At 39.8% G+C, this 274,741-nt stretch overlaps 16 protein-coding genes and 100 non-coding genes across 131 annotated transcripts in view; 6 read left to right on the forward strand and 110 right to left on the reverse strand.

Moving 5' to 3' along the window:
- Positions 1–15,108: 15,108 nt before the first annotated feature.
- On the reverse strand, positions 15,109–43,254 carry ncf4 (neutrophil cytosolic factor 4). 4 transcript variants are annotated; one of them, XM_086081869.1, is made up of 12 exons: positions 42,720–43,254; positions 41,005–41,072; positions 37,984–40,492; positions 37,023–37,107; positions 36,780–36,939; positions 33,688–33,758; positions 33,122–33,249; positions 30,946–30,994; positions 23,558–23,656; positions 21,939–22,090; positions 21,222–21,287; positions 15,109–19,434 (listed from the first exon to the last, which is right to left on the reverse strand). In XM_086081869.1, the coding sequence occupies exons 3-12, from the start codon at positions 38,013–38,015 to the stop codon at positions 19,224–19,226; spliced, it is 1,053 nt and encodes a 350-aa protein (XP_085937995.1). In that variant the 5' UTR covers positions 38,016–40,492; positions 41,005–41,072; positions 42,720–43,254; the 3' UTR covers positions 15,109–19,223. The 4 variants fall into 4 exon arrangements, with proteins under 4 accessions (XP_085937995.1, XP_085937997.1, XP_085937996.1 ...); XM_086081871.1 differs by lacking the exon at positions 42,720–43,254 and adding an exon at positions 41,136–41,152 and having other exon boundaries at positions 40,351–40,492; XM_086081870.1 differs by lacking the exon at positions 42,720–43,254 and having other exon boundaries at positions 40,351–40,492; positions 41,005–42,483.
- pvalb7 (parvalbumin 7) lies at positions 25,600–43,221 on the forward strand. Its single transcript, XM_086081875.1, has 5 exons — positions 25,600–25,768; positions 40,380–40,448; positions 41,648–41,777; positions 41,856–41,965; positions 42,749–43,221. The coding sequence occupies exons 1-5, from the start codon at positions 25,762–25,764 to the stop codon at positions 42,772–42,774; spliced, it is 342 nt and encodes a 113-aa protein (XP_085938001.1). The 5' UTR covers positions 25,600–25,761; the 3' UTR covers positions 42,775–43,221.
- Positions 43,255–43,446: 192 nt separating the features above from the next.
- On the reverse strand, positions 43,447–51,729 carry baiap2l2b (BAR/IMD domain containing adaptor protein 2 like 2b). Its single transcript, XM_086081866.1, has 14 exons — positions 51,460–51,729; positions 51,287–51,362; positions 50,968–51,054; positions 49,611–49,672; positions 48,502–48,573; positions 48,342–48,431; positions 48,103–48,234; positions 47,810–47,914; positions 47,605–47,707; positions 46,090–46,297; positions 45,358–45,408; positions 44,958–45,285; positions 44,839–44,882; positions 43,447–43,864 (listed from the first exon to the last, which is right to left on the reverse strand). Exons 1-14 carry the CDS (start codon positions 51,511–51,513, stop codon positions 43,789–43,791), a joined length of 1,488 nt encoding a protein of 495 aa, XP_085937992.1. The 5' UTR covers positions 51,514–51,729; the 3' UTR covers positions 43,447–43,788.
- Positions 51,730–52,896: 1,167 nt separating this feature from the next.
- On the reverse strand, positions 52,897–89,342 carry fam20cl (family with sequence similarity 20 member C, like). 2 transcript variants are annotated; one of them, XM_086081864.1, is made up of 11 exons: positions 89,311–89,342; positions 88,739–89,200; positions 86,849–87,024; positions 86,090–86,168; positions 85,691–85,783; positions 85,161–85,276; positions 84,852–85,032; positions 84,663–84,772; positions 54,799–54,880; positions 54,664–54,723; positions 52,897–53,448 (listed from the first exon to the last, which is right to left on the reverse strand). In XM_086081864.1, the coding sequence occupies exons 2-11, from the start codon at positions 89,194–89,196 to the stop codon at positions 53,175–53,177; spliced, it is 1,629 nt and encodes a 542-aa protein (XP_085937990.1). In that variant the 5' UTR covers positions 89,197–89,200; positions 89,311–89,342; the 3' UTR covers positions 52,897–53,174. The 2 variants fall into 2 exon arrangements, with proteins under 2 accessions (XP_085937990.1, XP_085937989.1); XM_086081863.1 differs by having other exon boundaries at positions 88,739–89,335.
- Positions 55,777–84,140, reverse strand: dnhd1 (dynein heavy chain domain 1). Its single transcript, XM_086081876.1, has 45 exons — positions 83,621–84,140; positions 82,604–83,009; positions 82,345–82,548; positions 81,829–82,038; positions 81,412–81,534; positions 81,126–81,329; positions 80,086–80,196; positions 79,439–79,595; positions 79,067–79,321; positions 78,490–78,630; positions 78,302–78,410; positions 76,720–77,268; positions 76,320–76,477; positions 76,016–76,141; positions 75,622–75,898; positions 75,391–75,515; positions 75,097–75,295; positions 74,915–75,006; positions 74,664–74,847; positions 74,437–74,562; positions 73,644–73,741; positions 70,543–73,561; positions 70,376–70,466; positions 70,097–70,256; positions 69,717–69,999; positions 68,210–69,626; positions 67,996–68,083; positions 67,141–67,252; positions 66,872–67,058; positions 66,601–66,703; positions 66,356–66,484; positions 66,084–66,275; positions 65,194–65,613; positions 64,434–64,857; positions 64,190–64,297; positions 62,889–63,065; positions 62,612–62,790; positions 60,913–61,899; positions 60,673–60,838; positions 59,746–59,826; positions 59,211–59,430; positions 59,022–59,113; positions 58,013–58,159; positions 57,127–57,743; positions 55,777–56,217 (listed from the first exon to the last, which is right to left on the reverse strand). Exons 2-45 carry the CDS (start codon positions 82,918–82,920, stop codon positions 55,849–55,851), a joined length of 13,533 nt encoding a protein of 4,510 aa, XP_085938002.1. The 5' UTR covers positions 82,921–83,009; positions 83,621–84,140; the 3' UTR covers positions 55,777–55,848.
- Positions 83,814–138,537, forward strand: pla2g6 (phospholipase A2, group VI (cytosolic, calcium-independent)). 5 transcript variants are annotated; one of them, XM_086081860.1, is made up of 21 exons: positions 83,814–83,952; positions 90,410–90,478; positions 90,564–90,665; positions 110,647–111,613; positions 128,409–128,629; positions 128,829–129,041; positions 129,853–130,033; positions 130,440–130,627; positions 131,611–131,707; positions 131,919–132,101; positions 132,173–132,281; positions 132,546–132,662; positions 133,969–134,059; positions 134,132–134,295; positions 134,371–134,521; positions 135,375–135,511; positions 135,775–135,929; positions 136,008–136,059; positions 137,297–137,412; positions 137,492–137,565; positions 137,662–138,537. In XM_086081860.1, the coding sequence occupies exons 5-21, from the start codon at positions 128,415–128,417 to the stop codon at positions 137,804–137,806; spliced, it is 2,388 nt and encodes a 795-aa protein (XP_085937986.1). In that variant the 5' UTR covers positions 83,814–83,952; positions 90,410–90,478; positions 90,564–90,665; positions 110,647–111,613; positions 128,409–128,414; the 3' UTR covers positions 137,807–138,537. The 5 variants fall into 5 exon arrangements, with proteins under 5 accessions (XP_085937986.1, XP_085937984.1, XP_085937985.1 ...); XM_086081861.1 differs by lacking the exons at positions 83,814–83,952; positions 90,410–90,478; positions 90,564–90,665; positions 110,647–111,613 and adding exons at positions 125,236–125,324; positions 135,579–135,656; XM_086081858.1 differs by lacking the exons at positions 83,814–83,952; positions 90,410–90,478; positions 90,564–90,665; positions 110,647–111,613 and adding an exon at positions 125,188–125,266.
- On the reverse strand, positions 93,493–96,958 carry LOC147169437 (dynein axonemal light chain 4). Of its 2 annotated transcripts, none has more exons than XM_086081873.1 (4): positions 96,855–96,958; positions 96,380–96,459; positions 95,415–95,498; positions 93,493–94,778 (listed from the first exon to the last, which is right to left on the reverse strand). In XM_086081873.1, exons 2-4 carry the CDS (start codon positions 96,449–96,451, stop codon positions 94,614–94,616), a joined length of 321 nt encoding a protein of 106 aa, XP_085937999.1. In that variant the 5' UTR covers positions 96,452–96,459; positions 96,855–96,958; the 3' UTR covers positions 93,493–94,613. The 2 variants fall into 2 exon arrangements, with proteins under 2 accessions (XP_085937999.1, XP_085937998.1); XM_086081872.1 differs by having other exon boundaries at positions 95,415–95,531.
- nptxrb (neuronal pentraxin receptor b) lies at positions 101,591–111,500 on the reverse strand. Its single transcript, XM_086081862.1, has 5 exons — positions 110,620–111,500; positions 107,876–108,248; positions 105,771–106,012; positions 104,549–104,728; positions 101,591–103,682 (listed from the first exon to the last, which is right to left on the reverse strand). The coding sequence occupies exons 1-5, from the start codon at positions 111,334–111,336 to the stop codon at positions 103,437–103,439; spliced, it is 1,758 nt and encodes a 585-aa protein (XP_085937988.1). The 5' UTR covers positions 111,337–111,500; the 3' UTR covers positions 101,591–103,436.
- cbx6a (chromobox homolog 6a) lies at positions 115,666–124,460 on the reverse strand. Its single transcript, XM_086081867.1, has 5 exons — positions 124,270–124,460; positions 122,919–122,962; positions 122,726–122,791; positions 122,340–122,406; positions 115,666–120,870 (listed from the first exon to the last, which is right to left on the reverse strand). The coding sequence occupies exons 1-5, from the start codon at positions 124,336–124,338 to the stop codon at positions 119,824–119,826; spliced, it is 1,293 nt and encodes a 430-aa protein (XP_085937993.1). The 5' UTR covers positions 124,339–124,460; the 3' UTR covers positions 115,666–119,823.
- A 631-nt stretch (positions 138,538–139,168) lies between the features above and the next one.
- Positions 139,169–139,240, reverse strand: trnac-gca (transfer RNA cysteine (anticodon GCA)). The gene has a single exon. It is a non-coding gene; the product is annotated as a tRNA-Cys (tRNA).
- A 100-nt stretch (positions 139,241–139,340) lies between these two features.
- Positions 139,341–139,412, reverse strand: trnac-gca (transfer RNA cysteine (anticodon GCA)). The gene has a single exon. It is a non-coding gene; the product is annotated as a tRNA-Cys (tRNA).
- Positions 139,413–139,512: 100 nt separating this feature from the next.
- On the reverse strand, positions 139,513–139,584 carry trnac-gca (transfer RNA cysteine (anticodon GCA)). The gene has a single exon. It is a non-coding gene; the product is annotated as a tRNA-Cys (tRNA).
- Positions 139,585–139,763: 179 nt separating this feature from the next.
- Positions 139,764–139,835, reverse strand: trnac-gca (transfer RNA cysteine (anticodon GCA)). The gene has a single exon. It is a non-coding gene; the product is annotated as a tRNA-Cys (tRNA).
- A 95-nt stretch (positions 139,836–139,930) lies between these two features.
- trnac-gca (transfer RNA cysteine (anticodon GCA)) lies at positions 139,931–140,002 on the reverse strand. The gene has a single exon. It is a non-coding gene; the product is annotated as a tRNA-Cys (tRNA).
- A 100-nt stretch (positions 140,003–140,102) lies between these two features.
- trnac-gca (transfer RNA cysteine (anticodon GCA)) lies at positions 140,103–140,174 on the reverse strand. Its single transcript has one exon. It is a non-coding gene; the product is annotated as a tRNA-Cys (tRNA).
- Positions 140,175–140,271: 97 nt separating this feature from the next.
- trnac-gca (transfer RNA cysteine (anticodon GCA)) lies at positions 140,272–140,343 on the reverse strand. Its single transcript has one exon. It is a non-coding gene; the product is annotated as a tRNA-Cys (tRNA).
- Positions 140,344–140,446: 103 nt separating this feature from the next.
- On the reverse strand, positions 140,447–140,518 carry trnac-gca (transfer RNA cysteine (anticodon GCA)). The gene has a single exon. It is a non-coding gene; the product is annotated as a tRNA-Cys (tRNA).
- Positions 140,519–140,620: 102 nt separating this feature from the next.
- trnac-gca (transfer RNA cysteine (anticodon GCA)) lies at positions 140,621–140,692 on the reverse strand. The gene has a single exon. It is a non-coding gene; the product is annotated as a tRNA-Cys (tRNA).
- A 442-nt stretch (positions 140,693–141,134) lies between these two features.
- trnac-gca (transfer RNA cysteine (anticodon GCA)) lies at positions 141,135–141,206 on the reverse strand. Its single transcript has one exon. It is a non-coding gene; the product is annotated as a tRNA-Cys (tRNA).
- Positions 141,207–141,475: 269 nt separating this feature from the next.
- trnac-gca (transfer RNA cysteine (anticodon GCA)) lies at positions 141,476–141,547 on the reverse strand. The gene has a single exon. It is a non-coding gene; the product is annotated as a tRNA-Cys (tRNA).
- A 97-nt stretch (positions 141,548–141,644) lies between these two features.
- Positions 141,645–141,716, reverse strand: trnac-gca (transfer RNA cysteine (anticodon GCA)). Its single transcript has one exon. It is a non-coding gene; the product is annotated as a tRNA-Cys (tRNA).
- Positions 141,717–141,816: 100 nt separating this feature from the next.
- Positions 141,817–141,888, reverse strand: trnac-gca (transfer RNA cysteine (anticodon GCA)). The gene has a single exon. It is a non-coding gene; the product is annotated as a tRNA-Cys (tRNA).
- Positions 141,889–141,987: 99 nt separating this feature from the next.
- trnac-gca (transfer RNA cysteine (anticodon GCA)) lies at positions 141,988–142,059 on the reverse strand. Its single transcript has one exon. It is a non-coding gene; the product is annotated as a tRNA-Cys (tRNA).
- Positions 142,060–142,329: 270 nt separating this feature from the next.
- Positions 142,330–142,401, reverse strand: trnac-gca (transfer RNA cysteine (anticodon GCA)). Its single transcript has one exon. It is a non-coding gene; the product is annotated as a tRNA-Cys (tRNA).
- Positions 142,402–142,498: 97 nt separating this feature from the next.
- Positions 142,499–142,570, reverse strand: trnac-gca (transfer RNA cysteine (anticodon GCA)). Its single transcript has one exon. It is a non-coding gene; the product is annotated as a tRNA-Cys (tRNA).
- A 100-nt stretch (positions 142,571–142,670) lies between these two features.
- Positions 142,671–142,742, reverse strand: trnac-gca (transfer RNA cysteine (anticodon GCA)). Its single transcript has one exon. It is a non-coding gene; the product is annotated as a tRNA-Cys (tRNA).
- Positions 142,743–142,841: 99 nt separating this feature from the next.
- On the reverse strand, positions 142,842–142,913 carry trnac-gca (transfer RNA cysteine (anticodon GCA)). The gene has a single exon. It is a non-coding gene; the product is annotated as a tRNA-Cys (tRNA).
- Positions 142,914–143,012: 99 nt separating this feature from the next.
- Positions 143,013–143,084, reverse strand: trnac-gca (transfer RNA cysteine (anticodon GCA)). Its single transcript has one exon. It is a non-coding gene; the product is annotated as a tRNA-Cys (tRNA).
- Positions 143,085–143,181: 97 nt separating this feature from the next.
- trnac-gca (transfer RNA cysteine (anticodon GCA)) lies at positions 143,182–143,253 on the reverse strand. The gene has a single exon. It is a non-coding gene; the product is annotated as a tRNA-Cys (tRNA).
- A 102-nt stretch (positions 143,254–143,355) lies between these two features.
- Positions 143,356–143,427, reverse strand: trnac-gca (transfer RNA cysteine (anticodon GCA)). Its single transcript has one exon. It is a non-coding gene; the product is annotated as a tRNA-Cys (tRNA).
- A 99-nt stretch (positions 143,428–143,526) lies between these two features.
- On the reverse strand, positions 143,527–143,598 carry trnac-gca (transfer RNA cysteine (anticodon GCA)). The gene has a single exon. It is a non-coding gene; the product is annotated as a tRNA-Cys (tRNA).
- Positions 143,599–143,697: 99 nt separating this feature from the next.
- On the reverse strand, positions 143,698–143,769 carry trnac-gca (transfer RNA cysteine (anticodon GCA)). The gene has a single exon. It is a non-coding gene; the product is annotated as a tRNA-Cys (tRNA).
- Positions 143,770–143,870: 101 nt separating this feature from the next.
- trnaw-cca (transfer RNA tryptophan (anticodon CCA)) lies at positions 143,871–143,942 on the reverse strand. The gene has a single exon. It is a non-coding gene; the product is annotated as a tRNA-Trp (tRNA).
- Positions 143,943–144,041: 99 nt separating this feature from the next.
- On the reverse strand, positions 144,042–144,113 carry trnac-gca (transfer RNA cysteine (anticodon GCA)). Its single transcript has one exon. It is a non-coding gene; the product is annotated as a tRNA-Cys (tRNA).
- A 99-nt stretch (positions 144,114–144,212) lies between these two features.
- trnac-gca (transfer RNA cysteine (anticodon GCA)) lies at positions 144,213–144,284 on the reverse strand. Its single transcript has one exon. It is a non-coding gene; the product is annotated as a tRNA-Cys (tRNA).
- A 97-nt stretch (positions 144,285–144,381) lies between these two features.
- Positions 144,382–144,453, reverse strand: trnac-gca (transfer RNA cysteine (anticodon GCA)). Its single transcript has one exon. It is a non-coding gene; the product is annotated as a tRNA-Cys (tRNA).
- A 103-nt stretch (positions 144,454–144,556) lies between these two features.
- Positions 144,557–144,628, reverse strand: trnac-gca (transfer RNA cysteine (anticodon GCA)). Its single transcript has one exon. It is a non-coding gene; the product is annotated as a tRNA-Cys (tRNA).
- A 99-nt stretch (positions 144,629–144,727) lies between these two features.
- Positions 144,728–144,799, reverse strand: trnac-gca (transfer RNA cysteine (anticodon GCA)). The gene has a single exon. It is a non-coding gene; the product is annotated as a tRNA-Cys (tRNA).
- A 99-nt stretch (positions 144,800–144,898) lies between these two features.
- Positions 144,899–144,970, reverse strand: trnac-gca (transfer RNA cysteine (anticodon GCA)). The gene has a single exon. It is a non-coding gene; the product is annotated as a tRNA-Cys (tRNA).
- Positions 144,971–145,069: 99 nt separating this feature from the next.
- On the reverse strand, positions 145,070–145,141 carry trnac-gca (transfer RNA cysteine (anticodon GCA)). The gene has a single exon. It is a non-coding gene; the product is annotated as a tRNA-Cys (tRNA).
- A 99-nt stretch (positions 145,142–145,240) lies between these two features.
- trnac-gca (transfer RNA cysteine (anticodon GCA)) lies at positions 145,241–145,312 on the reverse strand. Its single transcript has one exon. It is a non-coding gene; the product is annotated as a tRNA-Cys (tRNA).
- A 103-nt stretch (positions 145,313–145,415) lies between these two features.
- On the reverse strand, positions 145,416–145,487 carry trnac-gca (transfer RNA cysteine (anticodon GCA)). Its single transcript has one exon. It is a non-coding gene; the product is annotated as a tRNA-Cys (tRNA).
- Positions 145,488–145,587: 100 nt separating this feature from the next.
- Positions 145,588–145,659, reverse strand: trnac-gca (transfer RNA cysteine (anticodon GCA)). Its single transcript has one exon. It is a non-coding gene; the product is annotated as a tRNA-Cys (tRNA).
- A 99-nt stretch (positions 145,660–145,758) lies between these two features.
- trnac-gca (transfer RNA cysteine (anticodon GCA)) lies at positions 145,759–145,830 on the reverse strand. Its single transcript has one exon. It is a non-coding gene; the product is annotated as a tRNA-Cys (tRNA).
- A 99-nt stretch (positions 145,831–145,929) lies between these two features.
- Positions 145,930–146,002, reverse strand: trnac-gca (transfer RNA cysteine (anticodon GCA)). The gene has a single exon. It is a non-coding gene; the product is annotated as a tRNA-Cys (tRNA).
- A 98-nt stretch (positions 146,003–146,100) lies between these two features.
- On the reverse strand, positions 146,101–146,172 carry trnac-gca (transfer RNA cysteine (anticodon GCA)). Its single transcript has one exon. It is a non-coding gene; the product is annotated as a tRNA-Cys (tRNA).
- Positions 146,173–146,271: 99 nt separating this feature from the next.
- trnac-gca (transfer RNA cysteine (anticodon GCA)) lies at positions 146,272–146,343 on the reverse strand. The gene has a single exon. It is a non-coding gene; the product is annotated as a tRNA-Cys (tRNA).
- A 270-nt stretch (positions 146,344–146,613) lies between these two features.
- Positions 146,614–146,685, reverse strand: trnac-gca (transfer RNA cysteine (anticodon GCA)). The gene has a single exon. It is a non-coding gene; the product is annotated as a tRNA-Cys (tRNA).
- Positions 146,686–146,782: 97 nt separating this feature from the next.
- On the reverse strand, positions 146,783–146,854 carry trnac-gca (transfer RNA cysteine (anticodon GCA)). Its single transcript has one exon. It is a non-coding gene; the product is annotated as a tRNA-Cys (tRNA).
- Positions 146,855–146,957: 103 nt separating this feature from the next.
- On the reverse strand, positions 146,958–147,029 carry trnac-gca (transfer RNA cysteine (anticodon GCA)). The gene has a single exon. It is a non-coding gene; the product is annotated as a tRNA-Cys (tRNA).
- A 99-nt stretch (positions 147,030–147,128) lies between these two features.
- Positions 147,129–147,200, reverse strand: trnac-gca (transfer RNA cysteine (anticodon GCA)). Its single transcript has one exon. It is a non-coding gene; the product is annotated as a tRNA-Cys (tRNA).
- Positions 147,201–147,300: 100 nt separating this feature from the next.
- trnac-gca (transfer RNA cysteine (anticodon GCA)) lies at positions 147,301–147,372 on the reverse strand. Its single transcript has one exon. It is a non-coding gene; the product is annotated as a tRNA-Cys (tRNA).
- A 99-nt stretch (positions 147,373–147,471) lies between these two features.
- trnac-gca (transfer RNA cysteine (anticodon GCA)) lies at positions 147,472–147,543 on the reverse strand. The gene has a single exon. It is a non-coding gene; the product is annotated as a tRNA-Cys (tRNA).
- Positions 147,544–147,646: 103 nt separating this feature from the next.
- trnac-gca (transfer RNA cysteine (anticodon GCA)) lies at positions 147,647–147,718 on the reverse strand. Its single transcript has one exon. It is a non-coding gene; the product is annotated as a tRNA-Cys (tRNA).
- A 100-nt stretch (positions 147,719–147,818) lies between these two features.
- trnac-gca (transfer RNA cysteine (anticodon GCA)) lies at positions 147,819–147,890 on the reverse strand. Its single transcript has one exon. It is a non-coding gene; the product is annotated as a tRNA-Cys (tRNA).
- Positions 147,891–147,987: 97 nt separating this feature from the next.
- On the reverse strand, positions 147,988–148,059 carry trnac-gca (transfer RNA cysteine (anticodon GCA)). The gene has a single exon. It is a non-coding gene; the product is annotated as a tRNA-Cys (tRNA).
- A 100-nt stretch (positions 148,060–148,159) lies between these two features.
- On the reverse strand, positions 148,160–148,231 carry trnac-gca (transfer RNA cysteine (anticodon GCA)). Its single transcript has one exon. It is a non-coding gene; the product is annotated as a tRNA-Cys (tRNA).
- A 97-nt stretch (positions 148,232–148,328) lies between these two features.
- trnac-gca (transfer RNA cysteine (anticodon GCA)) lies at positions 148,329–148,400 on the reverse strand. Its single transcript has one exon. It is a non-coding gene; the product is annotated as a tRNA-Cys (tRNA).
- Positions 148,401–148,503: 103 nt separating this feature from the next.
- trnac-gca (transfer RNA cysteine (anticodon GCA)) lies at positions 148,504–148,575 on the reverse strand. Its single transcript has one exon. It is a non-coding gene; the product is annotated as a tRNA-Cys (tRNA).
- Positions 148,576–148,674: 99 nt separating this feature from the next.
- trnac-gca (transfer RNA cysteine (anticodon GCA)) lies at positions 148,675–148,746 on the reverse strand. The gene has a single exon. It is a non-coding gene; the product is annotated as a tRNA-Cys (tRNA).
- A 98-nt stretch (positions 148,747–148,844) lies between these two features.
- trnac-gca (transfer RNA cysteine (anticodon GCA)) lies at positions 148,845–148,916 on the reverse strand. The gene has a single exon. It is a non-coding gene; the product is annotated as a tRNA-Cys (tRNA).
- A 97-nt stretch (positions 148,917–149,013) lies between these two features.
- On the reverse strand, positions 149,014–149,086 carry trnac-gca (transfer RNA cysteine (anticodon GCA)). The gene has a single exon. It is a non-coding gene; the product is annotated as a tRNA-Cys (tRNA).
- Positions 149,087–149,188: 102 nt separating this feature from the next.
- trnac-gca (transfer RNA cysteine (anticodon GCA)) lies at positions 149,189–149,260 on the reverse strand. Its single transcript has one exon. It is a non-coding gene; the product is annotated as a tRNA-Cys (tRNA).
- A 99-nt stretch (positions 149,261–149,359) lies between these two features.
- On the reverse strand, positions 149,360–149,431 carry trnac-gca (transfer RNA cysteine (anticodon GCA)). The gene has a single exon. It is a non-coding gene; the product is annotated as a tRNA-Cys (tRNA).
- A 99-nt stretch (positions 149,432–149,530) lies between these two features.
- Positions 149,531–149,602, reverse strand: trnac-gca (transfer RNA cysteine (anticodon GCA)). Its single transcript has one exon. It is a non-coding gene; the product is annotated as a tRNA-Cys (tRNA).
- Positions 149,603–149,699: 97 nt separating this feature from the next.
- Positions 149,700–149,771, reverse strand: trnac-gca (transfer RNA cysteine (anticodon GCA)). Its single transcript has one exon. It is a non-coding gene; the product is annotated as a tRNA-Cys (tRNA).
- A 103-nt stretch (positions 149,772–149,874) lies between these two features.
- On the reverse strand, positions 149,875–149,946 carry trnac-gca (transfer RNA cysteine (anticodon GCA)). Its single transcript has one exon. It is a non-coding gene; the product is annotated as a tRNA-Cys (tRNA).
- A 99-nt stretch (positions 149,947–150,045) lies between these two features.
- trnac-gca (transfer RNA cysteine (anticodon GCA)) lies at positions 150,046–150,117 on the reverse strand. The gene has a single exon. It is a non-coding gene; the product is annotated as a tRNA-Cys (tRNA).
- A 100-nt stretch (positions 150,118–150,217) lies between these two features.
- On the reverse strand, positions 150,218–150,289 carry trnac-gca (transfer RNA cysteine (anticodon GCA)). The gene has a single exon. It is a non-coding gene; the product is annotated as a tRNA-Cys (tRNA).
- A 99-nt stretch (positions 150,290–150,388) lies between these two features.
- On the reverse strand, positions 150,389–150,460 carry trnac-gca (transfer RNA cysteine (anticodon GCA)). Its single transcript has one exon. It is a non-coding gene; the product is annotated as a tRNA-Cys (tRNA).
- Positions 150,461–150,563: 103 nt separating this feature from the next.
- Positions 150,564–150,635, reverse strand: trnac-gca (transfer RNA cysteine (anticodon GCA)). Its single transcript has one exon. It is a non-coding gene; the product is annotated as a tRNA-Cys (tRNA).
- Positions 150,636–150,735: 100 nt separating this feature from the next.
- trnac-gca (transfer RNA cysteine (anticodon GCA)) lies at positions 150,736–150,807 on the reverse strand. Its single transcript has one exon. It is a non-coding gene; the product is annotated as a tRNA-Cys (tRNA).
- Positions 150,808–150,904: 97 nt separating this feature from the next.
- Positions 150,905–150,976, reverse strand: trnac-gca (transfer RNA cysteine (anticodon GCA)). Its single transcript has one exon. It is a non-coding gene; the product is annotated as a tRNA-Cys (tRNA).
- A 100-nt stretch (positions 150,977–151,076) lies between these two features.
- Positions 151,077–151,148, reverse strand: trnac-gca (transfer RNA cysteine (anticodon GCA)). The gene has a single exon. It is a non-coding gene; the product is annotated as a tRNA-Cys (tRNA).
- A 103-nt stretch (positions 151,149–151,251) lies between these two features.
- Positions 151,252–151,323, reverse strand: trnac-gca (transfer RNA cysteine (anticodon GCA)). The gene has a single exon. It is a non-coding gene; the product is annotated as a tRNA-Cys (tRNA).
- A 99-nt stretch (positions 151,324–151,422) lies between these two features.
- Positions 151,423–151,494, reverse strand: trnac-gca (transfer RNA cysteine (anticodon GCA)). The gene has a single exon. It is a non-coding gene; the product is annotated as a tRNA-Cys (tRNA).
- A 99-nt stretch (positions 151,495–151,593) lies between these two features.
- Positions 151,594–151,665, reverse strand: trnac-gca (transfer RNA cysteine (anticodon GCA)). Its single transcript has one exon. It is a non-coding gene; the product is annotated as a tRNA-Cys (tRNA).
- Positions 151,666–151,764: 99 nt separating this feature from the next.
- Positions 151,765–151,836, reverse strand: trnac-gca (transfer RNA cysteine (anticodon GCA)). Its single transcript has one exon. It is a non-coding gene; the product is annotated as a tRNA-Cys (tRNA).
- Positions 151,837–151,934: 98 nt separating this feature from the next.
- trnac-gca (transfer RNA cysteine (anticodon GCA)) lies at positions 151,935–152,006 on the reverse strand. The gene has a single exon. It is a non-coding gene; the product is annotated as a tRNA-Cys (tRNA).
- Positions 152,007–152,105: 99 nt separating this feature from the next.
- On the reverse strand, positions 152,106–152,177 carry trnac-gca (transfer RNA cysteine (anticodon GCA)). The gene has a single exon. It is a non-coding gene; the product is annotated as a tRNA-Cys (tRNA).
- Positions 152,178–152,276: 99 nt separating this feature from the next.
- trnac-gca (transfer RNA cysteine (anticodon GCA)) lies at positions 152,277–152,352 on the reverse strand. The gene has a single exon. It is a non-coding gene; the product is annotated as a tRNA-Cys (tRNA).
- Positions 152,353–152,452: 100 nt separating this feature from the next.
- trnac-gca (transfer RNA cysteine (anticodon GCA)) lies at positions 152,453–152,524 on the reverse strand. Its single transcript has one exon. It is a non-coding gene; the product is annotated as a tRNA-Cys (tRNA).
- A 100-nt stretch (positions 152,525–152,624) lies between these two features.
- On the reverse strand, positions 152,625–152,696 carry trnac-gca (transfer RNA cysteine (anticodon GCA)). Its single transcript has one exon. It is a non-coding gene; the product is annotated as a tRNA-Cys (tRNA).
- Positions 152,697–152,793: 97 nt separating this feature from the next.
- trnac-gca (transfer RNA cysteine (anticodon GCA)) lies at positions 152,794–152,865 on the reverse strand. The gene has a single exon. It is a non-coding gene; the product is annotated as a tRNA-Cys (tRNA).
- A 103-nt stretch (positions 152,866–152,968) lies between these two features.
- On the reverse strand, positions 152,969–153,040 carry trnac-gca (transfer RNA cysteine (anticodon GCA)). The gene has a single exon. It is a non-coding gene; the product is annotated as a tRNA-Cys (tRNA).
- Positions 153,041–153,139: 99 nt separating this feature from the next.
- trnac-gca (transfer RNA cysteine (anticodon GCA)) lies at positions 153,140–153,211 on the reverse strand. Its single transcript has one exon. It is a non-coding gene; the product is annotated as a tRNA-Cys (tRNA).
- Positions 153,212–153,311: 100 nt separating this feature from the next.
- trnac-gca (transfer RNA cysteine (anticodon GCA)) lies at positions 153,312–153,383 on the reverse strand. Its single transcript has one exon. It is a non-coding gene; the product is annotated as a tRNA-Cys (tRNA).
- A 99-nt stretch (positions 153,384–153,482) lies between these two features.
- On the reverse strand, positions 153,483–153,554 carry trnac-gca (transfer RNA cysteine (anticodon GCA)). The gene has a single exon. It is a non-coding gene; the product is annotated as a tRNA-Cys (tRNA).
- Positions 153,555–153,653: 99 nt separating this feature from the next.
- Positions 153,654–153,725, reverse strand: trnac-gca (transfer RNA cysteine (anticodon GCA)). Its single transcript has one exon. It is a non-coding gene; the product is annotated as a tRNA-Cys (tRNA).
- A 99-nt stretch (positions 153,726–153,824) lies between these two features.
- trnac-gca (transfer RNA cysteine (anticodon GCA)) lies at positions 153,825–153,896 on the reverse strand. The gene has a single exon. It is a non-coding gene; the product is annotated as a tRNA-Cys (tRNA).
- A 101-nt stretch (positions 153,897–153,997) lies between these two features.
- Positions 153,998–154,069, reverse strand: trnac-gca (transfer RNA cysteine (anticodon GCA)). The gene has a single exon. It is a non-coding gene; the product is annotated as a tRNA-Cys (tRNA).
- Positions 154,070–154,168: 99 nt separating this feature from the next.
- Positions 154,169–154,240, reverse strand: trnac-gca (transfer RNA cysteine (anticodon GCA)). Its single transcript has one exon. It is a non-coding gene; the product is annotated as a tRNA-Cys (tRNA).
- A 103-nt stretch (positions 154,241–154,343) lies between these two features.
- trnac-gca (transfer RNA cysteine (anticodon GCA)) lies at positions 154,344–154,415 on the reverse strand. The gene has a single exon. It is a non-coding gene; the product is annotated as a tRNA-Cys (tRNA).
- Positions 154,416–154,515: 100 nt separating this feature from the next.
- Positions 154,516–154,587, reverse strand: trnac-gca (transfer RNA cysteine (anticodon GCA)). The gene has a single exon. It is a non-coding gene; the product is annotated as a tRNA-Cys (tRNA).
- Positions 154,588–154,684: 97 nt separating this feature from the next.
- On the reverse strand, positions 154,685–154,756 carry trnac-gca (transfer RNA cysteine (anticodon GCA)). The gene has a single exon. It is a non-coding gene; the product is annotated as a tRNA-Cys (tRNA).
- Positions 154,757–154,859: 103 nt separating this feature from the next.
- trnac-gca (transfer RNA cysteine (anticodon GCA)) lies at positions 154,860–154,931 on the reverse strand. Its single transcript has one exon. It is a non-coding gene; the product is annotated as a tRNA-Cys (tRNA).
- Positions 154,932–155,031: 100 nt separating this feature from the next.
- On the reverse strand, positions 155,032–155,103 carry trnac-gca (transfer RNA cysteine (anticodon GCA)). The gene has a single exon. It is a non-coding gene; the product is annotated as a tRNA-Cys (tRNA).
- A 99-nt stretch (positions 155,104–155,202) lies between these two features.
- On the reverse strand, positions 155,203–155,274 carry trnac-gca (transfer RNA cysteine (anticodon GCA)). The gene has a single exon. It is a non-coding gene; the product is annotated as a tRNA-Cys (tRNA).
- Positions 155,275–155,374: 100 nt separating this feature from the next.
- Positions 155,375–155,446, reverse strand: trnac-gca (transfer RNA cysteine (anticodon GCA)). Its single transcript has one exon. It is a non-coding gene; the product is annotated as a tRNA-Cys (tRNA).
- Positions 155,447–155,543: 97 nt separating this feature from the next.
- trnac-gca (transfer RNA cysteine (anticodon GCA)) lies at positions 155,544–155,615 on the reverse strand. Its single transcript has one exon. It is a non-coding gene; the product is annotated as a tRNA-Cys (tRNA).
- Positions 155,616–155,714: 99 nt separating this feature from the next.
- Positions 155,715–155,786, reverse strand: trnac-gca (transfer RNA cysteine (anticodon GCA)). Its single transcript has one exon. It is a non-coding gene; the product is annotated as a tRNA-Cys (tRNA).
- Positions 155,787–155,880: 94 nt separating this feature from the next.
- trnac-gca (transfer RNA cysteine (anticodon GCA)) lies at positions 155,881–155,952 on the reverse strand. Its single transcript has one exon. It is a non-coding gene; the product is annotated as a tRNA-Cys (tRNA).
- Positions 155,953–156,051: 99 nt separating this feature from the next.
- Positions 156,052–156,123, reverse strand: trnac-gca (transfer RNA cysteine (anticodon GCA)). The gene has a single exon. It is a non-coding gene; the product is annotated as a tRNA-Cys (tRNA).
- A 100-nt stretch (positions 156,124–156,223) lies between these two features.
- trnac-gca (transfer RNA cysteine (anticodon GCA)) lies at positions 156,224–156,295 on the reverse strand. The gene has a single exon. It is a non-coding gene; the product is annotated as a tRNA-Cys (tRNA).
- A 99-nt stretch (positions 156,296–156,394) lies between these two features.
- trnac-gca (transfer RNA cysteine (anticodon GCA)) lies at positions 156,395–156,466 on the reverse strand. Its single transcript has one exon. It is a non-coding gene; the product is annotated as a tRNA-Cys (tRNA).
- Positions 156,467–156,569: 103 nt separating this feature from the next.
- Positions 156,570–156,641, reverse strand: trnac-gca (transfer RNA cysteine (anticodon GCA)). The gene has a single exon. It is a non-coding gene; the product is annotated as a tRNA-Cys (tRNA).
- Positions 156,642–156,910: 269 nt separating this feature from the next.
- Positions 156,911–156,982, reverse strand: trnac-gca (transfer RNA cysteine (anticodon GCA)). Its single transcript has one exon. It is a non-coding gene; the product is annotated as a tRNA-Cys (tRNA).
- Positions 156,983–157,085: 103 nt separating this feature from the next.
- On the reverse strand, positions 157,086–157,157 carry trnac-gca (transfer RNA cysteine (anticodon GCA)). The gene has a single exon. It is a non-coding gene; the product is annotated as a tRNA-Cys (tRNA).
- Positions 157,158–157,252: 95 nt separating this feature from the next.
- On the reverse strand, positions 157,253–157,324 carry trnac-gca (transfer RNA cysteine (anticodon GCA)). The gene has a single exon. It is a non-coding gene; the product is annotated as a tRNA-Cys (tRNA).
- Positions 157,325–157,620: 296 nt separating this feature from the next.
- Positions 157,621–169,014, forward strand: LOC147169540 (platelet-derived growth factor subunit A-like). Of its 6 annotated transcripts, none has more exons than XM_086083907.1 (8): positions 157,621–158,644; positions 159,661–159,809; positions 161,217–161,687; positions 161,907–162,003; positions 166,361–166,465; positions 166,549–166,742; positions 167,976–168,102; positions 168,561–169,014. In XM_086083907.1, exons 3-8 carry the CDS (start codon positions 161,625–161,627, stop codon positions 168,569–168,571), a joined length of 597 nt encoding a protein of 198 aa, XP_085940033.1. In that variant the 5' UTR covers positions 157,621–158,644; positions 159,661–159,809; positions 161,217–161,624; the 3' UTR covers positions 168,572–169,014. The 6 variants fall into 6 exon arrangements, with proteins under 6 accessions (XP_085940033.1, XP_085940034.1, XP_085940035.1 ...); XM_086083908.1 differs by having other exon boundaries at positions 159,721–159,809; XM_086083909.1 differs by having other exon boundaries at positions 159,724–159,809.
- A 7,655-nt stretch (positions 169,015–176,669) lies between these two features.
- Positions 176,670–181,157, forward strand: LOC147169541 (dnaJ homolog subfamily A member 3, mitochondrial-like). The gene is made up of 11 exons (XM_086082947.1): positions 176,670–176,878; positions 177,383–177,519; positions 177,615–177,698; positions 177,832–178,029; positions 178,168–178,320; positions 178,388–178,535; positions 179,811–179,875; positions 179,956–180,084; positions 180,187–180,302; positions 180,467–180,561; positions 181,015–181,157. Exons 1-11 carry the CDS (start codon positions 176,677–176,679, stop codon positions 181,140–181,142), a joined length of 1,455 nt encoding a protein of 484 aa, XP_085939073.1. The 5' UTR covers positions 176,670–176,676; the 3' UTR covers positions 181,143–181,157.
- An 11,245-nt stretch (positions 181,158–192,402) lies between these two features.
- On the forward strand, positions 192,403–262,441 carry LOC147169542 (uncharacterized). The gene is made up of 6 exons (XM_086082041.1): positions 192,403–192,495; positions 194,093–194,193; positions 196,803–196,941; positions 259,817–259,868; positions 259,963–260,276; positions 262,340–262,441. Exons 2-6 carry the CDS (start codon positions 194,186–194,188, stop codon positions 262,439–262,441), a joined length of 615 nt encoding a protein of 204 aa, XP_085938167.1. The 5' UTR covers positions 192,403–192,495; positions 194,093–194,185.
- On the reverse strand, positions 207,453–230,114 carry LOC147169543 (vasorin-like). The gene is made up of 2 exons (XM_086083998.1): positions 229,931–230,114; positions 207,453–211,392 (listed from the first exon to the last, which is right to left on the reverse strand). Exon 2 carries the CDS (start codon positions 211,369–211,371, stop codon positions 209,239–209,241), a length of 2,133 nt encoding a protein of 710 aa, XP_085940124.1. The 5' UTR covers positions 211,372–211,392; positions 229,931–230,114; the 3' UTR covers positions 207,453–209,238.
- Positions 233,728–236,156, reverse strand: LOC147169544 (beta-1,3-galactosyltransferase 2-like). Its single transcript, XM_086082949.1, has 2 exons — positions 236,053–236,156; positions 233,728–234,796 (listed from the first exon to the last, which is right to left on the reverse strand). The coding sequence occupies exons 1-2, from the start codon at positions 236,094–236,096 to the stop codon at positions 233,728–233,730; spliced, it is 1,113 nt and encodes a 370-aa protein (XP_085939075.1). The 5' UTR covers positions 236,097–236,156.
- Positions 238,543–264,396, reverse strand: LOC147169545 (zinc finger protein GLIS2-like). Its single transcript, XM_086082948.1, has 7 exons — positions 264,010–264,396; positions 248,421–248,609; positions 245,290–245,498; positions 244,961–245,146; positions 244,031–244,164; positions 242,812–242,930; positions 238,543–241,551 (listed from the first exon to the last, which is right to left on the reverse strand). Exons 2-7 carry the CDS (start codon positions 248,596–248,598, stop codon positions 240,926–240,928), a joined length of 1,452 nt encoding a protein of 483 aa, XP_085939074.1. The 5' UTR covers positions 248,599–248,609; positions 264,010–264,396; the 3' UTR covers positions 238,543–240,925.
- Positions 264,397–266,916: 2,520 nt separating this feature from the next.
- The window catches only part of akap8l (A kinase (PRKA) anchor protein 8-like), a 9,210-nt gene continuing 1,385 nt past the window's right edge, over positions 266,917–274,741 (forward strand). The window contains exons 1-12 of one of the 2 annotated variants that reach the window (XM_086083338.1): positions 266,917–267,070; positions 267,723–267,761; positions 268,185–268,395; positions 269,682–270,240; positions 271,614–271,728; positions 271,825–271,889; positions 272,024–272,045; positions 272,697–272,823; positions 272,906–273,047; positions 273,200–273,305; positions 273,504–273,634; positions 274,255–274,350. In XM_086083338.1, coding sequence (XP_085939464.1) covers positions 267,046–267,070; positions 267,723–267,761; positions 268,185–268,395; positions 269,682–270,240; positions 271,614–271,728; positions 271,825–271,889; positions 272,024–272,045; positions 272,697–272,823; positions 272,906–273,047; positions 273,200–273,305; positions 273,504–273,634; positions 274,255–274,350 — 1,638 coding nt within the window. In that variant the 5' untranslated portion in view covers positions 266,917–267,045. The remainder of the gene's footprint in view (positions 267,071–267,722; positions 267,762–268,184; positions 268,396–269,681; positions 270,241–271,613; positions 271,729–271,824; positions 271,890–272,023; positions 272,046–272,696; positions 272,824–272,905; positions 273,048–273,199; positions 273,306–273,503; positions 273,635–274,254; positions 274,351–274,741) is intronic. The other variant, XM_086083339.1, reaches the window with a different exon arrangement.

Here is a 274,741-nt window from a genome sequence, read left to right on the forward strand (position 1 = left end):
CATCTATCCATCTATCTTTCTATCTATCTATTTCTTTCTATCTATCTATTTAGTTAGTTAGCCATCTGCTCCATCCATCCATCCATCCATCCAGTTAGTTAGTTAGATATCCATCCATCCAGTTATCCATCTATCTTTCTAGTTAGTTAGCCATCTATCCAGTTAGTTAGTTAGTTATCCATCCAGTTATCCATCCAGTTAGTTATCTATCTATCTATCTATCTATCTATCTATCTATCTATCTATCTATCTATCTATCTATCTATCTATCTATCTATCTATCTATCTATCTATCTATCTACCTAGTTAGTTAGCCATCCATCTAGTTAGTTAGTTAGTTAGTTATCCATCCATCCAGTTATCCATCTATCCAGGTATCTATCCATCCAGTTAGTTAGTTAATTAGTTATCTATCTATAATATTATATTATTATTATTGTTGAATTTACAGGAAAACTTCAGTTTTTTCTGGGTTTTAGAGGCATGTTTTCCCGTGCGCAAATCAGTTGTGACAAACGGGGTTGGGGCTGATGTTGGGTCACATAAAATCAACCACGGCTCATTTTCTTTAAAAGGCGGACAAACCAGCGTCCGGCTTCGGGTTGCGCAGGACACGCCACTGGAAAGTAGGACTGTCCGGCCTAAATCCGGACGTGTGGCCACCCTATGTCCACCAGTCAGTCGGTCGGTCGCTTGGTTTATCTGTTTATCTAACTAGCTACGGTCTGAGAATAGCAGAGGTCGACTGTATGTCGTATACATCGATAGCAGGTAGCAAAGATGATGTATACATAGAAATTGGGGAGGTAGCATATAGTAATGTAGTACAGGTTGGCCTACTTTCTAATATAGTATTTTTATTTGTTTACCTACTTCTTATGTTATTAATATATTATTAATTTGATTTACTTATTTACTTACCTGTAATAATATTTATTCATTTATTTTGTGTTATTTTTGTTTTACCTGTCTTTGCTGCATGACTGATTTTTATTCCATGTAAAACTATTTTTTTTATGCAACGATGGTTGCTTTAAAGTGTTTTATAAATAAAGTTAAGTTGAATTTAAAGGCTTATCTACAACCATGAGCATTTTTTCATTTACTATACATCTATATTGTCACCTATGTGTACTGTATCTCCATCTATGAGTATTATATACTGTAATATTAACTCCTATTTATGTGCACTACAAATATACTACGATCTTGTGTGTGAGTATTTTCCAGCCTCTCAGACAGGAAGTGCTACCTTAGCAATGTGACCAAAACACAGGAAGTGCCTCAAATTCCAACTTTTACACCAGTGACGGAGGGAGAGCCCCAGAGTGGGAACAATGGGGGCACGCACTCACACAAACACACACACAAGCTAACAGAAAAACAGTTCGCATGGGTTGGGAGCGTGAGAATATATTCAGTTTGGCTGTTTGTCAAATTAAATTCAACTATTCAGCAGTCAGTTCAATAAAGCCCAGCTAAGCAGCATGTCAACATTTGCTGGTGGCCTCTCATGTTGTCGCAGCAAGGGAGACTAATTACGGAAATACTCAGGTTAGCTTAGTGCTATCTAGCAGCTAGCACTAAGCTAGTATGACTCTCTCTCTCTCTCTCTCTCTCAACATTCAGGCTAGCTTAGTGCTAGCTGCTAGATAGCACTAAGTTAACCTGAGTATTTCCGTAATTAGTCTCTCTCTCTCTCTCTCTCTCTCTCTCTCTCTCTCTCTCTCTCTCTCTCAATACTCAGGCTAGCTTGGTGCTATCTAGCAGCTAGCACTAAGCTAGTATGACTTTCTCTCCCTCTCTCTCTCTCCCTCGTCTATAACTATATTCTTTTTCCTGAATCTAACCCCTTTTCCACCATCCATTAGGCCTAACGTCTCCTCCGGCTGCCAACCCCTTCAATCTATCTTCCATTCCCTCGTTCTGCCATCTTCCTCCATCTTGTATCTCCCTCGTCTTATCATTATCCCTCTCTGAGCATCCTTCTCATCCTTCCCCTTTCATCCTCCACCTTCCACAATCTTTCACCAGTCTCACCCTCGCAACCTGCCAATGTGTTGGTTTAGGGATGAGGTCATCCCACTAAAGCTGGATTTACCTTTTCCACTTGTTAACTTCTCAATCCTGTCTTTACAACTTCCCCATCCTCACAGCTAAATCAATTATCATAGCACTTATGAGCATGTTAAAGTGTCCCCTGTGTCAAAAGAACATTATTAATGTGAAGTTAATGCCACAGTCCATTAAAAAGTGTCTCCTTGGGGGCCCTCCCTCGCACCTGCGTCACTCCCTCACCCTCAACCTCTCCTTCCTTTCTACGGCTTTGCTCTGTTCTTTTTCTGACAGCGTGATCCATGCGGGCATTATCTTCCCATTATCTGTCCATCCCATAATCTTTTTCCCTCACCTCACCCCACCGCGCGTCTCTGGAGAATATTAATCAGCTAGCAGACAGGTCTAATCACCGCTGGCCTGCTGGATGCAGACACTGTAGTCCATTAGGCAGACTTTTGCACCAAGGAATGACAAGTGAATAGTTATTACATTTAATTGTGGATAAAACACGTGATATTGTGGGTAAAAATTTAGAAGTTATGTTATGCCAAACACTTCACTGTAAGGTCAATTCACCCCAACACACACAGCAGATATGGTATCTTTAATGCTGTCAATAGCAGAGTTTATTGTGTGTGAATTTAGAAAAAAAAAATCTGACTGTTATACTTGCTCTAAAAACATAATAAAATAATTAATTTATGTCAATTGTTTTGGTTGGTTGACTATTTTGATACAAATAAAATTATGTTTAAATTTTTGTTTGTTTGTTATATAACTGATGAATATAGTAACCACCCATACATTGAGTTTCCCCGCCCATGACATGAGCAACTAGGCTGGGTGAAGACCCAATGCCACTTTCAAGCAATGGTCTGAAACACAATCATGCAGACACACAAAAACCACCATTCCTTACAGGTCATGTCAAATCCAACAGGTAAGCAGAGCTGCATTTGGTTTTGGCGGCTGCACGGATTAGCATTAGCTAGCATAATTAGCTTCTGATAATGACATTTGCATAATTTGTCTCCATTAAAGATCAATTATTTATGCAATTCGTGGAACAGAAAAAAAAATCCCCAAATTGTTCCTAAAATTGACAAAAACGATTACGTATTTCTGACTGTATTTATTATTTACGTTTGTGGATTTATGCCTTGCTTTTTTGCTCAAATTCCAAGAACAAATCAAACTTATTTTTGGTCTGTTTTGCTCATTATGATTTCATTTCCACCTTTTCTCATCAGCCCTGCTCCTTGTGTCATTCAATCAGCTCCCTCCACCGACTTGTGTCTTGTCCCAGTGTGCCTCGTTGTCTCGTCACTTTGCTTATTTTTCCTACCCTGCTTTCTATCAGCCTGTGACAGTTCATTACTGTTGCTGCCACCAACTCCACAAAGGGAAACCGGTTCGTGTAAGAATGTCACCTTGTGCAGTGCTGCGAGCTACGTCAACGTCAGCGCTGACATTGAAAAGTCTTGTGATTTAAGGATCCCGGGAATCCTTTAAGAAGATTTCTGCGCAAGTTTCCAGAGGAGGGGTTACGCAGGTGGCCGTCGCATTGCATCACCCCGCAATGCAGCTGTAAGGAAGAAGGACACCAAGATGAAAGAATATGAGGCTTTTTCTCCCCTCGAACCCACCCCACCCTCCCCACCCCGTCCCCGAACAGACCTCTTTTCTTCCGAAAATGATCTTGATTATGAATGGTTGCCCTGAAGAAGATGGCGGGAGGAGGAGGAGAGAGGAAGATCACAGCCCGAGGAATGTTCCAACCTCACATACTGTTACTGTGAGTGCACGGAAATGCATTTCACATTTCTTTCCGAAGCGTTAGTGTGTGTGTGTGTGTGTGTGTGTGTGTGTGGGGGGGGCACATAGGACCTCGCAAGTCAGATGCCAATAATGCCTATTTAAATGAGGAGAAAATATGTGCATCTGTATGGCAGACAGGCACAGAACAATATGTTAATATATATAATATGAATAAATCCACTCTTTAACAAAAAAGGGTTTGAAGCAAACAAAATAAATGATTTTCTCATTCAAGTATAGCGGACAACAGCCGAACAGAAAATCACCATTAAGTGCAAGAACGTATTTTGTGCACATTTTTACACAAATCAACTCACTAGTAGTATTAGGTCTATCTAGCAGCAAGTCATTCAAAGTACTAAAGAGGAGTAAAGTTTATCCACAATGCGTACTCTCATGCACTTCAAACGAACTGTCAACGGTTCTTGTTTGTGTACTTTTGAGATTGGTGTCACGGTGGCGATGTTGGTTGAAATCTTTCATGGCTGACAGCATCTCTCATTGAACTAGGTGGTTTGCGATTAAATTCGATGAACACATCATCTGCCTTCTTGTGATGTCATTTTCTTGACTTACACTCTAAAGAGAGCATTGTTGAACCAATTTAAGATTACAAATTGAATTGCTGAGCAACTTTTAAAAAAATCGCTTCAATTGGTAACACACGATTGAATTAAGGTAGTTTTTGGGAGTGAGGGACAAAGTATTAAAAAAAATAAAAAACCTGTTTACACGTTTTTTTAGGTTTGAATGAGTTAACTCATAAATAAATGTAAATTCACTTTGGACTAACTTAATTAAATCGTGTGTTGACAATTGAAGCGATTTTTTTAAAAAGTTGGTTCAACAATTCTCTTTTTAGAGTGTAATGTGGGTCCTGGCGAGGAGCCAGAATTTGCTCACTCTTCTTTGATACCAGTTACAGTTTTGGGGTTGGAGACGCTGTCTGCCATCTAGTGGTGAAAACTGTTATTACAACTTAAGACTGCTCAGCTACAGTAAACGTTCTTATTTTCACCAGTCGCCCATGGTTGATATACAGCATAGAACATGCCAAAGTCTGCAATACAGCATCATTCCCTTCTCTTGGAACAAGCTGCAAGGTGTGTGGGAATGATGTAGCAAATCAAGGATGAGGGGTTAGCTGAGGAAGTGTGTGTGTGTGGGGGGGGGGGGTGTGTGTGTGTGTGTCCACGTGTGTGTAAATTCCGAGGGGCACTGCAGCACGCGCAGCTGTTTCGCACCCGTCCAGATGTCAGAAGTGAAGGAGAAACAGGGCGCATCAGAGAGCGGGAAAGAAACATGCATGGGCCTATGCTGGGCGGCATCAAAGACAACACACACACACACACCCACACACACACAACCCCCCCCCCCCCCACACACACACACACACACTTTGCAGATGGACGGTATTCGGAAAAAGCTTTCAACTCTGCGTGCAAGATCGTCATCAACACGGGGGCTGCAGTGATGGTGGACAATTGAATGATTTGCGAAGGTCAGTTGCGATACAGAACAGCTAAAGTCGAACGTCCTTGAAGTGATGCAATTTGGAGTGAAAATACATCCATACAAAAATATATACACATACCGTATGTATGCAGCACATTTAAAGATGGAAAGATGTCAGATTGTTTTTTTAAGACAATTGGGAGCTGTTTTAAACCACGACAAAAAAATGCATAGTATATAAAAAGTCTACACACCCCTGTTGAAATGCCAGGTTTGTTTGCTACATCATTTCCTTCCTACCCCGTCAGTAAGATAAAGTAAGATGAACAACGCAACTGGGAAAAAAAGAGGAGAGGGGCACCCTCTGATAACTTGGGCGAGGCTTTGTTCACAATTAACTCATTTACTCCCAGCCATTTTCAATGAAGCAACCCCCTTCGCTCCGGCTGTTTACCTGGATTTTGACTGATTTTGCAAGGCCCACAGAATATTGCGTTCTATTGCTATAAAACATGGAAACCTACCAAAAGAAAGATTAGAGTCTCTTCTTTCATCAGGAAAAAAAAAGTATGTTTGTATCTTTTTCCGTTTTGCAGCAATTAGCATTAGAATATAGCTAAATTTCATCAATATTCACAAACCAGTTGAAAACACTGGGAAAAATAGCTCGTTGCAACATGGCCCTCTCATGCTCTGCTGCCACCTTCTGGCCATTTTTTGTAATACTTTAAGCCCCCTTTTCAGGTCAGAGGCTGCATCAAAGCCTTCTGTGCGCTCTAGCATAAAATAAATAAATAAAACGTATAAATATGTTTTTGGGACCATGGCGATAGTTAATATAGAACGTGTTTGCACGTTTTTGGGAGCAAATGAGTTCATTCACTCCTGTTAAGTGGGAGTCAGGACGCACCTGTTTAATTTGACTTGATTACGGGTCACAATAATGGTAACAAAAAGCTTTGAAATTATTTATCCCCAGGGGTGTGTAGACTTTTTATATCCACCGTATGTCCCCTTGAACCTTGTCGTGGAGCTACCTTAGTTACAGTATCCCATGCCAGGTGGAATTCCAACTGAATGGGATTCTTGCTTTATCTTTCAATCGCTCACAGTCATCAGTCATCTTTGTGTCAACGTGCTGATGGGGGAACCGTGAACTTTCCTTATGACGGTTACACACGAGGGTGAGGGCGCGACTACAGACAAGAATTGTATCTATTTCCCTCCTCAGGATGTTTTGAAAGTGAAAGCCTTTTAACATGGCCGCCAGCATCTCAACGTGCGCTTGTCGCCTCGTTAAAGAGGAAGATGTGGAAGCAGGCACAGCTGCGCTGAAGGATGTAGGTCAGGAAACAAACCAAAAACTCTCACGTCTCCCTCTTTATAGCCAACAACCAATTACATTCGAGCTCACGTTAAGCCTACTAGAACATCTGAACTTTATTTATCTGAGGCACTATAAATGGCGGCAGGTGTGTGCTGACTTCCATTTCACACGCATTTAAATTAATTCTGAATACAACATCCGTATCCCAAATGACAAGAGGGTGTGCAGACTTGTGCAATGACATGATCTCAGTTGTTTATTTTGACCATGGATATGCACATTTCCTCAAATAGACGCCACGGAGCAATTCATCTAACCTCAAATAACATCTGGCATCTGTAAAGGTGTTGCTAGTAGTGTTTAACGTTAATTAAGCAATTTAGATTGATATAGATTTATTTTTATTGAAATATAGCCATGTACAGTATCTACATTGTGCAGCATTTGTAATTTATTTTTACATACAAAACCAATAAGAAATTTTACTGTTTGATGTTATTTCAGATTTTTTTTAAACTTTTTTTTTAACTATGTGTCATTAATTATTTGTGGAAAATAAATGGCTATTTGACATTATAGCATTTGTCCAAATAAAGATCTCCACCCTAAATAATAAGATAAAAATAAATAATTCTACCCAGCACTTTCTAATGAACGCCCACAATCTAAAAAAAATTATGGATTTTTTTTTTTTTTATTAAATTACAATACTTTGTAATACTTAATGAATGTAATTTGCTTATATGCAGGACACATCTTTACTTAAATGTATTAGACATTTGAATAAATAAATAAACTCTACCCTAAATAATAAAATATATAATACTACTTAGCACTACACAGCAGTTGATCTAATGAACACCCACAATCTAAATTATAATTTTTTTCTTAAATTATAAAATACTTTGTAATACTTATTTAAGGAATATAATTTGCTTATATGCAAGAAAATATTTGGACTTACATTTTATTATACATTTGAATAAATAAATAAATAAATGTTACCAAACTACAACTACTACTAATAAGTCCAATAAACATCGAATCATATTAAATAAAAAATACATTAGAGTGTACATAAAATGACATGCCTGGTACTCTCTGCAATAACAGCAAATTTATTTAAATAAACATACAATATAACAAAAATAATAAAAGATGATTATTATAATCCATTTTGTAATGATAAAAATAATTAAAGGCCTGTCCTCCAATGACAGCCTTAGTTTACAGTACACATTGTTATGTTATTATTTATTTGTTTTTGCTGGATAACGTAAAAAAATAAAATAATAATAATACATTTGTACTGTAAATTTAAAATAAAACAATAAATCCCAGATACTCTTAACAATAAAAAAAAATGTGATTAACATAAAGGCCTCCTCCCTAATAAGAGACACACTTTGTTATACAAAAAGAAAAAAACACCGACCACTATTACATATTGATTAATTTTACCACCAACAACCCCACCACCCCCGCCCCCCCTATAAAATCCACACCGAGTCCATCTCAACACTCCCCACCATTAATCTTACTCACTTGTTGAGTGTCATCTCCTCAATGCCAATACATTGAATCCTCTCAATGGCATCTCAAATGTTTCTCCAGCTGCTGCTTACTTGACAAAATGTTGCTGGACTGAACCCAAACACATCAACAGAATACAAACACACACACACACACACACACGCACACAGTATAGCTGTCCGATGTCAGCATTGCTGGCTTGTGAACCAAATTCATAACTTGATATTGCTTGTGAGAATTGTTTTGCAGTAACAGTAGTTGTGACAGCGCTGTACGAGAGTATCTTCTCGCTGGGATCGCGACGGTGAGAGCACGATGAGACATCAATGAAATGTCGTGTGGAATGTCCGTTCCATGACACTGTATGCTGAATATGACATTGCGTCCATCGCTAAAGCTCACTTGGATATGAAGTCAGCTAGAACCTTTATGTTGTGGCGGCTTTGAGAAAAAATATATATATATATATATATATATATATATATATATATATATATATATATATATATATATATATATATATATATATATATATATATTAAAAAAAAATATATATATATATATATTTTTTTTTTACATTTATGAAAGACCTCACTGAAATTCATAATATTTTTTATTTATATTTACAATCATTGAGTTAGAATTATGAAAATATTTTCATCTCATCCTTGCTAATGTCAATGTTTATGTAACACTTTAGTGGTTATAACACGTGTTACTTTCGTTTATTAAATTTAATAATTTCACCAGCCCCTTCGCTCCCGCTTCGCTTTTACTGGATTATTACAGATTTTGCAAGGCCCACAGAATATTTTGTTTTACTGCTATAAAAACATGGAACCCACCAAAAGAAAGATTCGAGTCTCTTCTTTCGTCATGAAAAAAAAGTATATTTGTATCTGTTTCCGTTTTGCAGCAATTAGCATTAGAATCTAGCTAAGTTTCATCATTATTCACAAACCTGTAAGCTTTTTTGCAACATAGCCCTGGTTGATCTCTTATAGTCTGCTGCCACCTGCTGGACGTTTTTTTTTGGTAGTAACTACCATTGCTTTAAGCGACCTCTTCAGGTCAGAGGCTGCATCTAAGCCTTCTGTATGCTCTAGCGTTAAAAAACTTCTTCTTCTTTTTTAACGTATAAATACGTTTTTGGGACAATGGCATTATTTAAAAAAAGAACATTTTTATACGTTTCTGGGAGCAAATGAGTTAAGCACGGCATCAGCATCCATTCTCCACATAATGTAATCAGCTTCGGGGGAACTCATTTACGACATGTGGTAAGGCTCCACATGGACCGCTGGATCGGGCAGACAAACCCTCTTAGGTTAGCTTAGCGCTAGCTAGCTGGTACGACAGAACTGCCATTGACGGCTATAGACGTCAAAAATTCATTTGAACTATTTCTATTAGTTTGACATTTTTTCCCACTTTTGTTAACAAGAGTATGAAAACCTATCATATTTTTTTAAATTGTACTATTAGAACAGATATAAAATGTGTGATTAATCGTGAGTTAACTATTGAAGTAATGTGATTAATTATAATTTTAAAAAATTATCGCCTGACGCGACTTAAAGATGATTAAAAATATATATTTTTAAATCTGTTCTATATGTACAATAAAAGTAAAGTCAAGTTACTTCATGTTGACGATTAGATCGCTCTTAATATGAAAAGAAAAATGCACTGAGCTGTCACCAATGTCTAACAAATGCAATTATGCCATCTAGTGGCAGGAAAAAAGGACCTCAACACATATCAATATCTCATTTTTTACAGTACAGTACATCTTTTTTATTTTCACTCAATTTGATCAATTATTATGAAATTGCTGTCTCAATTACTAAAAGATGCATCCATATTTCTATAGTTCAAATGAATTTTTGACGTCTATCGCCGTCAATGGCAGTGAATGAGTTAATATGTAAATAGCAAAGCGCGAACTGGTGAGGAGATAGTGTACTGTTCAACGAATCAAAGGCAGCCCGTCAGTGCTACATCACATCAGGCCCATCAAGTGCGGCAGAACAGCGTATACCGTCATAGCCCCGATTACGCTCCACCAATAAAGAAACAAAGTGTCTGAGGTTCAAAGGCGTTCAATTCCTCTGCGATGCCAACGCAGCAGAAGGCCTTCGAGGAGGAAGCGGCGAGCGAGATAACATTCACAACGCCGCGCGTTCCGAGCAAAAGAATGCGGACGCAGAAAGGCAACCGGGGAGACAAAGACGGACAAAGATGGAACAAAAAACGGAAGAGCGATAAGCAAAAAATGATGGATGCGGAACGCGAACGGGAGGGGACGGCGCGCACGCTCGCGCACGCTCGCGCGCGATCGGACGGGCGTCAAGGTCGCGTCAGGGTGGAGACCGAAGACGCTCGGCAGATGGGAACAATGACGGGGAGATAATTGCTACATCTCATGAGTGCCTTGTCCCACTTTTGGGTGCTTTATCAATATAGCGTGTGTGTGAGTGTGTGTGTGTGTGTGTGTGCGTGTATGTGTGTGTTCTGAGGGGCTTTTCCTAACAGCTTTTTTCTTCTTCTGTGTATCCTCTGGATAACAATAGTCTATTCTTTCCTCCCACACGCGCACCACGCCCATGTCTGACCACTAACCACACCCCAAAATGTTTTGGGTTAGATTTAATAACAGTGGATTGCATAAAAACAATAAATGACATCACAATCTGTCAGCTATACAGTAAAATTTTAATTTTTTTAATTCTGCCCATTTGAATGTTTACACTGTGCAATCGTCAAATTCACGCATTTGACACATTATGCATATTTTTCTTGTTTCACTAACTAGACTATAACTATACCCATGAACTCATTCACTGCCATTGACAGCTATAGATGTCAAAAATTCATTTGAACAATTTATATTTGTTTAACATTGTTTTCCCCCATTTTTGTTAACAAGAGTATGAAAACCTAGAATTTTTTAAAAACAGATATAAAATTTGTGATTAATCGTGAGTTAACTAGTAAAGTCATGCGATTAATTACGATTAAATTTTAAATTTGTAATAATATTTTCTTTAATTTTTTTTTTTTAAAGATTATTAAAAATTAGGGGCGTCAGGTGATTAAAATTTGTAATCGTAATTAATCACATGACTTCACTAGTTAACTCACATTTAATCACAAATTTTATACCTGCTCTAATACAATAAAAAAATCTAGGTTTTCATACTCTTGTTAACAAAAGTAGAATTTTTTTTAATCTAATAGAAATAGTTCAAATTCATTTTTTACATCTATAGCTGACAATGGCAGTGAATGAGTTAAACAGTAATTGTTTTAAAATTTGACTTATGTACAACGCCTAGCCCCCTATTTTCTTTTAGTATTCTTTTATTATTGAAAGGGGAAGTCAAGTCACAAAAAAATCTATACAATATCTTTTATGCATCCCATTTAGTCCAACACACGATATTTGGATTAATATTGCAATTGTTAAATATGAATTAAGCAGCAGAATCTACTTGTTTTCATCCATCTCAAGGAGGCGGCCATTTTGCTACTTGCTGTCGACTGAGAATGACATCACAGTTGCTCAGGGAACGACCAATCACAACTCTTTTCTGAGTTCGGTCATGTGATGTTCGCAAGCTGAGTCCTGATTGGTCGTTAACTGAGCAACTGCGATGTCATTTTCAGGCAACAGTACAAGACAAAATGGCCGCCCCGCCTTACTGTAAAGATTGTTTTGTTGACTTGTCACCCACTTAAAAGGGCTGGCGGATAATTAATTAAAAATAATAATACTAAAATTGCTTTAAAAAAAAAAATGCTTTTTAGTCTTTCATATGATTTGTATAGATACTATAAAAGTAATAATTTCAATGCTAATGTTAGCGTTGAAACATCTTGAATCTTGAAGAGGATGTAAAAACAAAACTGGCTTTTCAGCCGTAAAGCAGATCCCGTCCGGCGGTGAAAAGTCACTGCGTGTGACGCTTCAATCACTTATGCTGTCTTTCATCGCTAAGCTCTTTTCACGCAAATCCTCACTACCAACTACACGATGAAGTCCTTCAAATCTCAGCACACGCACACGCACACAAAACAATAAAGTGTGTGTCCACTTTACAGTAATCCCTACAAAGTGATTTTTAGGACTTTGAATCTCCTTTTGGTTCAAGGGAGCCACTGCCGATTTGGACTAAGAGTAAAAGAACAAGTCACGCGCACGCGCACGCGCATTCCCGAGTCAAGTGGATCCTCACACGGACGTCTCAGGCCAAGCAAGAGACGACAGACTGCCGGCGGTCTGTGCCTCCTCCTCCACATCTTCAGAATTTGGCCGTCGTCGTGTGTCGGTGTGTGTTCTTGACATCTCAGTTAGAACCCTACTGTAGTTTTATCCAACCAAAAATAAACCCGTCTGTCTTGGATTATCTAACCCTTGTTAATTGATTTGAACTCACAACCATGAAGTCAAGTGAGACATAGTCCTATACCGTTATGTTAATTACATGAAATATATGATCGGTTACTTTCAGGCCTTACTTAGTCGATAGCTAAATATCAAATAATCTGGACAGTCAAACTATGAGCGCATATGAAAAGTGGTTCAACAGCGCCCCCTTTTGTTTAGTACGCAAAAGCACAGCGCAAGACTAAAATGAGGATTTGTTCATAGCAGAAAGACATTTATGACACTATTGCTCTGTTTTAATGTATTTTATTTATGCAATTTATTTGATTTTTAGTGTTTATTTTGGATTTTGTACTTAATCTTTTAAATTCAAGCATAATTTACCTATGCAAGCCTAGGATTGTTTAGGTAGTAGTAGGTAGTTTAAGTAGGATTGCCAGTTGATTAAATTATAGGCAAAATAAAAATCTTACTTCTTTAGAATGAAGATGGTATAATTTGATTCTATAACGTTACTTATTGAAAAAAAATATAAAATTTTCCATTTAAAAATTGTATTTAGTATATTAAATTTTTTTAGGTTAAGATACTTTGCCTTTCCAAGTGTAATATGGGAAAGTATTAATGGAAAAGGTACAAATTTAAAATGTGTATTTCACTATTCTGACATTATGACAATTTTTTTCATTGCTTGTTTGTTTGTCTTATTATGGCAATTTAAGTCAATTTTCATCTTTTGATTTTTTTTTTATTCATATTCAAGTCAAATCAAGTCATCTTTATTCATACAGCGCTTTCAAACAGCCTTAGCCGTCACAATGCGCTTAAAAAAATAAAATAACATAACATAAAACAGCATATCTTGCCTTCTTCCCTATATGCAAACATAACATATTTTTTGAAAAATATCCATACTAACATTTTCAGTTTTACTTAGTAGATGGCATTATTTCTGCTGCTTTATTTTTTATTTTTTGTTTTTATTAATGATTTAAATTGACATGTTTTAATTTGGAATAATTTCTCTATGTAAAAAAACAACAACATTCTGTTTGTTGTAGTTTTATTGCATGGGGGGAAAAAATCTTAAATTCTCCCCCTCCCCCCCCCTAATTTTTGTCTAATTTGATCTTCTTTTTTTAAAATTATTTTTTAATTGAGTATTTCCTGTTTTTTAATTATTATTATTATTATTTCCTTTTAATTTGTTAGTTGTAGCACAAATTCCATAACTTTAACTCTTCTTAAGTAAACAAAATTCTTAGCAGAAAATGATCTAAATAATAAATGAGCATGATTTCTCATAGGTGAATATTGACTTCACAAGGCTGCAAATGTTTATAGTGCATCTTGTGAAAAAGGCTGAACGTTATTGTCGTAAACGGCATCATTTAAATTTACAGTGCGATTGACCTTTCCCACAATGCCTCAATATAATCTCTTCTGCGTCCAGAGTCCATTTTCAATGCGGGCAAAATGCAATTTGTGGAGAGAATGCGATCTGCAGCGGCGCCACTTAAAGGTGTGCAGTTAGCACACGTTTAGGCTGCTTCTCGGCGAGCGAGGGCGGAATTTTATTCGGCGAGCGCTGCCAAAAGAGCGAGAGAAAAGTGGGAGGGAGAAGGCGGCGAGGTTAAAGAAGGGCCGGGGCGGAAAAGAGGAGGATGTGAAGACAGGAGAGATCCATACAGGCACGTGTTGAGTTGAGTTTTTTTGAGTTCAGTTTTTTTTTTTTTTTTAACTCAACAGCGCCCCTGTGGGTGTCCTCGCAAAATTACACTTTATCGTGTGTACAGCCATACCCCCCCTTGGACAAATTACTGCACTATACAGAAAGAGCACAAAAAGGGAAGGAGGCGAGTTTTAATAATTAGGTTAGGTGGAATTTTGAGTACAGCATGTCATCTGAAAATTGTAAATGTTTAAGCAAATTTCACTGGATCTGAATCATTTCAACCGCAAGCCATAAACGCAAAATGTGAAAGGTTGTATGTATACAACATCCGAATTATTGTCCCACTAAGCTACTTGTGCATTGGAGAAACGTTTCACAGGTGCGTGATGGTAAATACGTCCTTGGCAGGTCACGAGTACGCATGACATGCGCCCCCTTTATGGCATTCATTAACAGCCTCATTAGACGGAAGGGCAAAACTCATACGGTCATTAGGGAAGAGAGATGACAGACAAGCGTGAAAGTGACATTGTGTCACAAATGCTGATGTACAGTTGATGCAGCTACCTCTGAAAATGACTATTTATAAACTATCCTTTTAATTTGTCATCTGGACCTGTTAAGTTGACAAAACACAATGCTAATGCTATAAGCTTACAGTTAGCTACATTTTCAGTCATTATAATTTTCGCTATTGATTTCACTGCTATACATTGTACGTTAATACAAGCACGCTAAGAAAACAATCGCCAAAGCGTTGATATTTGAATGTTTATTTCCAGCTTTTATCACTTCATTGCATCTGATTTGTTGCATTTTTGCTAACGCACGAAACTTACTGTTAGCATGCTTTCCAAAAATTGCCAAAATAAACAGTATATTTGTTGAGCCATTAACTTTGCATCGTCAAAGAGAGAAATACATTTTCAACATTTTAGATCAGTCAATTGTTTGTAAAATAAATAAATAAATAAAAACAAATACCAGACCCATGTGGAGGTGAAAAGAAGCGAAATTGACCAAATTTGGGCAGAGGGTTCTGCCCAACAATATGGCACATTTATCCATAATATATGAGTCAAAACATCACATTCCTAGCTTAGCTAATAATAATATAGTTTATTTATACAGTATAGCGGTTTTCAATGTACTCATAGTCACTATACATAGCAAAAGAAAATAATTTAACCATATAAAGCCTGAACTATGAAAATATATGAAATAAAATTCAGATTATTTGTAAATAAGAGTATATTTTTTGTACTTTTGAACAAACTAAATAAAAAAATTAAAACATTTTTTTATCAACTTCCACATATGACTTGATTTGTGTCATTTTTGATACATCTTTAAATGTGTACATTTATAACGGTCAAAAATATAACAATAAGCAGACATATGAAACATATTAGAATTTCAAAAATCAGAAAGAACATTTCTCACTATTAATAATAATAAGTATCGTTGTCTCTCCTTTCTTAATTGGGGTGATCTTGCAAGGTTGCTGGAAAAGCCATCAGATGGGTGATACTGCCCTCTAATGGACTATCCGTGCAATGCATGTGTCAGATCGTATACGTCAGGTTTTTAATGGGAAAAAAGTATTATACTCATGAAATAGAGGGTTCAAAATGCCTTGTATCTAATATGATACGTTTGGCGTTATAGGGTTAAAATGTTATGGACATTTGAAGGCGAATTTGAAGGATTTTATCATATTTCAGTGAGGCACTTTTGTCAATATGACGCATGTTGCTGTGGTGATAGATTTGGTGGCAATAAATATCCGTCTGTCATCAGTTTAACTGTGAAAATTTCGACCCCATTGGTGGATGACGTTGCAGTGAGGGAGGATGTAAAGTGTGAAAAAGAGAGGACCAAGCACTAAACCCTGGGGTACACCATAGGAAAAAGGGGTGGAGAGGAACAGCAAAGTACACCACTGTAAACTTCCAAAACGATTGAAAAAAATAAATATTTTTCAATAAATACCTCTCAAAAACATTAATTATTGTCTTTGTAGTGGCTGAATTTTGATCGTGTTCATGACTGGTTTCCCCGACTTACCCCTGCGTGTATTTCAAGTGTGTGAAGACGAAGCAGGGTCGTGCAAACTCTTTCTTCTTCTCGCTGCCGCGTGGCTTGCCAATGTGTTCACGCTTCAAAAACGTGGACGCAATTTACGCTCCTTTTCGCATTAATCGTAGCGACGGTAAACAACGGCACAGTCACGTGTGCTGCACACACACACACACACACACACACACACACACACACACACACACACACCGCTTCATCGTGACTGTAAAAACCATTAACACGCGACAAAGCATCCATTTACGCCTCCATGCACCCAGAGACCTTGTTTTGGGACTTCAGCTATTATGTTGCTAAAATATTTTTTTTTGACTGTATCAAAATTAAACTAGCCTGAATAGGAAAGAACATTAAGGACATTTTCCGACTAATTGATCGTTTAGAACAGTGGTTCTCATCCTTTTTCCAGTGGCGTACCCCCTGTCAAATATTTTTTTAGTCAAGTACCCCCTAACCAGCGCAAAGCATTTCTGATAGGGGGAAAAAAAGACTTCATCATTGTCTGATTTTTTTTGTAATTTTTTTTAAAGTAAAAAAATAAAAAACTAACAAAAATAAATAAATAATTTAATTATAAATAAATATTTGTGCACATAAAATTTATTATCAACATTAAGTGTCCTCCTTTGGGCTCCATACTAAAGGACTGTTCTCAAAATGAAATAATTAACTGAATTTTAAGTAAAGTTTTCAAGTGATTGACAGGTGATTCTAGGTGGCATATGACAAATTGGGTCGAACCATTCTGGTATGGGGGAGATGCTGGGTTTTTAGGACACTGAAATTGAATATCCTACTGAATACAAAATTACTTGTATGAACTTATATTTTTCTGAAATATTTATATATACTTTTGAATATATTTTAATATCTCACGTACCCCATTTGAGAACCACTGGTTTAGAAGAATAACAATTAGTCATTGTGTGACTCTTGATATTCAGTTACTTCCACATTTTCCATCCTTTTCAATCCCCAAATCATTCCTGTTCAAAATTCATAATATTCAGCTCACTCATAACATTTTGGTAACTATTTTCCACCTTACTATGATTCCTTGATTCCACACGTTAAAACTCCTAAATGCAATTCTTTATATTTCCCTTCAAACATTTCTCCTCACACTGTTGAGCTCATTCAGGATATCTTGGCAACTATTTGCCACATTTTATCAATCCGAATCAAACTATTTACACACTAAAATTCCCAAGTGGAGATATTTTACTCACTGTTATTTAACACCTCCTTCCTAAATTTTTCAACCGATTCAACATTCCATTGTCAAGTCTCACCTTTTAAATGTCATAAACTCCACAGCATTTCAGTGCAGTTTCAGCTCTTCTGCATGCACACATCACAAATCTCAATCTTTAGTTCATTTATACTCCCGCTGTAAAGTGTGAGTCTCAGCTGCAGCTCTTTTTACACCACCTGTCAAAGCAGGCATTTTTACACCTTTTTTTTTTCTTCAGGTGGTTGTTTTGCATACATATCACACAAATAAATAAATATACTTGAACCTTGGCTGGTCATACATTAAAGCAGATCATATTGTATCTTGTGATTCGACAGAAAAGGCCGCAAAAGACGTAATTTTTCACCGTTTTGTTTAAATGGCATAGGCTATCAACTTTTTTTCTTTTCAGCGTCAATCGTTAAAATTTTCCTAGAAAACTTACATTTTTTCTTTCCTCTTAATTTTTTTTTCTCAAAGGTAGTCTGAGAACAATGAACTAAATGATTAACATTTGTTGTGGCTGAAAATACAATACAAAAGCAATTTTGTGTCCATATTTCACAATCAAATCTTTATTGTGAAAACAAGTACCCCATGCCATTAAAACGCACAAAGCGAGTAAAAAAAAATAAAAATTCGAGCTTGTTAACTCATTTGCTCCCAAAAACGTATAAATACATTCCATTTTAAATATTATCATGCTCCCACAGATGTATTTATACGTTTCTATGTTTTTTTTATAATAAAGCATGCAGAAGGCTTTGATGCAGACTCTGAACTGAAAAGAATGCTTGAAGCAATGGTAGTTGTTACAAAAACGGTCAGCAGGTGGCAGCAGAGTATAAGAGCTCAACCGGGGCCATGTTGCAAAAAGGCTCTTTTCCCCAGTGTTCTAAACACATTTGTGAATAATGATGAAACTAAGCTTTATGCTAATGATAATTGCTGCAAAACAAAAACAGATAGAAATGTACTTTTGTTTCCTGATAAAAGAAAAGACTAATCTTTCCATGTTTTTATAGCAATAGAAAACAATATTCTGTGAGCCTTGCAAAATCAGTCAAAATCCAGTAAAACAGCCGGGAGCGAAGGGGGTTGCTTCAGTGAAAATGGCTGGGAGTGAATGAGTTAATATGTGGCCGAGTTTGAAGAACTGTAATAAACATCAGACAAAATTATTTTTAACTCTTTCATTCAAAAATTTCAACAACCTCCCACACAATATTTTTTAGTATTGAACATTTGTCTAAAACTTTCTGTATTCATTTCAGAATGGTTGTAATAGTAAAGCATCAGCTATCACTGAAATGAAATATTTTGCAAAGTAGTTTGGGTCTATAAGAAAAGAGTAGTTATAGTACGGATTTGCTGTTAACTGCACTGTGGCTCGTAACATGCTAAAGCAGGGGCGGAGCTACGCGGTGGCCAATGATGGCCAAAGCCACCCCTTGCCACTCCTTTGGTATTAAATAGCCTGAACTGTATGCACTAATCATACTATTCAGCCTAAAAAAAAATGGTGGGCAAAATGTAACCGAGCAAAAATATGAGTGAAATATCTGGACATGAAGGTTTGGTTTACCATCCTGATTTAAGAATTGAAAAGAAAAAAAAAAAAAAAGAAGAAAAAGTTTCAGCCTTCCACATTGTAAACGGAGAAGTCAGAGGCCATGGTGACAAGCAGTTCCCACGGAAACTGATTGACAGGCCTTTGTCCCGCCCCCGCTGCCTGACCTCGACTCTCTTTGATCATCAGCAGCACGTCCTCATCATCCAGCATGCGGATGAGGTCGCCCTCGTAGTCACGGTAGTTCAGCGCGATGTCATCCACCTTGAATACGTCCCTGATAAGACACACACATGCGCGCACACACTTCAATGCAGCAGTTGCCATGGAGATGAAAACAATGAACTGATCTCACATTGGATTAATGATGCTCAGTAACACATTACTTTCCTGCTTCTTTTTATTTTTTGCAAGGAGATCCATTTTTCATGAAGTGGAAAAGGGATCTTTAATTTTTTTTTTAACATTTTTACTTTAACCCACTATTGCAAATATAGCAGATCAGGAACGTATTAATTAAACATCTGTTCACCACATTGAGTGATTTTTGTTTTTGAAGTAGCTCTGATAAAGGAATTATATTTGTTGAATTAAACTCATTAAAAACATAATTAAAAATAATTTGTACTTCATGGAATTAACATTTGATAATAAAAAAGCATTCATAATAAAATAATATTAATTATACTAAATATTATTTTACAATGAAATATTCAGGATAACTGTTTACGCTTAATGATTGAATTAAATGCGACAACTTTAAAAGATGATTTAAGGAATTAAATGAATTGATTAAATTCATTTGACACCTATTGAAATAAGTGATTAAGATGATTCTAATCTTAGCTGATAGAAAGTGACTACACATGGTAACTTCAATTCATTCTAAGGTAACATTTTATTGTCATTTAGAATATATAAATAGATAAATAAATACACACAAATAATAATACTAAATTGTACAGTAATGGAAAAAATTTAAACTATGTATATATTTTTATTATTATTATTAATTATTTAGTGCGTGTGACTGTCACGTAAATAGAATGAATTTAATTAATTATTAGTAAAAATGGGTGTATGAATAACAAAAAATAAATAAATGAAAACACACTACAATGATTCGCCGATGTTCAAATCCTGAAGCATGTTCATGACTGCTGATTGTACTTTTTTTTTTTATAAGAAAACCAGTTAAATTCTAATAATTACATTAAAGTATAGTCAAATTTCTATAGCTTTATACTGTGTCTTTGGTGCTACAAAAATGTAAATATTGTATTCTATTGACATTATATTGTACAAATTTGTATCAGTAAGCATTTATGTACAATCACATGATTGTAAAAAAAAGTATTTCTACTTATTTTATTCACCTGCCTTCATGTATTATATTACTTTAATAGACGTATCTGACCAACACAAAGTACGCATTTCAAACCTCGACAACATTGCAGCATTAGTCAAAATCGCCCGACCCAGGACACACGCACACACACACAATAAAGGAGAGTAGAAATGAAGTGATTAGGGAACAGCTCGGGCTAATCACGTTAATGCGCTGAAGCAGCTAACGAGCAGATATGCTGCTGTAATAAGCACATTGCATGCGGGCATGTTGCCGCGCTGCTCCATGATGAGGGCACGGAGGGCCTTCAGGGTGGAGAGGGTCCCTCGGGAGCTTATTTGATGGGCGCCGCTGATTGGCAGGCACCAATTTACAAGCTCAAGGTGAGAGTGTGTGTGTGTGTTGTACATATTTATACAAACATTTAAATTCAAGTAGGACTGAACCATTTTGAAAAAAAGATCTAAACTAGATATACCCCCCCCCCCCTCATTTTTTATGAATGGACACAGATTACTGCTGAGATGTGACAGTGACCTTTGAACCCTCATCACACCTATCCTCCATTATCTGTCATTTTGCTCTTTGCTCTTCATTTTACTCAATCATCACATTTCTCTTAATTTTCCCCATGATGACGCCGCTAATGGCAATCACACTTCATTATTTCTAAATGTTCTTCTAAAGGAGGAACAAGTACGGAAAACGACGACTACCTCATACGAGACATCAACTCCTTATGTGTTGGCTGGATGTTGAGGTCCTCTTGAACGCACACGTCTCTGCAAACGCACACATTAGCAGTACATCATAACAACTACAGAATATATATATATATATATATATATATATATTAGGGGTGGGAATCTTTGAATGTCTCACGATTCGATTCCAATTTTTGTGTGCGCGATTCGATTCAGAATCGATTTTCGATTAAGAACGATTTTTGATTCAAAATGATTTGATTGACAATTATTTTTGCTTCAATTAATAGATGTTCAAGGAATCATAATGATCTACTTCAGTCTGACTCGCTAATGCTAATTAGTGCGCTACTCGCGGCACTTTTATCACTCAAAAGAACGGCTCCACGCTGAAAAAAAAACACTTTTATTGGAATAACACTCTCTAATGTGGCTACAACTTAACAGTGTATACACTGCCCCTAAGTGGCCAAATCGGGTACAACATGAACAGCGCTCCCAATAAAGGCACACACAAACAAAGGGAAGACAGTATAAAATAATTTAAATAAATCGATTTTGGGACATTTAAAAATAGATTCTGAATCGTACTAATAAATGAGAATTGCGACTCTTACGAGAATCGATTTTTTGGCACACCCCTAATATAACAATAATATATATATATATATATATATATATATATATACACACACACACACACACACATTTGATATACAGTTAATGTACCTGGCTTGGATTCCAGATGGGGTCAGCAGGTAGCATCGAAGGCAGCTGTAGGCGTGGCTTTCTCCCTCACCCTCCGGGTCACTCTCTGGAAGAGGCTTGATGATCTTCACAAAGGATTGTGGAAAAATACCCGTCTGGTTGTTGATCGTACCCTGTGGGAAATAATAATAATAATAATAATAATAATGAAAGAGAAGTGTGAGGGATTCGCACCTCTGACTAATTAGCTTGTGCACAATGTAAGACAATAAGCACGTAAGCCTTGTTACTGCACCCTAGTGTGTGTACTATATGTGCAATTTGAGTGGAAAACACAACAAAGTAGAAGTAAATAATTAAATAAAAGTGAATAAACCAATTATCACTTTTCATGACACTGCTTGACCTACAAATGGAACGGAAATGGAAACAATTGTCCCATTAGAAATAGAAAAAAATAGTGTTGAAATCATAAAACCTGTCTTATCTGTATTGTTTTAAGTAACATTTAAACATTCCTAAAAAGTGAAAAATTGAGGTAACCGTTGTTAATATTAATAGGGCCAAATTTGCATATGCAGGCAAGACACAGGAACCAAAATTCTGACACGTCCGTCAAAACAGTCCACCAATCAGGAGTGGGCGTTCACACAGTGAAATTTGCATATGGCACTGATAAGAGCTTGTAGGAAAATGTGGAGTCTCCACCCAGAAAAATCCCGGACAGGCCAAAACAAATCCTTAGGACTATACCTTTAAGTCACTCAGTACTCACTAGTTACTCAGTACTTGAGTATTTTTTTTCACTCAAGGAAGACTTAATTTACTTGAGTTCAATTATTTTAAAACAATACTCGAGTACAATTTTTTTTAAGCACCTTTGCGATTTACTATTCGGTCCTGCTTCAAATCTGTCACGCTTGTCTGCACACAACAGCTGCATTCTGTTTTTGAAATGTATTTTTAGATGGCGCTTAAGCAGCGCTGTGTGACAATAAACAGATTATTTTACTTTTCCATTAGCATTATTGGATCTGTGCGCAGAGCAGCCAGAAGGTAAAAATAAGATGGAGATAAGTGCATCCTCCACGTTTGCTTCGTCACCCCCTCACCGCCGTCCCTCCATCGCACCCACCTCCTGTTACTTCATCTTTTTAGCAGCTTTTTGCTCCTTTCATTCACGTGGAATGAATAATCACAATTTCCAGTTGATTTCAAATGTTTAGCATTACATTTATATTACAGGATGGGCACACACGTCCGATTTAAAATCAAATTAAACTTGGTTGTGCGGTATGAACACACAGATCCACTATTTGGGATCCGACAGTCAATCAGGCCTAAGAGCTTTGATTTACGCTACAGTACAGTTGATAAATGGTGCATCTTTTTTAAAAAAAATGTATTTTCTTTTTTCTTTTTTTATAAAGAGCTCAGTATTGTTCATTCGGAAATGTCATCATCATTGCTCTTTATTTATTTTTATTTTTATTTTTTTGGTGGTGCATCTTAGTGGAGGTAATTAAAAAAAAAAATCTTTCCAGCAGCCCTGATGCACGGGGAAGACCCCTTACCTCCCAAACATTCATTCAACTTGACCCCATCAGCTTCTCTGGCCCTCAAAATCAGTTTGACTGTACCTCCAGCCATTCTGCGTTGACTCGATGCAGCAGGAAGATCAAGTCTCCTCTCTTCAGGTTTAACTCCGCCTTGCTGCTACCACAAAAGTCAAACATGGCCTGGTACAAGAGAAGAAATAGTTTTAGGCACATTTTATATCGTAATTAATTAGTACTTCTTAGTGTTGCTTCATTTGCCGATTTCAAGGGTACCAGTGACGCAAAGGGAAAAAGTTTTATGTCATAAAGTAGAACCTTGAAAGACAGAGGGGCCCAAAGGTCGAGCAACATGCCTCGTTGCACAAAATATTTGGTGTTCCTTTAAAAGCACAGCAAGTATTGATGGATAGACTTGTGCGTGCGTGTGTGATTTTTTTGCTATGATTTATTTTTAATTCACCTTCCTGACATCCAGGCACAGTAGACAAATCAGTCAGTGATACTTCATAATAATAATAAAAATGTACAAAAATATTTCAACAATATTATAAAATACCAAATGTTACGCAAATAATACCAAAACCTTTGAAAAAATACAAATATTAAAATAAAAATACTTAATATTAGACAAAAAAATAATTTTAAGACCATAATTACCAATGTTTTAGATACAGAGTGGAACACTATGAAAAAAATATTGGAAAAGAATTAAAAAATTGGCAAATATATAAAATATTAGAAAAAATCTAAAAACTAGTATTATTATAATTAGTAGAAAAACTCCTAAAATATGAATATAAAACAATTAAATGACAACTGTAAATGGAGCAGTAAGTGCCGCATGAATTATTTGATTTGGTTGAAAATATGGGTGTTTAAATACATAATGTTTGCTTCAACTTTGTTTCCCAGTAACTGGGAGTGACAAAAAAAATGCTTTGCCTTTTATTTGGAGAACTGTTCGAGTGAGAGAGTCTTGCTTTCCATCCATCCCGCCATTTTCTGAACCGCTTATCCCTCAAAATGATGTGAAACAATATCTCCCATTTATTGACAGTGAGAAAATGAGCAATGACAATGATGTTAACACTAGATTGTGGGTTTTCATTTTATTTTCTGGAATGTATCCACTACAATAAATGGGGGTTCAGTAGTTTCCAGTGTCTTGGAACACCAATGTCCCTGCTTTCCAACTTTTTAGCGACCCCAAAAAGCACATTTCGACGGAAAAGCGCATGTGAGCATCTTTTCCCACTTTCAAAATTACTGGGTGAAATAACCCAACACTGGGTTCAAAAGGGGCCGAGCAATGGGGTACCGCAAGATATACGTCACCACACTTCATTAATATTCATTAGTCTAGCGAGGGGGCCATAACTTGGTTATAGCTACCAAGAAATGGGTTACTTAGTTATCAACAGGGCTGGACTGGCCATCTGGCATATAGGGCAGATGCCCGGTGGGCCAGCCTCGTTTGGGGACTATGCAGTGCTTTTTAATTATTATTTTTCCTACATTTTACCCCTAGAGACTGGCCCACAATTTAGAGGGACCAGTCCGTTAATCCAGTTTGAATATAGATAGCAAACTGAAACATCAACAAACATTAGTGGCAGAACTACATGTTAGGCAGGAGTTGGGCTGACGGTGGGGCTAAGTCAAAATACCAGGGCCGATTTTTTCGTCTTGGTTATCAACATAGCTGTGGTTAAAGATGATACTAATTTTATTACCACCATTTGAAGAAGCAATTTACTCGCATATGTCCCACAATGTGTCATTAAATCGACTTTAACTTGCAAAAATTTAAAAATGGCAACCAGATTCAGCTCTACAGCCCTGCTGGGACAAAATAACCCAACCTTGGGTAAAAGTAACCCAATCATCTCAAAATCCATCCAAATTGGAAAACAGCATTTTGAAGTGTGCCTCATCAAGCCAAACATTAAAAGACGAGCGGCAAGCGCAGAGTGAGCCGCAACGAGATGAGGCGCGCATCTGGGTGCGTGAGAAGATAAGCTGGGCGGCGAGGCAGCATCAGCATCAGCAGCAGCGGCGGCAGCAGCAACAAAAACGGAGCTCGGCTGGCCAAAAAAAGAACGCGGAGCGGCGAGAGCAGTAGGAGGGAGGTGAAGAAGAAGAAGAGGAGGAGGAGGAGGGGGAAGAGGAGGAGGTAGGAATAGTGAAATTTAAAACAGAGGTGCGGGGCTGACAGATCACTGCTGCCTTTGCTGTCCGTTCGGCTCGCAGCGAGTGAGGAAGATCGGGATCAACTTCACGGGACGATGTGTGGTGAGCGACTTTGGCTTATGTTCTGTTCAACTATGTAACTATTACTTTATGTTAGTGTGTGTGGGGGGGGGGGGATGTCGGCCGGATCTGTTATCTGTCGTACATACTTGTTATTTTGGTTTATGTTCTCTCTCTCTCATTCTCAATTAGTGGGGAAAATTCCAATAATCACAAACACAGCATGTTAGTGTTAAAGGTGGTGCAATAAAAAAAGTGTCCATTATTCAACAGGTGTGAACTCATGAATACTTTACGTTTACATTTTGACAAATAAATCGAATGCATTGTTGGAGAAAACAAATTCAATCATCTGCCTTGTTACTGCTCTTAATACTATAAAATACTATATATATTTAAAAAAATAATATATATATTTTTTTTTAAACTGCACCATTTATTCTGTCTGTGTAGTGCTGTGCTATGTGACATAATGGGCCAGGATGGGTCAACAAGACATGACTAAGTGTATGTATGTGTGTGACTTTAATCCCAGAGTGGACAGAATGACAAATCTGGATTAACGATCAGACACAGATTAATTTGACCGTGTTGACACCAACACTCTCACACACGAAATAAGTAACTTTTGTTGTGGCATGGAGTTGTTTTGTGGCTATAATTTGCTAGTGTTGACAGCGATAAACTACCAAATTCATGTAATGGTCTTTTCTTCTCTCAATCTTTGGTTTGACTTGGTTTAAGTAGCATACCACTTCAAAAGTTAGTGTGTAAATGCTGCTCGATACGCAAAGAAATTGCATGTTAGAATAAATTATATTTTTATTTTATTTTTGCATGTTAATTGTGCCACTTTAGCAAATACACTGTATATTGTGTATACAGTACTTCAAATTGTATTTAGATTTGTCATTTTAGCATGGAAATGCTGCTACAAAAGCATGTAAGGAGTACAATTAAAAAATAATTTTCATTTATTTGTGTCTAATAATTTATATAGTTATCATTTAGTTAAGTTTTGTTAATGTTCTATTTTTGTTTGAAAATGTGTGAAATAAGTAAAAACGTAAAACATTTCAAATGTACTTATATGAATTAGTTGTATAATTACTAAAATGATTTTTATTTGCGACTACAAAAAGGTACACACACGTTTCTAAATGTATTTTCATTTAAATTATATTTTAAAAATACACAGTAACATTTACGTCTGTCTAAAAAAATTTGAAATGTTGGAATTTTTCTTTATTTTTTTTAAAAACATTTTAATCCTTTACAATTTTTGGGGTCAAAATGCTAACACACAAGCAAAAAAGTACACATTTTTCAATGTCATTTTTAAAAAAGAATTTTTTATATACATTTTATATATACTTACTACCACAATAATGTTGGTCCAAAAAATTTCAAAAATGTCGGACTTTTACAGTTATTGATTTTTCAACATTTTTAAATTTGTTAATTTTCAATTTTTATGCCTGAAAATGCTGATATACAAATTAAAAAATGCATTAAAAATATATATAGACAGTATTTCTATTTTTTAATTATTATTTTTTTAATTAAATTAAGTACGATGGACATTTTCTATCAGAGATTATTAATGATGTAGTAACCCTTTACAAAGGCACCTAAGAGTGTAGAAAGACGCATAGAATATGGGATTGCAATGATCTACTTGGAGTTCATTAACGGATTTGTGAGCAAAAACTAGGCAAAGCCGTTTCAATAGAATGGAGCAGTTAAGTATTGTTGCACCGGTGCGATTCGTTTGCACAGGGAACGACGGGAAATGACACCTGGGTTGAGCCCGGCACAGGAGCAATCATCCTGCGCAATTAGACGCGCGCCCACCCGCCCTAACAAGCTTGTAAAAAGCTTTCGCTCCTTGATTAGCGCCAGCGAGGAGGGAGCTGGCGTTCCCTCGGTGAAAAGCCAAAAGAGGAATACTTTATGAAGCCTGTACTGCAGGTCCCTACTGGAGGGAGATTTGACTCGGCGGATTGTCAGGCCTAACTACTGTACCTGCAGGCCAATTCAGAACTGCCAGCCATGTTTCCATGGTTACAGCTCTGCCGTGTCAAGTGAAAAGAATCCTCACCATTTCTGGCACGCTGAAAGAGATGTGAGGAATGAAGCAGGTCGAAAGTTTTGAGAGAAGCAAGGAGCTGCTGAAACTGAACAGCAATAAAGAGCCAATCAAAGAACCTAATTACAAACGAGAGAGGAGGAAGTAGTGATGCCGCTGAGATTCGAAACAACTTTGTGACTTCTGCTTTCTAAACAGTGGTTTTCCTGTTTGGCCCATTTAATAAAAGAACATGTATCAGTCACCAAGGTTCTTTTTGCCCATGTGAGAGGGATGGAGGACATTTCATAAAGTCAATCAGGTTGCTTTTGTCCCAATTTTGCCCCTTACTGATCAAGGACTTCAAATGCCCGATCATTTTATGTCTCTACCATGTACTTGATATATTTTCTGAGACTTCGACTTGTACTCGTGTTGGTTTCAACAGACCGGGGGTACATTTTAAGAGGTTGGGATTTGCCAGTGATCATTCAAAATGGTGTCCATAGAGAGTCCCATAAGTTTCAATCGAGGGACCGGTAGCATTATTGCCATAGTGCTACATCAGAGCAAGATTATTTTTAGTTTAAGAGAACTAACAAACTAACTAAAACTAAAATCAAAAAAACATTCTCGTTAAATAAAATAAAAGTTTTTTTTAACTCTTTTACAGCCAAAAACGTCTAATGACGTATATTTAAGTCCAAATGAATGCCAGCAAAAACGTTCATTGACGTTTACCACGTTGCGGGGGGGGTGTTGCTAATGGGCACTGGAACTTGTTGCGCAGCGCTGTCTAGTGAATGGGCTTGTGAAATCACAAACACCCATTATCTTTGACCAGCAGATGGCATCATTGTATCTCTTTTCAATGGGCTCCCGGTAGTATGGAATTACAATGAAACGTGACGAAACTGATTAAATAGGATTGTTTTTTGGATAGCGTTCGGTAGTAAAAGTGCTAACAAAAACTAACTGAACTTACATTTACAAAACTAACTAAAAGTAACTATAATTATTGCGAAAATGTCCTTTGTTTAGTCTTTGGTAACTAATTTAATACATCGGCCTTTGGGGTTTTTTAAATGTGATTTTAAGTATATTTATTTTTCGATATTTACCGGAATAAGGACGTTTGAAAGTGTGTCGTGCAGAAATGACGTCATCTAGCAACAGCCAATAGAAAAGCACCTTCAGATGATGTCCCTCCTAAGCGACAATTTTTGGTGCTTGACTTTTGGCTCAAATAGCTCGGCTTGCCTGCTTTTTTATTTAACTTAGCCGAAATGCAATGCTTGGCAAGAAATGCGTTACTTTTTTTCATTTTACCATGGTGTTCATTAAATATTGCAGCCAAGTAATACACCTTTTTTTAAAGGAAAACGAATACCAAAACTAACTAAAACTAAGCATTTTTAAAATAACTAAAAATAATAAAAACTACCAGACCCGCCCTCAAAACAAATTAAAACTAACTAAAATGAAAATTCCCAAATTCTAATAACCCTGCACCAGAGTAGCATGCAATTAAACTCTCGGCTCCCTGGCAAGAATTGTCACTTAGCGACTGTTTTCCGTAGCCGAGAGAACACGACGCAGGACGAGCGCGAGCACCGAGAAGCACACCAAGGGGCACTCAGTTCTCCGAGAGAGAACGAGCTAAAATAAAATGTTGAGTAGGCCGGCAGCATTGTGGGTAGATTGCACCAGTCTTTTACTGTTGTGTGGGAGAGAGAGTGAGGGAGAGAGGCAAGTAAACTAGAGAAGCTGAGCTCAGTATGCCAATAAAAGACCGCTGGAGTGTGCAGACTATGTACAGTATTGCTTCAGTTTTTTTGTATTAAATGCATTCATTTCTGAGCAGTCTTGTAGAAGTTAAGTGTTTCTGCAAGGGCACTAGGTATGCGTGGAACAAAAGCACGTGAAGTCAGCCCGTGCATAGTGCGTCACAGTTTTGTACAACCTGTCATAATATTAAGTACACCTGCAAAAGCTAATCAAATCAAATTAAAGAGGTTTTGAAAATGTTGCCTTTGCATTTGGGCGACACTAGTTCGCTAAACAACATGTTTGTTATAGTTTGCAGTGGTTGAGACCTTCACTGCATTGTGAGAACTGTTTTGATTTATCTTCAGTCATGTACAACGCAGACAGAAAGTATTTCTACACTATTCTAAATCAGTGATTCACAATTCACATTTATTTTTCTTCATCGGTCTATGCCAGCCACATACAGGTGCTCATCAAAAAATTTGAATATCCTCGGAAAGTTGAAACATTACCATAATTCTATTCAAAGAGTCAAACTTTCATAGATTATAGATTCAGGGCCCACAACTGAAGTAATTTCAAGTATTTATTTGTTTATTTTTACATTATTTGGGCTTCCAGCTCATAAAACTCATGAAAACAGGATGTCAAAAAATTTGAATAATGTGAAGACATCACCATGCATACTTTCGAGTGTTTTGCATGGGGAAAAAGATGGATGGATGGATGGATGCTATTTTCAAAACGATTATGTCAATCCCAGGCCTTCTTGTTGTTTGCTGTCAGATCTTTGTTTTGGGATCTGGTGGCCCTCATTTTCCTCTTGATAGTACTGTATTACAAGATTATTAAAATTTAGGGGCGTTAGGCGATTAAAATTTTTAATCGTAATTAATCGCATGACTTCACTAGTTAACGCACAATTAATCACAAATTTTATATCTGTTCTAAATGTACAATTTAAAAAATCTAGGTTTTCATACTCTTGTTAACAAAAGTGGGGGAAAAAAAGTTAAACTAATAGAAATAGTTAAAATACATTTTTGACGTCTATAGCCGTCAATGGCAGTAAATGAGTTAAATTTGTAATTACTGTATACACTGTGCCAATGCAGTACAAATATTTCTACTGCATATGGCAACCCTTTTGTTCCAAGTCAACCCTTTAGATGTTGATGCATCCACTCCAATTGTGGCGCCAATTGTGTAACGTGCGAAACTCAGTATTGATTCTTCACATGTTTGTAAATATAGATTTTTAGTTTGAATGTGTGCGTCTACACCCCCGCATGGTCACGTGTGATGCTGTGGAGCTGGCTGTCATGGGATGTAGCAAAATTTTGCGCGACAATAATAAATACAATAACAGGCGCGCGTGTACCTCAGCTCTGGGTGATGAGAAAAGGTCTGTCTTGGGTTTGACTGTCTTCCTAAAAGAGCAAGAAAACAATGTAGTTTAACATATAATAAACTCGAGAAAATATACATTTTGTCTAATACAGAGTGTGATTTCTAAATTGGAACAAGCACCATCTGTGGTGATATTGTGGGGGTGAAGCAAAAGGGAATGCGTGTGAAGGGGAAGTAATGAGTCAAATTTTGCATCATTTCCTCTTGAGAGAGTCTCCCCTTACCACATATTCTCCTGGCGAAACACACCATGCGCTAACCATCGGATGGCTGAATGTTCATCGCAAATAAGGAAGTAGGCTCAACTCCTAACGCCTCTGTGGCTTATAAATGAACGACTTGTTGACCTAACTTTCTTGTTTCTTCCTTACTGTAACTGCAGCTGGACGGAGTCCAGGAAAAAGTTCCCCACGGGGAAAATAAAAGTATATCATATCGTATCGTATCGTAACTCATATCTCCCACATTTGATTCATTAACATAAGACACGGGTGATCATTTCAATCCATTACATTGTCGATTCTATTTTTAAAATAATTTTTTTGTTGTAATTGTATCCTTAAAAATAAACAGCTTCCAGATTATTGCGGGAGTACATGCACATGCGGCAAAGATTCTTCCGCTAACCTAAGCTTAATTTAGCTCCTACCTGGCGTACAAAGCTTGTCTCAGTTGAGATTTATCCTTAAAAAACGCACATTTTGAGTGAGTTCTTCATTAGGATAGGTCCTCCAAAAAATAAACCGTGACTGACATTTAGACAGTGAGCTCAAACACTCGGTCTATGACTGCAAGGAGGCAGGTTAGACCTGGTGTTGGTAAATTTGCAGATGCATGGAAGTCATCCTATTCAAAAAATGGTGGTTTGTGCTTTTGTGGGCGTGAACATTTGTCACCAATTATAGCAAACCCTCTCATCCCCACCTAGCGCCCTTGCATCTAGCATGGAGACATCTCTGTGTGGAAACGGCTCACAGCCATGATCACAGCCAGCAACAGACAACATAAGTTGGGTACGCAGTAAATTTTGTAGAGTAAATTTTACTCTAGACAGAGTCTATTTGGTCCCATTTTAAACAAAGTAAAATTAACACTTGGAAGAGAATAAAAATAAAAAAAAGTTACTCAAGCGTTGAGGAATAAACCGACAACTTCAGGTTAGGAGACCAATCTACTCCCTGAGCCATGCAGCTCCTACCGTGTGTTAGTATATCGCTCGTCAGCTGTAATCTTCGTGACTTTTTGGATATAAGCAAACAGTAGGAGTGGCATAGCTTAGGAGGTAAAGTGGCAATCTCCTAAAATAAAAGGGGATGAGTTCGTTCCTCAACCCTTGTGTAACTTTTTTTTTTTAATAAACTGGTAAAATTTAGTCAAAATCTGAATGAATTTATTTATATAATTATTCAGAAATGAAAAAAGATGAGATCCACGGACATGACTGCAGAGCTCAGAATCTGTCTGCCTGTGTCCATTACCAAATTCACCAAAATTGTGTATAAATCAGCTGCGCCAATATTTAGACGTGATCCGAGCGGGTGCAATTTTAGACCAACAATCTGCCACCAAATTGTCATTCCGTCAGGCATACCTTCAAAGACACACCTTCGCTACGGCGGAAAACCTAGCATGACGTAGACTAAGACTAAATAAATACTTTGGACTTTTGTTATTCATTGGCACAATGTAGACCAATTAACTCATTCACTCCCAGCCATTTTCACTGAAGTAACCGCCTTCGCTCCCGGCTGTTTTACTGGATTTTGACTGATTTTGCAAGGGCCACAGAATATTCTGTTCTATTGCTATAAAAACATGGAACCTCCCAAAAGAAAGATTAGAGACTCTTCTTTCATCAGGAAAAAAAAAAGCATATTTGTATCAACAGTTAGCATTAGAATATAGCTACGTTTCATCATAATTCACAAACCTGTTGAAAACACTGGGAAAAATAGCTTGTTGCAACATGGCCCTGGCTGATCTCTACTGTGCGTTAAAAAACGTATTTATATGTTTTTTGGGGTTTGAATGACTTAAAGGGGCTCGTGAAAACAACATAATTAGCTGGTCGTCCCGAAAATGGTTATTGAACTCTTTCCCAATTCTGCTAGTGGTGCTTAATGAGATACATGGACAGAGGGGCTTACACTTTGCGGGTGGGCGGTCGCAGACGCCTGAGAGCTCGAGGCTGGTATTGGCTGTCCTGCTCCGTCTGGTAGAAGAACATCCTGAGATCCTCATCCAGCAGCAACCACGTTGGCAGACCCAACAGTCTCTGCAGGAGAGAGAGGAGAGGAGAGGAGGACTCTGATGGGAACGAAAGGGAAGGTAGGGTTGTGGGAGACTAGCGAGGTGGAAAGTGTGAAGCAGGAAAAGATGGTGGGAAAAAAAAACAAGCAAGGCAAGTGAGTAGGAGAAGACGACGTGGTGTGAGTTTGTGGGGGGGAGGGGGGTCAAAAGTCCCACAACTGCTGTCAGTCAGGCGTGATGTGGGCATGGTGCAGAAGGAGAGAGAGGAGAAAGAGAGCGCGAGAGAGAGAGAAAAGAGGCGACGCCTACGCGCGCAGCTTCATCTGCAAACTGATGCGCCAGCGAACATTCAAGTCAGTGCGGCATCCACCTACAGCCTCACTCAACCCACTTATAGGTGAAGGCGCACAAGTTGGAGCGAGGCGCAACAAGACTTGGCTTTGACTCGGACTCAGCGGTTTACCTTCATGTACGTGTACAGCTCCGGAATTCGGCTCTCCGCGATCTCACGCTTGTTGCCGATGAACACTTTACCTGGAGACAGAGAAGATACACTCTAGTATTGTACTGTGTAAAAAATAAAATAAAAAATAAAGTAAATAAAAAAACTTACTGTACGCCTCGCCTCGAGTGTCCAAACTTTTTTATTTGAGGGCCGCATAGGGAAAAATGGGTAAAAAATAACCCAATTATGGATCAAAAATGGACCGATCCACTTTATGGGTCAATTTGGCCCAGCTTTCTGGGTTGTTTTATACAAAATGACCCAATATTTATGAGTTGTTTTATGCTGAAAGACCAATTTCTTGACTCAAAGTTGGTTCAAATCGACCCAAGTAAAGGATCGGTCCATTTTGGACCCATAGTTGGGTTGTTTTTGACCCAACTGTTTTTAGAGTGGACACTCTCAAATTTTATCATATATATTATTATATTATATAATTTATTGTTTATATCTGCTCGTTATTTTTGGAAAACTGCTACAGTTAAAGGCGAATAGTTTGGATTTTCAAGATTTTGGGGTGGCCATGGCCCTCTATCCCACTAGACTAGCGCCACCCCTGCACCAAACAAAAGTGACGAAATCGCATCTCCACATTCAGACCAAAAACCTGAGGTAACTGACTATATTTTAAACAGTTATTTGATGATCTTTAATGTTCATAAATGGGACAAATCTTGACACTGACCAGAAAGTGGAAGAAACCGATCTTTCGCCACCTGATTATTATTTTAGTTCTAAATAGTTGAATTGTATCTCTACAATTTAGTCACACATATTTTTTCCACGCCGTGCCGTCTCACTCTGCCCACCTCCATCGGTTTTCTTTTCTTTCTTTTTTAATTAGCATTGCAAGGCCATGTCAAATGTGTTTTTTAGTAAATGCAGCGGGCCACTAAAAAATGTATGGCAGGCCGCAAAAAGCCCCTATGACCTGGTTTGGACACCCCTACTGAACACTAATAGCAATCAAAAATAGAATGCAAAGAATTTTACAGTTTGTGCATCATGATTTTATGTTTTTAATTAATTGTGTGGGTGTTGTATGTGTATAAGCAAAGAAGACGGTCACAACTAAGCTGGAGTAAGCTGCATTAATATTAGTCATTTTTCATAGAGGATAAAGAATATATGCCTGTGAGTAATGTTATGTTGTATCCTAGCTTCATTAGCCCGTCTATGGCGTTTTGCATTGTTATTATTCAGTTAGTGGTGATTTTAGTTATGGAGTTTCGTACTCAACAGTTTCTCAAATGAGCCCCACATTATAAAGACAGAAATAGAAAAATGACACAACCATTCTAAGTCCAGCAAAGATGAGGCGGCACCGAGTAAATCATTCCCAGCCCCAAGGCCATCTAATGCTGTTATTAAATCCCATTTAGCCCACTCTTAATGACCCTCGGCCTTAATGTTCAGCTCACACTCAATCAATTCCTCCTCCTCCTCTCATTCACGCTAAAGCAGTAAATGACTCAGCCACTCTGTGACACGAGTTCGTTTGAATCGAATCAAATTGTCTTTTCTAACCTTCATCTTTGTAATGGCAGAGATTTGTTTTGCAAAATCCGCATGGCTGGAAAATCCTGGATTACATCAAAATTACTAGCAAAAAGAGTCATTACGGTTTCTAATGACTTGTTTCAAAGTGGAGAAGACCATATGTCTTTTTTTGCCTGCCGCCTGACATCCTATCATCCCATGCCTCTCCTTCGGTTTCCCTTTTCCATCTTGATGAGCTCCGCAATTAAACCCATCAGCTCTAATATTATCCAGCAGATTCCTCTGCGGCAGATGCTAAAGTTTGTAGAAAAGTTGAACGCCCCCCAAACCGGGGCCCAGTCCTCCCATTCAGTGAGAGAGACTGATTGAAATCATAATGTATTCCATTTCCGCAAAAGATAAATGGTGATTGGGTAGCACTGGCACACATTCAAAGCAGCACACTTTTAAAGGTTTTGCTATACTTTTGAATTCCAAAAAAGGTGCAATCAAATCCTGAATGTAAAAAAATCAATAATGCAATACTGGTCTGAAATGATGTGACTCATGTTCAATTCAAACCCACGCTGGTGAATAAACCAGCAAACTTTAAAACAGCACATTAATCAAATTCCACCCTTGAAAACCTAAGGACAACAACCTAGCAGGGTAAAATAAATAAATGACTTGCTGTCCAATACGAAGGATGTATGTATCTCCCAAATCTGAAAAACAAGTTATTTTCTGGATCAAATTAAAAAGCAGATTTTGGTGATTTTTCATTGGACAGAAACACTATGATAGCAGTCGTGCTAATGCTACTAAGTGAAGTTACATATACTGAATGTTCAAAATAGTCTTCCACTGCAAAAGGAGCCATGTTTTGTACACACGGTTGACATTTTTGTTTTAAAACGAAAAAGAACAGCAGTATGTGAAAGTCACAATAGCTTCCTCAAGCTAGCAAGCTAACCAGATTGTGATGGCTGACACTAGCTAGCTCAACGTTAGCCATCTTTTTATGCCAAGTAGCAGGCTTAATGTTGACGCCAAACATTGACGGATGCACCTTTTCATCACCAAGCCAATGAATTATATTTGTCAATTAAATGTAATCCTGAAAAATACATTCAAAGCAGCAGTAATTCATTCATTACTTCCCACTACTAACTCCTCCTACCATAGAATACCACAAGGCTTCAAAACAGTCAGTCTATGAGCTAACCAAGTCAGTTATTGCAAAAACCCAACATTGAGTCATTACAAACAGCTGATGAAATACATAAGTGTGTCTGCCAGTCCAACACTTTCATGTTTATCTCCATTCTAAGCACTTTTATTGATGTCTCGGTACTTTTGGTAGAAAACGTTTAACGGCCTCCTGTGGCGCAATCAACTGCTACACCGATCTCGCAAACAGGTGTGCCTGCCGCATCTCCAGCACCGCAATCAAAGACCAAATTGTTTGTAAGCTACTTTTTGCACACAGCAGGCATATAAACAAAAAAAACTTTCTGGTTGCCAGAATGAATAAATCGACAGCGACTGAGAGAGTCTCTTAAAACAGTTACCTGGAAGTATGGGCAGAGCGCAGGTGTTGGGACCAGGTCTGTCCGGGTCTTCTGGAGAGTATCTGGACTCCAGGATCTGGTGAAGATTGAAAAACTCTCGGTAGCGCCTGTAGATCAGATACTTGCTCGAGCCTTTGGTTTTCACCTCAACGACAAATCTCTGCCACGGTGGAAAGGAGACAAGCACGTTTTCTAGGTCGCTGTGGACTTGCGTTTATATTGTGTTATTTTTTTCAAACTCACAAAATAGTCAATGAAGCCTTTTTTCTCCTCGATATCCGCAATGGTGGCACTGATGGGGACGTTATTAGGCAGCTGGTCAAAGTCACTAGGTGGTTAAAAAAGGTAACAGGAAACACTTCATGTTACAATCAATGAAAGTAGAGCTTACCTTTCCATGCAATATGTACTGCGAGTTTGGAAAATATGACAAACACAACCTGTATAAATTCTTTAATTATTTATTTGTATCCTTGAAGAAGAATTCAATTAAATGAAATTCAATTAAAAATGTATACAATTGAGAACTAATGCACAACTAATGTATAATTTGTCAGGCGGGGGAAGCCTCTATGTCCACGTCCCCCCCCCCCCCCCCCACATATCATTACTTCAGCAATCCCTCATTTATTATGGCAGTTATGTTCCAGACTACCCTAGCAAAAGATGAAAATCCGCAAATTAGCAACCAAATATATATTTTGCTATTTAAATGTATTTTAAAGCTTCATTCATACATTTAGCTCAATCAATGCAATTTTATTTTAAATATGGTTTTATTTATTAATATGTGCAATCAATTGTGACAACTGGCGTGTTTATTTTGCTCCTGAAAACGTCCAAACAAGTTCAAGGACTCCGAGAACAGAAGCGATAACCGTAACAAAACCTCAAAATAGATACGACGAGCATACATGTAAATATTATGTACTCCACCCACCCATATATATCATGAATACATTATTTATGTTGACCAATGTTTAGTATATCTTAATGTCAATTTCTATTTTGTTACAGAGAACTAAATTTGCTGTGATTTCTCCATTCTAAAATGTTACTCAAGCAACTCATGCACATATTACTTTTAATAATGTTTATACATCAACTATGGACATTTTAATTAGTTGTGGTTAGAAGGGGGAAAAAAACAGTACAGTAACTAAGTGGTCCTCCACCAGTGAAAGGGACACTTTTGTAAACTCACCTCTCATCGCGTAGCTGCTGAGGTAGCGACATGGCCGAAGGTGTCAGACGGTGTAGAAAGCAAACAAAATGGTTTCAAACGTGTGAATGAAGCATCAGGAAGCGAGAGTTCCCTCTGATGATGATCCACACGCACGACCAGGGGCGGACCAGAGAGAAGCCAGCAACCAGGAAGTGTTATGCGGTGCTAGTCTTTCCAAAGACACTGTAGCGCAAGTGTCAAATATGTTGTGGCCTGCTAAAACAATTTAATGTTTCATGGTAAATTTTGCACCCAAATTATTTTCACTTTTAATAGGGAGAAAAATCTTGCATTTGATTTTTGTTACCTAAACCCCTTTCAAAATAAATCCCTCAACAGTCAAACCCTCTTATGTTCCTTGACTTCATATTTCAAAACTAGTTATCCATTATTTAGGTGCGTTTAGTGATCGAGCTCTGTTGTGAATGGTGAAAACTGCAAATAGCTAATGCGGCCAATAAATGGTTTTGTAATCACGTATAGATGACACAAGATGGCGGCAAGGCACTTAAAATGTAAAGCATTAACACCATGCCTCTAACATGTACACAATCATGAACTTATATTACATAAACAACTGTATTCAATACTTGCATTATTCACCGCAAACAAACGACCTTCAACTTCATGAGGCTCATCAACAGTATTAGCTAGTATACTAGCAATTAGCATGAATTTAACGTAAATAATCAATATAATCCTAGCACAAACTGATATGGGGCGTGGGGAGGCTACTTTGGTTAAAAAAAAAAGAAAGAAGAAGAATAAGAAAAAAATCGTGATTATCAGGATATTCATACCACGCCTAAAACGCAAAAGACTTCTTTGCAATGACTGACAATTAAATTGGTGTGGAGTCAGATGTGAAGTGTGATGCAAAGTGAAGGACAAACAGCACAAGAGGAGTGTTTGCCTGTGTTGAGTGACACTGCGGTGAAAAAGATGTGCATAAATACACAAAAATACTCAACACCTACAACAAGTTCAGCTTCTTGCAGCTGGCAGACAGACACCGCTCACTGTGGATAACGGCAAGTTTTCAAGTGGCTGTAGCTCAAGGACAGGACTCTGCAGCTTGTTTCTCCAAGTGAACACAAGAAGAAATGCCGACTTGTTTTCCTAACCCACCGGAATTCTAATAAGTTGAAATATACATGCTGGAAGAGTAACATTACATTTATTGGGTATATATTTACATATGTATACTTATCGGGCGAGTCGAGGTTGTGTATCTATATTTTTATTTAAACTCGTTTGTCGGATTTCTGTGTCATTACATAATAAGAGGCTGGCTGCGTAACAGGCCAAACTGCCAACAACTTGGTGGATTCCTTTTTAAAAATGCGCCCACAGCCGCCCTCACATGCAAAAGATTTAGCGCGCACGCTAAATATACCGTTGTTGGCACCCGTGCATATTTGGCAAACAGTGGGGGCCTTCCGTCTCCCACTCAAGCTGCTTACAGTAGTTAGCTAATGAGACAATTACAGTATATATATATATATATTTGTTTCCTGCTGCAATAACAGCATCTACTGTATGTCTGAAAAGATGCTATATGGATTTGCCTTTGCTAAGCGGTATACAGTTTTGTCTTGAAAGAAAAAAAATGGCGGTTTAATAATTACTTGATTAAAATGTGTATTTGGGGATATTTTTTAAATAACATGTATTATACATGTGATTTATGTTATGTTGCTAATATCTCCAGACCCCCCCCAAAAAAAAATATATTAGAAAAGGTGCGTAATTTCAGAACATGACATTTTTAAATACATATTTGATAATAAACATTTGTGATGCAAATGTTCATTATTAACTCATTCACTGCCATTGACGGCTATAGACGTCAAAAATTCATTTGAACTATTTCTATTAGTTTAACTTTTTTCCACTTTTGTTAACAAGAGTATGAAAACTGCATTTTTTTTGTATCGTACATTTAGAACAGATATAAAATTTGTGATTAATCATGAGTTAACTAGTGAAGTCATGCGATTAATTACAATTAACATTTTTAATCACATGACGCCCCCAATTTTTTATGTAAATGACAGTGAATGAGTTAAATGAGATATTGATATAATATTGACATAAAGCCCAACAAAGGAAAAGTGGGACAGTTTGGGCTGGAAATTTTTAAAGTTGGTGAAAATAAGGCTTTGAAAGGCACTTATAGTTTGAAAATTGAATGGTGCTCGGGCAACTCTTAAGTTGAAAGGATGTTGGTTAGGCACTAACTCACTAAGCAAACAACAAATACGGATCAAAACATAAGCTTGAGTGCAGCTTGTACCTTGTTTGCTGATGGCATTGTGTACTGTGTCCTCACAACTTACTCTGTACCTTTTGTGTTTCCTCTGCATCTCCTCCAGCTGACAGGATGGTGATGACAGATCTGTTGAAAGCGGAGGAGATCAAGAAAGCTCTTGATGCCTTTGCAGGTTGGATCGATGAACAATGTTGTACTTCTCAATAGAAAGAGACCCTGAGGGGAATGAAAAAGTATTTGGCTCCTTTATTTCAGTTTTTATTTTATTTTTTTGAATCATATTAAAAGTGTTTTAAAGCTGTAACATTTAAAGGCCATACCACAGTATCACAATTGGATTTAAGTTCAGGCAACCCCATTTTCATTTAGAAACTTCATATTATATTTACTTGGGTAGTCTTTGTGAAATATTTGAATCTGTTTGACGATCGTGTGCTGTCTGCGAAAATGGAGGCCTGCGTGTCAAAAGTTTGAGAACCACTGATCTGACACATTTAAATGCATAAATAAATAAATACTAAAAATAAGGAAGGAAGGAGGTAAATACTTTTTTTCCTCACGCCTGCACCTACTTATTAAGTATTTGTTGGAATGGAGCTTATAAAATGTGTTTGGAAAAGGTTGGCACTAAAAGCGGGTACACACATTGTTAACACCACGGATTCCTCCACCGATGATTTTGAGTTTCCTCCCCCAAACCAGATTTGTGTTGTAGTACCAAGACTAACCTGTGAGAGGCAGCTTGATACCACATTGCATCCAGAAGAACAAAGAGTAGTACAGTAGGGACTGAGTCCTGTGAAAAGTGAAAATATGTGAGTAACTGACACAAAAAAACAAAAAAAAACAATATACTTACCTAGTCACGCCACACGATGGTAGCAAAGCACTACTTGCGTCTAAGCTTTTCCACTCACATCAACATAGTTTCTTGGTGCAAAGATGCCAAAAGATAGTACCAAAGGAAAAAATAAATTCCCAAGTTAAGCTTCTCAAGTCTCAACTCACTTATACATCAAGATGCCACAAGAGGGCGCACAAAACACACACCAAAAAAAAAGTTTTTTGTTTTCAAATAATAATAAAAAAGGTTGCAAGATTAAAAAAATCTGCAAAGTGAATACAAAACCATGAACCACAAATCACATTTATGGACATAAACAGTGCATGGTTCAACATTGACAATTGTTGTAGCAGGATAATCTTCTGGAGATGTCCAATAATCAGGCCTTTGCTGATTTCGATCAGCAAAGAGGAAACCTGCTCAAATCCGGCACAGTTATCTGTATGTGTGTAGCCCGCCTAACACGGAAAGAACACTGGATGAATATTGATGGGCTCTTTTGCCTACTTGCTTGTTTTGCGGAGTAGCAGAGACGTTTGACCCTAAAAAGTTTTTCGACCTGGTGGGAATGACGGCGATGTCGGCCGAGAGCGTCAAGCAGGTCTTCCGGGTTCTGGATGTGGATGGAAGTGGCTTCATAGAAGAAGAAGAGCTTAAGTGAGGCGAAAATGAGAACATTTTTCTCAAGTTTTTTTCCCCCCCATAAGATGCAGACAAACATTCCATCTTCCCCAGGTACGTGCTGAAGGGCTTCTCCAAGGACGGCAGAGACTTGACAGACGATGAGACAAGAGTGTTCCTCAAAGCCGCGGACAAAGATGGCGACGGCAAGATTGGCATTGACGGTGAGAGAAGAGCGGAAGCTTTGTCTGACAACCTTAGCGGTCGGAATGAGAATGTACAGAGGGAGAGGCCTACAAGTTAATAACATGAAACAGTAAACTATTACGTTTTCGGAATGAAAACAATGCCATGTCAATCTATAAAAATGTAATCCAGCTCAAACTATAAGTGTACAGAAAAATTAAAAGCTAATAAATGTAGACTAGATATCATGCTAACGTGTGACAGTTGTAAATGGAAACTCATTTGTGTTAAACTGCAAGAATGCTAAACATAGCTTAGCTAGCATAGCTTGGGGAACATCTGTTGTCAACCCATCGCTAAGCAGACACCCTGTTTGAGTAAGAAAATGTGTATGGAAACAAAATGGCAGTGTTTACTTACCATTAAACACCAGCAAAATTAGCCTATGCTAAACGGTTAGCAAACGTGATTAGCATTAGCGCGCTAATGATTACCATTTAAGGTAAAAAAAACAACAACAAAAACAGTAACCACCATTTAGTTTACAATACATCGTATCTACATGGATTTAATTGAGTAGATACCGTCTGTACATGAGCATTATTATACAAAATTTGCCTAAGCTAAACGGTTAGCAATTAGCATTAGCGCACTATCAACTCCTGTTTAATCATGCTCGTGCACAGAATATAATAACTTTTTTTTTTTTAAAGAATGAAAAAAAGTTATTGAGGTGGGGTGGCGATTATTTGAATAATCGATTTAAATAAGATTCGATAGTGACAGCCCTACTTAGTCTTATCTATTTTCTTCTTCACCAGAGTTCGAAGCGATGGTGCATGAGTAGGAGACAGCAGGACTCCTCCACCTCCCTGAATTCATAGTTTGTACCTGCCACCATCAAACTTCTCTCCCCATCCCGGGGGAACCAACGCATGGAGTCGGACCAGACTGACCGCTCACCCACGACAACAGGCAGCGTCCTACAAGAGGTGTTACCAGATTTGGGTTTAATGTTTTTTGTTCGGTATCAAATGTACTTCTGTATCGGGTCATAATCATTCTTGATGAGCTCATAAAGATAGCTTGGTGCTAGTGCTGTTGTATTCCAAATTATTATTTTTCATGTTTGTTATTTTTATAGTTTGGTCACATGCCAGTGCACCTCCATCCTCCATCCTCCTCCTCTTCACCACGCGCCCCCTCTCACCCACCTCTAGATAACACAAAAAGCACAACCAAGAAGTGAGAGAAGATAGTAAGAAATGATAATAAAAGATTATTGAGTAATGGATATTTCTTTTACTTGTTGTTACATTCAAAACAAATCTGCCGAAGATTAAAATACATGATCAGCATTGAAATAAGAAAGGAGTATAAACCCTGTCAATGGACAGCTTATGTTCACAAAACAGAAAAATCTAAGAAAATGCATATGTAATTTATATATATATATATATATATATATATATATATATATATATATATATAAATAAAAGACCATGACAACAATCGACCAATAACCAATAAATATAATATTCCGGTATATACTTTACACATAAATCTGTATCTGTGTTATTTTTGTCTTATGTAAGAGTACTGCACTAAAATGTAAACATTGAAAACAGAGATCGGCGGCCATGGGCACACCCACAGATGTGTGATGTGATCTATAGGCAAATTAGCTATTTGTGTGAGGGCTAATCACCAAGAATAGCGAGACTTCACTTTATACATGTGAAAACACCCCAATGAAGAACAAATCTACATAACATCTGTATAAATATGAAATTCAATGCGTCATAGTTTTGTCTCATCATTGCCGCCTCACGTACAAACCCTGAGCCTGGGCCTGGTGCAATCAATGGATGTGAGGGGCGGATCGGTCATCTGTCTTGGTGGGGCGAAGCTTTACGGTGGCGAACGGGTTTGTGCCTCTGAAATGAGAGGATGATGGAAAATGTCACACAATCCCTCGCAGCATTTGCCATTGTCTATGTACACACGCACACAGAGCTGGTTGGAAAGGTAACACCAACCCCCCCTCGTCTCCAAAGGTAGCTCGCTGATTTTAGAACTTTGTTAGCTAAAACGTATACAGTTTAAGACTCAACTTGAACTACATGATTTACCGGTTTACATTTGGAACCGAGCCTTTTCGAGGTATGAAAAAAGTGTGACTTATATATACATATATTGTAACGACTTGATTTGACTTAGGCCTACTTGAAGGACTCATCTTGACTTGCTTGTTTTATGCCACATTAATCTAGTACATGCTTGAAACTGATTCAGAGAGACCACACTTCACTAGCATACCACCAATTATTATTTAGCATTAGCAGGCAAGCATCTTGGCAGCCGGCGAGAACCCCAGCAAGCGACACCGAAAGACCGAGCGAGCCGGAGTTAGCCAGAGCGGCTAGCGGGAGTTAGCCTGAGCTGGATCGAGTGGCTAACAAGAGCGGCTAGTCAAGTCAAGTCATCTTTATTTATATAGCAGTGGAAGAAGCTAGTAAAAGCTTGCGAGAGCAAAGCAGAGGGCGGAGCCCAGCTGAGGAAGGTAAGCGGCGGTCGACCCATTAGGTCTGACATCAGCTGTGATCAGGGCTAACTACGTTCAGGAAGTGGGCAACTATACCTCGTGTAAGGTAATGTTCTAGCCATGTAATATAATTATTGGTGACTAGACCTATGATTATATATAGTACATATTTTTTTGCATATTATTAAATCAATAGTGTTTTTTTTTTTGTTCAAATGAATGAATTATCAGTTCACCACTAGATGGCGCTAATTATTACACACTGCGCCTTTAAAAGGTTAAGACTTGAGTACTACTTACAAACCGAATACAATGACACAACACTAGTGGGACATAAATGCAACAAAGCCTTGTCAATTGAATTACCTTGGAAATAGAGGGTTCTCAGGTGGGCCGTTTGGTGATAAAGCCTAGAAAAAGGATTCAATCACTTTTTTTTTGGGAAGATGATATACATCGTTGATCATTTCACCATCTTCTATTACCTGTGCGTCAGGCGCGGGAGAAACCGGCCGCAAATCCACATCCACAGAGCCCCGTTGGAGATTCAAGCTCTTAGGAAGAGGAGGCGGAGGAGGCGGCGGCGGTGGCGGTGCCTCAGATACGGTCTTTGTCTGAACAGGTTTCGTCTCCACCACGTGTTCAGCCTTCTTCTCGGGGAGCGGGGAGACGGGGCGGAAGTCTACGGACGCTCTGCGGTTCGGCGTGGCCGGCGGAGGGACATCGCCGTAGCTCCTGCTCTCCGATTGGTCATTTTGGGTGTCGCCTGGGTCCAGCAGGTTGTTCATACTGCTACTCCAGAGAGAATCGCCACTGAGAAAAAGTTAGAATGTCAGATGTGTGGACTGTAGCGAGTGAGTGAAAAAGCTGCACAAATGATATCACCTGTCGAAATCATCAACGGGGCCCACATAAGCAGCAGGAAACCATCCCTGCCTGGAGAAAGTCAGAACAACAACAGACAGTAGTCAGGTTTCCGTCCAAATTGTCGAATTTTTAAGCAAATTTACTGAAAATGCGAAAAACGGACATGCTACTTCTGCCCGTTTCCATCTGTTCTTCTTTTGCCAATATTGAGAGGGGACTCCGCCGCTGTAGGTGGCGCTATACACCATAGAGATGTGATCCACCAGTAATTTAAAAGAAGAAGACCAGGAAGCGACTGCGCCGTGCGATGACGTCGTATGAGTTTGCTTTTGTAATTCTTGATAGCGTTTCTTTGCTGTTTTCCATCTAAATTGCATTTATATTCGCTTCTTTAATTAATTCCCGAAATACTTCTGTTTTGTCGTCCCCCCAAACATACCTTACTTTATCGACAAACGTGTGACGTAATATCCGGTCAAAATGTGCGACGCGTATCCGGTCTTGCCAGCGGTTATTCGCAAAACCTGTTTCCATGGCCAAAATTCGCATTTTCCTTTTTTCGATACGCTTCAAAATCCACCGCCTCAAAGTGTAAAAACTTTTGGGGCGAATTTTGGGCCCTTTTTCGAATTTCTGCCGTTTCCATACAGTTTTATTTTTGCATTTCTTGAAAATTCGAATAAAACTGTGTGGATGGTAAGCCAACTCATTTCTTCAAAACTGTCACATTCCCAGCCAGGACGCACACACCTTAAGCTGCTGTCGGTGCGACCGTACAACCAGCCGTTGCGCGGTTCCTGGACCAGCACGGTGACCGTCTCCCCCCGGTTGAATGGCAGAAGCTTGGGGTTGGATGAGGCGGGGTGAGACACCAGGGCCTTCATTGGACGCCCTCCACGCAGACCCAGAGATTCTCCCACCGAGCTGGAGCGAGAGCGGCTGGGGAGGGGTGATGGTGCTTGAGTTTTGGAGAGAGGACAGAAAGATTATTACGCAGGAGCAGTAACTGCTTCCCATGGTTGTACCCAGTACGCAAGCTCACACAAGGTTTCCACATTGAGAACATTTACGCATGCCTTCAACCAGCAGGGAGCAGCAACGCGCTTACTGTGTCTGCAACAATAGAAATAATAGGACTGTGTTCATCAAAAATAAGGCAGAGATTGTATTCCTAAAATGTATATCAAATATATAATAATAACTTTAGGCCACTGTAACATTATGCAGTTTGAACATAATTTCTTTTTTTTACAGGCTTAGGTTTTAATAAAAAATTGTACTTGAATAAATATTTGATTAAAAAAAAACTTCAACTAGCTCTGCTTAACAAATGATTTCACTAGATTAAAAAAAAACAACATTTGATTCAGTGATTCTTTGGGTAGTTTTCAGACTGGATTCGGGTTCGAATTCCCGCCCTAAGTCTGTGGATGTGAAGTCGCAGTGTGAAGAAAAGAGTGTGCAGTTTAATTTTCCGGCCACACACGGCAGTCGAAAATAAATTTCCTGCATTGAGCAGCTTTAAAACAATAACAATCAGTTAATGATTGTTACTTTTCACCATAGCCAATAAAGGAAAACATTTCAAAAGCAATGCCTTTGAAAATAAATTCTAGAATGGTTGCTCCAGAGAGCTACAATTCCACAAATACTTGCAGTACTGGCAGCCCACTCCATTAACTCATTCACTGCCATTGACAGCAATAGACGTCAAAAATTAATTTGAACTATTTCTATTAGTTTAAAAATGTTTTTTCCATTTTTGTTAGCAAGAGAAAGCCTAGAATTTTTTTGTACATTTAGAACAGATATACAATTTGGTATTAATCGTGAGTTAACTAGTGAAGTAATGCGAATATTTACAATTACAAATTGTAATTGCCTGCTGCCCCTAATTTTTAATCCTTAAAAAAAAAAATATATATATATATATATATATATATATATATATATATATATATATTTGTTTTGTTTAAAAAAAAAAGATAATTAAAAATTAGGGGCGTCAGGCGATTACAATTTTTAATCCTAATTAATCGCATGACTTCTCACGATTAATCAAAAATGTTAAATCTGTTCTAATACAATTAAAATAATTCTAGGCTTTCATACTCTTGTTAACAAAAATTTAACTAACAGAAATAGTTAAACGGAATGTTTGACGTCTATAGCCGTCAATGAATGAGTTAATATGTTACAATATGACAATACCAAACACAATCCCAGTATTTGTGCCATTGGCTACAAAAATTGCTGGACGCCCACCTCGTGAGGGCACCTTGCCCAGCGCCTGCTGCTCCCGCCTGGCCCAAGACATGTCGTCGTCTCTGGCTACCGTCTGCAGCAGGGAGCTCACGGACCCTCGCAACTGCAGAGACGTGAAAGTTTATGTTACATACATCGCTAGTTGCTCAATACACCGTTGAAGAAATAGCACCTAGAATTCGACCGAATTGGGAATAACTCATACCTGTGCCTCTTGGTCCAAATTCGTGGGAGTTCGAGATCCGGAACTTCTGGTCTCATTGACTTTCTCCTTCCATCCCTCTGCTTTTTGCTGGAGAGATATGCCTGTCTGAATACAAATGAGAAAAGGTGATCACCTCATTAAATCCTGGCCTGATCAAACAGCAATAAGCAGAAAAAGGCCTGCAAGCTGTTTGCTTATTAATGCCATGCCCTTGCTTGTTTGTGACTTTGACAAATAGTTTCTTGAGACGCATTAGATTGCTTGTGAGAACATTGCAACTTGTGCTCACTTACCTTGTTAACCAGGAAGAGAAGGGACTGGGTTAGACCGCAGTGTTTCTCTGCCAGGAAACGATATCTCCTCTCCTCCTCCTTCAGGATCTCCTGCTGGCTCTGCTTCAAGTACTGCATGTAGTCGCTGCTCTCCTAGTAACACAAACAACACACAACTTGTGTTTCTGTTCATATAAGTGGGATTCCCTTCATGAGCAAAGCACATCGCCCCCCCCCCAAAATCTGCGCATAGATGTTACCAGAGAGTCCCTGAAGGCTCCCCTTCTTAGCTGTTTCTCCAAAGCCTCTGCTTGATTCCTCACCTCCAGTTCATACACTCGCCGGCTCCCCTACAAAACACACTGTGACCTTCAGTAAAACACATTTTCACTTTTCCACAAAGCCATTTTTGAGCCTCACGTCGATGTACTCTTCATCCAACTTGACGTTCTTCTCCATGGCTTGTAGGACTTCCACCTGGAACCATCGGAACTGTAGCAGGGAGAATGATAACATCGGTAGTCCTTTGTTTCCATCATCAGGTTTAGTGGAACTACAGATGTGTACATGTCATTAGGACCCAAGTGTGGACTTAAAGGGGACGTCAACCTTTTTTTCTTGACAATAATATGTTCTATGCAGCCCCACTAGTTTAAATAAATTTGGTTAATATTGCGGAATATGAGTTAAGCAGCAAAATCCAGCAGTTTTTATCAATTTCAGAAGGCGGCCATTTTACCACTTGCTGTCGATTGAAAATGACATCACAGTTGCTCAGGTCTCAAATGACAACCAATCACAGCTCAACCTCAGAAAACAGGTGAGCTGTGATTGGTCGTTGTCTGAGCCTTGAGCAACTGTGATGTCATCTTCAGTGGACAGCAAGTAGCAAACAACAACCAATAACAGTTCAGCTTCAGATAGCTGGTGAGCTGTGATTGGTCGTTGCCTGAGCAACAGTGATGTCATCTCCAGTGGACAGCAAGTGGCAAAATGGCCGTCCCCTGAGATGGATAAAAATGGCGGCATTTTGCTTCATAACTCATATTCCACAAATGTAATATTATTCAGAATGTCATGTTTAGACTAATGAGGTCACATATAACATATTATTGTCAAGAAATGTTTAATGTTGACCACTTTAACTCAAACACTCCCAGTCATTTTCACTGAAGCAATTCCCTCCACTGCAATTCCCTCCAATTTGCAGCAATTAGCATTAAAATATAGCTAAGTTTCATCATTATTCACAAATCTTTTTAAAACTGTGGGTAAATGAGCTTTTTTCTATCTATTTTGCTCTGCTGCCTCCTGCTGGGCTTATTTGTAATAACTACCATTTCTTTAATCCTTCTCTGAAGTTGAGAGACTGCATCAAAACCGTCTGTATGCGCTAGCATAAAAAACAACAACAACATAAAAACGTTGAAATACGTCTTTGGGACACTAAAACATTAAAAATAGAATGTGTATATACGTTTTTGGGAGCAAATGAGTTAAGCATGTGAACGTGTATTATGTGTACTGACCACTCCCTCCATCTCAGCAGTGAGTCTCCGTTGTGTCTCAGATATCTGGATCAGGACATCCCCTGAAACAGGACCACGGACAACTTCAGTTACTATTATGACATCCAATCCAACCATTTGTGCTTGACCTCATTATGGTCACAGGTGAACTGGAGCCTATCCTAGCTGACTTGGGGCGAGAGTGGGGAACATCCTGGATTGGTCGCTAGACAATCGTAGGGCACGAATAGACAACCTTTCACTCTCTGAGTCTTCAATGAACCGAACGAGCATGAACAACACTGAAAATATTAAACTAAAATACAAATAATAATTACTCCTTTTATCAAGAATGTTTTTTGAATGTGTGAAGACAGAGTAGATAGAGGCAGACAAGTCATATAATGGTTTATAGTTTATAATAGATAGCTGTTATTTTATTTGGACATTTGTTGTTTTTTAATTCAGTTAGTTTTAATCAGTTTTTAGAGCAAGTTTGTTAATTAGTTTAATATTTTTGAAAAGGCTTTATTTTAGTTTAATTTGTACACGTTTTAGTATTAGTTTTAGTTTGTTTTTAAAGAGATATATATATTGTATTTGTCAAGTTCAAGATTAAAAGAAAGTTCACTAAGTATTGTGCAATAAAGTAAACTGCAATTCTCAAACAACTTAACTTGATTCTTTTGTAGCTACGGATGTACCCCAATAACAAAATACATTGAAAAATAACTCAGAAACTCTTGCATGACATTAACTGAAAAAAAATGAAGGAAATGTGCTTTTTTAAGTTGTCGATTAAGTTACTTGTTTAAAAAAAAAATAATAATAATAAAATAAACATTTCCGCTTCTATTTAATTTCATTAATGAAAATGTTTCTTGCAGTTAATTTTCTTCGTTGACGTGCAGAATGACATGTGACATGCTTTGCAAATAAATAAATAATTCAAAAAGTGATGAAATCCCCAAAAAAGGTCACCGACCAAATGTTAAGTTGAACCCTTCAAAAACAATGTGCTGCTGGTGAGGACGCAGGTATTGGGACTGAATGAGTGAGCACTTCTAAAAAAAAAAACAAAAAAAAAACGCTGCCCCTCCCCATCAATAATTTAGCTCACGTCACTCAACAGGACCGCTCCATCAAACTGCGGCACGCTGACCTTCTCAAATGAGCTAAAGCACCAGAAGCACGTGGGACTAAATACAATGACATGTCCCGGTGGTCATAGTGAAAGTGACACTAGTGGAAAATACTGTAGGGCACTCAAGCGCTCACAGAAGTGCACAGTCATGACAAGGTAAGTAAGTGGGATAAAAACGGTCAGCATTATAATAAGGATTTTTGTTGTTGATTGTTGTCTACTTTCATAACTTACCGAGAGAGCGGGAAGATAGTGTGTGAATTGCCTGGTCGCCCATCTTGGCTACAGCACTGAAGTAGGCCTCACTACAAACAGCTAATGCTGTTAAAAAAAAAAAAATACACAGAAAACGAAAAACGGTAACACCATGTTGGAAACTCTGAGCTCATTACTACAAAATACAAATGTGCAACTTCATTACGAAGAATAAATGTGCAGATGTGTCAACCAACTACTCCCACGTTACACAAATAACACTCTAAAAACTGAAAATGGACAGACTCACACATTTTTAACTGTTCTTCGTTGTTACACTTGTTCATTAAAAACATACCCTGGAAAGCTTTGACATAGCTGTTACCCAACGCAACGAGCTTCTGAAGGCCAGGGTTGAATTGTTCCATCAGATTCTGCAGTAAGAAAAACAAGCATGAACGTACGTGAGTTCTGCTCTCGAGTCGAAAGCCAAAATGTGTTACAGAGTCAGAATACAAAATTGGAACTCACAGAATAGACGGATAAGGTGGATCTGTGCAGCTGGTCACTGCTGGTTCCTGACATGGTGCCCGACGGGAGAGCAAATATGAAATTCAAATATGTAACAGCTTCAAGAGAGGAGTCTGGACGCCCATTCAAACGTCAAAAGTCACCTTTACTTCGATTCTACTCGCCTTCAAAATGGTCCAAAAACCGAGAACACCTGTCTGACAGACACAAACTTTAAAAAGAAAAAAAAATCCCTTTTCTGCCCTTGACCAGATGTACTTGCGTTAAAAATTCAGCTCAGCCTGTGGATTAGAGCGGGCAAGCGGTCGAGGGCGAGAGAAAAGGGAGCAGGTGCCATCGATATGAGCTGCCAGGTGAATTATTGATTAGCATGCCTGAAAGGAAAGGAGGCAGAAGACAGCCAGCGAGCCAACGAGCTGCGAAGCAGCCTCATTACCTTTTGTGATGAAAACTACTGACTTTATTATACACATAAAAAATAGTGGTAACAGTGCTTCAAGGGTAACTAAGAGTCTTTAAACCAACTTTTAAGCCTTCGCGAGGGAATGTAAAATACTCAAAGCTCAGAAAAGGTTTGCTGGTCATTACCCCTCAAAACAGGCTTCATCCAATTCCCATAGTGCTTGTCCTCATTAGGGCCTCAGTTGAAACTCTTACTACTCTCAATTAGATGCAGATGCTAATACATTAGCAACAATAACTTAAATAAATAAATACATTGAACAGTAATACCAAAACTAAACACAGGAATAAAATTCAGACCCCGAACCTAAGAACCATGAGGCAGACATGCTAATAACTACGAGGGGCTGCCAAAGTTAATTTCAGTGAGAGAGAAAAAAATATGGGTGGTAAAGTGTGACATAATCTTGATCCTTGCGATATTTCAACAAAAACGTGTCCAAGGCAAGGTTTTAAAAGAGCCATAAAGCGGTCATGGATTTGCAATCATCAAATATGAATGTATCTGACTAAATACAGATATTTAATTAAAAGAAAAAAAGAAACTATTTTCTTTCCAGCTATACAACTACTACATTGAACACAAAATACACTATATTGAAAAAGCTACACACTTTTATTCAACTGACTGTCAAAACAACATGTGCATGTGTTCCAGAGCACAAAGCAAGGTGTACAAAGCGATGCTTGAATGACTTTGTTTGGGAAGAGCTGAAAATTCCTGACCTTAGTCTCATCAAATACTTTTTATGTGAACGACAATGGCGATAATGCCCGGGGGACCAAATATTTTACTGTATGTGAGAATATAAAAAAATGCACTGAATTGCTACATGACAATAAATTATGTCTTTCTAAAAATGCAAAATGATAGTGGTTAAAATAAAATACATGGAAATGGCATAGTGCAGCCCCATAGTGCTTATTTTGGTAAGCATGGGTTGGCCACCAGGGGGCATTATACAACAGACATACAGATGCAAACAAAGTTTTACAACTCAGTTGCAGTAGTAGAAGTTATTTACCATTTGTGCTCAAATATCAACTGCTTAGTGTATAACAAATATATTGGTGCTAGTTTCGTTACCCCGATGAACACTAGAGCAATTTGTGTTAGCAGGAAGCTAGCGGACTTCCCTAAGGCAAAGTCATGTGGTTGTTTTAAATGATAGGATGACAATAACCTTTGACTGGGAGAGGCAATAAAGCGCTCGAAGCCTCCTTGTCTTCCTCAAATTGTATAACGTATCAAATCACTGGGTATGACGAGTTTTCATGTCCTCTGGTTGGCTGATGTCATCGTACATGACCTCGTCAGCCCCGCCCTCACTGTGCTTCTCCACACAACGACTTACGGCATCCAGCACGGTTTTCAAGCGCCGATCCAAGGCGGCGAGGTGGGGCTCCGTCAGCAGCGGGGCCGCGCCGTGCAGAGGGTCGTGGGAAAGCGAGGCCCGCATGACATCGCTGAGGCGATACTGCGGCTGGGAAAGGAGGCGCAGGCGTAGCCAGGTGGAACGACGGATTCTAGAAGAGCAAGGGGATGAGAGAGAGGAGGAAACTAGGGTCAGATAAGAGATTAAACATTTTAACGGAACTTCTAAAGCAGCATTTCACAACCACGAGAACTCATCATGTAATTTTAACCAACAATGAGTCATTTATTTTTGACCCTATGCACACATCGTATAGTGACATGCAGAACAATTAACTCATTCACTGCCATTGACGCCTTTAAACGTCAAAAATTCATTTTAACATTTTTTCCACTTTCGTAAACATTTTTTTAAATAATCTTTTTTTTTGTTTTAAAGAAAAAAAGAAAAGATTACCAAAATTAGGGGCGTCAGCCAATTAACATTTTTATTAGTTTATAAATAAATATATAGTAAATAGTTAACTCACAATTAATCACAAATTGTATATCTGTTCCAAATGTACAATATTTTTTTTTCTAGGTTTTTATACTCTTGTTAACAAAAGTGGAAAAAAATGTTAAACTAATAGAAATAGTTCAAATGATTTTTCGAAGTCTATAGCCGTCAATGGCAGTGAATGAGTTAAAGTGGAAGTCAACTTTAAACACTTCTTGACAATAATAAGGTATATGTGACCTCACTGGTCTAAACATGACATTCTGATTAATATTACATTTGTGTAATATGAAGCAAAATTCAGTCATTTTTATCCATCTCAAGGCAGCCATTTTGCCACTTGCTGTCGACTGAAGATGACATCGCAGATGCTCAGGAAACGACCAATCACACAGTGCACCTGTGTTCTGAAGCTGTGCTGTGCTTCGTTGTTACCTGAGACCTGAGCAACATTGATGTCATCTTCTGTTGACAGCAAGTGGCAAAATGGCCGCCCCCTGAGATGGATAAAAACGGCTGGATTTTTCTGCTTAACTCATATTCCACTAACACAATATTACCTAGAATACCATATTTAGACTAGTGGGGTTGCAGAGAAAATATTATTGTCAAAAAAAAAATTGGGGGTTGAATTCCCCTTTAAGCAAAATTTCTATATAAGCAGGTTCCAACGGGATTCAAACCCAAATCCAATTACTTTGAAATTTGAAAAAAAATTAAGGTCTACCCCGCATCCCTCAATGGATGATGATCAACATTCAGTAGTTCATCTTTAATAATATATATTTTTTAAAGTCTGTTGCTAATCAGAAGTGAAAGGTGGCAAGTTACAGCAGCAAAATTGTAATAATGTACTTCACATTTGTACCTGCAACACTGCTCTAATGGCACCAAGATGGACGGCTCGTCTTTGGAGTGGCGCCCGAATCTACATCGACAACACAGTGACAGCATAAAGTCGCTTGAGCAAACGGCACGGACACGTTAGAAATTCTGCACTTACGCCCGGCCGTTGTCGAGGTGCAGCAGGAAAGTGTCATTGCCGAACTTCTCGAACGTTTCGTAGTGGTGTCTGTCCATGTTGCCTAGAGGATGAGTCAGAAGAGCAGGACTTGGATTGAGGAGTCATTCATCATACTGAAAAGGGGATTGCAGCACCATTACACCACATCACTAACGAACCATGGACTTTTGAAAAAAACACGGTCAGTAAACTTGGGGAGAGAAATTAAATATGGGAAGGTTTCCTGTTTACCTGCAAAGTTGCAAAGATCTATTACTCCAGCCTCGGATGATAAATGGTCAGAAAAAGGAAGTGATGCGTTATCAATCATTATTTAAATGAGTAATAGCTGTAATTTCAAATTGAACTCTGACAGTCCAGTAAAAGGCACGGGTGGTGTCTCAGCTGGTTTGTAATAAATCAAACAAAATGCTCGTCAGTTATCATTATGACAAGGCAACCTTTTTAATGAAAACGCAACATGGACAAACTGATTCCAAAGCTAGTGTGCCACATTCATATATTTAGGGTTATGAATAAATGACATTGTACAAAAAAAAGAAAAAGATTTCAGTTGAACAATTCAATGTTGTATCTCTAGACGCTGTAAAAGTGCGTAGTTAGGAATGCGAGTTGAACACGAAATTTATTAAAAGTAGTAACACAGTCGCCAAGTTTACCACCTGGAACTCATTTCACCCACTGTTGTGGGTCAAAAATAACCTAACTATGGGTTACAAAGAGACCAACCCCAATTGAGTCAGTTTTACCCAAATTATTGGGTCAAATTGACTCTAAGCATTTAACCCAATACATCCTTCAACCCAGCACTCTAAAAACAGTTGGGTCAAAAACAACCCAACTATGGGTCAAAAAAGGACTCACCTCCCCCTTGGGTCAATTTGAACCCAAATCCCTTTTTGGCCCATAGTTGGGTTATTTTTGACCCAACTGTTTTTAGAGTGCTGGGTTGAAAGAAGTATTTGAGACTCTTGTCTACTGTTACCGCTCAGATGCAGTGCTTTTACGGGATCTTTGTGTAAAAGGCTACTAATAATCCAGTGCATCACCAAGCCTACTCACGAGCCGAACCTTCCGTAAACTACACAAGGAAGGCTCTAACTCGGTGGGAAGCGGAACTGTTGCGACTATGCTAAAGTCATCTCGCCCCTCCTCTCCAGTGTCCAAGTCCTCCAGATAAATCGGACAGTGATAAACTTGATCGGCCTTTAGATGCCGCGGGAAGTATTCATCTTTCACTTGTGCAGTGACGCAAATGAGAGGCATGGAGCTGGGCTGCGGAGAGAGAGATTTTTGTAAGGCCGTCCTCTTCAAGTCCCATAACGCTCCTCTTAGTTCCAGGCCGCACAAGTCCACAATATCCTTTGGACGTGGGGTGAATAATGGATCGTCACGAACCTGGAAGGATGAGAAGAAGGTTATCGTCTCGTTATCGAAAGGTGATAGGGATGCTATATCAGAGCTTCGATGGCCGAGGTACATGTGAGTTTGTTGTCACTATATAAACTCTCTTCAAATGTATTCCTTATTCTTCTGTTGAGAGAAAACTAGACAGGTGGATTTGAATAAATCAGAATATCATAGAGAAGTTCATTTACTTCGATAGATTTTTTTTTTTAATTAATAAAGTGAAACTCATACATGATGCGGTCATTGCACATCGGAATGTTGACTTCAGCTACAATCATCAATATTATACAAAATAAAACAAAATCATGAACTACAGTATTTCATTGTGAATCTATAATAAAAGTTTCACTTTTGAGTTAAACTAGCTTTCCACGATCATTTAATTTGTTGTGATGCTTATTAAAAGGGTATCTGGCAAAACAATGGAACTATAAAGTTCAACACCCTATCAAGTGGCCCAAATTTATGACGGCACATTAGGGTCACGTATTATTATTATTATTATTTCAGGAGGAGGGGGGTAATATTCAGAGAAAAAAAACTCACAAATTTGCCACTTTATAAAGGTGCAAATTTGCCACTTAAGTCGCAAATGTACAAGTTTTTATAAACATTTTTTTTTTTAAAGGTTGGGGGCGATATTCTGAAAAAATAACTAAAAGTAATATTTTCAGAATATTGCCCCCAACCTTTAAAAATATATATTTATACGTGGCCCTAATACGCCGTCGTAAAAATTCAACCCAATTTTTTTTTTAAGGAAAATTAAGCATTCACACACTTTTGAAATCCAGATTTCAGGATGAACTCGATTTCATTTAACCATTGCTAAACCATTACTTTTTCTTGCAACTTTAAAATCGGTTTCAGTGTCATTCCAACATCAATAAGCTTTACCTCAAGGTGTAGAACGATATCACTGATGTACTTATGATGCACTTGAGCGGCTTTTCTCATCAGTGCCACCAGGAAGCCCTTGGCATTGGCGAAAGCAGACAGCCGGTAGGCAGCGCGAGGCGCCGTATCGTTGTCGCGCCACACATAAGCGCTGAGCAGCTCTGCCCGCCTCTGCAAACGCGACAATGCGGTGAGTGTGGGGAGGGACAGAAAGGTCGCCGTCATGTATCGAAGTGGCTGTTGGAGCCGAGAGAGCAGCAAGGACACCGATTCACTCAGCTCTTGCCACTCGTCCAGTAGGAAGTCATAAAGAGGACTCTGGAAAACAGCTCCGGCGTTTCTCGATCGGATTTCGTTTTGGTGTGTGATGTAATCCTGCAGCGTATGCAGATGCTCTCGGGCCTGGCTAAATTCTGGCAGCACCGCCAGCACACTGCTAGGAAATGCAGCAAGCCCTTGAGGAATCTGTGAGGCATGGAGCATCTTGTTCAGATTGTGACTGTTGACTTTCAGTATTTCAGCTTCCACGTCAGCACTGAATCCCAACAGAAGAGGTTCGCTGATAGCCATGGCACGCAGAAGCTGTCGATCCACCATTCGTTGGAGTTTGGCAAAATCTAAAAGCATGAAATAAAAATACATACAAACTTTTTTCAAATTATGTACATGCAGTTTTCTTTTTATATTGGCATAGGACAAAAAAAAAATCAGTAACTGGATTACTGTGAACAAAATCTATTCTTTTCTTTTCAGACCATATTGCCCAGCCTTAGTTGACTGACAGAGATATTGTACGCTGCGTATGCTAGCACAGTTGCTAATGCCATCATGCATCAAGCATTCTTCAACTTGACTCATTCAAAACAATTGCAAGCTGTCATGTTACCGTGGTGCTCAGTGCTGATGATCTCATTGGCGAGTATGTGTGGTCCGCTGGCCATAGGTGGCGCTGTGCTGAAGCAGGATTCTGCTGTGTTATGCACCACCTCGGAATCCGCAGACTCCAAAACATGGCCGCCATGCACAAGGTTGACTAGAAATTAAAATAAGGAAATACAAATAAGAATCAACTTGCTTAAACAATCACAGTGAGTCAACTTGAGCACAGTTTGAAATGAGGGGTCACCAGGCACATAATTCAGGATTCCCTCTCACACACTACTGAAATGCTCACATCCAAATTACTCTTTTTTTTTTTTTTTTTAACTGGAACTCCATCACACAATAGCAAATGCTCTCACTCCCACGTCTGAAATTAGTTTTGACCACATACACTACTGAAACATTATCACACACAACAGAAAGCTCTCACATGTACTATTAAAACGATCACACGTATATACACAGTGCAGAAAAAACTCTCCCACACACAACTAAAATACTCTCACAAATACTACTAATTTTTCCCCCGTTCACATTCACTACTGACAAGCTCTTAAATGCTACTTAAACGCTCTCACACACACACTACTGAAATGCTTTGACAGAATTTTTTGGACTCACATTCACGAAGACTTCTGGAATGCTCTCAAACAGATACTGAAATATTTTTTGCTCACGTAAACTGCTACAACACTTTCACACATATCACACTCACTACTGATTCTAGTAGAATACTACACTTTACTAAAATTCTCTTCTCTCATATACACTGATGAAATGCTCTCAAGTATTGAATTATTTTAGCACACATACACTACTGAAATTCTATCACACATCATACTGAAATACGGATACCAGTAGTGTGTAAGGCTAGGCTAGTGTTTCAGTAGAGTGTGGAGAAAATAATTTTAGCAGTAAATGATATAATTAATACTAATATGTGTGAGGAGTGTAATCTTTGACCTGCTCCATGTATATAGAGTATATAAAATTGAACTAAATTAATTCATTACCTGCAATGTATTGTAAAGCTTTAGTCTTGTCGTGGCACAAACTGGCAGAAGAAATGAGTGCATCCACCAAAGCTATAAGATCTGACTGGCTCCTTCATGGAGAATTAAGTGGAAAAAACACTTTTTAGATGTCTACATTTTCAAATGGAACGCAACGTAATAATCAGGTCACATGTTTTGAGTTCTCACCAGCTGTAGATTCTGGCCTGGCCCAAGTATTTGTAGGCCTCTCTCTGTAGCAACACAGAGTGGAAGGTTGCACAGCGTAGAAGGAGCTCCATGTTGTCGGCCACACTTTCCGAGTGATTCCGAGCGATGGATGACAAATATTGCAAGGAGCAGCTCAACTCTTCCTTCAAGTTCCAGGAGGAGTCGCAAACCAGAGGCAAGCCATGCATTCGCGCCAATGCTGGATTCAATTGACATCAAGACCATAGTCATTATTAGTTACAACATGGGCAAGTATGATTTTAAATGTGCCAATAAAACAAGTAGAGACAATCTTTACACGGAGGAACAGAAATATATACGTTGCCCGACAATTTATGTTAAGAAGGGCATACACACACATTAATCAGCAGCAAAGGCCTGATGATTGGATGTCTCTGATAAGCAGTAAGCATTTGTTGATTTTTCGTTTTTAACTTGTCGTGGGGGTTTCTCACGTTTTAAAAATTGATTAAGATCACCACAAGGGGGAGAAGTGATACATTGAAAAACCTACCAGGTAGGAAGCACCGAGTAGTTTCTTCAGTTAGAAACCACAGTCGGAAGTCTGCGTGAGGGCTATTTATGTGCGTTGTTGCTGTGGGGCAATTAAGAGTTGCAGTTAAATTGGATATAGAGGGTGTCCCACAAATCAAGATAACGTTTTATTCCTATTTTGTTTACATTTACACAGATGTGAGACCATCAGCAGTTGGCAGGTTAGTGGTTAGATTTTTCTGGAAATATATCCTTTCCTTGTTCAAAGCAGCGTTGTAAAATTGGCTTTTTTTTTTGTCCTCAACTGCTTTATGGCTGTTACAGAGCTCCAACGAGCTTCAATTTACACTATCCATGACATGATACGTTCTGTTGACAAGCCACACAGCAGAAGGCCTGCTACTACCACCACTGATGAAAATACCAAACTCCGACAGCAGGCGTTGGCACGAAGCCAGGGAAAGTCTATCTGGAGGGCATAAGGTTGATTCAGCACATGCTTTGTGCAAGAGAATGATTTGTTGGTAACCCAGTGGGTAGTAGGTAATGTCTGGTCGGTGCTGGATTTCACTTTCCTTTTTTTCTTTGATCCTTCCTCGGGTCTCCTGACAATCGCACGACTAGCTGGATTCTGAAGTATTCGGTTTAGGTGAACGGTAAGGGATTTTTAATAGGTTTTAGGTGAACTAATGAATACACATTCACGCACGCACACGCACACACACACATGCACATACAAAACATAAATTAATAAACTTTTTTTAAAAAAGAGAGCAATGATGACGACAAGTCAAATCGGTAAAATTACCAAATGAACAATACTGAGCTCTCCAGAAAAAAAAAAGAAAAAAAGAATGGTTTGTTTACAAAAAAACAAAACACAAAATCAGTCAAATGCTGATGGAATCACACCGGGGTCAATTGCTGCCACACAAGACACTCTTACCTCCGAAAGGGGAAAACAGCTGATTGAAGCGTGCCACTAGTTTATCATCCCAATGCTCCAGCAGCTCACAGTTATTAAAAACCAACCAGTGACCTTCTCTGACTGCTTTTTCCAGAGTTACCATGATGAAGTCAATGTCAAGTCCTCCAACGGATATTACTTTCACCTGCAGAATATATACATTATTTTGAAGGAAAAGAACATCAACTGTATACATCCCATTAAACCAATTATTCTTACCTCCTGTGTAGCCGCAGCCTTGGAGGCCAAGAGAGTCACTAAGTGGAGAGGCTGAATGCTTGTCCACTTATCTTTGGATGGACGAGGCCATGTTAGGATGAAAGGTCCCTTGTGCTCCTCAAGAAATCTGTAAAGAGCCCCTGGGTTCCCACAGTGAGGCACTGATGTGTGGCGAGGTCGGCGGAACTGGCAGGCCGCCATCGCCTCAGCTAGCGCTTCTGTAGAGTGCGGCTGCAAGATTTTTGAAATGAGAGCCCGCTGTATCAAGGACAGATGGGAGTGGGATCCGCAAGGAACTGGTCCTGCTATGACGGAGGAAGCCAAGCGCATGTACTCTTGCCACTCCTTGTGCGAAGAGGTCAGAGAGGCAGTCAACCCGGTAAAGTCTGGAATCTTCTCTAAACAGAGGAGGTCAGAGTCAACCTGAGGGGATATCCAATTGTCCTTTGAGGAAGGTGGAGCTGGAAGAGCAAGAATATCTTTAAATCCCACGAGAAAGGCTGTCCTCTCAGGTAGAGAGCAGATTTGGTTGGTCTGCATCACAGCCAAAGTCACCAACAGCTTCAAAACCACAACGTGGCTTCTAAACAGACATGGTCTGTAATAGAACATCAGTTTTGCCACCATCATGTTCCTTATCTCCGGAATTACTCCCCCTATCACTTTCCCGGTGCCATATGACACAAGCCTACTTGCCTTCTCTGCAAATGCCTCCTGCATCACTGCATTGAAGCCAGATAATGAAAAATAATAAACAGGGGAGAGGCGGGACACCTCCTGCAAAGCCTGGTAGAAGAGCCAAGCCAGCTTTATCAACTGCTGGGGAGCAGCCAGCAGAGGCTCATGGAACTCCTGGCTCTCATCAACCAGCTGCAACTCTGTCTGCGCATAAGACATTGATTCTTGGACCCCAGCCACTTGGGTGAGGAACTCGGGCGCTTGCATTCGTGTGGTGTCCGACTGCAAGACGAAGTCCATTACAGAATTCTACAGAAAAAGATTGAGTACTGTAAGTTTAATATGTAAATGTCACTACATTGTTTTAATTTTTTTATTATTGATGTTTTTGCAATGACTTGTGTGGGGTTTAATGTCAGTATATATATATATATATATATATATATATATATATAAAATCTAAGTTAAAATATGTACAACAAATATTTTATTTTAGTAATACAATTATTTATTCATACACATTTTATTATTTATAATCAATATCATTATAATTAATCAACCATTAATTTAATAAAAGCAATAATCTTAAATGTTTATGCAACAATGTTAATGTTAACTTTTTTAAATCCATTATTTACATTAAAAAAGTAATATATCCTTTAATGGGATATATGATTATTTTTTTAATGTATACATTTTAATTAAGCAATTATAAAGTGAGAAATGGACCCTCAATCACTCACAGTGGAACTATGAATGAAATACAATATTTATATATATACTTGCCAGTCTTAACCAGAAAATTGGTAATATTGCAAATTTCATTGTGCCTACATCTGGGTCTGAGTGTACATAATTGGATTCCTCATTCCCGTAACAATTGATTCAGCTAAATGCTGCCAAATGTCAACGACAGCTACAAAAGATACAAATGTGAGTAATGCCAACTTGTAATGAAGTCACCAATGATTTAAAGTTGTGAGAGTTACAGTGTTGTACGGTAAACGCCTGCCTGACTCACCTCCTCCGTGACCAGCTTCCTCTGCAGCAGCTGTTTGTCATTCTGCATCCGCAGGTGTTGAATCAGCAGCACTTTGCACTCCGAATGCAGTAGCTGTGTCAGCATGAGTTCCTGGATCTGAGCCGAGCTTGGCGAGAGGTCAACCACATCTACCTGAGCCAGCATGGACGGATGGATGGCTGAGCAGGAAGAAAGCACAATTAGGCATGGCTTGAGGTGGTTATTTGAAAATCCCTGTTTTCCTGGAAGAAGTCAAATTCCAGGTGTTGCTCACTACCGTTACTGAGAAGTCGGGCAGGATAGTGGGTGCTGAGCAAGAGGAAGAACGCAGGGTGGGTCTGGTGGGCAGTTGGCTTTGAGCCTGGGGGGCAACTCGCAGCGGGACGGGCCAAAGTAGCGAGAAATTCTGGACTGACTGATATTCGCTCGATGTGAGTAACCAGGACTTTCAAGCCTGCAACAAAAACAGGATATACTCTCTCTTAAAAGTGAAGTCAACCCCCCAAAAAGATTTTGACAAAAATATGTTCTATGCAGCCCCACTAGTCTAAATATGGTATTTTGGTTAATATTGTGTTAGTGGAATATGAGTTAAGCAGCAAAATCCAGCAGTTTTTATCACTATCAGAAGGCGGCCATTTTGCCACTTGCTGTCGCGTGAAAATGACATCATAGTTGCTCAGGTCTCAGGTAACAACCAATCACAGCTCAACTTCAGAAAACAGGTGAGCTGTGATTGTTCGTTGTCTGAGCCTTGAGCAACTGTGATGTCATCTTCAGTTGACAGCAAGTGGCAAAATGGCCGCCCCCTGAGATGGAAGAAAACGGCTGGATTTTGCTTCATAATTCATATTCCACAAATGTAATATTAATCACAATGTCATGTTTAGACTAGTGAGGTCTCATATAACATATTATTGTCAAGAAATGTTCAATGTTGACTTAGTCTTAATTTTTTTTTTAAAGATGATCGTACAAATGGTCATTTGATTCATTTAAAAAGTGGATTCATTAAACTTGGTGGGAAAAATACTTCCTACCTAATTGATGCATTTAAAATCAATTTAATATGAAATGTTATATTCTAATTTCGTGAGTTGGCGAATTTGAGGATTTCTTTAGCTTTATAAAATCGTCAAAATAAAACAAACTTAAGCTTTACTTTTCAAATTAAAATGGTGAAATAACTTCAGTTCTCCACAATATTCACATTTTTCATATTTTACCATGCTAATCCGCGTTTTGTCTTTTTTTCCATTGTGTTTTGTCGTTTCATTTATCCTGCTTATATGTTGAGATTTGATCTTGTATCCATTTGCTTCAATAAAGCACAGTAAGTTTGTCTCGTTTAGGAATGGTGTGATACAAATTAATTTGCCCGTGGTCGATTTCGGTATATTTTACTGAGCAGCCGGGACCGAGACATGTGTCGCACTTATATACGTTGCAAGTTCTATTCCTGATGTCATGGATGACGGCAGTGTGACATCTAATGTTTGAACTTCCTGAATTTTGGTTGAATTCCCAATCGTAAAACTTTCAAATTTCGAGGTTATACCGTATAATTATTTCAATTACCAGTTTCAGCAGCCAGGTCCAACTGGCACATTAGCTTTGGGTCGTCAGCACAAATCACTACGTCACACTCAAACTCTTTCCCAAGACTGACATCATCTCCTGTATCACCTGTACAACAGACAAAAATGTGTTGTTTCTTCAGTAGAATTTCACATTTTGATCCCATCCCAGCCTGTAATGCTCTCGAATAGGCATAGACACCAACACAAAAATGGTACCAACTTATTTCTGACAAAACACATACCTGTAATGACCCCATTTTTAGAGTTCATCTCCAGATGATGCTGAGTGTCAGCCAATAGAGGCCAGTATTTAACCCAACTTCTCTTACAGCCCCACAGCAACAGCTTCACTATTAATCTGGTGGTTGCCAGCTCATGTGGCGGCCACTCTTTCACACCCAACACCCGACACAGAAGAGGCTGCAGCATCTCGGACAGAGCGACCGGAAAACCCGAGGTTGGCTGAGGAGGCGCCGGATCGGTGGAGGTGAACAGGGAACTTCTGGGGTCTCTGGGATTTGTGTCGATACTTCCTGTCTTGCACAACACTCTCCACTTGCTCAGCAATTCTGTGCGTACATCGGCTGCAAAGGCGCCTAAATATGAGATGATGGCAGCCAGGACCATGGCGTCCCCTGGTAAGCATTGTCTCTGCAACTGTGCATCCTGAGGGAAGGAAAACAAAAATATAATAACTCTGCAACAAATAACAATTCTGGGCTGGACTGCTTTTCAGATAGCGCTTTATACACCATATGGTGCCCATAGGGTCATACACCAGTTGTCGGGCGCTGCCATGTCCACTGGGAGCAAAACTCTACCACTGAGCCATGACAACCCGGTGACAAGCTTTGTACGTCGGAGAGATGTAAGTGAAGGTTATTGTAGTCTAAATCTCATGTGCATGTACACACACGCACTTGGGGTGTATTTTTCCCCAAAACAAATGATTTGCAAGCCGTTATTGTAAAGACTAATGTAAGTAAGATTTGTGTATGTTACCTTAGCATCAGCCCTCCACACCGTTGTGTGTATCAACAACAGTTCCACAGCATTAGCAGCTTTTCTCTCCAGGGACTCAGCTTCGTGTAGTAGCAAAAGTTGCTCATTCAGCAAATTCAACTCAGGCTGCAGCTGAACATCCAGCTCTTCGAGGCAACAGTTTATTCCCGCTATGCACTCGTTGATCTGCTCAAGTTGCTCTTTTACCCTTATAAGCATTAAGTCCAGCTGCTTCCTGACCATCAGTTCGTATCTCTTCGAGCCACAATTGTTGACAGCAAGGATCCAGCGGCATAGAGTCTCGCAGGCCTTGCTCACCTCGCGGATGCACTCCGGCACAAACATGGGGTTTTTAATTAATTCGCCCAGTTGGAGCATTTGTATGTCCGTGAGGCCGTAGAAGTCAAATGTTTCCAGGCACTGGGTAAAAACAAAACAAATGCGTGAAGCTTTGAGCAAAAAAGAAAAGCATCTGTAATTGAAATACAGTGGGTACCTTCAAAGTCAACTGCTTGTAGATTTGGAACATTGAGAATTTGACCACAATTTTTGGGCTTATAAGTCTTCTTCAGAATTTGTCAGAAACAGCTCAGTTGCATTACAGAATTAATGTTACATGTGTTTAGCTTTTTATTTGTTTTTTGTTTTTTCCGATTTATGGCGTCACACACTTAAAATTTTGCCACGTTATACTATGGAATCATTTTGTTCCTTGAACTGATTCATTGAATTCTCATAATATTTCCATTGGGAAAATGTCTATACACAGTATATGTGTTCAACCTTGGAGGTAGCAATGTAGTATCTTTCTAAAATGTCATGAATTCACCATGTGTAAATTCTGGCAAACTGAAAGAATCCAATTAGTTTCAAATGCTTTTAAAATATACCTTATACAAGTTGCATTGTCCGAAGAGTCTTTTTGAATTGATCCAGCCAGGTGGCCGGTCAAAGAGCAAAAGAACTGCATTCATGACAAGCACCACCCCATCAGGTGGATCTCTGTAGTGGCGCACTTCTTCAAGGTCTAACGGATCCAGACTATGGAGCACATCGAGTGCTGCCTTGAAAAATGGGCTCAGCTGAGAAGAATGAGTGGAAATGATCAGTATTTCCAAATTAACTCATGTATAGGCATTGTGTCAACATTTCATGTGTTCACCTCCTCCTCGGATTCAGCGATCCGGTCCTCCAGGATTTGTATTTTTCTCTCCTGTTTAGCACGTTTATTTTCAGCTTTCTCAAGCAAATTCTTCTGCTCATCTATGGCTCCGAGGAGCGCATCCACACGCTGAAACAGGGAGTTAATATCATTCACTACTGCACTACTTTTAAGCTTTCCAGTGAGTTGATGTACTGTAATGTAGCCAGTTACTGTTACTGTGTGTTAGACTGTGTATACTCTACCTGCTGTATCTCGGCAACTATTCCCTGCATTCTAGTTAACTCGTGTTTGCACTGCATGGCCGTGTCATCCAGGGCATCCAAATGAGACAGACCAGTGTTCAGTCTATACAAATAAAATATTCCTCACAGATTAGCACATAATTTTACAGATCAGAAGACTTGCAAAAAATTCTTTAGGACTTGCATTAAAGCTTACTGCTGAGGTCTTATAAAAATCACTACTATATTAAGCAAGAATATTTGTTATGAGTAAAATGAGAAAAATCACTACCTCTTGGATCGGCTCTCCAATTCACTGAGCATAACTTTGCAGAGGTAACCAAAGTGGGAAATGAACGCCATGTATGTATAAGGGCTGAAAGGCTGTGTCATTAGAAGGACAGAGGCATACTGATATGCGGACTGGTGGATTCCTGCCATTGCTACAGCCAGGTCAACTTGTGAGCCTTCTAATTTCACTGAATTCAAGGGGGAAACTACAGTTATCTTACCATCATGGGCATTTAATAAATATAAAATGATTTTTGAGGTCTAACTTACAGTTTTGATAAATATTTTTCAGGCGGTGAGCAGCAACTTCCGCCAAAGACTGACTGAACCAAGGCTGGTACAGCTCCACACAACAGAGGCTCAGAGCCTTGGTCATTTGTGCCTACAGTAGGTGACAAAGAGTTTCAATGCAAATACCATTAGGCAGCTTTAATAAGAACACATAATGTTGGTTGCGAAGGAAAACACAAGACAGCTTAGTGTGCATGTCTGTGACTAAAATATAAGCAATATATTAATAACGCTGGTCTGCATTAAAAAAATAAATAAATAATAGCCAGCAACATTTTTTAAGGCCGTTTCGTATTAAGAATAGAAAGATCTCAGTAGTTTTTCTCTATATAATAATAATAATAACTAGATGCACAATTTCTGGAGATATTGCGTGTAAATGCTGAAAGCTAAATGCTAACATTTGAATGCTTTATTATAATAATGTTAAATGACATTGAATAACAGTGCTTTAGCTGGTCCTTGAAAGCTCCTAATAAACGTTCACCTGTTTCAAAGCCACAGGCTGTGAGGAAAAGTGACTCAGAGAAAAACAAAAAACAAATATCCTCTATGAATCCCTTGGTAGTTCATGTATTAAAAATTAGTAGTGTGCAATGTTCCCTTTAAGTTGCCTGGCTGAGTCAGTGTGCTACTTTTGTAGCCTTTGAAAACAGCCCAAATAGCACACAGCGTATAACAGAAAAAGTGGAGCACATGGGGCCAAATGAATGGTACGAATGTCTTTAGTTCGAAAAAATTTATCTAGAAAATATTTGTCATTGTTTATTTTTTGATGCAGACCAGTGTAATACGTATTTGACATAAAACCATATGCGTAAGCAATCCAAAAACCTTGTATTTATTGTTTCCACTGCTGGCTGATACGGCGGCAGGCATCAACATGAAAACATGCACGTCTCTGAGGTTTTGGCACAAGTACCTATGTTATAATAATAATAATAAAGAACATTTGTTGTCATGTCACAATCACTACAATACAACCAAAGGTCAAAATTTTAGGTTAGAATAGAAGAAAATAACAGGGTGATGTAATACTTTTCCTTACTTGTCAAAAATCCAGCTGTCCAAGAGGAATCTTTTTGTTTTGTACACAGCAGTCACCCTTGAAACAATCTTGGCCAGCTCCTGGTCTGTGTAGAGCCCCGGGTAGGACCTGAGGGCCACCAATAGCTCTTCTCTGACAGAGGAGCTGATATTTTCATGAACTAGTATGATGGTATTAATTTCATAAACTCGAGTTCGATTCCCGGCTATTTTCAAAATGGTATGCAATTCATTTTCGTTACCGGCGTGTACCTCCATCAGGTGGCAGCCTGAGAGGTAGGCTGCTAAACGAATGGTGGTTTTGCGTCCCGTGCCACTACATGAGGCCATCAGCAATCCATGACCTCCAGGTATTAGCAAAGCCCTGAAAATATGCAACAACTGACACATTCTTTGTTTGTGAACAGTGTATTTGAATGGAAAGTGGCTATTAACGTCTTGTTTTTCATCGTCTTTCATGTCAATATGTGCCAACAGTTGCTGTATCAGCACACTGAGATCTTTCGGCTGATAAGAGCAATGTTTGAATATGGGAAAACGATTTCCGACAAGCTCTGGGCCGTACATAAGCTTCGTCACGACTTCCAGCAAGTGCTGAAGAAACTTTGCTTGTAGTCTTGGGACATTCGATTCTGTTGATGCAGCTGATTTTGGTGCCTGTACTGGACTTCTTGGCGTACAGGTGGCTGCAGGGCTTAATTGTGCAATGAGACTAGTGGGGCTTGGAGGGAAGAGGGCGTCGAGGTTGGATTCATCTCGTAATTGCACTTTAAAGTGTGCTGTTGCTGTCTTGGTAATGAGTGATTGCAGTTTCGTCATTTCATTCTCTGAGCTGATCCGATCACCAAAGGTACGCATGCATTCATGTATCCAGAGATGCACAATGTTGAGCTCCATGACGAGAGGCTCTTGAGGGACCGGGGAAGATTTAGATTTTACCTTGGGGTCTAGCATCTCGGTTTTTGGAATAACAGGCTGCCACAAGCACATCCCCTCAAACACCTTCTTCAGGTCATGGTAAGAGAATAAAAAATGGGGCCTTTGTCTTGTGGGTTGGAAATTGTTGCAAACATCTGCATACAAATTCTGTGTCGCGTTGATGATACAACGCACCATGTCCACCACACTTGGGATAAACGGCACATCCCTGAGCCAGAGTTTAAGCTGAGGCGAGTGAATAGAAAATATAAACTCTGTGGTTAAGCTCGGAAGTGCAAAGATGGAGAATAGACGTGACAGCCTGGAAGATATTACACTAATGTGAGGATTGTCTAGTTCAAAGACACAACAGGTAGCCAGGTAGGTGATGGTTCCTGGACTGAGCACCTTGAAGCGGTCAGAATCAAATGCAAGAATCCCTCCTTTTGAAATACTTTGTCGTAGAGTCTCTAAGATTTTTGAAGTCTTCCCAGTCACATCTATTCAAATGAAAATTGAAAAACGATGATTAAAATATACAACGTCCCGTTAAAGTAACTATATTTTGCACTGTACTGTTTCTTACTCACCGCATTGCGTCTCATGCAAGTCATCCACGTAAAGCATCAGGCCTGGCTGTTTGCGCATGATACCCTTGTTTTTTTGACAGCTCTTCTGGTAGCCAATTCCACACAGTAAATGGCGCAAGTCTGTGGGACCCTGTATCGAACTAGCTGGTATTTTAATGTGTGGCTTATCAAAACACAGCAGGGTGTTGCATACAGTGGATTTTCCTGAGCCTGGCTCTCCTGCTAGCAACACAGGCTGGATCGCCTCTAACATGACGGACAGCAGACAGGTATATTTCCAGTACTGTGTAAAGATGGCGATATTTTAGTTATTTTTGTTGATTACATGTCTTTCTTATGAAAAAAAATAATAATATATATATATATATATAATAACCAACCTTGGGAGTGATGGACTTTGTCAATAATGTGTTGTTAGAGTATATCTTGTTGTCGATATTAAAAAAGAACTCAAACACAGTCCCTTCAGGTGGAATCTCAATTTTAGATTGACTATCAAATAGTACCTGGCGGGCAACAATGTCAAACTGTGGCCAGAGCCTGTTGAAACGATGGAAAAAAATATGTAAAAGAAAATGAGAATTGGCAAAAATTATAAGTCGAGAACCTTTGAATAGTTCACAAATGTAAGGTAATAAGAACATAAAATCAGTACCTACCGGGGATGTAGATGCCCTCCAAACCCCCAAATATAAGCCAACACAAAAAGATCTTGACTAAAATTGGAATTTCTGCCTGCAGGCGTATCTGCTGAAATCATCAGTGACAATAGTAAAAAAACAACAACAACATTTATCCATATTTCTAAGCTTGCAAGTAATTATACCTCTTGTGTCTTTTTGTGATGAAGCTTTGTTGTTTCGGGGTTTCCCAAAATGCTGCAGGAGGGCGCGCAGAATTCGAATGAATGATGTGATTTCTGCCAGGCCGTATGTTGAAGGTTGACCTTTATTAGAAATATTGTTCTCCTTCATCAAACTGAGAGTGCTGCAGAAAAGATCTTCTGACAGCTGGGTCCACATTTCCAGGGTTGCTTGATCGACAGTGAAACTCCACTGGAGAGAATCTATTTCACTCTTCCACACAGAGTTCCAAACATCAGTGCCACTGAAATAAATGAGGCTGCAGCGGGTCACTGCAGATGGGCTTGCATCACTTAAGTCAATGGTCTCCACAAGTAACTTGAAGTGTGATTGGGATGGCATTAGAGTTTCACCAGATGGGATGCTTAAAAATGGGTTCTTAAGATCACTCAGTGTGCTTATGTGATCTAGCCAACAGGGTTTTCCGAGTGGCTCTCCATCCATTACCAGCCATTTCACTGCATTGGTCTCATGAACAGGGTTCTCCATTGTGCATATTTCAAATGTTCTAGTCTTATGTCTTTCTGAATCTCTTAATGCTTTGGTCACAGCTCCATCTTGCCACCCAGTTTTATCACAGAATCCACCAAATAACTCCTCATGGGACATGGCGTTTGGAAATATGACCACTGTGTTGACAGAGCTCCAATTTGAAGGAGAAGTCTGTATTTTTGACTGGGGGGTATCCATGTTAAGCATTTCTTCATCAGATATATTTTCACCTGTTTCGTTTGCAAGCCGACTGAGGCCTCCTGCCAAAGCATTGTAACAGGTTGTTTTTCCACTTCCGGTGGGTCCAACAAGGATAACTGCATGAGAGAAACTCAAAATCTGGTAGAGTGCAAGAGCTTGGCAAATAATTTCTGTGTTAGAATGCAACAGAAGTTGATCTAATTCTTCTGACACTGCTTCTGCAAGTTTGTAGTTTTGTTCATCCTGAGTATATTCTTGAATAGAATGAAGTTGACATGCTATAGGAAACAAGTCTTTGAAAATGGAGTTGAACTTTGAGACTTTCTTAGAAACACACATCAATGGTGATAAGACTGAATGAACTGCTTTGACAACAGCTATTTCCTCTAATAATCCAGGGAAAATGGCTTCTTCTTGATCTTCATTAAGCTCGTTGGCATTTTCATTTTCTGGAGATTTAAGAATAGCTCGTATTACAAACGACTGTCGAGCCTTACCTGAAAATTTCTCATCCCCAATAATTTGTTTTAAAAGTTTTTTAGAGGCAGATGTGATATTCTGCAAAATGGCAAGGTGGCTACTCCGGTTTTGTGTGATGAAGACGGGCAGACAAAGCGAGTCGTTGCTGAGGTTGATGAGGGACACCAGACGTTGACTTAAACACTTGGCCTCTTTAAAACCAAAGGAAGTCAGCATTATCTCCACGATGATCCTGTAATCGGGACGGGTTAATGCCACGGGTCTGGTTGAAAATCGCAGACTTTGTGAAATCTCTGACGTGCATCCCTTTGATGAAATGAGAACACTTCCATAGTTGGGGCTAGCAGAAATGCTTATCCCTGAAAATACCATACAGACTTCTGGATCAAATGCGCTATTGCCACCTGAGGCAGTCTTTTCCTGGTCTTTCTTCTTTCTTGACAACCCGGAGTAAGATTGATAAATGTCCTCAAGCTGTTGTGCCAGTGATGCCTGGACACCTCGAGGCAGCAAGTCCGCAGAGTCCAGCACTAACCATGCTCCTGTCAAAAGAGCACCAAGGAGCATCTTTTGAAAAGTATCAGATGACATGTTTGGACAGCCGTGTAGCAGCACAACATGTCTCCCCAATGCTTTCCCTAAATGGACCACAGTATTTGTCTTTCCTGAAGAGCGAGGTCCATTCACAAATCCACATCTATAGCTCGTCAGAGCAAGGAGAATTCCCATTGTCACACGATCTGTGCAGGGAGTATGCACCATTCCCCAGTCTTCTGGACCAAAATACTCATAACCATATGGAAGTCTATGGCCCAAAATGTCCACATAACCTTTTGTACAATCAGTTTCTTTTAGACTTTGATCTTCTGAGGTCAAACAATACTTGAACAAACTCAGCCACTCAAAAGATAATTCTGGCTGACACTGCACCTGCATGAGCTGAGTTAGTTGGTCTGCATGTTTAATTCTAAGGAGCACGAAAGCACGCAGGCATGTCGTTGAGTATTTTGAGAGCTGTACATCGTCTTCAGACCTTGCAACTGCATCCCTTAAGGACCGGCAAAGCTTTTTCAGTTGTACATTGTTTAGTGTGTTAATCCTACTCATCTTAATGGTGCTTGAGTCCTGGAAGGCTTGATAAAGAACACTGCACCAGACGATCTCCTCTGCTACAAGAAGACACTGAAGAGGATATTTAGATGTCATATCCAACACAGGTAATACATGTCTATGTGTATGTGAAGGGTCTTGATTTGATGGTTCAAGTTGTTTTCGTTCATCGGCACACTGCCTCAGGAGATGTTCCATGGTTAACGCGAGTTGTTCCTGAAACATACTCAGCCAAATCAAAATATTGTGATTCGGTTGCAATGGAGTAAGAAAGGTAATGTGCTCCTGGAGGTCGCCAAAAACTCCAACTACTCTAGTCTGTGTGTCACATGTATCCTGCAGATCCTCTGCTACAGATATTTCCTCCACTTCCAACCACTGCACTCCGTTAAAGAATTTCCGTACAAAGGGTAACAGAGTGGTAGGTGTTGGTTGCAAAGAGAGTAGTTCCACTACTTCCCTATCACTTAAAAAGTAGAGTCTTGGAAACAATTTGCAGCGAGAATGGAGACGATTCGCCATTTGGTTGGCAATAGCGTTCAACGTCGATAGATCGTTTAGTAGAATTTGGCAAAGGTTTGCGCCATGGGGATTTTCAATCTCTGTTTTGGGATGAATAAAATTCAACACATTGGGGTGAGTTGAGTTGTAACGCATCATTGTCCTGAAACGCTCATCAACTGATCTGAATTCTGCCAGCTATGGAAAAAAAGAGAGATTTATTTTTCATTGAACTGAAGATATTTGGGTTCAGAAAAAGCTAAATCCTGCTGGCACATACCAAATCCCATCTTTGAACACCCAAGGTTCTTTCTTGAAATATGTTGGTCAGGAAGATCCATTTTTGCTGATAGATTTCAAACAAATGCAACAATGTGTCTATATGGACAGAATGGAAATCATTTTTAAAATTTTCACTCTTGGAGATGCAGCTCCACTAGACAAAATACGGCATTCTTGTTAATATTGCATTAGTGGAATATGAGTTAAGCAGCAAAATCCAGCAGTTTTTTATCAATATTATGAAAAGGCGGCCACGAACATTTTTATCAGATAAAAATGCATGAAACGCCTCTCGCTGTTCAAATTCAACAAGGAAATGGTGAGTAATGCGGCGAGGACATAATTAATTGCAGCTTCCATTCGTCTGTTAGGTTTGTTTGTTTCCCCCCGCCATCATCGCTTATTGGTTTCGTTCTGCCTAAACAACGCCTGATGTCCGACCTAAAAAAAGTCGGCTGCAAACGTATCAGCGGGAACGGTACAAAATGTATTTTCCGGAGTTTGTGAACTCACAACTACCGCAAGAATTCATCTTGTTGGTAAGGTTAGATGTTATCTTTAGTCGAGAGCAAGTGCCAAAATGGCTGCCCCCTGTGATGGATAAAAACGGCTGGATTTTGCTTCATAACTCATATTCCATAAATGTAATATTAATCAGAATGTCATGTTTAGATTACTGAGGTCACATAGAACATATTATTGTCTAGAAATGTTTAAGGTTGACTTCCCCTTTAAAAGGTCAAAACAATTTGTTGTTAGTTAGAACTATAGTTACAGAGTAACATGTTTACCAAGCTCTTGTAGTAAGTGCATCCATTCTTCGACTTGTAACCTGAAGTCGTCACTGTGCCGTGACCTATGCATATTTGTCATAGTCATCAAATCCTTTTCTATCTCAGAGAAGAGATATTCTAGGCCTAATTGTAGAAAAGGAAAATAAAAGATCCAAATCAACACGTAAAATAAACTTGTGTTGAGGATTATTTGACATGCTACATTATTAAATTAATAGTCTTACCAATGATAATTATGGCATCACATGAGGCACCAGAAGTGGAATCCTTTGTTAATACTTGCGGTTCAGCAAGATGGCAACAAGGACCTGTACAGTTATGCAGCTGGAAAATACGGTTCATCCACGCATGTTGAATTGTTCGAAATTTCTGTTCCATGGAATTCTCCTTTTGCGCATCGATACAAATCTGAAACAAAGTATTGACTTTCTGTGAGTTTATTTCTGCACTGTATCTTCAACAACAAATTTCTCACCTTATTGATGAGTTCCTGGTGATGTTCAAAAGGCTGATAAATAAGCTGTGCAAGAGTTGCATTCTTATCAGAGGCATTCCATAGTCCAATGCCTGTCACATGGAATATATGTGTTTTTAAATGTTTATATACAGCGCATTTTGTGTAACAGAGTGTATCAACAATGCAATTCAGGGACTGACCTTTGAAAAAAGCGCTACGGTGCTTCGGTTTGATTGTCATGCTCCGGAACCTGGCCAAAATTTGAAGACGACGGCTTAAATCATCAATGGTTTCTGAAGTATCCTGAAGCACTGCGTCACCAGCAGGTATGACGTTTGATAGGTTTGCAACTTGCTGCTGCCAGTCGCTGATTTGCTCTTGAGCTTGGGACAATGCAAGCTACCAGAAGGATAATACAAATTATATGAATATGAACTCAACCAGCCAGGCTCAATTACAACTCCTACAGAAAAAGGGTTGGTTTAAAATGTTACCTCTGTGAACAGGAACTTGTTCCATTCCTGTAAACATCGTCTGCAAAGAGCTGTGAGCTCCCAAAGCTCCTTACGGGCAGTGAGTTTAGGAAAGTCAGTCAAATCAGTCAAGTCCACTGGATTTTCTAATGAGAAATGACATCACTTTTAGCCTGTTCTATAATTGGCTGCATTTTACGCATATATCTTTAGAATTTTAGGCAAGTAGAATGAAAATTCCCTTTTTCTGACCTACGAATATTTCACCGGTCCTGGACAGCTGTTCCAGGTTGGACGTGGCAGTCTCCACACGTAGACGCATGTAATTCAGTTCCGAGGCCAACTGTTCAGCGTCTTGTCTTGGATCAAGAAATTGCCCAGAGGTAGCATTTGAGACTATACTTCTTAAGTCGGAAGCCATCCATGGGAACATTGTGTACAGCGCTGTAGCAACTGTGGGAAGACGGGAACGCAAGATGCTATCTGCTTGCTTCAAGTGGGAATAAAAGCAATCCCACATGTCCAACATCTAAATATAAGATGGAAAACATTATGAACAACAAAGCACAGTGTGTGCACAACTTAGATAAGAAACATATTTGAAAAAATGTGTTGACTATTTATTTTATTTTTTAATTTTTTTTACCTTTTTCTCCAAACTCAGCTCCTGAATGGTCATGTTTCTATAATAAATACAAATACTGTACTGGAGGGTTTGATTGTACTCCAACCGTTCCTGCATTTCCACCAACATGTTTATAGACTTCCACACCTGAGAATACATTTGACTATTAAATACCTTTCGTGTTTCAATAAAATATTAGAAATTAAATCGAACAACGTTTAATTTATTTTGGTGATCCTGACAGGAATTCATTGCTATCCTACCAGGAACGAAAGGTGAGGCAGGTATAAAAGAAAGAGAAAAAAAAACCAGATTGTGTCCATACCACATCAACATATTTTGGCAAGTCATGCAAGTCTTTGGGTTGGATCCTGAGAGCAGCAAGAGCTTCCTCCAAATCATGCAAAAAGCTCTCTGAGCGTAGTTTCATTTGCTTCACTAACTCTTCCTGTACTTCATTTTCAATCAAACTCAACTGCTGCCCTAGAATACAGAGTGAAAAACTAAATAAAAACACAAGTTGGAACCTTTCCTCAAAGTTCCTCAACACACTTAACTTATTGTTACCCATCAATATCAATTAAAAAATAATAATGATGGGCAACTGTGCCATTAGGCTAACAATATGAAATAAATCCAAGTGATCATTATGTTTTGGCACATGTACTACATTTGGGCCAAATATGTATGTTAATGGAAATGAATTTCTGTGTCATTTTGCATACCTAGATACTCCTTCATGCGACTACAGTGGATAATGAAGAGCTGGTTGGAGGTAGAAATGCAAGAGGGAGCGGCTTGGACTTGTTCATTCCATCGGCGCAGCATCTTAATTAGATCCTGATACAGTAAAGCAGATTGATCCTCCAAGTTTTCCAAAAGGGCTGAACTCCATTGGCCAATGAACACATGGACACCCAGCAACCACATATAAGGTCTTAACAGCTGTTGGATCTCAGACTCTGCTGCCTGTTCAAACAGTAGAGACAAAAAAAATGAAATATATTGTATGTTGATATTGGAGATTGAGGCCGTATTTTCTTGGAATAGAATGCTTGCCTGCATCAGCTCAGACTGTTCTTTGTTGATATGTATTGCCACATCATTGATGGTAATATACCACACAAGCTGCTCTTTGGATAGAGGATAGTACGAGCCAGGCATTCTGTGGCCCTGCACTGTCATCAACTTCCACTGGGGGCGCTGTTCTCTGATCCATTCACAACAGCTATAATGTGTAAGACCAGGAATTCCATCATTGTCCTTTATCTCACCTATAAAGAAGAGATATACGGTAATAGGAAACTGAAGAAATTTGCATATTCCAAGCATTTGTGCATAGTGTTAACTCATTCACTGCTATAGACGTAAAAAATTGATTTGAACTATTTATATTAGTTTAACATTTTTTTCCCACTTTTGTTAACAAGAATATGAAAACCAAATTATTATTATTTTTAGAAATACAGATATAAAATGTGTGATTAATCGTGAGTTAACTATTGAAGTCATGCGATTAATTACAATTAAAAATTGTAATCGCCTGACGCGACTTAATAATTAATCTTAATTAATTAATTAAAAACGTAATTAATCGTAATTAATCTGACTTCACTAGTTAACTCACAATTAATCACAAATGTTACATCTGTTCTAAATGTACAATAAAAAAAAAGTTTTTATACTCTTGTTAATGAAAGCAGATTTTTTTTTAAACTAATAGAAATTGTTTAAATGAATTTTTAACGTCTATGGCCGTCTATAGCAGTGAATGAGTTAATGAAAGTGAACATTTTAAGAAGAGAAGTTGTCACAAGTGGGCCCACTCAATTACCACCTTTACTCTTTTTGATTTGATTGTTTTATATTTATGGTTTTAAGTGTTTTTCCCATATAAACTTGTACTGTAATTGTAATTTTACTACTGTTTTCGTGTACTGTAGTTGAGTAATAGACTATGGCGTAACTAATGACATTTGTACAAACTTGGGTTATTTTGCCAATTTCAATAGGTCTGAAATTGAATAGGTCTCTCTCTGTTTATGTTATTGATTTATATTTTTTATTCGGTTTGTTTTTAATGACCGTATGTTCAAAATAAACTTCAAACTTCAAAGATGATTACTTATTAACTACAAATAATGTATCTTTGGTCGTCTATCTCCAGCAACAGTGGTGAAAAGCAGAACAATTATGATATGGCAGAAAGTACATGAAAAGATAGTTCAGCTATATTTAAGTTTTAAATACAATACAAGAACCATTTTTTCCTCAGCATCTTCTGTAAGTTGTCATTTAAAAAGATACCTTTAAAATTAATGACGTCAGGATATGGAGCACAGGTGAGGTCAGATGTTACCTCCTGATAATCAAGGGCGCTGCTGACCTCCAGGAAAAAGCCACAGGTGTCACACATCTACCAGGGAAAAGTCACCAAGATAATTATAAACTTGCAGTTACAAAAAGATTTACATTTTTGGAAACATAAATGACACCTGGCTTATGGAGTCGCCGGCAGTCAGAAGCGCCTGAGTGAGTGTTTCTTGGAAGAGATGTACAGGTGGGTCGAGAGTCAACTGACCAGCACCAAGACATAAGTCAGTTTGGAAGAGGCAGCTATCGTGAGAATTCTCTCTCTGACAAAGACAAAAACATTCAGGCAACATATTGACTTCAGGACTGTGATTCCCATTCACTGTAAGAAATCAATCAGGTGTGCCACGAAAATGTATTCAATTGTAATTGGTCCGAATGACTTATTTATTTGTGTACCCCGCCTACTGCCCCGAAGCTGTCCGGGATAGGCTCCAGCACCCCCGCGACCCTTGTGAGGATTAAGCGGTTAAACAAAATGGATGGATGGAAGGCTTTATTTAGCAAAAGGTGAAGCATTCACCTAAGTAAATTGAGACAAGATCATCCTTATTTAAGTGAATATTCTTTTTGTGACATTTTTGTATGATGGCATGCCATGAGATTTTTCCAATGTAAAATACTTTATGTGAATTGGCTCAGGTTGAGAAAGCCTGGTTTTAGAAGCAAATAATTTAGTGGAAAACAGCCTCTTGTTACCTTCAGAACGTTGCTGAGGAACAACGTGACATTTTGCTTGATGATGGTGACAAGACTCTGCATGATGACATAATTAACGAGCGTGGCAAAATTGCCCAGCTTCTGCAGGACGCTCTCAGCATGGGCAAAGTCCTTCTGCAGCTCATTGAGGTGGGCCTGGTGCAGGTGCATGGGCTTGCAACAATGATGTGGCATCTGCGCATAGCGGAGGTGCTCCTGAAGTTCTTTGAGGACCTTGTAACTCTTCTCTTTGGCCTGGAAAGAACATTTATGTAGACTCGATTCATTTTTTTCCAACGCAATTTCCTCAAACTTTATAGTAACTTTTAAACTACACTGTTTACATAATAAATAAATAAATAAATAAACTACCTTATTAAGGATGTCAATGCGAAATTGGGATAGCTGCCTTAGACTGTGCAGAACGTTTTCCATACAGCTCGCCAGAATTTTCTGAAATTCCAACAATGTGTATGTTTTTGACTCATCCAGAGGTAGCAAGTGTATCATTTTCAGCTCTTCTATACTTCTGTAAAAAAGTACATTCTTAGTACAGGTAGTTCATGTGATTTCAAGTTGCAAATTGCACCACCTGTGGCGACATCACAAAAAACAAAGAAAAACACTTGCAGAGTTCATCCAACTTGGGATGCTCACTTAGCTGAAGACTTGTGAGCAGGGCTGGGGAATCCAGGTCCAGAGAGAACAAAACATTAACTAGTTTGACTTCAGCCACAGGTGCTTCTACTCAACAGGTGCTTGTACGAGCTTGTTTACCTGCCAGTTAAGTAGAAGCACCTTATAAAGCCAATGTGTGGCAGGGTTTTTACTTTCTGGACCTGGATTTCCCAACCCTGCTCATGAGATTTGCTGACGTCTCACATTATGTCACATGATAATGATTTTAGTTGTTTTTACTCTTGAGGCAAAAATGTTCCCACTGCATTTTGGTTAAGGTCCAAATTGTGTGAATCTCGGGGATTCAACTTCAAGCGACCTGAAAAAAAACACTGACTGACCTGGATAAAAGAAGGAGGCCATTTCTGTACTGGGCAATGTTTGTTAGCAGGAGAGCTTGCATTTCCTCAAACCTTCGCTTGTAAACAGTCTCACGCACATTTCTATACCACCTAGTTAGTACAAAAGACAAACAAGAGGGGTGGACATTTGTATACAATACATACACAATATACATTTTTTTGTATAATACACATCATAGTCAGGTGCACCAAGATAAAGGGAAAGTCAATAATATTTGACAATAATATGTTCTATGCAGCCCCATGTTATTCTGTTTAGTATTGCATTAGTGGAATATGAGTTAAGTAGCAAAATCCAACTGTTTTATCCATCTCAGGGGGCGGCCATTTTGCCACTTGCTGTCGACTGAAGATGACATCAATGTTGCTCAGGTCTCAGGTAACAACCAATCACAGCGCAGCTTCAGAAAACAGGTGAGCTGTGATTGGTGGTTGCCTGAGCAATTGTTATGTCATCTTCAGTCGACAGCAAGTGGCAAAATGGCCTCCCCCGAAATGAATGAAAACGGCTGGATTTTGCTTCATAACTCATATTCCACAAATGTAATATTAATCAGAATGTCATATTTAGACTAGTGAGGTCATATATAACATTATTGTCAAGAAATGTTTAAGGTTGAATTCCACTTTAACTCATTTGCTCCCAAAAACTTATAAACATGTTATATTTTAAATATTGCCAAGGTCCCCAAAACGTATTTATACGTTTTTTAACGTATTTTTTTTTATGCTAGAGCATACAGAAGGCTTTGATGCAGCCTAAACAGATTTTTGTATGATGATGAAACTTAGCTATATTCTAATGCTAATTGCTGCAAAATGGAAACAGATAGAAATATACATTTTTTTTCCCCTGATGAGAGAAGAGAGTAATGTTTCTTTTGGTAGATTCCATGTTTTTATAGCAATAGAACACAATATTCTGTGGGCCAAGCGAAGGGGGTTGCTTCAGAGAAAATGGCTCGGAGTGAATGGGTTAAGACTCTTATGTTGTATTTTCTGTAAATCTATGCACTTACAGAGCGACAGCATTTCGCAGAATGAAATCCCTAAAAAAGGGGACCGCCTGCAAAGCTGTCCACAGCGCCGACTCCCTGTGCCACTCTTTCAAAGTGACCACTCCTCCGTAACCCCTCTGTGTGACGTGCAGAACTGTATTGGGGGTGAAGACGTAGTGCTCGGAACCAGCCTCACTGACTGGGACAACTTGCAGATCATAGGGTCTTGAGTGCAAGAGACAACAAACACACATTTAATGCTGTATGTTCGTGCACGACCAGTTGGTTTAGCAAAGCCGAGCTGTACCTGTACAAGTCACCCTCTTGTTCCTTCAAGTAAAACACCTTTAGTTCTCCCACGTCACTTTGCTTGAGGAACAACTGGACTATCTCCATGCCAGTGATGGGAACCTTTTCCACAAGAGTCGCCCTGAAAAATATAACAAAGTATTGAACTTTATAAAAAAAAAATATAGAGTAATAACATAATTCAACAGAATGTAAACGATTAAATAGGTTGTGCACCATGATTTAATGCTGTCATCCGATTCAATGTGCTGCTCCTTCTGGAGATGTGGCTAATTTCAACTAGACATAAAGTAGGATGTGTAATGTATACTATTGTTTTTGTTAGCATTATTTTATTTTGAAAAAAATGCTCAATACGTTTCCTTCAAGAAACATAAAGAGACAAACTGTGGTCTCAATCATACGCGTTGTGTACCTTTGCGCTGCAGCTTCATCAGTCGCGGGGACAGGGATGTCAGCGGATGATATCAAGGTCTTCTGTCTTGGTTTTTCTGTGCATTTTATCGGTGTGCCGGATTTCTGTGATCCTGCAAGACGGGGGCTTCCAGGAGAAACATTCGGACCAATGGTGGGAAGATTGAACAAGTCCTTTTTTGTGACTCTCGATGAGTCTTTCGCTGTAAAACTGAAACAACAATGGAGTACAGTAATATGAAATTATTACATAAGCAATGTTTCCCAACTTTTGTTGAGCCAAAGCCAAACAAATTTCACAAAAAGTAGACTGAAATGACCTCATCTCAATTTACCATATTCACACCTAATTGCACCAGCGTTTAATTATTCTGCCTTTCAAGATCACTCGCGTAGACTGATGAACAAAGATACACTATTTTCCGGAAAACAAAATCTATTTCACATTTGCATCGTGGGGATTCGCTGGTATTAAGTACTGTATATGAATGCATATTATTTATTATCACACTCATACCTCTGTGCTGCTTCATCAGCAGTCTTAATTGGCATGTCAGTACATGATGCAGAGGCATTGGTTGGAGGGTCTTCTGTCCATTTTGGCTCTGGTAATTGCACTCGAGCCGTGGAACAAGGACTTTGAGGGGGCACGCCCGGAACAATGGCGGGAAGACTAAATAAATCCCTAATGGTGAGTCTGGGTTCATCTTTATCTGTCAAACTGAATGAAAGATTAAAATTATGTGGGAATTTATATTATTCATGTGCTATAATACCTCTTTGCTGCTTCATCAAAATGGTCCGTGTAGGACACCGATGCTCCTGATAGAAGTCTTTCTTTCCATTTTGACTCTGTTAGGACTTTTACTGATCCGGCTTGTGCCGCAGGAACAGGAATGACAGAGGAGTCTGTGACAGCAACGATGGCAGAGGGATCAAAAAGGCTCTTGCGTAGCAAGGACACAGAAGGAGAACACGGCACAGGCCATAGTGGTGGCAAAGTGGCTGGACTGTTGCCGACCACAGAGGGTTCCTTTTTCTTTGGCTTAGTGTTTTGCTTCCCAAAGTCTGTTGATCGCTTCAGTGGTTCCATGATGGGACTCTTCCCTGTGAAGTGGCAGCGAACATGCTGCGCCAATATCGTCAGCAAAGCTCACCAACTGTGTCTTTACACATTTTCCCCTGCTCTTGTGAAGGAAGGACACAGTGATTAATGAATAGCACAAGTCATATGCTGTATCAATGTAAACATAAACATACCAAAGATTATTAGCAATCATTTTTAGCAAATGCCAACCACAAAATAAATTTTAGACAGACAATAGTGACACTATCTTGTGTTCAAACACTTCAGCAGATACTTATACACTTACAATAGATTATTAAAGAAATAACAAAATCCAATATTCACTTCTAGCTAATTTTCAGTAACAATGAACTCTTTTTACTTTTTAATACAGTATTAAAAAATATTGGCCAGTAATGTAATCAGTGTTTTCACCAAATAATAGTTGCAAAAATGATGCATAGTCGCTTTTAATTTACAATTGAATTATTAGGCAGTGATACTCGCACTCAGTGATTTATGAGTACTGTTTATGAGTGGCATATGAAGCTAACGGTGTGAAATTAATTTAAAAACACTAAATGTCGAGTTACCAAGAGCTAAATTGCATAAAGTAAAGTAAAACTAGCTACAGCTCGTTTGCTAGCTCGGGAAGCTAGCGAACATTCATGACGTCACTACCTAATGAAAATAGTTATTTTTGTATTAAGGAAAAAGCAGAACTTACACTTTGGGGACCTCTTGAATATAACAGCTGTTCTTTGACAATCACGTAGGACGGCGAATTGGACAAATTCGTTGATTCTGTGTTTTATAACGTCATGAAAGTGTTCCGCAGTGTAAGGAGTTGAGACGCTTTATTTTTACCTGCATAGTGGTTACCACGGCAACACGGACAACTCGACATCCCGGATCTTTTCGCCTAACCTTGAACGCCACCGTGACCGTGTCGTGCCGAGTCAACTTTAGCTTTGCCAAGGAATTGTTTGAACTTCACACAAAAAAGGGCATAATACTTACTGTACACTAAAAAGACCATCAGGGAGACAATAAATCAAAGTAAGTCATTATATTAATTCGACAATTCTCGTGAAGGTAGTTATTTCCTCTTTAAAATACTCACCGTTGGTGAAAAGCTAATGGTCGATTTTGACAAATTCCTATGTAAAGCTTTAACATTGTGGTTTCGTCGTTTTTAAACCAAATGTGTTTTGTTTTGTGGTTGTTTGTTTGTTTGTTTCCCAAATAGTCTTCCAAATATGTTCCCACATTAAAGCCAGATCTAGAAATATGGTCTTAAACAAACCCACATTCGACTAGTTAATTTTCTGTGATGTAGATTCAACACATTTTATAATTTCTGGACCATGAATATAAAAAGTCTACACACACTTGTATAAATGCCAGGTTTTTGATACTCAAAAAAACAATAATCTAAATATAAATTATTTAAAAACATGTTCCATGCCATGACCCAACATGTGCAATTAAATGAAAATCTTTTTGAGAAGGGAATTAAAATAAATATGTGAAATAATGTGTGCAAGTGTGCACACCCTCTTACGTGAGTAGCTGTGTTCAGAATTAACGAATCACATTTAAATATTGTTAAATGAGTTCAATATTAAAGTGCCTCTGATAACCCACACATACAAGTAAATCAGATGTTGTAGTAGGCTTTCATTGCCTTCTTTTTTTTTCTAAATCTCCCAAACACCTGGAAAATATAGAAAAAAAACGTGTTCTACTTTTACTACTTATGAACCTACTCATCAAAAAGTCCAGTATGACCATGTCAATGAAGTCTACCAGCCTTGTGCCTTTGTCGTAGGGCGCTGTCTTCTTGATGGTTGCACAGTAGTCTGGTTCCGTTTCCCATCTGAAACACACTTGATTTGCGGTGACCTGACACCCCCATTTATCACAATCACTCCCTTGTGTACCAACTATCCGCTCACTTTGCCAGCTTGCTGCGGCTGTAAGAGCGTCTCCAAGGCGATCGCCAGCTCCTCCGGTTGGCCAGGGAGAGGTCGGGTAGCATGACGGCCAGGGAGGCCTGCAGATCCGTCGGCCGGCCGCAGATTGCATGCTCTGTGGTGCAGTAGTAGGAGCACCGGCCGTAGAAGCACACATTGCCCACTAGGGGGAGCCGCAAGAGCATGGAGAAAGGAGTGGAGTGAGAAGTAATGACTGGACGAACATGCAGAACTGAACTGCCCAATCTTATACATGTGGTGTTTAAAGTGAAAATTGAACACAAGGACTACCGGGGGAGTTAAAAAATGTCCGGGCCAGCCTGCGGTCCGTCGTGATGTTTTTAATCTCTTTTATCACATCCACTTGCCTTCCAACTACTGGAGGTACCCTCCGATACCCCAAAATCCTGCACAGTAAAGAAACGCCAAAGATGAGAAGTGACAGAATGAGCACACCATAAAAGGGCAGAGACACATGATGAAATTACAGTGGATTTTTATGTAACAAGTAAACTCGGCTGCGCACTTGTCGTTTTCTAGAGCAGATACCAAAAACCGGGCCGGACTCGAGCATTTCTCCCCACTTCCAATCAAAGTCAGCAAGGGCCAGATTGTTAAATCAAGACTATCCTGACGACTGATTATCCTGTGACGCGGGTGTGTTAACTCAATCTGCTTCGTCAGGCCAACAATCGTAAATGTGAAACCTGTGCAATATTTTACGATCACAAATCCTTATGTGTGCTGTCAACGCCTAGTTGGGTTGAGCATCTTGGTTAATAATTTTGAAATGATGATTGGTGATTTTTGTGTGGTCGTACCTGTCGAGGTGAAAGGCTCCAATTTCTGCATTGTGTCGCTCAAAGTCAGAGAAATAGTAGAGGTTGTAGTTGGTTTCATCATCTCTCTCTTGCCTGCAAGCACAGAATGGAGACACCGTGCATTTGTCCACTTTCTACCGCTTGCTTGTCAATCACGACTGGGAAACTAAAGGAGGAGCATTGATCACCGATTCCTTCTTATTATTTCCAAGGTTGAACAGAGTCCTAGAATAGCTTGCGTTCGACCTGACAAGTTCTGCTGTCGCAGTACTTGATTGGAATCGATCTTAGGATGGATCTGTGCAACTGCAGGCTTCCTTGAGCAAGGCATCTAAACCCCAGAGGGATTCACACTAACTATGAATTTTTGACATCAATATGTTCTCGTCGTCAACTCACTTCATGGGTTTGAACATGGCCTGCCCATAGTTTGGAAATGTCATCACCAGCTTCAGCTGTGTACCCCCGGTTTTCTGCACTGGAAAAACAAAGATCAGAATGTTGTGGCAAGCGTTCCCAAAAATGACAGTCTGTCAAAATGTTGAGTGTGGTTGGAATGGAAACTACAACCTGAGCACAATAAACAAACGATTTAGAACATCGGATTATGGGTCTCAAAGGAATTGAGTTTATTGTGTCGAAAAATGACATCAGAGTTGACTTTGTTGGCCACGGGGCAATTCTAGCTAAGAGCCATTGAATAATTTGTCATGTCTACCAATGACTAGCCATTTACTGTACATGCTACAGTAAGTTGTGCATTTTAAAAGTCCCGTTTTTGTCGGACAAACCCACCAATGCATTTTCTCTCGACCCATCTAATTGTGCTGTGAAAGTGAAAGTGTGAACCTAATAAATGTAAAGCCCCGTACCATCCTCAGCTGATCCTCCAAGGTTATTAAAAGCCTCCTCGAAGCTTCTTGATTCTTACAGCATCAAACAGAGTGAAATCTGCATTTGAAAGTGTCACTCCTAAACTGCGAGTGTCAGCTATTCTCCACAAGCTGTTCTTGTCCTCCAAGGACACCCACCCTTTGACCTCCACTGTTGGCTCTGGCTATTTTTATAACACGCTTCAGATGGACTCCTCGTGCAGCCCCTTCACTTGAGACCACGGTCATAACATCAAATGGCCACAAATTGCATGTCGTATCATACCTGCGCTAACGATGCGGTGAGTGGCGAGCTGTTGGATCACGGACTCCATGTTGGGGTCCGGATGGGGGTAGAGCTGCCAGCGGGAAATGGCCAGGTGAAAGCGCAGCCAGGGGGGATGGCTGTCGCTGCTGCTGTTCCAGTGGGCATTGTCGTAACTTTCATGGCTCACGCTAACCCTGCAGACACATTCATGGTCATTTGGAGTGCCGCCTCTCAGGTTCGACATTAGTTTTTATTCAATCAATTATTTAAAGCGTTAAAAAAAATTAACTCCGTTTTATTTACTTCCTGTTACGTCCTATAACCTGCAGCCAAACTTAGCCACTGGTGCAAAGACGAAAAAATACATACTATAGGTAGTTTTACTTTCAGTTTTACTTGATGCTTGTTGGATAAATCTCAAGTAATTTGTACACTTTAAAAAGGTAAATTAGGATATTAGTTTAGGTCTTTGGCGTATCATCTCAGAGCAAAATAGCCTGCTCGGTTTCCCTCCACGGGGACTCGCAAATCAACCTTTCTGAAATGTCCTGCTTGTGAGCATGACTGACTACACATCAAAGCGAGAAGTTCTAAGAAGGTATTCTATTCAAGGATCAAAGAAGGCTATTATAACGGTCTTTAATGCTAGATATACATTCTATTTGATTATTTGACATTAACTCATCCTTGACGGCTATAGACGTCAAAAATTAATTTGAACTATTTCTATTAGTTTAACATTTTTTCCCACTTTTGTTAACAAGAGTATTAAAACCTAGATTTTTTTATTGTATTAGAACAGATATAAAATTTGCGATTCATCATGAGTTAAGTGAAGTCATGCGATTAATTATGCTTAAAAAAAATCGCCTGACGCCACTAATTTTTAATAATATTTTCTTTAAAAAAAAAAAAAAAATTATCAAAAAATTTTGTTTTTTAAAAAGAAAACTTTATTAAAAATTAGGGGCATCAGGCGATTAAAATTTGTCATCATAATTAATCGCATGACTTCACTGGTTAACTCACGATTAATCTCAAATTGTATATCTGTTCTAAATGTACAAAAATAAATCTAGGTTTTCATACTCTTGTTAACAAAAATGGGAGAAAAAAAAGTTAAACTAATTGAAATAGTTAAAATGATTTTTTTAAAGTCTATAGCTATCAATGGCAGTGAATGAGTTAATTCCAAAATTTCACTCAAGTAATTATCTGTTATAAGCTTTGAAGAAATAAGTAGATGCAGAAGTAGAAAAATGTGATTAATCACGATTAATTATGGAAAATATGCGATTAATTAGTTTTTTTAAAAATGTAGTCGCTTAACAACAAAAAAACACACATATTGAATTTGATATCCTCAGATCGAAATCAGACCTCTTTCAAATTGACGCCTTAAAATAATCGCTCAAGTAATTTTTTCTGATTTTTCAGTTAGCAAAAAAACAAAACATTTGCATCATGAAGAGATGATTTAGGCAAAAAAATATTTTTTACAAAAAAATGACACTGGTTATTATTTTAAGAGGGTGACGAAATGTGAATAAAAATCAGATGTTTCGGATATGTAAATCAAAACTACAGTGACAGCTTAGACAATTAAATATAGGTACACATATGTCATGTTGGCGCTATATAAATAAAGATGAATTGATTTGACATCAAAAATTTGCCCAGGCCAACTAAACAATATCTAACGTTTAATATTTGTATTGTTTACTTCATGTGCAGTCACTGTTCACTGCCTGGTGTTAATAGTTGTGGCGTTATTAACATGCAGTGTAGTTGTACACAAGTTGTTTCATGAGTGCTGTGCAAGTAAACAGTTACATTGAACACTGTACAAGGAAATAGAAAAATGTGATATTTGGAACGGCAATCAGTGTGAATCTTCTGGCTACTGACCACATCTGGGAGCTGCTGTCAGACCTCAGCTTTGGTTTGACCCTCAGCAAGAAATCGCCTTCTTTAATGGCCGATATGGGCGCATTGTAAAGAGCATGGTTAAACAGCGCCTGTAGCTTCGTCAGACTAGACGCAAGCGGCTTAACAATGGGCGCTTTCACCGGTGCAATCTTTCCACTTTGGAATTTCTCTGGAGGTGCTCCGTCATGACCCTTGGCGCCGGGAGAATCTCTTTGTGGTCCGTCAGCTAGTGACTCGGGCAAAACTGCGATGCCCGTGAAACCGTAGCTTTTGTTTGCCAGGTGCTTCGAAGAGGGCATCCTGGTGGGTGGCGGCGGATCACAGGGTTGGCGGTATAAGGAAAGGGAGGCAAACGCCAGGAGGACATGCAGGAAAATGGAAACGAGTGCCAAGGACAGACAGATTGTCCTGGAGCGACAGCGCATTCGCCACATCATCCTCCTGGGAATAGGAAGAAAAGTCACAAGAGGGGGGGACATGTCCAGTAAAGCTCCTACACGAGCCGGAACTCAGAATATTTAAACATCCGCTGAGAAAAAAAAAAAACTTACTTCTTCAATTGAGCTTTCTGCCTCAGTGCTGCAGTTGAAAAGGAATATTCCGTATCAGCTGCAGGTTATTCTTTACCCGTTTGTTTGTACTTTGCCAGACTGGACACAGTGCCAGGTTAAAGTGACCCTAGTACCTCTCAATACACTAGTTTGAACTGTCAGAATTGGCAGAGATTCACTCTTTACAACTTTTTTTCTTTTTCTTTTTTTTTTACTGATGGGTCTTAGTTTTGGGAAGGGCCATGTTTGTAATGAATCACATCACATCAGTGAATTAGGCTGAATGGATTTCCCTTATGCACTGCAGTACACAGATTGTTCGAGCTCTACTTTGCACTTGAACTTGAGACTTTCTGTTGATTTAAATACAGTAGAATCTTGGTTAACTGGCTAGACATTCATATTTGATGAGCCTCAAGGTTCTCAGTGTGGTCTCCAATTAAAGCAGGCATATTATACGAAGATCCGCATGAGCCACCGTCAAGATCCAGTTTGTGTATTTCTGACTTTTATGCGTTGCATGTCACATTTTACACCAGCAAAGTTTTCAATTCCTAGCAGGAAGCTGTCATCTTTGTAAGTCTCTCCCCTGCGTTAATGATTTGTTTTTCTCCTCGCATGCCCCGTGCTTCTTTTATTTTTGGTCTTTTTTTGGAACGTCTTGCGTCCCATGCTGGTGTATTGTAAACAAGCTGGATAAAGCTTTGATGCACACATCAACATCCATTGAGTAGCTTTTATCCCTTTTCACACACCCCTCAAAATTCGCTGCGCTCTTTTAATTTCACTACGGAAAACGCAGCCTCTTATGGCCAAAATGGAAGCCGCACACAAAACATTAGCCCACAAACACATTTATATTAATATTAAATTATGTTTTCCATTTCGCCACTACAAAAGAGCCAACAAACCAGAGATGTTCAGATGAAAAATTAATATCTGTTCTGGCCTGACGCTCGTTTCTGGTGCAATTTCTTTGTATCCTGAGGTGACTTTTGAGCCGATCGCTCTGCGTTTTCTTTGTTCCACCTGTGTCTTTTCACCCGCCCCACGCACATTCGTGCAAACACTCAGAAGCTGCTGCAATCTTCTTTTTCAGGTGCTGGGGAGGTTGCTAAGATACAGTGCTCAGCTTTCAAACTCCAGAGAAACATGGAATGAGGACACAGTAAGTGGCAACACGGAACAGAGCAAAATTCAGTGGAAAATGGTGGTTCAGGTGTCAGTTGTGTGTCCTTTTGTGATTCTTCCAGACTGTATCACTGTTGTAACCTGCTGAGGACACTCTGTGACGTCATAAGAGCAATGGCCGCTTGACTCAGAGAACATCCTGTTTGAATCACTGCAATGTTGAGGTACTATTATTAGGTGTTGTCTTGGTTTCTTGATTGGTTTAAATACCAATTCCAGTTGAAACAGGAAATTAATTGGCCTATTCATGTATCCAAAAACTTGTGAATTTTGCCATTCTTGTGCAAAATACTGAAACACTGACCAAGCATAACATAGAATGGCCACTCCTTGGTTGAGCAGATTTCGTAATGCTTTGCCATTTCAACGTTTAAAACTCAACACTACTCCGGATTTTCTGATCACCCGAACATGCAAAATTAACTTCCAACAACTCCCAAGACTGTTAACAGTCATCTGAGACCTTCAGGTGACTAACATTAAAATAATAATAATAATTATATAGCCATTTTCAAACTTTTCTTGAATCCCCCGTTGACACTACTAAGTTTGCGTGCGAGTAATGTGTGCATGACATTTAACACCATCCACTCGTGCCAACATGTCCCTAGCTGTAAGCTTTTGTGCAAGATGAAGCCTTTCAGCGAGCCTGGAGTGTGACTCTGCGTATGAATATTTAACAGTGAAGGGATAAAGACGGTGGGAGGAGATATTTAAAGAGGGGGATGGTATGAATAATGAATGAGTTGCGCCAAATTGTCAGCGGGTTAGGAGCGGCGGGCTATGTTTACAGGACCCACTGGAATCATTAGAGTTGATATTGTACATGTAGTGTTTGCTAGCTCCAGTGTATTGCTAGTGTGTATTTATTTAGACCAGTACAATAATCACTTTTGAGGTGTTTTGGGGATGTGAACATTTAAGAGATCTTGGACTCTACCATTAGGATTATTTTAACGTGAATGCTGCGACACAAGGGGGCACAATATCAAGAGTATTCATTTATTTCTTTAGCTTTTTACTGAAAACCGTCTCTTCATCTATAATGGTACTTCATTTGTATAGCACTTTTCCACCTTACAAGGCCCTCAAAGCACTTTACATTCAACTACTCATTCACTTACCGATGAGCAACTGGGGGTTCGGTATCTTGCTCAAGGACACTTTGACTTGGTCACAATGGCATGGGATCAAACCCACAACCTCTGGGTTGAGAGACGACCACTCTACCACTGAGCCGCGCCGCCCCCTATATACAGATAATGCTAACATCTGTCTGTCCATTGTACAGTTATTTGAACAACAAAATTGGCGGTAGCCGTCTGTTAATGAAGTAAAAACCCACCGCGGTCACAAAAATAACTAGCATCTGACAAAAGTATATATTTTTTTAATTATGAAAATTAACCAATGAAAATCAGACAAAGGTTGTGAAATGTGGTTCAACAGAATTAATAAAAAACAACACAAAAACAAAGTCAAACAACCTTGGACAAAGAAATTATGGTACGCAGAGAAAAGAAAAATAATTTGATATGTTCACGCAAGGTGTAGCCTCCAATTAGCATCACAGGTGTCTTCAAACTTGTAATCAACCAGTTAGTCATTTAAAGGGTCGCACTAGTTTTTGTTGTTCCATGTACCATACCAAACATGGAACGCTGTAAAACCTCTGTCTATTTACACACACATACCCACACATTGTTTATTAAACAAACATCTGTCTGTACATTGACATAAACAAAATGTAAACTTGTTTACTGGCAGATTTGCTCCCTGGTGAGTGCACAATATTCTACCCTCTTTGTGGCTAGAGTGCAAAGTGACCTGATTGCGCGTTTGGGTACATTATACTCATTCTGTCAACATCAGTGGGTCACAGTGTCCCTGTGCTGGCATAACGCAAGGGCCAATGACGTCACTTTATAAAAGCCTGGCAGAAAACATTTCCTTTCAGTAAACACCTACAGACCAAGACTTAATTGATGATGTTCTAAACACAAGACATAATCAATAGATTTTGCACCTTTCAAACCTCAGCCTACATTCAGTTCTGTGATTGTACATTGAGGCTAATGTATCTCTGTTAGCCTCAGTGGCATACCTTGGAAAAAATGAAATACAATGAGATGATGTCTCAAACCACCTAAGAGATAGCTTTGCTAATTTCTAGTGTTATACAGAGGATTTCTTCAACACATCTTTCAAACCAGCGGTCCTCCCTGACCAGAGTTTTGACGTCCTTTTATCCTTGGTACGAACCAGCTTTTTACGTGAGGGTGTTAGCGGCATGTTATGATTGGAGAAGTTATTTTTGAGTTTCTCTGACAAATTAGGGGGCCACCACATTGTGCTTACTATTTATAATGGAAATACAGTAAACAAATATTTTGGTAATTGCCATGTTGCTAAATTTAGGGCAGCTGTGACAAACCTTACATAGTTCCCCTGATACATTTGTCAAGCACTATATATATCACAATAAAAACGTGACTTGAAATTTTAAAAATCCCTTTTACAATTAGATCATGGGAAGAGGTTGCTAACTTGAGAGTACAACACAAAGTTTTCAGCTATTTACTAGTTGCCGAGTATTTTTGCTCCAGTCAGGCGCTTTGTGAGGATGCCACACAAATCTCAACTGTGAGACTACACAAATAGAAACTTTCTGTTTGTCTTCTCTTTGGCTGCTGATTAAAAGCGTACACACTCGTTCCTCTTTGTTGAGTTACTTCGGGAGAGATCGTTTGGAGTTTCACCCTCTGTATTTGTTTGAAGAGTTGTGCAGTATGTTATCCGGCGGTTCGCTATTCCTCTGTGGCAGGTTTGCATGCTTTTTAACTTTTTCGAATGCAGCCACAACATAAGACAACGTGTGCTTGATGCAGTCGCTAATGACCGTTGTGCCTCTAGTTTTACTTCCTCGCTGTGCTAGAACAAAACTGATCAAAGGACTATTGTGTCCTGTCAACAAATACAAAAATCACAGGCTGCTGTTTCACATTTCAGTTTATTATCCATCATTGTGTATTATATCACTTTTATCTCTTTCAAGCACGTTAGCCTTTTGCATGAAAAATTCTTTCAAATTGCTGCAACAAAACGATCCAGAATTTCTTCACCTTTGACACAGTCCCCGGCTAAAGGCGGGATTATTGCCACTAATGTGTGCACATAATCAAATTGCCAACGTCAGCATCTAATGTGACGTATAAAATGTTTGTCGGACAACGACTACAGGTGGGAGAATTTAGTGCACACTTGACACTCCTGGCCTGGTGTTGTGAAATACCCTTAGACAAAGGCAATTCCTCCTTTTGTTATGGCTCTGATACTACACCTTAGGAAGGCAAAAATTCACGACTCTGCCCCAGCCATGACTTTTTTACACAGGCAGTTCCACTTCTGTAATGGCCCGGATACTACATCAGAAAACTGCTGGATCCACTTCATCCCCCTCATTCCGTGTCCGTACCGTTTATACGGAACAACGGCGATAAAACATGCCGGGTTATTATAAAAACCTTTACAGCAAGAAAAAAAAAAAAAAAAAAAAAAAAAAGGTAGGTCAGGTCATTTGTAAGAAGATGCCACTTATTAAAAGTCGCATCCAACTATGTACACATTTTAAAAAATATAAAAACATTGTATTGAAAGACAAGTGCGTCTAATTGTAAGAAAAGTTGTGAGATGACGTGGACATAGGTGGTGATGTTCGGTGTACTGTAGGTTTAAAAAAAAAAAGAACAGTGCGTGCATGTGTGTCCTGCACACACACACGCACCTGCACACCAGACGCTCCCTGCAGAGGAAAGAGGACAAAGGTGTTTGGAGACCCTGGCCGGCTTATTATGTCAAAGTGAGTGTTGACACCATGGAAACTCCTTAGAAGAAAAAAAAAAAAAAAGACGTGAGATAAGGCAGGAAGCTGTTCAAGTGTCTGCAAGTCCAGACTTGATGTCACAGTTATTTTCCCCCAAGTCAAAGTCATCATCAACCTCTGTGACTTTTTGTAGCCAGAGTCCAACTGGCGGCTGGTTTTCGTTCACCGAATCGGTGACGTGAGTGTGGGACGAGCAAAAGAAGGAAGTAGTGTGTCTGCTGTGTGTGTGCTAGGAGCACTTCCACACGCACACGGCCAGACTCCCGCCGAAGAACATGTAGAGCAGGTTTTTCACCTCGTGCGTGACCTCGAAGCCGAAGCCCTCGCCGATCACCACGTGCCACGAGCTGCCGAACTTCTTGTCCATGGACTCCTTGATCATCTTGGCGGCGCTCTGGAGACCAGCGGCGAGAAATCAGAACAACTCTCTCTTGAATTAGGACCAAGTTGCACACAGCTATGTTCCCCCCATTTTTCCTATCTAGAATGCTTATTTGTGGTTTATCCCCACTTGTTTAAGAATTGGTGGGGTTTAAATAAAACTAAATATTTTTCAGACTGCATTAATATACAGTATATGGATTTTCACTATTCGTGTGCTGGCCTCCATCACCTGCGAACAGTATGTGTTCACTGTAAAGGTTATAGGTCAACAAAAAACGGTCATTTTTTAACAGATATGGAGACTTATATCCACTATAAAATAGTTGTATTTAATCAGACTTGTATTGCAATTAAAATGGCACGTAAACTTCCCTGTCCAGTTAATTAAAGCTTTATTATGGTCGCAGTTTCATTCCAGAAGGTAATTTTTCCATTTACATGATTTCATTTGGGATTTTTGACGTGATAATATTGGTTGACCTACTTCCTTGAATAGATTGTATTTAATCTGAGGGGCAGTTGTATAATGTCAACAACAAACATTTACACACTGCAACCACCGTTAGGGGCAAAAAAACCTTGAAACAATTATAAAAAAAAAATTAAAAAAAGTTCTGCCATTTAATCAACGACAGAACCCACGTACCTCATTGTTGGTGGCAAACTTTTCACAGGCGGTCACACACAGCTCCATTGTCTCCACCCTCATTTCTTCAGCCATGTCCGTGTGCTGAAGATAAATCAATATCTTATCTTCTGATATCTGAATTATCATTTACGTTTTACTGTTTGTATGACAGGAAACAGGATAGCACTCATTTTCAATTTCGTATACGCTTATCCTTCTCAGGGCAGCTGAAGCTTAAACCAGCTGACTCTCGGTGAGAACTGAGAAATTCACACTTATAGATGATTTGGTGCATGGGTAGGGAAACTTTAAAAAAAAGAAAAAAAGTTTGGCTGATCATTACTGATGAGGTACCAGTTTACCCTGTGCATAGCATTGTATTTTCTTGTCTAGAAACATTTTCAGTGGTCAAGTTAGTGTGCCACTGTACCTTTTTAATTAATAAACCATGCACACAAGTCATAATAGGCATTCACTCGCTTTTAGTACCTTAGAGACAGTGGTGTAGTGGTCCCTGGAGAAGTGAGTATTTTCACAAGTTTTTTTTTTTGTAGTCCAGGAAAAAAAGTCCTCTTTTAGAAACGGTGACATGTAAGAATTAAAAATGTGTCATTTGTGCTCACAATAATAAAATTATCATGACTTGTCAAGAGCAGTTTGGTAACACAACCAGCCTAAAATTATGTAAAATGTATTTATCATGAGGCAAACAAAGTATATGTTATATATATATATATATATTTTACAATATTTAGTGAACAATGAGCAAAAATAGTGACAACCAGTCTCGTTAGACTTCAGTATTGTTTTGTGTATTGTTTAAACTTTTTGTCCCCATTCTTATGTTTTAATTGACCGGTTTTTAAAATCAAGTGCCAGCTTATAGCTACTATAAAACTTAACTAAAAGTATATGTAGTACCACAATACACATACTGTACAGTGCACTGAACATCACGAATGATGATGTGACCACTCTCCTACCCTAATGAGAGGGAAGCTGTGTAGTCTCTTGTAGTCGGCCTCTTCTTTCTTTCCCTCGCCGGTTCCTGCCATTCCTACTCCTGTGCATAGATACCACGAAAAAAATAATTGGACCTAAAAATGCATCTGTTCGTACCTAGCAACACTTAGCAACAACACGCAAGGAGAAACCTACCAACCTAGCTAGCTTGCGACATAACGAAGCATGTACTTGCAACAATTACATGTCAATTGCTACACAAATGGAAAGTTTGTAGGTTGAAAAACAAAGGACACATGTGGTGCATTGTGGCGAGTTTGTAAACACCAAGCAGGCGGATAAACTGGAACCTAAGCAGGAGCGTTTACGAGCTACCCAGTTAGCTTAGCTTGTAGCTCCGTGGCGAACATAACATTTGGCAACATCTCTTTCAACAAACGCTCGTCGATTCGTCAGGGTTTGTTAACGGCGAGTAAAAAATGTTGAGTGACTTACTCAGGAGGCGTTTGGGCCGCTGGAAAAGTTCCACTGTTTGAGTCCCAGGGTCGGTTGTTAGGGAGACATTTTAAACAAGAACTGCACGGACAGCGGAAGCCCCGCCTACTGATGACACAGAGCGTTTCTACTGGCTTATAGTCTTGTCAATCAACTGAACTCGCGCTCCATTTTTTTTATTTTATTTTTTACATTTGTTAATTGTATTTATTTGAACTGGATTTATGCATAGTGGGTTTTTATATTTCATACATTTCAAATATTTTAGTGCAGATTTTTATATACTAAATCTATTTTTATTTTATTATCGTTATTTATATAAATATATATTTAAATTATATATGTTTTTATATGTTTAATATACATTTTCAATATATTTTTTAATTCAATTACAGTACAATATTTTTTCATTATTGCTATTCATATAAATATGTATTTCAATTATATATGTATATTTTATATTGCATCTCATTATTATTTCCATTCCTATCTAGGCTTAATTAATTGTTATCTGTTTTACATTCGAAAAATGTCACTGCAAACCACCAAACAAAAATGCCACAAAAAGTATACTGAATAAAAAACAATGATCTATTATCTAACCTCAAGTTCAAATCAAATTGATTAATTCAGTATAAAATCTGGGACTGCTAAATTGAACACAAGGTCACTTGATATACTAACTCTTTTGCATGAATAGCAACAGGTGGATACTTTGGAGTGTCCAAGTAACCTACCTACCTGCTACCTATATGGGCCTCAGTCCTGTACATTTTCAGTACAGTATGTATTTTGTGCATAAAGAGAACAACTATATGTATCAAGTGATGCTTTCAGACAGTAAAATGTGTGTGTGTGGGGGGGGGGGGGGTGTGCGTGAGGGTGTGAGTGCATGCGTGCGTGTGTCTACCCTACTTAGCATCCCTCTTACTGAATGTGACAGGAAACATCTGGATGGAGTCCCCCAGGTGGATCTTCCTGACCCAAAATTGCTGCACAAAATTCCCAGTGGTGTTTGTGCTTGCGGGTTGATTTTAATCTAAAACAAGTACTCCCTCCTCCGTGGATTAGAGTGGATTATGAATCCGTGGACAGGCAGGCAAACATAATGATATTCCTCATCTCTTGTTTGGGCTCAACTAGGCTTTCTGTCTGCAGTCACAATGATGCAACCTGGTGCTGTCAACAGGTCAACTTCAGTATGAACCTCTCACACAGTGTGTAGCCTTTGAGCAAGTAGATCATTAGTGTGTTGTATGAACTAATTGTGTGGCACCAGATTATGTAATTACCCAGTTTAATGACATAAATCCAAATGACCCAGTTTGATTGTGACAGCAGTCAACCAGCAAGGCAGACAATGCATAATTGCAAATATTTGCATGTTTTAGAAGGAAACAGAAGAGGTTTTTTTTTGGTATCTTAATTTTGTATCTACTGTTAAAAATGTGGGTCCCTACTCAGAAAGCCAAACCCTTGTAAAGTTCTGATGGGAACTTTCACCGGTTACTTATTTTATCTTTAACGGCCACGTTATTAATAATAAAACCCAGGAGACCGAATATTCTCAGTTGAACTATTTATTGGATACCAGAAAGATCGAGTACACAGCTGTGGAACCTTTTTTGCTGGATGCGGAAGAAGGTCTAATCTGTCCAAAATGGTCTCTACTCCTACTGTCTTGGCCGCCCACCCACACGGGGGATGGCTGAGCCTAACCCATGTGAAAATGTGTGACCTGATGGTTTTAACTGGTTTCAACCAGAAAAGTGTGCCAGAGTGCAGATAGATAGGAAGACGCCAAGTCAGGACAGGTCACAGCGACACAAAGACCTAGCTCAAGTCATCTATCTAATCATTAAGAGGCCTAATCTTTGAAACCCGAAGTACCTAAAAACCTCAGGTCACACGTTCTAGGGGTTTATTTATTTATTTATTTTGCTGGATTTTGTAACCACTGTTAAAAAATTGGGACCTTACTTGGAAAGCGAACCCACCTTTGGAACTATTTCAAAGTCTGAGGTCACAATAATAGAATAGCGATAGCATATTGTATCTACCTCTAATGACATCCATTACAAGTAATGTTTCATGCTATATCAACATGCAAACACCTCACATGAGAAGAGTCAAACCCAGAACCTTTGACAGCGAGTCGGATGTTTTAACCACTATTCTGCCAATCTTGCAGCATAGTAGTAGTAATTTTGATGAATAACTCGAACTGCATTCTAAATGTGTGGTGGGATTTTTCTAATGATGTGCTGGTCTGATGCAGCCCTGCTATAAAAATGTAGACTTTAGAAATTGCATAAAGAATGTTGACTGAATAACCAAAGGATGAGGAATGTAGTCTTGTGATGAAAATGCCTGAGGGAGGATGTGAGCTTCTTTTAAACATTTTCAAGGTAGCAGAAGAGAACTAACATTTCATCGATGACTTATATAGACTAACCCGAGTGGGACGAGTCACAGTGAGGCAACACGAGGTTGTAGAAAACTTTCGTTATGTTCTTTATGTGTGCTTATCAAGGCAGCGCGAAGATGGAAAGGTCAACCAAAGGTTTGCGTAAAGTGTGTCTGCCTGCAGGAAAGCCAATTAGCGAGCATCTATAATTCATCAGTCGCGGATGCAGATTGTTAGGGGAATGAAGGAAGAGGGGGGTAAAGTGAAGATCCATATGACAATTACTGACTGGATGACTTAAAGCCTCAAGACTCTTATTACATGTGCCCTGTGATTGACAAGCGATCAGTCCTGGTTGTACCTCCTTTTGCTTAAAAGCAGCTGGAATAATCTCCATCTACCTATTGAGAACAAACAGCATACAAATGGATGAATGGAATGCAGCGGACTCCCAGTACATATGTGATGTTGTCATGACATGCCAGTGTTGTTGCATCTCTGCTTCTCTAAAACGAGTGAGGCTATAATTCTTCAGCTAGTATCTTTTCTCAAATAAGCCCCAGTTTATTGTCAGTAAAATATTCAATTACTAATAAATGTCCGCAAGGCCTGTGAGTTACGTCTCAATCGCCTGACAGTCTGTCAGAACCTCGTTTGAAACGAACTGCCTGGCGGTGATGTGATTTATTGGAAGTTCATAAATGGACTCGGAAGAGTCTTGACTTGCCATGTGAACAGAAATTGGATTGACACTCCTTGTGGCATTCATGATTTACGTTCAACGCTCCAAAGTCTTACAATTTGTAACTCCATAAAATAGTCACTGATGTGGTTCCCCTGCCTGACTTGGAGACAGCAGAGGGTTCATTTCCCTATATCATTGACTTGACTGTGCGAATGTGAGCGTAAATGGCTGGCTGTGTCTATCAGCTGTGATTGACTGGCAACCAGTCCAGGCTGTAGTTTGCCCTTCACCATATGTCAACTGGGCCACCCTGAACAGGACAAGCTGTAGTGAGAATGGATGGATGGTTGCATCAATGGTCTCTCTATTAAAACGGCTTGATCAAAAGTAACCCAAAGTGGGTGGACTAGCTAACCCAGCAGTAGGTCCAAAGGGGGCAGAGCTTCAGCCAATGCTGGGTTAGTTATACCCAGCGCATTGGGTTGGGATTTGACCCAGCACATTGGCTCAACATTTTGATCCAAAAAGAGATAGAAACTACCCATTCTGGTGAGTTAATGAAGAAATGGGTTAACAGGTTATCAGTATAGCTGTGGTTAAAAATAACACCAATTTTATTCCCAACATTCTCGCATGATATATTTGATACACGTTGACCTTTGTCTAAAGTCAGTGAGTGGTGTTACGCATTCAGCAGCCATTGATATTTCCTAAGAATATTACATTTAATTTAATTCAACTTCAGTACACATCTAAAATGGCGACCAGCTTCAGTATTTCAGCCCACCCAAATCCAATCATCTGTTCTACCCAATCTGCTGCATCAAACTAATTACCGGTAGCCCAATCTTGGGTAAAAGTAACCCAATCTGCTCAAAATCCACAGCTACGGAGCGAGTGGGTTAGGAGGACGTTCTGGCAATTTTTAGTGCGCTTAGAAGAGCCTTGACTTGAGCGGAAGTTAAAATTGAAACTTCTTGCGCTGAATGCCCCAGAAACCAATTTCTTGGAAAAACACTAGAATTGCTCATAACCTGAAACATGCGAGGAAGCCAAATGACTATTCAAAAGCCTTATAGACCGACTAAATCTACTAACACTGATCTAATTTGTTTTTCTGCAAATGCAAATGTTTTTTTGTGCGTGCGTCAATTACGACCCACTCAGTATTTTCCACAAGGCGCTTTTTATCCTAGAGAGACAAATCTAGCTGAATTTGCAATGCAGAATACCTTTTGTATGACTTTAATTAATGCAATAAGCATCGGGTTATTGCTCTCCTCCAACACTAATGACTAAAGAATCTCCATCCTCCCTCGTGCATCTGTATTTATGGTGATAATTATCTCTGAGGTTGTGTTTGTGCTTATGTCTGTCCATCTGTCAGAGCCATTACACAACTAAACTGGGAGTAAAATGTACAAAGTTGTTTTTGGTGCATCTCAGATCACTTCCAGAGTTTGACATCCACCCGGTTTGTGGTTATATGAAATATTTTTTAACAAGGCCAAGCAGAACGTAACAGTACTCATCAGATCACGCTAGAAATGTCACACGTGGGCAGATAGATGAGTGAATCATACCCGTCTATGCATCAGCAAACCCATTGCAGTGACACAGCAACACATAATGAGCGTCAGACGATACCATCAAATGCAGTTTATTAAGTTTCATCCACCTAAGTTCACAATATCAAGTGCATGAGGTGCAAAGACAAACACTGATAGGGCCCCGAACGATGTAAAGCAAGAGAGAAGACAAAAGAGGAAAGTATTTGTCTACCATTGTTGGCATTTGAGGCCCAGAAAGGCACTTACAAAAGAAATGTGGGGGTCATGGTATATAGAGCGGTGTGAGGGCCACACTGAAAATAAAATCTTGAAGTCAGAATATTACATGAACAAATTTGGAATTGGATTTGAATTTGATTTGGTGTCGGAACATGACAACAAAGCATAAAGTATAAATTACATTACATACAAGTCAATTTAATTGACATCTGTAAACTGTTCATGTGATATTGGAATTTGTTATCGTAAAATTACATATTATTGTAACATTATGTCTGTATTCTCATTAAATGATGACTTCACGTGAAAATACAACTTAGTTCTTGTGATACTTGAATTCTCATAAAATTATAAGTTTTAACAGGCGGTATCATAACGTTATTGGTTAAATAAGCTTGTCACAGTATTACAATTTTATTTTGGTGATATGAGCTTGTTCGTAGAACATTTTTTTCTGCCATTATTTAAAAAAAAATCTTGTAAAATGACGTATATTACCTACGAGTTTATTGTTAATAAACAGTGAGTTCGTGTCACCCTTTTGAAAATTGACGTTGATGTAACTATCAAAAATGTCCACTACGGCAACAAAAATGGCAGTCTTGTTGCAAACAATCCTAGCCTTTTGATGCTAATACAACAACATTTTAAATGTATTATACTAGCTGTAATCCCTCTAAAAGAAGGGAAGTTATACATTGGCTGTTTTTGTCACTTTATTACTGGACAGAAATGACAGAGAAATGCACCATGCAACTGAATCATAGCAAGTCAAAGCCATTATTATTTGTGGGAAATCGATTAAATCTGAAGGTCCCACTGGACTCGGTCATGGAGTGTGAAGTACAAAATATTTTTTATTAAATTACTTGATGTCTTTTGAAATGGTATTTTGTGAAAGTCAATTTACCCAAGCAAGACGTCTGAGAGGCGCAAAGGGGACTGACACTGAACTGCTGTTGATGCAGTGCTTGCTCAAAATGGCATGCAAATACCAAAAAACATTCGGTGTGGTTTAGCCAAGGTACAATTTAATCTTCTGGAGCTCACAGCTTGACATCAAGTGTTTACTTCAGGAATGATTCAGAGCGCTGTTTTTCCTGGTTGTGACTGTCTGCAGAAAACGTCAGGCTACAGTGGGACGTCGGGGCGAGCAACATTAGCAAGGCTACATTAACACACAATAATTACACGTTTACAGTATAAGATCACGGTAGTAGCGAATGGTGGGAGTAACTTTACTGTATAAAATTGACACTTGAACATGACGTCATTATGTTTCTCGTTGAGAATGTTAACACGCGTCTCAGTTTCAGCATTAAAAACAAGCAACGATATGAGGTGACACAAAGGGTTTTCATCATCAGTGACCATACCTGCATCAAAACTCTAAGACCCAAAGAGTCTGGTATGGTTTTTCGCTTCACAGAGATGATTGACCCAAATTAGCACTGATAGTCCATCTACAAGCTTGTGTTTTGACTCTCTCACGAAGGTAATCCCGTGACTAACCTCACTCCGGCTTTACAACTAAACACCGAACACACCGACATGAAAAACAGACGAGCTCTAAACATCCGATAAGCTCCGTCCCATCGCCTCCCTCTCTCCAAACAAATGCTTTACATTCAGAAGTAATTTAATTTACCCCTCAACTACATTGACCTTACAGTATGTGAGCTCTCGCAGTTTTACGCCCCTCACTGTTTGGGGCTGGAGGGGTTGGATCTCTCCGCGGCATGGCAGGGGTCTAAGGATTCTTTGGTGGCTCCGCCATAGACGTCCACATCCAGATCGGTCCACGGGGCGATGTTGCCGAGCACCGAGGAGCTGCATTCCGCCAAGGCGGCGACTTCGACGGGCTTCAAGACCCGGTCCCACAAGTTGAACTGGGAGAGTTCACCAACCAGTGCCTGGGAGGCGTCGAAACGTCCTCCAAGGGTGTCCTTTGGTTGGGGAAAAAGAAGAGACATAAGAATGAGCAAGTTAGGTCTGTGCGAATAATTGATTTGATTGATTTGAATTGATTTGTCAGGACAATTTTTTGTGGCTTCTGTAGCTCAATCCCAGTGCTTAAACTTGCCAGGCACTGAGCTATGCAAGAGGAGATGGAAAACAGTGAAAGAGTAAACTAAAGCAACAAGAATGTAAGCTAACGTTAGCGTGTCCTCAAATGTTACAATGATGACTCGGCTTCACATCATTGGTTCCCATCAACCGGTCCTCGCAGATGGGAAAAACAAAACACGATCTTACCGGTGTGACCACCATTGCTACCGGGAGGGTCTATGTTTTAAGCGATAACAGTTTAGCCTTACAATCATTACTTCAACCAAAATAAGTCTTTTGAACATCAATACAACAAAGCCGTACAGGATCATTTCTCCTTCTTCAACTGTGAAAATGTAGGCGCGATTTTCCATGAATAACACTAGGATGTCTTTGGCTATCACCCATTTCATTCACAGTTTTCCACCCGCAAGATGATTTATAACACCCACCCAGAAAAAAATGTGCGAGGTGCAAAACCGGCTGCCTGTTTTCACTCCTCATCTCTCAGGGAACGTATGCAGCTACAGATAGCACACGAGTACAGATGGCTTAAATTAAACAAGTGAGGAAAGGACAAATTACAAAGGCTGTTTTTTTTTCACAGTCTATACAGAGGGTTAACGAGTATGTTTTGGAACGGAACGTGCAGTACCAACTACCAACAGCTACATACCCTGTATACAAACTTAAATAAGCTTCATAATAAGCAACAAATCTCTACGGAACATTCCGAACAATCCGTCCGCACTCATCTTTTTACCTGCTCCTGGCCCAGAATGAGCACCCCACCAGGTTTGATGGGGTGCCAGGCGGCCAGTCCTTCCCCCCGTCCCTTCATCTTGCCACCTTGGTAGGCCTTCCACACACCGTCCCTCAAGGTCCAGCTGACGCAGATGTGCTGCCATTCGTCCTGAGGGAGTGACAGCGGCAACTGTGCCACCTGAAAGCGATGATGAGGGATGAGTTAGCTTGGCGAAATTTCCAGATACAGCGATACAATGAAGCCCTTTTTCATGACCTTCAATGTTGTGAGTACCCTAGAATTTGGGTGAAAAATATCCGACACATGGATAAGTTGCTGTTTTTATTTCCATTCCTGATGCCTTGATAATGCTAAAATCTACTGTTTGACTTTTTTTTATACAAATGACTTAATTTGGATGTTCTGTGACTGCCGTTGTTTTGGGCCCATGTATTAAATGTGCTGCTTCACAAGAAGGAGCACTGAGTAAATATCAAGACTGCTACATTAGCTTCTCATGCTAGCCAACTGACTTAGTTGCTAGTTGCTACCATGTGCCTGCTACTTCTGTCCAAAAGTAGACTCGGAGCCAAAGCCTGTATTGACCATCTTTTTTTCAACAAAGGACTTTGATGTGGGTCAAATCTGACTGGTGTTGTGCCTTTGTCATACACTGAGTGAAGATGTAGGCTACTTTGCTAGTTTTTCATGCTAGCTGTCAACGATTGTCACTTGTGACCACAGGGTAGCTAGACTGACTCAAAGAACTTTCCTTGGAATTTTCTGTCACTTTTGTCACACAGACTGCGACATTAACCTCTCATGCTAGCCAACTGGCTGCCACGTAGGGCTGTAAAACTGTAAATATTGATGCTGACTGTTAGCAAGTCAATGGGATTTTAAATAGGGTTAGGATAGCATTACGTTCTTAAGCTATTGTTTGTGTTGTTTTAAGTATATGACATGTCATGACAGTAAATGTCAACTTGCATTAAACAGCTTGAAGATCCTTTTTTAATGAAATGTGAGTTGAATTGAGTTTACTGCCACGATACGGCGCTTGAATCTGAAGTTTGGCTTGCAACTCAAAGCAAAAAAATGGTCCAAATGACGCCTTGTATCTTGAAATGCTGTTGGGTCACTTGTATCTCAAGGCACCAATAAGTCTGTGTTCACGCTTTTGTTTTAGGCATTTTACATGACAGTAGAACATGATCTGGATCAGGATTTGGCTTAGTACCTTATCATTGATGAGCAGTTCCACAGGGTTGTGGACACCCTGCAGCAACACCAGCTCGTTGGGCTGTCCGGGCACCGAGTAGGAGAAGGGCGTGCCGATCCCGCCTTCCTTAGCCTTCAGCCACACACAGGCGGTGAAGGCGTACATCTCAGTTATCTCCTTGCGGACCAGGCCGTACATGTAGTTAGTGCGCATGGGGAAGGACAGCACGAAGCCGTCTGGGAAGGACGGCTCTGTTAGGGCTTCGGAGAAAAAGAACATGGACAAAAGAGCGGCAGAGACAAACAGTTAAAGAGCAGAAAACGGGGGCACTTGCGAATGGTTACACAAGGACGTTGTTGTTTTTCCGAGCAAGAGCTCCACTAATTAACTACCGTAGTGCCTCTTCAAGAGCTGAGAGAATCTAAAAGCAGCATGAGACGGATGGAGAATGACATGCTACTGCTTAATGGAGAATAAAAAGGCTCCTTAGCGAGCCTTGTTAAAAAGTAATTGTGGTGTATCATAAACTCTCCGTAAAGCGCCACACTATACAGGTTTTTTTTTTGTCTCAACCAATGAATAACATAGCAAAATTTGCCCTTGACGGATTTTGCGACAGGAAGCTGGCTTGACAAACGGATGATTCAAGGCTGAAAGTGGGAATTTGAAAGTGACTGAAAGTGAGAATTAAAAATCTGCCTTCACATTTCCGCTTTACAAAAGTCTGCCGCAGCAATGCGGCCAAACTCTCATGGCGTGTGCCGAATTTGGCAACTAGTTTTTATCATTGGGCTTTTACTTGGCCACTGGTTTTGTGGCATTGCAATGTTGCAGATGTAACAGCCACAAAAAAAAATATTTCCAGGGTTTTAAGCTAGCAAGACCCAGCTGACCGCCACATCACTGCCAAGCCATACAAATGCACTACAGTATTAGAAGTGCAGCGATTAATCGATAACTAGTTGCTAATCAAATTAGTTGAGACACTGTTTAACTTGAATCAAACCGGTTTGAGGCACAATTTGAAAGAACTGGACTGCTTAGCATGTCGGCCTCGTAGTCCTGAGGCTTGATTTGAATCTCAAGTTCATGGAAGACTCCAACGACTGCGTTAACCACTCGACCTCTGTGCGTGCTGACCACTTGACTTCTGTGCGGCCTCTCATGTTTTAGTTATGAATGTAGAAATGCTGAAGTTTAGTACATGGGTTATCTGTTTGAGTAGGATACAGGGCCGCTGGCCAGTGGCCACGGAGTAATCCTGAAAAATCTTAATTGGCCCTTTCATCTTTCAATTTTTCTGCACGTGGCCCTCGGAGGAAGAACAGCCCTGCTTTAGGCTTTCTAATTAAATTCACTCGCAGCTATCAAATAGATAATCTCCTTTCTTAGGGTCCCTACAGTTTAAGGCAAGTTAAATTCAAGACTTTTAAAATTCCATTTAAAATTTGATTTAAGACCAACTTTACAATGTTCCCAATGTCACACGCTGTTCAAAGTTGCTACAGTATACACAGAGTATATGTCCTGACTAAAATCACATCACTTGTATGTTGATTCACAATCATGATTGCATGATTCTACCATTTGGTATATATATATATATATATATATATATATACAATTTTAATCAATACGTTTTTAGACTATTTTCAATCTTAATATCTTACTTATCATGTGTTAAAAAATTCAAGACTTTTGAAAGGCTGATTCATGCCAAACAAGGCCTTGATTTTAGATTGATGTTGTTTTAAGACTTATTAAGGTTCTGCGGGAACCCTGCTTTGTACAATGAGCAAAAATATAAACACAATACAGCAAAACGGAACATTTTGGAGTGGCCTTCAATTGTTGGCAGCCGACGTCACACCTGTGCAATAATCGTGCTGTCTAATCAACATCTTGATATGCCACACCTGTGAAGTGGATGGATTATCCCGGCAAAGAAGAATCAATGCTAATGTAAATAGTAAATGTCAACAATGAGTGGCGTTTTTTGGACATGGAAAAAGTCTTATATTTTTTAGTACATCTCATTAAAAATGAGCACTAAAACAAATATAGTAACATAAAAATAATGTGTTCAGTGTATATTCAGCTGCCATTTTGTTTAGCTGACTCACTGTGCTCCAGTTCGCTGATGCGGTGGTTGGCGGTGTCTATGCCGTGGTTGATCTTCTCATACTGGCCCTGTGTCTCCTTCCTCATAGCCTGTCGCTCCTTCTCCAGCATTTTTATTTTCCTCTCCAGCTCGCCCTCCAGGTCCTCCACCCTCCAGGGAGCCTTCCCGCGACCAGGGGCCCCCTTGGCCGAAGGCTTGGAGGCGGGGGAGCCCGGTCGGCGGTGCCCGGGGCCTGCTGCCATCGGGGGCGCGGGGTTGGCGTTGCCGGTGGGTGGCGTGGGGGGCTTGGTGGCTAACGGGGTGCTGCTGCTGCTGCTGCTGCTTGTTACTGTAGACGTGTCAGTGAGGTTCAAGGCAGCTGGGCCGATCTCTGCCTGGAGGAGAGCAAATAAATGAGTTAGTACTAAAGTGCAGAAATACAACAATACAGAGTCAAACCCAATTTGATCTGTGATGCTGGTTGACTCCTAAGTTGTTTTAACTTCAAAATAAATGTTCTTGTCATTCAAAACTATGTGAAAAGGGTTCCGCTCAAATCTGTTTCTTAGCGGAATTAAAAGGCTCAAATTTCACAGACACGGGCATGTTTTCTCATAAAAAAAAACCAGGTGCATTTTCATTTTCATGCTGGGGCGAGTCTTGTTTCCCATGCTTGGGAATTTGGCAGACCGCACTGCAAGGGTGTTTTCCATACGGCCCGGGCACACTTGCAAATTTGGTGACAGAATGGAGACCAGGTAAAAGCAGGTCTAAATTGAGGCGCAGTTGGTTCAAGCGATTTTGGTGGATTTGGTCCAGGCGTAGGCAGACAGATTCTGTGCTCTGCTGATATGTGTGATATTTGTCTGTTTTAAATGTTTATGTTTAAATGTTCAAATTCTCATAATGTTTCGGGGTGAACAAGATACTGCATGCTTAACTGGCATTAGGATTGTGAGGGACCTCTTGGAAAAATATATCGGTAAAATTTTGAGAATCTCTGCTTTAGATGATAATTAAATTGAAGTTTATCAAGATTTACTCTCACATGATGATGGTTTGAAGTTTTGTGAGACATTTTTTTCCTGAACATTTTGCTTGAACTCAAAATTGTACCACTTTTGGCGCCATTCAACTTTTGGGGTTTCATTGTACGTGGTCAAAATGATTTGGGACACCCAATTTACCCAGGATTATTGGATTTACAGTTGCAAGCCCGTAGAATTTAGACATAAAATAAAATAAAATAATTTAAATATTAGTATATGACAATTATTTCTCTATGATTCACCAGAATACAAAAGTCTATATTCTATATCTATATTGATTGACTTATTGATTGTCAAAGCTGATTGAAGCATAATGGGGATGTCGTGTCCCTGATCACAGAGGGAGATGAAAAAATATCAACAGAGTTGCCGAGGCAAGGACTGTACGTCCAAGATGTAAATTGACAGCGAGAAGGATAACCTTGGAACTGTTTATTCATTTCGAAGCATGCCCCTGTCTCCATCTCAGCCCACATACAAACACACAGGCTGTTAAGAAGCTGACCTCTTCTCTGCTCAACCTGGCCAGCTTCATCTTTTATTTATGTCTCTCGATCCTGCATGTGGAGCGAGGGGAGGGAGAAATGCTGCTGTCACAGACAGTGTTGGGGCGTGTCGGGGTGAAGGATGTGGGTGGCGGACGCTTCCTATATCGGGCATCTGTCATTGATTTCTTTGTTTATTTATTTATTTACATATACGTATATACATACATAAATGTCATATTCAAATATGTTGTCAGTAACATTATTTCACACTGAAAACTAGAGGTTTTATAGACACATTGTCCATATAGTATAACATAACCGGGATCTTTATAACTTGACCAAATATAAAAATGATCACTTTACAAATTAAATAATGCCCTTTTTTATTGGCAGTTATTTAACAAAATGTAATATAATTGTGTTAATAATTGTGGTAGTCTTGTAGAACAACGCTAAGGTACGTATAGTATTACATCAAACTAATAAAGGAAAGTTAATTGAACATTTTTATTGGATTTCATGAAATATCATTCATTTTAATTCAGTTTAATGCTGAGTTGAATTTATTATACTCATTATAATTCCACAAGGGGAGTTTAAATAGCCTACATGGTGGTTCTCCTTGGCACATATTAAAAGTATTGGGGATTTTTTTGGGGGGGGGGGCTGATAATATGCCAATTCAACAAAACGTCAAATTATTTTTAAAAGATTTTGAAAGCAGCAAAAAGTCCAACAAATCCTTCAAGAGTTGCCTTGATTCAACATTTGCTGATTATCATGATCTGAATGACTAAGAATCTACACAGACAAAGAATAGATGCATGTTTTCCTTCAATTATATAATGCTTTTATCATTGCGAGAAGCCAAAATTGAATTCCGGCCCTATCTAATAGCATAATTGGCCAACTCAATTTCAAATTACTTTCACAGTGTCATCAGTATCATTAACTCATTCACTTCCATTGACGCCTATATACGTCAAAAATTCATTCATTTCATCAGGAATTAAATTTTGGCTTCTCGCAAACGGTTGTAACTTGGTATTTGCATAAAGAACTCAATGAATAATTGTGTTTAATAATCGTGATTTCAATATCAAACAAAAATAATCACGATTATTATTTTTTCTCATAATCACCCTGCCCTACTATTAGGCTAGCAAAGGGTTTATTTACTCTAAACAAAGAATAAATTATAGAACATCAGCATACCAATGTGTACTTACCTCCAACTTCTCTATTCGATCCTTCAGGTCCATGATGGCCCGGGCCAGCTCCTCCACGGCTCGGGCCGTCTGCAGCTGCGAGGCGGCCGAGGAGCTGACGTCGTCCCCAGCCATGACCCGCCGGTTGCCACTCCAGACCCCGATGCTCCGCTCGGGTCCGGGCCTCTCACTGTCCTCCTCCTCCAGGCCGCTCTCGCACTCGTTCAGCTTGCCCGTCAGCTCCCGGATGGTCCTCTGGTCCATGAGGATCTGGTCGTTCTGCTGCATGACCATCTGCCGGAGCTCCTCCGCAGTGGTGCGGAGGAACGTCCACTCCTCGTCGGCGAGAGGGTCGTCCGCCAGCGGCTGCGGCCCCGCTTCTTTCCCCTTACACTCCCCGAGCGGAACCGGCGTGCAGATGAGTCGGCTGTAGCTGAACACTTTGGCCGAGCCTCGGCCGGTCTCCTCCCCGAGGTCGAGCTCGTTCAGCGTGGAGAGCCCCAAGCCGAGTCCGTTCCCTCCGCCGTAGGAGTCGGAGCCGTGAAGGGCACCGAGCGGGCCGGCGTGAGCCACCGCGTCGGGCCGCTCCAGAGGCTGGAGGAGCGTCTCTGACGTCAGGGTGCCGTTGTCGGCCAGAGCCGCGGCGCGTTTGCGGGGGTAAACGCTGGCGAAGATGCAGATGACCGCGCCGAGGAAAGCCAGCGTGCCGGCGCCTACCAGAACCACCATAAACTTCATTTTACTAAAAATAACAAAATAATCCTCTTCTATCACATCGATGAAAAATGTAAACGGGACACTTGAAGAGGATTCTCGTCGAGGTTGTCTCCTGCTCCGGAGCACTGAGCAGTCTGGATGCTCGCCGTGTTGTTGCTAAGCTGCTCTCTCCTCTGGGCGTTGCCATGGAGACCGCACCGTGCAAGAGGAGGAGGGGGAGGAGCCAAGCTGTGTGCCTCTGCGTCAGTCGCAGCAAGCTGGATGGGGTGAGCTCACAGCAGCAGTGTGAACAAACAAGGTAGTGATGGATCATTGCGCGTGCGTGCGCGCGTGTGTGCGTGTGTGTGTGTGTGTGTGTGTGTCAGGATGTAGCATGGCAAATACCAAAAGAAAAAAAAGGTGAAGGTGAAATGTCAGAATGTTCTATTTGTAGAGCCGCGGCTAGGCTGCATGCTGGATTAATGGTGAGATCTTCTGCCTCCCAGTCAGGCGGTCCCAGGTTTGAATCTGGGGTACTTTGGCTTCCTTCCAATCAATTACAAAAACATCCATGTTAGGTGTCAAAACTAACTTTTGTCACAGAAAAAAATTCTCCTAGAAATAAGGCTTAACATTTTTGAAAAAATATATATAATGTGATTGCGATTGATGTCATTACTTTCTCAAAGTTCTCTTCACATTATTTTTTTTGTTTACAAATAGTAATCTATATTCAATACACAAAATCCACTTTATCATACATGCAGTAAATGTTTTGTTCTTACAGGTTAAGCTTACGCTAAAATAAAGACGAATGAAACATGAATTAATATGAAAGACAGTTTATCCATGTTCATAACTTAGTACATTTACTTGCATGTCTTTTAAGTGTTCATTACGACAACTTCGCAAAATTCTACAAAACAAGTGTGGAGTAAAGATAAGTCAGTAAGTCATAAATCTGATTACAAAAATAAGTCACAACAATTGTGTGGCTTTATCACTTCCAACTTTTAATTTTATTATTTTATTGTCATTATTATTATTTCTTATTTATTTTGTAATTATTTTATTGAATTTATTATAATTTATTTTATGTAATTATTATTATTTTATTTTACCTTAATTTAATTTCATAAAACAACAATACAAGCTTCTGACCGACCAAAATGAAAGTCTTTGCACCCCCCCCCCCTTCTGCAATTCAGCTCAGTTCCTCTCATAGCTTCTCTGTATGACAGCAATATTAGTCATTTTTTGCTGAGGATGACGAATTTGCGCCTATGAATATTGTAATATTCTACGTGTTGCAGTACTGTTCGTGTTCAGATATCAGTTAATGCCAACAACACCGCCCCAAAGATGCTAATTGTTAGCCCATGTGCCTATGGCATTTCCTATTGTATTTTAACATTCATGTAGCAGAGGCCATGTGGATGCTTTATACGTGACGGTAACCTTCAGCTGAAAGTGGCAATTAACAGCTTGATGAATATTTACTCTTTTTTTTTTTTGCCAAACTGCCGCTTGTTCTGAAGTGATTTGAGTCACCCGCCACCATACAGTACCACTTAAGTACTACTGTATTATCTTTGTAAAGGCAAAACGTTTGATCCAGTTCTTGTATTGGAGCTCATTAGAATGTGTACCTAATGAAGTGGACTGGTGAGTGCATATATGGCCTCGGTCAACAACATTGGCGTTGTTTCTTTTCCTCCACACATCCGTGACATTAGAGAAGCTAGGCGTCATTAAATATTAATGGATCACATTCACAGTTCTCAAACACAATGAAAGGGAATAAATCAATTGCTTTGCTTTGTTGAACACCAAGGGGGGGGGGGGGAAACACTGTATAGATGAGTAAATATAGGAGAAAAGTTGAACTAAGTAAGCTGAAACTAAAATAAAAGCAACCTAATCATGCTGCTGAAAATGCACGCTAATGTGTTAGCCGCATCACGCTAACAAACTTAAGGCCAAGCGTGGGTGTGTGGTCAAAAGTATTTGATGGACATCGTGAAGGACTTCATTGAATCTAATAGATGACTGGGGAGTTAGTAGGGCGAGGTAGGTGTCCTTGTGAGGTCGTTAACAGCGGATGAGCCACTGGGCCAAATTCTGTATTCTATTAGGCTATAAGGGCTCTCAAGACTGCTGTAAGTGCGACTATACTTGATTGTATTTTCAAACCACCCTGCACAAATGAACTCAAAAAAAAAAAAAAAAAAGCACAGCTCAGGATATTTCTTGATGTTTTACAAACTTTGTGTTACTAGTTGAAATGGGAATCCTTGTTTATTATGACAGCAGAACGGAAAGCAAAACGAAAGTTGTCAGAACCTATTTGACAATTCTGAACATCCGAGCATTTCTAATCTTTCTGCAATGCAGCGCAATGCAAATGATTCCTTTACACGTTGTAAACAAACAGCGTATTTTATTGTTTTTGCCTGTGACTATACAAACCAGGCAGATTGTTATGGTAGTCAAACAATTTGATCACATTTTGAAATTAAAATAATCCTCATAAAACAAATCACAACCATCCAAAATCCAGTGCTTTTCAATGAGCGGAGAGCTTCCTTTCATCGAGTTGACCGCCATTTTGAATAAATACGCTCGGAATTGTCACACGTCGGACCCCTTATAGCTGAAATGCTAAAGATTACATCCTGTAACAAAATGAAGCCATAAGTATCCTACACAAGTTAAGCTCCGTCCTTTACACGTGTACCGTACCTACCATACTACATTTACAGCATTTAAAACAACACAGTTTTGCCTTAGGAAAGTCAATTTAGCTGAATGTTAATATTACAATGTAAAACGCAATTGAGATGCTAATGGTTAGCATCGATAGTCACAGTTGTATAATCAACAAATATTTGAGCACAAATATTGGACAAATACACGCAGACAGATAACATACTCTCAGGCACCTATTCTTTATCCTCTATGAAAAATTACAAATTTTACTGTCGTTTTAGTAGTAGCATTAAGTATTATACTGCGCCCTGGTGGCCAAGGCGGGCATACCAGAAGAAGGTGCACAATGGACTGAATTGTAATTAGTAGCATCAAATCACATTCTATTTGGTTACGCATATTTTCACCAATCAATGGAAATCAATAGAAAAGTCAACTTAACATTTAGCTTCTCGTTACAGAATCTAACTACTCAAACCGAGGCTTCGTGGCACTCCGGGAGCGAGGCACGAGCGTTAATAAATGGTGCGACCTGCAGCCTAGATTGCAGCTTAATCTCCAGAGGTGGGCGACATGACATGCGCACGCACGCACGCACTTGCACAAAAGTGGGCCACTGATGATGACACCACGGGGACGACTTTAATTCCGTCTGGCCTCTCGACAGAGGGCACGCGCTGGAGGCGTGGAAATAGTCAAGAGTGCCTCTGGTGTCATCTGAAGTCATTTAAGAACAGAAGGAACGATAAAAGATAAGAATATCTTGACATCGAGGCAGCCTTAAAACGGCCACGGCGGTGCCCTGAGATGCAGCCCAACAGCGCCACTCTCTGGAATATTGAAAAACTACTGGATTTTAATGTGCTTATATTATGAGTTGTTCGATTTTATCTGCTAATGAATCACAATGAAGCAATAATAAAATCACGTCCAAAAATTAACAGGATTTCTGCTTAAAATTTAGATATATTGGAACAAGAGGTGAGAAGGACCTTTGACCTCAGTTTGGTTTCCCCAGGTTCTTTGTTCAAAACCATCGGGATTCCTGCCCAATGCCCATGACTTTCAGAGAATGTAACCTATCCAAACTAGCTAAACCTAAGTAACTAATAACAAAAACCAATAGTGATAGCCACCGTCTATTTGCGGTTCTCTATTTGGACATTGCCGAATTCTTTGTTGCTCACCCTCAGCTAGTCACTATTAAAAAATAATAATACATTTAAAAAACTCACCAATTTGTATTATTGTGGGAATGCTGAAACAAATTTCATGCCTCCCGGGTTCAAGTGTTCTTTTTATCCATTTATCTTACAACTATCTACAATTAATACTTTGCAATTATCACATAATTTACCTTTCAATTTACTTCGTGAGCATTCAGCTTAGCATTCATCTTTCAGCATTACAACGCAATTTCTACAGAAATTGCACTTAGTCTCGTTCATTTAGTGCTTTTCTGATGCTCTAAGACGCCACAAGAAGGCGCTATAGCCAAGAAAGTAGTATTTGACGTCAAGTATGTCCAGTACAGTGGTGCCTTGAGAAACGAATGACCTGATTTAAAGAGTTTCATCAGTCCACAAATAGTGCTAATTTTAGCACTGTTTGTACAGAATGCCAATTTGCATGAGTGCTTTAAAAAAAAAAAATGAGGCAAAGTTCTTCTTGACAGCTTTTTAATTTAAAGCCTCGTAAAAGGAAACACACCGAAAGCAACAAGTTAACATGTAACATGACAAGTGAATATATATCATTTGTACAATTGAAAACATGCTTCAGAAAGAGACGTACATTACAATGTCACCCGTGTACAGAACTCATAAACGACAGCCTTCTGGTTCAAACTCATGTTGAATTGCATCACATTGAAAGTAATTATGCATAATTTCGCAAATGTCATAATACAGTACAAAGAAAACAAGACTTGAAAATCACTTCTTCTTTTTTTTAATTCATTGAACAAGGATCCTTCCTTTAAAAAATAGTGCGAAATAAAGCACTGGAAATTATATAAGAAGCAAGCCATTTAAAAAAAAAAAATGGGAAAGCACAGCTAAAAAATAAAAATAAAAATCGTAAGCCCTATTTGGTAGAAATATAGGCCACTAAGTGGAGTTGTGCTACCCCTTATGACAACAAAAACGCCCTGGCACACTTCTACACAACTTCTACCCACAACTTAAACATAACGGAGATATCCGGTCCTCGGAAAAGCCCCATTCCAAAAATGTCAAAAGACCTGTTAGTTTCTTCATGTGGCCCATTTTTGGAATCAGCCCCTCCGAGTGAACCTGTGAGTACTGACAACAAAGAAAACCATCCAGTATGCAGAAGAACAAGAGGAGAGACGTCTTATCTTTTTCTTCTTTTTTTTTTTTTTTTTACAAGCTTGCGTCTTCATATTCATGCTTAAGTTGTGGCAGGCTAACGGAAGTGTTTGTTTCTTCGGAGCTGAGGCGAGGTCAAACGGTCGTCGCCCGGAGTGCGGCTTGGGGTGAACGGAGCAGCTATAAGGCAACGTATTAGGGGAAGTTTGTAATACTGTATGACATGAGGGTACAACGGGGTGTTAAGGTCTGAGCAGGTCTTGACATAACAATCAAGCAAATCGGTGTTAAGGATTCAAGTCAAAACGGGGCTTTGTGAGACAAAAATTCCAATTAATGATTAATTAATTTAAAATACATTTAAAAATACATATATATATATATATATATATATAGAATAAAAGTAAAACTAATTTACAACAATAAAGTTATGAATTACAGGCAGAACATTGGACTGTTTTACAGCACTTTGTCCTTTAGTTTTGCTTTCTTTTCTTTTTTAAATATGTTATATGTGACCTCACCAGTCTAAACATGACATTCTGATTAATATTATATTTGTGGAATATGTGTTATGAAGCAAAATCCAGCCGTTTCTTATCCATTACGGGGCGGCCATTTTGCCACTTGCTGTTGGCTGAAGATGACATCACAGTTGGTCAGGGCTCATGCAAGGACTAATTAGTTGTTACCTGAGAGCTGAGCAACTGTGATGTCATTTTCAGTTGACAGCAAGTGTCAAAATGGCCACCTTCTGAGATGGATTTAAAACAGCTGGATTTTTGCTGTTTAACTCATTTTCCACTAACACAATATTAACTAGAATACCATATTTAGACCAGTGGGGCTGCATAGAATATATTATTGTCAATTTTTGGGAGGATTGACTCAAACATTTATTGGAACCATTTCTATTAGTTTAACATTTTTTCCCCACTTTTGTTAAGAGTATGAAAACCTAGATTTTTTTTTACTGTACATTTAGAACAGATATAAAATTTGTGATTAATCGTGAGTTAACTAGTGAAGTGATCCGATTTAACAAAATTATCGCCTGACACCCCTAATTATATATATATATTTTTTAATCGCATCAAGTGATTACATTTTTTTATTGTAATTAATTGCATGACTTCAATAGTTAACTTCACGAATTTTAGATCTGTTCTAATTGTCCAATATTTTTTTCCCTCGGTTATCATACTCTTGTTAACAAAAGTGGGAAAAAATGTTAAATAGAAATAGTTCAAATACATTTTTGATGTATGTAGCCATCAATGGCAGTGAATGAGTTAGGAGCCAATATCACCCAATTAAATCGGCCAAATGATTAATTAGTCGTGCCCTAATTTGCATGGTTTACGGCCATGCAGCACGTACAAACTGGCCCTTTAAACTGTCCAGACAGCAGCATTTACAGCCCCTTTTAGAAAGCCCGTTAAAGTCAGAATTTATTGAAATGGTTGGAACCAAATCATCCCGCCGATATTTCGCTTTGGAGGTAGCCTGCCTCCGTGACAAAAGCTACTGAAATGCTACAAAAGCTACTTGCCTATGCTGCTTATATAAAAAAAAACGTTCTAGACCTTTCAGACCTTGACACCTGCTGCAGTTACTATAAAGGAGTCACAGATATCAAGGCAAGCAGGGGAAAAGGCGGCGAGGATGGCCATCATTTACAAAGTCTACCGATGCGGCTTACTACGCGTACGCGTGCGCGTGCATATAAATACTGGCTGTGTATACTCTATATGCGTTCAAAGTGAAAGGCATTGACGAGCGACATCATCTATAGACGCAGTCGAGTGCATTTCATTCATTATTCACGTCACTGTGCCGCAATGTGTTCAGTGCAAAAACACGTCGAAATCGGAAGGATGCGTGTTTGAAGGAAAGACGGCAGGGGGCAAGGGGCGGGAAACGGTTAAAAGGCTCCTTCGCAGGCGACTTCTTTCACACTTTTCACAAATAAGCGTTTGACCAAGTGCGCGTGAACGCATCGGGGATGCGTAGGTGGACAAAGTGTAGCCAAGAGGCAGGTAGGACCTAGTAGCTGCCATTGAATTCAACTGATTCACTGTCAAATACATTTGACCATTCAATGGATGGGCGGAATAGTGTTTTATTCACTTTTAACTCATTCACTGCCATTGACGGGTATAGACATCAAAAATTTATTTGGACTTTTTCTATTAGTTTAACATTTTTTCCCCACTTTTGTTAGCACGAGTATGAAAACCTAGAATTTTGTATTGTACATTTAGAACAGATATAACATTTGTGATTAAGCGTGAGTTAACTACTGAAGTCATGCAATTAATTTTGATTACAAATTTTTATTGCCTGACGCTCCTAATTTTTTACTTTTTTTTATTTTTATTTTTCAAATCGCGTCAGGCGATTAATAAATTTTTTTATTTTAATTAATCACTTGATTTCAATAGTTAACACACGATTAATCAAAAATCGTATATCTGTTCTAAACGTACAATCATTTTTTTCCTAGGTTTTCATACTCTTGTTAACAAAAGTGGAGAAAAAAATTTAACTCATAGAAATAGTTCAAATGAATTTTTGACGTCTATACCCTTCAATGGCAGTGAATGAGTTAATAGATTCTGCTCTCATAGAGGTATTAATTTAGCATAATGTGTATTACTGTGGCGGGTTATCATGCAGCACTGTCGACTGCATCTAATTTCCTATAGAATTTGTGTCAAAACATTAGGAACAACTCCACAGGGGTACACCACTGGAAGTTACAAGTACAATGAAACTAAGCAGCAATAAACGGGCCCTGAGCAACAGTGATGTCATTGGTAGATAAAAACGGGTGAATTTTGCTGCTTAACTCATATTCTGCAAACACAATACTAGTCAGAAAACCATATTAAGACTAGTGGTGCTGCATAGGCCTCTAGCGGCTAAAACCCGAGGGCAGCCATCTTGCATTGTCACTTTTACTGACAACTTCAACAAATCAGTGCGTGTTTTTTACGCTAGGTTCTCGATATGGAGTGATGACAGCCTCAAAGAATGAACTTGGCTGAATCGTGACTCCGATTTTTTTCTCTCTCCATTGTTCATGGTTCAGAGCAGCACTGAGATACTGTATAACTTATAAGAAAAAATGTATAGTCTCATCCTTACTGATTAGGGATACACAATAATTATCGACCAAATTGACGTCATACAGATAAACCAGATGATAAAGAAATCGGCCGATAAAGTTTTCTCAATTTTGCTGTGGAGACAAAGAAAACGCCGCATAGAAATCAATGTATTCGAGTGGCAACGCAAGATGGCCGCCAGTAGTCTCACTTCTCACTACGGCAGACAGGCTGCATTCTAAGTCCATTATATACGAATTTGTGATGTGCACGTGCAATTTCAGTGCATTTTTACTGTATTAAATTAATACCTCGCAAAAGTGAACATTGTTAACTTTTAAAGGGGTAACTTATATTCATTGATGGTACCATATGGTTTGTTATGGCTTGGACGGGGTGGTCTCTGGAGTGTCAGGGGCGGCAGCACCCTCTGCAGAGATGGGCGAGGCGGGGCCCGAAGCGGGGGAGGGGAACTCCTTGATGGTGACGGTGACCAGGTTGGTGGTGACATCGGTGACCACCACGTCCTTGCAGCTGGGTCCCATTTGCGGGTGCCAGTCGGGGTCGCCCTCAACAGGCACCCTGGCTTGTTCTGGCGGGCCGCCTCCGTCTTGAGGCAGAGAGGCGCCCGGGGCGTCGCCGGTTGGCAGGGTGGGCGACGCGACGGTGTTGGTGGGAGCGGACGGGGGGATATTTGGAGATTCTGCGGGATTTTTGGATTGTGTCGGCTCACTGGAAGGCGGGACAGATTGGGAGGGTTTAGGGTTCTCATTGGAGCTGGAAGGAGGTGCGGAACCCTGGAAGTGGGACGGAGCGGAACGGGTGTTCCTGGCGTTGCAAGACCGTGGTTGAGGGTGAAAGGCTAGGGGGCCGCCGCACTGCAGCCCGAAAGGCTTTCCGTACATAGGGAAGCCGAGCATCTTTAGCGGGGGCTGGAAAGGTCTATAAGGAGCGTCTCCCTTCTTTCCGATGATGCGATTGCGGGAGGGGATGCTCTGGCGCCCCCCAGGGAGACTCCGAGAGCCGCCACCCGTCGAGCCGCCGCGACCCGGCTTGTCGATCACCTTCAGGTTGAGGATAATGCGGCCGCGCTTGACCTCGCGGGGCTTCACGCGGCGGTTGAGGATGCGCACAGTCTCGGAGAAAGGCGAGGCGTGAGGGCGGGACGGGAAGCCGCCGGGCCCGGAGAAAGAGGACGCCATGGGGTCCGAGCGGGGCAGGGGGCGGCGGGACATGCGGTGGCAGCGGTGAATGTCTTTCTTTAGCTTGTGGGTTGCGGCCAGGGAACTGAGCTTCGGGGACGTGGTCGTCAAAGGGTGAGGCGAGGAAGAAGAGGAGGAGGAGGAAGGAGTCGCTCGGCTAGAAGCGGAGCGGGATGTCGCTTGGCGGGATTTTGCGCATCGAGTGTTTGTTTCTCCTTTCTGAGGCTTGGGGAAAAAAGTATTTATTTTACCAACCAATTGTTATAGTTGGAGACATGACAATAATAAATGCATACATCTACATTTTTACACGAATTTAACTCATTAGCTCTTAAAAACGTATAAATAAGTTCTAGGTTAAATGTTTTAAGTGTCCCAAAGACGTATTTATACGTTTTAATGGTTTTTTTTTTTTATGCTAAATCATACAGAAGGCTTTGATGCAGCCTCAACTGCAAATAATGTTTGAAGAAATGGTAGTTACTACACAAACGGCCAGCAGATGGCAGCAGAGCAAAAAAGATCAACCAGGACCATGTTGAAAAAAAGCTCTGAAGTGAAATAATGAAATAAAAAGCTATATTCTAATGCTAATTGATGCAAAACGTTAACAGATAGAAATGTACTTTTTTTACCTGATTAAAGAAAATACATCTCTTTTTTTTGGTAGGTTTCATGTTTTTATAGCAATAGAACACAATATTCTGTGGGCCTTGCGAAATCAGTCAAAATACAGTAAAACAGCTGGGAGTGAAGGGGATTGCTTTAGTGAAAATGGCTGGGAGTGAATAAGTTAAGGATGATTTAAGTAAGGTCAATTCAAATTAATGTGAAATAACATTTCTATTGTAAAAGCAGAATTTCTGGAAAGGATCTGATTTAGGGATGCACCGAAATGAAATTTTTTAAATAAATAAACGCCGAGAAAATGAATGCCAATTTTTTTTACTATCATTGCATTTATTATAATTAATTAAAATTACAATATTATTTTAAATACTTATTTAGCACTGGCATTTTATCAAAGCACAATATAAATTAAAATGTGCCCACATCGCAGACATGTTGGCTAATGGTACATTAAACACTAAACGAGGGGCGAGCATTTTCTGGCGGTGCGATTGCACTTTATAGTCAATGTGGTTCGCACGGGCGGGCACAGATCCGTGCGGCGGGAAAAGGTGCGGCGCACTTAAAATCCGCACATTCACATATTCACCAACGTTTATAAATAAATACATTTGTTCGCACCAGCTAATTGGCTTTGGGAACGGACTGCAAAGTCACACTCAGCGTCCTGTACAGGTCTGTCGCCACCCGGAGATTGCGGTAAGTGTTTCCGCGTTTAAAACTGTTGAGAGCAATAGTGCCAGCATTAAAGTATTTAGCACGGCCATCGGGATGCCATTGAAAAAGTGAAAGCTTTCGAGGGGCACTAATCAGAGAAAAAAGGGAAGGCGCTGCAGGAGAAAGAGTGGCTCGGCAGTTTTGTCTTTTTTCCACCCACTGAAAAGCTGTACACCAAGCCACGCCCCCTCTCCCCCTTTGCTTGCATTACCATAAAATCCTATTTCGGCAATAATTTTATTTATTTTCCGTGGCCGAATATTCGGTGCATCACTAATCTAATTGCATTGTGTCGCATGTGTTATTTTGCCTCTAACGTTGATTTGTGGCTCAGCGTGTCATCTTACCTTCATCTGTCGGTTTTTGGGTTTTGGTCCTCGCTTTTTTGGTCCGCTACGTTCCCGCTCTCGTTCCCTGAAAAAAAAAAAAAAACAGTAACACTGTTTCATATGAAAATCACAAATACGTGCATAAGCTGATTTTCCTCAAGTAATGGCTGCTCCTCTTACGACGCCTTACTCAAATTAGCAGTCAGGATTGTCATGCGCATAAGATAAATAAATGCCCGTCTCCCCCATACAGGTAATACAGTTATACCTCAATTTAAAAGTGACACAACTTTTTTTTTTGTGCTTGTGGAAATACGTTCATTCATAAAACACATGTTGCAAAAATATAGTAATCCTATATGAGTGAAAAGGATTTTTTTTTTTTTAATGTTTTATCTACTCACTTTTGCTCAAAGCCTAGTATCAGCCTGTCATCCAGAATATTCTCTTCTGGCTCCCAAGTGCTGTCCCTGAATGAGCACAAAGAACGCATCAAAAGAGGACACATCTTAAAATATACTTGTTTTTTTTAATCTATATTTAAACTTTTTTTTTTAAGGCTTTATGGTACACGTGACCAATCGAAGAAGCACTTACTTCATTGCCCATCCCTTCCATTTCACCAAATATTCAAGTCTCTCCTGCAAGAAAAAAACACACAGACGATGTGTTCACATTTTATTAGGACTTGGTGATTTATTCAAATTTATTCATCAGGGTGTTTTTTGCAAAACATTCCCTCCCTGTTTTTTTTTTTTATAAATATAGTTACTACACTAATATAACGAATTTTTTTGCAGAGTAGGAAGAATATATGCCTGTGAACATTGTTATCAGCTTTCAATTTTATGTTGCTGAACCTTTTGTTTTAGATTGCAGCATCAAGGCTATTTGCTAGCCTGTCTATAGCATGTTGCATTATGTTAGGACTTTTGCCAGATGTGCTGAAATATACAATTTGTAATTCTCTATATTTTGTGTTAGTTTGACTGCAAACTTCAACTGGGAGTGACTCTTTGAAGAACTGTAATAGTATCAGAGCATTTTTATGAGTACAAACTAAAAGTATACATATATTGGTGCATCCCTTGTTTATAGTATAGTAGTGTGCAATATCAACGATGTCACCAGCGACTAGTTGACATCGACTCAACTTTCATCACATTAGAATCAGCTTAAAAAAAAAAAGCTGTGAAACTCATGTGATACGTCAACGTCATATTAGCTCGTATGTCAGTATGGCTTTTTCTCTCCAAATAATACAGCATTAATTATTGAAAATGGTTTCGTGCACCCCTTTCAAATAAAATTGAGAACTACTGATTTAGCCAGCACATGTGGCAAGAAGCTCAGTGAAAGTTTTGAGTGAAGGCCATTCAGAGGTCACCGGAGGCCATTTGGGTGGAATTGGGGGGGGGGGGGGTCACTGCATGGACCTGACACTTGACCTGAACACACCCCCAGTATTGTTTACAGTCTTTTGACTGATACTACTGACCTTATGGCCTCTAACAAAGTTGAAGGGAATACTGGAAATGCTCAAAATTGAAAAGAGTCAACCACAATAAAAAGGAAAAGTTATGGGGGGAAAGCATCTTGCAGGAGCAAAGACAAAAGTCACGTTAAACAAGAGACATCTGTGGTATGTGCGCCCACAGTGGCCGCGTAGCTTTAGCCACCGTTAGCTGCCGCATAAATCAGGCCCCATTTTAAACACTCCTCCCTTCGGCCTCACTCTTTCACAAGCGAGCCTCTTTTGTGTCACTTTTATTGCAGGGCAAAGGCCCCAAAGCAGCAGTCATGTCTTTCACATTTTCGCAAGATAGCCTAGCATGTAGCTTAGCAAGCCGGAGGCCTCCGAGGCCAAAAAGAGACCCGAAGAAGGACGACTTTCCCGCGGATAACATCTGTCAAAACACGCGGGAGAACCGTGAAGGTGGAGGCTCACCTTTCGGACGCGGCGCTTCAGTATGGCTTCCGCGGCGAAGACGCGGTCGCCCATCGCCGAGAGCTCCATCCTATCTATGCGCTACCCGTCTGGAATCGGTTCCAGGAGACAGGGAGTTCGACTCTGCTCAGTTCGACCGCGGCCGAACTGTCCGCGACACGCACGCACAGCTACTGGGTTCTGCCTGCTGCTGTATGTCACGTGGTTGAGGCCAGCCCCCCTGGTCGTCATGGCAACGAGGAAGGTACAGGTCCAGAAATGACAGTTTACGGTAGTGTTAAATCTATTTTTAATGATATGAACACAAACGCATTAATGCCTTTTGTTTAACTTTTGTAAGGCATTTTGATTCGATAAGACCTTACAAAGCTTAACTTTTGGAATTTTTTAGGTTGACTTTTGAATAAGGTTTTTTTTTTACTTTCTGTTTTAGAATTACTTTCGCGTTATTTTTTTAAATATTTTTAAATATATTTATTTTTCAGAAAAAAAAAATCTTCTGCCATATACTAGAAGAACATTTAAGTGTACCATTTGACTCCTTGATAAAGATAAATTAACTGGAGTTGTTTTTGTTTTTTTAAGAAAATTGAGGCAAGATGATGATTTCAATATACTGTATTTTAATGTTAATGTATCATTTCAGTTTGATGGTGTGCTGTGCCATTTTTCTAATGTAAAATATGCAGCAGCAGATACATTTCTAAATGAATGTACTGTATTTACCTTCCTGCACGGGTTTTACATTTTAAAACAAAAATAAAAATACATTCCTACGATAAAAGAACAATAAAAAGTATAATGAATCCTGAGTATATTTTATTTTTTTATTTTTTTTAGACCTTGATATTTTCCAGCATCGGGTCCCGCCTACTTCCTGCAAATCTGAGCTGTTATTGGTTATTTTGATGTCACTCAACAAGTTTGGTTGTAGCGTGGTGGTTGTTGGCGTCGCTGTCATAAGTCAGACATCACACAGGACTGGAGAGCGTTCGTCGTAAGTGGATGTAATACTACTTCTACAATACTTAATGCGATTATCTACGATAAACCAGGTTGGGGTGGAATTTCTGAAGTTTTGGTTTCACAATGGGAGCCGGTTTTTAAATGACGTCAAATGACTGTTCGCGCCGTCTCTCGTCTCGGACGTTGTATTGTCATGCGAAATGTAACTGGACGACCCGAAACGTGCAACGAGAATGAATGGACTCACTTGTTTATCATTCAAAATGAAGTTTCGCGTAATGTCATGCTTTCTAATGGAAACGTACAACTGGAACTCGGACAAACAACAGCCAAGCTAGCAGCATTGATCCTGTCGTTATCTCACAAGAAATAGTCTGGTAGACAGCAAAGCATGCTGCTTGACGCTTTTGACTATAGTTTGAATAAATTATGTATTCTTGCAGTCCCCGAGGCAGGGTTACACAGACAAGGATAAATAATTCAGCTCCGTGTCTTTTTTGTATGAAAACCAATGGGATATGATGAGCCGTGAAATTAAATATAGATTAAGTCATGCTGTGTTCAAGTTAACTGGGAATTTGAAAATTTCAAGACAAATGGATGAACGGCAATAACAATATTATTAGTAGGTCTCTGCATTGTCTTTGATTGATTTCTTAAAGCACTAACAAAAATAATCGTATCTGATAGGCATTGTTCATGTTTATGTATATATTATATCTTGTTAAATGAGTGACATGTTTACATGTATTTAACTTTTGTCCAAAGACGTCATCGATAAAGAACATGATATTCTAACAAGTTAGGGTTCAAACCATCATGTCATCAGCCTGTAGTTCCCCTTTTGCTGACAGGGAAATCTGCCAATCTGTTTTCTGGTTAGGCCATGTCGCGACATTGCGCATAAGGCCCATAGAGGACCTTCGTGTGGATAAAAGCAGTCTTTTGCCACTATCTTATGGGGGGTGACATTTCCGTGCTGATTTTTGCTATTCACTGCAGGAGTCCGAACATATCTCCCATGAATAGTGATGTTTTCTTGTACAGTCCCATCCCTGCATTTTAGTAATTAGCAAATCACGCATTTACCTAGTCACAGATATTTTTTGGAGGGGAGGACGCTATTTCTTTTTAACTCAACTTTTGGATTTTTTTGTGCTCAAGCCAAAGTAAAAGCATAGCTCTTGACACCATCTAGTGGCAACGTGCTGCCAAGAAATTGTTGAAGTGTGTTGAGGAGCTTCGTGTCGACAATTGTAGACTTTCGCTGCCATCTTGAGGCAACTACAGGCATTTCTAGTACAGTATAAACCTTTTTGGTGGTTTTAATTACTTGTGGATTTTCACTATTAACTCATTCACTGCCATTGACGGTTATAGACGTAATTTTTTTTTTTTTTAACTATTTCTATTAGTTAAAAAAAAATGTTAGCAAGAGTATGAAAACCTAGAATTTTTTATTGTACATTTAGAACAGATAAAACATTTGTGATTAATCGTGAGTTAACTACTTAAGTCATGCAATTAATTACGATTACTAATTTTAATCGCCTGACGCCCCTAATTTTTAATAATCGTCTCGTCAGGCGATTACAATTTTTTATTAATTAATCGCATGACTTCACTAGTTAACTCATAATTAATCAAACTTTTTATATCTGTTCTAAATGTAAATTTTCATACTCTTGTTAACAAAAGTGGAAAAAAATGGTTAACAAATAGAAATAATAAATGGGGTAGATGCCATCATGCCACGGACTTCCGACTTCGTCGTTTCCAGCCACTGATGGCCGCGTTCCAACACTTGCACCCCCACCCCTGGGCCCCTCAACCGCGCGCTCCTTCCCATCGTCTCAACTCTCTGAAATGCTTCGGATAACTGAGAAAGACACACTAGTGCACTACATACTCGCACCCGTCGACGGGAACGCACAACCGAGGGGCACAAAGGCGGAAGCGCAAGAACTGGGATGCGGCCCACACGTCGCAATCAGGAAACGGAAACCTAGCTGATGTGTGAAAACCAGGAAGTCGGAAGTCCCGCCTCCTCCGTGGCATATACCCCATAGAAGGGGTTCACTGTACAGTGCCCCCCGCGTATTTGTGTTTCGTGTTTCATCCATAGGCAGTTATAAACATTTGGGTTGGCCATCAATTATTCGCAGACTTTCGCTATTTGTGACAGGGCTTGGTGGCTAACTCCCCTGAATAGCACTGTACCTTGACTTCCCAGATTTACTCTCAACTTTCCGGCTACATGTATCCAAGTAGCTCAGTGAAAGTCTTGAGTGAAGGCCATTCAGAGGTCACTCTGGGCCTATTTGGGGGGGATGGGCTACTGATTCACTGCATTGACCTGACACTTGACCTGGGCATCCCCTGCCATTGTTTACAGTCTTTGACTGATGCTACTGACCTTAAGGGACTAACAAAGTTTAAGGGACTATTAGAAATCCTCAAAATACAAGAAAAGGGAAAGTCATGGCTAAAGTGGATCTTGTACTCGGAAGCCAGAAGTCATGTTAGGGGTGTTAGAAAAAATAAATTCGGCAATATATCGCGATATTACAGCGCGCAATTCTCGAATCGATTGGATATGCGGCCGAATCGATTTTTAAACATCAATTTTTTATGGGAATATTCAACAAAACGTCTTACTTAGGGTTATGCTTCACACATTAAGCATGGAAGAATGTTATATTAATGGAACATGAAGCCTCAATATTTTATTTCAGTGCTGTTCAAACATGAAACAGACTGCAACCTGTTTATCAAATACAGTGGCTCAGTTATATGCCTGAATTTTCAGATAAATAAATACATTTTCATACAAATCTTACAGTGTACATGTACAAGTTTACTGATTAGCATTTTCTAAATCGCAATAATCAATTTATAGATTCGTATCGGGATTAATCTGTATCGAATCGAATTGTGACCTATGAATCGTGATACGAATCGAATCGCCGGGTACTAGGCAATTTATACCCCTAAGTCATGTTAAACAAAAAACATATGTATCTGTGGTACGTAAATGCACACTGTGTGATTATGACACATTTAATTTAGAACATTTGTACAGAAATTGAATCTGCACTAAATGTAAAACATCAAATTCCAAGCTGCCATTGTTTCAGTCCACACACTCACGCTCAAATTGTGATTCCTACCAGGACACGATGCAGTTCCTGGGCCGTTTCTTGGACACCGTGTCCGCCGTATCCACCCTGTTCACCAACCCTTACCGGGTGAGGGATGTACAGCTGTCTGACTACGGCGGGGGAGGGAAAATCAAGCTGAGGCAGGAAGGACGTCTGGTTCTCTACAAGAACGGCCAGTGCCAATCGTGGGATTGTGTGCTGCTGTGTCCCAACACACCTTCAGCGGCGCTGAGGTCAGTCAAGCACAGGAATTGTCACGTGAGGTGGTGATGAACATGTTTGTGAAATGCACTTATTTAAAAAATAAAAAAAATTGATTTAATCGTTTTGGAGTTGTTGTTAACAATTAAGTATACCATCAAATACAGGTAACATCATAAGAATTTTGATTAGTCTGATTATTTTCTAAACGTGCATCACTTTTGCCATAAGACTTTTCCAGGTGGCGTCAGAAGAGGACGCCATGAACTGGTTCCCGCAATACGCACTTAAACTTCCGCCCTTCTACGACACTCTCCCGCCAATGAAGGCCGAGACCGCCCAGATGATCGTCGACTGCGTTCGTAGCCACCCGGATTGGAGCACCGCTCACATCGCCGTGGATACGGGCCTCAGGGAGTGTCTGAAACACAACTACATTCAGAGGTGAGAGGGGATTCCCTGGAATTTGTCGGTTGACATTTTGTGTTGTAAAAATCTATGCAAAGCTTATGATCTGAAGCACTGGTGCTACAGTGTTTCCACAGAATAGTAAAACGTAAACACCATGAGCACAATCTTAAAGGAACATTTCTATAATGTGTTTAATTATTATAATAATTTATTCTGTCTATTAGGGGTGTGCCCAAAAATCGATTCTCATAAAAATCGCGATTCTCATTTAGTACAATTCAGAATCGATTTTAAATGTCCCAAAATTGATTTCATTTAAATTATTTTATAATGTCTTGCCTTTGTCTGCGTGTGCCTTTATTTGGAGCGCTGTTCATGTTGTACCCGATTTGGCCTCTTAGGGGCAGTGTGGTTCCACGCGGTCTGATAGATTGTTAAGTTGTAGCCACATTAGAGAGTAGAAGTAAAAAGTCACGATCAAGTTATTCCAATAAAAGTTTTTTTTTTTGCAGTGTGGAGCCGTTCTTTTGAGTGATCAAAGTGCCGCGAGTAGCGCGCTAATTAGCATTAGCGAGTCAGACTGGAGTAGATCATTACAATTCCTTGCACATCTATAGATTGACGCAAAAATCATTGTCAATCAAATCATTGTCAATCAAAAATCGGTTTGAATCGAAAATCGATTTTGAATCGAATCACACAAACCCAAAAATCGGAATTGAATCGAACCGTGTGAAATTCAAAGATCCCCACCCCTACTGCCAATAGTGCAGATTTGTACCTAATGTGGGTAGATCTTGAAACGTATCCCCCAACATAACTGTAATAGGTTTTCTGTTTGCAGTCAGATCAATGCTCGTGACGCCCTCGGCCAAACGGCGCTGCACCTTGCGTGCGAGAGAAGCGACGCAGCGTGCGTGAAGGAGCTTCTGGAAGAGAGCCAAGCTCGCACGGACATCAAAGACCACCAAGGGGAGACGCCCATGCACATTGCCGCCAAGCACGACTCTTCCGCCATCATCCAGGTGAGCGAGATTTGACCTTGGGTTACATGCTACCTTCTTAATGGTTGGTGATGCTCATGATAATAGAGTTAAACAGTGAAACATTAACTGACTGGCAAATATGAAATGAGGGGACCAACAGAAATGAAAAGCAGAGGACAAAGGCAGGAGCTAGCTATCTAGTTGTGCCGCAATTAGATACATGGATGCTTTATCCATCCACAAGGGAAAGTCACCATTTACTCACACAGTAATTGAATCTTTAGCAGGATGCTGCCAATAATGAAACCCATTATGACTGCCTTGCTTTTAAGACAAACCAACCTCAGTGATAGCACTCAAATTCCACTCGATCAAAAAAATGCTTCTCCTTGGTTGTAATTTAGTTCCTCATTGAGGCCGTCGCCATTGTTATGTCATCACGCAGGTCTTGTGTTCGCGATTGTGCTCTGGCGTGAACGAGCTGAACAACAACGGGGAGACGCCGCTCCACGTATCCTGCCGCCTGGGCCGAGTGGAGGCCGTCAAAGCCCTCTTAGGAGGCGGGGCTAAGTGTAACATCCCCGGCGGCGCTGGGTACCCGATTCACTCGGCCATGAAGTACAGTGAGAAGAGGTGAGAATTACAAACAGCGTAAACGGGGTTGTATCTTCTGGTGTAAATTTTATCCGCCATTTTAAAATTTAGTCTCAGTTTCAGTCCAGTTTCAATCACACTTGTTAGTCAACCTCATCCCGTTTTATTTAGTCCATTTTTAGTCGACTATAAATCTAGCATTTTAGTCATTATTTTTGTCCAAGAAAACATAATTTTATTCATCTAGTTTTAGTCAATAAAAACTGTCAAGGTTTTAGTCTGGTTTTAGTCAGGACAATCATTTTACCCCTGTATATTTTTGTCAGCAGATTATGCTGAACATTTCGGATCTAAAACTATTTAATCTAAAAATGTTCTCTCATCTTTTGGGTGAAAAACAACTTGACACACAATTACAGTATAGCAACAGGTGGCTACTATGGCTCCATGCTATGAGCTAGTAAATTAGCCAGCAATAGTTAGCGGTCGGATTACTATTATTGTTGGAACGTTATAGCCATTGGATTAATGTTAGATTATAAATATAATTTACTCTTTTTTTTTTTTACCTTTCACTGTGAATCCACCTCCTGTCTGTACCATGTGTTTGTGCATGTTGCACTCGCTAGGTGCAGATTTGAAAGGAGGTGTGTCACACGGGTGGACCGTGTTACAGTGACAGATTAGCAGGGCCAAGATTTTACAAAATCATATACAGTTTTTGTTCATGAACTAAAATGTCCATAGATTTTAGTCCAGTTTTTATTAAGTGAAGTACAGTACTTTTTCGTCTGGTCTTCATGAGTCAACGAAAATGCATACTGATTTAGTCCCTGTTATTGTTTATTAATGATGGTTTTAGTCTAGTCCAGTGAAAAATGTGGAGTTCAATACTTATTGAAATTCTTAGATACACGTGGTCTCACTTTGACTTGCATGAAAACTCCCCCCCCCCCCTGAATTGTATATGTTTCCACTATATTTTAATGGGATACACATCATAAGAATTGTTTATTTGTCAGCTGTACAGAAGAGATCTTGAAAGCAGACCCTGACCAGCTGCATGCTGAAGACTCCTTGTATGGAGGCACGCCCCTCCACTGGGCAAAAACAGCAGAGGTGAGGAACATCACACATCACGTTGCAGTGTTTTTCAACGGGGACGGGTGGGGAAAGATCTGACGCTGCTCCAATGTGTAATTGTGTGCTATAAGCCAAACTACTGGTCACTCATAAGTCAAGCATAGATACCTGGAAAGTGACGAAATATTTGTTCTTTGATAACTTCCCACCACTGACAGTTTGACTTTCAACACGCTGTGCATTCTAGATGTGTCGCATGCTGCTGGAGAGCGGCAGCGCAATCAACTACCTCAGCAAGACAGGCGAGAGTGCCCTCCACATTTGCACTCAGAAGGGCCGCTTCGAGGCAGCCATGGTCTTGCTCACACACGGCGCCAACGCCAACCTGAAAGGGCAGGATGGCAACACGGCGTTGCACCTCGCCATGAAGGTGCGTGGCCACAGTCCCGGGGGGTCCTGAATCCTGGCCAAATGAAATGACGAGCGTTTGTGTCAGAACAGATGGATCACATGGAGTTGATCAAAGCTCTGATCGTGTTCGGGGCTGACGTGGAGATCCACAATGACTTAGGAGAGACGCCGGGACTGATCGCTGCTCGCACCAGTAAAGGTAATGCTAAAAATAGAATCGCTTTTGTCAAAGTTATGGTATGCATTAATAGTACTTGCGGAATTACTATTTCATCACTCCAACATTTCCTCACACCTATTATATATGAAGGAAGCCAGTTTGACCTTGCCAAATAGTGAGCTATTTAAGCATGTTGTCATTATTAACCCATCAATAAACATTTTGTAACCCCTTTCTTTGTGTGTGCATGTCTAACTGGGATTTGCCATGCATGTTGTTTAAAAAAACAAACAAACAAATAAGGTCCCAATAGAAAGATTCTGCTGGACATGCTGTGTAGTGTGGGTGTGCAACGCTGCCTGCCCCCCTCGCCTGGCAGCCCTCCGCCCATCACCAACAAGGCCGCGGCACCAGGCATAGGTAATGCTCTGTGCCGCCTATTCCTTAAGCTCTTGGATGCATCAACTTAACATTTTAATGTACTCGGGTATTTTAACTCATTCACTGCCATTGACGGCTATAGACGTCAAAAATTCATTTGAACTATTTCTATTCGTTTAACATTTTTTTCCAATTTTGCTAACAAAAGTATGTAAACCTAGATTTTTTTTTATTGTACATTCAGAAAAGATATAACATTTGTGATTAATTGTTAGTTAACTAGTGAAGTCATGTGATTAATTACAATAATTTAAAAAATCGCCTGACGCCCCTAATTAAAAAAATAATAAATTAATGAGGGGGCGTCAGACGATTAAAATGTGTAATTGTAATTAATCGCATGACTTCAATAGTTAACTCATGATTAATCACAAATTTTATATCTGTTATAAATGAACACAACATTTTTTTCTAGGTTTTCATAAAAAATGATTATTATTTTTTTAACTAATGGAAATAGTTCACATGAATTTTTGACGTCTATAGTGGCAGTGAATGAGTTAATATAACTTAGTGATGGCATTTGTAACTTAAAAGAGGACATTGATGGAATGGAATGTTCAATTGCTTGTATGTTATGTGTTAACAAGTAAATCCTTTGCCCATTTCTGAAAATGTATCTGTGATTGACCTGTTCCGGCGAATGAACACGTTAACCACTCCCACGCCGAGTTTCTTTGGCCATTTCATGATCAACTAGGCTGGTTAAGTATCCAGAGTCACTTTCAAAGAAAGCTTTCAGTATGTGTTTGGTGATTTGTCAATGTGGCACAAACACACACAGTGTAGTGCAGTGCACTGTATTTGTTTACAGAGTATCTTGTAGTAGTCCTCAGTACTGTTCTGAAAAAAAGGAGAATACAAATACATGCAACTTTTTACTAGCTATCCGTGATTCACTTTTGGGTCCCGACCCACCAGTTGAGAATCACTGGTGTAGTGTATGAAATGCTGCCTCCACAATTAAAAATGCTTTTATTTTATTTTAGGGCATTTAATTTATTTTTTTTCAAACTTCTGCTAATAAGGAGCAGCTCTTGTCGCAAGCTCAGGCCTCTGCCCCAGTCATTGTAGTATTAAAAGGACTCTCCATTGGTCCATTGTGAGTCATTGAACTGTTTTAATTGTAAAAAAAAAAAAAAAGGGAGACTCCTTCCTCTTAAATGTAACAAAAGAAGTGCAATCAAAAAGGGGAATTTCATGTTGCACTCCCTTGCCTAGTTCCCTCCTTTGTGCGTGATTATGCTGGCGCCTCACGCACCACCTATCTCCGATTGGCCCATAGGGTTTGAGGACATTCTGCACGTGGGAGCGACGATCGGCGCAATGAGCAGAGGCAAGTCAGCGGTGGACGGTTCCAAGGTGGACAAAAGGAGGTGTGCATATCTGGCTTTTCTAATAGCGAAAGTGGAACGATTTGTTACAGTGTACCTGCAATTCTTCTGCAGGATGGACACACTGCTGTGTCTGGATGGGGGAGGAATCAGGGGCCTGGTTCTGATCCAGATGCTGATCGCTCTGGAAAAAGAGGCCAGTCGGCCCACTAGGGAGCTGTTCGACTGGGTGGCCGGCACCAGCACTGGTGGAATTCTGGCCCTTGCTATCGTCCACGGTGTGTACATTATTTTTCCCTCCACACGTCCCTTCATCGCAGTATGAATATGATGACCGCTTCTTCATTGTGCAGGGAAGTCCATGGAGTACCTCCGCTGCTTGTACTTTCGAATGAAGGAGCAGGTGTTCAGAGGCTCGCGACCCTACGAATCGGCTCCGCTGGAGGACTTCCTGAAGAAAGAGTTTGGAGAGAACACCAAAATGGCAGACGTTCAGTATCCCAGGTCCGGGAACCAGCGCGATTACAGCACATATAAATGTTTCAGGTTTTTTTTTTTTTTGCAAATGTCAGATGGAAAAGGATAGGCTGAAGTCTTTTTGTTTGATTGTTTTTCACTTTTTTTCCTTTTTTTTTTTTTTTTACAGTTACCGGTAACAAGTTTTCAGGAAAAAATAAGGGGAAAATTAGGGATGCACCAATCGATCGGCCTGCCTACTGATCTTTTCCACCAATCTAATCTCTCTCCTCAGTGGTCTGGAAAAGTCAGCCACTGTCCTATTCTGCTGAGATGACTAATAGGATTTTCATTTCTATTTGAAATAACTACTTCATGTGCAGTTAAAACAACCCATTTGTATTATTTCACCGATATTGTTCAATGTTTTCCAATAAAACAAGATTGGAACACTGAAGGTATATGTTACTTGTAATGAAAAAAAATCGGGATCGGCAAAAATCGGGATGGCAGGTCAGACTTTTTAAAAGATCGGAGATCGGGGATCGGACAGAAAATTGTGATCGGTGCACCCCTAGAAAAAATAGCCGTAAAATTCTGATGAAGACAATCTGAAATCATTTTATTGGAATAAATACAATCAAAATAATAATAATAATAATCCCAAAAACTAATTTTAAAAAGTTCTATAAAATATATACAGTGGATATACTGTACTAAAACAAAATGCTATCGTTGTGAACTTAAAAACTCATTTGAAAAAAATACATATATTTGAGAGGTTAAGTAAATATAAAGGACTAAGATGAAGAAATTCCTTTTGGCCAAAAGATTTTGTACCAGTGTTTTGTGTCAATATTTTTTTTAATTAAATCTTTCTTTCCTCCCATATCTCACACAGGGTGATGGTGACCAGTGTTCTGGCAGACCGACACCCGGGAGAGCTTCACATTTTCAGGAACTACGACCGTCCATCTGTCCGCAGAGAGTCGCCGTATGCCACCTCCGCCACTTTCAAGCCCCTCACCATCCCGCAAGGTAGGAAGAGAGCTTAGCGCGTGTGTCGCCGTGTTGTCGCCGTGTGCCAGCCGTGTCGTTGTTGCAGGGTGGGAGGATGAGGATTTGTTGCTAGTAGGATACACAGTGGAGCCTCCCAGAAAGCGTAGGAAGGTGATGGATGAAGGTGTGTGTGTGCGCGCTTGACTGAGCTTTGCAGCTTTGTCAGCATGGAGGAATGTCCGGCCTTACTTCACTCGCGAGAACATTGAAGGTGAATCCCTCGTGTTATGTGTTTTGATAAGAGCAACTTGTGTGGCGAGCTGCTCGCTCCAGTGGCGCCGCCCCCACCTACTTCCGGCCAATGGGACGATTCCTGGACGGAGGGCTGTTGGCCAACAACCCTACGCTTGACGCCATGTCAGAGGTCCATCAGCACTACAAAGCGCTAAAAGCAGAAGTAAGGCAACTTTGGTGAATTTGGGTGTTCAATAAATAAGACGTCTGAATACCAATAATATGTTCTTTTGCTTCTCAGGGCCACGGGGTGGAGATCAAGAAGTTGGGTTTAGTTGTTTCTCTTGGGACTGGTAAGGCCCTCACATCAATCTACACGCGTTAGTTAGCACACCAAAAAAAAAAAGTCTGTGTTGCATTCATGTCCTACCCAGACCATAGGAAATGACATAACCCTTCACCCACCCACCCACAATGGTTGCTACAAAATTGTGATCTTTACTTATAAAAAGGTGCTTTTTACTTACCCACCAGCAGCTGTTTTTTCAACTTTTACGTGCTGCAAGAGATTCGCTACTTTGATTAGACTACTTAAAAAACAGAAATGTGACTTTTGTTATTGTTTTACTCGGGTGTTTCGCGGCTTTATAATTTGTATTTTTCTTTACAAAAGGTGTTTGTTACCATAATAATTTTCACAAAAAAGTGCATTTATTCAATATGTCTTTTATTTCATGTGTAATTTAATTTGTATTTCTTATTCATTAAAAAAATGTGATAAAATCGAAATTGTGAATTTATAATTAAAAATCGTTATTACAAGATCGCTAACAAATCGCTAAACAAAAATCAAATACTTTACAGTGGTGCCTTGACTTTCAAGTTAAATTTGTTCTGTTAGCACACTTGTAAATAATCATTGCCAGTGATTTTTATTTATTTATTCTTACGCAGCACAGCGGAGTACCGGCAATTTTCCATTTTAGCTTCTGGCATACCGGGACTTTTTACAGGGTACTGGGGCTTCACAAACAATCCAGATACAGCCGTTTGAACTCACAGTACTAACAGACTTAATATAAAAATAATAATAATGGATATTATTGTTTTAGGTTAATAAAAAAAAAAAAGATTGATGCAAAATTTCTTCCACAAGCCTCCTCCAACTGCATATCATGTGACTAGTGGCTATGCTAGTTCTGTTTAACACTTGAAATTGAGGTTAAAAGAAAGTAGGTGAAATGTGAATGAAAAATGTAAAGTTTCAACACAAAAATAATGACCATTCTTGTAAATTGGATGATTGATAACTCATTACAAACCAACTATTTAATCATGAGAAATAATAAATGTATATGTATATTAAACTGTTATTGTACTTGTATAAGGGGTTCAAATCTCACTTCTGGCCTCCCTGGTTGGAATTAGCTTGTTTTTCCTGATCTTTCGTGGGTTTTCTCCGGGTATTATAGCTACCATGTTCCCGAAACATTTATGCTGGGTTAATTGAAAACTAAATTGTCTATCGGTGTAAATGCTGTTCCTCTTGAGTGCTTTTTTACACTGTCCATTGTCCCCATGTGTCCTCAGGTAAGCCACCCCAAGTGGCGGTGAGTTCCGTGGACGTTTTCCGACCCTCCAATCCACTGGAACTGGCCAAGAGCATCGTTGGAGCCAAGGAGCTGGGCAAGATGTTGGTGGACTGCGTGAGTATGGCTTCACTCGCCGAATTATTGGAAATGGAGTTAACGTTGTATATGACATCATCGCTTTGCTGCCGGACAGTGTACTGACTCTGACGGCTGCGCCGTGGACCGAGCCAGTGCCTGGTGCGAAATGATCGACACCATCTACCACAGGTATGCGACACTCACTCAAGACAGTACAATGTTTTGGAGGCATCTATGGCCCTGAATAAAAACCGGTAATAATATAATGATAACCATCTCCCGCAGACTGAGCCCACAGCTTTCTCAAGAGGTGATGCTGGACGAAGTGAGCGACGCCATTTTGGTGGACATGCTGTGGGAAACGCAGATGTACCTGTACGACAAGAGGGAGGTGCTGCAGTCGCTTGCCAAAGCGCTAGTGAACAACTAAAAGAGAGCAGAAAGCACTCACATGAATGGGTGCTCCCAAATGAGGATGGTCGAGCACTGAACGTAAAGATGGAGGAGGTCTGTGAGTCTGTACACTTGCTTATATTTAAGGTAGCTTTTGCAAATATGTGACTGACATGGAGGTGCGGCGGCCGTTATGCGACCTCTCATTGCAAACATCTGAAACCCAACAACAGGTAGCCTCCACTCATGATATTTTGTGTGTTTTTTTTTTAATTTACCTCTAACATATATAAATAATTATATAACAACAACAATAATAATATAGAAAATAAATATATTACGAAATGCAATACACACACCTTATTGCTTATGATGTAATGTTGACTGATTATTCTTCCCCTGTGTTTGTCATCTCACCCTTTGTTGCACTTTGGTGTCAATCACCTCTGATAACAGATTTTACACGTGCTATATACTTACAGGACACGAGCTACAGAACTTTCAATTCAAGAACTGTTAAAGCTCTGCTGCCAATTAAAAGCATTATATTTGTAAAGGCAGGATTTTTGATACAGCGCTTGTATTCACTGTCATTAGATAGTGTTGGCGTATCTAGTAAAGTGGCTGGACATAAAAGTTGCTTGAAACTACTTGAAAGACAAACCGAAGACCAACTGGACTGGGGCGCCCAACTATTAATGTTCCATTTTGTATACTTGCGTAGCAATTAATGTTGAATGTCAAATAAAATCTCCAAATCAAGCCCTACTTTGCGGTCTGGCAACACATTTGGACTGGAGCAGAGTTTGTTGTTTGTGTCTCCTGCAGATGGCGCCAGTGCTTAATGTCAGCCAAAAAAAAAAACTTCCATGAGGCTTTGCATGGGAAAGGTGTGCTGGTGTCTCCTGGGAAGCTCAACAGATATGAAAAAGAGCTCAGACCGTCACAGGTGTTGTGTTAGTGCTCACATTCAGCAGTAGACAGTGCTGTGTTGATGTGCAGCAGCGAGCCACAATCTGGTGGAAAATATATCACTGAGCCTGCTTGACATTAGAGTTGACTTATCATTGTCTGATGATTGTTTTTGAGTTTTGTTGAGGTTAGCATAATTAAGGGGGTACCCTGACTTGAATGTGGGTCCCCTGGAATTAGTACACTTTTTCTAATGTATCTGTAAATAAAGTTGCTGCCAGAGTAACAGTCCACAGAAATGAAATCACACTACAAACAACTGCGATTAGGGGGTAGGCCTACGCAGATCCACTTGATCTCCAGTCAAATGCTCTACCATTGAGCTACACCCCCTTACTTAGTTTCATTTTCTGTGTAAGATATCAACAAATAAAGTTGTTGAAACGGTAAGAATCGTCTTACGTCTGACACTACTAAGAAGAGAGATAGGGGGTACCCAGAATTGAACTGGGGACCTTTTGATCTGCAGTCAAATGCTCTACCACTGAGCTACACCCCCTTACTTAGTTTCATTTTCTGTGTAGGATATCAACAAATAAAGTTGCTGCTACGGTAGAAAAGAAAATCCTCTCATGTCTGACATTACTAAGAACTGAGATAGGGGGTACCCAGATTTGAACTGGCGACCTCTTGATCTGCAGTCAAATGCTCTACCACTGAGCTACACCTCCTTTCTTAGCTTCATTTTCTGTGTAAGATATCAACAAGTAAAGTTGCTGCCACGGTAGGAAAGAAAATCCTCTCATGTCTGACACTACTAAGAAGTGAGATAGGGGGTACCCAGATTTGAACTGGGGACCTCTTGATCTGCAGTCAAATGCTCTTCCACTGAGCTACACCCCCTTACTTAGTTTATTTTTCTGTGTAGGATATCAACAAATAAAATTGCTGCTACGGTAGAAAAAAAATCCTCTTACGTCTGACACTACTAAGAAGAGAGATAGAGGGTACAACACGTAAAGTTGCTGCCACGGTAGAAAAAAGAAAATCCTCTCATGTCTGACACTACCAAGAACTGAGATAGGGGGTACCCAGATTTGAACTGGCGACCTCTTGATCTGCAGTCAAATGCTCTACCATTGAGCTACACCCCGATTCCTTAACTTAATTTTCTGTATAAGATATCAATAAATAAGGTTGTTGAAACGGTAAGAATCCTCTAACGTCTGACACTACTAAGAAGTGAGATAGGGGGTACCCAGATTTGAACCGGGGACCTCTTGATCTGCAGTCAAATGCTCTACCACTGAGCTACACCCCCTTTCTTAGCTTTATTTTCTGTGTAAGATATCAACAAGTAAAGTTGCTGCCATGGTAGGAAAGAAAATCCTCTCATGTCTGACACTACTAAGAAGTGAGATAGGGGGTACCCAGATTTGAACTGGGGACCTCTTGATCTGCAGTCAAATGCTCTACCGTTGAGCTACACCCCCATTACTTAGCTTCATTTTCTGTGTAAAATAATCCTCACCCAAAAAAGTTCCTGCCGCGGTAAGAATTCTCTACTGTGACACTACTAAGAACTGAGATAGGGGGTACCCAGAATTGAACTGGGGACCTCTTGATCTGCAGTCAAATGCTCTACCACTGAGCTACACCCCCATTACTTAGCTTTGTTTTCTGTGTAAGATATCAACACGTAAAGTTGCTGCCACGGTAGAAAAAAGAAAATCCTCTCATGTCTGACACTACTAAGAACTGAGATAGGGGGTACCCAGATTTGAACTGGGGACCTCTTGATCTGCAGTCAAATGCTCTACCACTGAGCTACACCCCCTTTCTTAGCTTCATTTTCTGTGTAAGATATCAACAAGTAAAGTTGCTGCCACGGTAGAAAAAAGAAAATCCTCTCATGTCTGACACTACCAAGAACTGAGATAGGGGGTACCCAGATTTGAACTGGGGACCTCTTGATCTGCAGTCAAATGCCCTACCACTGAGCTACACCCCCTTACTTAACTTGTTTTTCTGTGTATGATATCAACAAATAAAATTGCTGCTACGGTAGAAAAAAAAATCCTCTCATGTCTGACACTACTAAGAAGTGAGCTAGGGGGTACCCAGATTTGAACTGTGTACCTCTTGATCTGCAGTCAAATGCTCTACCGTTTAGCTACACCCCCATTACTTAGCTTCATTTTCTGTGTAAAATAATCCCCACCCAAAAAAGTTCCTGCCGCGGTAAAAATTCTCTACTGTCTGACACTACTAAGAACTGAGATAGGGGGTACCCAGAATTGAACTGTGTACCTCTTGATCTGCAGGCAAATGCTCTACCATTGAGCTACACCCCCATTACTTAGCTTTATTTTCTGTGTAAAATAATCCCCACCCAAAAAAGTTCCTGCCGCGGTAAAAATTCTCTACTGTCTGACACTACTAAGAACTGAGATAGGGGGTACCCAGAATTGAACTGGGGACCTCTTGATCTGCAGGCAAATGCTCTACCGTTGAGCTACACCCCCTTTCTTAGCTTCATTTTCTGTGTAAAATAATCCCCACCCAAAAAAGTTCCTGCCATGGTAAAAATTCTCTACTGTCTGACACTACTAAGAACTGAGATAGGGGGTACCCAGAATTGAACTGTGTACCTCTTGATCTGCAAGCAAATGCTCTACCATTGAGCTACACCCCCATTACTTAGCTTTATTTTCTGTGTAAAATAATCCCCACCCAAAAAAGTTCCTGCCGCGGTAAAAATTCTCTACTGTCTGACACTACTAAGAACTGAGATAGGGGGTACCCAGAATTGAACTGGGGACCTCTTGATCTGCAGTCAAATGCTCTACCATTGAGCTACACCCCCATTACTTAGCTTCATTTTCTGTGTAAAATAATCTTCACCCAAAAAAGTTCCTGCCGCGGTAAAAATTCTCTACTGTGACACTGCTAAGAAGTGAGATAGGGGGTACCCAGAATTGAACTGGGGACCTCTTGATCTGCAGTCAAATGCTCTTCCACTGAGCTACACCCCCTTACTTATTTTATTTTTCTGTGTATGATATCAACAAATAAAATTGCTGCTACGGTAGAAAAAAAAATCCTCTCATGTCTGACACTACTAAGAAGTGAGATAGGGGGTACCCAGATTTGAACTGGGGACCTCTTGATCTGCAGTCAAATGCTCTACCATTGAGCTACACCCCCATTACTTAGCTTCATTTTCTGTGTAAGATAATCCCCACCCAAAAAAGTTCCTGCCGCGGTAAAAATTCTCTACTGTCTGACACTACTAAGAACTGAGATAGGGGGTACCCAGAATTGAACTGGGGACCTCTTGATCTGCAGTCAAATGCTCTTCCACTGAGCTACACCCCCATTACTTAGCTTTATTTTCTGTGTAAGATAATCCCCACCCAAAAAAGTTCCTGCCATGGTAAAAATTCTCTACTGTCTGACACTACTAAGAACTGAGATAGGGGGTACCCAGAATTGAACTGTGTACCTCTTGATCTGCAAGCAAATGCTCTACCATTGAGCTACACCCCCATTACTTAGCTTTATTTTCTGTGTAAAATAATCCCCACCCAAAAAAGTTCCTGCCGCGGTAAAAATTCTCTACTGTCTGACACTACTAAGAACTGAGATAGGGGGTACCCAGAATTGAACTGGGGACCTCTTGATCTGCAGTCAAATGCTCTACCATTGAGCTACACCCCCATTACTTAGCTTCATTTTCTGTGTAAAATAATCTTCACCCAAAAGAGTTCCTGCCGCGGTAAAAATTCTCTACTGTGACACTGCTAAGAAGTGAGATAGGGGGTACCCAGAATTGAACTGGGGACCTCTTGATCTGCAGTCAAATGCTCTTCCACTGAGCTACACCCCCTTACTTATTTTATTTTTCTGTGTATGATATCAACAAATAAAATTGCTGCTACGGTAGAAAAAAAAATCCTCTCATGTCTGACACTACTAAGAAGTGAGATAGGGGGTACCCAGATTTGAACTGGGGACCTCTTGATCTGCAGTCAAATGCTCTACCATTGAGCTACACCCCCATTACTTAGCTTCATTTTCTGTGTAAGATAATCCCCACCCAAAAAAGTTCCTGCCGCGGTAAAAATTCTCTACTGTCTGACACTACTAAGAACTGAGATAGGGGGTACCCAGAATTGAACTGGGGACCTCTTGATCTGCAGTCAAATGCTCTTCCACTGAGCTACACCCCCATTACTTAGCTTTATTTTCTGTGTAAGATAATCCCCACCCAAAAAAGTTCCTGCCGCGGTAAAAATTCTCTACTGTCTGACACTACTAAGAACTGAGATAGGGGGTACCCAGAATTGAACTGGGGACCTCTTGATCTGCAGTCAAATGCTCTACCGTTGAGCTACACCCCCATTACTTAGCTTCATTTTCTGTGTAAAATAATCTTCACCCAAAAAAGTTCCTGCCGCGGTAAGAATTCTCTACTGTGACACTGCTAAGAAGTGAGATAGGGGGTACCCAGAATTGAACTGGGGACCTCTTGATCTGCAGGCAAATGCTCTTCCACTGAGCTACACCCCCTTACTTAATTTATTTTTCTGTGTAAGATATCAACACGTAAAGTTGCTGCCACGGTAGAAAAAAGAAAATCCTCTCATGTCCTACACTACTAAGAACTGAGATAGGGGGTACCCAGATTTGAACTGGGGACCTCTTGATCTGCAGTCAAATGCTCTACCACTGAGCTACACCCCCTTACTTAGTTTCTTTTTCTGTGTATGATATCAACTAATAAAATTGCTGCCACGGTAGGAAAAAAAAACTCCCATGTCTGACACTACTAAGAACTGATATAGGGGGTACCCAGATTTGAACTGGGGACCTCTTGATCTGCAGTCAAATGCTCTACCACTGAGCTACACCCCCCTACTTAGTTTATATTTCTGTGTATGATATCAACAAATAAAATTGCTGCTACGGTAGAAAAAAAATCCTCTCATGTCTGACACTACTAAGAAGTGAGATAGGGGGTACCCAGAATTGAACTGGGGACCTCTTGATCTGCAGTCAAATGCTCTTCCACTGAGCTACACCCCCTTACTTAGTTTATTTTTCTGTGTACGATATCAACAAATAAAATTGCTGCTACGGTAGAAAAAAAAAATCCTCTCATGTCTGACACTACTAAGAAGTGAGATAGGGGGTACCCAGATTTGAACTGGGGACCTCTTGATCTGGAGTCAAATGCTCTACCACTGAGCTACACCCCCTTACTTAGTTTCTTTTTCTGTGTATGATATCAACAAATAAAATTGCTGCTACGGTAGAAGAAAAATCCTCTCATGTCTGACACTACTAAGAAGTGAGATAGGGGCTACCCAGATTTGAACTGGGGACCTCTTGATCTGCAGTCAAATGCTCTACCATTGAGCTACACCCCCATAACTTAGCTTCATTTTCTGTGTAAGATAATCCCCACCCAAAAAAGTTCCTGCCGCGGTAAAAATTCTCTACTGTCTGACACTACTAAGAACTGAGATAGGGGGTACCCAGAATTGAACTGGGGACCTCTTGATCTGCAGTCAAATGCTCTACCGTTGAGCTACACCCCCATTACTTAGCTTCATTTTCTGTGTAAGATAATCCTCACCCAAAAAAGTTCCTGCCGCGGTAAAAATTCTCTACTGTGACACTACTAAGAAGTGAGATAGGGGGTACCCAGAATTAAACTGGGGACCTCTTGATCTGCAGTCAAATGCTCTTCCACTGAGCTACACCCCCATTACTTAGCTTTGTTTTCTGTGTAAGATATCAACACGTAAAGTTGCTGCCACGGTAGAAAAAAGAAAATCCTCTCATGTCTGACACTACTAAGAACTGAGATAGGGGGTACCCAGATTTGAACTGGGGACCTCTTGATCTGCAGTCAAATGCTCTACCACTGAGTTACACCCCCTTACTTAGTTTCTTTTTCTGTGTATGATATCAACAAATAAAATTGCTGCCACGGTAGGAAAAAAAAACTCCCATGTCTGACACTACTAAGAACTGATATAGGGGGTACCCAGATTTGAACTGGGGACCTCTTGATCTGCAGTCAAATGCTCTACCACTGAGCTACACCCCCCTAGTTAGTTTATATTTCTGTGTATGATATCAACAAATAAAATTGCTGCTACGGTAGAAAAAAAATCCTCTCATGTCTGACACTACTAAGAAGTGAGATAGGGGGTACCCAGAATTGAACTGGTGACCTCTTGATCTGCAGTCAAATGCTCTTCCACTGAGCTACACCCCCTTACTTAGTTTATTTTTCTGTGTATGATATCAACAAATAAAATTGCTGCTACGGTAGAAAAAAAATCCTCTCATGTCTGACACTACTAAGAAGTGAGATAGGGGGTACCCAGATTTGAACTGGGGACCTCTTGATCTGCAGTCAAATGCTCTACCATTGAGCTACACCCCCATTACTTAGCTTCATTTTTTGTGTAAGAAAATCCCCACCCAAAAAAGTTCCTGCCGCGGTAAAAATTCTCTACTGTCTGACACTACTAAGAACTGACATAAGGGGTACCCAGAATTGAACTGGGGACCTCTTGATCTGCAGTCAAATGCTCTTCCACTGAGCTACACCCCCACTAATTAGCTTTTTTTTCTGTGTAAGATATCAACACGTAAAGTTGCTGCCACGGTAGAAAAAAGAAAATGCTCTCATGTCTGACACTACTAAGAACTGAGATAGGGGGTACCCATATTTGAACTGGAGACCTCTTGATCTGCAGTCAAATGCTCTACCACTGAGCTACACCCCCTTACTTAGTTTCTTTTTCTGTGTATGATATCAACAAATAAAATTGCTGCTACGGTAGAAAGAAAAATCCTCTCATGTCTGACACTACTAAGAAGTGAGATAGGGGGTACCCAGATTTGAACTGGGGACCTCTTGATCTGCAGTCAAATGCTCTACCATTGAGCTACACCCCCATTACTTAGCTTCATTTTCTGTGTAAAATAATCCCCACCCAAAAAAGTTCCTGCCGCGGTAAAAATTCTCTACTGTCTGACACTACTAAGAACCAAGATAGGGGGTACCCAGAATTGAACTGGGGACCTCTTGATCTGCAGTCAAATGCTCTACCACTGAGCTACACCCCCTTACTTAGTTTATTTTTCTGTGTATGATATCAACAAATAAAATTGCTGCTACGGTAGAAAAAAAATCCTCTCATGTCTGACACTACTAAGAAGTGAGATATGGGGTACCCAGATTTGAACTGGGGACCTCTTGATCTGCAGTCAAATGCTCTACCATTGAGCTACACCCCCATTACTTAGCTTCATTTTCTGTGTAAGATAATCCCCACCCAAAAAAGTTCCTGCCGCGGTAGAAATCCTCTTACGTCTGACACTACTAAGAAGAGATATAGGGGGTACCCAGAATTGAACTGGGGACCTCTTGATCTGCAGTCAAATGCTCTACCATTGAGCTACACCCCCATTACTTAGCTTCATTTTCTGTGTAAGATAATCCCCACCCAAAAAAGTTCCTGCCGCGGTAAAAATCCTCTTACGTCTGACACTACTAAGAACTGAGATAGGGGGTACCCAGATTTGAATTGTGGACCTCTTGATCTGCAGTCAAATGCTCTACCACTGAGCTACACCCCCTTACTTAGTTTATTTTTCTGTGTATGATATCAACAAATAAAATTGCTGCTACGGTAGAAAAAAAATCCTCTCATGTCTGACACTACTAAGAAGTGAGATAGGGGGTACCCAGATTTGAACTGGGGACCTCAATATCTGCAGTCAAATGCTCTACCATTGAGCTACACCCCCATTACTTAGCTTCATTTTCTGTGTAAGATAATCCCCACCCAAAAAAGTTCCTGCCACGGTAAAAATTCTCTACTGTCTGACACTACTAAGAACTGAGATAGGGGGTACCCAGAATTGAACTGGGGACCTCTTGATCTGCAGTCAAATGCTCTACCGTTGAGCTACACCCCCATTACTTAGCTTCATTTTCTGTGTAAAATAATCCGCATCCAAAAAAGTTCCTGCCGCGGTAAAAATTCTCTACTGTGGTACTACTAAGAACTGCGATAGGGGGTACCCAGAATTGAACTGGGGACCTCTTGATCTGCAGTCAAATGCTCTTCCACTGAGCTACACCCCCATTACTTAGCTTTGTTTTCTGTGTAAGATATCAACACGTAAAGTTGCTGCCACGGTAGAAAAAAGAAAATCCTCTCATGTCTGACACTACTAAGAAGTGAGATAGGGGGTACCCAGAATTGAACTAGGGACCTCTTGATCTGCAGTCAAATGCTCTACCACTGAGCTACACCCCCTTACTTAGTTTATTTTTCTGTGTATGATATCAACAAATAAAATTGCTGCTACGGTAGAAAAAAAATCCTCTCATGTCTGACACTACTACGAAGTGAGATAGGGGGTACCCAGAATTGAACTGGGGACCTCTTGATCTGCAGTCAAATGCTCTTCCGCTGAGCTACACCCCCTTACTTAGTTTATTTTTCTGTGTATGATATCAACAAATAAAATTGCTGCTACGGTAGAAAAAAAAATCCTCTCATGTCTGACACTACTAAGAAGTGAGATAGGGGGTACCCAGATTTGAACTGGGGACCTCTTGATCTGCAGTCAAATGCTCTACCATTGAGCTACACCCCCATTACTTAGCTTCATTTTCTGTGTAAGATAATCCCCACCCAAAAAAGTTCCTGCCGCGGTAAAAATTCTCTACTGTCTGACACTACTAAGAACTGACATAGGGGGTACCCAGAATTGAACTGGGGACCTCTTGATCTGCAGTCAAATGCTCTTCCACTGAGCTACACCCCCATTACTTAGCTTTGTTTTCTGTGTAAGATATCAACACGTAAAGTTGCTGCCACGGTAGAAAAAAGAAAATCCTCTCATGTCTGACACTACTAAGAACTGAGATAGAGGGTACCCAGATTTGAACTGGGGACCTCTTGATCTGCAGTCAAATGCTCTACCACTGAGCTACACCACCTTACTTAGTTTCTTTTTCTGTGTATGATATCAACAAATGAAATTGCTGCTACGGTAGAAAGAAAAATCCTCTCATGTCTGACACTACTAAGAAGTGAGATAGGGGGTACTCAGATTTGAACTGGGGACCTCTTGATCTGCAGTCAAATGCTCTACCATTGAGCTACACCCCCATTACTTAGCTTCATTTTCTGTGTAAGATAATCCCCACCCAAAAAAGTTCCTGCCGCGGTAAAAATTCTCAACTGTGGCACTACTAAGAACTGAGATAGGGGGTACCCAGAATTGAACTGGGGACCTCTTGATCTGCAGTCAAATGCTCTACCACTGAGCTACACCCCCTTTCTTAGCTTCATTTTCTGTGTAAGATATCAACAAGTAAAGTTGCTGCCACGGTAAGAAAGAAAATCCTCTCATGTCTGACACTACTAAGAAGTGAGATAGGGGGTACCCAGATTTGAACTGGGGACCTCTTGATCTGCAGTCAAATGCTCTACCGTTGAGCTACACCCCCATTACTTAGCTTCATTTTCTGTGTAAGATAATCCTCACCCAAAAAAGTTCCTGCCGCGGTAAAAATTCTCTACTGTGACACTACTAAGAAGTGAGACAGGGGGTACCCAGAATTAAACTGGGGACCTCTTGATCTGCAGTCAAATGCTCTTCCACTGAGCTACACCCCCATTACTTAGCTTTGTTTTCTGTGTAAGATATCAACACGTAAAGTTGCTGCCACGGTAGAAAAAAGAAAATCCTCTCATGTCTGACACTACTAAGAACTGAGATAGGGGGTACCCAGATTTGAACTGGGGACCTCTTGATCTGCAGTCAAATGCTCGACCATTGAGCTACACCCCCATTACTTAGCTTCATTTTCTGTATAAGATAATCGCCACCCAAAAAAGTTCCTGCCGCGGTAGAAATCCTCTTACGTCTGACACTACTAAGAAGAGATATAGGGGGTACCCAGAATTGAACTGGGGACCTCTTGATCTGCAGTCAAATGCTCTACCATTGAGCTACACCCCCATTACTTAGCTTCATTTTCTGTGTAAGATAATCCCCACCCAAAAAAGTTCCTGCCGCGGTAAAAATTCTCTACTGTCTGACACTACTAAGAACTGAGATAGGGGTACCCAGAATTGAACTGGGGACCTCTTGATCTGCAGTCAAATGCTCTACCGTTGAGCTACACCCCCATTACTTAGCTTCATTTTCTGTGTAAAATAATCCGCACCCAAAAAAGTTCCTGCCGCGGTAAAAATTCTCTACTGTGGCACTACTAAGAAGTGAGATATGGGGTACCCAGAATTGAACTGGGGACCTCTTGATCTGCAGTCAAATGCTCTTCCACTGAGCTACACCCCCATTACTTAGCTTTGTTTTCTGTGTGAGATATCAACACGTAAAGTTGCTGCCACGGTAGAAAAAAGAAAATCCTCTCATGTCTGACACTACTAAGAACTGAGATAGGGGGTACCCAGATTTGAATTGTGGACCTCTTGATCTGCAGTCAAATGCTCTTCCACTGAGCTACACCCCCTTACTTAGTTTATTTTTCTGTGTATGATATCAACAAATAAAATTGCTGCTACGGTAGAAAAAAAATCCTCTCATGTCTGACACTACTAAGAAGTGAGATTGGGGGTACCCAGATTTGAACTGGGGACCTCAATATCTGCAGTCAAATGCTCTACCATTGAGCTACACCCCCATTACTTAGCTTCATTTTCTGTGTAAGATAATCCCCACCCAAAAAAGTTCCTGCCGCGGTAAAAATTCTCTACTGTCTGACACTACTAAGAACTGAGATAGGGGGTACCCAGAATTGAACTGGGGACCTCTTGATCTGCAGTCAAATGCTCTACCGTTGAGCTACACCCCCATTACTTAGCTTCATTTTCTGTGTAAAATAATCCGCATCCAAAAAAGTTCCTGCCGCGGTAAAAATTCTCTACTGTGGTACTACTAAGAACTGCGATAGGGGGTACCCAGAATTGAACTGGGGACCTCTTGATCTGCAGTCAAATGCTCTTCCACTGAGCTACACCCCCATTACTTAGCTTTGTTTTCTGTGTAAGATATCAACACGTAAAGTTGCTGCCACGGTAGAAAAAAGAAAATCCTCTCATGTCTGACACTACTAAGAAGTGAGATAGGGGGTACCCAGAATTGAACTAGGGACCTCTTGATCTGCAGTCAAATGCTCTACCACTGAGCTACACCCCCTTACTTAGTTTATTTTTCTGTGTATGATATCAACAAATAAAATTGCTGCTACGGTAGAAAAAAAATCCTCTCATGTCTGACACTACTACGAAGTGAGATAGGGGGTACCCAGAATTGAACTGGGGACCTCTTGATCTGCAGTCAAATGCTCTTCCACTGAGCTACACCCCCTTACTTGGTTTATTTTTCTGTGTATGATATCAACAAATAAAATTGCTGCTACGGTAGAAAAAAAAATCCTCTCATGTCTGACACTACTAAGAAGTGAGATAGGGGGTACCCAGATTTGAACTGGGGACCTCTTGATCTGCAGTCAAATGCTCTACCATTGAGCTACACCCCCATTACTTAGCTTCATTTTCTGTGTAAGATAATCCCCACCCAAAAAAGTTCCTGCCGCGGTAAAAATTCTCTACTGTCTGACACTACTAAGAACTGACATAGGGGGTACCCAGAATTGAACTGGGGACCTCTTGATCTGCAGTCAAATGCTCTTCCACTGAACTACACCCCCATTACTTAGCTTTGTTTTCTGTGTTAGATATCAACACGTAAAGTTGCTGCCACGGTAGAAAAAAGAAAATCCTCTCGTGTCTGACACTACTAAGAACTGAGGCAGAGGGTACCCAGATTTGAACTGGGGACCTCTTGATCTGCAGTCAAATGCTCTACCACTGAGCTACACCACCTTACTTAGTTTCTTTTTCTGTGTATGATATCAACAAATGAAATTGCTGCTACGGTAGAAAGAAAAATCCTCTCATGTCTGACACTACTAAGAAGTGAGATAGGGGGTACTCAGATTTGAACTGGGGACCTCTTGATCTGCAGTCAAATGCTCTACCATTGAGCTACACCCCCATTACTTAGCTTCATTTTCTGTGTAAGATAATCCCCACCCAAAAAAGTTCCTGCCGCGGTAAAAATTCTCTACTGTGGCACTACTAAGAACTGAGATAGGGGGTACCCAGAATTGAACTGGGGACCTCTTGATCTGCAGTCAAATGCTCTACCACTGAGCTACACCCCCTTTCTTAGCTTCATTTTCTGTGTAAGATATCAACAAGTAAAGTTGCTGCCACGGTAAGAAAGAAAATCCTCTCATGTCTGACACTACTAAGAAGTGAGATAGGGGGTACCCAGAATTGAACTGGGGACCTCTTGATCTGCAGTCAAATGCTCTTCCACTGAGCTACACCCCCATTACTTAGCTTTGTTTTCTGTGTAAGATATCAACACGTAAAGTTGCTGCCACGGTAGAAAAAAGAAAATCCTCTCATGTCTGACACTACTAAGAAGTGAGATAGGGGGTACCCAGAATTGAACTAGGGACCTCTTGATCTGCAGTCAAATGCTCTACCACTGAGCTACACCCCCTTACTTAGTTTATTTTTCTGTGTATGATATCAACAAATAAAATTGCTGCTACGGTAGAAAAAAAATCCTCTCATGTCTGACACTACTACGAAGTGAGATAGGGGGTACCCAGAATTGAACTGGGGACCTCTTGATCTGCAGTCAAATGCTCTTCCACTGAGCTACACCCCCTTACTTAGTTTATTTTTCTGTGTATGATATCAACAAATAAAATTGCTGCTACGGTAGAAAAAAAATCCTCTCATGTCTGACACTACTAAGAAGTGAGATAGGGGGTACCCAGATTTGAACTGGGGACCTCTTGATCTGCAGTCAAATGCTCTACCATTGAGCTACACCCCCATTACTTAGCTTCATTTTCTGTGTAAGATAATCCCCACCCAAAAAAGTTCCTGCCGCGGTAAAAATTCTCTACTGTCTGACACTACTAAGAACCGAGATAGGGGGTACCCAGAACTGAACTGGGGACCTCTTGATCTGCAGTCAAATGCTCTACCACTGAGCTACACGCCCTTACTTAGTTTCTTTTTCTGTGTATGATATCAACAAATAAAATTGCTGCTACGGTAGAAAAAAATCCTCTCATGTCTGACACTACTAAGAAGTGAGATAGGGGGTACCCAGATTTGAACTGGGGACCTCTTGATCTGCAGTCAAATGCTCTACCATTGAGCTACACCCCCATTACTTAGCTTCATTTTCTGTGTAAGATAATCCCCACCCAAAAAAGTTCCTGCCGCGGTAAAAATTCTCTACTGTCTGACACTACTAAGAACTGACATAGGGGGTACCCAGAATTGAACTGGGGACCTCTTGATCTGCAGTCAAATGCTCTTCCACTGAGCTACACCCCCATTACTTAGCTTTGTTTTCTGTGTTAGATATCAACACGTAAAGTTGCTGCCACGGTAGAAAAAAGAAAATCCTCTCATGTCTGACACTACTAAGAACTGAGGTAGAGGGTACCCAGATTTGAACTGGGGACCTCTTGATCTGCAGTCAAATGCTCTACCACTGAGCTACACCACCTTACTTAGTTTCTTTTTCTGTGTATGATATCAACAAATGAAATTGCTGCTACGGTAGAAAGAAAAATCCTCTCATGTCTGACACTACTAAGAAGTGAGATAGGGGGTACCCAGAATTGAACTGGAGACCTCTTGATCTGCAGTCAAATGCTCTACCACTGAGCTACACCCCCTTTCTTAGCTTCATTTTCTGTGTAAGATATCAACAAGTAAAGTTGCTGCCACGGTAAGAAAGAAAATCCTCTCATGTCTGACACTACTAAGAAGTGAGATAGGGGGTACCCAGATTTGAACTGGGGACCTCTTGATCTGCAGTCAAATGCTCTACCGTTGAGCTACACCCCCATTACTTAGCTTCATTTTCTGTGTAAGATAATCCTCACCCAAAAAAGTTCCTGCCGCGGTAAAAATTCTCTACTGTGACACTACTAAGAAGTGAGATAGGGGGTACCCAGAATTAAACTGGGGACCTCTTGATCTGCAGTCAAATGCTCTTCCACTGAGCTACACCCCCATTACTTAGCTTTGTTTTCTGTGTAAGATATCAACACGTAAAGTTGCTGCCACGGTAGAAAAAAGAAAATCCTCTCATGTCTGACACTACTAAGAACTGAGATAGGGGGTACCCAGATTTGAACTGGGGACCTCTTGATCTGCAGTCAAATGCTCTACCACTGAGCTACACCCCCTTACTTAGTTTATTTTTCTGTGTATGATATCAACAAATAAAATTGCTGCCACGGTAGGAAAAAAAAACTCCCATGTCTGACACTACTAAGAACTGATATAGGGGGCACCCAGAATTGAACTGGGGACCTCTTGATCTGCAGTCAAATGCTCTACCACTGAGCTACACCCCCTTACTTAGTTTATTTTTCTGTGTATGATATCAACAAATAAAATTGCTGCTACGGTAGAAAAAAAAATCCTCTCATGTCTGACACTAATAAGAAGTGAGATAGGGGGTACCCAGATTTGAACTGGGGACCTCTTGATCTGCAGTCAAATGCTCGACCATTGAGCTACACCCCCATTACTTAGCTTCATTTTCTGTATAAGATAATCGCCACCCAAAAAAGTTCCTGCCGCGGTAGAAATCCTCTTACGTCTGACACTACTAAGAAGAGATATAGGGGGTACCCAGATTTGAACTGGGGACCTCTTGATCTGCAGTCAAATGCTCTACCATTGAGCTACACCCCCATTACTTAGCTTCATTTTCTGTGTAATATAATCCCCACCCAAAAAAGTTCCTGCCGCGGTAAAAATTCTCTACTGTCTGACACTACTAAGAACTGAGATAGGGGGTACCCAGAATTGAACTAGGGACCTCTTGATCTGCAGTCAAATGCTCTACCACTGAGCTACACCCCCTTACTTAGTTTATTTTTCTGTGTATGATATCAACAAATAAAATTGCTGCTACGGTAGAAAAAAAATCCTCTCATGTCTGACACTACTAAGAAGTGAGATAGGGGGTACCCAGAATTGAACTGGGGACCTCTTGATCTGCAGTCAAATGCTCTTCCACTGAGCTACACCCCCTTACTTAGATTATTTTTCTGTGTATGATATCAACAAATAAAATTGCTGCTACGGTAGAAAAAAAAAATCCTCTCATGTCTGACACTACTAAGAAGTGAGATAGGGGGTACCCAGATTTGAACTGGGGACCTCTTGATCTGCAGTCAAATGCTCTACCATTGAGCTACACCCCCATTACTTAGCTTCATTTTCTGTGTAAGATAATCCCCACCCAAAAAAGTTCCTGCCGCGGTAAAAATTCTCTACTGTCTGACACTACTAAGAACCGAGATAGGGGGTACCCAGAATTGAACTGGGGACCTCTTGATCTGCAGTCAAATGCTCTACCACTGAGCTACACCCCTATTACTTAGCTTTGTTTTCTGTGTAAGATATCAACACGTAAAGTTGCTGCCACGGTAGAAAAAAGAAAATCCTCTCATGTCTGACACGACTAAGAACTGAGATAGGGAGTACCCAGATTTGAGCTGGGGACCTCTTGATCTGCAGTCAAATGCTCTACCACTGAGCTACACCCCCTTACTTAGTTTCTTTTTCTGTGTATGATATCAACAAATGAAATTGTTGCTACGGTAGAAAGAAAAATCCTCTCATGTCTGACACTACTAAGAAGTGAGATAGGGGGTACCCAGAATTGAACTGGGGACCTCTTGATCTGCAGTCAAATGCTCTACCGTTGAGCTACACCCCCATTACTTAGCTTCATTTTCTGTGTAAAATAATCTGCACCCAAAAAAGTTCCTGCCGCGGTAAAAATTCTCTACTGTGGCACTACTAAGAACTGAGATAGGGGGTACCCAGAATTGAACCTGGGACCTCTTGATCTGCAGTCTAATGCTCTTCCACTGAGCTACACCCCCATTACCTAGCTTTGTTTTCTGTGTAAGATATCAACACGTAAAGTTGCTGCCACGGTAGAAAAAAGAAAATCCTCTCATGTCTGACACTACTAAGAACTGAGATAGGGGGTACCCAGATTTGAACTGGGGACCTCTTGATCTGCAGTCAAATGCTCTACCACTGAGCTACACCCCCTTACTTAGTTTCTTTTTCTGTGTATGATATCAACAAATAAAATTGCTGCCACGGTAGGAAAAAAAAGCCTCCCATGTCTGACACTACTAAGAACTGATATAGGGGGTACCCAGATTTGAACTGGGGACCTCTTGATCTGCAGTCAAATGCTCTACCACTGAGCTACACCCCCTTACTTAGTTTATATTTCTGTGTATGATATCAACAAATTAAATTGCTGCTACGGTAGAAAAAAAATCCTCTCATGTCTGACACTACTAAGAAGTGAGATAGGGGGTACCCAGAATTGAACTTGGGACCTCTTGATCTGCAGTCAAATGCTCTTCCACTGAGCTACACCCCCTTACTTAGTTTATTTTTCTGTGTATGATATCAACAAATAAAATTGCTGCTACGGTAGAAAAAAAAATCCTCTCATGTCTGACACTACTAAGAAGTGAGATAGGGGGTACCCAGAATTGAACTGGGGACCTCTTGATCTGCAGTCAAATGCTCTACCGTTGAGCTACACCCCCATTACTTAGCTTCATTTTCTGTGTAAAATAATCCTCACCCAAAAAAGTTCCTGCCGCGGTAAAAATTCTCTACTGTGACACTACTAAGAACTGAGATAGGGGGTACCCAGAATTGAACTGGGGACCTCTTGATCTGCAGTCAAATGCTCTACCACTGAGCTACACCCCCTTACTTAGTTTCATTTTCTGGTTAAGATATCAACAAGAAAAGTTGCTGCCACGGTAGGAAAAAAAAACTCCCATGTCTGACACTACTAAGAAATGAGATAGGGGGTACCCAGATTTGAACTGGGGACCTCTTGATCTGCACTCAAATGCTCTGCCATTGAGCTACACCCCCTTACTTAGTTTCATTTTCTGTGTAAGATATCAACCAATAAGGTTGTTGAAACGGTAGAAATCCTCTCATGTCTGACACTACTAAGAAGTGAGATAGGGGGTACCCAGATTTGAACTGGGGACCTCTTGATCTGCAGTCAAATGCTCTACCATTGAGCTACACCCCCATTACTTAGCTTCATTTTCTGTGTAAGATAATCCCCACCCAAAAAAGTTCCTGCCGCGGTAAAAATTCTCTACTGTCTGACACTACTAAGAACCGAGATAGGGGGTACCCAGAATTGAACTGGGGACCTCTTGATCTGCAGTCAAATGCTCTACCACTGAGCTACACCCACTTACTTAGTTTCTTTTTCTGTGTATGATATCAACAAATAAAATTGCTGCTACGGTAGAAAAAAAAATCCTCTCATGTCTGACACTACTAAGAAGTGAGATAGGGGGTACCCAGATTTGAACTGGGGACCTCTTGATCTGCAGTCAAATGCTCTACCATTGAGCTACACCCCCATTACTTATCTTCATTTTTTGTGTAAGATAATCCCCACCCAAAAAAGTTCCTGCCGCGGTAAAAATTCTCTACTGTCTGACACTACTAAGAACTGACATAGGGGGTACCCAGAATTGAACTGGGGACCTCTTGATCTGCAGTCAAATGCTCTTCCACTGAGCTACACCCCCATTACTTAGCTTTGTTTTCTGTGTAAGATATCAACACGTAAAGTTGCTGCCACGGTAGAAAAAAGAAAATCCTCTGATGTCTGACACTACTAAGAACTGAGATAGGGGGTACCCAGATTTGAACTGGGGACCTCTTGATCTGCAGTCAAATGCTCTACCACTGAGCTACACCACCTTACTTAGTTTCTTTTTCTGTGTATGATATCAACAAATGAAATTTCTGCTACGGTAGAAAGAAAAATCCTCTCATGTCTGACACTACTAAGAAGTGAGATAGGGGGTACTCAGATTTGAACTGTGTACCTCTTGATCTGCAGTCAAATGCTCTACCGTTTAGCTACACCCCCATTACTTAGCTTCATTTTCTGTGTAAAATAATCCGCACCCAAAAAAGTTCCTGCCGCGGTAAAAATTCTCTACTGTGGCACTACTAAGAACTGAGATAGGGGGTACCCAGAATTGAACTGGGGACCTCTTGATCTGCAGTCAAATGCTCTTCCACTGAGCTACACCCCCATTACTTAGCTTTGTTTTCTGTGTAAGATATCAACACGTAAAGTTGCTGCCACGGTAGAAAAAAGAAAATCCTCTCATGTCTGACACTACTAAGAAGTGAGATAGGGGGTACCCAGATTTGAACTGGGGACCTCTTGATCTGCAGTCAAATGCTCTACCACTGAGCTACACCCCCTTATTTAGTTTTTATTTCTGTGTATATCAACAAATAAAATTGCTGCTACGGTAGAAAAAAATCCTCTCATGTCTGACACTACTAAGAAGTGAGATAGGGGGTACCCAGAATTGAACTGGGGACCTCTTGATCTGCAGTCAAATGCTCTACCATTGAGCTACACCCCCTTACTTATACACCTTTTCTGTCTAATGCATCATTTAAGGGTATGTGCTGCTCAAAAGATTTCACAAGTCATAAACAAAATAAAAAATGGGTACCCAGATTTGAACTGAGGACCTCTTAATCTACAGTCAAATGCTCTGTCCACAAATGTATTACCATGTGGATACTTTTCAAAGTGACAGCTCTCCAAACCCAATCTGGACCAAACCGTATACTTCCTCCATCTGAAAGCAAGTGGCTGTTCCAATGATGCCATGATGTCACCTCATTGAAACGAGAGTATGTGTGTGCAAACACCGCTTCCCTCCATTAGACCGTAGCAGACAGCGTTGCATTGTTTTCAAGCCAAAAGCACCACATCAGTCCTCCCAAACGACGCCCCGCACATCCTCCGCTCCCAACGCAGCCACAATGAAGCAGAAATCCTCCCTTTGGATGAGGACAGAGAGGGATTTTTCCTCATCCTATCGGTTCCCAGCATTCTAATAATTGGCGTGAGACCTTTACTAATTGGCCTCTTATGAAAAGAACAGAGGAAAGGCTTGAAAATGACAATAACTGGATGGCGATGCATTCTTCCGATTTTGTTGTTCGATGACGTAAATCTGCCTCTGAAGAGATGTAGCCTACGAGTTAACTTGTTTTTAAGATGTCTTTTTTTTTTTTTTACTTGCACTATATACATAACATAAGAAAGTAAACTCAGAAGTCAAGATACTGCTGTATAGAAATTCGGTATACTGTAATTAATTTAATATAGCGTGTTAAAAAATAGTATAAGTAAGTAAAAGAAAACAAAAACTGAATGGACTAATAACAAGGTGGCATTTTGATTCACGTGTGTATGTTACGTAAGAGCAATTAGTGTGTCTTTTGTGTGTGTGTGTGTGCGTGTGGTGACTTTTGTCAGCGGGATGCACGATTAACTCCCTCGCTGACGCCCAATTATTTCCCCCCCCAAGGAGATTAAAGTCTCCCAAGTGAAACGACACACAATTGGCCACCGTGAATCAAAATTTCCGACCCTCCCACCAAGACGCTGTTTTCACACTTGGCACTTCTCCACACAGCTGTCGACGAGATCGTTCTTTTTTTGTTTGATTATTCACACCCAGGGTAATTTTTATTTAATTTATAACGTCAAACTATTGTTGTTGAGTGGAAGGTGATAGAATTGAAGGAAGTAGGAAAGAGGAAGAGGAGTATACTTTTTTCTTTTTTTCTTTTAACAAAGCCTTGTTATGTTAGTTCGTCCATCTGTATGCTAGCAGGCTTTTTTTTCTGGTTCACTGAGAATGTAAGATGATGAGCCTGGAAGAAAAGTAAGTTTGTGTAAAATAGAAAACAATGAAAATAGATTTCTCTAATAAGACTGGAATAGTTTGGATGGAAGTAAACTAGCAGTAGCTAGTAAAAGGAATTGTAAGCTCCCAACACAATATTTTACATAAATGGTAACAAAATATTTACTTTGCATTATCCTTCTAGTGTAAACACGGTATTCTGATTAACATTGCTTCGTGGAATAAGAATTAAGCATATTAAACCATCTGTCTGTACAGGTGGCTGCTCTTCAGGCGGTATACAACAGTGGTGAAATCCACTTTGGACTTTTGAACATTTTACATTAGCTGCCTTGGAGAGAAATAGAAATAAAATGTGTACAGTAAAGAATAACTTTTCTTGCTTTTTTTTAAGCAAATGCAACCCTTCCAGTAAAGCTTTTGTATCCACTTTTATTGCCTCACTTTAAAACACACCCTCACTTTTCGTGGCTGCTTGTATCTCCCCTCTTAAAAGTGACACCCACTTTTCTTGCTGCAGTTGTTAAAAAAAAAGAAAAAAAAGAAATTAAATTGCAATGATGCTTTCCTTGGCTCAATCTAGCCATGTGGTGATGCACTTATGGCTGACAACGAGGCGCTCTAAAGTGGCCAAAGCCATGGTTCACAAAATGTCTCACGAGTTGGACTTCAAAAAAGAAAACTCCCCCTGCTGGCTTTTCAGTCTTGCTCTGCGTGACGTGCACACACTCACGGCAGACAACGTGGCACTCTAAAGCATCCACACAAGCAAACTTGTGGCTTTAATCGCAATGCGCCACTTTCTATGTACCTTGCATTGTTTTCCTGTTTTGTTTGGTCATGTGACGTTTGCAAGCTGAGCCGTGATTGGTCCTTTTCAGTCGACATCAAGCGGCAAAATGGCCGCCCCCCTCAGATGGATAAAAAAACGAATAGATTTGGCTGCTTAATTCAAATTCCACAAATGCAACATTAATTAGACGGCATACAACATATTGTAAAGAAAATGTTGGGGTTGAGTTCTCCCTTCACAGTTGCAGTGTATGATGAGCGTTTCTCCGCGTGTGGTGGTCACACTTGGAGCTTTCCGACAGCAGGGAGGCGCGACGGTCCAGAGAAGCAGCGAGTGAAGTGCATCGTACAGTGTGAGGACGCAGGAAATGACAGCGCACCGCCATTCAAGGTCTGAATTGGTTGTGACCCACTTCCCCTCCATTACACTCCTGCTCCTGTGTTTCTGTCGGGATGCGTCTTCACTTCTGACAGGAGAAATGGGCTTTAATTGGACAAATGTTTAGTCTAGCATTGCCTGGAATCTCTTTCACACGCAAACAACTTCACCTTGCTGGGAAGAAACTTTCTCATTCTTATTCTCACAACATCAAGTCAGATTAAGTGTGTGCGCGTGCGTGTGGTTGTGACAAATTGAACGAGACAAAGGAAGACAAAAAGTGTGTCTGTTCCACTGCTCCATTTTCAGATTCTAGCGATGCATTCTTTAACTTTAAGCCATTTGTGACTCTCCAACTTGATTGTATTTCTTCACTAAATCATTTTCATCATTCCAGCGGACATGGACAGGTTGCGGACACTTTTTGCAGGACTGTATGTATGCGTCCTACTTTGTTTGTGAAGTGATTCCATTTTGTTTGATTTGCTTGTCTAGTAGTCTCCAAAACCAGTTGGGTCAAAAATAACTGAATTTTGGTCCCCAAAAATTTGGGCTGTATTTATGTTGTACAAAACGACCCATTTTGGGGGCTCGTTTTGTGCCAAACAACTGTTTGCTGCATTATTTTAAAAAACAAAAAAAAACTATTTCTTTCTTTTGTCCTAAGAACTTGACACAAATGCACACTTCAAAAAAATTTTTTTTTTATAATTTCATCCACAACACAAGCGAAATCCAATAAAGAATATGCTGCATTATTTTAAAAAACAAAAAAAAACTATTTCTTTCTTTTGTCCTAAGAACTTGACACAAATGCACACTTCAAAAAAAATTTTTTTTTATAATTTCATCCACAACACAAGCGAAATCCAATAAAGAATATTTGGAGGGAAGAAAAACTGCTTGAGCGCCAAGAAAAAAACAAAACAATATGCAAAGTCCGTCTTCTTCACATTCATACCTACTGTATGGATCTATTATACTGCCCCCTGGTGGCTAATGTAAGCATGCAAACGGGAGTCACACGATAACGCATGAAATCACGATGCACAACATGTTTAATTGATTTAGTGCCTTTCAAGCAGTGGTGTAATCCAGGGTATACACGGGAATACGGGAATACTTTTTTTTCAGTCAGTTTTGCGTCTACCCACTTCTAAATCCTCAATTTTGCGTCTACCCACTGCTGAATCCTCCTGGATGCGCAGTTTTTGTGCACCATTCAGCCATGACCACTGATCTGTATATAAAACTGGATGGGCTCTGCCAGAGTCAAGCACTGCTATCGGCTATCCGGTATCTATTTCTATATACACCATTTAAAAAAAATGTAATTTCCCACACTTTCCTGCCCTTTAAAATGAATCTTTATGCCGCCTCGCTTGCAAGCACGCTCACGTTTTTTTTTTTTTTTTTTAGGCACGGGAGCGCGCATTCTTGTCACAACTCGGGACCGAGATGTCTGGAGTTCAGTTAGCCTGCAGATAGCAGGCAAAACCACTGGGATTATGTGCAGTGCCATCTAACACACACACTTGGATATTAGATTATTATTTTTGGGTTGGAATTTCACGCTTGTGTCTTTGGATGCCATCACACAGTACTTTTTTCTCTTCTTTTTTTTTAAGAGCAAGACGCAAGGAAGTAACTCAATTCTTTTCATCGATATTGGTTCGAGCCTGGCTTGTTGTCTTTTGTGGAGGGGAGTGAATTGTTCTCCTGAGGCATGGTTCTGAGCTCCGCCCGAGAGCAGGGAGCGACACCCGGGCTCCATCAGTGTACTCTGATCGCCCCTTCGCGGAGCTTCCCCAGCGGACCCGAGAGGAGATGAGACCCGCGCTCTACCAACTCCTCGCCGGCTGCCTCTGCCTCTTACGAGCCGCTGCTGAGGTAGATACACCCGAAAGTGACACGTTAATATTCAGTCATTAACTTGAATTATTTAACCGAACTTGAACCATTTATAAAGAGAGAAGGAAAAATAGAAATATATTTTTTTAAAGCACGAATTCAAGTTGACATGATTTATGACGAAACTGTTTGGGGAAAACGCATAACTGCGCGACTATCAATAAAACGCCAATCTCCTCTCACTCTCCCCCCGGGCAGGAGTCTCCAATTCCCCGGGACCTTATGGAGCGGCTGTCCCGCAACGACATCCAGAGCATCAACGACCTCCAGCGGCTGCTCGAGATTGACACCGTAGGTAAAAATGCCCCGTTTTCGTATTTGCTGGCCATTATTAATAATGCTAAGAATTGTAGTGGTGGTCAAAAATATGTAATGAAACGGTACTTCATACAACAATGTAAAATAAACAAACAAACGTAGCCTGTTACAAATGGCAAAAATAAAATACTATATTAAAAACTGTACACAAATAAAATGAAGTTCAAGTTAAATGCTGATAATGTAAAAAAAAGAAATAAAAAAAAAAGAAAGTAAAAAGGGGGTAGGGGGCAGACTAAATAGCATAAAATAAACTAATAATAATAAAAAATAACAGGTTATTTAAATAAATGTGTTGCACACATTCCAAAACTAAGAATAAAATAATTGTCTTAATTGAAGTATTAAGAACAATGTAAACATTTTCAAAAAAAAATAAAAATAAAAATGGTAGTATAAATAATTTTCCTAACAGAAAATAATACAAATATAAAAAATAAATGTCATATAGGCAAAAATAATAAAAAATAAAACAAAATTGTGTATGAATAACTGTAAAACAATACACAGATGACAATTAAAGTACATAAGAAGTACTATAACAAAGTGTAAATTGTAAAAATATTACAAATTGTAGTATTAATAATAAAATAGAACTTAAAAAAATTATAGTATAATTTAAATGAAATAAAAGTCATAAATAAAAGTAAAAATATAAAAATCATAGTACAATTAACATAAAATTTAAATGATAAAATTAGGGAACTTTAAGCTCCATTATTTTTTTTTCATATAAATGTATATTTATAAATGTATATTTAATATACAGTTCCTTGCACGTATTTCTTCTGCTGCCCCTCCCTGTCCTATTTCTGGTCCCCTGATTACCCTTGCTAACAGTATTGTTACATTGAGTCACATGTGCCATTTTTTCTTTCTACAAACAACAGTGATCCAAATATTCTGCCTAGCAACAGGCTTTTGATTATAGAAACTTTAATCATCTACATGCACTATAAATGTCTAAAAATGGGAGCTAGCGGTTACTTGAAACTATTAACTTTATGAGTGCGACGTGAGGCTGGCAAGTTGAACATCTTAAGGCCGCCCCTCCCTCCCAATCAGTCAGTCAGTGGCATGAAATAACAAATTGGACGTATTAATGCGCTTGTTCTGGTCGAGTTCTCAGGGAGAGGATGCTGTCCTCTCATCCCATTACTGCCATGTTGCTAAGAGACCGACTTGCCCCGACTTGCTCTTCACACTCTCCGTGAACCCTGAAGACGTCCGAGCTGCTTGCCAAAACCTAGCACGGACAATTTGGAAAAGAAAGCAGCACTTCAGTAATTCCACATAGAAGTTTGGAAGGCTTACGAGGGTTCGGCTGGTGGGAGTCGAGTCTAACACGTTTGCTTACGATGTCATGGTGATCTCACCCTTCTATCTCCACGACGACTGAGGCTACCGCTAATGTCCACATGTACCCAAGTGGTTTAAAAACCTAAGTTTTTAAACAAATTCTTGAGTTTTGTTCTCACATAGTCTAACACTGTATGGACAAAGGTCTTTGGACGTTCTGCATAATCAATACATTTGTAAGTCAGCGCTTGAATTTAACCACAGAGCATTTAGTGTCTGTGAGAAAATTACTCTGTATGTTATTATTATTAGTGTAATCCTAATTGATGTTTTTTTTAACCCCCAAAATGATTGAAAAACCTGGTATAAACTTCTCATAAGTGTTTAAAAAAAAAAAAAGAGTAAAATAAGGGTTAGCTCCAGCACAACCCCCCCCCCCCCCCCACACACACACACACACAGAAAATGGCAAAACATTGGTAAAATAAATAAATAAATAAGTAAATAGGTGAATCTGCTGGTGCCAAACCGCAAGTAAGCTATGCAGGGGTAAATTTTTTCATTTTTGTTTTTATAAACAAAACATAGTTAGCTCTTCAATTACCACTATCATAATAAAATACAGTAGTGTAGAAGGCTTCAATGAGACAGATTTTATTCCTAAAACTTATTTGCAAGTAAAAGTGCTTCTCAAAAAGCGGAGCATGTATAACATCAGAGAATTTTTTTTGTTTTGTTAGTTTTTTTGCCGTACTAGAATAAAGTGTAATTGCATATCCACTACAGTAGGTGGCAGTGGCGGAAGAGGTATTAGCTCATATGCAGAGTTGTACTTTGAGCAATTTTATAGACAATTTATACTAGGGAAGGGGGGGGGGGGGTTATTGTATTGCTTCTTAGGGGTAACAAAATATAATTGAGAAGCACTGCTAAACTTGAATATAGAAAATTAAAAAACAAAAAAAGCCGAAATAATGATTCACTTAAAATGGATTGTATTGCTTACCTAAATACAGGTTTTAATGCAAAAAGATTGAATGCGAAAGGTCTTGGACAAAAAAGTGAAATACCTGGGCAGTGATTCTTTCATGTACCACCAGAGGGAGTCTGTGTATCATTAGTGGTACTCGTACCGCACTTCGAGAATCGCATAAGAATTGATACTGATCGCCTGGAGGTTTTGTTTATTGCATCCATCCATCCATTCATCCATCCAAATGTTATAAGGTATATTGTTCTGTCTCACATGATTGGTCACTAGTATAGCTAGATGAACAAAACATTTTTTTTTAGTAAATAGTCATTTTTGGAACAATTAGGGCAAATGTGATTATTTCTTTAAACCGCATCTGACGATCTCACTGCCATTGACGGCTATAGACGTAAAAAAAATCATTTGAATTATTTCCATTGACGGCTATAGACGTAAAAAAATTCATTTGAACTATTTCGATTAGTTTCACATTTTCCCCCACTTTTTTTAACAAGAGTATGAAAACCTAAAAACATTTATTGTATATTTAGAACAGATATAAAATTCGTGATTGATCGTGAGCTATCTAGTGAAGTCATGTGATTGATTACAATTAAAAATTTAAATCGCCTGATGCCCCTGATTTAAAAAAAATAATTAAATAAATAATTAGGGCCGTCAGACGATTAACATTTTTAATTGTAATTAATCGCATGACTTCAATAGTCACTCACGATTAATCTGTTCTAAATGTACAATAAATGTTTTTAGGTTTTCATACTCTTATTAACAAAAGTGGAAAAAAATGTGAAACTAATCGAAATAGTTCAAATGAATTTTTGACGTCTATAGCCGTCAATGGCAGTGAATGAGTGAATTGCACGCTAATGTGGTCCTGTGATGTCCCGTACCGCCATGTTGGAGGTGGACGCATTGTTTTCTTCCAGTGCTATTGAATGTTTGTCTAGATCAGGGGTGGCCAAGTTCGGTCCTCGAAAGCCACTATCATCCCGCCTGTTTTCCATGTTTCTCTCCACGAAAACACCTGATTCATGATCAGGATCGTTATCAGGCTTCTGCAAAGCGTGCTGATGAGCTGATCATTAAATTCAGCTGCGCTGAAGGAGGGAGACATGGAAAACAGGCGGGATAGGGGCTCTCGGGGACCGAACTTGGCCACCCCTGGACTAGAGAATCCTCCCGATTTCATCCGCTAAACATGGCGGACAAACAAATACTGATCACGAAAACGATCTATTCTACACAAAATAAACTTTTGCCGCACATAAATGGTAACGGATTCATTTTTCACGTGCGCTGCCACCATTAATCCGGGCATCATTGACATGCAAATGAGGAGTGTGATGGCTCCCCCCTCCCCGCTTTGGGGGTCAAGTGGCTCACTTCATTATGCTGTTGTCACGTCGGCCATTATTTGGTCCGGGCTGGAAGGCCACTACGTTGCCATGTATAATTCATGCCGGGAGGGGGGAGGGATGGAGGCGGGGGATATTTTTTAGGAGGTGGTCCTACATGCAACAGACACTTGTTAGGTACACTTGTGCAATCCCCAGGAGTGAAGACTGTTTTTTTTAATTGTAGCTTTTATTTATTTGTATTTTTTTACAGTGAATGTGTAAAAATCTGCACTATAGAGAGACCATATAGAAAGAAAATACATTTTCAAAAACAACAACAACAACAACAACATGTAATGTGTTTTCAAGCCAGCAAGCAAACGGAGGACATGTTTGACTCCCATAAGTGAGTTATCCTAATCACATCAAGATGAAGCCTCTGATCGATGCACGTAAACATCTCCGTGCTTCTATAGCTCCGGCATCAGCACACCGTGAGACTCGACACAATGCGACAAATGTTCTCATATTATGTGCATTTCATGCTACAATGTCATCTAGCTATCGAGAATTATGCATTTAGCCTTGTGTGTGTGTGTGTGTGTGTGTGTGTGTGTGTGCGTGCGTGTGTTGACACAAGGTTATGGGAACCTTCTAAAGTAGAACGTGTGACATCCAATTGTGTTGTTTTGTCTTGCGTCCAGAAAACGAGGTGCTCGAGACCAAACACGACTACGACAAGGTCTTCTCTCACGCCTTCCCGGAACTCAAGCAAACGCACACGCATGCGCGTTACAAGCGGAGCACTCGTGAGTGCACGCTTACACACACACACACACACACACACAAGTAGAATACTGGTCTAAAAGTGTCCCTTTATCGCGGCCTGCAGTGGTGGAGGAGGCCTTGCCTGCGGGCTGCAAGGTGCGCACCACCATCTATGAAATCCCTCGCAGTCAGGTGGACCCCACCGCCGCCAACTTCATCATCTGGCCGCCGTGCGTGGAGGTGAAGCGCTGCACGGGCTGCTGCAACACCAGCAACATGAGGTGCCAGCCGGCCCGCAAGCACCACCGCATTGTCAGGGTAAATGGGTTCATCACTGTACATCGGTGTTTCTCCATTTTTATTATTATATCTATTATAAAAAAAATTATAGTACACTACTAAAATGACTGCGGTCTTGTCTAAATAATGTGCAGAATTAATTAAGCTCCTGCTTGGGTAGGAGCGTATAAATATGTGCAAACTCATGCCATGCTTGCTCTGGAATTTAGTCTCATGCAGAGTCATGATGGACGGCAATGTTTGCAGAAAAGCAGCAGTTGGGGTAATAATATGTTTATCTGTATCGCTGAGATAATCCCACAAAGGCAAATTAGCCAATGTCTATTTAGGTAAGGTTTCCTAAAGAATTGATCATTTCAAGGAGTTGACACAGCAGTTGCGATAAAACAGCCACACTGAATTTGGAAAAATATTTACTGGAAAATATGAATTAAAAAAAAAACATTTAACTCATTCACTGCCATTGACGGCTATAGACGTCAAAAATTCATTTGAACTATTTCTATTAGTTTCACATTTTTTTTGAGTGTGACAACCTAGAATTTTTTTATTGTACATTATGAATGGATATAAAATTTGTGATTAATCGTGAGTTAACTATTGAAGTCATGCGATAAATTACAATTTAAAAAATATATTGTCTGACGCCCCTAATTTTTAATAATCTTTCCCCCAAAAAATTCTGTTCTAAATGTACAATACATTTTTTTTCTAGGTTTTCATACTCTTGTTAACAAAAGTGGGAAAACAATTGAAACTAATAGAAATAGTTCAAATGAATTTTTGATGTCTATAGCCGTCAATGGCAGTGAATGAGTTAATGTGTGAAATATCTATAATTATTATTATTGTTATTATTATTAGTATTTCCAATCAACTAATTTGCTTTAACCGTTAAATTTATATATTAAAAGTACTGACAAGCAATTTCACTTTAAGCCACTCAGTATTTCAGTATAAAGCAGCGAGTGTCTGACTGCGACCTTATACATACTTCCAGATAATAAATAATTAATGAATAATTATTTAACTTTTTAATTCATTAATAAATAAATACATATACCCTGCATATTTCTATACTGTAGTTTTCAAATGTTTTTTTTGCTTCCTTTTTTTTCTACCAACACAAAAAGTTTGGACCTTGACACAGAGCAGAAAGTGGCGTGAAGGCGAATTATGTTTCTTCGCAAAAAAATTCAGTTCCTATTTTAGTTGGAAATAATTTCTTTGCCTATCATCACCCCTACCAAGGTGGCCAAGGTGGAGTATGTGCGGCGGCGGCCCAAACTGAGGGAAGTGCAGGTGCGACTGGAGGACCACCTGGAGTGCGCCTGCGCCAACAAACGGCAACTCAGTCCAAACTCGAACACAGATAACAGTGAGTGTGTCGACCAACTTGGTATTTATGATTCTTTTCCTTTCTCTGTGTGCATTTCCTAATCGCAAAGACACCTCACACTTATACTAACATGCACAATAATATGCACGGACGCCTCCCAAGAGACCACTTCCTGCTCCCGGAGGATTTGAACAGAGTTGTTCCAGTCACTGGGTCAAGCAGGAAAGAGGCCTCCAGCTGACCTTTCAGCCCGCTGACTCGTGACAATAAATGGAAAGGGTCGCTAATGTGCTTGACTAGCTCAGATTCAGAAAACTTTTACTGTCAAACTCAAATAAATAGGTGGATGGATGGATGGAATCTGAAGGAACACCAATTTTTTTTTTTTACGGAAAACAAACCCACGAATATAATGTTGTTTTGGATCATTGTTGACGCCGTAAAACTTTCAACGATATGTCATCGGTTTGACCTCCGCTCGTCTTTCCTCCCATCAGGCATCAGGTGAGCACAGCGGACGCATGATGGCATTAGAGCATCGGATGGGACAGCCGCGAGAACAAGACAAAGATATACTGCACACTTTTGAGCCTTCAAATGATCCAAAGAGAACGTAATGCCCACATGACCCACAAAGACAAGACGAGCGGGCTCACCGCACGCCGTCGTTCCTCGATGGAGAAACCGGATCAAAAGCGAGGTGGGACTTATTGTATAACCTTCTCATCATCTTGGATTATAAACTGCGACGAATCCTCTCCAGAGGCTGGGATTAAGACTTTCATTTTTTTATTATGACATTTATCTTGCACATTATGTACGCTTTTGTTTATATAACCTCTTGTGCTTTGTTAACTGTCTCGAAAAGTCAGGGGAGAAACATCCTCCTGGTATGTAACCATTATTAATAAACTATTTATACGGGAGCTTTTGTCCCTAAGGGAAATAGAACTGGCGACAGTGTGTGTGTGTGTGTGTGTATATGTGTGTGTTTGTGTGAGGGCGATTATGTGCAGGATAATAATGCTGAAAAGCTCAAATCGCCACCCATTTGTAAGCGAGAACTGCACGCAACTACAAGACCACAGAAGAAGACAGCGGAAGAGGAAGGTTGGTGTTTTCAGAGGTAAATCCAATTTGATCATCTCCATTTTAGTTTTGTAGAAGCCGAACCAAGCACATTTGTCAACAATAAAAAAAAAAAAATCAAACATCCGAGGAAGAACATTTTGAAAAAAACAAAAGTAGGGTTGTTTAGCAAGTCACGTTAGCTTAGATGTCTCTGTGCAGGGTAAAATTGCAAATCGACCTCAAGAATATCAAAGATTTCTGGAGTGAATGCTGCTTACTGTTAAAAAGCTTGGTCATGTTCTGGAGCTGCCTTTCTGCATCTGACGCTTGCCGTTTTGAATTTGTCATGGCTACAATAAAAAAGGGGGGGAAATGTGGTGCCCAATGTCAGAAAGCGTTGTTATGTTCTAGGCAAGGATATTTTAGTTAACGGGAAAAAAGAAAAACTAAAACCAAAATTCCAAAAACATTTTCATTAACGAAAAAATTAAAATGCTTTTTTAACAAACGAAAACTAACTGAAACTCCATTTTACGTTTTACAAAACAAAAACTAGAGCCTTTGGGGTGTGTCTCACAGAAATGACGTCATCTAGCAGCAGCCAATAGAAAAGCACCTTTACCTGACTTTTTTTTTTTTAAATAACAAAAATTATTTATTTATTTTAACTAACAGAACCGCTCTAAAAACTAATTAAAACTAACCAAATTTAAAAAAACTAAATAAAAACTAGCTAAAACAAAAATTCCAAAACTATAATAACTCTGGTTCGAGGGCGGTTCTAGAGAGTTTTTGTATCAACAACATTTTGCTCTGAAAGTGGAATTTCTTCCAAAATCTTTGAAACATTAAATTGTGGTATGGTCAACTAAGCATCCTCGCATCTCACAAAGGAGAAGATATCATGTCACGTGCATGTTGGTAAGACAGATGGGGATAAGAGTGCATAAGGTGAGAAGGGAGGAAATGAAAACAGACAGGCCGGAGAACAATGCGTGTGTGTTTAAGTGTGTGTCAGAGCCAGAGAAACTGACATCTCGGTAAAGCTCAGCTAAGCAGATTAGCAACATGCTGGCTAAAATGCGCCATGCGACCCGCAACGAGCCGCAACAAGCTGACGGGAGTTGACCACTGATCAGGCAATCTCGACCTCTTCTTTGCATTGTCACATTTAACGTCAATCTCATTTGATTGACCACCTGGAACCTGTAGGTTAAAGTTTCTTAGCTAGAAAAATGTTAGCTAACTCCTGCCTAGCAACATAAACAGTGACCTATGATTATCATTATAGACAGCAGAAATGAGGCCTGGTAATGAATGTTAAGATTGATCCAATCTTGGTTGTCCTTGGATTTACGTTCGGGGGGGATGGGGGGGGGGGCATCAATGGCTGTATATCTTCAAATGTCACAATCTGCTAGACGATGATTGACCATCAGTTCACAACCCATGTAAGGCATCTGTGAATTTCCAGAGACTTGAAATTAGGGTGTGTGTATGGTACGCGAAAAATCGCGGTGAGGTTTGTCCCCTTTGTTTTACAGTCACGGTTCGGTTCACATTTTTGCACATGGGGGCAGCAGAAGCCACCCCTGCTGTCAACCCAAGTCACCCCCACCATCCCGTCTCCATCCCCTGCGGCTCTTCCTCTTTTGTTTTAGTCGAAAAAGCTTCCCTCTTCTTTGCGGAGGCACAAAAGAGGGAAAAGCCAGCGTTATGAAAACAGAGACGGGGAGTCCTCATCAGCTTGAAGGGGGGAGCTAAATACTTTTTAATGGACTCTCGAGTGGAAGGCTTGTTAAAGGTGTGACGTGCTGATTGAGTGCCGCGCTGGAGCATTAACCCCTCCACTCCCCCACCCCGCTACCTCGTACAACAATCGAGGCAACCTATTTCGAAGGCTTGCCGTGAGATTAAAAAGCCATGCAGCTGTGAGCAAAGTCCGCCGTCGGTGGTTTTGATGTCGTGGTGGCATGTTCCGTCCTCTTTAATCCCTCGTGGTCGTGCTCACATTTAGCACAAAGCCATTAAGAGGCATTGTGATGCCAAAGAGCAGCAAGTGGGAGGCCATGATCTACTTTATTTTTTATTTTTTTTTATTTTTTTAATGGATGGACCTTTAAAAATCCATTTGGACATTATTTCTATACCTGAGAATGATGTTGATCATTTTATTTCAGTACCAAGGGTGATTTATTGACAGTCTGTGGGGGGGAAAAAGACACAACACAGCGAAGAGTTGTTGCCTGCCAAATATCAAGTGTATAAAATTAGACTTCAAAATTGTGAAAAAAACAACTGTTGTCTTCATAAGTCTAAAATATATTCGCTTAAAGCCTCCAGTGGCTGGAATATATCCCACCAAGTCCTCGCAAAGCTTTTTAATGCCACAACGAGAGGCGCTAGCCACCAGCTAGCTTGCGGGCTAAAGGGGGTTTCCGGCGGGCTTGGCCAGTATGTCACCACCTTGCTTGGTGTTGTCACTGTATGGGTCCACAAAATAGAGACACTTTAGTGAAAGTTAGCCATTTATTTAGCCTGTGGCTCACACTATATGACAGATATTTGTGCATGTTTCCTGCTAGTAATACACCCACAATGCTAGCTAGCTAGCTACCTGCTCGATGAAGTAGTAGAAATGGGCCAAGTAATCACACCTAACTCACAATTGCGCAGGATAGTTAGCTTTGTTATATAACGAGTACTATAAAGAGTACCATAGTCTCCTATCACATGTTTTCAGCAAGTAATTTCAAACGTATAATGTATTTAGATATAAATATTTGATTTCAATTGATGAAGTCTTTGAAGGGTTTCAAGGTCAGGGGTAGTTTGACATTAATTCCTTGGTCTAATATTGATGCCAAAATGGTTTCAGTGTTTGTGTGAAAACTTGAAAAAAAAATCATACTTGGCTCGTGAAACGCGTGCACAGGCGTAACAAGAGGATTATCTGCAGTTTGCACGCGGCAAAGAGGTCGCTTTATGAACCGGGTGAGGCTCAAGAGATTATCATCCAGGGAATTAACAGGACAGCGGAAGATGAAAAGTTGACAGGAAGTTATTTTATTTTATTTTATTTTTTTTTTAAGGCCAGAGGTACAGACCATGGTGTTGAGCATTATTTTCACATTTATTATATTTTAGTAAATGTATTTAAAAAAAAAATACAAACAATTGTTAGACTTACTCAGTTATTTATTATAACAAATATTTATTTATATATTTAATCGTGATCAGATACAATTAATTCATAATGTATATTTGGTTCATTCATACATTTGTGAATGTTTTTTTCAATATATTAAAAGTAAACTGAATAATAATAATAATAGCGCATAAATGGGAACAAATATATTTAAAAAATTAAATTAAAAAAATATAGGGTTTTTTTGGGTGATTTTAGGGGCAGCATAAATTAGTTATGGCCTTTTGCGGTATTAGATTTAATGTTGATTTGACTTATTGCCATTTAATTAATTATTTTTCTGTGCGCATGGGTCACTTGAAAGGCGGTGTAACTCATCGTCATCATACTATAGTAATAATAATAATAATAATAAGTAGTAGTAGTAGTAGTGGTAGTTGAAAATGTCTAATAATTAAATTTAAAAAAATTGGGGTCCTTTGAAAAGTGCTATAGAAATTAGTCCATCCATCCATCCATTTTCTTAACCGCTTATTCCTCACTTGGGTCGTGGGTAGAAATTAGTCATCTTTATTAATTATTATTAATTTTATTATTGTAATAAATAGTGGTAGTAGTACTATGTACATTTGAAAAAACAATGTATATATAAAAATAATCCTCCCTCTAATTAAAACAAAGTGCAAAAGACCTTTTCAAGTTTTACTGGGCTCCCCAAGTATTTCAAGAGTTTAAATAATTTAAAAATAAATTCCAAGTCTTTAATGAAGCAATAAATCAGTCTGTCCCTGACACGCATTTGACACGAGATATAAGACGACAAAGAAGACATTAAACGGCAGACAGAAGAAGAGCCAGGGGGCCTCGCAGAGTCACCGGACGATAGTAAATCTTCTTCTGACTTTTTATTGAAGACATTTAAAGAGCACACTGTATGAAAGGTTTCCACAAGGAAGAAGCCCTGCTGCTCCACCCGATGACGATGATTTACACTCGGCTAAGAGGCTGAGATAATCATTAAACCCCTCACATCAATAATGTTTACAAAGCAAGGCGAGGAAGCAGTGGGAGTCTGCGACGTTAATGGTCCGTCCACAGGATGGGAGGAAAGGTTGCATCCTGCTTGCAATGAGCTTTTATTCACTTTGCTAATTAACTAATGATAAGGCATAATTCCTACGTTTGGTTGGATTTCATACAAAAACAATCCCGCACGTTATTTTAAACACTCCCTAATATTTTGACCAGTTTTCTTGTGGTCCTGTTAGTAATATTAATAATAGTGATTAGATTTATGCTTAACAACTAACTAAAACTGTTTGAGCGCCATGTTAGCAAAGGAGTAGCTAACCTTTGCCGCCCGCTATTAGCTGGCTATCTTGACAGGAACGGCAGCGTGATGGAAGACTCCCAATAAAAGCAAGCAAGGCTGTTGTGCGGGTTGATGCCAGAAAAAGCAGCTGATAAACTTCTCAAGATCATGCAAATGTTCAACTCAACATAAAATGCAGAAAGTGTCTGAGAGATGATTCACCGCGTTTTCTCCGCAGACCGCATCGGGACTGCTTCCCCGACCTCTGGCTCCCAACCTCTTGACCTGGGCTTTGTCCTGCCGTCAGGTGCCAGCTTGCTTTCCACGGGCATCGAGATTCCCCTGGGGGTGGGGGGGTGGGGGGGGGGGCACTATTGTTCGTACGGGACAAAGGAAGGAAGATCACAAATGGCACTTGGTGAGTCTCGTTACTGAGGCTGAATTTACACTACCAATTCCAAATTAGAGCCCGCAGTATATCAGCTTTCAAGTTTCCAGAACACTGAAAATTTCCAGCATGGATGCATGTATAAAAGAATGCAACTTTGGGTCAGAAAAAATAACTCGGATGGAGTTTTGAAGGGAATTTGTTGACATATCAAACTCATCTTCCTCATTCTCATCCTCAGTGACAACCGAGTGACGGGAAACTGTGGCAAAAGAGCGAGTCAAGTATGTGACGGAACCTTTCGCTTGTTGACTAAACAGCTTGGAGAAAGAAAGTAACATCCTGCCAAGTTGTGCGGCACGCACATCTTTCAGCCCTCATTCACATTTCAGTCATGTTCCTTCACACTGGAGCTTAAAAGATCTTGTCACCAAAAAGATAAAAACACAGCCCTTTTTGATGGGGAAGCAGGTGAAGAAAGCCAGAAGGAAAGATGGTGGAACATCCATCTGTTCTTTTGTCCTCTGATGAAACAAATCAGACCTGAGAGAGGTCTTCTTCTATCACGAATGGGGTCTGGTCATTGACCCACAGCTCTGGTCATTGACCTGTACCTGGAGGCTGCACTCAGGTGGGCAAAAAGGTCAGGAGAGTGGACAAACTGTTGGCGTGAATGAATGTTTAGGGACATAAATGTCATTTCAGTCACAATGAGTTTCCTTTAACACTTTTGAGGCACAGATCCTGACCTTTTTTGTCTGCCATGGACCAGTTTCGCACGAGGCAATTGATTGACGGAACCAGCATCGAAACCAATGACGAGGTGGGGAGTTGGGTGGTAATCGCTAATGCTAAATGCTATCTTGGTTGACAGTTCAAAACGGGACCGTCTCGGTCAAAACAAGACATCTGGACACGCTCCCAAGAAGTGTGTTTTTGAAAAATGACATTTAATAAACAACAAAACAGAAAGGAAGACGAGGTTTAAATTATTTTTGCTCGCAAGGAGAACGGAAAGAGATGTTCCTAGTACAATCTCTTATCGCGCTCTGGACACACTTTGCCGTTCCCTCTATTTGTATTGGATATTCACTAGTTACATGGCGATTGCTGTTCTAAAGGGGAGGGAGAATACACATCCGCAACCTCAAAGCAGTCATGGATACAAATTGTGCAGATAGTAATGTAGAAATGTTTTTCTTCAGCACTGAATGTTTCAAAGTCAAAGCTTCAAAAGTTCAATTGCAAAATATTCCAGTCGTCATCTTGCGACAAGGCCACAGTTCCTGTTCTTGAAGATGAAGGTGCATGAGTCACATTCCCTTTTAGTTTCTTCACAGAATAAATGCTTAAAAGAGGAAATATGGGGTAAATTTATGTACATTAATCCTAACAAAAATAAAAAATCGAGTGTAATTGTGACGTTACTGTGTTAGCATAGCTAAGTGATGGACAACGGTGCATTACGACATGCGTCCAAAATCTGGTTATGTCCTAAACCAACTGTCCACTGTATTTCCTTCCTTTCATTCAACTTTTCTGGCTTTTCGGTATTGAAGCAGATACTGGTGACTCGGGCACACATACTGTTGAATAATTCACTATTTCAGTGTCAGTCTGTAACCATAACAACGGCCTCATCTCCACAACAGGGAAGAACTGGAGATGGTGTGATTTGCCTGATACATATCTTCGAGGTTAACAGCTGCATGCGTTTGAGAAAGCGAGTTCACCCTTGAGAAGGCAAACTTAAATTGATTGGTTACCAAGAGCAAAAGTCCCTTTAACACAAAGGGAAGCTTTCTGCTTTTCTCTGATCTTCGGTACGTGACATTAGAATGTCACAGTCGCACCGCCAAGGGGCAAACTCATGATAGCTAGCTGAAAGCACATTTGTTAGTGGTGCATGAAAACTGAAAAAAAAAAGAAAAAAAGAGGATCTAATATGTTAAAATAAGATTCTGTCATTGTTATTTGTTCGTTTATTTATTTATTTATTTATTTACAGACCTACCTTGTTATTAACAGCGAAGTGACGCCATCTGCTGTTTGAATTTTGGTCAGGTTATCAAACGAGCAACAACGTCCGGACTTAAATCTGATTGAAATGCTGTGGCATTGAAATCCCTCCAGTGTGGCTGAATTAAAGCAATTCTGCAAGGAAAGGGGAGGCAACACATTCTCCACAGAAGTGTTGGTAAGTTTAGGGGACAACTTAAGTACATGTTCTCACCTTTCCCCCCTAATAAACAGAAGTGCTATATAAAAACTGCATTTCATGTTTATTTGGTCGTCTTAGATTTACGTTTGTTTGGTGATATTATGCATTAAAGTGGGGAAATGCAAACAAATAAGAATATAAGAAGGAAATAGAGGTGGTACATGGTAGAAAAAGTTAATAAAATGTACAAACAACAATAACAGAAGATTAAAATAGAAATGATAAAAAATTTAAATAACCTATTAAGAAAGTTCAACAGGAGATGGTGATATGAAAAAAAGAAAAAAAGATTTGATTTCGGTAAGAAACCGTTTTGTAACCCAAAGCAGCATTCCATGCCGGTCTATAGATGGCGGTAATGCAATATTTCCGTCTGCAAACCGCCGTGTGATAATAAGAAGAAAATACTGCCTCGAGAAAAACATTAAGCGCATGCGCAGAGCGTTTCTCACCTAGGAAATGACGACATTAAAATGGCGTCTTCCACCAGCCGGCTCACTACACGCTGTTCCGTTACGTCGCTTGTTTCCAAACTCTGCCACGGTCGTCTTCTGTCTGTATCCGCCAGACATGCGTGTCGTTCGGCGACGGCCTCGTTCGCTCACTGGGGAGGTTTGGTGGCTCACTCGAGCCCGCGGAGCCTAAAAAATGTGGTGACATTGAGCCGGTTGACAGGTGAGCGAGTTTAATGTGAGCAAAACATCTCCATTGCTTGTCACAACTGTCATTTAAAATGTTAAAAACGGTCTTTCCGTTATGAGAAATTAAACCTGAGTGCTACCAAATAAAATCTACATCTGTTTATGACTGATGTTATGGCGTAATAATACTGGTTTAGTAACGTCAATCACTGACGTTGCTGATTTGCAGTTTAGTGAGTGAGTGATAGTGTTTCATTTAGTACCATTAGTCCCAGTTAGTCAATTTAAGAAGAAATATAAAACTCTTGTTGAAACTGCCCAATGCCCTGGAAATAATTTGGTGCTAATCAAAAGGCTCTTAAAATATTTGCAGGTGAGTGCTGTCTCTCATTTAATCCCAGCAGGAAATGAGCCCCACAGGGGGGGACAAAAAACCTCCAAATATGTAAATTTGTAAATAGAGTACCAATCATTGGCGGCCTTGCTTGTCTACCAAACTTTTATTGAACCAAGTGCATTTGCGTCATCCCTTCTACAGCCCTGCGTTATCCTCACATTATCCCAGGCCGATGCCTCCGCACCAGCGCCAGATGTGTGAACAAGCAAGACTTGTACGAGGTGCTGGGCGTCGCCCGCACGTCCTCACAAAAGGACATAAAAAAAGCTTATTACCAGGTGAGACCACCCCCATTGTTGGCACCTCATTAAACCTTGGGAAGATCCTCAAATAGTCTGCATGACAGTCTAATCTGAGTTCCTTGTGTTTACAGTTGGCAAAGAAGTATCACCCAGACACAAACCCCGACGACCCAGAGGCCAAAGAGAAATTTGCCAAACTGGCCGAAGCATACGAGGTAGCGACTGTCAATATACACTTGCCAGCCTTTTTTCTTCATTAGGTGCACTATATCTAATCATTACAGCTCATTAGACTGTAATGAAATCTGATGCAGAGGACAGATAAAAATTCAGTTCGCTGCATGGCAGGTGTTAAGCGACGAGGTGAAGAGAAAGCAGTACGACACGTATGGCTCGGCGGGCTTTGACGCCAACCGAGCGGGCCAGCAGCAGTACTACAGAGCAGGCAACGCTAACGTCAACCCCGAGGAGCTCTTCAGGAAGATTTTTGGGGATTTCGCCAATGGCTTCCAAGACGTCAACAGCATGTTTGAGCAACGGCCGGAGGTGAGGGAAAACAAGGCCGTTCACGACACAAAAAAAACCAATTGAAATAAAAAAATTGACGGATTTTTGAGAATTAAAAAAAAAGTCTACCACAGACAATCGCTTGCCAAATGACTCCTCTCTCCTGCATGTCACTAGTTTGTGATGGAGTTGACATTTGTCGAGGCAGCGAAAGGCGTGAAGAAGCAGCTGTCCATCAACCTTGAGGACGCCTGCCCGAGGTGCAACGGCAAAGGCAGCGAGCCGGGTACCAAAGTGTCGCACTGCCACTTCTGCAACGGCACTGGCATGGTGAGTCGCACGTCTCTCCCAATTTCTTTGAGCCATTCATGTCTGCTGCTTTTTTTTTTTTTGACAGGAGTCGGTGCACACGCGTCCTTTCATGATGCGCAGCACGTGTCGACGTTGCGGCGGCAAGGGTTCCATTGTAATCACGCCCTGCGTTCTGTGCCGAGGTTCCGGTCAGACCAAGAAGAGGCAGGCGGTCACGGTGCCGGTTCCGGCCGGTAGGGAATATGAAGACAGAATCTCATCATTTATATGCATAATGTTAGGGTGTGCAGTTAATTCAATTACAATTTCAATTATTACACTCCACAATTACAAAATCAGCCTAATCGTGTAAAAAAAGAAAAGAAAAGATTATTAATACTAATTTTGAGTTGTTTAAATTCATACATTTGCACCTTTTTATTTTATTTTAAAATAACACATTTAATACAAAAAAATCATCCAAAAGGAACTTGCATAATTAGCTTTTCAAATAATTTATTTGTCTTAATATTTTTCACGTTAAAACATTTTCTTGTTTTGTACCCAAAAATAAATGATCGTCCCAATCGTGATTTCAATCATTACCAATATAAACGTGATTCATATTTTCTTCATAATTGAGCAGCCCTACATAATGTTGCCCTGCATCATCCTGTTTGTAACATTTTGTTTTATCTAAATCACGCCAGGTTTACATCACATGTTTCAACTGACAATTCATCAAAACAGTAATTGTGTTGGTGTTTTTGTAGTTGTGGTTGCATTTTTAGTATGATATTTAAAATGTTATCACAATATGTCAAGTGAAGTATTTTGGGAGAAATGCAGAACAGTAAGAAATCAGTCAGGCTGATGATAAATTGCTAGCCTTTTGGAAGGCCAATTGCTGGGGGGGAAAAGACGCTTTCTCCATGTGATGTAAACTCAATACTGCTGTTTTGGGTTTAAAACGACTCCGCTAACTAATGTCCATGTTATGAACAAAAGCGTCTCTGGACAACATTACTTTAGGGCTACAACTAAAGATTATTTTAACAATCGCTTTATCTGTCAATTAATTAATCAATCGTGTATGCTTTCATTTCCATCCTTTATTCCAAATGACAACATTTTCCCACATTAATAGTGCAGAAAATGCACAGACATAAGTTGCGATTCATTTACTAATTTTGTGCATAACATGACAGAACATATGCAAAAATTTAGATTATTGTTTGCCAAAGTAAAAGCAGCTGTTTGCAAATATTTTATTTATAATATCTGCTTTTATAAAGGACTACAGAATTCTATTTACTGTTGAAATGCCGAAGTTCCAAGGATTTTGGGGCAATTTTTGAACTAAAGTCTCTCAGCGATCAACTGATTCTGAAAAAGAATTATTGATCAATTTGAGAATTGATTAATTGTTGCCTATCCTAGTTGTGGTATGTTGTCCATTATGAGCAGCATTTCATACATTGAATATCACATTGTGTTGCTGTACCTAATATTGTGGCATTTGTCTACAGGGGTTGAGCACGGTCAGACCGTGCGCATGTCAGTCGGCATGAAGGAAATTCTCATCACGTTTCAGGTGAGCCGCATCAATTTGGCGAAACCGTGAGTGGATGTATTTCCCTTGTTGTTTATATGCAATGAAATGGGCCCACACAGGTCGAGAAGAGCCCCGTGTTCAGGCGCAACGGAATCGACATCCACTCGGACATGCTGATTTCCGTGGCTCAAGCCATCCTGGGTGGCACCGCCACAGCGCAAGGCCTCTACGAAACCATCAGCATAGTGGTGAGATGGTTAGAAAGCATCTGTCCTTGATTGTTGCAGGTGGCACTCGTATCGTGCCTGCGAGATTTCATCCAAGGAATGTGCTGGCCGCCTTGTTTGCAGATCCCCGCGGGCTGTCAAGCGGATCAGGTGATCCGGCTGCAGGGGAAAGGCATTCGCAGGATGAACAGCTACAGCTATGGCGACCACTACGCACACATCAAGATCAGAGTGCCCAAGTAAGAGACTTGTAAACGGGTTGAACGCAACAAAACCTGGATTGAGAAGCAGCAGCCTTATTAAGGGATGTTAAAAAAATGTATTTCCCATAATCTCTTCCATTTTAAGGCTCCTCTAAAAGTCTCTTTGTACATTTCAATATTTTGGTTGTTTGTCTCTGCAGGAAGTTGACGCGGAAGCAGCGCTCTCTGCTACTCAATTATGCCGAGGAGGAGGCGGATGTTTCTGGGACCGTTAATGGCGTCATGCCTTCTCCGGGTAAGTGTTTCACTTACATGGAAAATTTGATGTAGACTATGAACACTTTTTTATGAACTCAAAATGCTTTTACATGAGTTAAAATCAAAAGAAAGATGTCTGCCATCCACCATTTGATATGGCGGATACAATTAAAAAGAGCATCCATTGGGTGTTCCAATTAAAAGCTCAGATTTAAAATACAAATTGGAAGAAAACCGCCACAAAACTGAATTTGATTTTATGATTTAATTGGTCGAATTCTCATGATGTGGATTTTTGTAACAAGCATTAGTAAAGATACGTGGTCTTCAAATATAGAAAAACAAGACTTATTAAGTGCTTTTGGTTTAAAAACAAAACAGCGGGTCACTTTAATAGTTTGGTTTTCTGATCGCTAATTGAAAATAATGATACAAGGACTGCCCATCTTTCATACATGATGATTATGACGACAGTATGCTTTGCGTTCAGCAGGGGGAGCCAAGACGTCAGATTCTGCTGAGAAGTCCAGCAGCTCAGCAGAGGGCGAGAACAAACAGAAGACAGAGGAAGAGCAGGAGGGAGGCTTCTTTTCTAAACTCAAGAAAATGTTTAGCTGAAATTCAGAACACAAGGTGGGCACTTCACACAAAATGTAGACTTCTGTAGTACGTGTAAAAAAAATATAGAATTTTTTCTCTTCAAAACTGCTTTTTACCTAAAAAAATAATTTTTTTGTTAAGCTTTCTGAAAATTAGTTTATAAATACATTTCTAAATTACAGATTATATCCTTCTTCTTGCTTTAGCCCCCCCCTCCCCCCCCCCCCCATTTTCGTGCAGCATAACCACTAAATGCTGCTTCACTATGTTTGCTTTACATAAATGTCTTTAAACAAACGGTCCAAAAAGAAGAAATGCAAAAGCATTGTACTTAAAAGTTAAACACGCTTGATTGGTTTCTTAACGAACCGAACGCGTATGTTTTTGGAATGTGTGAGCTTGTGGGAGAAAATCACTCTTGTCTTTTTGTTTGTTTTTTGTTAGCAAAAAAAAAAATGAAGGTCGACATGGCAAAAGAAGCGGATGAATCCGGAATTGGAGGCACGTTTTCACGGGGCCAGTTGTTAAAGTTGCGGGCAGCAAACAGGCCGGGAAAACGTGGCAAGGCCTCAGCAAAAGTGGCAAAGGACTATGGTAATTAGTGTAAAAACGTGTATGGCTCTTAGAAACTTGTAGCCAAAGCTGTAAAAAATATATTTAAATAAATTCCACAGGATAATTTCAAGCTTCATTCATTTAAGTTGATGTTTGAGTACAGCCGGTGGCGTCATCACTTGCCGTGTGGTTTTGAGGCACTGCAGGGAGAGTCCAAAGGCAGATTGAAGTTAGACCCCGGCCGTCGCCTTTCTCTGCTTTTTGGACCACAGAAAACGTTCTGTTCTCAGCGTGCGGTTTATTCGTGATGACTCAACGTCCTCACTAAAGCCAACCGACTTGTACATGATTGTTCCAAAGAAGTGATAGATTCCTTTTGCTACTTGGAAACAAAAATGTTAAGTGTCCAGTTGTGCTGATCTTGAGTTTGGGCGCTTTGTATCCCCACAAAACAATCAACATTTATTTTTCGAAATTCACTATCCAAACCTCGGAATACATCAAATAAATTTTCAAGAAGAGTTGAAGGCCCCCGTGGGAATTCTGCAAACTTCACGGCCGTCTCCTTCTCCTCAAGTGGGACTCGGCGGTGTCGTAAATGTTCTTTATTCTGAGGCTGTCATGTTCCTAAATCACTCCCGCGTAATTATGGAGCGACGGTTGAGTCTCCGTGTTGTTTCTTCCCGCGGCTGGAAAAAGTGCCGAGCCTGCAGACGGAAATGTTACTTGTTGGAAAAGACGTTCCTTTTGATGTTGTATTTATTTTAGAGTCTCATAATCACAAACAATCCCCCGAAACACACTCGGCAGCGCCCCCTGGTACACTTGAAACAAAATGACACCAGTTTCATCGGTCAACATGAAATGAGGTGGATATGCCCATCATAACAGGATGCACAAGAAAGTCGTAGGGAAACGTGCACGAAATTGAACAACCATTTTAGTAGGAAGTTGCCATTTTGAGCGACTCATACTTTGACAAATCCCTACTTGGGTATTCGTCCGAATGGTGGTCCCCAGGTAACGTACATTAGTGTTTACCAACCTTTATTGAGCCAAGGCACATAACAGTATTTTTCACTTCGGGACACACAACCCAAAATATTGAAACAATTCTCATTGTGAAATCTGGGCCAATTTAGTTGCAGTCAAAGCTATTATTCTGTTGTATGCAGGGCCCGACTGATATGGATTATTTGAGGAAGATGTAAATTCTGATAGTGAAGAATAAAATTCTGATGATCAATCGGTTGATTAACTGCATATATATATATATATATATATATATATATATATATATATATATATATATATATATATATATATATATATATATATATATATATATATATATATATATATATATAATAAAATAACTTAAAATATTAGTTACTGTTTTTAATTGATTTGTCTTTTAGTATTTAACTTTTATAACAAAATAAGCAAAAGTCAGCTGATTGTTTTTTTTCTGTTTTTTTTGCTGATTGTTTTTTGGGTAATGTGTTATTGTGTGTATAAATAAAAATAAAAAAAACGTTGAAAAAAATAATAAAAATTTGCACACAAAAAAGATCAGCCCAGCCGAGTTGTAGTATGAATACAACAAGAATAATAGTTTGTTCAACTTTTGTTCACGTTACTACAATAAGGGATTTTTGGTAACAAGAAAATGCTTGCAATATCTCAATGTTGTTATTATCATTGCATATGACAATTTTGCAATTTTGGTACAGATTTGAGCAAGCATAATCAAAGTTAACATGCTAGATTAGCTTTTGCAACTCACATAAAATGATGTGGGGGGCCAGATCTGGCCCACGGGCTTTGAGTTTGACACGTGTGAGATAGACTTTATATACGGTTGGCCTCAGCAAACTTGCGGATTCACATTTTTGTGGATTTTTTTGCAGGTAATTATTTTTACAATATTTGGCACTTTTGGGTCTCACACGAGTGTGTTCTTACATCCAAGCGGCAAGTGCAACGAGGAAATGAAGCCCAACTGCACTGCATTATTACTGGAACAAATCTTTTTTATGTATTTTTTAAGCTGCTTTTACAAAGATAATACTCAGTCTTCATTGACACTGTCAGAGTGGTATTTATGGAACAATGTGTTCATTGCTGCGGTTACGGCGGTGGTGTAGAAGCATTCACTTTCTGTGTAATTACAGGCGAAAAAGTCCAAAGTTGAGTGCGACCTTCCTGCAGAATTGTCGCCGAGCTAATTAAAACGCAAACCTTTTAACTTTGTTTCCTTTCACCGAGTTCAGACGGCACCAAAACCAAAAGTGAGCAGTCAAAAGATGGCCAAGTTTATATTCACAAGAGTCAAATTTGCCATGTTAAACACAGAGTGGGAACACGCAGACAACAATGACTTGATTGGTGATTGGAGAGCAAAGTCAAGAAAAGCCGATTCAACGCTGCGTCAAGACTTCCTCAAAGCTTTTCATCCCTTTCGAGACATGAAGCCAGACGCTGCTTGCTTGTCACGTCTCGCGCTTTACAAACATACGAAAGTGGCCGCGTGTCAATCACGTGTGACTGACAGCCGGTTGCCGTGAGTCACTGGGAAACCTGGGAAAGCAGTTTGTCGTCCACATTGTCTGCAAAGAGGCCCCAAAAAGCAGCTATTAGGGGCTAATTGGACATGTGCAGGTGCTTCATAATAATGCGGCCTGAAAGTAGCATGTGAAAGTGTGAAATGCACATAATAGTTTCTTTTGGGTGACACAAGTCCACAAATGCCGGAGTCTCTCCTGGGAAAATAGTTGTTGCTCATTTGGTGACCGCACTTACCATGGACCAGAGGAAGAGAGGGAGAAAGTTGCCTCAGGAGATTAGCACCAAAAAATATATGTTTGCGGAAGGAGCTGAAACACGCCATCTGGAAAAAAAGCACCCTCCAAACCGTAGACTTCTTGACTCCCTCTTTAAATGATGTCATTTAATTTTCTTGCGTAGTTGCAAGCATTTGAACTCCCTCCCCCTCAGAGTAGACCTATAAAGCCAATACACAATATTCGGAGGACAAAACGTGGCTGGCGTGAGGGCAAACGGGCTACTTAGTCAGCCATATGAAAACATAACCAAGCATGAGCTCATCCCCGTGTGTGTTTGTTATATGTCACAGTGCGTCTAAGGGCGGGTGGGAGGCCCACAACCGATTATAAAAGCCCATATGGAAAGCATCTCGTAATCTCGTAATCTGATACTCGATCTGGGGTCCGTTTTTGAGGCGAGGAACGTCTCCTTGACCTCTTGAGATAGATTTAAAATACACGCACACACACACACACACACACACAACAGATGCATGTGGCAATGATCTGAATGGCCAATTAGCCGAGGCTGCGGGGGTGTAAGGACACGCAGGCCGAAAGTGGAAGAGACGTTTGTCTGATTGAGGAAAAATGGGAAACAGGCAGGAACCAACGTCACCCTTTGGCCTCCCGTACACAAATACGTGCTGTTTACTACGACAGTGAAAATATTTTACATCCATCTACTGTGTCATTATGGTTTACAGCAAACATGTTATTATGCAAAATCTGACGATTACTTACTCTTGTACTTACTGCTTGTGGAACTGCCCAAAAAGGTTTTTTTTCATTGTCCTTTTTTTGTGATGTCACCACAGAAGGGTGCCAGTGATGGCAAATAGTGATAACTATAATATATATATATATATATATTTTTTTTTTAATGAAACGGGACTTACTGTAATGACTGTTGTCTTATCTTGTTTATTAAAGGGGAAGCCAACCCCCCAAAAATTATTGACTATGTTATATGTGACCTCACTAGTCTAAACGTGACATTCAGATGAACTATGTTGCTCCCAAAAACGTATAAATATGTTCTTTTAAAAATGTTTAGTGTGCCAAAGACGTATTTTTACGTTTTTCTTTTTTCCCCCTTTTTCTTTTAATGTAGAAAGCTTTGATGCAGCCTCTGAACTGAAGAGAACGCTTCAAGCAATGGTAGTTATTACACAAACGGCCAGCAGGTGGCAGCAGAGTATAAGAGATCAACCAGGGCCATGTTGCAAACCAGCTCTTTTCCCCACTATTTTAAACAGTTTTGTGAATAATGATGAAACTTAGCTTTATTCTAATGCTAATTGCTGCGAAACAGAAATGGATAGAAATATATATTTTTTTCCTGACGAAAGAAGAGACTCTAATCTTTCTTTTGGTAGGTTCTATGTTTTTATAGCAATAGAACAGAATATTCTGTGGGCCTTGCAAAATCTGTCAAAATCCAATAAAACAGCCGGGAGCGAAGGGGGTTGCTTCAGTGAAAATGGCTGGGGGTCAATTAATTATTACATTTGAGGAATATGAGTTATAATAATAATAATAATAATGCATTGGATTTATATGGCGTTTTTCTAGACACTCAAAGACACTTTACAATGGAATGGATACATTATTCATGCGCTCACACATTCACACTCGGCGGTAAGCTACTTTAGGGAGAGCGGTCATCGAACATCCAACCTTCTGGTTACTGAACGACCGTCTCTACACCCTGAGCCACGAACCAATCACAGCTCAGCTTCAGGAAACAGGTGAGCTGTGATTGGTCGCTGCCTGAGCCCTGAGCAACATTGATGTCATCTTCAGTCGACAGCAAGTGGCAAAATGGCCGCCCCCTGATATGGACAAGAACGGCTAGATTTGGCTTCATAACTCATATTTCAAAATTTTTATATTAATAAGGATGTAATGTTTAGACTAGTGAGGTCACATATAACATATTGTTGTCAAGAAATGTTTAAGGTTTGACTTCCACTTTAAATCGCAATAAGATTGTTTTTCTTTTCTTTTTTTTTTATTGTTCAGCCCTAGTTAAAAATGTAATTCAGTGCAAACTGCACGAGCACTGCACATTGTCATCATTAATTTTAGGAACGTTTCCCCTGCTGTGTGTCCGCCCCCCCCCCCCTTTCAGTTAGTCTACTCTGCTGATTTTGTTGGCCTCATGGCTAACAACCGCCTTCATATATCACATCAAGCCGCCAGGCCGAGGCAGCGTGAAGAATGAGTGCAAACACAAGTTGGAAATAATCTAGCCTTTATTTTTCCATTTGAAAATCATAAATTGGGGTGCATTCTATTAAAAAGTCGACAACTTGAGCTTAAATTGTCACCGTTGACCTTGAACAGTTTTGACGTCTGCGTGGGTGACGCGGATCAGATCACGTGATGTTAACAAAGATGTCAACAACGTGCCACAAAGAATGTCTCTTGGCTCGGGGGTGACGTATTTGATTTCTTTGCTTTTAATGAGCCCAAAATGTTGCGCTGCACTGCGTTGGCTCAGGAACGCAACGCAACCCAACCCTGCCTGATTGCTCCCATGATGCAGGAGTGGTTCTGGCTTGCTCTCACTGCTGCGATCCCCCCCCAAACCCCCACCCCCTTCCTTTTTTCTTTTTTTTTATGTTTAGCTGTTGTTTCACCAGGAAAGTCGATTAGGGGCTAATTATATATAATGACAGTAGGGCTTGAGGCAAAATTACAGGAGGGAAACTGGGAAATGTGACAAAAAAGTGAAAGGGAAGGCGTACAAGCACTATACTGTACAATTTACCAGCAAAACTGCCACTTTACATTTACTATGCTTTTGTTTGTTTCATATTTCAAATTGGTCCTACGATGCTAATGCAATCTTTTGCACAGACGACAAATAACTTTTCGCTCAGATTTTTAAGAACGTTTATTTTGGTGTACGTCTTGGCTAGTTTTCCAACTGATCTTTTCTTCTTTTTGTAATATTGTTCAATGATTGTTGACTTGATTTTCAAAGTTGTCACGCTTTTCACCACAGCACCTTCCGCTGAATCAGGCAGGCCCCCCCCCCCCCCCCACTTTCACCGAATAATCACTGCTAGTTATGCTACTAGCTGTTCTTAGAGATCCATTAATTCCTCTCTCTCTTCCCTAATTTCTTTCCAACGAACACACCCAACAATGTGGGAAGCGCAAAAGTGCTTGAGTAAGTTCTCGTATGCCTACAAATGACTTTTAACCTGCGACTCGCACGTCTCAAGTTCTCGTACATCACCGCTACAGCTAGTGGGGGAGGGGGGGGGGGGGGCGTAAAAAACTGAGGCCCGTCAACTCGCCGGTCCCGCTGAGGCTCAAAATATATGTCCGCATGAACTCTGGGACCATAAGTCAAGTCGGCAGCTGTAAAAAGGGTCTATAAACGTGCACTCTGGAGGAGAACATGAGGCGCAATGTTTGGAAGTAGGTACGGTGTATATACTGTACTAGAAGCTTGACGATTATGGAACTGAAAAATAATTTCAACATTAACCACTAAACTTTTTAACATTTCTATCGATTGTTTCAAATTAATTTAATTGAATTCATTTTTTTGTGGTTTCTGTAGTTCTGCTCCCACAAATGTTATGATCCTGTTTTGATTTAAGGAGTATTTCTCCAAGAGTAAGGAAAAAAGAAAAAAAAGAGTTCTATTTTTCCGTGGACCGTGATGCAAGGCAATACGGAAAAAAAAAAAGAAGCAAATCCCAGAAGATAAATTTTGCGATGTGAAGGGAAAAAAGCCATATTGCCCACGCCTTATATTGGCTGTTTAACTCATTCACTGCCATTGACAGCTAAAAACATCAAAAATCCATTTAAACTATTTCTATTAGTTTAATATTTTTTTCCTCTTTTGTTAACAACAGTATGAAAAGCTAGAACTCTTTTTTTATTGTACATTTAGAACAGATATGAAATTTGTGATTAATCGTTAGTTAACTAGTGAAGTCATGCGATTAATTATGATTTTAATTTTAATCACCTGACACCCCAAATTTTTAATAATTTTTCTTTTTTTTTATTCATTCACTGCCATTGACGGCTATAAATGTCGAAAATTAATTTGAACTATTTATATTATATTAACATTTTTTTCCACTTTTGTTAACAAGAGTATGAAAACCTATAATTTTTTGTCGTACATTTAGAACAGATATCAAATTTGCGATTAATCGTGAGTTAACTCGTGAAGTCATACGATTAATTACAATTAAAAAGTTTAATAGCCTGTCATCTTTCATTTTTAATCATCTTTATTTTTTATTTTTATGAATTTATGGCAGTGAATGAGTTAATTGACGCCCAAATTTGACCACAATCCATTTAGGATCAGACTGCCAATCATTTAGCTTTTCTTAACTTTTCAAGGAAACGTTTGGGAAAAGTAACATTCTACAAGTGTTAACTACAGTCAAATTAAAACTAAAGTAAGGTTAAAAGTACTGTATTTACATTTTCTGGAAAGGGTAGAGGAGGATAAATCACCACATGGCAAAGAGTCGTCCACCTGCAGAGTCATAAGGATGACAGCTAATGAGCATAGCTAGCTGGGCTAGCGAGCTCGCTGGCACACCAAGACAAATCAAAGCGAGCCCAGGTTCCAACTTTGGTCACGGTATGGTAACGTCCGCATCCTCTTGTAACGGCTAACTGAGACGTGATGGTATGATTTATAAGTTGATCCGTTTTGTTGAGGCATCGAATTCCCCAACATTTTTGCTGTGCGCGCTCGCGCGCGCGTGTGTCCGCGCACGCTACGGTCCTGCTTTCTATCCTGGTCGCTTTTACACTCGCCTTCATCTCTCAGCGTTTGTTTGGACGATGTGGTGACAGCGCCGCGTAAACACATGAGGGGAGGAGTGCTTTGTCGTACTAGTTCATCTTATGGAAGGTCGGCTTTCATAATAAGAGCATCGTGTGTGCGCATGGAGGAAATGCTGGCATTGTTTTTATTTTTGGCTAACCGCCTTTAGCATAACTTCAATACATTTGGTATGTATCACGTGCTAAATGCCTTTTCTCTTTATGCGCGCTCGCTATTTACCCCTTTTACGCTAGTTTCGACTCCCATGAGTAGAAAGTGTGTTACTTTGACAAAGTAAGGAGTAAAGGTAAAAAGCCTCCGTGAAAAATGTACACGTACTTACTTGTTACTTCCTAAATAAATAAAAGAAGGTTAAAAAAAAAAGAAGCAAATGGTCGCATACAAATAGTCACCGAAAACAAACAGCAGATGTTGACGTACGTATCAGAGATGAGGGCGTTGAGGAGAGAATGAAATGTGTTGCATGCGGGACACAGAATGAGAAGGGGGGAATTTATTTTGCGCTTTTGTTGTAACAGCTGCAGGCATGCTGAGAAAGAGCACTGCGCTAAAAGAGTTGCTTATCATGGAACACACGCACACACACACACACACGCACGCTGATGTTTATACAATAGTGTTGGCGCTTCAGCTCGAATATGGTTCTACTTAAAACCCGACTTACTTTGTCAAAGTAGGCTTTTTCATTTTTTTAGGGCCCCGCCAATTAATCGGCCGGCTGATATTAGGCCTTTTCAAGATAATAATAATCCGCCTGAGTTTTGCCAATTAAATAGCGATACAATTTCACTTTCTTATGTGAAACAGTAAATGCTGTTCAGTAGATATGAAACAGGAAGTAAATGACATGCGTGGCTGGAAGAATGTTAGTCCCATTAACTCATTCACTGCCATTGACGGTTATAGACGTCAAATATTCATTTGAACTATTTCTATTAGTTTACATTTTTTTCCCACTTTTGTTAACAAGAGTATGAAAACCTAGAAAAAATGTCTTATCGTACATTTAGAACAAGTATAAAATTTGTGATTAATCGTGAGTTAACTCGTGAGGTCATGCAATTAATTACGATTTAAAAAAAATTATTCACCTGACGCTCCTAATTTTTTATCATCTTTTCTCCGCCACAAGATAGTACATGTTTTTCTTCACTATAAGTGTTCAAATAACACCCAGTATCTAAAAAATAATTAACACTAGATTTTTAACTCTACAGAATTTGCTGTGTAGATAATTTTGTTTTAGAAAATTGCTCCAGTCCAATTGCTCCAAGAAGACACGAGGCGTCCCCAAACACAAAATGTCCGACAGTGACGACAAACTTACAAGCCCGAGCACGTTCTGCTCTGTCGACTTCTGCCTTCAATCAACACATCCTGAAATGTGGCGATGTTGATTTGCACTCTATGAACTCGCAAGTCATCAAGCTTAGCGTCCATCTTTCAAAGCTCGTTTCATTTAATGGTAGTTGTTATGTGCTACACAACAGTGAAGGATTTGGCTTCGGTCCGTGTGATATATACCAATAGGCTTCTTGCCCGGACTCAAATAGCCGTGATGTTTACTTTTGGGAACCATTGGACTCAATCTGGATAAGATCCCTGATGATTATTTATAGTAGACGACTCAAGATGACCCCCAAAAAACAGAGGGCAAAGGCTAAATCAAGGCAAGCGGATCCTAATTACGACACGTTAACATAAATGTGATCAACGCATTGATGGTCATTTCGAATGTCAGTCATCATTTTCAATGGATACATTTAACCAATTAAACATTTGTTGTTGTCCGATTAATCCAAGTTTGAGGTGAAGCGAATTATGAACAGTTCCAATCATCAGCCAGTGTGAGCTGAAACCTTCCGAATTCTGTTAATAAAAAAATGTCAGGTGTGGTCTACTAGAACAGCTGAATTTTACTTGTGATTTTTAAACAGATGTATGTTCCGGTTATGTACTGAATTTGAATGTGATTAGTTAATTCTAAAGCCAGCCATATTCCAGTTTAACTGCCATTGACGGCTATAGATGTCAAAAATTCACTTTATTTCAATAAGTTTAACATTTTTTTCCACTTTTGTTAACAAAAGTATGAAAACCCCCAAAAAATGTTTTATTGTACATTTAGAACAGATATAAAGTTAACTACTTACAAATTTTAATCGCGGGATGCCCCTAATTTTTAATAATCTTTTTTTTTTTTAAGAAAAGATTATTTAAAAAAAATGTTTTAAAGAAAAGATTAAAAATATATATATATTTTTTTTAAATAGAGATTATTGAAAATGTAAAAAAAAAAATAATTACAATAATATTTTTTAAAGAAAAGATTAAAAATGTAAACAAATCAAATAATTAAAAAATAAGATTAAAATAAAAAAAAATTACAAACTTAAAAAAAAAATTTAAAAAAATTTTTTTAAAGAAAAAATTATTAAAACATTGAAAAAACATTACAATATTTTGTTAAATAGAAAATATATATATTTTTATATTTACTTTTTTTTCTAAATAGAAAAGATTATTAAAAATTAGGGGTGTCAAGCGATTAAAATTTGTAATTGTAAATAATTGCATGATTTCACTAGTTAACTCACGATTAATCACAAATTATGAAAAATCTAGGTTTTCATACTTTTGTTAACAAAAGTGGAAACAAATGTTAAACTCATCAAAATAGTTAAAATGAATTTTGACGTCTATAACCGTCAATGGCAGTGAATGAGATAGGAGGGGTGTACACACTTTTACAACTTTTACCTACATTGTGCATTTTTACTTCCCAACTTTGATATTTAATCGACGTGTCATGAGCTTTTTATTTGGCTATTTTCAAACCAGTGAAAGTGAGAACAATTGCGATGACAATCGTGGAATTGAAAAAGGTCAAACGTAAATGTATCACTATTTTGTGTCGATGTGAAGCGACTCGCCTCCCGGGCACGTGCGATATTCTTCCTCTGCGCATCAAAGTTAATGATGTGTACGCACGTTTACATTTGACTTGAAAGCAATTGACGTTAGTGCGGCGGTTAAGAAAGTGTTTGCCGTGGCTAATCCCCACTGCGTTGCCCTGTTGTTTACCGAGCAGCGCGCTTGTTTGCTCGTCCCGGAAAATCGGGGGTCTCGCCCGACAGCGGAACGCGCGCAGGTGGGAGCCGCGATGCAACCGGCTCGTTCAGCTGTCCTTCGTGTTTGCCGATGACACTTTACGATTCCCCGGTGTTGGAAAGAGGAAGTGGGTCGCAAACACTCGTCTTCCCACGAGGTGTAAGGTTGTAGGATTGTACTGCATTGAGAGCGGTTCCTAATATTTTGGTTAGCCAGATGAGAGTCAAGTGAAGGCGGAGAGGAAGTTCTCAGCACAGGTAATCTGAGATGATCCCTCCTCCTGATCACTGGGATCTCTTTAATTCCTCTAATGCAGCGAGCCTTAAGTGTGCTGGAAAAAATCCAAATCATGCCGAACAGTCCAAACTGTGTTTACCATGAGTTAATTTAATGTGAATGAGAATATACAGTCATTTATTGTAATGCTGTTGACGTGCTTTTTTTTTTTTTTTAATGTTCAATCCCAATTCATTTACAATGATTTCCTAATATATAAATCTGATGTACTGTAGTATTATTATCCCTCTGTTTTGATGGTTTGGATGAGATGTGCTACTTTCATACCAAATTTGCTAAAGAAAATTTTTTTTTTTGTCAAGCACATTTTAAACAAAATATATAATATTTACGACACAAAAATGTATATTATGCAAAGTTTAAATAATATTCTTCTGTTTTGGTTTTTCTTAATAAGTCATAGTGTCTCATCACTGATGAGCTATTTTTAGAGAAGACCCGTAGGCTACTCATGTTGTCCTTTGGGGTAACTAGTACCTGCTGGAAACAGGATTTTTGTTTGTTTGTTTTTTTGTAATGCACTGGGGCTTGGTTTTAAAAAAAAATCGATTAATCAAATGAATCCCTAATTTTCCTTTTCATAGCCCAATCTTGATTTATAAAACCATAAATCGATCCTTTTAATCTTTTTCCAAGAAATTTTTGTGAGAATAGAATTTCACTTAAAGGCCCAAGTGTTTTTTTTGTGTCTTGCTGTTTTCTTGAAAATAACTGTAAACAGAAATTTTATTTGAAAGCATTTTCTTACAATTACGAAATACCTGATTTTTTGCACTTAAAGACATTCAGAATGTTTTAATTTATATTTACAATTATTTAAATCAAAATAAAATTATATAGAACAATATTTAAATGTATAATTTAAACATAATATATAAATACATAAAACATAAAAATCGGTACAGCATGTTCGAAAATCGAAGTGAATCGAATCAAAATCGGAATCGATTCCCAGCCGTACGATGCGCATTAATCAACACCGCATAAGGTGTAAGTATTCAGGAGTTAGTGCAGTTGCTCCGCTCTTGTCTTCCTCCCTCCCTCCCTCCTGTGTGTGCGTAACTGCCCCCCACTCGCCTCCCCTCTCTGCTCAGCCGAGAAGGACTAAAAAAGAGGCAGCTCGTTGAGTGATCTCTGCAAGCAGCCAATCAAATTGCGCCCTGCTTAGAAGGCCCCTCAAAAAAAGAAAGAAACACTCGTTAGTGGTGACGGACATTTTGAGCAGTCATTCAAATCACGGTAAACGTGCATAATCAATAGTGAATGAATTGTAATGCGTTATAATCCAAACGATGAGTCAGTCCTGCGATTGCTCAATCGGCTCCTCTTCATCCACTTAGGAAAGACTCCCGGTTGATTTTCGGGGCCCGGTGCCAACTTCGGAAAGACAAAACCGGTGAGAACGGCGCGTAGACCACCCAGCGCAGCCTTGTATGAACAGGTACGTTTAGCGGCTTAGCACGGATCCAACTTTGACGCGCTCGCCGTCCGGCGCATCTCCTCTTTCACATAATGACAAATGTTGTGTTTTAATAAGTTGCCAACCGGATTCACATGTCAACCCTGCAGGTTTTAATGCAGCATACACACATTCATATGCATGAACACGCACACACACGCACACGCACGCACATACATGGCTCTCTGCTCCATCTCCTTTTCCAACAATAACAACCTCACTTCCATTAGCCAGTTACTTTCTTTCTCCTTTCCCTCCACCACTACTACCTCATTTACCTTCTTCAGCCAGTTTATTAAAAAAAAAAAAAAAAACCTCCTGGTGGTCTTTTCGTTGGCGGACCTACTCCCACCCGCCCACACACACAAATACTCACAGGGCCTTTTTACTGTAGCTCATCATGACTGCAGATGTTGCAAGAACCTCGTACCGTGAGCTGATTTACGCCACGGTTCTGACTTCTATTCAGACATTTTTACTTAAATGATTGAATACGCTTTCTTTCGTAACGAAGGGGTGGGTATGATTGTGCGTGCGTGTGACGGCGACACTAGTTCCCGGGCTTCCCTCGGCGGGATCGTGGGAAGATGCTCCCGCCCCCGAAAAAGCAAAACAAACAGATCAATAAAGTAAAGAAGCAAAGCAAAAATAAACCGATTCAGCACACAACTGGTGAACCCCCCCTACATTTAAACATACCCCCACCCCTTTCCTGTCACTATGAGCTATTTTTAGCAACAGTTCTTTTCCACTATGTGGGCCTGCATTGAGTCGTGTGTGAAATAACAGCACTCCCAGGGGTCTTAATGTGTGGGAATACGAGGATAGTCCAACATTTTCTCAGTGGTAACAACATTATAGGCATGAGACTAATTGATCAGAATTGGATGATGTTTTGCATTTTATGCAAAATTAGTGATTGGCTATAATGTCTTAATTTGCCCCATTAATTAATGACGGCATTGATCAGCTCCCCGAAATAACACATTTCGTGTTATGAGGCTTTACACAATCAGGATTTTCAGGCCGATCAACGAGTTTGAAATAACCGATCACCGATTTGATAGAGAAGCTCTTTTTAACTCATTCACTGCCATTGACGGTTATAGACGTCAAATATTAATTTTAACTATTTCTATTAGTTTAACATTTTTTTCCACTTTTGTTAACAAGAGTATGAAAACCTAGAATTTTTTTATTGTACATTTAGAACAGATATAAAATTTGTGATTAATTGTGAGTTAACTCGTGAAGTCATGCAATTAATTACGATTAAAAAATGTAATCGCCTCACGCTCCTAAGTTTTAATAATCTTTTCTTTAATTTTTTTTAATGTAATTAATTATTGACTTAATTAGTTAACTCATGATTAATCATAAATGTTATATCTGTTCTAAATAAATACAAATCTAGGTTTTCATACTCTTGTTAACAAAAGTGGAAAAAATGTTAAACTAATAGAAATAGTTAAAATGAAATTTTAACGTCAATAGCCGTCAATGGCAGTGAATGAGTGAAAACGTTTACATTTACTCAACTGCCACCATTCGCAGGGAATAGACTGGCCCGGGCCACGTATAGCAAAAAATCCACATATAATTGAAATAAATTGAAATAAATTGAAATGGGGGGAGGGGGGGGGCACAAGTAATGGGGCACCCGCACCATGTGTAGAGGCTCGTCCTCGGAGCAGGCGATCCCGGTTCGATTCCCGGACTTTGCCGTCTTTTCTTGCAGGTCATTCCCTCTCTCCCTCCCCCATTTCCTGTCAATTATTCAGCTGTCATATCAATGCAAGCAAAAAACACAAATAATTGACGTCAACTGAAATAAAATGGCCCTATTTTTTTTTCAAACTTAAAAAACATGTAATGTCTTACTTCATGGAGCCAATCAATGACGTCATTGATCAATCGGCCAAATTAAGATTTTGCATAAAATGCTAAATAGCGTCCGATCCCGATCCAGCCAATTAGATCATTGTAAAAGTCTACATGTTATATTTAATGTTTATCAGTGTTTTTTTGAAGATGTATTTTTTTTTTCATGCATTTCAATTGACATTACATCGATTTTCGCTATTCATGGGCCTCGCTAGTCCATATCGCCCACGAATCCCGGCAGTTGACTATAGAGTAAATTGTAAACGTTTTTTTAAATTGATATATTACTCCATCTTCTGATCGAATTTGTGATCGGTAATCTTTTGTTCTTTTTTTTTTTTTTTATCTCACTCTGATTACTGATCAGCCGAAAAATCCTGATTGTGCAAAGCCTAACAGCCATCAATTTTACATTCAAGCATTCCATTTTCTATAGCGTTTATCCTCACATATGACTTTGTAATAATAGTCACGACATCATTAAATTAAATTGAAGGGAGTTTTTTTGCCACACGGCATCATTTGAACGGCCATTGTACTTACTCCTCCTGCTTTAAGATAGCACTGTCACATACATGCTAATTATTAAGCTAGCGGACTGAAAGGCTATAAGCTATGTGGTTGTTTTGAATACACACGTGGCAAAGATTGTGACAAATTTGAATCGAAGACGATTAATAATGAATCTTTTTTTTTTTGCGTTTCAGCCAAGAGGAGAAGGCGGCGAAGAGGAAGTGGCTGCCGCTCGAGTGGGGAACGCGTGGGTGTGGAGGCTGGAGGCGAGTGGGGAGGCCCGGCGAGCCGCCAGGCAGAAGACAGACAAGGGAAGATGACGTCCATTCTCAAGTAAGGATGAAGAATGTGAACGAGGGGGAAAAAAAAAAAAAGTGGCTTTTTGTAGCTCCAAGTGTAAACAGCAAGCTTGTGCGTCAACTGTATTCGTGTTGATATAATGAACAGCTCAGTCTTAACAAACTTGCCAACCCCCAAAGATAGAACACGATAACACACACTCTTGCTCCGGCTTGCTTTTCACTCGCGCACGCATGAATAGCATGAATACACACGCAGGGCCAAAACGCCTCCTCAACCACATGTGGCCCAAAATCCCAAATTCAAACCCTCACACACTCACGCACATGCGAGTTCATGACTGCGAACGAGGGGATTTCCAGCTTGATGCTTCACAGCTGTGAGTCGGCAGCCAGCACGCCACCTACCTGACGCCTCGAACCGTTGACCGGGGCGGCTACACGTTCGGTTTACTAGAGTAGCTTTTTGATGGGAGTAGCTTCAAAACAATATGCATTTGTATATTTAGATTCACGCTCAAGTGTTTTGTTTTGTTTGGGGGGCTAATGTTGACGCAGACAAAATTTGGGTGCAGGTTCATGTTTTATCAGCCCCTGTTGAGGTTTCTCCTTTTTTTGGACTTGCTGATTAAGAGTTGCAAGGAATCCAAAGAAAACCCCCCCGACACTTCCGGAGTTAATGCATGGATTTGTTGAGTCTTGCTTGACAGTGTTTAAAATTCTCATTTTCAGTAGAATTCTGAATTGTAAATGGTCGATTATTATTATTACTTATTAGTTTTACAGATGGTGATTAAATGAGATCTCATCTTCATAGACCGTCTATTTCGTAGATTTGGTTTAGTCCAGTTATAATTAGAGCTGTCAAATGATATATATTTTTTTTAATCAGATTAATCGCTTCTTAGAATTTTTGATTAATCATGATTAATCGCTCAATTTAAAAGGCTTTTTACCAACATTTTTCTCCTGACAAATTTAAAGAGCACCTGTTATGTGTTAATTCTTTTAACATTTAATGTTATGAAGACGCGGTCAACATTTTTGGATCCACTGCACGCGCTCATCCTCCTCTTTTTCTAATCAGTTGATAACTTGCATCATTTAAAATGGGGGAAAAATGACCCCAATATTTTGACATGAACAAATATTCTGAACTTCATACGCAAACATTTATGAAATGCTTTACTTTAATGCATGTAATTATGTTTATTGCGCAACTTGTGCTACCTTTAAACGTAGCCATCCGCTGTCAGCTAAAGCGTCATCTGTGGTCAAAATTAGTAGTGTGGTTAATCTGCGTTAATACATGATTAATGCGATCATTTTTGAGTGATTAATTAATTAGTTAACAATTTAACTTTGACAGCATTTTGTTGTTTATTTTGGGTGAAATTCCACTTTTTGCCACTAGGCGGAAGGTCCAGTGTGTAAACCCAGTAAATTTGAAAGACAAAGAAGAGAAAACAGGAACTATCTGCCTGAGATCATTAAATATCTCAATCCTCTGCTTTCCTTTTTACGCCGACAGAAAGTGACGTCTGCATGTTGATTTTCTTATGTACGTCTTTTGGCCAGGGTTCCTTACTCTTAACAATATTTATACCTTATCCATTGCTCTTCTGGCTGTCTTTCAGTATACCTTTGTTTATGTTTGTATTATTTTAATATGTGTTTATCTCATTCACTGCCATTGACGGCTATAGACGTCAAACATTCATTTGAACTATTTCTATTAGTTTAAAATTGTTTCCACTTTTGTTAACAAGAGTATGAAAACGTAGTTGTTTTTTTTTATTGTATATTCAGAACAGATATAAAATTGTGAGTTAACTAGTGAAGTCATGCGATTAATTACGATGGCCTGACGCCCCTAATTTTTAATATATATTTTTTTTAAGAAAAGATTATTTCAAAATTAGGGGCGTCGGGTGATTAAAATTTTTAATTGTAATTAATCGCATGACTTCACTAGTTAACTCACGATTAATATTTTTTTTTATATCTGTTCTAAATGTGCAATAATTTTTTTCATATCTTTGTTAACTTGTTAAGTGGAAAAAAATCTTAAACTAATACAAATCGCTAAAATGGATTTTAGACGTCTATAGGCGTCAACGGCAGTTAATGAGCCCAAACAATGGAGGCCGGTTTACTTTACAGCATGCTGACGTCTCAGAATTCTGAATGTTTGCCTGCTTGTAGACATCTGTGATCTTTGGATCAGAGCAGTTCATGAACGGTGTGGCCCTTATATGCTTTCTTCATTTCGGGAACAGATGAGGACATCTGGGAAGCGAACCAGGGAAATTCATTGCAAGATCCCCGTCATTAGCATACAGACAGCATATCCCGTTGTGTGCTTCTGCCATGGAAGCAAAGCGGTGGCTGACAAATGAGCAAAAGCTGCGGTTTGCACTGGCCGGCCTGGAAATGTCAATTCATACAGAAAGTGAGTGGCCAACCAAAAAGATGCGCAGCCAAAAGCTCACACTCTGCTCAGGATCGTGTTTGTGGAATTTTTCCATCCGTTTATCCTTGGCTTGCCGCTTTCAAAGTGCTTATTAAGCGGTGTTGTGTTTGGCCGCTGCTCGTTGAAGAGTCAAGTCTGCAAAAGTCATCAGCGGGCCTCAGTTTGTTGCTAGAGACTGAAAACAAAGATGGAGCAGATAGAAGAGAAATGACACAAGAATGACGATGAGAGCGGGAGGGACGGGAACATGATCAATTATTTGGCTCACTGTTTCTTAACTCCTTACTACCCACGTGATAGTCTTTATCCTCTGCGAGGAATGGCTATTATTACAGCATTTTGCGGAGTCAGTTGTGAAACTTTTCTTGGCGTGTGTTCCCTATTCATTAAACATGTATACTGACCCCAGCTGGCCAAAGTGTGCACAAGAGAAGGAGCAGCACAATGTTCTTTGAAGTGAAGAAAAAAAAATTTTTTCTTTACATTCGATTTATGTCATTACTGTATGATTTTATAAAACACAATATTAGAGCGTTATTTTTCTTATGTTATAGATTTATAAAATTTTCTGATTTGGAAGACTCTCTCGACTGCTCCCTCCTTCAAATCACGATGGCTTCCATGTCGCATGGCACACACGTGTTATATAGTCCATGTGCGACGGGTTCAAGGTGGCAAAATGTTGGCTTTGAAGTGGGTGGCCCAGGGTTGGGGTCCTGTCAGGGGAAAAAAAAGGTCAGTCATGTTGAGGGGGGGTGAGGGGTTGTGGGGACGAGGGGGGGGTTCGTCCGTCACACTGCCAGCGTGATTCAAGTTGTCAAGGTCAGGTGACTTCTTGAGCCGCCGCCTTGACTTCACATGGCGACCAAGACGAGACTAAAATGGGAGCGGCAACTCCAGCCACAGCATTACGACCACTTTCACGATATACAGGGGGTGCCTTGACTTACCAGTTTAATTTGCATCATGGTCACCTTCGTAATTCAAAACACTCCTATCTCAATTTGTCTCTCCCAAATGAACGAAATGCCATGAATGAACTAATGTGGGTTTTTTTGCCAAGAAAAAATTATTTCTATAAATAGTATATATATATATATATATATATATATATATATATATATATATATATATATATATATATATATATATATATATATATATATATATATTTATAATAGCTTTTATTGGTTGCTATGTGCATTTATCAGTTGTGAATTTGAGATGAAGAATCTCGGGTTATTTTTAATCCAAGTTAGCTAGTTTCTCGACCGTGTTAGCTACTAGCGCTAGCATGTTACAACAAAAACAACAACATTGTTGATTCATCACTTATTTCCGTACACTTTAACAACAATTTCAACTTTTGGGCTGCTCGGAAAGGAAAATAGAGACTTTTAAGGAGGGTAGGCTATTTGGAGAGATCTCAAAATCGAACTTGATCTATTTTTAGCCAGAGCTAGCCACGGCTAGCGGCTCACACACACACAAAGCATTTTTACCATCTTGCAATGACACTTAACCTTAATCAAAATAGTCAGAACACACTTTGGTAGACTTTGTCGGTTGGAAATCCTTTCGATTTATCTTTGCAATTCCGGACACCATTTGACATTCCATGGACCCGTGAACGGCACACGATACCATCTATAGGGTTGTACAGTGGTACATTTTACAAGTGGCTGTTTTTTTTTTAGATACAAGCCAACACGAGCTATAGCACAACCTAGTTCATTTTGTGCCATTTGTAACCTTGAAATGTAGTATGCAGGGACTGGCTTAAATCCGAGGACCTCCTGTAATGTTTTGATTTCCTCCTGCCGCTATTTGGAGAAATGAGTCTCCTTTGTATGAGAACACTCCTACGCGGAGAGGCAGGGGGGCACGCAGCGGGCATGGTTGTGATTAAACCTGATGAGGTACGGCGTGGAGGATTGCCAGAGTGTTTTCACAGTCTTCATTCCGCCTGTCACTCAGCACTCGATCTTCACGTATTTTAACCCGAGCAAAGGCACCGAATAATGAGAAAAGCATTCGCCGTGGGAGCTCCACTCGCACAAACCGTTCGCTTCATGTCAGCTGGAGCAAGAAAGGGGAACGTTTCAGAGTGCACGTTGACAGGTGTGAATAATACAGTGGGGGCTAGGTTTTCATTCGTGGCTATGACTTCATCTATTGCAGGTTTAAAAAAAAGAAGAAAAAAAACGGATTCAGATTCCAATGGCTGCCGATTGACGACAATGTCAGTGAATAAGTTAAAGGGTCTCAATTAGGGATGTCAACAGCAGACGCATCCATGTCGAAATTTAACAGTAATGCATTTCATAATAATGCATATCTTTGTGGAGACTGGTGTCAAGTTGTATTTTGTAATTTTAAAAATGTGCAGAATTTCACAAGTTACTTCATGTTAAAGATTAAGATAGCTCTTAACATTATTTATTTTTTTACTGAGCTGATACCGTCTTACAAATGCATTTTTGCCATCTAGTGGCAGAAAAATGACCAACAAAAATTTATATCACACATTTTTTTTTACAGTACATATTTTTCATTTTAACTCAATTTTATGAATTATTATGAAATTACTGTATCAATAACTAAAAGATACAGCCATATTTCTATTAGTTTAACATTTTTTCCTACTTTTATGTTAACGTGAATGAAAACTTTGAAAAAAAATATTGTACATTTTATTGTACACATTTAAAATTCACGATTAATTTAATTCAACGATTGAAGTCATGTGATTAATAACGGTTAAAAAAAAACAAACGCATGACACCCATAGTCTCGATATGATATAATTACAAAATAATTTGAAAATTGTTTCCTGATGGCAAAACAAATTGCACGACTTGGTTGCAACCAGCGGAGGCGCTGTTTTTCTACTCTACACTGTTGTTAAAAGAAGAGGAGCATGACTTTTCATTATATTGTGTGTGTGGCGGGGGCAAAGGGGGGGATCTTGAGTGGCAGCATAGCTGACCTTGTGTGCCTGGTCTCCCAGGGCAAAGCCATTGTGCGCCCGCACCTGCTGACCGACTCGATATTAAACATTTCATCACAGCGAGTCGTGTCAATACAGACAAGACCAACAATGTCTTTGTGTTCGAGCAGGGAAAAGTCACATATTTGTTCAAAAGCCTCTTGAGGATTTTCTACTCCAAGGGAAGTGATTGTCAGTCAACAAAATCAAAGTAGCAAGCACTGCAGGGGGCCAGCTGGAAAGTAGAAAGGCCCTCATTGCTTTACACCGAGGCGCTTGGATGTTTCTGACATCTCTCTAAAATGTTGATACTAAATATGAAATCATTTTTCATAAAAGTAAAATACATTTGATAATTGTAGTGAGCATTAATCAAGACTCAGTATTAAAATCAACATGGCCAAGATTGTTTATCATACCATCCACAGAATGGGTTTCATGAAATAAAATCTTGACCAATCCAATCCAATCCAAATATATAAAGCCCCCCTTAATAAACGGAAAGGAAGGAAAACTGATGACGGTGCGATTGGAGGGCAAAAAAAAAAAAACGTGTGTAGTGAACATGCCGGAAAGTACGAAGCGGGGAAGACGTAATTAAAGACGACAAGGGAGGCTGGCATGACTTACTGAAAATAGCAAAACACTCTGGTGCTTTAAAGTGGCTCTGGAGAGGCTCTGACCGGGGGTCAGAGGTGGCATGTTGAAAGGTAAAAGGTCAAGGGGAACGAGCCCCGCGGCGATTGGAGTTTAAGTTTGTTTCTGAGTGGAACCATGTAAAGGCTGTTCAAAAAAGAGTCCGCGAAAGAACTGTGCCATTGTTTCTAAGTGGATATCATTAGAACACTTAATAGTGGTTAACATACGAGTTATTTCACTATTCATGCTATTTTTATTCCATTACTCTATGTATTATTGACAGCTCTTAAGTTATTTTTGCATTTGTGTGTGACAGTTAGAAGTTTGGGTAATTTTAATTGTTTGATTTTTAATTAGAAATATCTTATTTTGGTTATGTATTTATTCTTATCAATTAAAATTTCTGAGAATTTATTCCATTATACCACATCATCATATCAACAGAGATGAACTCGTTTTTTACACTTGTATGCGATGCGGTTGATTAATGAATTTCTCAGACTTTTTAATTTCAAATCTGTTATTTTGGTAAATAGTTTATGCTTCTTCATTCAATTTGTGGTAATCTGCTTCTTAGTTTATACTTATGAATTATATTTTGTGAAATTGATTCAATTATTGCTGCAGTTAGCCTATTTTCTGCACTCATGTGACTGGTTATTTAATTGCTTATTTCATTATTTCTTCTTACTATAAAATCAGTATTTTTTTTAGTTCTTTCTTTTTTACTACACTGCCATTATTGTAAATGAGTAAAATACCCTAATCTATGTTTATTAAATTGTATCATTGAAATCCTCCGATCCAAAGTTCTTGACTTTCTCTCGACAAGTGGTCATGCTGCAATCTATATGGGAGCGACTGGATGCGTTTATCTCTTTTGTGTGAGAGGCTTCTTCACTCTCAGCTGACAGCTACCGTTCGTCGCTAAAGTTAGCTTGAATGCCAAATTGTGTTTTTCTTAAGCCGCGACAGTAAACATTTCCAACTGTGAATGGCGTTGATAAGGAAACATTCACCAGGACATTCGCGTTCAATTCAACTTGTGACAGTGGGACAGGCCTTGAAGTAAAATATACAACCCCCCAAACACCATTTACTTGTAGTTAATAGCAAATGACGGGGACGTTACAGTGTGAAATGTAAGTCGTTGAGCAGCTACAATGCTAACTGGCTAGCTAACATGTTGCTAACGTGTTTGTTAGCCTGATTGCCATTTGCTCAAAATAGCCTTGTCGTATTTGTTGTTGGTAATTAAAAAAAAAAAAAGGAGACAACTGTAGAAGAAAACAGAACAACAAAAAAATGGCTGTATTGTATTTCAAAGTTTTAAATTTGTTTCAAGCACATACATCATTAGCATAAAGCATACCTATTGGCTACGACGCAAAAAAAAACTAAAACAAAACTAGCTTGTCGCTCATAAAGTTGAACATAACTCAGATATTAAGTACCGGTACAAGTAAACAGTCATATCTTTTAATCTGTTTAGGTAACCCTCACTACTTATCACCTACGTTATCTCAATCTCTTGGTGGCCAAACAAGTTGTTTGCAATTTTGATAAGAAAAAAGAAAGAAAACAAAACCGTGCTTTTTGATTATTATTAGCATTAGCATAAATCCAAAAGTTTTACATAACACAGATATTTATAGTCGTTATAGCAAGCAAGTTGGCTTAATCTTCGACTGGTCAAACAAGTTTTGTTTTGCCTGTTATTAATAATGAAATGGTACCGTTTGTATAAATGTTGGTAACATTAACATAAAGCCTAGCATAGTGCCGTTTTGATGCAAGCAAGCTACTAAAACATGTCTCATTTGTACAAACAACCCTTTATTATGTCAAATATGTTACAGCTAGCTTAATAGATTGGTGAACACATATTAAAAAGCTGCATTTACTTTATCTAGTGTTAGCATAAAATGCAGCGTGCTAGTAGCTGCTATACAACCTACAACTGTTCTTTTTGCTTGTTTATTTACATTTACAATTGAACAATTAAAAGCGTGCTTTCATAAGTTCAAATGTATTTAAAGCATTTTTAAATGATATCATTCTATATCATGGATTTTCACCTATGGCAGGTGTTTCCGGAACATATCTGCCGCACGACAGGTAAATAGGGTTTCATCTCAATCGCATAGTTCCACATGCATGACTGCACCTTCCCATGTTGGCGAGCACACGGCTGACAGCCTGTTGCTAGTATTAAGTCGGGTGTGTTATGCTTCGCAGACAGGGCCCGCAAAGGTTGTTAATCCTGCTCTCTGCTGGCATGCCACCGCTTATCACAACATGGCCCTACCCTCAGCCTCAGGGCCTGGAGGTGGGCCAAAGAATAGCAAAGCTCAGGAATCCCCTCTTCTCTTCGCCCTGACACTCTTTATAGACACTTCGCCTCATCAGTAATATAATGAAGGGACCTTTGGCTTTCACATGTCAATTAAAGCTAATTCAAGTAAACTTGGATCGTTTATCAAAGCGTGAATGCGGATTTTGTCTTCATTGGTTGGATTTTCCTCAGAAGAAACTAAAACAAAATGACCAGTTATCAGATTTACTTACAAGGGTAATCCAAGATAGTCCCAGTATTCATTGTTATGGATGCACATACTGTAAGTGGATTTGTGGAAAAGTGTATATTTACAGTATAAGAAACGCAAAACTCTACATACCATTTGTTTATCAATCTATTATTGGCATTTTTTTTTTTTAAAGAGGACCGCAGGCTAGAGTCAATCCCAGTAGTTATCAGGCTAAAGGCCATTCCGGGTTGACGTGCAGAGACAAGCAAGCAGTCAAACACAGACACGTCTGCAGGCCATTTAGAGCCGGCAATTAGGACCCGCAGCATGGTTTTAAGTGGTTCCTGCAGGAAAAGCCACACAGGAATGAAATTCCCAACTTCAGTCACTTTTTCACTAAATGGTGTTTTGTTTGCCACGGTATGGTTTGACTTGGTAAACCGTCAACTGACAGATGTGTTCATTACCTTAACTTCCTCCTGTCGTGGATTGCATTAACAACCAAGTGCATGACTATAATAAGGCCAGGCCCATGTCTATGTTATTTGTCGAGTGATGAGAATGATCAGTTTTTTTGTTCAAAATGCTGTGGGCGATTTATAGGCAGTAACGCGGTTTATAGAGCTTAAAAAAAAGGTGACTTAAAAATGTGTTTTCCCCTTCCTTTCCCTCTCTTGAACAGAATTGACAATTCTTAGTCAAGTTAGCAATATAGTACGTCTCATTCAACTACTGTCTCAAAGTGATTGCTTATTGAATAGAAGTTTCGTGTGCTGGCGACACAATACAAATTGCTCACAGCAGAGACTAGTTACTAGACTTCACTTAAGTCAGACTTAAGTCACCAGTTCTCCCACTTAAAATGATGACAGAGGTCTGTCTGCGAGACACAGACATCACATTTTAGGATTTTTAAAGAATTTATTTGTACGAAATTATGGTGGGAAATGAGTATTTTAACCCCAAGTTATGACTTCCCTCAGCTTGCTTAAAAATGTGAGACGTGACTTGCTCATACGCACCTTGCTTCCGCTGCCATACAGAAAGGGAATGAACTACGTTTTTCTTGTCAGTCTTGGATTCGTAGCGTGACTGCAATTCATTGTGCCAAGATGGCAGTTTGTCTTGACTGATGAAATTCAACAAGTCATACACAAACATTATCGCAGTCTTTAGGGTTCGTTTTGAAGACGAAAATGATCTGTCTGCAATGCTCTGCTAACCTCTGCTTTCTTCATCTGTGCACCTCCAACAGGGCTCCGCTACATCTATTACTACCAGATGATTGTTCCCATAAACGGAGCCCCCTAAATCTTTTAAACGGGAAGCACATTACGCTGCAAGTCTGGTCTTCATTTTTCTTAACCAAAAGGTCTTTGTCAGTCATGACATTGGTTGATTTTACGCTGACGAAATGACACGATTGGCCAATTTGCGCCTCAAGCACATTACTTTGATTCTTCAATCCGAACATTTTCTTGAATTCACCAAAAATGTTCAGATACGGTGATGTTGCCAATGATGCGTTAACAAGAAAACCACGAATGACAAAACAAGGGTGTGTAGTCATATGCTCTTGGCTATGAGAAACACAGAAAACGACCACAAACTCACATCACGTCACAAAGTAATCACGTTGTGGTCGAGGTTAGTGAAGTCACGTGTATGCATGAGTGAAATAAGATCATAAAGACTGTACGCGTGTTAACGGGAAATCCTCAAGGGTGAGGAAAAAAACAGTGCACCATGTACTCTTATGTGGCTAGCTACACTTTTCACAGTAATTATTTCCATGCTAATGTTAGAACCCCCTTAAGTACAAGCGCACCATCTAATGAGAGCCAGTACAAAAACGATCAAAACTCGTCCCGTGTACGGATACGGACAACAACGGACAACACAGTTGTATAGAAAAATGGTATTTTTTTTAATACTGTCATTTTTTTGTTGGCATCATTTTCTGATAAACACATTAGACAAACAATACATTATGGTGCTTTCGCGACCATGTGGCAAACAGCTGCTGGTCCCTTTCACAGTCCAAAGCAGCATAAAAGTATTCCAGTTGATGCATTAATGGTACGGGCAGATACTTTGTATATCTATGTGACAGTATTGGTTGGGGGTGTGACGCACGGATTCACATTATACTGCAGTTAGTCACGAGACATTGACTAAACAGTTTTACCTTGTTGAATTACATATTATGAAGCTTCTGCAGCATATCTGTACGTCCGGTTGAATCAAAGGCACTGCTGTAAACCATCTTACACTTGAGCTGGTAAAGATTTCTCTCTTCTGACAAAAATATGAAGATAATGTTTATATCTTACTGTCTGATTGAGTGTCAGTCAGTTAAAAAAGAAAGAAAGAAAATAATTTGGGTGTAATGGTTGAATTCAAGGGGGCAGATTTTTGGAAAAGACTTTCAGAGGTCAAAGTTTTTGGTCTCTGTTGTCAGAAAGACCGTATGACATGTACCTCTAAAAAAAAATCAACAACTGTTATTTCAACTCTTCTAAGCTACCGTTTTGAAGTACAGTACCGATCGAAGGAACGGTCTTTGAATATGGAAGAAGATTCACAAATGTGTCGTAAAATTGCTGGGGAAAAGGGCTATCGCTGGTTGTTTTGACCATTCTTGGGCAAATTATGACACTTGGATGACAGTTAGCATTGTACAAGCACAAGGACAAAAAAAAAGATTAACATACTGTTTTGTACAAAGTTAAAGGCTACCTGAGTACTATTCTTTAGCAACATTAATCTCAGCATCCGTTGCAAAGAGTTTTTAGTTTCTACAATCATTAGTGACTTGTAGGCAGGCTTTTGGCAATGTGAAACAATTAATACAGCAATACTGAATTAATATCTGGCAAAAACAATGTACAAAAAAAACAACACTTATTATAACCTCAGCCACACAAACCAGCCTTCCTGTCACGGTGCGACAATGTGGGAAAGACTCAGCGTCCCTCCAGTCAGTCCATTAGTCTTTCATGGCCAATTAAGAACCCACAGAGCCGATTGGATGTGTGGAGAGAATTACATATGGGTGTGTTGACAGAGTACAATCCAACTTGGTATGCTTGGAAGTTTAGCTCCACAAATGTCATCAGTGAGTGTGTTGGCACTATTTTGAAGCGTTATCTGCCCATCGGTCGTATTGCATGATAGTATCAGTGAAAAGTAAGAACAAAAACTCTTCAGTTCCGGTTTAAATGCAGCGGAGTCAAAACCCATTTAAGTTCAATTTTTTTTTTTGTATCGTTTATAGCTGCGATTTCCTCCAGTTTCACTTCCAAGTCCAGCAACAGATTTACAACTCATTCATTGTTTCTCCAACAAGAACAAACCACTGTCAGTGGCTGTGTCCCTGTGAAACATAATGGCACGTTTTCTGCCACAAGGTCTTTTCTTGTCAATTGCACTTTTTTTTAATCACTTGGTTGGGGTTTTCCTCACCATCAAACCCATTTGAACCACAGCCTGCTTGCTGTCCTGCAGTGATTTACTGTAGCTCATTTCCAATATGCTGGAAATGTGACTTGGATCCTCATTCTCTGAATGGACTCTCCAGTCAGTAGTGGTCTCATTTTACAAAACAAAGGATAAGTGTCACATCCAAACTGTAACAAAACCTTACGATGCTAAACCACTACACAGGACAAAGCTTCACAAGTTTTCTAATATTATTGCATCCTAAAAATATGATGGTTTTAGGGATGATCGATTGTTATTTGAGGGGGACTGTCCTTGCATCAATGGTACCTCGTAGTCCAAATTGCCATTTTGTTGCAAGGATGTGGGCGGCTGTCCAGTGTGACACCGCTCGATCTCTGTCTGTTTGTGGGGTAGTGGGCCATTTCCCCCGTTTTCCGGACATGCCTTGATGCCCTCCACGTCTAATGAATCATTGGGATCGGCAGGACCCAGCTCCAGGTCCATTCCCGCTTTACTCTGCCTCCTTTTCCTCAGACAGATGACCAAACCAATCACCAATGCCAGCCCCAGCACCAGTGCCAGAGCAGCTAGGGCAGGAATGAGGGTATATGTGAGTGAGCTCTGTGTCTCCACGCGGGGTTCTAAGGATGTCAGTGGAACCCCTGCAGTCCGAGTTTCTGTACATGACCCCGTCTCTACTGAGCTGTTGGCCCTTGTGGTCATTCTCTCCCCGAGGGGACTTGCACAGACCGAGTAGGTGCAGTTGGGATGCAGTCCACGAAGAGTGTACTCGGGATAGGATGCAGGCACGCTCAAAATGATGGGGCGGCGGTCAGGTCCCGAGAGATTGCGGTAGGTCAGCCTGATGCCACGGATATTTGGTCGTGTCTTGATGAAGAGGTGCAGATCAAGAAGAATAGAGGTGGAGGTCACCTGGCGGGAGCTGATGGCATCAAGTTCTGCAAGAACCGTGGAAACCTCAACAGACACTTCTGTTCCCGGGGGTTTTGGTGGTTCTGTTATGTCGACATTTTCACAATAGAGTCCAGATGTCCCTGAAGGACACAGGCAGCCCAATTGCCCATTTGGGTCAAAGATACAAGTGCCACCATTGAGACAGATGTTTGGTGGACAGATGTGCTGTACATATTCCACACTGGTGGAGCTAGGGAAGGCAGGAGGTTCTGATGGAAGTGGGTCTGTTTTTAAGTCCAGGGTTTGTTCACTTGCTGGTGGTGGTGGAGGAGGAGGAGGAGGAATTGCATTGGTATGGGCTGTTTCTTGGGATGTAGTAGCGTCCTGTGGTGCTGGAGTACTCCCGACAGGAGATTTCATCAGCAAAGTTGTGGTCGGTGGACATCCGAAGTCTGTGTGGTCCAGTACTGAAAGCATCTTCCCAGCATTAGCTAGAGGAAAGTGGCACCTGGTCTCCCTAAGCCTCCCCAGATTTATATTCTTCTCTTTCAGCCATGCTGCAAAGGAAGCGAGGGGACACAAACAATTGAATGGATTTTCAGCAGCTTCCAGATGAACAAGTCTGGGGAAGGACTGGAAGAAGTCTTGGGGAAATCCCTGAAGATTGAGACCGCTGAGATCTAATTCTTGGAGCCCGGTGAGTTTCTGAAAGTCTTCTGTTCTGAGCTCACTCAATGGATTTGCAGCCAAGTTGAGTTTGATCAAGCCCTTTAGGGAGTCCTTCTTGAGGGCCTGGGGAACCTCTGCTAATTGGTTCATGGAGATGTCTAGCTCATGGAGGTTCCCCAGGGAGGCTACAAGATCTTCATCCAGAGAGATAAGCCCAAGAGAAGCCATTTTAAGTGTTTCTAAGTGGGGTGTTTGAAGGTCTGAGATATGCAAGGTTGGGATGTTGTTGTAACTTAGGTCTAGAAGCAGAAGCCTGGGTAAATTAAGAGAGGGCAAAGATGTGAGTTTGTTCCCTTGGAGCTTGAGTTCCAGTAGCATTTCTAAACCTTCAAAAGCTTCTTGCTGGATGCTTTGGATGTGATTTTGGTGGAGATACAGTCTCTCCAGTTGGACCAAGCCAGAAAAGCTCTCTCTGGAAATGTGAGTAATAAAATTAGAGGACAAGTCCAAGTTCTTCAGCTTCGACAGCTTCTTGAATACACCATCCGGAATCTCTCCCAGCTCATTCTGGCTCAGATCTAGCAAATCCAAGTCCCCTAGACCTGTGAAGTCATTCTGAGCCAAAGCATTGATGCCGTTTTGGAAGACATAAAGATTTATGGTGCTGGTTGGGACCCGGGGCACAGTGCTGGACCGTCGATTGATGCAAAATATTGTACCCGGACTGTTACAAGTACAATCTGCCGGGCAGTCCAAGGATAAAACCAGACTGGAGGAGATGAAGAGGAGCACGAGATGAGGCAACATGGTGATGCCAGGTTTAGAACTCTGTAAGACAAAACAGAAACAGACAAAAGAAAGTTGTTAATTGTGATTTGTGTCTTCGGCTAGCCACAGAGACTGAGAATAAATGATGAACACATGGTTTGCACAGGTGCTACTTTAAGCCAGACCATCTATCCCCATATTAATTCTAGTTTAATCCTACTTTATCCCTTTATTTTAAGGGCGTGTTTTTTAAAAGACTTTCAGGACTGACAGCCAAAAATCTGCCAACAAGACCTGCAAAGCTAGTTCTTACTTTTTCAAAGTCTTAATTAAATAAGAAAGAATAAGAATTCTCCTCATGTGCAGTAAACGTCTACCATTTGCGATGTGAAACAAAAACATGACCGTTGACGTGAACTAAAGCAGGTCAACACATGCACCGGAGACCAACGGCCAACATGGTGAACAGCAGCAGAGGCACATTCAGCAACACAGCTGGATTAAGTTACCCACAATGCACTGACGCCATCGCTCACACAGAGACAGACCCGCATGAACCTTTGTCCGCATCGTGATAAGAGGGAGTACTTGCGGAAGAAAAGTAAGAGGGTGGGAGAAAAGGACGCAGACAAAAGAAAAGGATTAACTAGCTATTTTTGACAAATCTATCCTATTTATATTTATACATATGTGTTACAAATAGTATTAACTCTGGAGATGAATACCCCTAGGCGGTATTGTGACCCGTTTTTGGGCTTTTTGATGGTTCTGACCAAGCCATTTCATAATCTTTTCAGCGTTTAAAACCCCCCATTTATTTACTTCCTGTTATAACCTGCCACCAAAACTTAGCCACTAGCGCGAAGATGTACAAACACAGACTATAGTTTTACTTGATGCTTGTTGGAGAAATCTCAAGTGATTTCTGAGAAATTGTTTCTGTGAGAAAATCCTGACCTCTAAAGCGGAGTCAATTTTTTTAATTTTTTTAATTAATTTTTTACAGAAGCATTCTATTCAAGTCCATCCATCCATTTCTATTTAATGATTTTACATTAATTTCAAGATTTTACTCAAGTAAATATCTGTTACAAGCTTTTGAAAAAAAAGAAAGTAGAAGTTGGAAAATTTGATTAATCGCGATTAATTACGGAACATTGTGTGATTAATTAGTTAATGAATTTTTAATCGCTTAAAATTATTTTCAATTGATCATGGCCATGAAGACACTTCATGTTTTTCTTCACTCTTATTGGAACATGCTGTTCTATTGCATGTTTCTTTTCCGTCAAGTGGCGTCATGTGATCAAAAGAACTCCCGTGGATGACTCAGCAGGCCACTGGATTCTGTAAATGTAGGTTGTTTATTTATTCGACATTCCGACGAGGAGCGTTAGCAGGATTAAAGAACTTGGGTAAAAGGGGACAGTAAACTAGAGATATGGGTTATAAAATCACCATGATTGCGTCATTAAAAGGTGGATCTGAAGCTGTGGCCTATAAAAATGTGCTTTTCATAAACATTTCCGGTCCTTTGGAAACCAGTTGTCTAGAGGTAGAAGAGGGGGAAAGTAAGGAATTGAAGGTACTAAAGAGCAAAAATGAGGTCCATAAATTACATTTGAGAACATGTGTCCAAGGGGAGATGACTTCATCTTCTTGGAGAAAAAAAAAAACATCCTCTCACACCCCCTCAAACTCCCAAAAGTGGAATACGGTATCCTGTTACTATGCCTAAAAAGCTCTGAAGTCACTTTCGAGGCCCCAAAATGCTTCAAAATGCAATTGTGTAAGCGAAATGAGCCACCTGATCGTTTTGCAATCCCAAAATTGGAGTTGGTAGTATGGGATGTTAGCTGACACAACAGAGACCAAAATATCAATATCGGACAGCATACGTCAGTACAGGGCAGCACAGTGGAATAGTGGTAAGCATGCCGATCTTACAGTAAGTACTAAGGTTCTGGGTTCAAATGTCAGATTTTGGAGTTTGCTTGTTACATTCCTGAAACTGGCATATTTAGTTTTGCGATGAAGACTCTGAAATTGTCCGCGGGCGTGAATGCTTGCTTAGACGCGTGTCCTACGATTGACTCTCAGCTGTCTTTTGTATTGTGTTAATAACAAAACACTTGATTCATCATTTGATTAATTGAGTCTTGAGGCAAGTACGGTGAAAGGAAAACGTAAAAGATTACTAACATGTCCCTGACAACTGCTGTCTAGACTGCAGAGTGACAACCGCATCGGGGTCTATATTAAGACGACGAGACACTTACAATACCGGGAGACGTTGTACTTTAGGGATGGCACAATAAAAAGTACACGACTCGACTGTAATCATTCATCCATTTTCTGTACTGCTTATCCTGTACAGGGTCATAAGTGAGCTGGAAGACTGCAACCCTAGACTGGTCTCTATTCATGCTTGCCACCATTTTGGACTGGCTCTTTATCGGTGGCATAGTAGTCCTCGCACCTTTTAATAGAGGCCGGTGTGATAGCAGTTACTGTATGTCAACAGCGCTTATGGAATGCAGGAGCTTGTGTGCACACCTCAAAATACCTTGCTGCTTCTGAGCCAATTGTGTTTGCCGGCAACAGGAAATCAAAAGCTCCATGCAAACATGCCAAAAGGCATCTGGCAACAAAAGCAGACTTCTCCGACAGGTTGACGCTTCTCTTTGTCCTGAAATGAAACTATGTTTTGCTTTATTTGAATCCCTGCGATTGTTTTGGCATTTTATCATGTTGCCAAAGTGAATCTGAGCGCAGATCTTTCCCGTGCCGAGTTTGCGGCTTGTGTGAACCTCTATGTCGGCCATAGGTGCGAATGGTTTGTCAATATGTCCCCTGTGACAGTTCAGACGTTCATCTCTTTACTGATTGGCTAAATCTGTCCCGCAATCGCAAAGAGGAAAAATATTTTCAGGGTGTAACCTGCCTCTCTCTCAAGGTCAGTTGAGGTCACTTATTCTCCCAAAAAAGTATTAGGGAGAATGGATGGATCTTCCAGTTTTCTTAAATTAAACCTTCTGATTGGCCGTACTATGGCGTGCATGTTGTGTGGCGCACACCGTGGTACACGAGCATCCGACCGACGACCAGATTTCAGATTCTGGAGATTCTAGGGCCTGACTATGGAGACCTGACTTTGTGAGCAAAAGGTCAAAGCATAATGACCTAACACTTAAGAACCGAGAACTAGCAAGTTTAGACAGGTGAGCTCCTGGTTTCCTGGCTAACATCCTAAACTAGACAATAAACCAACCCCGTTCTTCTTGTAGAACTGCTTTTTAGCAGCAAATCGTCACCATAATCGTTTAACCTTTAGGCAACCACAAGGCTAATTTGCCTCTGCTTCCACTCTTCATAATGAGCTGCTTGCATCTGGAAAAACGGTGTCTGACAAAATCCGAAAGAGGATGGACAAGTCGTAAATGTTTTTCAAGCAAAGGTACATCCCCGAGGTTTTAATTCTCCTTGTTTTCCAGACAATAAACTTTCCTGTACTTCCAACCGCCATCCACGCTAATGACATTTGTCGACTACCAAACAGCCCATACTGGAGCATCTGTTTATATAAGACCAAAAAGCTTATGAGGTATTTTCAGAAAATTTTACCTTTCGGTCACAACGGTTACCAGCAGTCTGCTAGTCATAAAGGTTACTGTCACCTTTTGAGAAATAAACAAATTGGCACACTCTTGCTCTTTACTTATTTATCTCATGCCTTGTTGCGTCCCTTGAACCCTGTTGGACACGGTCGTCTGGCCTCTGGCCGGCTACAATTTGCTCAGTTGCTTGGTTCCCCTTCATTTCCGACAAGTCTGAACAGGTCCACTTTGTTGAAAAAATGACAGCATGTAAAATATGTATTTTTATTTGAAAATTTATGAAGGAAACATTTTTTAATTAGTAGATTAACACCTCTGGCCAATAGTTTTCAGACAGGATTCGGGTTCGAATTTCCTGCCCTCTGTCTGCGGGTGTGACATCATGTGTGCGTTGTGTATGTGAAGAAGGGAAAATGCAGTTTAATTTTTTGGCCACGGGTGGCAGTAGTGATTTGAAATTCAATTTTCTGCTTTCAGTAGCTTTAAAATATCATTAAGATTTAAAATAACAGCCGTACAAATGCTTCTACAAAAATGTATTGCTGAAAAAAAAAAGTATTTAAAATATTTGTTGAAATTTAACATCAAGATAACATTTAGAAAATTGCATGAAATTACAGCCTTGAAAAAATAGCAAAGGAAAAATGGCTTCTTGCTTGTCATGATAACAATCCATCAATCCATTACAAGTAAATACATATTCGGTAATTAGTAAGGACAGTTTGCGTATCACCTTCAGACAAACTCAGATTTTTGCTCCACGAACATAAATTCATGTACACACACACACACACACGCACAAAACTAAAAAGTGTCCCCTGCTGCTTGGATCACCTCATTACGGCACCATTAGTTCAAGAGCGTCTGCGGATTTACGGCTGACAAGAAGTTGGAAGAACTATAGAAAACTGCCACACGCACGCGCACGCGCACACGCACACGAACTATTCGGCAAATGAGTAGGACACAATTTATTAACAAGGCGAATAAATGATGTCTATACACGTATGTGTGTGTGTGTGTGTGTAGGAGGGCTATTGTTTACTTAAGTCACTTATCTATTTACTTAAACTCCTCACAAATCTTTCAGTTAAGTAAACACGCACACATATGCGAGCGGGGGAATCAATTAGAGCGTTTGTCTGCCTGCACGGCTTCCAACCTGGCGACCTTGACTGCTTCATACAGAAACAATGGCTTCATTCTGCACAAGATCACACAAAAGTCAGACTTTTGGTCTTTTGTCTTAGCGCAAGTGTGCTCAAAAAACATTTTTTTAAACAAGAGCAGACGTGAGCGTTGATATTATTTTTTACAGTCTCGAGGAGACAAATATGGAAACCATTTTGGTTTTCTTGGAGGAGAAACACATTGTGGTGTATAACACTTTGATTTTTATTGTTGTTGAGACAAACCCTCCCAGGTTAGCTTCGCGCTAGCTAGCTAGCTAGTTAGCAGCTGGTATGATGCTAGCGGATGGCTCAGAAATTGACCCAAAGAATCACACTGGGTTCTGCTATTGGCCAGTGTATTGTGAGTGATCCTGGAAGTTAAAGTACGTTATTTTAAACTAAAAAAGAAAAACCTTTCTTTAGGTTGGCGCAGTACGATATGTTTAAAAAAAGAAATAAAAAGTGAATATGAGGCTTGGTAAAGCACTTTGGACAACATATAGTGTAGATAAAGCATTATACAAGTGTGCTTAATTTACCATTGTGATCAAATTGGATTTTACATTTTTGGGACTTGGACGTGTTTTTTGGCTAAAGTATATTTAGTGACCCATTCGAGTTGATTCGGGATTCGCTGCTTAAAAGGTAAACAAATAGCAAATGTGGATTTTGAATTTGGAACCAGCGCTCTAATTGTCGTCATTTTTACATGTATGGTGTTTGTGTTGACAAACCGTTGGGTTAAAAATAACCTTAAATTGAGTCAATTTGACCCAACTTTTTGGCTTTTTTTTTTGGTACTACTGGGTTTTGTCTCATTCCCCTAAAAAATGTCAGAAAATACGAGCAGGCTTGTGGTGAGGCGCTCGGTTTGACACACGACTCAGTAACAAGCCCCGAGGCCTGTTGGGAGGCTTGGAATGGGAGGGGAAAATGATGCTGTTGTGTGGCAGGAAGGGCTGTACACACTCGCACACACACACACACACACACACTGCAACCTAATCTGATTTTACGCTGATAACATGATTAATGCTTCTTTTGTTGAAAAAGACCCTTGCGTGACTTTTGACATAGTTATGCTCTATTAAAAATAGCATCGAGCGTTTACGGTGCCTTAAATGACCGTGGCGTCACATGCTATGAAGAAGAAGTCATAATATGGAAGAGACATGCATGTTATCAGTTTTGGAGTACATGACACCCCGGAGGAGGTCGCGCTTGAAGCCAAGGACAACTAATTCACTTCAGACGCATCCAAAAACAACTTCAATATGATGCGTCTCACTTTTTGTACCGGTCTTCATTTACTGAAAAATGCCAGCTTGCAAGAATTTGGCTGGCCACAGAAATGAATTTCAAACAAATGTTGGTCTTGTGCGCATTGCAAGTGTTGAGGGTATTTATATCCAATTTGCATGATTCATGAACTTATTTTGAAACTCTCGGTTACAGTGGAGGTGTGCTGTTAAGTTCTGGTACATTTATTATGTCAAACGTTTGTAGACGGACCAATCAAAGGCATCTAAGATATACAGTGTAACTTTTATGGCTTGTCAAATCAAATCCGTATTTTTTTTTGTCTTTCCAACAAGAACCATCTGCGAAGCGGTAAACTCAGAAACGTCTGTTACCATGACGACTCTCTTCCACTTGACTGCTGGACTTGGACGGCGCGTGTTTGTTTTCGGAGCGTCTCGGTCTGGCGAGAGGCTACGGCTACGCTCAACATAACGAATGGCACTCGGGCCGGTGTGTGCGTATGGAGAGAAACGACTAAATCACAGGAAATATGCGCTGGCCAACCACTTCATTAGGTATGCCGCCAAATTATCGTCCAGATCAATTCATTCCGAGTGTCTATGATAATGTCAATGGACCATAAAGATTGTTCAGCAAAACAATCAGGTTCCATTCAAATTGTCAGCTGCTAGTGTTTTCTGAATGGCAAAGGAAGGAGAAGTACGCTACATGAGAACCTGATCAAATGAAAGGATATAATGCTGTTAAAAGTAGACATATTGTGAAAAATTACTTATTCATTTCTTCTGGAGTGTTTGACCACTTAAGTGTAAAAATTAAACAATCACTTAAATCTTTTGTTTTCTCGAAATAAAATGTGTATCTGTGAAGGCGTTCTACAATGCTACAAAACTAGAACCTAACAGTGGGGCTAATTTGCATAACCACACCCACACCAAGTTCACGATATGATCATTAAGGCTAAGCCAGAACCAGAGCCACTTTCAAGCGAGAACGACACTTTCTGAAACAACATTGCAGAAGCGCTCTTAAAATTTTTAGGTCATCCAACAATTTTTGTTTTTAACAGTGTACTAAAAAGTTAATTAGAACTTAATTGTACTTAGGCACAGATTATTTTGCGTAAATGTTTATTCATTACATTTTTTTAACCCTCAAAAAGTATTGTAAAAAAAAAATTCAGATAAACCGCCAATAAATGTTTTCCACACAAAAAAAAACGGGATTGGGACCGGAATAAATAAATAAATTCAACCCGCAACAATTCTTGAAAAAAATTATATTACCCATATTTCACGACAAATGGGTGTTGGCTCCAACATCCCCCCCCCCCAAATGTAAATATTGAATTAAAAATCCACGAATAGGTTTGTTTAGTACGGGGCACCGTGATCCTCGTAAAAAAAAGAATAAAAAAAAAAGGTTAGTCTGATGTCTGTATAGCCCATCTAAAACTAACATTGCTGATGTTTTATGGGCCACATGCGCACTAAAACACACCTTTGCTAATCGCTCGTCCCGCTTGTTTGCATCTGTTTGTTGTCTCGTTCATGGGGCGTTCAGCTCTCATCTGTGAACAAGATGTCTGCATACCACACAAGCTGCAGAACACGTGCAAAGAAACAATGTTTCTTTGGTTACGTCGACGCAGAAAAAGTATCACAAAAGTTGTCCAAACCAGTGGTCATCCAGAAAACGCTGTCATGTGCATGCCAGGCCAGTAGTTGGCAATGTTTTCTTTTTGTGATGACGATTTACTTTTTCCACTTTTTTCATCTTGAGACCTGTTTCCGAAACGTTCTCAATATTATTTAAAATCGTGGCCAACAATGATTTTGAGAGGCTAAAAATGCTAACATGTTACATTACATTTCAATGCAAATGCTAAAAATGCTAGAATGTATAAACAAATGGACACCAGTACTGTGTCCATTAAAGTCTTCATTCGCATATCCCATATCACACTGAGGGGGCGAACGTTTGCGAAGGTAGCAAATTCATTCAAGGTTGCAAACGCTCGCCAAAGTTTTTAGTAGACGTTTGCCATGGCTTTTCTTGTTGCAAGAAAATGTTGTTAAAATTTCCCTGTGACAAGAAAAACGATTCAAATTGTTGGTTTTCTTGTCACAGGAAAATTTGAACAGCATTTCCTTGTGACAAGAAAAGCCATGTTGAACATCTAGCCAACGTTTGCGACCTTTAATGAACCCTGGCGAAACCAGCTCTTTTGCAGGCCTGTCCACAAACAGTTGGGTCAAAAATATTTTAATAAATGGAAGGATCCACTACTTGGGTTAATTTGCCTGAACTTTCTGGGTTGTTTTGCACGAACACACAAAAAGCCATTTTGTCTAAAACAACCCAAAATAATTGGTTCATTTTGTGCAAAACAACCCCGAAAAATTGTCGTTTATTCAAATCAACCCCAAAAATGTGGTAGTTTTACAGAAAGTTGCGTCAGATTGACCCAAATTGAGATTTGGTCCATTTTTGACCCAATTTGGGTAATCTTTGACCCAACTGTTTTTTAGAGTGTTTGAACAACATTGTTATCATAATCTGAAACTTTTTTTTGTTTTTTTGCATTAATTCTTACCATTTTGTTTACCCGTAAACATGCATCATTGCCCAGAAAGCTTGATTTGTTGAACTATTTACTCATAATTTGAGCGTTACCATCTGTTTGTAAAAAAATAAATAAAAATAACTATACAAGAAGCAGATGCTTTTATAACAAATAGGTCAAAACTTCTTTAAGCAAAGAACATCTGTGGAGATGTGCCGTCCCGATCCTTTCATATATTTTTAAAGCGGTTTCTGGATGACGTGAATGTGACTCATCCGTCTCCCTGCACGCGTTGCCATTTTCTTCTTCATGTGGTCTATTGACGTGGACCACCCGAGCTCCCCCCTCCCCAAATGATGACTTTTCACCTCCTAATCCCCAGACAGCCCGCAGCGAGGCATGCGACACTGACAACATTGTGAGTATGCTTTTCTACGTATGATGTTGCACATGTGCACTTTCTAGGCTTTTTCTCAATGACCTCGACACAGTTCTTCAGACGGTTAGCCTTTGGCAGAAGTTTGCAAACTAGGGGTGTGCGAGCTTTAGCTTGGGGGTTCAAAAATAATTCTCATATAAAATATGTCAAAAAGAGCAGTTTTGGACTAATAAATGAAATCAATACAATAAATCTCGGGGCACATTTTGAATGAGATTTTGGTATATATTAGGGGTGTCAAAATTAGTGCGTTAATTTTGAGTTAATTTAAAGTTCCTTTAGCGCCACTAATCTTTTTTTAACGCGCGATTAATGACCGCCCCTTACTTGGAAAAATTCCAGTCGCAACGCAGCAGACACGCCCGCGTCAAAATTTAGCAGTAATAAATTTAATAATAATGCATATATTTGTGGAGACTGGGGTCAAGTTGTGTTTTACAATTTTAAAAATGTGCGTTAAATGTGTGTTAAATATTTCACAAGTTACTTCATGTTAAAGATTAGATCGCTCTTAATGTAAAAAGAGAAATGCACTAAGCTGTCATCGTCTTACAAATGCGATTATGCCATCTAGTGGCAGAAAAAAATGACCAACACAAATCAATATTGCACATCTTTTTAATTTGAACTAAATTAAAAAAAAATATTATGAAATTACTGTATCAATGACTAAAAGATGCAGTCATATTTCAATTAGTTTAACATTTTTTACACTTTGATGTTAACAAGAGTATGAAAACTTTGAAAAATATATATTTTATTGTACATTTAGAACCGATCTAAACCGATTTGTGATCAATCGTGAGTTAACTATTGAAGTCATGCGATTAATTACGATTATGGATTCCATAAAGGCTCTGTCAGTTGGTCAGCCAATTTAGAACTAATTGACTTTGTTCACTAAGACAGAAATTTTGGGAATTAAAAAAATAATTTTTACGTTTCAAAAATAGACAACTTTTTAATTTATGTGGCATTTGAGGTACATGCAATTTGACGGGTGAAAAAAAATGTCCCGTCCCCAAAAGGTTTGAAACCCTCTGGGCTGAGAAAACACTTGAAAAAGCCGAGGTTATGACCCATGAACACCTCCAAGGCAAAACAAGTGACACGAAGAGCGGCTTTGTACCACAACGGTGTACGTTACAGGGACACGCGTGTCATACCGTCTGGCCCGAGGTTACAGGATAACTGCGCAAACATCGCCTCAGGTGAGACAGGCTCTGTGCTTTTGTCTTGCTGTCTACTTTGCTTTCATGTATTCATTCTACAACGCTTATGGGTAAACAACACGTTTTGCTCATATGTGCAGAGACGAATAAGAAAATCTGAAGCCGTTCACAGTAAATACCCGTAAGTAAAGTTCACACGTTCGGGGGGGATGCCGAAACAATGTTGTGGTAACCTTGAGGTGGCGCCACAGCTAACATTAGCGTAGGTAGGTGGTAGGTATGCGTGGTATGTAAGGTAGGTTCAATCTCACCACGGTGCTACAGCAAACATCACTGTGTAGGTATGCAGATAGGTTGCTGGGTAGGTACATAAGTACCGGTTGGTGCGAAGGAAGGCATGTTGGTTTGTGAGTAGGGGCGTGTCCAGCTAGGTAGATATAATACTGTACATATATGTGGCTAGCTTATAGCTGAAGTAAGTGGCAAGTCTTATGAAAGACTCAACCGCTGCGGCCAAAGACAAAGTTTCGATAAAATAGAAAAAAGTCAGACACAGGTAAGCTAGCTGTGTTAATGGTGAAGCTAAGCTAGCTAGGTTAGCTTAACAGTTTAGCTCACAAATAGCTGGTCAAATATTAACTGCTGCTCGACTGTTGGTTGTGCATTTCATTGAGAAGACAGTAAAGCGACAGATAAGACGCCGTGGAGGTGTCATCTTGAAACGATACCATTAAATAAAAGCAATCATTGTTTATGAATGCAAACGTGAATTTGGAAGTAAATAGGAACGAATTTAACAGTTAAATTCCCTCTTAACGGGTTTATAGCATGACTTGCTATAATAACTGTGTGATCGACATACACGTGGCACAAAATGGGATGCACGGATGGGACCTGCGTAATATCGGGACGAAACAATGAGGTTGGCCAAATCTGCTGGGACACGGGACCCAAGGCTCCAAAAACGGGACTGTCCCAGCCAAATGCGACATCTGGTCGCCCCAGACTTGGTGGCGAATCCACTTGACTTGCTTTATTTTTTTTTGTCCACATTATCTTGGGATTTACTTGCGACTCGCATATATTTGACTTACTCCCGCTTCTGACATATAGCTAGCTTCTAGCTACGTACGTAGCATGTTTGGCTCATAAGTAGGATGGTAGGTAGTTCCAGGTTGATATGTACGTAGGCATGTTGGGTTCTAGGTACATATGTACTGTAGGTAGGTAGCAGGCTAACTAGACATGTACTGTAAGTGGATATGTGGGTTTGGTAGGTTGCTGGGCATGCTGGGAAAGCAAAGCTAGCTCGACATGCTAAGAAGATATGGTGGTAGATCAGTATGTTGCCTTGAAGGTACAGTTGTTAGAAGTATACGAATGTTTGTAAACAGTTAGAAAAGCTAGGAGGTGGTAAGCAAAAGTTAAGGATGAAATACCACACCAGGTCCAAACAACACTTCATCTAGCAGTGTTTGTTAAAGTGTATTGGTATGCCGGCTCCCTCTAATGGTGAGCGAAAGAATCACGTTATTTTTAAAAAACGGCATAATTTTCCAGATACGTACAATAATATTAAATATACTTTTTGATGAACATTTAAGGCTATGACGTTACGCAAAGTATTATTTTTTTTTCTGCACATAATAAATGTCAGCAGAGCTCAGATCTGCGCATCTGCATGCCGGTGCCTCCCGGTACCACTGCGGAATGTGCACGGCGAGCGCTCTTTCTGGAAACGTCACGCTCTTTACCTTCCTACTGAAGCGCTGTGTTTATACAACACGCCGAGGGGACGAGGGGGGGGGGGAGACACACTTCATGGCTTACAAAAGGAGTAGCAAGCCCCAAAAGCAAGCCCCAAAGGCTCCCTGGGGGGTGGGGGGGGGGCCTTCTAAAGGAAAAGAAGTTCCCCTCTGGTGAGCGTGCCGAAGCTCGGGTTCGCTCGTGTGGTTTTGCTTCTAGAATTCCTCAGGTGTCAAGATGACTTGTAAAGATGTAACGTGAGCGTGTCAGTGACAACTGAAACCATATTAGGCATAGAGAAAAAGACACCGCGCAGACTACGTTACCATCAATTGTAAACAAACAAAAAAAAATGTGTACGTTTATGGAATGATGCAGTAAGATCAATTTGGGACGCTACATGAAAAAGTGAAATATTCAGTCAATAAAGAAAAGGCATTATAGTAGGGAAATAAGTCATAATAAAAGAAAATGTTACACGTTATGAGAACAGTCACTTTTTTTTTAGGACAAACGTCTCTTTGATTTTGCAAATGCATCTTTTGAAAAGAAACGCTGTAAGATTATGAGAATTTTTTTTTTTACGAGAACAAAGACTTAACGTTATCCTAATAAAGTTGTGCATTTTTGAGGGAAAGTATCATAATATGATAGGTTTTAACACTGCCGAAAAAAGGTGCAGTGTTACAAGAAAAAAAGAGCTATTTTCGTGTACAGCGTATCTGCGGCAGGATTATTCATAAAATTGTGAACAACGGGCATCAAAGCATCTGAATCATTGCGAAAATCAATTCATCAATTGATTAGTATTATTATTTGCTTGGCCATGATTTAAATCAGTTGTAACCACTCCCACAGTGGTGCAGACCTCCCTCTCTCAGATCCAATGGATCCGGCGCTCATCTTAAAAATGACCAACACCGGGTCTAACCTGCCTCTGTAGGTTCTACGCCATTCACGATGTTCATGTTACTAGAATAAAGTTGTGTATGTTTGAGAACATTATCATTATTATTATTGTTTATTACGTTTTTAAGAAAAACATATTTTATGCAAGAATTGGGAGAATAAAACTGCCTTTTTATGAGATTAATGTTGGATTTGAACATAAATAGGTTGCGTTTTAAGAAAGAATACAGTTGGTATTTTCAAAAGAAACAAAATATAACGATAAAATTGTACACTAGGGTAAAGTTGTATTTTTACCAGATAAAAGACATATTAATACAAGAGCAAAGTTTGTTCTTTTACGAGATAAGAATGAAAACGATGTTAGGATAATGATTTTGCGTTAAACACAGCCTTGTCCAGATGAAACAATCATGCAAGCCACAATGTTTGAGCCAAAACCATCAAAGGCCCTCCAGGGGTTCAACTGCAAGATTCCAAGCATAAAGCGTAACATATTAACTCGTTCACTGCCATTGACGGCTATAGACGTCAAAAATTCATTTGAACTATTTCTATTAGTTTAACATTTTTTTCCACTTTTGTTAACAAGAGTATGAAAACCTAGAATTTTTTTTATTGTACATTTGAAACAGATATGAAATTTGTGATTAATCGTGATCTATTGGAGTCATGCAATTAATTACAATTAAAAAAATTAATCGCCTGACGCGATTAAAAAAGAGAGAAAAGATTATTAAAAATTAGGGACGTCAGGCGATTAAAATTCTTTATCGTAATTAATCGCATGTCTTCACTAGTTAACTCATGATTAATCACAAATTTTATATCTGTTCTAAATGTACAATAAAAAAAAAATAGGTTTTCATACTCTTGTTAACAAAAGTGGAAAAAAATGTTAAACTAATAGAAATAGTTCAAATGAATTTTTTTACGTCTATAGCCGTCAATGGCAGTGAATGAATTAATACATCTTAAAAAAAAAAATCTCACCCTGACGTGGTGAAAATTGGCAACTTGCAGGAAACGCCAAAGTCATAATGATCGAAGTCGCATTAAAGGAAGCGCGGGTAACTGGAACCGGTGCAATTGAATCAAATGTAATCCGTTTGATCTGATCGTCTCAATATGCTGGAGTGCAAGTACAGAACAGCCGAGTGCAGTCCAGCATAACATACAACACACGCTGAAGAGAATTCTACATTCCACATTTGTGCCGGGAATACGTTGGGCCCCTGCAGGCTCGCGTTTGCCACTGAACTCTCGTTGCACCGCGTCAAAGAATCCTTTTAATTTGGAAGGAAATCGGACAAAATATGCTGACTAAAGCTTTAAGCATTTAGCACTGTGTCGAAATCCGAATATTTTTGAAATGTACACACCCCTGTTCAAGTGCTGAATTTTTGTGATATGAAAAAATTTGAGCAAAATAATCATTTAAAAAAAAATCACCATTAACTTATTCACTGCCATAAATTTTTTTTTTTTTTAATTATAAAAAATTTGGCTTGACAGGCAATTAAATTTTTGAATTGTAATGGTATGACTTCACTAGTTAACTCACGATTAATCGCAAATTTTATATCTGTTCTAAATGTACAAAAAAAAAAACTAATAGAAATTTGTTAAAATGAATTTTCGACGTTTATAGCCGTCAATGGCAGCGAATGAATTAAAAAAGGAAGAAGAAAAAAAGATTATAAAAAATGTGGGGCGTCAGGTGATTTAAAATTGTAATCGTGATTAATTGCATGACTTTACTAGTTAACTCATGATTAATCACAAATTTTATATCTGTTCTAAATGTACAATAAAAAAAACCTCTAGCTTTTCATACTCTAAAATGTATTTTTGACGTTTTTAGCCGTCAATGGCAGTGAATGAGTTAATGTGAAAAAAACACACTTTTGGAGAAGAAGTAAAGAATGACATAATGAGGTTGCACAAGTGCGCACACCCTCTTGTAAATACGGAAATGCTTTCCTTTGCATATACACTCTAAAAATGGGTCAAAAATGGACCGATCCTCTACTTGGGTCAATTTGACCAAACTTTTAGTGTAACACATTTTGGTCAGATCCTTTCCTTGGGTCAAAAAATTGGGTCATTTTGTATAAAAAAAACAACCCAGAAAGTTGGGTCAAATTGATTCATTAAGTGGATCGGTCCATTTTTGATCCATGATTGGGTTTCTTTTGACCCATCTGTTTTCAGAGTGTACTACTAAAACACTCACTCACTCTCACACACACTCAGGAAGACTTGTTCACTTTGAACCTCTTAACTTCCTTGACGAGACTTATTAAATCTTGGAAATCTTTCTTCGCATTTACTTATGGTGGTGTGAGCACTTTCGGGCTGACCCTCGGGATTACTCCAAGATGGGAAGCAAGGAGGAGGGGCTTCACCTCGAGGTGCTGGCCCCTCGCAGCATCTTCCTCTCAGTGACCCCCAATTCAACAAAAAAAAAAAAAAAAACGTAATTAAATTGCTGAGGCAGCAAGTCCGGAATGTTTGCTTTCCTCTGGCTGCTTCGCCCCCGACCGTCTGTGAGCGTTCTTTGCATTTCTTAGCCTTCCGCTTCTTCTTCTGTCATCCATGTCACAACAAGAATCGGTTTTGATGAAATCAAGCTGAATGGGGTCCCGTTCATTCATTACCCTTCTGCTTCTTGGCGTTCTATTACTTTTAAGCGAATGATGCCTGTGAGTTTGTCAATCAATCTTCAGTGTGCTTTTCTGTCACCGTCTCTATTGATTTTGAAGTTTTAAATGAGGTCAGTCGTAGTCTTACGTTTCTTTACAGGCTTATTGTTGAATGGCATCTTTTTATTTTTATGTCAACTGATTTTGTATTATATCGAAGTAACCATACTGGTTTTGAATGACAATCCAGCCAAGAGGTTAAATCAGGACATTCTTCATTCCACATCTTTTTCTTTTTTATCTCTGTGATAAGTCTGATCATGAACACGACTGCTTTTGCACATTTATTTTATTGTCTTTGTGTTCGTAGTTTTAGCAATTTTTGTTTTGTGTCTACTGTCTACAGTACACTATTGTTTTTTGAGGGATGTCCAAGCAGAGATTTTGATGGCCATATCTTTGTCAGTCCGGTTATTTTCACAGCGATTCTGGGGATAATTTGTACATGGCAAATATGTTTGCTTTTTTATTTTGGAGGTTTGTTTTATGGCAAATTGTGTCACCAGCATTTGACTTTGAATGATTTCCAAGGCACGATGTCTAATCAGTTTGTCATATTTTGTTATGGAGAGATAATTACCCAATGCCAAAATGAAGAAAAACTTGTAATTTTTTTTGTGTTTGGAGACTTGTACAGTTGCAATAGCAACAATAAGTGAAAATCCACGGATAATGGCCGTCTAAAGAAGTGCTTCTTTTTTGTGCCAAACCTAAAAAAATCTTCCAAAAAATGCTGAAAATTTTTCAATATTCATAATATACAAAAACGGGTAAAAAAATAAAAAAATAAAATAAAGAAAGTATTTTTAAAAATATTAGGAAAAACTGCGAGGGTCGATTGCGCAAAAACAACTTGACGCCTTCCAAGCCTGGAGGTCCAACTGTCATATTTTTACGCACAAACTTCGAGGGACTATCGAGTTGTGCCTGGCCGAGAACTCGATTTTGAATTGTTTCTTCCTTGTTGTCAAGCAGCCAAACCCAGTAAGAAAGATATGTAGAAAGCGCACGTGAAACAGGCAGAGCCCTTTGCACGCTTGGACGAACGCGCTCATCGTCCACACAATATGGCATCAGTTTGTGTGTGTGTGAGGAAGAGAGGGTTTCAGTAGTGTCGAGAGCAGTTCAGTAATGTGTGTGAAAGTGTTTTAGTAGTGCATGTGTGTATTCACTAGTGTACAATACTACATTAACAAAAAAATCAGTTTCAGTAGTGTACAGGCAAGTAATATAACACTTGTATCGGCGTTATGTATTCTGAATACAAAAAAATTGTAGATTACAAGTGCCTTTATTAAAAATGTGGATTATTTTTGTAGGATTTCATTTTAACTTATTCACTGCCATTGACGGCTATAGACGTCAAAAATTGATTTGAACTATTTCTATTAGTTTCACATTTTTTTACACTTTTTTTAACAAGAGTATGAAAACCTAGAATTTTTTTATTGTACATTTAGGACAGATATAAAATTTGTGATTAATTGTGAGTTAACTAGTGAAGTCATATAATTAATTATGATTACGCATTTTAATCGCCTGACGTCCCAAATTTTTAATAATGTTTTCTTTTGTTTTTTTAATTCATTCATTGCCATTGACGGCTATAGACGTAAAAAAAATAATTTTAACTATTTCTATTAGTTTAACATTTTGTTCTACTTTTGTTAACAAGAGTATGAAAACCTAGATTTTTTTGGTGTACATTTAGAACAGATATAGAATTTGTGATTAATCGTGAGTTAACTCGTGAAGTCATGCGATTAATTACAATTAAAAATGTTAATCGGCTGTCGCCCCTCATTTTTAATAATCTTTTTTTTTTTTTTTATGAATTTATGGCAGTGAATGAGTTAATATGGGGAGAAAGTATAAGTGGTCATAATATATCTCAGTGGACCGCCGCTGGTCGTCCCACATCAGGTTTTTGTTGGCCAGCAAGTAAACATAACAGCTCACTGGCTGGATACGTGTTGGTCAGCTTCTAAATTGACTGCAAAGGAATGGATAGCGAATGTTCACTGCAGTACTTATTCGCTCATTTTAAATACAAGTTTCAAAGAAATGTGTGAGCTGTCAAAAATCATCCGGACTGCTCGTTACCATGGAGGGACGAGACGATACGCCCGCAACTTGTAAGTAAATACTTCACTGATTCCTGTCATGAATCCCCCACAACTATTTAAATGCTATATACTTCCAATATCATCTGCTTAACTTGTCACCGGGAATTTAAAAATAAATAAATCGCGATATGTCACGTATTATAAACATTGTTTAAAATAACTGCTCCGTTTGCTACCTTTCACTCATAACAAACACTGGTCATGTGGAAAGATTTGAAAGACTATGGCCAATCTGATATCCCTTATGGGATGAATCTGTCTGTCTGTTCAGCTTGATGGGTGCACAAGTGGTGAGCATGCCTGCACAGTTCTTGTCGTTTGGATTTTTATTGCAGGTGCAGACTTCATCTTGCATTCCAAAACCAAGTATATTAAACCGCCATAAAACTGAAAAGACCGGACAAATATATATATATATATTTTTTTTATATAGGCTATGCATATTTGGTAATGGAGTCATCTGAAAGTAATTAAAAGTATTAAAGTGCTTGGATTATGTTGCTAACTTTAACCAGGTAACTACTAACTGTACTGGAATGCGTCTTTGTGTGCATGAGATTGTTGTAGTGTGTGTGTAGCACATCAGTATGTTGTAGATGAGAGTTTCAGTAGTGGGGTTTTTTTGGAGTGTGTTTCAATCGTGTGAGTGCGATTCAGCAAGTGTAAGAGCATTTCAGTGCTACATGTGAGAGTGTTCCAGTAAGAGTGTCGGTCGTGTGTGTGTGTGTAGTATGTGAGAGGTCATTCTATCCAGCCATGCATGTCCCAGGTAAAATAATGCATCCAACTCAACACGTTATATAGGGGAGACTTTTCTAACCGTGTTTCCTTTCCACGTACGTATACATATATGTGTGATGGTGAAACGCGAGATGTCACTTACCCTTTATTGACGCGATCCCAGAAAACAAAGAACAAAACAAAACAAAAAAAAAAACAATCCCAGCGGGATGTAGTCTCGAGTCCAAAGTGTATCCGAACTTTGCGCGTCGCGCGTCCTTCCACGCTCCACGACGTGCCAGCCTTCGTTTATTCTCTTTTGCGTGTCCCGATCCAAACTGTGTTCCGCCTCCACTCAACACATACGAACACTTGGAGGAGGAGGAGGAGGAGGGGGAGGAGGAGGGGGGGGGGGAGGTGCACATTGCACAGAGGAGCGACGAGGCGGAGACTACCTGCGTGGGAGTCCCGAACTCCAAATGTTGCACGCTAAAATCAGACAAATGAAAAAGCACTAAACAAAAAGGGGATTAAAAAAGAAGAAGAAGAAGAAGCAATTTAACTCGAGTAGGCTTCTCGCTTCATTTAATGCATTTTAAATCGACAAAAGTCATCTCGCTTAGATTTGGGAAAAAAGATGCTGCGTCTGACAAGCAGTCAAAATCAATCAGTCAATCTATGCTTGCAGCTTTCTATAGAGATACGTCATGTTCTTGTTTTGGTTTAAATTCGTTTTCAACAAGTTGGACCCGAGTCTCATTCTCCCTTCATTTAAAATCTCATTGCTCAGATTTATGTCTGATCGTTCATTAAAAAGTGTTCTAAATCAAAAGAATGCCATTTCCACAATTAATTAGTAACATTTGATTTCTCTTTCTTTCTTTTTTTCTTTCTTTCTGTCTTTCATGTAAAGTACTTTGTGTTGCTTTTAAAGTATTAAAGGTGCTAGCCTACAGAAATAAAGATTTGATTGATTGATTTATATAAAATGTATCATTAATAACACTGTTAATGTGAAATACACATCTAACATGTAACTTATGCATTTAGTCTGTCAGCTTTTTTGTTTGTTTTTGTTTTTGCCAATGCCATTACCCTCGTCTTATTGATAAAGCTGCAGTAGTGCCTCTTTTTTGGGGGGTGATTTCTGTCTTGAATTCTTCATACGGCTCCATCAATAACTTTTGTTATGTTTGTGAAAAGGATACTGCTCTCGTTTTGCTGTCTTTTGACATGATTGATCGCCATTTCGCCGACTCACCAGGGCTTCTTATCTACCCCGGGAGCGTGCACAAAGCCAGGCTGTGCAAGCCCATCTTGGGTTAGCCTTGATTAGATGCGGATGGAATTGAGTTCGTGGTACGACTTGGCGCTAAATTCATAGATGGTGTTAGTTCAAGCCGCACTTTTTTGTTAAGTACATAACTCCACATGTGTTCGTTAGTTGTCATAGTTTTGATGCCTTCAGTGAGAATCTACAGGGGAGGCGCTATCTGCTGGGGACATGTAGTACTGCATTTCCGCCTCTTCCTCAAACCGTTTAGTTAGCTCCCCCCTCGGCTGACTGAGTCTTGAGTGTTTGTAATTTTCAATGCTCTATAATGTGTTTAAAAAAAACTACATCATAAGGCGTACCATTAAATCTGCAAGTTTTGTTGGCAAAAAAATTGTTTAACCAATTTTGAAAAATCCGTGTGAGCGGAGTCAAACGTTGAGGCACGCCTCGAACTGCACTCTGCATCCAGGGCTACTTGGCCTCTTCCTCTAACCCCAACCATCAAAAATGATTGCCTACCTCCATTCCTTACCCTACCCTTAACCATAACCCAATTCGAACCTAAACTCTAAAACCAAGTCTTGACCCTCAAAAAAGAGGTCTGAATTCTGAATGGATGGCTGGTTGAATGTTTTTTGCATTGATGTCGTGTATAAGGCGCCCTCTGGTGGACATAAAACGAGTAACCACGTCAATACAACTTGACTCCTAAAGAATGAAACAAAGGACTTTATTAATAGTCATGCAATTCACATTTTCGGGCTGTCAGCTTCATTAAATAAGATATGCTTTACACTAATTATTAAAATCATCTAGTACATAAAATGATGTACTTAATTAGTCCACCTCATTTTAAAAAGGGACATTTTGTACACAATAGTACGTAAAACAGCATAGAATCTATTCAAACTGTGCCACCATCTTGAACATTTGTGTTCATTTTAGCTCTTGACCACCTTTGACTTAATGCTATTGCTAACGTTTTCGATTTAGCCACCAGCGTCACTAAACAGTGTGTTAACATGTACAATCTTCCAGCCAACTACAAACAACAACACAAATATCATAAAGAAGCATATGATTTGAAGTTCCCCCAAATGTAATATCATGAGCACATATTAAAAACACAAACAAACAACAACAAAAAGATCTACGAAACTGTAGTAGTCAATGCATAAATAATATTGTAATGGTGCTTTAGAATTCTACTAAAGAATATACATATTATTAGAGGTAATCGAAGTAGCAGTAGTGGTAATAATAGTAGTATTTGAAAATATTTTTAGTATTGTATACTTTTTGTTATTTCCATTCTGCTTCATCTAAAGATGCAACGTTGAGTTGTAAATACACAATACATTAAAATTAGTTGAAATTTGACAAATAAACAACAATAATAATAACGTACTAATTTGTAGTATGGAATGTAATGTTTGTTTATATTAGTGTTGTATATACTGTATATTGGGATGTTCGATCGCATTTTTTTTACTGACAGACTGGAATGTGCATTTTTTGAATTTTTTGACTAATATTAGCATTTTTTTTTTTAAATTGATTAGAACGTCACAATGACAATAAATGTTTGATTTTGAGTAACAGCGATGATGATGATAAGGAAGATGATAATCCTCCTTATCATCTTCATTATCATCATCATCATAATCATAATGAATTATTTGTCTAAATGTATTGTTTTGAAGTGGCAAATCTATTTGTGTGCATTTTCTACTCCGTATAACAAATGCACAACCTTATGGTAAATTCAGAATAAAAAAAACGTGAATATCACTCTGCTAAATTCTTGTTATTCATCCTAAAGTCAAGCTGAACCCGTCTCAGCTGCACTTGTGCTTGTGACGTCCTTCATTGCTGCGCTTTCAATTTACTTGACACGTTTTCTGAGCAGCCTTGGGTGGAAAAAAAAAATCTTTCACTTCCTCCATTGAAGTATCCGCAAAGTCAATTATTGTCGAAATTGTTTGAAAGCCCTCAACCACGAACAAAGAGCAAATATATTCTCACTTGTTGCTATTACGTGTTGAAGAATGCTCAACAAAGAGGTGCAAAAAATAAATAAATACTGAAGCTAAACATTTATCCTTCCTCAAACACTGTATCAATAAATATAGTGGATGAATCGTCATTGTGCTACTTAATTTTTGTACCGGCGGTCGATATGGCAGTAGAAAAGAATAACTTTGTTCTGAGCTACTTCCTTGTTTTACTTTTTTTTTTTTTTTAAGTAGAATTTCTTCATTCCATTTCCTGCGTAATCATGTACTCAAGTAAATGTAATATTCTCAGGAATGTGTGGCGGTGTCTGGATAGCTGACTGGCTAACACTGCCAGGGGTGTCAAATCCAGCTGCTGTAAGTCAAACCCCTGTCACTCGTGATGGGAAAACGAAGCTTCGTGAAGCACTTGTGATATTTTTGGACTCCCCTAGATGGTGCTCTTGGTTTAAATATAAAGGCTAGTGCAAAGGAAATTGATGACGTTTCCACTGCATCTTTCAACCAAGAGTGGCATCTAGAGGAGTAAAAAAATATTACAAGTGCTTCATGAAGCTTCATTTTCCCATCACTACCTGTCACCGTTTAGCATTAGCCACAGGTGCTTTGACACAATCGGTAAACGATCCACTGTTGGATCCCCCCATCTTGGATTAAAATCTTTTGATTTCAACAAGGGGATCCAGGCTGCATCTTGACCATCATCCACAAACTGACGAGCTCCTTGTGGGACGCCAAAATGGAGGTGATGATCTTGGAGTACGTGCAGCGGTCGAACTTGGTGTCGAAGTCTCGGAATTGGGAGGGGTCGGGCGGCGACACGGGCGCCAGTCCCAGCTTCTTCATGCACATTCCGACAAAAACATCCTCAATGTTGAAGGGTTTGATGCTTTTGGAGATGTCCACCAACTTGCGCGGCAGATCATTGGAGAACACGTAGCCCATGCCAAGAGTGTAAAGCGGGTAGGTGGGATCCGGGTACATCTCCTCTGGGATGTACCACTTGGAGCTTTTTGAGCGATGGACCCGTTGGTCCCGCATGAGCATCCCCGTCAGGTAGCCGGTTCGGGGGACGCCCGGCTTCTGCAGCATCAGCACGAGGTTGTCCACGTTGAGAAACATGTCCGAGTCCACCTTCATGGCGTAGGCGGCCGCAGGGCAGCGCGTGGCCAGCCACTCCATGATGACCATGGTCTTGATGGTCAGGTTGAGGTACGTGTCCCTGAAGTTACTCTGGATCAGGTCTCCGTGTATCTCGTTTTCCCGCCGCAGATCAGGCCCTTCAGCCAGGCCCAACATGAAAAGAGTCAGCATCTTCTTGCCCTGGATCACTTTCTCCTTGCCCCACGTGCTGCGGATGGCGTCCCGGGCCTCAACGTTGCTGGGCTCCACGGGAACCATTAGGACGAGAAAAGGCCTGCGCGTCTCACATACGTCGCCGACATCCAAGATGAAGTGATAGTTCCGCGGGTACGCTGGGTGGTACTGAGTTCCCGCAGTCAACGGGACAACGTTGGGCCTGAAAATGTTGTAATCCAGTTTGGCTTTGTGCTTAGGGTGGACCCGGTAAGGAGGGGCGTTGATCCGGTAGCTGTGGTTCACCAGCAACTGGTAGTGCTGATGGAGCAGAGACTTCTCTTTCCATATGTAACAGACCAGTAGCATGACACACAGCAGGAACAGGTACTTGAAGCATGTCTTTTTCCGAGGATAATGGAGATGTCTGCAGAGCAGTCTTCTGCAAAACACACACAGTTTCAAATGAACTCATTCACTGCCATTAACGGCTATAGACGTCAACAATTCATTTGAACTATATATATTATATTATTATTATATTAGTTTCACATTTTTTCCATTTTTGTTAACAAGAGTATGAAAACCTAGAATTTTTTTCATTGTGCATTTACACCATATATAAAATTTGTGATTAACCGATTAATTACAATTTTTAAAATGTAATCGTCTGACGCCCCAAATTAAAAAAAAAATAAAAAAAAATCTTCTTTTTTTTTTTTTTTTAGGGGCATTAGGCGATTTGAATTTTTAATTGTAATTAATCACATGACTTCACTAGTTAACTCAAGATTAATCACACATTTTATGTACACTACATATTTTTTCTAGATTTTCATACTCTTGTTAACAAAAGTGGAAACAAAAGTGAAACTAATAGTTTGGTCCAAAAATGGTCCTATTCTTTTTCACTTTGTCATAAAGTGACACATGTAGGCCACAAAGGGACAAAGTAATGTAGGTTATTCAAATATAATTGATATATTTATTGTTGTAAGTGTTAAAGCTACTGAACGTAGAATATTCTATTTTGAATCGATACTGCCACCTGCTGGCGAAAAATGAAACTGCACATACCGTTCTTCACATACACACCACACACATTACGTCACATCCCGAATCCAGTCTGAAAACTATTGGCCAGAGGCTTGCAGGAGTACCCATTGTGAACAGCTAAAGTGTTAATCTACTAATTAGAAGGCATTTCACTCATAAATGGTCAAATAAAAAGCTTATTGTAAAGTTATTTTGGGGAAAAAAGTTCCATATTGCAACTTTTAGGGACCCAAGAATAAGTTCATTTGTTTTCCTTTTTTTTTTCCTCCTTTGTTTAATCGGGTGATTATTTATTTTACAAATGTGCAAACTTCCTTGTGAAGCTCGCAGATGTGGCACACAATTGAAGGAGCGGTTCAAGTCCTAATCCCAGAGCTCATTCTTCCCAGTTTGTTTTCAAGTGTCACACCCATATACATGCTACTCCAGGATAAAACCATAAAAGCAAACAAGGGGCGCAAAAAAAGACTGCTGTTTAACTGTGCCAAGTTGATAATTGATAGTAGTAAAGAAAAAAAGGTACTCTTTTCTAGACGAAAGGCTTAAAATAAAAAACAAAAGTTTGTACAAAACTGTAACTCGCCTACAACACGCTTCGATCAAAACAGGCTGACAGGTGGACAAATAAAATCGGAACTATACCTTCTCAGTCCATTCGCACTTGGACTTCCTTTCCGGTCCTTCATGGTTTTAAGTCCTTTGATGTGGTCCGACTGTTGCACCAGGTGTTAACGCTCCACCTTGCACTCGTGTTGTCGCATCGTCTTCCCTTGCTTTCTCATAAAGGGGCCGCACCCACTCACCACTAATCTCACTGTTGAGGGACGGGGGGCAGCCAGGTAAGAAGGAAGGACCACTTGGCCCGCTGATATATATATATATATATATATATATATTCACGACAGTCACTGATCAGACAGCGCATGCCGTCGGCCCAACGCCATCCGACTCCCGACGTCGGTTTTAAAACAAGAGGAATCAGCCAAAACTGTTAGCCAGGCAACTTTGCCTAAAACAAATGATTAGTCCTAGACCGGTTTCGGCTAGTTTCTAGTTGTTGACACTTACACAGCCTACAGGTATGCTGTTAACATGTCTGGTACGGAACATGTTGGACAATAAGCCTCGGGCGTGTGGAGTTTTAGCCGGCTGTTTTTTGTTTTTTTTCTAATTTGCTGCTGTTATCTTTACAGCTGGCAGGTGCGAAGTTTGCACACGCGCCATGGAATTAGTCTCGGATCAAAGTACAGCGGGACCTTGAATTACGAGTTCAATTTGTTCTGTAGCGAAGGATTTAACTCAAATGTCTACCATTGACTTCAATTTTTGCAAGTTTTCACAATTCTTACAAATACTGTACTTTTTTTTGGGTGGTCTTATACTTGAGATGTCTGGGTTTTTTTTTATGGTACATTCATTGATTACTGTTTCTTTATTTCTGACATACTTTATGTAACAAAGTTTTCTGTCTGTCCAAATACAGTAGCTCAAATGCTTACATGCACTTAGTAAAAGTCTAAAAACACAACCTTGAATCTTGGGATTCAGTGACCCCTATCGCCATCTAGTGGTGAACTAATAATTCATCCATTCTAAAAAACGACTGTTTATGTCGATAATATGTAAAAAAAAAAAAAAAATTGTATTACATAAACATATATTACAAGGCTGCAGCCTCACCTTACAAGAGCTACCTTGTTTTGCCGCCATCTTCCTGCTACAAATGCCCAAAGGACAGCTTCGCAAATGTAGTTAGCCCGGGTGGTGCTTGCATCGAGTGTCAAACCCAACGGGTCGACTGCAGATTACCTTCCATAGCTGGGACCTGCAGGTGGTCGTCACGAACTCCTGTGATTCGGGCTCTCACAAGCTTTTACTAGCTTTTTAAAAATTTTTATTAGCTCCTCCCGCTAGCCGCTCTTGTTAGCTGTTCCGGCTAATTCCGGCTTGCTCGATTTTTCAGCGTCGCTCTCCAGCTTCACAACAGCTGCCACGTCGTTGTCGCTCGCCAAGATGCTGGTTTGCTCACGCAAAATGAGAAATGTGATCTCTCTGAGCCACCGTAGTGTGTGTGCTCCTGCGTGTTTCTAATGCTATTCTTTGATCACTAGATGGCGCTAAGGACTACACACTGGGGCTTTAAGCCTCACTGTTATTTCATAGCCTACTGGTCACCATAATGATTATTTCATAGCCCAGGACACCCCCTAGTGGTTATATAAAAAATGTTTTCTGTAGTGTCTATCCATTTCCAAGTGTTGAGCTAAAATAGGAAAATCCAAAGAGTACAGTCAAGACCTTAGAAAGCGTGTGGTTGAGCTTCACAACGCCAGGCAGATGCAGATGCCAAGGGCTTCCATTCCGACCAGGGGTAGGCAACCCTGGTCCTCGAGAGCTGCACTTTTTTTTTTTTAGATGTCTCCCCTTCTCCAACACAGGTGATTCAAATTATCAGCTCAAGCTGTGGAGAAGCCTGATAACGATGTTCGCCGAACAGTGGCTTAACTCTTTGACTGCCAAACGTTATCCAAAAAAACAAACACGACAGTGCCAGCCGATTTAGAGTATTTTAACTCATCTTTCAAGGCAAACTGAATATTGTGTGTTTTGACTACATATACATGGTGGGTACCATATGAAAAAGTCGCGTTCCATTCTTTCATTAGAAAAAAAGATATGTTTCTACTTGATTCCGTTCTTTAGTAATTGCCATTTGAAAATAGGTCATTTGAATGACATTAAGAGAAAATTTAAACAGGAAAACAAGCTTTTTGTGAAAAGACACATTTTTTGTGAATTAGATTTAATGTGACAAAGGCTTGGATCATTCATGTCATCCTTGAAAACGTTCTATTTCATCAGATTCGTCATGTTTCATTGTAATTCCATACACCGGGAGCCCATTGAAAAGAGATAGAATGCTGCCATCTGCTGGCCATAGTTAGTGGCTGTTTTGGGATTTTACAACCCCAATGACAAGGCAGTGCTGCACAAGACGTTGCACTGCTCATTGAGAAAAAAAACGTAGTTGACGTCAATTGACGTTATTGGCGGCATTCATTAGGATTTCAGCATACGTCATTAAACGTTTTTGGCGTTTAAAGAGTTAACTATTGAAAACAACAAGAAAGAGACCATTCATATTTGTCTTTATTGACATTCCGTCATCGTCATTTGGAAAATGTCACAATGGCCCTGATGCACAAGTCACATCTGTTGTCAGTTGTTACAGTTAAGCTCCCACAAAAGAAGGAATAAAAAAAGTACATGTATACACTTCATTTCTGCGTATATGTTTTCAAATACGGTGTGATACATTTTGGTCAGAAACACAAGGCACATTTGGGACAATCACTAAGATATAACACAACACAAACAGGCCACATGTGGCCATTGTCAGACTTGGAAAAAAATAGTTTTTTAAGTAAAATTGCCTTCCTCTTCTGTAACTTCTATGTAAAATAGTAGAAACGTGTTTTTATGTGGCAGTCGCACGGGCGCAACCTGTTTGTCGACTTGACGGAACTCACCCCTCGCTCTTTTTGCAGAGGAGACCGAAGCAGATCTTGTGGAGATCTTTGTCTGTCGATGATTAGAACCGAGTCCTGCGGATTGGTGCGTGAACCTCGTTCTTAAACACACATAATCTGTCGACAAAAGTATTGGGAAAAGATGCTCTGGCAAGCGATTAATTAAAAAACAAAAAGATTTATCGCACAATTTTTTCCGTAATTAATCGCGATTAATCACATTTTTCTACTTCTGCGCCTACTTTTTTGTTGTTCAAAGCTTGTAACAGATATTTACTTGGGTAAAATCTTGGCAGTAAATGAAAATGAGTTAAGTGAGCAAATTTTTTTTATTAAATGCTTTAAAGAATTTCAATGAAGTTAAAGACACATCCCAATACTTTTGTCCACAAATGTTGTCACTGTATTGAAATGTTGAAAGCATTTTATGCTTGCCTATATTTTCCCTGAATATAGATACACCCTTAGTAGAGCCCAACAATCTACAACGGGCTAGTCGTTAGTCATACGTTAAATTATGCTGTATGTTTCCTCGTTGCACCTCGTGCTGCAATCCCGCTCTTTGCTCCCGTTTTTGTTTAAAGCTAAAATACGGCCGAGCGGAAGCGTCAGCGAGGTTTGTCGAACGCCAAAAAGTCGTTGATTGTCCACTGCAAGGCGTCAGGATGAAGGCTTCAAAAGCGCTCGTCCTCCGTTTATATTTCTGTTTTACAGAGGGTTAATTGTGATAAAAGTGCAAAATAAGAATCATGATAAGACTGATTTCTCGAACGATTGTTTACGTCCCTCGTAGAGGCTGTTCACATACTGTGTGTAGATTTACAGTGCTTAGCAAATGATTTGATCAGCATTCATTAACTCATTCACTGCCATTGACGATTATAAACGTCAAAAAATCATTTTAAGTTTTCTATTAGTTTAACTTTTTTTTGTTCTACTTTTGTTAACAAGAGTATGAAAACCTAGAAAAAACAATTATTGCACATTTAGAACAGATATAAAATTTGTGGTTAATCGTGAATTAATTATTGAAGTCATGCAAATAATTACGATTTAAAAAAATGTATCGCCTGACGCCCCTAATTTTTAATAATAATCTCGTCAGGTGATTACAATTGTTAATTGTAATTAATCGCATGACTTAGAAATTGTTTAAATTAATTTTGGACGTTTATAGTCGTCAATGGCAGTGAATGAGTTAATACACCAGTATGTAGATGCTCTTCAAGCTGAATAATGACATCATTGATAAACATCATTTCCTCCTGAAATAGTTGTGTTTATCATTCATTATGCTTCACTGGAGGGTCTATAAATGCCTGAAAACGCACCTTTTTTTTTCTTCAAACCAGAAAATCACATGATTAGTTATTGAACCAAAGGTCAGACCGATTGGTAGTCAAGCACAAAAGAGTACACATCAAAGCACTTCATGATGCTCTCTTCTAATTATTATTTTTTTTATGACAGGAGATTTAATCCATTTGTTAAGCACTGTATATCTTAAGCAATGACAAGTGAACAGCACTACACTTGTGCGAATGCAGTTGTGTCACATCGGGCCTAACACTTTTTGTTGCCTGCTTAAAATGAAACCACACACATTTGCGGTTTGCCATTTGCTGATGTTTTTTGTTCACCTATTTGCTGTTTTTGTGATCTGGTGGCATCTTAATGAACTAAGAGGAGGAGATTTATTTAGTCAGGCCGCAGACAAAAGTGCTTTGCCACCATCTTGTGGCAGCGATAGGTAATTACAACCTTTTTTGGCTGGGCGTCGATTACTTGAATTTTCTCTATTCACTTCAGAGCTCAGTCCTCATCTTCCACATATCGTCGGAGTTGACTGTGTACTGTATCGTATTGGGTCATTTGATAGGTCCAATATTTAACTTCTTGGAATAATCATTTTTGTGAGCAAACGACGAAAAGTGACCCACCACAACCTCCCCTCCCCATTATCGGCCCCTAAGAGAGAGCTCATCCTAGCTGACAACGGCTGGTTTGAGCAGGAGTGCCCTTGGAGGGACAACCACCCATGACAGGGGATCCCTCCCTCTGGGCGCCACCCCCGCTGACAGGTTTAAGACCTCCCCCTGGGACTCCGTACCTCCCTCGTCGCCTTCGGCGCGGCGCAGCCTTCCCAAAGCGCTCAACCCCAACATGGACGCCGCCGAAAGTCCAAAGTGAAAAAGCGGCGAGTCCGCCAGTCCGAGCGGGCCCAGGGCTCCTCGTCCTCCCACGGAGAAGAGCGACGCACGGGGGTGGCACAGCGCCGACAGGGGCAGCGTCGTGCCCAAACCCCCCAGGAGGGCCGCGGCCGCCCCCGGGTGGATGAGCCGGGCCCCCCCTGCGGCGATGAGGTCGGCAGTCCCCTGGTTGCCGAGAGGGCCCGGTTTTGGGGCGGCGCCCTGCTCCTGGCTCACAAAGTGACCGTGGGCTTTGATGTGCTTGCGTAGCGAGCTGGGGTCGGTGTAGCGCTTCAGGCAGCCGGCCATCTTGCAGCAGTAGGGCTTGTCCACGTAGTGCGTGCGGGTGTGCTTGAAGCGGTCGCTGGAGTTGGAGTAGCGCTTGCTGCAGCCCTCGTACGGGCAGATGTAGGGTTTCTCTCCTGGAGGGTGGAGAATACGAAAAATGTTCAGATTAGGGATAAACAAGTCATCAAATTCAAGTCGACATCGCAATGTAGTAAAATGCAGTTTTTTAATCAAAAAGACTGCAATTAAAAATATATATATATTGGAGTTCCCGATTGTCGGTAGGTTTTATTTTTTTAAATATATTTTTTAAATATTATTTTTAGGGCTGTCAAAATTGAAGCGTTAACTCTGGAGATTAATCACAATTATTTAAAGCATTAAAAAAAAAGAAACTCAGTTAACTCGCTTTTACTTACTTCCTGTTACGGCTTATAACCTGCCGCCAAACTTAGCCACTGGTGCGAAGATGTACAAACACGGACTACATATATATATATATATATATATATATATATATATATATATATATATATATATATATATATATATATATATATATATATATATATATATATATATATATATCGTTTTAACAGTTGTTGTTTTTAACAGAAGTATTCTATTCAAGGTTGAAATGAAGCTGTTAGAACAGCCTTTGATTTTAAATAGACCTTCTATTTGGTGATTTTTACATTAATTCAAATGTTTTTACTGAAGTAAATATCTGCTGCAAGCTTTGAAGAAAAAAGTAGAAGCAAATGTTGAAACATTTGATTAATCGCAATCAATTATGGATGAATTAGTTTTTTAAAAAAATGCATCGCTTAACAGCACAAATTATTTTTATTCGAAAAGCCAAAAGTCACAACAATGAATGACAACCCGACATAAAAGGACATAAACGGCGACCATAGCAACATGGTGGAACATGTAACCACGGAGCATTAATGAAGGCAGCGACAGATTCGGAGAAGCAAAATATTCCCCATCCATTGCCTTATTGACGACAATTGTTTGATGCTGCCGACGACAAAAATGATTTGTGGCAAATACGCTGAGTGAAAGAGAGAGGAACTCCACTGAAACCTGTGAGAGGGTTACCATGGCGACGCAAGGCTTATTATTTGCAGTGTTGTAAATGATTACCCTAAGCCTGCTTTTCGTCCTGCCCTCTTCACCTACGGCAAATAAAAACGTGTGCAGCGTGAGATCTTACACATTAAAACACACATCGGCACAATAGAAGTATCCCTTTCAAGCTATTTCAATGAACATTTAATCCTGCTTGTCATCTTTGTTTCTTTTGTGGCACCAAAAACGTTCATGGTTCAATGTGACCCGCCGCATGTTTAGGCTTAATCTTTGAGCTTTTTGAGTCCTGCGGAGCTCACCTGTGTGTGAGCGGGTGTGGATCTTGAGGTTCTCCAGGCGGGAGAAGCTCTTGCTGCAGGTGGGACAATGATGCGGCTTCTCGTTGGTGTGTGTGCGGATGTGGATCAGCATTTTGTACCTGGCACAAAAAAATTAATAAAGCAAATGAAACACACGCACACACATATATATATATATATATATATATATATATATATATATATATATATATATATTCAGACTCTCCCCAGCTCCAGTATTTCAAACAAGTTAATATGATATCATCTAATTTATATGCATAACACTTTGTTATTTGCTAAGTAAAAAAGGGAATATTAAAGAATTAGTGTGTAATCCTGTGAATAAGAAGCACCTCTGTATAATACCCCCCCCCCAAAAAAAATCACCCTTAAAAAACTTTTTTTTGTGTGTGTGTGTATTATGTACGTATACACGTATATAATACCCTGATTTGCTGATATTCTTTATTATCAGAGTGAATATGAATGGATAAAGATTCAAAACATACCAATGATGTGTAAATCACATTTAAATCCAAGTTTAAAACTATGCTCTTTTCCCATGCATATGATTAAGGTATTTTAAAGTTTTTTGTTTTTTTTAAATCATGCCTTCCAAAATCTTGTACTTGCACTTCACGCTGCTTTAGTCATTTTAGTAAGCAATTTTTTGTTTTTGTTTCATTCGTGTTATTCACTGGACTTTACAGTATTCAAAATACCGATGTCAAGACTATCATGAATATTAAATAAATAACTAAAAATATATAAACGTATATTGATAGTACTAATAATTACTTAGAAATATTAAATATAAATACTGCTATTTTAAAGAAAACGAAGAATGAAATCATATTCATTATGTGCTGTGATGTTGATTAACTCTTGGAATCAATAAAGAAAGGAAATATTTTGCACTTTAACATGTGACCTAATGTGACCTATCTTAAGGCATCTTATGCCACGGACTTGCGATTTCCGGGTTTCACACATCAGCGTTGTTTATTTTTTGTCTTCTTTTTTTTTCTTTTTTTCCCTTTTTTTCTTTTAAATAATAAACCCATTGATGGGAACGCACAACCTGAGGGACACGTCCCACACCTCGCAAACAGGAAACGGAAACAAAGCTAATGTGTGAAAATCAGGAAGTCGGAAGTCCTTCGTGGCATATACCCCATAGTTATACCACGCACGCGCGCGCGCACACACACGCACACACCTGGCGTTGAAGCCGCGTCCGTTGCGCGCGCAGCCCTGCCACTTGCAGCAGTAACCGTGATCCTTTTCGGGTTTGACGTGGGCGTCGTTGATGTGGTCCACCAAGTCTTGCAGCGACTCAAACAGCAGGTGGCACTACAGGACAAACACAAATCAAGTCAGTTTCAACAGATTTCAAATTTTCACACATTCACTCGAGTGACTTGTGATTTGGTGCCCTTGGCGGCAGATTGTCAACCCGCGGCAATAAAAAATAAATAAAAATAAAATAGGCCTATATATAATATTTAATAGCATACCACACAACAAATACCAAATTTCACAGACACCTACAACTAAAAAGTAAAATAAAAAAGTATGGCTTTACTATATATTTGTTCACATTAAACCAGCACGCAATTCTTATCTCTTATAAATTAACGTAGTTATGTAAAAACAATGATTTATGCAAATCTATTTGCAGGTATCTGGACTGGACTGACTGCTTTATTTTAAAGACAGCAAGCTTTGCCTCATTTTACACAGAGTAGCATGGACGTAATGGTGGAGTAAACAAGTTACAAGCAAGCTAAGAAGCTAACGCTATTTTCATGTTTATTTTTTACAAACAATGATGATTAAATGGCATACATGCCTCTACCCGGGGCCCGTTTTTCCTCCTTCTCCTTTCGCCGCTTACTTAATGCAGCACCTGAGAGCTTGGACCTTTTCATTGTAAATGTTTTTGGAGAAAAAAAAATGCATCTTTTTTTTTTTTGCCCTGCAATTTGACACCCCCTCCACTAGATGACGCCCGAGTTCGCCTGTGCCCAGGCAGTCATAGTTAAGAGGATATTTGGGTTTACAGGCAATTCTGAACTTTTCTCTCTTTTTTTTTTCGCTCAGAAGGGAGGTCCAGTATTTATGTACATGGTTACGAAAGAGAAATTACCTTCATCCAGCGGCATGCGAGCTGAGCGTCCAATGAGAGCTCGGGTGAGACTTGTTTGTCCCTTTTCTGACCATTGAAAAGAGAAGACGGGAAGTTGTACCCCATCGGTGGGCTCGCGATGGGCAAATAAAACGGATAGCGCTGAGGTGACGCGTCGCCCTCCACTTTTCGATGAAGTGTTGCCTCCTGCAATGTAAATACAAAACAACGTCGTCAATTCCCATTTATTGAAGTAGACATTTTATTTTATTTTATTGCCTTTTTGATTGCTTAGGCTTTCTGGTGAAATGGGAAGGTGGCAAAGGCATCTTATGGTGATTTTGACTCACCCGTGAGAAGGGGTGCGGCCGGGGGCTGCCGCTGCTCCTGCTGCTGTGGGGTGACTCCAGAGGCGAGGGAGGGGACGAGGGGGAGGGGGAGGGGGATGAGGGAGAGGGGGACAGGGAGGAGGCGTGTCTGGAGGAAGGCGACAGGCTGAGGTCCATGGCTGGGGGAGTGAAGCAGGATCCAGGTCGCTCGTGACATGGGGACTGGGAGTCTAGAATGGAGGGGGGGATACAGTAGGTAAGAACGAGGGTGATGACCTTGGCGGAGGTACTGAATCCCACCAGTTTTGTATGCGCATTCATACTTTTGCTAAATTTGTTTTAGTTGGCCAGAATTGAACCCCATACGTTGCCTTGGACATGTGAATTGTCGTCCGACCACTTTCTTTTTTTGCTCAACATAGTTAGAATGAATACAATAATAAAGAAATCACACGACGTACCATCACAACAGTCGACTACTGAGCGCAATAATTTCCCTGCAGCGCAGATAGGCCAAGCAATGTAGCGTGATCACCTGCAGCCAATGATGGTTAAACGATCGAACCCAGGTTAAGAACCACTGGGTTAGGGATCATTAACTCATTCACTGCCATTGACGGCTATAGGCGTAACAAATTCATGTTAACTATTTCTATTAGTTTAACTTTTTTTTTAAACTTTTGTTAACAAGAGTATGAAATTATTGTACATTTAGAACAGATATAAAAAAAAATATTAATCGTGAGTTAACTATTCACTAGTTAACTCACGATTAATATTTTTTCATGCAATAAATTACAATTAAAAATTGTAATCGCCTGATGCCCCTAATTTTTAAAAATCTTTTCTTTTCTTTTTTATCGCGTCAGGCTATTACAATTTTTAATTGTAATTAATCGCATGACTTCAATAGTTAAGTCATGATTATTCACACATTTTATATCTGTTCAAAATATACAATATTTTTTTGCTAGGTTTTCATACTCTTGTTAACAAAAGTGGGAAAAAATTAAAAACGAATAGAAATAGTTCAAATGAATTTTTGACGTCTATAGCCGTCAATGGCACTGAATGAGTTCATGTTGGTACAAGATTAAATAACATTTTCTGGCATAGACAAAGTACCTTTCCAGTATGAAAGACTGTTTAAAGTGATAATCATAAAATCATAGACATTTGAGAATAAATCCGAAATTGTAAGAGCATAAAAAGTCATAATATTACAATATTGAAGTCTTGATTTTATTTAAAAAAAATAAAGTCCAAATAATAAGTTATTATTAGGACTTTATTTTTATTAATAATGTCATAATACTACGAAAATGTAGAAATAGCAATATTATGAGTTCAAAAAGTATGATTATTAAAAGATAAGAACTCAATCAATTTAAGAAAAAGTCACAATTTGTATTGACAAAAGCAGAAATTTTACAAGAACGTCTTGAAATTACGAGAATAAATAAAGTCATAATTACACTGTATGATAACAACCTACTGTATGATGAGGTTCTAATAGGAAGTGGGTCATTACTCACATGGTAAACTTCAACAGGAAGTGGCAATAATTAAATTGAAGCCATCATATGGTCTCCTTTTTTTATTTTTAAGAATTGTCCGCTAGCTACCCAACTGTTACTTGTTGTGTCATTTAAATCCACCATATGTATTGCTCTTCTTTGTACTCTTAATTTTACTTCATTTTGTAATGACATCATTTATTTTATTCTATTTTGTGTGTGTGGGCCAAATACTCACGAGTAAGCACTTTTAAATGGTCGCTCACTCCAGTTTATTTCTCTATTGTTGCCAGTGGGGTACATATTTAGCAAGACAAAGCGTGGGCTGTCACATTAGTGATTTCTGCTGAGGTTTCTTTATGTCAGTCAGTCTTATGATACATACTCACAATTACAAACCTATGGTGCCGGGGGGGGGGACAATGCAATGCAAATTCTATTTGACAACACAACACACTGAGCGACCAACTGGGCCAGTTGATCAGATTAGGTTACTGGCAAAGAACAGAGAATCCACTTATGAGGTGATTGCATTAGGAAGGTAATGTAGATAATGTGCGCAGTGTGGCATCACGCGAGAACAATGACGCCTGGCCAGAAGTGGCCCAAGGTACGAGTGAAATAAGCACCTGTTTAGGACCTGGCATTCATATGTGAATATGTGAGCTCTGTACACAGTATTAGATACGTTTTTTTTTTTTTACTGAAGCTTTACTAAAGACCTAATTATTGCACTTTATGCATCTATATAGCCTACTGACCTACTGAAGTCCATTCATATTGTAAAATGACAAAGAAGCTCATTGCATCATACCCGTCGTACCATACCGGGCCGAATTACAATCCGATCAAACTGAACCGAATCGAATTGTTCCACTTTAAAATAAAACATCTCTGAATCCTATATCAATCGAGTATGTATCGAGATACTAGGGGTGCGAATTGCCTCGTACCTGGCGATTCGAGTCGTATCACGATTCATAGGTCACGATTCGATTCCATGCCGATTAATCCCGATACGAATCTATAAATTGATTATTGCGATTTATTTTATTTTTTTACTCAAATTGAGAAAATACTCATCAGTAAACTTGTACATGTACACTGTAAGATTTGTATGAAAATGTATTTATTTATCTGAAAATTCAGGCTTATAACTGAGCCACTGTATTTAGCAAACAGGCTGCAGTCTGTTTCACGTCTGAACAGCACTGAAATAAAATATTAAGGCTTCATGTTCCATTAATATAACATTCTTCCATGCTTAACGTGTGAATCCTAACCCTAAGTAAGACGTTTTGTTGAATATTCTCATAAAAAATGTATCTTTAAAAATCGATTCGCCCCATATCGAATCGATTCGAGAATTGCGCGCTGTAATATCGCGATATATTGCCGAATCGATTTTTTCTAACACCCCTACGAAATACATATCAAATTTTATTTTATTGAAGAGATGCACACGCCTAGTATATATGTATATAATTATGTATATCTTTGAAACCAAAAATAATAAACCCGACGACTGTACATATACGTTTATAGTATGATTGATTAAAAATCGATATTATTGGCAAAAAATAAATAAATATAATTCTGCTTAGGATGCACATGATGTTTCTGGTTGAGGCTTACCCGGGGAGGAAGGCGGTGACGGGAAGGTGGTGTAAATCAGACGCGGTCGCGAGTGGCTGCCGAGCGGCGCGCAGATGGACGATGAGCTCCTCTTTCCCAGTCGGAGGGGACAATGCGTTCGCCCCGAGGGAAGCTTCAGGTCCAGCGGCTCGTCCGAGGACAACATGGTGTTCAGCATCTGCAACCCAGCTGGGAAAGAAGAGCAGCACATTAGAAACGAATGCCGAGTCATCATTTTCTCATTCCAGTCATAATGCGTCAATGCGGAGGAACGTTTGAATGGCATCTGTATTATCTTCTCTGGACACCTGAATATAAGTCACAGGACCAGCCAAACTATAAAAAAAAAAAAAAGTGACATATAAGTCTTGAAAAATAAGAAACAACATATTCTCAACAACATCAAACCATTTTATACTAATTTATAACTTTGTGATCGGTTTGTGGTCGGTTCAAGCGACATGAGACCGATTCATTAGCGTCCCTCACATCTTTTAAATCCAAACCGATTTTCCGATTCAAATTTCGTTACACCTCGTCAGGCGTTTTGGAAGCATTGCGAACCGTCACAGCGTGAGTTTGCTCGAACCGTTCCTGTGCTCCAGGGACTGACTAAGGCTCTAAATGGTAGTTTTCCACCCGAGGTCATGTGATACTCTGGAAGAGCAAGAGCGAAAAAGCAGCTCCGTGACTCAAGCGCAGGAATTCTTGTTGGGGCCGAATGACTCAAAAGCCAGTTATGTGCTTCACGGGACACTCCAGGGGGGGGCGGAGGCTAATCTGCAGGAGCTGAACGGAACGGAACGTGTGAGGAAATGCGTAACAGCTGCACGGATAGTTGGGACAGCACGAGCTTTATTTACACCTTTTGGTCCAAAAACGAAGTGTTTACCACTCTGGTGTATGCTTGTGTTTTGAAGGAAGGAGGACCAGAAAGTTCAATGTTCGAGTCACAACTAATGATAAAAATTTTTTTTAAAAAAGAGGACCATAGCAGTGTTTTTGTCACTTCTCATCACTTTTTTTTGTGACCCTAGATCCAAAATACAAAGATAATAATAGTAAGAATGAATAATGACATTTTTATTTTTCCAAGCATTTTCTTTGCTATTCTGTTTTATATAGAATATAAAATTAATAATGATGATAATAATAATAATGACACTTTTTGTTGTTGTCATCAATATAAATTATTTGCGCAAACAAATGTACCTTTAGCTTTACCAGGCATTAGAAATGAACACGATACTGAAGAAACACATATTTATTTATTTATTTATTATTATTCTTTTTTTACAGGATGGGTAGATGGATGGATGGATGCTTTCTTCTAATATTTCAACAGTTTTGTAGTCACATAACTTCCCCCCCAATAAGAAAAAATAAAATTGTATTCATGAATCTTGTTTCCTGGGACTACAAGTATTACAACTTTGGAACAGATTTTCTAGTTTCATTATTTTCTTTATCTGTATCCTTCAATCTATCCATCTTTATCTAGCATAATATTTATTTATTTATTCATTCATTTATTATTTTATTTATTTATTCAGTTTTTCCAAGATGGATGGATGCAGAGCCGTTGATAGACAGAGTTTGGCCAACTCGGTTTCAGCAGGGTAACAAGATGGCGTCCATATGTCATGTGGCCAGCATTTGACCTATCAACAGCTCTGGATGGATGGATGGATAAGCATTATAGGATGGATGGATGTTGTCTTCTAATATTTCAACATTTTTGTAATAACATAATTACTCCGCCCCCCCCCCCCCCCCAACTAAAAAAAATACATATTTATTATTGAATTTTGTTTTCTGGAAATATTACAACTTAGGAACAGATTTCTATCTCCGTTATTTTCTTTAGCAGGGTGACCCGTTATCCCGCCCCTGCAATCGATCCATCTATCTGCCTATCTAGCTATTAATCAATCTCCAACATTTTCCCGTTTGGACTCTCCTTCCCCTCTGAATTTGGTATCACTACAAACAATCCTTCCCGCGATCACAGGCGGGATCCCTCGACGGTATGCGAGGCAAAAGGCAAAACCGCAGTGAAGTCAGTCTGCCGGCCGTCCACATGGCCACACTGGTTTCACATTCCACTGCAAACTCACTGACTTCTGTCTCGTCTCACACACACACACACACGCACGCACGCACGCACACACACACGCTGCTATTTGGAGTTATTGTGGAAGCACGCACATGCGGGACCATATGTACGCAGGCACGCACATTGAAGGCCTGAAATGGCAGCAGCAGACTCGTAACCCCTCGTGAGCCCCCCACCCCCCCCCCCCCCCCCCTACCGTAACACCACCACCATCCAACCTCCTGCAGCTCCTCCACCACTTTTCCCTCAATGACCTTATGTTTGTGGCAGCATGCCCAGACCCTCTTATGGATCCTTCTCCAGCCTAGAAAAACACCCTCTCACGCACATACACATACTGTATGGTGGAGATTCTAAACACATGTCAGCGACCAGGGACTTTTCATTCGGGGTTAGTTAACACACACACACTGCACATGCGTACAATTACCCCGAGGCACGCCCATGAGTCCACACATAACATACTATACATACACGCATGCAACGACTGGATGACCTCACAGCTCGTGGTGGGAAGTAACAAAGTAGAAATACTTTGTTACTGTATTTGCAAGGGGAGTAAAAGGGCGAGCAAGATTTGAACGTCGGCTCACTTCACTATTGGATGGATTTTTTTTGGGATTCAGCAAAGCCCAAGCTAACAGGTCAGTGCGAGGCTACGGGGTTGTGTCAGCTATCCATGCGCCTTGGCGGCCACGCCTTCTCTCTCTGATTGGTTGTTTGTCTTCGGGGCAAGGTGGTTTCATAAAACTCATATTTGAGATACAAGATGCGGCCAGAGAGGGCTGAATATGAGAGCAGAGTGTTGTTATTATTTATATATTTATTTGTGTATCTATTTCCACATTTATTTCTATTTTTATTTTTATTTTTATTTTTTGAATGCCGTTTGTAATTTTTGTATTTTTATTTTTGTTTATATATGTACGTATATATTTTTTGTTGTTTTTATTTCCTTTTATATAGTCTTAAATTAAATCTTAGAATATTTTTTAGATCCATTTTTATTTTCAATTTTATTTCCTATTATTATTATGATCATTATTTCATTTGGTCAGTTTTGGTCGTCCATGTGTAGGAAGCAGTTGTCATCGTCACGTACACAACAGAATACACTTCTACTTCTGCTACTTCTGTAAGTGATTCCATAAGATGTTGTAATAGTATTCATATTTTATTATAAAGTATATAAGGCTGTGAGGATTGTCATTTTCTGTCAAAATGTGTTCCTCCGCCATTTGTGTTAAATATTTATTGCTTCTACAATCTTAGGGTAACTGTCAATTTGAACTTTTAGCATGTCAATAGCATTTTGCATTGTTTGGTAGCATTAAGCTAAGCTGACTTTTTCGTACGGCAGTTATGATGTTTGGGATACACAAGATTCTCTTTATGCTAAATGTGACAGTAAACAGCTCCATATGTACGGCTGACTGTATTAATTAATTATTTTTAATTCTGTTTAATAATGTCATTTTTACAAAATACAACTTTATATAGTGCTTTTTTCCCCAATTTTGGGGGGAGGATGGAACGCATTAATGGCATTTCAATTCATTTCAAAGGGGAAAGATGATTTGAGATGCAATTTCTGTGAGTAATAAGTGCGGTCACTGAATGAATTCAACTCATATCTCAAAACCTTGCTGCATTTTTTCCTTAGTTGTTATTATTAGCTAATTTAGTTAGCCGTTAGCACAATGTTAGAAAAAGCTAGCTAAAATGTTTTATTAGCATAAAAGCCTGAGTTATTAAGAGAGGGAAACTATTTTGTGTATGTTTTTTAAATTCTTTTCAAGTTAATTATGGTATATAATTGACTGTACATCGAAGAGTCTGTACCTTTTTTTTTTTACGTTTACTTGAGTAAATGAGTAAATGAGTAAATTCAGTCAGCTGTAGTTCTCCTTTAGTACAGATGCTACCTTAGCCCCTCTGGCATGTGCTGTGTGTGCGTGTTTGTGCAACATACATATATACATACAGGAAATCTTCTATGGCGCCCTGATGTGGCCTCTTCCTTGCCTTCTATTTACTTTCTCTCTTCCTCTCTCTCTCTCTCTCACTCTCTCTCTCTCTCCACTTCCCTCCATCTCGCTTCTTCCTGTGGTTTTCCTCTCCCAGTCCTCCAGCAGAGCATACCTCGCCTGTTCTCATTTTCTCTGTCCCCGCAACATTTTCTTCTCCCTTATTTTGGATTCTCAACTTCCTTTGACTTTTATTTTTTTATTTTTTTGGGAGGCACAGCAGCCGTAACGGAAGGGAGGAGTCAAATAAGACGCTCCATCACTCAAATGAGGGAAGGATGTCGGCTCTTGATTTTGGTTGGGGTCACCGCCTTGATTTAGCCATATTGTAAGTCCTTTTGTCACAGGTCCTATATAGGTAAAATTCCCATTAGCCTAATTTACGAACGGGAGTTTTTAAAATGTAGGTTCTGTTGTCAATACAGATAACCTATTTTGTCGATGGGGGTGGATTGGGGTTCACAGATGAAAAAAATCTTGAAACTTAATTTTGATATATTGCCACCATATGACGGGCTTTTGTGCCTTTTTGTCCCTGACAGCAGCTCGGGATGTGTGTGTTTGTGTGCGTGTGTGCGTGTGTCTGCATTTGAATGGACAAAAACAAGAAGACGGTGTAGTTAGTCAGAGAGAAAAGGATTTCACGGACTCGTGTGGATGAAAGCTTCCAAGGGAGAGAATTCTGGGTTTCCCCTGACCACACCAACAAAACAGATGCGGATGGTACAATTTGGAATGGTAAAGGCCAATGTGTGTGCGAGTGTGTTTGTGTGGGTGTTTCCACTGCAGGATGACAATAGCTGTGTCAATAATGTGACATCATCGCATGGCAGCACAGTGTAATTCACAGATTTTATTTGTTTTATTACTTGTTTTTAGTCTAAAAATTGTATTTTTCAAGACCACTGTGGGGCTTAGTATTATTTTCATATTTTTCAAAACCTTGTCAAATAAAATTTTCTTGTTTTGTTGGCAGATAATTTTGCTTATTTGAAGTAATACTTTTCTTATTTTACTAAATATTGTTCTTAAATGTTCTAAACATGGGCCAAGGAAGACTGATTTTAATTTGTTTACAAAAACATAAAGGGTAAGATCCCAGGGTGTTTTCCCCCCACTAATGTTTGTAGTTAACAGGGGCCGACTGTGGGCAGTAATGCACCACATCCTTGATAGACAATAAGGATAAGAAAGTCAGTAAGAAAAGTACAAAGATATAGTGGGGGGTGGGGGGGGGGCAAAGATGGGGTGCCTCCCACTCCGCCTTTCAAAATTCCCAATGGGTCATACTGCATGTTGCGTCTTAAAGGCGCAGAATGATGCAACTCTGCCGAAGCAGTCTGTAATCGGCACCGGTCGGGGCCTTCATCGCTTTGGGTGGGGGGGGGGGGGGGGGTTCATTGAAGGAGGAGTGGGCGGAGCCATCCCCAAAAAGAGAAAGGTGATGATGTTCTTTTGAGAGTGCTTATAGTTTCACTAATATTTATTTTTATTGTTCTGTATTTTTGTGGCATAAAAACCGCCAATACAGTACAAAATTGATGTAAATGCATTTTTAGAAAGCTTAAATATGTAGATACTTTACGTCAATTAATTTTGGCCTGCGTGTCAATGGCGATGCTAAGCTAATATCCATGCTTTCCACTCCATTTGATTGGACAGATGCCCCTACCAACATGGCTGCCACGAAGGCACGTCTGTGAGCCTGCTCTAGTCTTCTGTATATCTGTGACAATTTATGTCTGTTGATTGCCTGTCTGGGGCCAATTCTGGAACTAACAGACTTTGACAGCAACTGTATAAAGGGCCGTTTGGAGTGGACTGGACACTATTTTCTGTCCATTGAATCTGGAGTCTGTGGGTTTCCGGGTCCGTGAAATGGATGTTCCACTATATAGTCTAAGTTACGTCGTCCTGCACTACTGATTCTAAAGGCCCTGGGCAGATTAGATGGACATGGCAGCACATAGAAACTGAAATCGGATTGGGCAAATAAATCTAACATATTAACAAGTTCGAAAAATTCAGCCCACGATACTAGTTATAGACACAAAATGATATCCATGCCTGGAAATAAACCTGTTTTGGTTTGAAAACAGCCATTTTCAGACGGATTTCTAAAGGCTCATACTTTGACGAAATCCATTCATCCATCCACTTTTCTTCATTAGGTCACAGGTGAGCTGGTTTCCTCCCCATACTTAAATCTACCTGCATTCTTCTGCATTCCCTCTGAATACTGTGACACTTTGACCCCGTCATTGCGCTACTCTGCATGAACCGTGTTGAGGCAAAACACATTTCCTCGATTAGTCAACTCCAGAGGTAGAAAAAGCAAAGCATTGTAAAGAAATGGTGGTTTTGTGGAACAGCTCAACGAGGAAGAAAGAAGTCATACATTCCTTAAATTAGTTTTTTTTTTTAAACGAATAGAATGCAATTTAATCTCTCAAAGTATCTGGGGAAAAACCATTAAAACCCATCTGTAATTATGGGTCAGGACCTTCATTCATGTTGGCCTTAGATGCAGTCCTGCAGCCACACTACCACGGGATTATGGACTGTTTATTTAAGTAGTAGTGGTGGAATGAATAACTAGTACGCATCATAACTATCTTAAATGCAAAAGTGTGTCATGGATTTATAAAGTGTTTGGCAACATTTTAAATGGATTGAGACGTCACCTGAAACAGGGTCACGGTCTTCGGATTCGTCAGCATCTATTGTACTGCCTTTTGCAGGAAAACCCTTACGGTTTTTTTTAAAATTATTATTATTATTGTTATGTTTATCCTAATTGTATCATATTGCAGTTACTTCTGCGATTCATAAATTTATACATGACTTGTCGTTGGCTATATTGCATCTCGCGCTGTCGATCACTCTCGACTTTTCTGTGGAATGAAGACTAAAGCCCTTTTCGCACTGCACTTAGCAAGGCGCAGTATGCCATTGACGAACCTATTCTTTGCGTATGGCATGGAGCAAGACAGTCCTCCAATGAATACGACCGCATAGGTTGTTTTAAAATGTGCCATATTACGACCAAGTGTTACGTATTGTAGTTTAGCGACCCCTGTCGGCCATGTAAATAGCAAAAAAAAATGGTCAACTTGAACCATAAGGTGAGTTACTGGGACTCAAACCCGGGTCGCTTGGTCGGAAGACGAGCGTCTGTCTGACTGAGCTAATAGGCCAGTGATTGTTTTAGTGTTGGCTCCATGTTTTGTAACGTCAAACATACTACAACCAGCCTCTTCCGAACCTCAACCATTCGTATCCCGTCCCAGAAGTGACCACGAATTTGTTTGTGTCCATCCTCCCTCGATCCGAACCGCCTGTTCGAGATTACAATTCGTTCAATTAGCTGGTGGTAGGCTATAATAAGTTAGCCAATGTTTAGTTTACCGTAGACATGGTGGTTGTTGTACTTTGCAATAAGTTAATCATTTCATTTTGGCTTATTTTAGTCAGTGTGAAATGTTGCAAAAAAATGTGGACATTCTCTGTCATTGATGCACTCTTTCCTTCTGACTTGCGCTTATTCTACATGAGTCCGCAGTCACAGTCTGTGTGGAAAAAGAATCACCGCAAAATCTTATGATAAAGCGAATATACCGCCATATAATTGCAATTATTATTATTTTTTAATCTGTGAAGCACTGAATCTGCCAAAAAGTCCAATATACAGCAAGTGATGATATAGTATGCAAAAAAAAATAAAAATAAAAATAAAAATCGAGGAATGAATTGTTCTATTCCCTGTTGTCAATCGACGAAATGTACTCAAATGCCCATCCTTACCAAAATGATACCAAGCGATACTTTTGCTTGGTGGACACAAGTGAAAGAGTTCAACTGAAAATGATGTCCCTCCTTTGTTTGAGTCTTGTTTGTCACACCAATTTAACCACATTAGATTTTCAAATTAACACTTGTTTTCCATCCTTCCACTTGCCAGGGTCCTCTATTCTCTCCCCGCTTCTCATGCTTTTAACCCCCGCCCGCCATCCCTCGCGCGCCGCCACCATCCCGCCACTTGGCAGCGGGACAAGGTCAACACACAGAGAGCGTTCTCTCCTCTCTGCTTTCCCTCCCTGTAATTCCTCATCAGCAGCAGAGCAACAGATCCCCCCCCTCCGAACAGCCGCCCCTCTCTCCCCGACTTCCCTCTATCCTTTCATCCCCCGCTGCCTTTGGAGAAGCGAGGCAAAGACTAAAGATGGAGAGGAGGATAAAGAAGCGGCAAAGGTAGAGAGAGAAAAAAAGCCGGTCATATGGGGGGAGGCAGACGAGGTCGAGAGCAGCAGAAAACGATCCTGCTTGCTTTCCGCTGTTTCTGTTTCGCTCTTTTGTCATCTGGACTAAAAAAAAATTTTTTTTTTAAAAAGACACTGCAGCGCCTCACATTCCTGAGAGCCGAGCAGATTCACCCAATTTGTTTCCACTCTGAGAGCATGTGCCAGTAAATAATAACCAATCCCAGCTGTAGTGTCGGCTCTAGGTCTTATTATCCTGCGGGGAATCAAAGGGGGAAACAAGCAAAAATGCCGCCATTAAATAAACGCCTAACAAGACGAGAAGGGTCAACAAATCACACGTTTTTTAATATGAACAGACAGCAGTTAACAGGGAATTGATCATTTCTTACGTACACTGCAGATCTTGAGTTGCCAATTCTGATTTAATGCTTGGTGCAAATGTTTACACCGGGTAGTGACAACACGGAAGCAAAGCATACAGTGACGTTGCGGTTTGGCATTTTATTACGGATTTTATTTAACCCATCCTCCAGTGAAAAGTTTATTTTTGCTTCACTCCTAATGTATGTACTGGCCTGTGTATACTAAACAACCCGACATTAATGTGGGGTTTACGTTCCAGATCATCTCTGCAGTAAGTGAAATCACTGTACATATTTAAATAATCCCTACGCATGTTTTTCTATAGCATTCATGGCACTTGTGCGTTAAGGTCTTCCAACACTCTTTGAAACAATACAAACACAGAAAGAAAGAAGATTTTACTTATGCAATGATGGACACACAACAAATGTGTTATCTGTGTTTTCATTTAAGTTTAGATTTACACGTAATGTTGATAGGTGTTGTTTAGGCAGGCAAGGGCTATATGCTAATTGATACATATCAGATTTTAATACACATTTGGAAGATACATTTTTTCCCCCCATTATGCTGCCATGACGCATATCCCAACTGTGCCACTTGAGAGTAAAAAACTGGAATTGTTCAGTGTAAAAGCGGCCTTAATGGCTTCAATCAGGTCTCAAAGCCCAAACCACTTTTTATATTCCCGTGATGGAAATGCTAAGTGGTTGAAGGTCAAGGTGGGTTCCGCATAACGAGGGAAACGGCGGACTAATTTCAGTCTGTAATAACAGAGTACAGAAGGAGAGTTGAGAAAAGAGGAAGCAGACACTTAAAGCAAACAATGAAGGGGGAAAATGTTTTCACCAGGTATAGTTGACAATTCCATTGACTGAGGTACGAGTGACACAGCTTATGAGTTTTTCAAGATATGAGCGATCATTAGTTTGTTTGTTTTTTGCTTTTGAGAATTACACTTTGCTTATTTCAACTAATCGCATGACTTTAGCTTAAAAAAGGTCAGTTTCGTTTATGCTAATGAACAAGACAAAACATCACTGACATGCTAACAATTAGCATCGATAGTCATGATTTTAGAAACAATTGATATCTTAATACAATACAAATGTAGTCATACTCAGATAATCCGCACAGGCATATATCCTTTATCCTCTATGAAAAAAATGACAACGTTCACAGCAACTTACAGAGTAGTACTACTGTAGAAGAAAAAGTATATTCTTCTTCATTTGTGTTTGCATGATTGGAAACACAGTACTGCCTCCTGGTGGCCAAGGCAGACACATCAAAAGGAGCAGCACAATAAATACATTGAATTAGACGACAAGATATCTCACTATTCTTTTGCGAGTAAACTTTTGGCCCTAATTTACTTCTGAAAATTGATAACGTCAGGAAAACAAAGACAATTTAATAAAAATCTGTACAGATTAGGCTACATCACTGATCACATGGAAAATAATATGGATGTGTAATTGATTACCTAAAACAAATTTGTCGGTTCCATTTCCAGAGTCCTGAACTTACACTGTTGGATGCAATTTTGTTGATTCTTAAGACACGAATCGTAAATTGGGGCATTTTAGAGCTACTTTTTGTTGCTGTGATCCTCTATTATACCTCCTACTGTCTTTCGTTGTGTTTAAATGGTGTCCGGGTAAGCGTTATTTTTCAAAAGGGTTGTTTTAACTATATTTAGCGTGGACCAATATATACACTTTTGAAGCGTGTATGTGTGTGTATATATATATATATATATATATATATATATATATATACAAAAAGCCTGCCAACCCACCAAAATGAAGCTGATTTTTTAAAATACAAAATTGAAGCCCTTGCGATTTGAAAATGTCAATTTGAATTAAATCAATTATTCAGATCTACTACACAAACTACACTATGTATTGTCCCTTCTTTTTCACAAAACTAGTCCAAACCTTAAAAACTGAAGCAGGACAAATATTTTTTTTTTCCAGTGCCAAAACACTGTGACGATGATGTTGTAATAGAAGACACATCAGGCTGGGAGGCAGACACCAAACCAAAGCGTCAATATCATCGCTGATGCCATAAATAAAAAAGCAGAATGAAAAACAGTATGAGCAACAAGGCTTTTGGTTCCGCTCTGATTCATCTGGCGTGACACTTCATCCTTGTTTACCATCAAAACCCTTTTTTTTTTTTCTTTCTCACGTTCCACTTACTCGCTTTGTCAGATCCTCCTCGAGGAGACCAAAATTATTTTTTCCTATTTCCTCAAACACAGCCCTGGAAGAAAGCAACAGGCAGGCAGCGAGTGGACGGGAGGGGGAGAGAATGAGAGTGATGGAGGGGAGGTCGAAGGCGGGTGTGGGGGGGGTTGTGTCGGGTGGGGTTTGTGGAATTTTCTCTATGTTTGGTTTGGAAGAGAAGAACCCCGGCTCTGCACTCTCATGAGGATAATGGAAAAGAGGGGAGAAGAAAAGCAGGGTTATGGATGTGTTTGTGTGTGCGTGGACCCTCACAGGTGGTCGCGCTTTGTGTGCGCACGTGCATGCGTGTGTTTGCCGTATTGTGCAAGCGTGATGGCACAGCTATGCGCGGCCGAAAAGCATGTGAGCACATGTGTCTGCTTATTTGCAGATGTTGGCACCGAGGCGCATGCGAGCTTTCAGTCAGGAGACGGGGAGACGAGGTGAATAAGACATTCCTGGGATGAATGGATGCAGGGAGCCAGCGGTTGGTTTGTGGTCGCATACTAAGAGGAGAAAAATGAATGTCTGGTGCAGGGCTGCGCCCAGAAACAATACCGCAGCCAAGCAGGGAGCCAAGCAAAAGCGAGAGGAATAGCGTTGCATGTGGAGGAGAACCAGGGGAGGCCTGCTCTGCCGCTCCATCGCCTCCCACCCTCCTCCCCTCCCATGGAGGACCAGCTCGCTCCTGCCCCTGCTGCCGGGGCAAGCGCTGCTTTTATGGCTCCTCTGAACCCGCTGAACTTATCATGTACAAACAGCGGGCCAGTGATAGTCAACAGCCAGCAACACAGCGAGGGGAGTTTAGGAGGAGGAAAGGGGGACGTCACTGCACTCTCCCTCCTCCTCCTGTATTTAAATGGAAATTTATGTTTTCATTGGTTTGGGTCAAAATAACCCAGATTGGGTCAAAAAAGGGACTGACACACCTTTTTGGGGTTACTTGTTCGAACAACCCAAATAGTTGGGTTGGTCCCTTTTTGACCCAAATTATTAAAAAGTTATTTGCCAACGTTAAATGAAGCAACAACAAAAAAACATAGCAGTACGAGTTTTGGCCACTGGCAATCCGTGGCAGATAGCAGACTGATCCGGTGAGTTCTTCTGCCAAATCACCACCTTTGTTCAGATTAAGTGTCCTTAATAGCTTTTTTTATTTACTTGTGGGATCTTAAAGTGCTTATAAAAGTATTAATTTACTCCATGTGCGACGCACTAATATGGCTTCTACTTTTAAACTCATGTATTCAAATTTTACCTTTTGTTTGAAAAACTCGGCTGAGTTTTTCCCCTTTGGACATATGAACATACGTTAACAATTGGGAAAAAATATATATTTATGTGATGTGTGAAAACGTATTACGCACTTAAAATAACAAAGGCTGAAAGATTTTTTTATAGTGTTGGTCAGTACCTTTTTGACCCAATTTGTTTATTTTTAACCCATCTGTTTTTAGCTGAATGACGCTGATACCCCCACTCCCCACACCGAGTTTCAATGGTAAACCCAATAAAAAACTTCTTGACAATAATGTTATATATATATATATATATATATATATATATATATACTAGTCTAAATATGGTGTTTTATTGTTTAGTGGAATATGAGTTAAGCAACAAAATCCAGCTATTTTTATTGATATCAGAACGCGGCCATTTTGCCACTTGCTGTCGAGTGAAAATGACATCACAGTTGCTCAGGTCTCAGCTAACAACCAATCACAGCTCACCTTCAGAAAACTGGTGTGCTGTGACTGGTTGTTGCCTGAGCCCTGAGCAACTGTGATCTTCAGTCGATAGCAAGTGCAAAATGGCCGCCCCCTGAAATGAACAAAAACAGCTGCATTTTGCTTCATAACTCATGTTCCACAAATGGAATATTAATCAGAATGTCATGTTTAGACTAGTGAGGTCACATAATATTGTCAAGAAATGTTTATGGTTGACTTCCCATTTAAATTAGCCATTCATTTGGAGTCTGAACACAGGGAGATAAAAGGCAATAGCTCCATTGAGTTTTGTTAGACGCTCAGATTAGCATTAGCTAACAGCATTAGCTTCTGGTAAGCGGTACATATACTCGATTGCTCGGTGAAGTTGTCAACAGGGTGATTCATATTACGTCCGCTGCATGTGCCCCATATGCAGAGCCACACAGTAATCGATGAGTGAAGTGCTGCCTCTTTGAGGGAAAATAGAAACCAGATCTCTCCCTAACTTCACCCATGGTAACAAAATCCTTATTCACCATTTGCTGTATACAGGGTTGGGGAATCCAGGTCCAGAAAGTAAAAACCCTGCCACAGATTGGCTTTAGCCACAGATGCTTCTTCTTAACTGGCAGGTAAACGAGCTGATAGAAGCACCTGTTGAGTAGACGCACCTGCGGCTAAAGTCAAACAGTTTCAGGGTTTGTTCTCTCTGGACCTGGATTCCCCAACCCTGGCTGTATAGTATGTGGGGCGGAGTGAGTGCTGGCTCGCTTTCATAAGACAAATGGGCTGATTTCAGCAAGGCTAAAAACGTAGGGTGTGCAAAATTTTATAATTATCGATCCATGGGGTATTTTCATGGTAACGAGTGACAGGCATGTGCACAAGATTCCCGGGAACGGGAGGGGAAATGCACAATGTGCCTCCTCGGTATGGCGCTGGTATATAACAGCAACGCTGCCATTGCCCAATTACTTCTGGACCTAACTGTGTATATGAGCAGCTCATAGCCGCCCCTTCCCAAGCAGCAGACAGTGTGGGTGGAAAGGGGCTTTTATGCAAGACGCACCCAAGAACAGGAAAAAGACTCGCGTCTGACCTTTTCGAGTCCACAGTATGATGCAACGAGGCTGCAACCTGCTGCCGTCAACAGCATAGAAAGAAACCCTCACATTACGCTAAAAAAACGACCGCCCCAGATCGCCATCGTCACCATCACGGAGAAGGAAAATCTGGCAAGGACGGTCAGGAAGAAACAACACCGCCTCTTGGGGCCCTGGCGGGTGTTGAAATCCGAGTGAGTTGTCTTTAAAGGGAGACGGGGAGTCAAGGTTGGGGACTGGAGAACTTGGGGGAATTCAGGTTGGGAGTAGGTGGAGTTGTGAAAGGGTTTTCATCGGGATAGCGCGATGAAAGATGGAGGAATGGCTTGCTGAATGTTCTAAACTCCTACTTCCATTCCGGTGTCATCAGAACAATGACACCCGGAAGGGTTGTGCCACATCTCAAGATGAGCAGTTTGGTTCATTCGCATCAATTTGAAATTCATCATCAATCAAATCCAATACAGTGGATCCCCACATACACGCAGCTTTACACCTATTTGCTGATTGCCACTCATAATATCATGGCTCTAAAATGGTCAACTTTACAATTCCATTACAAAAACATGACATTTTATTGTCGAAAATCCAGTCTAGTAGCACAATAGAGAAGTTTAAAAGTCTGTATTTTGAAACATATTTGGACAAATATATTTTCTTAATGTAATTTTTTTGATAATGTATTTTTTTTTTTGTAATTGTTATTTTAGTTTTGTAATGTTAGATTTTATGATGAGTAGATATATATATAAATATATATATATATATATATTTATATATATATATATATATATATATATATTTATATATATATATATATATGTATATATATATATATATATATATTTATATATTTATATATATATATATATATATATATATATATATAAATATATATATATATTTATATATATATAGTCTGAATTTATTTAAAATAACAAAAGTAACTATCATTTAGAATACAAATAATTTTAAATATTGTCCAAAATAATTGAGTTGGTGCAAAATCCACAAGACAATAGGGTAGCGCAGATGTTGTAATATTTTATGTTTAGATTTTAATATTTGATATAACTCTATTTACAATATCAAAGTTAACATGCAATTGAAAATAAAATGTTATTCTTTTATGAAAATATATTTAAACCAAGAAAAGTTAAACATTTTTAAAAGTCAATATGTTAAAAATAAGATGTGAAATAAAAAAGAAGAAAATTTTATTTTTATATTTCACTTTTAGATTTGAATTTTTACATTTTTGGGGAAAATATGTTTGTAATGAGAAAAGAAAATTATAATTTCCAATAATTTTCAAAAGTCATTTAGTCAAATTAAGTTATGTTATAGGCCTATTTAGATTTTAATCTTGATCATGTATTATTATTGAATAATTCTAATAAGTAATTAGTAAAAAGTCCAAAATTATATTATTTTTTCTTTTCTTTTTTATGGTTGGGTAAAGAGAAAAATACAAATACAACAAAAAATCCTACAGAAAACAGCCTAGAGCTAATTTTGGCTTTACATTAACATGCTAATGAATGAATGCAACCACAAAACATAGATACACATGGGTTATGAAGTGGCATTTAGTGACTATTTCGTGCAATTACAAAAAAAAAATCATATCTGCTACTACTACAGAAATTAAGTACGATATTTTGTCGTCAGTCTCGTCTGCGGGGTTTGGGAGCTCCAAAACACACGTTGAGTGTTTTTGGGAGGAGAAGAACCAGCTGAGTGTAACGTGTGAGTGAGCTATTTACCTCTCAAATGTCTTCTAGCAGGCAACCTCCTCTCGTCTCAAGATGATTCCCAGCCTTCCCAAAAACAAAACAAAAAAACAAGCAATACAGAGCGAAGGCACAAATGACAATAAAATCAAACGCGCTGTTGCCACATTTCTCGCAACATCATCGACTGCTTCTTGGCTTGAGTCGAGAGAGAGAGAGAAAAAAAAATACAGATCCTTGAGCCGTGCGAGCTTTTTTTTGGGTGCGCAAGTAGTTTTCACTGGAGAAAACCTTGTCGTGGAGGAAAAAAAAAGTCGAAATGTGCGATGAGGGAGAGGGGGGGGAAGATTTGCCGGGCGCTGGAGCGACGCTCACTTGCGACGCTGGTCAACTGAGGATCCAGGAAGGCGGTGATGAGGGAAGAAGAGGCTGCCTGGGTGGAGACGAATGGGTGGGCAAGAAGGAGGGGGGGGGCATGTCAAAACATCTGTCCAGGGGCGGTTGTAGCCATTTGGGGGCCCAAGGCAAACACAGTTAACCCCACCATCCGTCCTGCAAAGATTTTAAACAGTAATGTTTACTGTTGTTCACATAAGTTTAAATTAGTTTTGAAATAATGGCTGTTTTTAGAAAAATAACTTAAATGAGGACCATTTCATTATTTTCTTTTTGCTATGCGTGTTTATTTAACACACGCACCCCCCATTCCCTATCAACCCCGCATCTATAAGAACTTCAGCTGGGTCAAGCCCCGTGGTGGACAAAAATGTAAAAATTCTAACTAGCTATTATGGTAGTCGGCTTCCTGGCTACTGTAGTGTCTAACGCCCAATTCACACTGACTCCGGAACCGACGCGGTCCGTTTTTCGTACGGGCAATCCGCACGGACTGCAATTCACACTGCGTGCGTTGCGTGAGCTGTCCGGAAATCTGCACCCGACAGGCCACAAGATCACGGGGGTTTACGCTGGAGAGTTGACTTAACAACCATACATAGAGTCCTATTGGTAAACAATAGCCACACTTGCCTGTTGTCACATCGATATGCTTTTGGAGATTATTTCTGAGACTTCTACCATGGGTAAGTACGTTTTGTGTTTAAATAGTGTTATCTTGTCATGTTTAATTTAGTCTGAGCTCGTTTTTTGTTTTAAATGTCCGACTTGTCATGCTTTGTAGTTAGCTATCGTCCCTCCCCCCCAAAAATGAGTTCGCAAAGGTTTTATTTTTATTTATGTTCCCTCGCTATAATGCGGTTCACTTTTCGCGGCCTCGCTATTAGTACACTTTTGCATGTTTTTTTTTTGTTACCGTGATGTAAAATGTTATAACATTTATGAAGGTTTGAACATTGAGAATGTTTAAACAAGAGAGAAATGTGAGAAAATGTAAATGCCTCGATGAGAAAAGTGTATAACTGTGTGGTGAGGGGTTTTAGAGCCTTAAAATGTTTATAATGTTAAACATAAAGCTAACTACTTCGCAGATTTCATTTATTGCGTGTTTTGGAAACTAACCCCAGCGGAAAACGAGGGAACACTGTTTACCGGATCGACCTTGATGCCGACGCTCAACTTCCTGTACGGCTCGTGTAATTTCTTCAGCTTCATGAAAATTCGCATGCGCCGTCCGTAAAAAAATAGAACGCTTGCGGAAACCTTCGGCAGCTCCGCATCCCTTCCGCACCGAATACGCACCGCACTGCAGCTGGTGTGAATTGACAAGCAGACTCGAATGCTTTCTATTCCTTGCGACGACCGTACGGAAAACGCACCGTGTCCGTTCCGCAGTCAGTGTGAATTGGGCGTAAGTGCCCTTGAGCAAGGCATCGTCCCCACGCCCTTAGCTCGAGAGGCGCCACACTGGGTTTTTCTTTCACTCTGACATCTCTCCTTGCATGCCTGCATGTGTCTGATGTGGTTCTCTTTGTGGTGCATGAGCAACAGAAAATATACAACAGGGACTGGGTTGGGTTCAATTTACCCTTGTGAGATTATGAGTATAATAAATAAATTGAACGGAAGATTTTTGTGGTTGACATGCATCCGGTGTATTGCCTGGGAAAAAACTTTTTGCCGCTCTCTGAATTTTTCCAACTATGGGGCGATGCTTTGAAGTCCCTCAGGTTGATGCCCGGGTTTTGTTGTTGTTTTTGTTTTATTCCCCTCAAAATTATTTTGTTTTAGTATTAGTTTGAGTTGTTTTCATATATGGAGCAGGGATGAACAATTTAAATGATGGGGGGGTCACAATTAAAAACGACTTGGGGGATACATACAGCTGCCAGCTGCCCATCCCTGATATGAGAATATATGAGAGTACAAAAAAAAAAAAAAAGTCTCAATAAGTGTTGTGCAGTAATCTAAAAAACACTCAAACGACTGTTCAAATCTCCATACAGCTGTAATGCAATGAAATTAATTAACAAAGTATATACATTTTTACATATTTCTGGGCGCAATGTGCTCAATATGCTCATTGTAAATTGCTGCAAATACAAAACTACTGAAGGCCAAAGAAAAAGCAAAACACACTTCCTTCCTTGATAGACAGAACTGTGGTTCTACAGTACCAGCATAGCTTTAATAAAACTCTGCTGCCCTCTAAAGGCTTAATTTCATAGCCCACCAACTCTCTTTTTTTTTCTTTTTCTAAATATTTTATTGAACAAAAAACAATACAAAACAGTACCACAGCCAGGGGGAGACAAATACGCGGGAAAATAAAGGCTACAACAATATATTATAAAGCTCACATAAATATAAAAATTTTACTTGCTTTCTTGCTTGTGCAGTGTCCAATTATTTTATTTTATTGTTTGACTTCATTTTCAAACATGCAAAAATTAGGTCTCTGATTAACGTATCGACATTTGTGTAAAGCCCAAAGAGTTCTCTTCCTGCAAAAGAAAGCCATGTAGGCCACGCCCCTTGCGGCCTTTTAACAAAGTGACGTCATTATGATCGTGTAACGTTGCTGGCGTCGTTGACTGCGTTGTTGCGCGTTGAATGCGTAGAGGACGAACAAGCGCTTCTCGGCCTACTTGCGTTTATAATCCATAAAATACGATGGAAGGGAGAAACTATGGCTCAGGTAAACATGCATCTATTGCCGTGGCATACCTAGCTAACAACATAGCCGCTTGCTGTGTGTTAGATTCGTCGCTTATGTATTTCTTTTTAGATTATCGTTAGCCGCTAGCTTAGCCCATTGAGAACAATCGCCTTGTAGTTGAAGCCCTGCCGACTTCGTTTATTTTTATATTTCAACAAATTAAAGTCTCCTTTTTTTATGAAATGACAAATCTAAATAACGTTTCATTTAGAGCGTTAAAATTGCCATAGCCATGAACGTTCCAATAGCGAAGCCATCGTTAATTTCTTCGTCATCACAAGCTAATGCTAAGCTAACTCATTCTTAGCGTAGCCGTCGGTTTGTGAGTGGCTTTTAGCACGTTGCCATGTTAACGACTTGCAGGTTTCGTAAGATAAATGATTCAATGAATGCAACACGGGACATTTTAGATCGATTAAAATGGACGTTCAAACAAAATGTCTTCAAAGATCGCCGTCGATTAGCTGCACAGCACGTTAAGGGAAGTGGAATAAACGTCGAAATGCTAATTATGTAGATCGTACTAGTTTCTCTCAAGAACATCATAATCTCAGTTTGCAATGCTTGTTCCTAAATGTGCCATACATGTTACTATTTTGTCTTAATTTGACACTGTTCATGTACATTACAGGTTTTTCCAATTGGGGTGGTGGAGGGTCTGGCAACAGAGGTAAGCACTGAGATTGAAATCCTGAGCGAAGTGATTATTTTGCCGTGACCAGCAATTCGCTACCTAGGGCTATTTTGCTGTGATTTGCGCGTGAACTACAAATACAAATTCTGCGCGAATGAGTAATTGGTAGAGCGCGGTATACCACGCGTAATGGGTTCAAATACTGTACCTTTTTTTAATTATTTTTTAATGTGAAATAAATATATATGAGAAATGTGCATACATCTGAGCTAGAAAAAAGTAAACACATGTATTGTATGGTGTTACCTGTGACCATAAAAGTAAGCATAATTAAATGTATAAATGTAGCCCAATTGCCAACTCAATGGTCAAACACGAGTATGAGTACTTTAATGACAGTATATGACTGAACAGTTGGAAGTTCAGGTGTTGTCTATATAATATTGTAATCTGCATTAGGTTCTGGGAACTTTGATCTATTTGGTGGGAATTATAAGAATTCCATGTCGGGTTACGGGGGCTACGGAGGTGGCAACTCCAAGAGAGGCCCCTCTGGGTCATCCATGCTCCAGCAAAAGATAACACACGCGGATGAAGTCATTGCCAAGATTAATCAGCGCTTGGACATGCTCACTCAGTTGGAAGGGGGCATGAAGAGCCGAGGTGACAGGTAAGGCATTTGGTATTCGTATATTGTTTTATTGTTGTTGCGCAAGTCTTCATACACGTTTGTCCTGTGGGCCATGTTAGTGGTAATAAAAAGCTCAATTATCTCTTCATCTTACTCTTCTTTGCTGGTACAGTGACTTGCAAAAGTATTAGCACCCCTTGAAGTTTTTTATCTTTTGCCACATTTCAGACTTCAAACATAAGGGTATAAATCCATACAGTATTTACAACTTTTTTTGCACAAATAACTGATGAGTAGAGTGTGTGAAATAATCCACTTTCTCAGTGCAGCCAACTGACTCCAGAAAATTCTTAATGTTTCCTGAATGATCCAATAAATAGAGGCCACCCGTATGTAATAAAACGACAGTTTAAAATATGGTATAAATTTCGTTCAACTCAACGATTGCGTCCCATTTGGTCTCGAATCTTCACCCCCCCCCAAAATATCTTTATGGTTGAAGCCTGAAATAAAGCAAAATGTCAAAAAGTTCACGGTGGGCTAATACTTTTGCAAGCCACTGTATGTGTTTACATGTGCTGTTGTTTTTACACATCCTATTTGAAAAGAAAAAACGTGGGCATCAGTTTGTTTGACATGAAAGTATCAAGTTAGATGCATTCTGTTGCTCTTCACTTCCCATCCATTTTGTTAGTTCACATTCTTCCAAGTCACAGACGGCCATTGTATTGCTGGTATCGGGATACTTGTTTACTCGTTCTTCACTCCTTGAACGCTGTCTGCTGTCGTCACTGTGTCTACTTTATTCACAAGCATTTCTCTTCCTCATCCATGTGACCTAACCTTGCGCTCTGGTTTTAGGTTTCACACAAAAGATGAGTTTAAAGCCGCTGGCCTTACAGCACTGTGATTTGCTCAAGGCTGTCTGCTGTGCCTACAACCGATAAGAAAACACTCTAAAACTTAAAACTGTAATCAGTTACTCTCAAAAGCACCATTGGCTCTGTTGGTCTGCTCATCCTACCACGAGGAAGTAAATTTGAATTTCCTCCACTTCTGCTGACTACACTGGTTGACCTCTGACTGAAAATGTAGTTGGCAGAGTTCTTGTAATTGTAACGGTCAGAGCGGATTTCTTATGTTTTATTATAAGATATTGCAAGCAGACCATAGTTTTGGTGGATGTCCGTCTTGTGATCTGACGAGAAAATGGCGACACTGGAGGCGTATGAATGTCAGGTGGAGAAATCCGAACCTGACGCCCCTCCCTGCCTCCTGCCTTGCTCTCTGCTCTTCTCTATCAACCCTCTCCCTCCATCCCGCAGGTTTGGCCAGTTCGATTCTTTCGACTCGCTCTCCTCCTCCTCCCGAGATCTCTACAGATCCGGTGGCAGTAGCTATGGTTGTGATGATGGCCGTGGTGACAACATGCTGTTGGGCCAGCGAGGAGGCTCGGGCTTCGGGGGGGGCATGGGGCAAGGAGGGGGAGGCGGCTTCAACAGCCTCTCCTCTTCCTATGGAGTCGCTAAAATGCGACAAAATATGAGGGAGTCCTTCACCAGTGGCTCTGGTGGGGGAGGCTGGGCCGGAGCAGGCCGTCGTTCCCCCAGAAGGGGCGGAGGTGCTGGGGGCCGAGGATCTGGCGGAGGGTTTGGGGGCTACAGGTCAGACCCCATGCCATTTGGCGGAGGTGGCCGGGGAAGCGGTCTCTCCCCAGGGGGTGGTCGAGGCAAGCTCCCATCCCTCCTGTCCAACCGCATGTACTCAGAGAGTGGAGGTTTCCACCAGGGTGCCTCCCAAGGGCCCCACGACTTTCCCGGGAGGCATTTTGGAGGGGGCCCACGGGCCGGCCGCCAGCGAGGCCGCAAGAGACCCCTCAACAAAGTAAGTACCTCCTGCCAAATTAGGAAGCCCTACTCAGATACTGGCCAAGAGCCCGTTCTGATTCCCACCTTTATCTACTGTAGACCAACTGGCAATCCAGCCTTTCATGTAATGCCCACTCTATGCCGACATTAAAATCAGCTGCCCCCCCCCCCTCCTCACACACACATTCCGCCCACCCTTTTATTAATTATATTCAATGTAATGCCAAGTTCCTCATGGAACTCCACTGCTCTTGTGTAAATTAAAAGCAACTTGTGCTTCTCACTGCACCAGTTGTTTTCTTGGTTAGATGTGCTGTTTTGTTTAGGGTTTCATGATGTTTGTAATGCAAAAAGTTGCTGCATCTACTAGCCAATAGGAAGGCAAAACAACAACAATCACATACTGGCCCCTTTAAATTTTCCAATGGCATAATTGATTGATTTAGCGGTGTTGCTTGTAATGTACAGTGAACATACAAAATCAACACGTTCTAAAAAAATGCAAGGTTTGTGTGACAAGTAAATGGGAACTGTTATATGTGCCCACACGAGTCTAAACACAGCATTCTGATTAGCATTGCGTTTGTGGAATATGAATTTTATGGCAAAATCCACGTTTTTATCATCTCGGGGTGGCCATTGTGCCACTTCCTGGCAACTAAAAAAGATATCGTAGTTGCTCAGGGCCCAAGTAACAACCAATCGCGGCTCAGCTCGCGAGTGTCACATAACCAACCTTTTAAAACACGTGAGACGTGATTGGTTGTTACCTGAGCAACTGTGATGTCATTTTCAGTCGACAGCAAGTGGAAAATTGCAGCCTCCTGAGATGGATAAAATCAGGTGGATTTTGCTGCTTGATTCATATTCCACAACAAAATATTAAATCAGAAAACCATGTTTAGAGTTGTGGCGCTACATAGAACATATTATTGTTTATAATAATAATAAACTTAGGTTTGTGTGAACACTACAGGTGTAAGCTCTATCTGCTTCAGGAGCTGAGATATCAATTATTTTTAATATTGTTGAATTTCCAGGAAAACTTCAGATTTTCCGGGGGGGGGGGTAGTTTTAGAGGCACTTTAGGCCTTAATGTGTTAATGTTCTAAAAAGGAGTGCACGCTAGTCGAAGTCTAAAAAGGTAAATTTTATATAACTGAAATTCATAGAAATTCAACTGCCGGTGTCAGGTGAGTAGTCAAATTTTAACAAATTGTTTTTGTGTTCATTGATGAAATGGATTTAAAAAGGGCGTACTTGTTTGGCACGGAATTGTGTTTTGTTTTTGTCATGAATGTGGGCACTTGTTTTTGTCCACCAGACAAATTAAATAAAAGCAAAAGTATTTGTTGACTCTATCTCAAGTTTGTTTTGGACGAACTTCAGCAGGTAAGACCACAAAATGATGTTCAGAAGAAGAGAAAGCAAATGCTCACTCCTGGTGATGAGCCAGAGTCTAAAATGAACAGGACTGACAGCTCAGATACTGGCGCTCCTGATGGTAAGTTGCAGTCCTGCCGCATGTTTTAGTTAGAATGTTCAATTGAAGCTGCTGTAAGCTCTTTATTGACGACATGTCGGATCATTTTCTCTGCAGTGAAAGAAGAAAAGACTGGTGGCAACATTGAGGCAACTACTACGACTGCTACTGCTGCTGCTACGGTGAGTATCAGAACTGGACCACATGGGAGGAACATAGGAATTGGGTCACTTGAGTTGAACCATGTCTGCCATAGGGCTCAACTGTACCATCTGTTACAAATGATGAATAACATTTGTGTATTTCCCCCCCCCAGGAGACAACTGAAGGAAGTTCAGGTGAGCACAGTCTTCTCATTGACATTGCTTTATCATCACTTTTTCATCACAACACAGTGTACGGAACTGGGGTCACGACATTAGGTACCCATGAAATCAATGCCTTTTTAACAATGATAATGCAGAACTGCCTGCCAGTGGTGAATTTAAACAGGGTGTGCAAATGTGAATATTTCCCATGTTAGTCATGCGGGCGAAGGGCAAATTTGGCGAATCTAAATCGTCCGCCTTAAAAGCCCTGCCTCTGTGCACTAATTCTTGCGTGTGCGTGCGTGAGAATGTTGTTCTCGCAGAGTTCATTTTTGTTGGTAGAGTGGTCGCCGAGAGAAAGGTTTAGTTTTTTTACTCCCGATTTCGTAAAATGCTTAAATTTGGCCGTCCCTGTCCCTCGTAATCGATTTAGGAAGACGATGCTGGGGAAGTCAGCTATGAATACATAGAGTAGTTATTATTCTGAGAATATTAGAATTATTTTTGTCCTATTATGCAATTCCCGTTCCACGGTTTTAAAAATGTGAAAATTCAGACAAATTGTTCTGGCAGTTAATTTTGCCAGTTTGACAGCATACGATAATGCTATACCGAAATATTTGTGGCTGATGAGCGTCGGTGTCTCGGCACAGCTAAGCTCTGCTCTCATCTTCTTCTCAGGTGCTGTGAAACAGGAAGAGGGCACTGAGAAGGAGGCGGCGGTGACAGCGGCGGCACAGAGCAAACAGCCTCCTCCCCGAGCCCCAACCAAGTCAAAAGCGAAAAAGAAGCGGGGATTTCAGGAGAGGTGAGCAGGAAGCGGTTCTTCGTGCGACTGTGCAACCTCACGGCAGACCTAAACACAGACTTTTCCCATGTCCACCCTCCAGGGTGATGTTTGCATGCTCTGTGTGCAAGTTCAAATCATTGTACAAGGACGACATGGAACGCCATTTGGAGAGTCGCTTCCACAAGGACCACTTCAAGTTTCTCGCGGGTCAACTGTCCAAGCCGACTACAGATTTCCTACAGGTGATTACTCGCCAACTCGATAATAGTTGGTTAGTTAGTGATTGAGTATGCTGGAACTCATCTTAAGAGTATAAACACCCCTGGCCACAATAGAACAAATATGCAGTGTACCAATCACTTTTGTTGACTGACTGTCAAATGTTTATTCCCAGGAGTACTTGCAGAACAAGTTCAAGAAAACGGACCAAATCGTCAGGCAGATGGAACACCACAGTGCTGCCATCTGCCAGATTTACAGAGACCAGGACCTCACTAAGGGTAAGCGACGGCAACTCATGGTCTGATGTAAAGGCTGGCATTTTTTTCGGGATCAACTTTACTTTTTAATCACAGGGTTTGGGATGGGGCAGGATAAACAAATTCATGGAGGAGCTCAGTCTCAAAAGGGTCTGATGACCTGGCTAGAAAGAAGAAAAGTCAAAACAATTGGTGACTGTATTGCGTACTCTGTTGCAGATCTTGGCATGGAGCACTTCTTGAAGAAAGTGGAAGCTGCACACTGCAGCGCATGTGACATTTTCATGCCCATGGAGCTCCACTTGATTCAAAAACACATCAAATCCCCCGACCATAACTACAATCGCAAGGTATGTTGATGCAGGGTGCGTTGGAAATACACATGCCATGCTGAAGGACATCGTCAAATGACATTGAAACTTGTGCTGTCATTTTTGCACAAATTTACAAATTTAAATTTATTTTAGAGTACATGAAAAAAAAAAAGCCTCTAATCCCATAATGTTCTTGCTCTATCTTACTTCACTTATCATTTATACACATCGCTTATGTCGGCAGAAAATAAATTGAATTAAAATCAATTTAAATATAAAAAAATATATAAAATACACACATATATTATACATATTTAATATATAATATATATATATATATATATATATATATATTAAGTAAAATAAATTTCTCCTGGTGACACTAAAAACACAGGAGAGACTTGTGGTAGTGGAATATCCCCCCCACATTAAACACATTTTCCAGAACTTTGCTTAATTTGTTTCCTGTTAACGGTGCATTCAGTGGCATTGATTTCATATCATATATATATATATATATATTTATTTATTTATTTTATTTTTTTAATCGTTTTGTATTCCATTTTGTATAGCACTTTGGTGACCCCACTTGTAGTATTTTATGTTTTAGAAATGCATGTGAATTGTTTGTCTGATGGACCTTTGTCTGATTCAAGGGAATGATGGAGCAATCTAAAAGATCCAGCCTGTCCGTTGCACGCAGCATCCTCAACCATAAAGTCATTGGAAAGAAGCTGGAGAGCTATCTCAAGGTAGGGAGTGTCATGCCAGTCTCAAGACTAGGCTTTAAAGGGGGGATAACCACTATTAATGAATTGCCTATCAGCACCGAGATTCCACATGGAGGCGCAAAGGTCATGCTTCTGTTACATTGGTGGGAGTTTTTCAGCTCATAATAGAAGATCAATTCCAAAAATACCCCATTATGGGAATGACATTCCTTAACAAATATAAAATGATTCCACTTAAATGAACTAATTTATACTTTGAGCAGTTTGGCAATTTTTACAGTATATTACCATATGTAAATTTGCTGGCTAATTTAACCACATACACAAAGTGAGTAGCTATAAATATTTTATTTTATTTATTTATTTTCTATTTTTGCTTGTGGAGGCAGCATTTCACTTACATTTCACTTAA

The sequence above is a fragment of the Leptonotus elevatus genome, chromosome 8 (genome assembly GCF_054856555.1).
Source record: "Leptonotus elevatus isolate MCC_2025b chromosome 8, RoL_Lele_1.0, whole genome shotgun sequence".
NCBI classification, from domain to species: Eukaryota; Metazoa; Chordata; class Actinopteri; order Syngnathiformes; family Syngnathidae; genus Leptonotus; species Leptonotus elevatus.

Coding starts and splice junctions, on each gene's coding strand:
- baiap2l2b (XM_086081866.1), bottom strand. CDS start 51,513: ATGTCAGGAACCAGCAGTGACCAGCTGCACAGATCCACCTTATCCGTC. Junction 49,673..50,967: donor ACTATCTTCCCGCTCTCTCG/GTAAGTTATGAA, acceptor GTCCTGTTTCAG/GGGATGTCCTGATCCAGATA. Junction 48,235..48,341: donor GAGCCTTCAGGGACTCTCTG/GTAACATCTATG, acceptor TTGTGTTACTAG/GAGAGCAGCGACTACATGCA.
- cbx6a (XM_086081867.1), bottom strand. CDS start 124,338: ATGGAGCTCTCGGCGATGGGCGACCGCGTCTTCGCCGCGGAAGCCATA. Junction 122,963..124,269: donor TGAAGCGCCGCGTCCGAAAG/GTGAGCCTCCAC, acceptor TTTTTCTTGCAG/GAGAGACTTGAATATTTGGT. Junction 120,871..122,339: donor CCAAAAACCGACAGATGAAG/GTAAGATGACAC, acceptor TTTTTCCCCAAG/CCTCAGAAAGGAGAAACAAA.
- pla2g6 (XM_086081861.1), top strand. CDS start 125,301: ATGCGATTATCTACGATAAACCAG. Junction 132,663..133,968: donor GGCCGCGGCACCAGGCATAG/GTAATGCTCTGT, acceptor ATTGGCCCATAG/GGTTTGAGGACATTCTGCAC. Junction 135,512..135,578: donor GCCCCTCACCATCCCGCAAG/GTAGGAAGAGAG, acceptor TCGTTGTTGCAG/GGTGGGAGGATGAGGATTTG.
- fam20cl (XM_086081863.1), bottom strand. CDS start 89,238: ATGTCCCCCCCTCTTGTGACTTTTCTTCCTATTCCCAGGAGGATGATG. Junction 87,025..88,738: donor GACAGCAGCTCCCAGATGTG/GTCAGTAGCCAG, acceptor ATGTGTCTGCAG/GGTTAGCGTGAGCCATGAAA. Junction 86,169..86,848: donor TCACCGCATCGTTAGCGCAG/GTATGATACGAC, acceptor TTGTTTTTCCAG/TGCAGAAAACCGGGGGTACA.
- dnhd1 (XM_086081876.1), bottom strand. CDS start 82,920: ATGGAACCACTGAAGCGATCAACAGACTTTGGGAAGCAAAACACTAAG. Junction 62,791..62,888: donor TGCCCGACTTCTCAGTAACG/GTAGTGAGCAAC, acceptor CTTCCTGCTCAG/CCATCCATCCGTCCATGCTG. Junction 59,827..60,672: donor GCTGTTTTCCCCTTTCGGAG/GTAAGAGTGTCT, acceptor ATTGCCCCACAG/CAACAACGCACATAAATAGC.
- LOC147169545 (XM_086082948.1), bottom strand. CDS start 248,598: ATGCTGAACACCATGTTGTCCTCGGACGAGCCGCTGGACCTGAAGCTT. Junction 244,165..244,960: donor TCGCATGCCGCTGGATGAAG/GTAATTTCTCTT, acceptor TTTGTCCTGTAG/TGCCACCTGCTGTTTGAGTC. Junction 242,931..244,030: donor GGACGCGGCTTCAACGCCAG/GTGTGTGCGTGT, acceptor TTTTTGTGCCAG/GTACAAAATGCTGATCCACA.
- LOC147169544 (XM_086082949.1), bottom strand. CDS start 236,096: ATGAAGGACCGGAAAGGAAGTCCAAGTGCGAATGGACTGAGAAG. Junction 234,797..236,052: donor AGTGCGAATGGACTGAGAAG/GTATAGTTCCGA, acceptor TGTGTTTTGCAG/AAGACTGCTCTGCAGACATC.
- LOC147169542 (XM_086082041.1), top strand. Junction 196,942..259,816: donor AAGATGACGTCCATTCTCAA/GTAAGGATGAAG, acceptor GCTTATTTGCAG/ATGTTGGCACCGAGGCGCAT. Junction 259,869..259,962: donor TCAGGAGACGGGGAGACGAG/GTGAATAAGACA, acceptor TGTCTGGTGCAG/GGCTGCGCCCAGAAACAATA.
- LOC147169540 (XM_086083906.1), top strand. CDS start 161,625: ATGAGACCCGCGCTCTACCAACTCCTCGCCGGCTGCCTCTGCCTCTTA. Junction 166,466..166,548: donor GCGTTACAAGCGGAGCACTC/GTGAGTGCACGC, acceptor CGCGGCCTGCAG/TGGTGGAGGAGGCCTTGCCT. Junction 166,743..167,975: donor AGCACCACCGCATTGTCAGG/GTAAATGGGTTC, acceptor ACCCCTACCAAG/GTGGCCAAGGTGGAGTATGT.
- ncf4 (XM_086081869.1), bottom strand. CDS start 38,015: ATGTCGCTACCTCAGCAGCTACGCGATGAGAG. Junction 33,759..36,779: donor CGCTCTGCCCATACTTCCAG/GTAACTGTTTTA, acceptor CTCTGTCTCCAG/GTAAAGTGTTCATCGGCAAC. Junction 19,435..21,221: donor GAGTTGATGTCTCGTATGAG/GTAGTCGTCGTT, acceptor GTGTCTTATCAG/GGACGTATTCAAGGTGGATG.
- LOC147169541 (XM_086082947.1), top strand. CDS start 176,677: ATGGCGTCTTCCACCAGCCGGCTCACTACACGCTGTTCCGTTACGTCG. Junction 178,030..178,167: donor TGTTTGAGCAACGGCCGGAG/GTGAGGGAAAAC, acceptor GCATGTCACTAG/TTTGTGATGGAGTTGACATT. Junction 178,321..178,387: donor TCTGCAACGGCACTGGCATG/GTGAGTCGCACG, acceptor TTTTTTTGACAG/GAGTCGGTGCACACGCGTCC.
- pvalb7 (XM_086081875.1), top strand. Junction 40,449..41,647: donor AGCTCTTGATGCCTTTGCAG/GTTGGATCGATG, acceptor TTTGCGGAGTAG/CAGAGACGTTTGACCCTAAA. Junction 41,966..42,748: donor CGGCAAGATTGGCATTGACG/GTGAGAGAAGAG, acceptor CTTCTTCACCAG/AGTTCGAAGCGATGGTGCAT.
- nptxrb (XM_086081862.1), bottom strand. CDS start 111,336: ATGAAGTTTATGGTGGTTCTGGTAGGCGCCGGCACGCTGGCTTTCCTC. Junction 106,013..107,875: donor CATCAGCGAACTGGAGCACA/GTGAGTCAGCTA, acceptor TTTTCTCCGAAG/CCCTAACAGAGCCGTCCTTC. Junction 103,683..104,548: donor TCATTCTGGGCCAGGAGCAG/GTAAAAAGATGA, acceptor CCCCAACCAAAG/GACACCCTTGGAGGACGTTT.
- LOC147169543 (XM_086083998.1), bottom strand. CDS start 211,371: ATGTTGCCTCATCTCGTGCTCCTCTTCATCTCCTCCAGTCTGGTTTTA.
- LOC147169437 (XM_086081872.1), bottom strand. CDS start 96,451: ATGGCAGGAACCGGCGAGGGAAAGAAAGAAGAGGCCGACTACAAGAGA. Junction 95,532..96,379: donor ACAGCTTCCCTCTCATTAGG/GTAGGAGAGTGG, acceptor ATGATAATTCAG/ATATCAGAAGATAAGATATT. Junction 94,779..95,414: donor AGTTTGCCACCAACAATGAG/GTACGTGGGTTC, acceptor GCTGGTCTCCAG/AGCGCCGCCAAGATGATCAA.